At 39.2% G+C, this 287,593-nt stretch overlaps 22 protein-coding genes across 28 annotated transcripts; 13 read left to right on the top strand and 9 right to left on the bottom strand.

Annotated features, from left to right (window-relative positions):
• Positions 1–252: 252 nt before the first annotated feature.
• Positions 253–14,898, bottom strand: LOC105380275 (protein shuttle craft). 2 transcript variants are annotated; one of them, XM_048627067.1, is made up of 17 exons: positions 14,738–14,898; positions 12,672–14,631; positions 12,088–12,264; positions 11,433–11,649; positions 10,797–10,960; positions 10,217–10,421; positions 9,639–9,763; positions 7,907–8,034; positions 7,366–7,519; positions 6,305–6,501; positions 5,492–5,616; positions 4,886–5,083; positions 4,466–4,555; positions 3,868–4,066; positions 3,042–3,194; positions 2,516–2,655; positions 253–985 (listed from the first exon to the last, which is right to left on the bottom strand). In XM_048627067.1, exons 2-17 carry the CDS (start codon positions 14,467–14,469, stop codon positions 862–864), a joined length of 4,194 nt encoding a protein of 1,397 aa, XP_048483024.1. In that variant the 5' UTR covers positions 14,470–14,631; positions 14,738–14,898; the 3' UTR covers positions 253–861. The 2 variants fall into 2 exon arrangements, with proteins under 2 accessions (XP_048483024.1, XP_048483025.1); XM_048627068.1 differs by having other exon boundaries at positions 12,672–14,313; positions 14,738–14,872.
• A 1,207-nt stretch (positions 14,899–16,105) lies between these two features.
• LOC105380219 (protein CFAP276) lies at positions 16,106–18,149 on the bottom strand. 2 transcript variants are annotated; one of them, XM_011549734.3, is made up of 4 exons: positions 17,842–18,143; positions 17,401–17,581; positions 17,038–17,154; positions 16,106–16,285 (listed from the first exon to the last, which is right to left on the bottom strand). In XM_011549734.3, exons 1-4 carry the CDS (start codon positions 18,018–18,020, stop codon positions 16,145–16,147), a joined length of 618 nt encoding a protein of 205 aa, XP_011548036.3. In that variant the 5' UTR covers positions 18,021–18,143; the 3' UTR covers positions 16,106–16,144. The 2 variants fall into 2 exon arrangements, with proteins under 2 accessions (XP_011548036.3, XP_048482776.1); XM_048626819.1 differs by lacking the exon at positions 17,038–17,154 and having other exon boundaries at positions 17,842–18,149.
• Positions 18,150–18,463: 314 nt separating this feature from the next.
• On the top strand, positions 18,464–21,048 carry LOC105380221 (serine/arginine-rich splicing factor 2). Of its 2 annotated transcripts, XR_005253952.2 has the most exons (5): positions 18,464–18,788; positions 18,870–18,992; positions 19,159–19,329; positions 19,536–19,603; positions 20,260–21,048. XR_005253952.2 is itself a non-coding variant. In XM_011549736.3 (4 exons), the coding sequence occupies exons 1-3, from the start codon at positions 18,607–18,609 to the stop codon at positions 19,319–19,321; spliced, it is 468 nt and encodes a 155-aa protein (XP_011548038.1). In that variant the 5' UTR covers positions 18,464–18,606; the 3' UTR covers positions 19,322–19,329; positions 19,536–21,048. The 2 variants fall into 2 exon arrangements, 1 of the variants encoding a protein (XP_011548038.1); XM_011549736.3 differs by having other exon boundaries at positions 19,536–21,048.
• On the bottom strand, positions 21,040–21,690 carry LOC105380220 (INO80 complex subunit C). Its single transcript, XM_048626699.1, has 2 exons — positions 21,441–21,690; positions 21,040–21,359 (listed from the first exon to the last, which is right to left on the bottom strand). The coding sequence occupies exons 1-2, from the start codon at positions 21,583–21,585 to the stop codon at positions 21,160–21,162; spliced, it is 345 nt and encodes a 114-aa protein (XP_048482656.1). The 5' UTR covers positions 21,586–21,690; the 3' UTR covers positions 21,040–21,159.
• A 316-nt stretch (positions 21,691–22,006) lies between these two features.
• LOC105380224 (ribosome biogenesis regulatory protein homolog) lies at positions 22,007–23,946 on the top strand. The gene is made up of 5 exons (XM_011549741.3): positions 22,007–22,231; positions 22,316–22,588; positions 22,961–23,180; positions 23,332–23,594; positions 23,739–23,946. The coding sequence occupies exons 1-5, from the start codon at positions 22,083–22,085 to the stop codon at positions 23,884–23,886; spliced, it is 1,053 nt and encodes a 350-aa protein (XP_011548043.2). The 5' UTR covers positions 22,007–22,082; the 3' UTR covers positions 23,887–23,946.
• Positions 23,947–24,199: 253 nt separating this feature from the next.
• On the bottom strand, positions 24,200–28,074 carry LOC105380223 (DNA fragmentation factor subunit beta). Its single transcript, XM_011549740.3, has 4 exons — positions 27,807–28,074; positions 27,498–27,633; positions 26,834–27,022; positions 24,200–26,655 (listed from the first exon to the last, which is right to left on the bottom strand). The coding sequence occupies exons 1-4, from the start codon at positions 27,909–27,911 to the stop codon at positions 26,012–26,014; spliced, it is 1,074 nt and encodes a 357-aa protein (XP_011548042.3). The 5' UTR covers positions 27,912–28,074; the 3' UTR covers positions 24,200–26,011.
• Positions 28,075–28,642: 568 nt separating this feature from the next.
• LOC105380226 (thymidylate kinase) lies at positions 28,643–30,711 on the top strand. The gene is made up of 6 exons (XM_011549744.3): positions 28,643–28,784; positions 29,169–29,269; positions 29,521–29,668; positions 29,959–30,076; positions 30,209–30,295; positions 30,569–30,711. The coding sequence occupies exons 1-6, from the start codon at positions 28,712–28,714 to the stop codon at positions 30,663–30,665; spliced, it is 624 nt and encodes a 207-aa protein (XP_011548046.2). The 5' UTR covers positions 28,643–28,711; the 3' UTR covers positions 30,666–30,711.
• Positions 30,712–32,573: 1,862 nt separating this feature from the next.
• Positions 32,574–37,517, bottom strand: LOC105380225 (protein penguin). 2 transcript variants are annotated; one of them, XM_038108753.2, is made up of 9 exons: positions 37,376–37,517; positions 36,682–37,211; positions 35,990–36,395; positions 35,763–35,890; positions 35,280–35,445; positions 34,650–34,826; positions 34,045–34,276; positions 33,505–33,704; positions 32,574–32,769 (listed from the first exon to the last, which is right to left on the bottom strand). In XM_038108753.2, the coding sequence occupies exons 2-9, from the start codon at positions 37,209–37,211 to the stop codon at positions 32,593–32,595; spliced, it is 2,016 nt and encodes a 671-aa protein (XP_037964681.2). In that variant the 5' UTR covers positions 37,376–37,517; the 3' UTR covers positions 32,574–32,592. The 2 variants fall into 2 exon arrangements, with proteins under 2 accessions (XP_037964681.2, XP_037964682.2); XM_038108754.2 differs by lacking the exon at positions 37,376–37,517 and having other exon boundaries at positions 36,682–37,310.
• Positions 37,518–37,692: 175 nt separating this feature from the next.
• On the top strand, positions 37,693–39,808 carry LOC105380228 (dual specificity mitogen-activated protein kinase kinase 6). Its single transcript, XM_011549745.3, has 3 exons — positions 37,693–38,022; positions 38,154–38,319; positions 38,423–39,808. Exons 1-3 carry the CDS (start codon positions 37,955–37,957, stop codon positions 39,197–39,199), a joined length of 1,011 nt encoding a protein of 336 aa, XP_011548047.2. The 5' UTR covers positions 37,693–37,954; the 3' UTR covers positions 39,200–39,808.
• A 66-nt stretch (positions 39,809–39,874) lies between these two features.
• Positions 39,875–64,985, bottom strand: LOC105380276 (transmembrane protein 94). Its single transcript, XM_048626697.1, has 27 exons — positions 64,760–64,985; positions 64,424–64,680; positions 64,102–64,209; positions 63,652–63,800; positions 63,193–63,345; positions 61,950–62,149; positions 61,487–61,700; positions 60,935–61,126; positions 60,275–60,459; positions 59,173–59,296; positions 58,700–58,834; positions 57,858–58,003; positions 56,054–56,184; positions 55,427–55,503; positions 52,215–52,417; positions 50,780–50,869; positions 48,925–49,060; positions 48,421–48,579; positions 47,976–48,184; positions 47,064–47,187; positions 46,641–46,697; positions 44,651–44,773; positions 41,924–42,088; positions 41,461–41,737; positions 41,157–41,250; positions 40,720–40,896; positions 39,875–40,216 (listed from the first exon to the last, which is right to left on the bottom strand). The coding sequence occupies exons 1-27, from the start codon at positions 64,870–64,872 to the stop codon at positions 40,144–40,146; spliced, it is 4,071 nt and encodes a 1,356-aa protein (XP_048482654.1). The 5' UTR covers positions 64,873–64,985; the 3' UTR covers positions 39,875–40,143.
• Positions 64,986–65,246: 261 nt separating this feature from the next.
• On the top strand, positions 65,247–69,463 carry LOC105380229 (cytokine receptor-like). Its single transcript, XM_011549746.3, has one exon. The coding sequence runs from the start codon at positions 65,610–65,612 to the stop codon at positions 69,330–69,332; it is 3,723 nt and encodes a 1,240-aa protein (XP_011548048.3). The 5' UTR covers positions 65,247–65,609; the 3' UTR covers positions 69,333–69,463.
• On the top strand, positions 69,363–89,887 carry LOC105380278 (WASH complex subunit 1). The gene is made up of 7 exons (XM_048626917.1): positions 69,363–69,537; positions 69,746–70,151; positions 70,257–70,547; positions 71,862–72,184; positions 72,531–72,537; positions 83,185–83,331; positions 88,449–89,887. The coding sequence occupies exons 2-7, from the start codon at positions 69,777–69,779 to the stop codon at positions 88,650–88,652; spliced, it is 1,347 nt and encodes a 448-aa protein (XP_048482874.1). The 5' UTR covers positions 69,363–69,537; positions 69,746–69,776; the 3' UTR covers positions 88,653–89,887.
• Positions 89,888–91,861: 1,974 nt separating this feature from the next.
• On the top strand, positions 91,862–95,371 carry LOC105380279 (cytokine receptor-like). Its single transcript, XM_011549801.3, has one exon. It carries the CDS (start codon positions 92,543–92,545, stop codon positions 95,195–95,197), a length of 2,655 nt encoding a protein of 884 aa, XP_011548103.3. The 5' UTR covers positions 91,862–92,542; the 3' UTR covers positions 95,198–95,371.
• A 4,111-nt stretch (positions 95,372–99,482) lies between these two features.
• On the top strand, positions 99,483–111,010 carry LOC105380230 (WD repeat-containing protein 13). The gene is made up of 11 exons (XM_038108751.2): positions 99,483–99,689; positions 99,796–99,851; positions 100,105–100,224; positions 106,973–107,077; positions 107,426–107,579; positions 108,184–108,350; positions 108,696–108,756; positions 108,840–108,922; positions 109,697–109,857; positions 110,240–110,439; positions 110,855–111,010. The coding sequence occupies exons 1-11, from the start codon at positions 99,608–99,610 to the stop codon at positions 110,953–110,955; spliced, it is 1,290 nt and encodes a 429-aa protein (XP_037964679.2). The 5' UTR covers positions 99,483–99,607; the 3' UTR covers positions 110,956–111,010.
• A 142-nt stretch (positions 111,011–111,152) lies between these two features.
• Positions 111,153–151,833, bottom strand: LOC105380280. The gene is made up of 20 exons (XM_048627105.1): positions 151,446–151,833; positions 148,297–148,436; positions 133,217–133,240; positions 132,489–132,685; positions 131,946–132,040; positions 131,288–131,355; positions 130,515–130,724; positions 129,476–129,606; positions 128,983–129,106; positions 128,433–128,551; positions 121,488–124,707; positions 121,061–121,196; positions 120,587–120,782; positions 118,017–120,304; positions 117,583–117,767; positions 117,065–117,112; positions 116,328–116,510; positions 115,903–116,029; positions 113,958–114,071; positions 111,153–113,813 (listed from the first exon to the last, which is right to left on the bottom strand). Exons 1-20 carry the CDS (start codon positions 151,543–151,545, stop codon positions 113,017–113,019), a joined length of 8,502 nt encoding a protein of 2,833 aa, XP_048483062.1. The 5' UTR covers positions 151,546–151,833; the 3' UTR covers positions 111,153–113,016.
• A 281-nt stretch (positions 151,834–152,114) lies between these two features.
• Positions 152,115–160,716, top strand: LOC105380232 (ribonuclease Z, mitochondrial). 3 transcript variants are annotated; one of them, XM_048626642.1, is made up of 16 exons: positions 152,115–152,322; positions 152,427–152,595; positions 152,840–153,026; positions 153,267–153,388; positions 153,724–153,878; positions 154,088–154,185; positions 154,427–154,592; positions 154,960–155,095; positions 155,437–155,674; positions 156,171–156,343; positions 156,655–156,963; positions 157,353–157,495; positions 158,070–158,239; positions 159,162–159,345; positions 159,669–159,901; positions 160,519–160,716. In XM_048626642.1, the coding sequence occupies exons 2-16, from the start codon at positions 152,432–152,434 to the stop codon at positions 160,669–160,671; spliced, it is 2,631 nt and encodes an 876-aa protein (XP_048482599.1). In that variant the 5' UTR covers positions 152,115–152,322; positions 152,427–152,431; the 3' UTR covers positions 160,672–160,716. The 3 variants fall into 3 exon arrangements, with proteins under 3 accessions (XP_048482599.1, XP_048482597.1, XP_048482598.1); XM_048626640.1 differs by having other exon boundaries at positions 152,116–152,595; XM_048626641.1 differs by having other exon boundaries at positions 152,116–152,595; positions 156,186–156,343.
• Positions 160,717–162,930: 2,214 nt separating this feature from the next.
• On the top strand, positions 162,931–165,220 carry LOC125489745. The gene is made up of 8 exons (XM_048626643.1): positions 162,931–163,045; positions 163,140–163,196; positions 163,283–163,429; positions 163,688–163,840; positions 164,008–164,109; positions 164,738–164,797; positions 164,886–164,990; positions 165,075–165,220. The coding sequence occupies exons 1-8, from the start codon at positions 162,979–162,981 to the stop codon at positions 165,116–165,118; spliced, it is 735 nt and encodes a 244-aa protein (XP_048482600.1). The 5' UTR covers positions 162,931–162,978; the 3' UTR covers positions 165,119–165,220.
• Positions 165,132–166,413, bottom strand: LOC105380231 (26S proteasome non-ATPase regulatory subunit 4). The gene has a single exon (XM_011549749.3). The coding sequence runs from the start codon at positions 166,322–166,324 to the stop codon at positions 165,221–165,223; it is 1,104 nt and encodes a 367-aa protein (XP_011548051.1). The 5' UTR covers positions 166,325–166,413; the 3' UTR covers positions 165,132–165,220.
• Positions 166,414–166,539: 126 nt separating this feature from the next.
• Positions 166,540–167,427, top strand: LOC105380233 (putative ATP synthase subunit f, mitochondrial). The gene is made up of 4 exons (XM_011549754.3): positions 166,540–166,707; positions 166,800–166,898; positions 166,984–167,100; positions 167,255–167,427. Exons 1-4 carry the CDS (start codon positions 166,629–166,631, stop codon positions 167,281–167,283), a joined length of 324 nt encoding a protein of 107 aa, XP_011548056.1. The 5' UTR covers positions 166,540–166,628; the 3' UTR covers positions 167,284–167,427.
• Positions 167,428–167,969: 542 nt separating this feature from the next.
• Positions 167,970–169,139, bottom strand: LOC105380234 (mesencephalic astrocyte-derived neurotrophic factor homolog). Its single transcript, XM_011549755.3, has 2 exons — positions 168,467–169,139; positions 167,970–168,312 (listed from the first exon to the last, which is right to left on the bottom strand). Exon 1 carries the CDS (start codon positions 169,002–169,004, stop codon positions 168,480–168,482), a length of 525 nt encoding a protein of 174 aa, XP_011548057.1. The 5' UTR covers positions 169,005–169,139; the 3' UTR covers positions 167,970–168,312; positions 168,467–168,479.
• A 755-nt stretch (positions 169,140–169,894) lies between these two features.
• Positions 169,895–210,816, top strand: LOC105380235 (dynein axonemal assembly factor 5). Its single transcript, XM_048626918.1, has 14 exons — positions 169,895–170,675; positions 170,779–170,962; positions 171,142–171,284; positions 171,438–171,512; positions 171,672–171,829; positions 177,629–177,832; positions 178,204–178,354; positions 178,814–178,978; positions 179,403–179,594; positions 179,648–179,658; positions 179,861–180,037; positions 209,273–209,465; positions 210,227–210,418; positions 210,592–210,816. Exons 1-14 carry the CDS (start codon positions 170,051–170,053, stop codon positions 210,720–210,722), a joined length of 2,601 nt encoding a protein of 866 aa, XP_048482875.1. The 5' UTR covers positions 169,895–170,050; the 3' UTR covers positions 210,723–210,816.
• Positions 210,817–211,108: 292 nt separating this feature from the next.
• LOC105394287 (poly(A)-specific ribonuclease PARN) lies at positions 211,109–231,933 on the top strand. The gene is made up of 14 exons (XM_038109240.2): positions 211,109–211,289; positions 211,365–211,715; positions 213,860–213,992; positions 214,347–214,502; positions 214,874–215,006; positions 215,598–215,719; positions 215,993–216,111; positions 216,632–216,871; positions 217,433–217,519; positions 217,897–218,045; positions 218,548–218,600; positions 231,067–231,110; positions 231,208–231,419; positions 231,656–231,933. The coding sequence occupies exons 1-14, from the start codon at positions 211,271–211,273 to the stop codon at positions 231,881–231,883; spliced, it is 2,046 nt and encodes a 681-aa protein (XP_037965168.2). The 5' UTR covers positions 211,109–211,270; the 3' UTR covers positions 231,884–231,933.
• Positions 231,934–287,593: the final 55,660 nt, after the last annotated feature.

The following is a 287,593-nucleotide window of genomic DNA, read 5'->3' on the forward strand; positions in this document are numbered from 1 at the left end:
GGACTTGTTTCTATTAATAAATAATAAATAATAATAAATAAATATGTGGGGTAAGTACTACACAAATACATAGATAGATAGATACTAAATATAAATATCAACACCCAAGACCCGAGTACAAATATCTGTGTTTAAACAAATATCTGCCCCAGCCGGGAATCGAACCCGGGACCTTCGGCTCAGTAGTCAGGGTCACTAACCACTGCGCCATTCGGTCGTCGTCGTCGTCGTCGACGACCGAATATCAATATAGTTGTTATCTCGGTTAAATAGTGATTTGAAGTTATTCTGTGCTGGCATCAAAACCATTTTACAAAAAGTGATCACCCATAAAATATACATAGAAAATTAAAATATTATATAAGAGCAATATGATCGTAAAGTGGCAGTCCAGATTATCTCAATTATTTACTATCGTTATTATACGCTTAGAAAGTGGTTCGCCCGCGACCCTATCTTGCGCGTATTTATAAATAAAATTAGGCCATTAGACTTGTAATATATCAAATGAAAACCAGTTTACACTGACATAGACACAATATTACAAGGCATACATAAATGATGATAACTATTACATGTGTGGATTGGTCCACACTCTGTGAATAAGGTGACCCAGGGGCTATTTCTGAGAAATGTTTGTGCTACGTTTTTTGTTTTCACTGTTATAATATTGTATCCATGACAAGATAATTAATCAAGTTTTTAGAAGAACACATTTAGAGTAGGCACTGACCGAGTCGAACTAGGACTAAGCATACCCTTATCGTGTAAACGCCATTTTAACAAGAAAATCATTCAGCCATACACAGTAAAGGTTGACTTATAAAATTGCTAACAGTGGCCGACAGGGCGGCGTTGCCATCACTCGGGCGGGTTGTCGAAGTAGTCTATCTTGGGTTCGGCAGCGGCAGGGGCGGGCTTGGGCTGGCTGCGCGCCGCCCACGCGTTGGTCGAAGTTAGTGTTGCCCAGCCGCTTGAAGACGGCCTGTGGACAAATGTATGGTTCATATTCTTGTATCTTTATCTTTTATTTTTATATTTGTGAACATAGCTGCGTCCAAAAATATATTCTTTACCTATAAACGGACGTCACGGTTCACAAGTGTAGACACGGCTTTACAATTTTAGGTATAGCTGAACACAAAAGAGTAGAGATTAATGTTTTTGGAACTAAACAGATTTAAACCTGGCAATAAAAAAAAACTTGTGATTTGTGGTCTGTTTCTATGGTTTGAATGTCAAACTCGCCCTGTTCCTGTATAAACAAATCGAATTTTGCTTAATTTTGGAGTTTTGTGGATTGTTGAGTTTGTTCACGAGGTGAAAATGAATAAAACCATTCGCAGCGAAGCTAGACAGATGATTTACAGCGTTTACCTACGATGTTTGGCGGAGAATGAGGCTGGAGAAGTATTAGTCAATATATACGATGTTTATGAAAGAGCAGCGTTTTATACTGGTGAGTAGGTACTTAATTTCTAACCATTAACATACATTGCTTATATTTCTTGTAAAAAAGTACTATTTTGATGTAATAGAATGCCTTTCAATGTGTATTTGTTATTCTTATAGAGGTTAGAAAATACTAGTGTCAAACGATACATGACATCAAGGTCTGGATGCTAATGTTGTTAAAACATCAGGTCTAGATACTTTTTTACTAACCCCCGACTCAAAAAGGGTATCGATAAGGTTTACAGCTGTAGGTGTCGTCGGTCTCTCCGTGTTAGAGTACCTATTGTAAAAATATGTGTAAGAATATGTAAGAATCGGTATAAATTCCCCAGACATAATAATTTACAAGTCTCTGCTTTTCTGACCAATTAAATAATTTGTTGCAGGAAAATCGGTAAACACAGTTTTAGAAGAATTGCCGGGGCACATTTGAACTTTTTCATGAGCAAGAAAAAACTGTAATAAAATATCGATGTGTGATAGCTTTTCTCCTATAGTAATTACATAATGGGATAACCAACACGTGTTTCAGTGCAAAAAAACATTATGAAATACACAATGAAATAAAAGTTCAGTTGATTTGATTTAATGAAATTCATTCAAGACTGCCCCCCTCTCCCCTACTAATTTCTTCTCTTAACATAAACCTCCCCAAAAAGTGGCATTTTATAATTAGTAAATATTTGAAACATTTCTCGTTTTGATTTTTTCTGCTAAACTATCGTGATACTTTTGTCCGTTTTCTATACTATAATAGTGTGGCCACTTTCTTAGATTGCCACGCCCTCAATGATTCTCTACTCTTTTATGTTCAGTTATAATCACGTGGCCAAATGGGCGTGGCTAACTTATTTGTCGTCTTTGTCTTTTGTATGGAAATGTGGGACAAAGAGGGCGCTTTGCTACGTCGTTTCCCCAAATGAGGTATAGCCAAATGTGTCTTGCGCAATCTGTCAACTTCATTCATCTTCTGTCTTTTGTTGAAATATTACATAGACATAGTAATACTTAAAAATACTGAAGACATCCGCGAAGAAGAACAATATCAATCATAACTTACTTGCTAGCGGCTCCGCCCGCGACGGCGGCGGCGGCGGTGCCGGCGGTGTTGGCGGGCGCGCGCAGCACGGGCCCCGGCACGCGGCGCTTGCCCGCCTCGCGAGACAGCACCTCCAGCACCGACATCGCCGGCAGCCACGACTGGAAACAAACGGTCAACAGTATAGTAAGCCGAAAAGGAGTGACTTTGCAAATCAATCTAAACAACGTTTTTTCTATGACTGTGAAAAATATCTTATTTTTATCAGCGGATTCAAACCAAAGACCCTTGTAGGTCTTATTTATCTTCACTTTATCAGCGATGGTGACGAGAGTGTGGTTGGATTCTGTCAACAGACTTGCATTTTTATGCTTACACAGTGATGTCGATTCTGAAGGAAGACATGCTAGAGCTGTCAAAACTTATTTTGTTGTGTTAGTTTTTCCCGTAAATATAATTTTTGCTAGCAAAATTTCTTGTTTGACAGCGTTAAAATTTGAATTTCTGCCTTTAGAATAGCCACCGTAACCGTAAGGGTCGTATTTACCTTCTCCCTGTCAGCGGTAGCTACCACGTTGCGGTTGGGCTCGGCGTCGTACGCGACGGACTCGCAGCCGAAGTGCTCGCACAGCTCGTGCACGAACTGCCGCTTCTGCCAGTTCATCGACGGGAACGAGTGCGAGCGGGTCTTCTGCTTCGACTGCGGAGAAGAGGAAATATTTATTTAGGTATTTATAAGTAGAATTCTGCATCAGAAATTGATTGTTGACTGCTAGATATAGACAATTTAGATTAGTGCAATTAGTTTATTAGGAACAAATATGGTGGACAGAAATGGCTAAAACACAAAATGGCCGCCTCCAATCACCTTCTTATGCATATGGCGGATCGTGGTTGTAGTAAAGTGTCTTGCGTCACAGATAAAGAAGCGATGGCGGACATGTAATTAATAAAAGTATCTTGCCTCGCAGGCTTCAAAATGGCGGACCTAAAACACAAAATGGCGGCCCCAAAATCAGCTCACTCATCTTTTTAGCCTTCTGCACGAGGTCGGTGAGCGACACGTCCCCGTATACCATCAAACATACTCTATTACACCTAGTTGTTCTATGGGAATGTAGATTGCAGATGGTGGCTGTAGTCAAGTGTCTTGCCTCGCAGAGGAACATGATCCAAAATGGCGGAACTAACACACAAAATGGCCGCCGCACTCTTCTGTTTGTATGCAAATACAGATGGCGGATGGTAGCTGTAGTAAAGTGTCTCGCCTCGCAGAGCTAAGAAGCGAAATGGCAGACGTATAACTAGTAAAAGTGTCTTGCCTCGCAGAGCAACCCTATCTAAAATGGCGGACCTATACTCAGGTCACTCACCTTCTTAGCCTTCTGCACGAGGTCGGTGAGCGCCTGGTGCACCTGCTGCGCGAAGGCGGGGTCGCGCTGCGCCCACGCGCGCGCGTGCTCGCCGTAGCGCGGCGCCAGCTTGGCCGACACGTCCGGGTTGCGGATCTGCAGCGCCAGCGCCATCTGCCGCGTGCGCTGTTCTACTCGGCAGCCGTCGTCGCATTCTAGGCTGTTGGTGAGGGGAGGGGTGGTTGGTTATGGTGAAAAGATCTTGGGTGATTCTTATAGTGTCAGTGACCAAGAAAAGAGTTAGACTAGGTTTTGTCACCGTGAAGACGGGATTAGCCATTCGGAATAGCGTCAGTCGCTAAGTAAGTGAGCACTGAGCATACTAGGATGTATGCTCAGTGCTCACTCTAGTACTTACATCAGCTATCACTCCCATAGCTAATGTGAGTACTAAAGATCTTGTCATAATGGTGATTGATGAATCCCAGGGTAATGTAAAAAATACGGCGGTAAAATTAGTTTAGGATGTTTACTTACGGTAAGTCTTAGGCCTTCTTATCACACTTTTATTATCACACAATATTTATGAGGAAACCTTTAATAAATAAATGTAATTTACCACTTGAGGCTGGCCCCGGGGCGCGACACCTCGGCCAGGTCCACGGTGCCGCCCTCCTGCATCTTGGCGGCCGCGAGCGCGCTCACCATCCTAGAGGAAAAACAATTATTATTATTATTACGTTGGAAAAAGCGGTTAAATCAGTCATTGGCTAACAGTTTGCTTATGAACGCAGACTTACTCTGAGCACAAAACTACAAACTCGGAAGTGATCTCAAAAATATTTCCCTCCTCACCCAAATAGGAGAGAGGGTAATTTCACGCGTGTAGCGAGTTCTCATTGCTCCGTATAGTAGTTTTGTGGCCCTTACGGTTTAGGGCACAGTTCACTCACTTGTTATGCAGCGCAAGCGCAGTGTTCTCATGACACGTCAACACACGGCGCAGCTATTGTCCCCGACTTAGTTGACGTTGACTCACTTGTTATGCAGCGCAGTGTTCTCATGACAAGTCGACTGCGCGGAGCGGCGTCCGCACGGGCACGTGACGGTGACGGCGCGGCGGCATGGGGTGGGCGCGGGGCAGCGCGCGGGGGGCGCGGGGGGGACGGTAGGGGGGTGGCAAGGGGCCCCGCACGGGTGCCCGCAGGACCGCGGCTCGGCGCAAGGTTGGGTGCATCTAGGGAGATGGAGAGATGAATGAATATGGTTATAAAATCAGATGCAAAAGCCTCTTAAAATAATACCCTCTGAACACTTGGTCCGACTGCTTAGTCCGACTGATCGGACCAAGTGATTTTTTTTTCCTATTGGTTCGGTTTAGGAATCGGACTATCATTACTTACCATTAATGCAAAAGCCTCTTAAAATAATAAGTAATTCTGCCTAAAACAGTGAGTTGAGGCCATTGTCGGTGTGTGTATGGTGGGATATAGATTATTCCCATTACATCTGACGTCTGACCAGCGAGCCGTAAGTCGTGCAATGGCACGTTTGCGTGTTCACCTCTTATCTCTTTTAGTACTGTATTATATTTTTATTATCTGCTTATAAATACGTTATTTATCTACACTACTGCACTGCTTACTTGGTGGTATCGCAAGGTCCCTGGTGGCAGGTCTTGATGCAAGTATGTTTGCCGCAAGGTAGCGGCTTTCCACAGGGCAGACCACAGGAGAACTCGTCTTGGGAACACGGGATCGTCTTGCGCTCCTGTTGGTGGAATATTAGGGTAAGTAATGGCTATGGTAAAAGTTAGTTGGCATTTTTCAAAAAAAATATTTTGTAGTTTTGTTACCTGGCTTATTTTATAGGTAAGTATTTTCTAACATAGGTTAAAAAATAGATAGCAAGATATTTTATAACAATAACGCAATAACTTATGCTATAAAACGGTATGGTATTCGAGGCCAGGTTGATATGGCGACCATAATACACTAAAATTCCGGCCATATTCGTTAAAAAGCTATCACTTCTAGACATCGAAAGCATATTCTTTTCACACTATCAAGATTAATAATACATAAACTGATGTCTTGATCTTTCCAGCATTTACCACATAACTAACCTCATGAGCGCCATAACACTGCTTCGTGGTAAACACGACACACGGCGGACAGTCGCCCGCGTGGCACGAGTGGTGCGCGGGCGTCCCACACGCCACCGGGGGCAGGAGCATATGACCGTTCTTCCAAAAGTACATAAAAATTACTTGCATTGACTACGTAACTAACCTCATGAGCGCCATAACACTGCTTCGTAGTAAACACAACACAGGGCGGACAGTCGCCCGCGTGGCACGAGTGGTGCGGCGGGCGTCCCACACGCCACCGGGGGCACGAGCATATGGCCGGTCTTCCAAAAGTACCTAAAAATTACTTCCATTGGCTACGTAACTAACCTCATGGGCGCCATAACACTGCTTCGTGGTAAACACGACACAGGGCGGACAGTCGCCGGCGTGGCACGAGTGGTGCGGCGGGTGGCCGCAGGGGCGCGCGCGGCGGCACGGCGCAGTACACGCCGGCGGCGGCGTCCCACACGCCACCGGGGGCAGGAGCACCTGCGCGCCGCACTCGCAACGGAGCTCCGTGAAACCTGCGGGAAAAGATGTTTTGGATACTGTCTTTGATGTAGGTATATCGGTGACTAATACTTGAACTGTAATAGGGTTTGTCACAGTAGTGAAAGGATAAGCCAATCAGATTAACAAAGTCACTGACTCCAGAGTATACAGGGTGTTGCAAAAAGGGTATACTAAGCCGAAACCATAATGTGCAGCATATTATATCTAAGGCCGAATCTGAAATCAGAATTGCAAAATTCCAGAAAAAAAATATTCATCCTCCATAGTGAAAAAAGTCACGTGACCAATTAAGTTTCTATGGAAAATGATTTTTAACCTTTTTGCAACGTATGGCCCATGACCGCTTGGCCGGGTAGATAATAATGGTGCGCGAGTACATGGGCTGGTAAACGAGTTCACAAATAGAGTAGACACGGTAGTTGCAGGACTCGGGAGGCGGAAGATATATAGAGTATTCTGGCGCTATTTGGGAGACGCCTATATGCAGCAGTGGACGATTACTGTTGAACATAAGGCTATTATGATCTTATCATTAAAGACATGGGGTGAGTCTCACTCCCCGAGGCGCGGGCAGGGCGCGCAGTGGCCGGTGTGGCAGGTCTGCTCGCAGCGGTGCTGCTGGCAGGAGTGTGTGTGTGTGTGTGTGTGTGTGTGTGTGTGTGTACACTCACCGAGGCGCGGGCAGGGCGCGCAGTGGCCGGTGTGGCAGGTCTGCTCGCAGCGGTGCTGCTGGCAGGAGTGTGTGTGTGTGTGTGTGTGTGTGCGTGTGCACTCACCGAGGCGCGGGCAGGGCGCGCAGTGGCCGGTGTGGCAGGTCTGCTCGCAGCGGTGCTGCTGGCAGGAGTGTGTGTGTGTGTGTGTGTGTGTACACTCACCGAGGCGCGGGCAGGGCGCGCAGTGGCCGGTGTGGCAGGTCTGCTCGCAGCGGTGCTGCTGGCAGGTCAGCGAGCGCCCGCACGGCAGCTGGCAGCGGTGCGACTCCAGCGCGCAGCAGAGCAAGCGGCAACGGTGGCGGCCGCACGATAGTTTCTGTGGGAGAGGCGGAAATGTAATAATTATTGATATAATAAACAAATAATAAATATTGACAGGATCTAACAGTGATTGATGAGTCAGGTTACTGCTTGTAGATATTTTCATCACCCATACCATAGCTTTAAACACGCAATTATAACGCACAGATAATAATTATAACCTAAAAGACAATGCATAAAAGCAAACTTCCGTATGAAATTCAAAGGTTAGGCTAGAATGTTGCGGGGTGCGGGAAGTATTTTCACCGGTTCAAAGCCACATCATTATTCCGAACGAATAAACCAATGGCAGTCATTACAAAAGTAATGTTGATGAATGTACAGTCGCGGTTGCACACCTCTGCAAAAAACACAGTCTACACTGAGCTATAAGGTGTCTCACCTTATTACACTTCTTCTGACAGAACACATTATCAATCATGGCGGGTAGATCTGCGCACGGCACCTCGCGGCTCGAGTGCCCGCAGCGGCACTGCAGCACCGTCGCGTCCGGGCAGCCGGGGCACTCGCCTGGGGGGGGGGCAGATTGTTAGTACAAATTAATGACCAGCGACTTGAGTAACCACAGATCAAAGGCCGATGTCCCGGGACTCATGGTGATTTGTAGCTGAATAGTTATTAGTTATGCAGGCGAGTTGGCTGTATTTAACAAATTTTTGGGATACAAAATTAAGGCAAAAGCAAAATACAGCATGCGAACATGCTTGCGACAACTGCGTCCACGTATTTTATTGTAATGCATATGCGGGATGCGAGAAAGTGGATGAGCGTGATGGAATCGTTACGTTTATGAAAGGCCATGATCGACGGGCAAGTAAAAGCTGCGGTTTTATGGCTCGTCGGTTAAATTTGCCCGTGGATCATTGAATTACCACGGTATTGCACTAACATCCAAAGGCGACAATTTTTACCGACAAGCTCTAAAACGGCGGTGTTACAAGTAGTGGAGGTTAATATAACATATAGCTAAAAAACATAGCAAGTGATTTGCTCGCAACGAATAGCATTCGCTTTATGAACGCGCAAATGCTGCTATAATTATAACGCGACGCGCCCTCGCGATCTTAGCTCGCAAAATTGGGCCGTTGCCACGACGCTACTGCTATAAAAAGCCTATGTAAAATAGCTCGCTATTTTGCGGAGCCGCGAGACGTGGCGCGCGATAACCGCGCAGGCGATATTCACTGCTTTGTAGCGTCTCGCTCTTTCAACGGTGCAACGTCGCGCGACTCGCGTGTGAGAGAGCGAGACGCTGCGAAGCTGCAAGCTTCACTACGCAATAGCGCTCCGCTATCTGCTGAAATTAGCTCCGCAGTCGCGATTTGGCAACGGCCACGGGTGGCCGCTATGTTAATTGTGCCTCGCGCAACGTTACGAATTACGATCGCGTTGTTTGTTTTGTTGCATTTGCGTGCTGTAAATAAATATTTGTAAATATACATAATAATAAATAGTTTAAATAGTAACGTATTAAAATAGGTATAGTGTTTATTTAGGTTTAGTGTAAAATTGAAAATAAATAGTGTTTGTGTAAGTGTAAATAGGTACTTTCTAACGGACACTTTGGTTCTGAGGACAATTTCGTATTTTAAATGTTTTGTGATTGTGTGTGATTGAACTTTGACTGGACAATTTACCTATCTTTACTTTACGTGTGTTTTCGTAAGTGGATGAAACATTGAAAGGATATCACTTTGTGGTTTTAAAGTGTTTTGTGTAAATAGTTATTGCAATTAAAGAACGTTTGACAATAATTCATAAAAATGAAGAGAAACAGTGATGTGCCATTATGGAAACAGTGATGTGCCATTATAGACAGTCCTAAGCCTGTAAAGTATGAAGGAAAGTTCATTGGTTTTTTCATCAATTTTTTTTTTCATAAATTTTTTTTTTTGCTCTTCAATATCGTTATAACCTAGCGGATTAAATAACCTGCTATAAATGTGTAACATAGCGTCTGTAGCGTGTTATCAAAATGTAGCCGTTTTTCCCACCACTAGTTACAAGCCCGTCGATGATGGCCTTTAGAACAACCTTTGTCCATAGGTTGCACGCGTCCCTTAGCTAGAAAGAGGCTATGTAATTCAGTATTTTTATGAGTGTTCAACACTGACCGTCGTGACACTCGACCTTGCAGAAGTGCTTGTCGCCGGCGGGCCCGCACGGCAGCGGCTTGGCGCAGATGTTGCCGCACAGCGGGATCGGGTCCGTGCACGACTTGCGGGCTCCTGGTTCTATTCTGTGGATTACAGTATTAAGGTTCAATTCAGATGCACATAGAAGGGCTTTAGGGCTCCTTAGACGTGCAGGGTAGGAAATCAAGACAAAAGACACCATTGCTTCGCCGTCACTATTCCTCAATAGTGACTTTTTACGGTCCGATTCACCTGCATAAGTAGGTAAATGCCTACGTGCTTTTATGCAACGATAGCCCATCAACGGAATGAAATCATGCTCTATTTTCATACGAGCTGGACAGAATCAAGCACATCATCGAGCAAATCTCGCGAGCAAAACCTAGGATAAAAAAATTTTTTTTTTTTCTTGTTGCATCTGCCATCAGTCGCCAGACTTTTATCAGATTTGTGGAAAGATCATTGACGTTCAGAAAAAAATTAATATAACTGAAAGAAAGAAAGAAATATTGTGTTGGCCTTCAATAATACACTACTGTAGTAATAGTAACACAAACCTCTTATTCCCGCACGGGCACGTCACCACCTGGTCGGGCGCGAGCCTGCACGGCGCGCACGGCGGCGCGTGGCACGCGGCCCGGCACACGTGTGCGCCGCACGCGAGCACGCGCGCGCACGCGGACCCGCACGACCAGTGCACGCGCGTGGCGGTGCTGGATGTGCAGGCGACGGTTTGGGGTTTGGCGGCTGGGCAGTAGCATACTGGGGAGAATGTGAGAATGTTGTTGGATAGATACATTATAATGTATTGTCTCATTAACTGCATGTTTTATGCGAGTTCCTTTAGAATTTAAAACTCACTCACATTTAATTGGAATGCCAAACGATGCGTTGTGTCGCCATCTGTTGCTACTCATTGTGTGCGTTCAAATTTGTAATGTAGAACCACGGTGATTTATCGTTACAACGCACACACAACGCTTGTGTAACATCGTTCTAAGGTGGTGAGGTACACTCGCGGTCAAAAACTATAAATAGTACCTTGATTTATAACTAACTCACGAAAAGAAAGAATAAAAAAAAAATAAGCAGTGACGGCTTCATAGTCTTAAAGATATATAACATTAACATCCCTACCTTGTGTGACAGTCTCCTGGCACTCCTCACACGGCCCCTCGTGGCAGTCCTTGCCACACTCGTGCTTGCCGCAGTTCAGCTTGCGGCGGCAGCTGCCCGCGCACAGCTGGGACAGCTTGCTACTGCAGAGCACTGAGCGGGTTTCCGCGCCACACCCGCATTGTCTGAGGGGTGAGGGGGGGATTTAGGGTTGTAGGTATGTGGTATAATACATGTATAGTTGGAGGTCTGTATGTGTATGATTAAGATGTGAAAAACTAATTTCTCCGCACTATTGCATTGTGTTATACTTCTAGCACTGTCTGCGGGGAAAGGGTTGGTTTCCAGTGAGGATTTTTGGCGGCAGTCGTTACGGTCTAGTGTAAGCTACAAAATATAAGATGACAACAACTCTGTCCCTTGTCAACCATAGAGGGTAGATACTAATGAGAAAATTAAGAGTGTGTGTTGTGTTGTGACCTTTATCTAGCTGTATGGCCTGTATGTTACTGTCATAAGTGGCTATAGCTATACTAAACCGTCCTCACTTGCTAACAATAGCCTGGCACGGCGGGCATGGCCCCTAAAGAGACCCTTATCTAGCTGTCTGTTGCTGTCATAATTTTCTGAAAGGTATAGATACTAAACCGTCCTCACTTGCTAACAGTGGCCTGGCAGGGCGGGCACGGCCCCGGGTGGCACGGCAGCGTGCAGGGGTGCACGCACGCGCGCCCCCTCCGACACGCGCCCCCGCACGTGTGTGCCGCGCCGCCGCGCACGTGCTCGGGGTTGCGGGTCGCGCCGCACATGCAGCGGTACTCGGTGGGCACCGTGCTGCTCGTGTTCTGGCAGGCGGGGCAACGCCATTTGCCTTCTGTGGGGGGAGTAAGGATTTTTTATTTATTGACAAATCAGTAACGTAAATGACCAGAGTTTGAGCTACAATATGCTACATAAATATACATAAATAGGGATTTCAAAGGTCACATTCGCATCTTCGATGGGAGGGAAAACAAACTTAACATAAAAGGCGGTCACATTCGCTACAGCTATAGAATCCGAATAATCTACGATAGTGCAGAAATTTACCACATCAGATAGAAATTCAAATGTTTTATTAGTCTTATGATGAACTTTATTTAATTAGTAGCATACACTTTTGTATATTTTCACAAAGTAAATGAATGAATAAGCAGCTTATTAGATTGACCAGGTGCAAAAGTGTACAGCAACTAAAGAAGCTGTCCATACAAATACATAAAAAAATATGAACTCATTTTTGTTACACAAAAACACAGACACTAGCACTTACCAATAACACTGCTCATAGCCCACTTCCTAATACACCTGAGATGCAGCACGTGATAGCAGTTGCCGCACGACCACACCGAGTCGGTCTGCTTGACTCGCTCGCAGCACACCAGGCATTCCAGCGTGCCCTTGTCCAGCTGCTCCGAGAGCCTCTCCCGCTGCGTTAGATCTGATGCACCTGAAGGGTAACATGTAGGGCTAGCACGGGCCGCATTTAAGACGCGACAAAAGTGTTGCATCGCGTTTACTCACATCGCGCTGCCTCAAGAGCGAGCGCGACGGAGAACTCTTGTCACGTCTTAATAGCGCCCCGTGCTACAGGGCTTGGTGGATGAAATTTTATCACTGTCCTAAGGCAATAATAGTTCAATACAGGGCTGTTAAAAAAGGAGTGCTACAACATTTTGTTCTTGATCCTGTCATAGGGCAATAATGGCTGGATACTGGACTGTTAAAAAAGTATTGCTACAAGATTTTATTCTTGATCTTTGTATGCATTACTATGCATTTCCATGGAAGGTCTTAATGATATTCAAATATCCCCTTGACTTGAATTACAAAATTAGTACCTAAATTTAAACTCACCTGCATGATCATTGTGTGCGTTGCTGTTCTTACTCTTGTTTCTCATTGGACTAGAGGCTCCTTGGACTTTACTGCCTCTCTCCTGTCCTTTGCTGGCCCTTTCCTCCCTGTATGGCATGTAGTTACTAGCATACTGTTCATCATCCATGACATTTCTCTCCGACCGTAGTCGCTGGCTACCCGCCCAGTTACGATTATTACTGAGAGGACCTTCTGACCCCTTGCTATTCCTTGGATCCTGACTCTTTCTATCTGAACTCACTGAGCTGTTATAAAAAGTGCCACCGACAAAAGAATCTTTACTTTTGCCTTTCTGATTATTACATTCAGAATTATTCCTATTATCATATCTTGACCCACTTTCCTGATTTCTATTGTCATATCTGGACCCATCATCTTGATTCCTGTAATCATACCTTGACCCACCTTCCTGATTCCTACTGTCATATCTTGACCCACCTTCCTGGTTTCTATTGTCATATCTTGACCCACCATCTTGGTTTCTACCTTCATACCTTGACCCACCTTCCTGATTTCTGTTGTCATATCTTGACCCACCCTCCTGATTTCTACCTTTATACCTTGACCCACCTTCTTGATTTCTATTGTCATATCTTGACCCACCCTCCTGATTTCTACCTTCATATCTTGACCCATTATCTTGATTTCTGTTGTCATACCTTGACCCACCTTCCTGATTTCTACTGTCATACCTAGATCCACTTTCTTGATTTTTACCATCATATTTTGACCCACCCTCCTGATTTCTATCTTTGTGTCTAGACCCACCTTTCTGATGTCTGTTATCATGTCTTGACCCATCCTCCTGATTTCGGTTTTCGTATCTGGATCCACTTTCCTGATTCCTGTAATCAGACCTAGAACCATTATCTTGGTTCCTGTAGTTATCCTGGTTTCTAGAATTTGAGTCACGGTTTCTATGACCTGTGTCCTGACTCTTAGAGTTGTAGTCTCTGTTTTTGCCATGTTGATGTTTTGAATAATAGTCTCCTTTTCTAGAGTAAGTGGAATCAGTATCTCTAGCATTAGACTCATTGTTTTTATGGTTAGTTTCATCACTAGGACTAGATTCTTTTCTAGAATTATTTTTCTTATTTGCTATGCTTGGTTCTGGAGGGTATTGGCCTGATTCAGCACTATCATAATTGTTTATTAAACTAGAATCATTATCTTGGTTTCTATTATTGGTCTTATGTTTTCCTTGGGATTGCTCACTACCACTTGGCCGGTCCCTCCAATTTTTCTCAGAACTGTTTCTATTTGTTTTGTTATTTACTCCATTTAGATGAGTTGACAGCTCAAAGGTTTTATCATTTTCAATAGGGGGCAGGACTGCAACACTTTTAGGCACAAATTCAGTGGCAGTAGGTGTGAGGGTAGATTTAAATGCAACCTCTCCCTCATATCCGTTAGCGACAGCAGGGTACTGCATCTGCGCCGCGGCCTGGTACATCTCAGCACCGCTAGACGCATTCACATGGAAGTTGTATGATTCAAGTTGTGGGGTGGCTTGCACCATGCTTGCTCCAGCAAAGCTGTTCCCCTCACTCCCAGTATAATTCTGGTATTGAACACTGTTGAAGTCATTGGAAGCTGATTGTGAGGTGCCATTGGTCTGCATCTGGGATAGAAATTGATCAAAACTAACATACTGGTTGCCTGGATTGTTTGCATAGTAATTGGGATTCTGATTGACAAATTGGGCATTAGGGTCACCGTTCCATACATTAGGTTCATGGTATTGGTTATTGTAATTATAACCGCTGTTCCACGACATGATGAACTTGTGCTGCTCCAAAATATTGTGAAATAGATAAGTAATATTGAAGTGCCAACACAAGTTTACAAATAGTTATTGTATCCGGAGAATGAGTGTGTTCCCGGTGGGTGGTGCCCACAGGCCGAAGCCCGAGGCGTTCAAATTGCCCGGCCACAAGACCTGAAAGCAATTTCTCTTCTAAATCAAGACCATTCAATTACAATGTTCCCAAGACATGAAGTCTCCAGTTTAGAAAGCAAATAACACATTTTTTCATATAACATACCTTTTAGGTGAGGATTTGCCGGCCTGGTATTAAATATAATCTGTAAGACAAATTAACCAAAAATACTAAAATAATTTGGAAATTTACAAAATCGGTGCAACTAGCCTCGACTCGATGACATCGACAGATGAATAGATGAATGTGTGGATGAATGACAGTTTGTTTGACAGAAGAAAAAAAACAAAATTGTGTACTTTATCTGTGAACCATGCAACAAAGTCCTTGGAATCACGTTACGTGTTGCGTACGTAGTGCGCAACGCACACTTTTCGAGTCAACGAGAGAGCAGCTGCTGTGGTATGTGACCTCAAGTCATGGCCCATCCAATCCTAAGTACTAAGTACCTACAATACTTATATTAAATAAAATCTGTACGACAAAATAACCAAAAATACTAAAATAATTTGGAAATTTACAAAATCGGTGCAACTAGCCTCGACTCGATGACATCGATGGATGAATAGATGAATGAATGTGTGGATGGATGACAGTTTGTTTGACAGAAGAAAAAAAAAACAAAATTGTGTACTTTATCTGTGAATCATGCAACAAAGTCCTTGGAATCACGTCAATCACGTGTTGCGAACGTACTGCGCAACGCACACTTTTCGAGTCAACGAGAGAGCAGCTGCTGTGGTATGTGACCTCAAGTCATGGCCCATCCAATCCTAAGTACTAAGTACCTACAATACTTGTCCAGAAAATCCAGACCATCTTTAAGGAAGGAAACATACCTCGACACGTATGTTTTCGCCTTTAGAAGTGCAATTTTACTGACCTACTAACCCCAAGCAGGCAGAACCTGTGTTATGGGTATCAGACAGCATATATATCTACACAACTACTTTTTGCAACACCCTGTATATTAGTGGATTGTCCATTTCTCCGGCACTGCTGTTACAGACATGTCGCTGTAACGATGCCGCTAAGGAAGTATTGATTATTTTATTTTATTATTATTATAACGCATGTAATTAAATTAAATTTATAATCTGAAATTATTATTATTATTCTTATTTTTTTTTAAATATTGTATTTAATCCTGAATTTATTTATTAATTTGATTTATGATAAATTGTACTTATGTTAATTCTTGTGCTCGTTGTTAATTGTATTGTTTTTTTTTTGTTTATTGAATTTTATGACATGTACTGAATAACTGAATATGGATCAAGTTATCTGAAATAAATGAATTTAATTTAATTAATAATTATAGTGACACCACATTCGTATGAAGATCATTGTAGAGATCTGACATACTAGCGCCATCTATGGTTTAGTTCTTTCTTTTTTATGAGCTGTCAGAAAACCTCCCATTCACACAACACAACACACACAATCCCAGGGGTGATTGGAAAAAACTTATTATTAGACTGAGTATTTTTAATTTCGTTATTTAAAATTCTTTTAATAGAAGAAGATGCCACCGCCAGCGGGTTGCCGGCTGTATCCAGGATTTGTCTGAGAAGAATGCACCCCAGAGTTCATCAGCTTAACACTGAATGGTGATCGTCGCTCTATGATGCCACCTCTCTTTACAGGATGACCCTGAAATTAAATATATTTTCAGAAGAAAGCAGCGTCATAATTTTTTATAACAAGAAAAAGGTACATAACTATTAGATACGAAATTATAGCTATTCTAAGTGCCGACTACAAGATGTTTTATCGCATAGATATTGAGTCCATCCATACCAAGTAGGTACCAATACCTACTATGAAAATGTTATGGACTAGGTACCTACTTTTGCGTTTTCGTGAACTTTGCATGGAAATTTATGCACAAATTCGGAGTAGGTAGATATGAGGTAGGTATAATTCATGAAGTCTTTTTAATGACCATTATAGTTAGTGAGATGTTAATGCTAATGATGATTTCATAATCATTATACCTATGCAATAATAATACTAACTAGTTACTGGGATGGGTTTCCTCACAGTTTTTTGAAGAAATGAATTAAATGAAACACATCAACAACTATAGAGCTCCCACTATGTTATTGTATTCTTGACGTTTCCTTATGTCTAGTTTACTAGAGTTGGTTTTCCTTTGCAGTCATCAAATATGTATGGGATTTCGAATGTCAAGAAATCAATAATATAATCGACAGAGTATAACTCAACGCAACAGTGTAGTATGAAGGTTTTACTAGCGCCATCAATGAATAGGTAATTTAGTTTTTTTTAATTGGCTTACATTTAGATGATTCACCACCTACTTACAACAACCGCTATGTTTTAAAAATCAGTACGTTAACAAATAGTTATTGACGATATAGAAATACAGTAAGTAAGTATACCAAATATTCTGGAAAATCTGGCATAGATCTGAACTTCATCGCGCCGCCACCGTGTAACTGTTTTTGGTTACCCTTACGGTGGCCCATTTGTTTCGTTTGTGATTGCGAGGATTTCATCTATAAAAAATCTTATAAGTTATAACTACTTACTAAGATTTTCCACGGTTTAAGTCCAACAGTAATTTCTTCCAACACTAACTAATATTGGTCAACACTAATTTGGTCCAAACCGAATATTGGCCAACACTAATTTAGTCCAACATGAAATAAATAATTTATAGATATTCTTATTTGTCCGAAGGACGAACCGTCCATCTAGTAATCATAGAGTTATTAATATCTAGTAATTATCGTTGATCTTACCATAGGCATAAAGTTAGCACCAGCAGTGGCTGGGCGGTCGATGTTCACGTTACGCAGCTGCCGCCTCGTTATGCAGCCATGTGTTTCTGGTTGTAAATATAGATCTACTTTATCAGGAAAAAACTCTGTAGTATGGTTATAAGTCGCTTCCAACATAAAGTCTAAGCTATCTTGTGGCACACTGAAATGATATTTTAAAAGGGTGGATTAATGATAATTCCTCCACTAGAGATACCCGTATTCTAAACATGAAATCGCTGAGCCATTTCAGTGTGAGTTACTAACACTACACTCTTTGCCCCTGGAAAATGGTATAACTCGAAAGGTGTATACGCAAATTTATGGAGCAGGGGAGTCGCCACCTAGTGGCACTCATGCTGCACTATCCCCGGGCCCTACAACATTGTGGGTAGTGTACACTAGGACCCAGTAGTTACTCACCTGAATTGTTTGAAGAAACTCATTTTTCTAATGCTTGCTAAAGTATGGTGAGAAAAAAGTCGTTCCCCGGTAGATGCTGAATGCTTATCGTCTGTTGCCATCACAATATTTTTGGTGAATTCACCTTCGTTGGTCATATCCGGCAGTAAGTCGGTGTTTCTAACTTGCTTTACTGCCATAATGGTTGTGTATACTGTATAGCCAAATATGGTTTGAAAAACTATAATATCATAAATCTTATATTTTATATATGTCAATGAGTTTAGGTGTTTAGAAATGAGTGCTCGGAACAAATTTATAATAATATCTTAGCAACCAGTCTGGCGAAAGACAGTCTGGAAAAAAATAAGTATGGAACGCAGTGTTCTTTTCTCTATGTTAGCAACCATTAGCAACAACTCACAGAGAAAAAACACTATACAACGTATCTTAGCAACGTAAGCTAGTAATGTTCAGATCTCAGAATAATATTTTTTTTATTCAAGTCTATGGATTTCAGTTGTGAAGTCAGAGTAGGCCTACGGAAATCGTCATGGTAGTTTTTAATTATTTGGAACTGGCAATCATTGTATGATTTCCGGATCCGCCATCTAACGACAGACGCCATTTTTCTAATATAGCCATTTTATTTCTGGGAGCTTGACAGCGTGTTGCAAAGAAATATTTGTGACGCCATTTTGTGCTTTGTGCTATTCATTTCTATCAAGCCGCTAGAAGTGGCATTATTCATATTTTCTGTGTGATTTTCTATTTAAATTAACCAAAATGAGTTACGGTAGACCGCCGCCCCGTATTGACGGGATGGTGTCGTTGAAAGTGGACAACCTGACCTATCGTACTACTCCGGAAGATTTACGACGAGTCTTTGAAAGATGTGGTGAAGTTGGAGATATTTACATTCCCAGGGACCGATACACTAGAGAAAGCCGTGGTTTTGCTTTTGTCCGGTAAGTAATTAAGACCATGCTACGTTCTGATGTGATGGCTACCTGCCGGCTTCAGGTTATTAACCTACGTTGTTTGGGCAGATTCTACGATCGCCGTGACGCCGAGGAGGCCTTGGACTCGCTGGACGGTCGGATGCTGGACGGCAGAGAGCTGCGAGTGCAGATGGCGCGCTACGGACGTCCCTCTTCACCATACAGAAGCCGGTAAGTTAAATGCTACCCTATATTTTTTATTCGTAAATACCAGTTTCACACGAAACACGTAAGAAATGCTAAAGAAAATACCATGCTATCCATTGTTAATTATTGAGTAACATTTTTTGAAAGTTAATGATTTGAAATTTTCTGAATATTTACTGTTGTGTTGCAGCAAGTCCCGTCATGGATCCAGGTCCCGCTCACGCTCCCGCTCGCGCCGTCGCTCCTACTCCAAGTCGAGGTCTCGTTCCCGCTCCCGGTCCCGCTCGGACTCGAAGAGCTCCCGCGGACGTTCTCGCTCCCGCAGCCGCTCCAGGTCCCGCTCTCGCCATTGATGTGCCGAGTGAGTTCATGCTTCATTTATTATAACCTAGAACTCAGTTGAAAAATAAAATAATGCTGTTTCACAGAATTATTGAAACAAAGGATGTCAGAAATATTGTTATAATTATTACAAAAGAACTTAAAATTGTTGGTGTTTAAAGTCATAGAAAAGACTATTATTACTTCAGCACTATTTTATTTTAACCTTCTGATTTTTTGTTACAGGGTAGAGATGGTACCGGTGGTGTCCTGATGAGCTGAGCTGACCTAAGAGCTGCCAGCCTTCAGGCCAGGTACTATGCTACTTCACCTTACTATCTAAGACCCTACACAGACCTTGCTATGATCGCCATAGTGGATTTCAATGTAATAGTTTATTTAAGTTTTTTAATCAACTAAGCCTTTTGTGTAACTCAATCAACAAAATTTGATTTCTTTAGCTGTAACATGTTAAACCTAGACACCAGGATTGTAAATTTCACATGAATAAAATGTGATGCTAATTTAGTGATGTAAGATAGTAAAGTCACTATATTGGAAATGTTGTATTGAAATTTAATCAATTCTAATTGTAGCAATTTAATTAGAATTACTGTGTGCAAACTTTGCACTAGTTGTGGGTCTGCACATAACTGTACTTTCAGGTTTAGCCACTAAATTGTAGAAGATTAATGTTCCACCAAAATTGGGCATTCATAATTTGGGACTACTACAGGATCTGGTAAAATTATAATCTGACTACATATTTTTTCGGTTTCTGGCAGTGAAGGAAAGACTTAGGACATTAAACAGCATGAGTATATCTAAGATATTCATAAATTAATGGTCTATTTGTTTAGCACCTCTGTCAAAAGAAGTTTATTTTAAGATCCAATCTAATATTCTAGATTAGCACTAGTGTAAGCTACGTCATGATGTGTAATATTAATGTAACTGTTGGTATGCTCAGGGCGAGGCGTGCGCGGGGCGCGGGCGGCGGGGAGGGGGGTGCGGTGTGCTGACAACTGCTGTATGCTGTTGTGGCCGTTCCTAAGTTATGAGTATTTACTATTTTTTGACAGAGACACGTATTTTGTCGCACATGTTGGTGGGACTCTGTGCCTTACTATCATTATTAATTCTAGATACATACATTTTCATATTTTAATTCAACTAAGTACACATGACTCAATATAAACATTCACAGTCATAGACTGATAGCAGAGCAATAGTTTTCAAAGTAATACCAGGATGGCCACAGCTGATGCAGATTGTGGCAGGCAGAAGGACAGTCCTAAACTAATACGAGCTTTGTTTTGGCAGGCCGGTGCTGCTGGCCTGTTTGCTGATGCTGAGCCTGAGCTGTATGCTGTGTTTCCAGGTAGCTGACCAACTGGCTGGGGCACTTGGTAACCTTGTCGACACCCTCCCACGCCCTGACTAATTACATAGTTTGTTTGTGAAATTTTGCCTTGCAGAAAATGTTTTCATGCCCCAATGGGCAAAAATATTTTCTTCAAGTCACTCCGGTGAGACAATCCAGTTAAGATTATGAACTGTGTTTCATAAAGAACAAATATATAACTGGACTGTCTCATTTGTTTTAGATATTTAGTAGTTTCATCATGATTGTTTATTTTGAATGGACCACCCTCAAAGTAAATATAGGACAGCAAGAAAGAAGAAATACAACATTGGACACCTGGCACTGGATATTGTGAAAGTAACTTCTTCATAATAATAAACATAGTTACACATTTTTCTGTTTTTTATTTCTTTACACAAAACATTCTTATAGAAGTCAGAAATATTCCAAGTTAGGTTGGATTTGAAGATAGCTTAGTCATTCCAAGTTCATAGAATCAAGACTTCATCCTACAATGGTGTTGGCTCCTCTCAGCTGCAAATAACCGGCTGTTATGTCCATGGGCAAACTTCTGACAGTAGCAAATTCATCTGCATTGCTGTAATATAGCTTGGAATGCCTGTCTATGTATGGCGCTGGTAATCCAGAGATATCAGAATATTTCTTTGTTGGCTTGAATGTTGGTGGTGCATTGATGGAGTAATCTAGAAAAAGTACGATAAAATGAGAGCTTTGTTTTGTCAGATTAAATATACAGAGAGTAAACGAATGAGTATACAACTTACATAAAACAGCATCATTAGGCCACGGTAAAGCTCTTTCAGCTGTCGTTATTTGTTTTAAATTCCGCCACATGCGCTTTTTACAACCACTCTTAACCAAGAATTTGTTTTCTGCTTTAAAACACTTTTTTTCTGTTTCTGCCGTCATCTCTTTTCTATAATTATAATCTTGCTTTTACGTAAAATTGTGAAATTCAATTTTATTTCATGAAAGTAAATAAACAATAGCCTATGCCTAAAACCATAGACCTAATTTGACTTTGACAGTAGAATGTACTCTGTGATTAGTTGATGGCGTGCTCAGAATAATAACAGCTTCGCTTCAGCTGAAAAAGAAGACTCCAAGGAAAGTACTTGGACGTTGCACGACAAAAGTTTTTCATAATGACCCCATGAGTCCATTTCAGCTTGTCCTGAGTCAACTTTTTTTGACAATGTTCCTTTCTTCCGTTGCCGCGTTGTAGTGATTCTGATCCGATTTATTTATTATTCTGAGTACGGTGACGTATCGTTTTCACCCCAGAATAGTTTTTAATCTTATGCTTAGCACGTGGACGTCAACTAAACGTCAAATCTTTTAAGGTTATGCTTTTGCATTGTGTTGGGTTTATCATAATTTTAAATGTGGTGAATATTAGTTAAATAATGGATATCGTTAATGAGATATTAGAAAGAGAGCAGAAGAAGGCGGAGAAGTATAAACCAATCACAGTTGAAAAGCATTTAGAACTAGAATTCGACATAGGAACACTCTTAGCTTCGGACACAAATGATTTGGACACAAAAGCACTGAGGTAAATAGGAATTACGTTTCAAACATTACTACTTATTGAGTCTCTAATTAAGTAAAACCTAATGATACATATTTTGTCCTTTAGATCAAACAAAGATGAATATTTGCAAGCTCTGTCCAGAGATAACACACAGTTGCTACTCAACAAAATCTGGGAACTACCCACGGAGAGACTCGACGAAGCCATTGTGGTGAGGCTGCCCGCGCCGAAGACCGTTCTCCCGCGGTCTAAGCCGGTGCCGAAGCCCAAACCCCTCACCAAATGGCAAGAGTTTGCTAAAGCTAAAGGGATCACAAAGAAAAAGAAGGACAAACTTCACTGGGATGAAGCTTTACAGAAATGGGTGCCTTTGTATGGGTGAGTTTACAAGCTGGTTAATTTATTATTACTTGTCATTAATTAATTACTTCTAAGTATTCATACAAAGCAATTTCACTGTACATTTCTTCTTTTTTTTTCAATTTCAATTCAAAAATATTTTATTCATGTGAAGCTTACGACTAAGGTACATGCTTATGAGCCCCAAGCTAGAATGTAGCTTATGTGGGCAAACGCTCATATCAAGTTTGAATGTTATTGTAATCCTTAGGTAATTTTAACAGTTAAATTATGTTCTATCTACACATGGTCTCCAAAATATTGTAAGAGTTTTTAGTTTCCAAATAAAATAAATCATTTTTCTCTAATAATTTTATGCTGAGTGTATTTCATAAACTAATTTAATTTCAGTTTCAAGAAGGCAGCTGCAGAAAAAGAAAAGAACTGGGTTATTGAAGTGCCTGGCAATGCTGATCCTATGACAGACATGTTTGAGAAGAAAGCGAGTGAAAAGTCAGAGAAAGTTGCCAAGAATGAGCTGCAGAGGCTCAAGAACATTGCCAGATCTAGGAAAGTGAAGATACCAAGAGTGGGGCTGCCAGTCACCTCTGACAAGGCTTCTGCATCACAGGTATTTTATTTACATATATTTTAATTAACAGTCACACTAAGATAAAAGTTGCAGGTTCATACATTCCTTTATACATATTATGTAAGTACTATATGGTACTTTAATTGATCAAGTCATTAGTATTTCTAACAAACACCTTAAAAATTCACAGCTAAATACTGCAGCAATAGTGGCCAAGGCATCCACAGCTTCACTTGGAAAGTTCCAAGACAAATTACCAAAAGAGAAGGAAGCCAGAGGGAAGGGTATTCATGAACTGATACCGGGGAAAGAACGCAAGAGGAAGGCGCCCATACCCAACTCTACAGTGGAGAAAGAAAATAACTTGAACCTACTTGACAGAATCCTGAACAAGAGACCCAAAATTGACTTGGACAAGGCAGTCAACCAGCACATTCACCATGAGCAAGTCGAGTAAGTAGCATTCTTGTTTTTTTGCAGAATAGGAACTCATTTCTCTCTTATACTTGCATAATGATAAAACCTAAATGAAATGCAAAATTAAGTTCAATGCTAATTAACATAAAGAGAATACTAAATAGCTATCTCTTCTTCCAGGAGGTCAAATGAAAAGAAGAACTTCAAACCTTCCAAAGGCAAAGGCAAGGGGAAGGGCAATGCCAGCAACTTCTCTGCCAAGAAGCCAAAGGCCGGCAAGGGTCAGCGGAATCCCGGCAAGACCAGTCAGGGACGGAAGAGGAGATAAGAGTAATATACTCTATTTTTTTCTTTATTTACCCCCCACAATACAGTCTGTTATCCTACATCTATCTTGTTTCATTTACTGGCAGTTTCGAAGAGCAGGCACTTACATTGGAAAGTTGGTTAAGATTACGTATTTACGTCACAAGTAGTCTTGCCTTTATTACTGTCTTCAGGTAACAGATTAATCACATCTTTACTCTTGATATAAAAGTCGTGTTCATCTAGATTACTTCCCATAATGACATTATGATAATGTACTTGGTAAAAATCGTGCAATAGGGTATAGAAGCAGGTTTTCAGTGAAACAATCTATGTCTTCATGACTTTTTATTTTAACATATTATAGAATACATACATAATACATGTAAACAATGTTGGTTTTCTAATATGATACACTGCATTTGTGTTTTTTAGTTGATTTAGTATATCTAATAAATACATTTATATAATTTATTGCAGTTTTCTAATAGCTATAAATAACTTTAAAATGTTGAGAATACGAATATGAATATAATCTACAATGCTATAACAATTTCAGATTAATAATTGTCTTAGGAGGAGATTGGGAATCTAATACTGTAAATTTTGAACACTTTAATAATTCATATCCTATTTGGCACATTCTAATTATTTAAAAGCCACAAAGTTAGGTAAAGCTACGATGGAAGCATCTACACTACACATTAATATTGCTAAATAAATTACTAAGGGACTGTCTGTTGGAAAGTTAGAAAATAAAGCCATTTACCACTACCGAAGCTTTGGTACTTAAACGTAAATAAGCTTTATCGAAGTCAGAAAAACTCTATGTAGATATTATATTATGTATACATAATATCTACAGATTTATGTATGTGTAAATCCATAGGACTATACACTACTGCTCACCTAAATGAAATTGTCCTATGGGAAACATTAAACCACCATTGTCATAATATAATTAAAATGCATTAGGTATAATACAAATTAATATTTAAAACCTGCATAAAACAGTCCCATATATTTTACCAACTATAACAAATTTACTACTTAGTTAAACCTACAATAACCACCGTCAAATCTTTCTAATTGTTTACCTAAATTATTGTTCCTAAGTTCCTAGTTCCAAGTGAGAAAAATAGTTTTAAACCGTATTCATTTTTGCTTTGTAGGAAAATATATATTTTTATAAATGTTTCATTTTATATTTTGGTTGAAATATAAAAAAATACTTAAATGAAATTATTATGGCTACCTACCACCCTGTATTTATATGGATTATTGATATCTAATTTCAATGATTTTTATTTCTTATTTATTAAATGGTAAGCTCTATATTATATTTATTGTTCTTTCGGATTAAACATGTGAATATTCCAAGTCTAGAGTTTTTATAGAGCTATAGTTAAAGGAACCTTAGGAAGGTATGGCCAACTGCTCTTATATATTATTGTAATGAGATTTCTAAATTTCTTATTGTGTTAGTAGGTTTCCAGTTTTACAATTAGCTCTCGTTTATCTTTCCATTGTTAATGTATAAATTAGAAGCTCTTACATAATACAAGTAAATGTATTCATTACCTACATTAGGGATAGGAGATCAATTTAGGGAATAGCAAAGTTTAGTTTATCTAACATCTACATTATTATAACATTAACAGTGTAAATAAATCACTACTTATGAAGGCTACGTAGTACACAATTTACTTACATAATATCTATTAAGTAAATATAATGTGGATGCCTTCATTGAGATATTGCAAATCTTACACATAACTACATTCATTTATTTTTAAAGACAGTTTGTTTAGTACAAGTCTAGCTGGTAATAGACTTGCATGATCATGGCAGGATCCTTTTTTACCCGACTGCCGAAGGAGGAGGGTAATGTTTTTATAGGGTAGCAAAGTTTACAAGTGCATTCCCAAAAATACAATATTCTCTCACATAACTCATGATCTTGTATTCACAATAGCCCACCATGATCTTCAAATTACATTATTATACATATTATGTAAGTTTTATGATTTCATTTAGCAGTTAACATATTTTTTTAGTAATTACAAGTACTAATAAGTCTCTAAAACATTTAGGACATCTTTAGTGATGACCAGATCATGGAGCAGGATTTCGATATCACAGTCTTTTTAATTGCATTCTATTCTTTGAGAACGGATGCACTTCTTACACACTGTATAAATGTCAGACTCCGCACTATGTTTGCTTTTGTTGTGGCAGACAATGTGGACTAGCTTCAGATTCTCCCTCGTGAATATTTGAAGATAGTACCTGTCTGCTACTATTCCACCTACACTGACTTGTTTACTGCAGTGGATACAGCTGAGGGTTCCACTCATGATCTGGCTGATGGCTTGGAGTATTTTCGGTATAATTGACCTGGACAGCTCAATCCTGTGGTCAAGGTTCCATGTTTGGAATATGATCCGTTCCTCTCTGCTCCTGTAGGGGTTGATGACATGGTCTCCCTCATATGTGCACTTCGCTTCATTCCAGAGTCCACCACACTCAAATAACCCCGTGTTCTTGCAAAGCCTCATATCTTCATCAGCTTTTCTGTTGAAGTAGCTTTCGTTGTACTTGTTTGACTCTAGGAGAGTTCGTAGGTCAGTTAGGAACTGGTCTATTAGCTTCTTTCCAAGGCCATTTTTTGAATGCACATACAAGTCTGATGCCTGAAGTGCAGATTTGGTTTTGTAGTAGTAACCTCTCATTCTTTCTTTCACCCTTTTTGACATGGAATGTTCTTTGCTTTTCTCAGATGGTTCTAAACCTAGAAATAAATGTGAGATTTCAGTTAACAATAGGTACTGTTCTTCTTTGTCTATCCTATAGTTATATATATGCTTGCCCTATGTATAAAGTGAGGAGAGTAAGATTTGATGAAAGATGATTTTTGATTAACATTAAGTAATTAATTACAAATAAATTAAGAAAAGTCTGGTAAGTACCTTGAAACCAGTCGGGGTCCTGGGCTCTCTCGCTGAGCATGGTGCGTGCGTCGTCGGCCGCCGCGATGTAGCGCTGGAAAACCTTGAACTTCTCCCGGATATCAGTGCTAAGGAACTCCTGAGCAGCCTTCCCAGAATCGATGAACTCCCGTTTTGTCGATCGAATCATATTATAGTAGTAGTCAAAGTCTGAAATTAGAGTAAGTATGCTGATTAACGTTTTGGTTTGTTCAATTTTACAAGGAGCTATGGTATTCTTCATTCTGTGTTACATTTTAATACAGTCAGTCTACTCAAGAATATGTATAAATTTATTTATTTATTTATAAATAAATAAATAAATAAATAAATGAAGGCCCATGATTTATTGAATGTTTTGAAATGGTGGATCTGCATAAAGGCTCCTACTAGTAGACTTAACAACTATTATAGCTGACTACAAGATAGGTTTCAAACCCATCTTTCATAACAGCATAGAGTTAATAATACCATTATCATGGATGAGTTATTTGTAAGTACCTACCATGTCAGAACAAAGTAGGCTTTTGTTTTGTTTAATTACAGGTCTAATAGATAAGGCTGGATACGTACCTACTTAGTTGTTGAGCGTTAGTAATAAAATTTAGAAACTCATTGATTGCCAATCAGTGCAACCTAGACATACCAGTTACCATTTTTTCCTCATTCTTGAGCAGCACGAGCAGCGTCTGCGGCGGTAGCGTGGCCAGGTACTCGTCGTCCTGCACCGCCGTGCCGTCCTCAGCCACGCACAGGCGGTAGTCACAGCAGTTGGCATTGACCTGGAAACCGCCAAGCGAAATTAGGTCAAGGTACAACACTATTCCGGAATATAGGCCAAGGTAACTGGGCCAAACAGCCTACGACTTACAGGATTAACTGTAAAAATACGCCTTTTAAAGCGTGTAGGGACAAAGGGAATGAGTTTGTTTAATAAATAAGTAAAGACACTTACCCCTAACTTTTTACATGACTTCTCGATCAACTCTTCCAGATTTTCGGCGGCAACTCCGATCTTTTTCTGTCTGTCGACGTCGGTAACTTTGTATCCCTTTTTCATGTTTAATCACTTTGATAAACTAATCACCTCACAAAAACTTGAGCAAAACAAAGAAACAATAAGATTAAAATAGTCTACGGAGACAACTCGCTTTTCTTTTCTGTCGATGCACTTGAAATTATGACAGGTCCTCCCACAAGTCCCACAGAACCTCCCTCATCCCTCTTCCCAAGTTCCCACCCTCACCCCACCTACTTCCGGGAGGTAAACAAGCACCGTCTCCAAGCTTTAACAATTTAAACTTTATCGTAAAATACATAAAGCCCATTTTACCTTGTGAGGTTAACAAAGACTTTCGAAATCACCCCCCATATAGGTGCGTTCAATAATATATTTTCACATCGAGATTTCTTTTATAAAAAGAGGAGAGACACACCTTGATTAAACTTACTTTATAGATTTACGAGCCTTTGATTTAGCTTAGTTTATAGATTTACGTGATTTACGAGCCATTTTTAGATTAAAGTAGACCAAACACTAGTTTCACCGCACCACCTAATAGCTGTCCATAATCCGTGTTCCGAGGGTAAGCCAAAAGATTATTGATTTGCGGTTTGACAATCAGCTGACGACGGTGACGTTATGAAAACAAAAAGGCGGCAAAATCTTAACGGCACTGTAATATAAGTTTATCAATTAAATTAAATAGTGTATAAAATTACCAGTATACGTGTTTAGATCCAGTTCCTCATGTGTAAATAACATAATCGTCTGCTAAATAGCTCTATACATTATTGTGAAATCGCCATAGTTCCGGATTAGTTCAAAATTCTATACAAATTACAATCTAAACGGTCGCCATGAAACGAGGTGCTTTGATTGTAATTGAAGGTATCGACAGGACCGGAAAGTCTACACAATGTAAAGCTCTTGGTAAGCCACTTTTTCCTTTCTACGAAACATTTAGGTTAACATTACTTTAACAATTATGGTGTAACAGGTAGAGGAAGGTAGAGGTTATGTTTATGATAATAAGTTTGATACACACCTTTATAAGAAATATTCTAATCACACTTTGTGATGATTATCATTGACTCCAGTACAGTAGTATAGCTCTCGTGTTTGTCACTGAAATAATGAAGAAGAATTAACTAGTTTTATTAAACAACAACACTCGCAGAATCCCATGCTTCAAATTCTTATAAGTATTTGTATTAAAGCTAAACTACGAAGTTGTAAGATAGGCTACCAGCCGATTCCCTGATACTAATACCTCAATATAACATGAAAACTCATTGATGTTTTTCACATTTTCAGTGGATAACTTACAAAAGAAACAAGTACCAGCAGAGTATGCCAACTTCCCTGCTAGAAACACAGAGATTGGAAAAGTTATTAATAGCTACTTGACATCTTCAGTAAGTTAATATTTATTTAAATCTAAGATAAGAAGATTTATTTAGGCTAAGCTAAGCTAAGTACTTATAAGTTTTTAGACTTCATATTGTTTTGTGTGCTTTTTCCTTTACTCCAATCTGGGCCGTTCATGATCTGAGATATTCATTGGTATTAACATTTATTATTTGTAATAGTAATAAAGAAACTGTGAAATATTTCTAAAGTAGAGCACTAGTAAATTGTTCGCTATACAGTTACCATTCCATTACAGAAAGACTTGCCCGATGAAGCCATCCACCTTCTGTTCTCAGCGAACCGCTGGGAAAGAGCTCAGAGTATAGTGGACACTCTAGAACGAGGCATCAGTGTTGTTGTGGACAGATACTGCTACTCTGGAGTTGCATTTACTGCTGCAAAAGGTACCTATTAAGAGTTTTCAATGATGTTGTTTTTATGAATTCTATAAGCTAAGCAAAAATGGAGACACAATACTATCAATATTAGTCACTTGAGAGAAGAAAATTGAACACGATTCTGATCACGCCTATGCATTTAATCATGTAGCGGGTTCAAATAAAAACAGAATAATGTACCAGGAAGTTTGGTCAAGTTATGCATCAAACTCTATCTTCTACCAAGCTTCTTATGCCAACCAAATTCATCTCAATTTTTGTAATTTTGTAATGGATTTACTTACTATATTTTCCAGGGTTGGACATCAACTGGTGCAAGGCTCCGGACGCCGGCCTGCCGCGCCCCGACCGCGTGTTTTTCCTCACAATGCCTTTAGAATGTGTTAAACAGAGGAAAGGATTTGGTGATGAAAGGTATCTATTGCAAATCGGTACTTGATATAATTATTATTATTAGAAATGGAAAAATGAGTTTGTTCTTCAAGGATAGAGGCATAGTGCCAAAGTTAATAGAATTCTATTGCTCATAACTTGTTTTTGTTCCAGGTACGAAGTGTTGGATTTCCAAAAGAAAGTCTCTCAAACATATGAGAGTCTGAAGGAAGATAACTGGCTTGTCCTGGATGCTAGCAGGTGAGGTAGCATACTTTTATGAGGTTTCAAAAAGTGCAAAACCAAAAATATAACAAATTTCTCTGGTCAGGGTCGCCAGAAATGAGCTCCTCTATACATTCATATCCATTTTATTATGGCTATGATTGAGTTTGAGTTTGCAGCTACCATGTGCCTCTTTATCGATCATATGTAATTCTTTTTCTACAACCATTCCATTCTCAAATATCTTCACTACTTTGTGACATTTCGAATTATTGCTAAGATTTTAACATGTACATTATTTTTTTCTAGGCCTATAGATGTAATTGAAAAGCAACTTCTAGAAGAATCACTAAATGTAGTAAACAGCATTGAAACGAAACCTATTGGAAAGATATGGAAGCAATAATAAATATCTACGCCATTTATATCAAGAGTATGAAATACCAATGTTATAATAATTAATCAATTAATAATCGAGTGTGAATTATGTGAAAATATGTACAAGATTTATACTTAATAACTATAATACTGTCTGAAAAAGTTTAGGATTAGGAATTACATGTGATAGTTTACTATAATTACTATCTTAAGATTTTCGTATTATGGTTCAAGGTGATAATAATTATGCATAAGAGTTATACACTCGCGAGCAACCAAATCGACTCAAGCCTTGACGGCGCAAACATACATTAATACAAGTAAAATTATGAATAGAAATAATAAAAATGATATGTCATTTAAAAGCTTAAGATGTCAGCTTTAATTTGATATCATTATTATTGAAATCCATTCATCATTTTTGAAATAAATGATGTCTGAACGCAATTGTAGGAAAAACGGGAATTTAGGAAAAAAGGGTATGGGTATCGTATTATACAAATTAAACAAAAAATGTTAAGATAAAAATTTATTTATTTAAATCAATACTTTGTATTGCCCCCTCTTGCCCTAATTACAGCCTGCAGCCTGTTTCTCATAGACCTTATCAACTTTTTGACAGTTTCCTGAGGAATGCCGTCCCACTCCTCTAATAAAGCTGTCTTCAGCTCGTCCACGCTTGCAGGGACTGGATTCCTGGCCCGAACTCTTCTTTTGAGCTCGTCCCATAAGTGTTCGATGGGATTCAGGTCAGGACTGAGCGCAGGCCAGTCCATCGTGCGCAATTCCTTCTCTCTCAGAAACTGCCGACTGACTCGTGCCGTGTGGCAGCGGGCATTGTCGTGCATTAGCACGAAGTCTTCACCGACAAATTCTGCATAGGGCACAACATGACCGAGTAGAATGTCGGTGATGTACCGATCAGCTGTTAACCCGCCTCCTCGGCCGCCTCCAGGCACGAAAACAAGTGCGGTTTTTCCCTCTAGAGAAATACCAGCCCACATCATGCAGGAACCGCCGCCATATGCTACTGTTTCAGCGAAACAACATTGGGCAAATCGTTCCCCCGGACGCCGGTAGACCCGGCCTCTCCTGTCACTGCCATGCAGACACACTCTGCACTCATCAGTAAACAGGACCGACCGCCATTGCGCAATGCTCCAATCGAGATGCTCTCGAGCAAACTGAAGACGCGCTTGTCGGTGGCCTGCAGTCAATTTGGGGCCTGATGCAGGTCTTTTTGGTGTCAAGTTGGCTTCCTTCAAGCGTCTTCTCACTGTCCACTCGCTGACAGCCACTTGTCGTACACGTCTCAGTTCTTGCTGCACATCAACGCCCGTAAGGTGTCGATTGCGCAGCGAGGTTGAGACAATGAAGCGGTCGTCTCTCTCTGAAGTGCAGCGGTGGCGGCCCGTTCTTGGTCTTCGATTGAAGGCACCAGTCTCTTGGAACCGTCTGTATACTCGGGATACAGCAGACTGGCTCAAGTGGAGCTGGGCAGCGACTGCTCGCTGACTTAACCCTTGTTGCAGCAAGGCAACAACTTGAGCAGCTTCTTCTGGTGTGGTATCCATGGGTTTGCGAAAACAAGGAATACAATGCAACGAGATGTGTACCGGTCAACTTGCAACAAGCGACTGATAAGGTACACCGGATGTGGAAAGGTTTTATAGCGGGATCAGGTAGCGCAAGGCGTGGATTCCTAATGAGGTAATTAACACTGACGGGCAATTAAAATGCGTCATTAAATCTGCGCTTAGTTTTTTTTTATGGTATTGATCTTAATTGAAAGCCTAATTCTTCAGCTTTCGAATGACATATCACTTTTATATTTACCATTTATCGTTTTAGGAAAATCAATGTATATGTGCGCCGTGAAGGCTTGAGTCGATTTGGTTGCTCGCGAGTGTATTTCTGAATAAATAATAACAATGGATAAGTGTGAAATAGTGAGTTTATTTCTTTTCAACACTCTGCAGCAGCAGTTTGGCTCCCGCCGATGTCTGCTGTTTCAACAGACTCACTTGTTGTTTGATTTTCTTGATGAGTTTCTTGGCCACCTTGTCGTTGTTGTTTTCTATTAGTTTCAGCAAAAAGAAGCATCCTCTGTTAGTTGGCAGCCACACTTTTAGCTGAAAATAAAGAAAAATAGTTTTATAAAAAATCTAATTACAGTCAAAGATCAAAATTATAAACAACCCTTTTTTAGGGTTTTATAGGGGGAAAAACTGAATGCTGGGCGACTAACGCAACACACCAACAAAAACTCCACACGAACGAAATGAAGATGCTGAGGTGGGCTGGCGGAGTAACGAAACTCGATAAAGTACGTAATGAATACATCAGAGGAAGTTTCAAAGTTGCGCCCATCACAGAAAAGCTAGTGGAAAGTCGTCTCAGGTGGTATGGTCACGTAATGAGACGGAGCGATGACTACACCTTGCATCGAGCCCTGTCCATCCCCGAGAAGAAGAAAGGCAGAGGTCGCCCCCCAGCCACGTGGTTATCCACCATAAAACGCGACTTGAAGAAGTCCCATTTGGATGTAGATACCCAGACAACCCAGGATAGAAAATCGACCGAGGAGAGCCGACCCCAAATAATGGGAAGAGGCAAAGAAAAAGAAGAAGAAGGGGGAAAAACTCTAGTTCTGTAGGGCAGATCTGTGAGACAGTAAATAGGTCAATAAAAACACCGGAGCTCTCGCTGCGTACATCTTAAACCAAGCCACAGAACTCTAGGTAAGACAGGGTAGTAGGGGCTTTGATTGGTTACCACCGTAACAAACCACTCTACACCATAGACAACAAGACACAATACCACCAAAACCTCGTTAGAGAAGTAGTATGTTCCAAAACAAAACTCACCGTATCATCACTCAGATGCTCAGCTACAGCGTCCCCAAGGCTGCAGTCCTGCCTCTCCTTGTCTAGCGCGGCCAGCTTCTTGAGGCACATGTGCATGCCGGCGTCCTCCACTGCGGCCGCCTCGGAGCCCTCCTTGCTGACGCGCCAGTCGGGACGGCAGATCGCTTGCGCTAGCGATGTGAGGAGCTCTTGAGATGATTCTGTGGGAAATGGTAGGTTGTTAGTCATTACACCATTCATAAATGTAACTTACCTACATACTTACTATTTCCTTTTGTTTGGAGCAAATAACGGGTTCGGAATTAATTACACGGTGGTAGACAGGTTCATATTATTAGGTACATCATATTTTAGTTTGTTGTCTCCTGTAGCCATATATACCTATTGTTCATAGTTACTCAATCATTTTTGTCTATTTTTCTGTTTCGGTGACCAATAAAGGCATTATATCCTATTCTAGACATTAGGAAAACCATCAATTTGGTCTATATAACTTATAGTTCTTGATATTATTTGTATGTAAAATATAGATAAACCCACCTATAGACAAGATAGCCGTAGTCAGCAGCGTAATACTGGGATCTTTCAGCCAGAACTCGGGGTCCTCCTGTATCTCCTTCTTCAGCGCTGGCAACACCGCCTCCCGCAGCTCAGACACTCGCAGCTCCGCATCCTTCTTGGAGGTGCCGCTCTTGGCGCCTTCTTTGAGGAACTTGACCAGGCTCGGGTGGAACGCCGCTGCGTCGTTGGGCTTCACCAGCCAGTGGATTGTCTGAGGGTTGGGAATAATAGGGTATAGTTTTGATTTTAGTATTTACTAAAATATTGAACCATATATTTATTAACTTTAATAGGAAGCCCATTCATTTCTTAAAATAATATGCCTCTACTTTATAATGCCTAAAATATGGTTATAGACCCTCCTCCTTGAATGATGCAAAATTAGGAAGTCTTCTTTATTAAAGTAGAAGACGAGTCTAGTGGGATATTTCTCATCGTTCTGCTATTAGCGATTCCCTTTTCACTCGTCGAACAAACGGCTTGAAAATTGGCAAAAAGGGCGATTCACTCATATCGGTGATGCTTCAGTGCCGGCACAGTTCAGCGAATGGGGCTTCACTTCAGTAATGATATTATATTCTTACCATCTTCCCCCAATGGTCTTTAGCGATGTCCTTGAGGCTGCTCACTATAGGCGCCACGATGGCCTTGCGCACCAGCACCGTGTCGTCCACCGCGTCGAAGATGGCGAGTAGAAGACGGTAGCCCGTCTTGTGTGTGCTGAGAGGGACCGCGTGCTCTTTGACTACCTTCAGGATCGTCTGTGGAGGGAAGAGGTAATTAAATTGGAACTTATTGAATATCCATTCAAGCACGATGTACTGTGTATATTGAAGGGAATGCATCATATATGTTTTTTACTGGAACTTACAAGGCTTGTTCATGATTAAGTCACGCTAAATACAGGTGTTTTTATCGCTTAAAGTGATTTCGTCGTGGCAACCTCTGGGTGGAGTTTTAAGTAAGTATAACATTGTTTTCCCCTTATGAAATATCTACCTGACCAGTGACCATATCATCTGATGATGAAAATCCAGTTTATTTATTTTGTTTTAGGAAAGCATACAGCACTTACAGCATCAGTTAAAGACTTTTTGCAAGTTTCTACTGATAGAATCAAATTAATAAATATTTACGCTAATAAAAACGCTGTCTAAACGTAACAATTCTCGTAGCATATAATTATGGCTACCATTGGAGGCATTCAAACCCACCTTCTTATCCTTGTTGGTCCCCTGCCACACGCACAGACACGCCGCGTTGACGCCGGGCAGCGAGTTGCTGAGCGGCACCAGCAGCGGGCTCAGAGTGCCCACCAGCTCCGCGCGCTCCTCCGCGCTGCACTCGCGCATGTAGTTGTACAGGACCGAGTGGAGGAGTCTGCAATGTGGGCGGGGTTAGTGAAGATGTGACCAATCATAGTGGAGGAGCATGGAATGTGGGCGGAGTTAGTGAAGGTGTGACCAATCATAAGTGGAGGAGCTTGCAATGTGGGGGAATGGCTGTATAGAGAGTAAGGTTCAAATAGATTAAGCCTCACTTTGGTAGGTTTCTTTTCGCATGTGTGGAACGAAACTAACATGATGGAGTGCATATTTAAAAATAAACCTTTTTGCATTTTCTAATGTCACAATCCTGTGCTTGCCAGTCTGTGTGATCGGGCCCTAAAGACTGAAGCAGTAAAATTATAAACTTACTCTCCATCATGTAAATTCTTGTCTAGAATCTTCTGTATATTTGCTTTGCAAGAAGACAATATGGCCGCTTTCATTTCTGGACTACCCTTGTATGTGTCTGTGAGAGTTTTAACTGAGTCATCCTTACTCTGAAACATAGTGAAAACACTGGATTAATATTCTATATCTGTAGAGTGCGCATAATTCTTCTTTTTAGCACTACTACTAGTAATGGATTTTGTACTTACATTCTTATAAATATCACCATAAAACTCTTGTTGCATGTGCAACTTCTCTTTATTTGTGGCGAATTCACCGTATGCATAATCTAGTACAGGAGCACTGACTGAGTGTGTGGCCAGTGACACAATGTGACCCATAAACTTCTTCAGAACTTCATGTCGGATGAAATCAGTACCATATTTCAGTATTCTCTTCACAGAGTGGTGGGCATACTTTGACTGTGCCATCGGTACCATTAAGTCCAGTAGTTCTTCTGTTATTTCAGTCTTGATGGCTTCAGGCCCATGTTTGAGGAGCACTTGGATGACTCGGCTGAGGTCGTGGGTCAGAGCTATACTCTTGTACTGGCCCTTCATTAAACCATGCAGTTCTTTGCATGCATTCTGCCTGAATTCATCCTTGACTACTTTCCTGAAATTACATTAAAAAATGCATCATTAATACAAATAATAATATCAATACATAATACAAACCAGCACAGAACTGGAAAATTTGGCATACAAAACGGAGGGCTGTACCCAGCAGAGTAGCAGCAGTGATAGATCTGCTGCTGATTAGTAAGGAGTCTTTGCATACAGTATTACCCTTAATTAATATTGATGAGTGCATAATTATAAGAACTCTACTAATATGTAGAAAGACGTATTATGATAATATCCTAAATCAAAGAATACTTTGTCAATAGGACTAGTATTACCTTTGAATCTGAGCAGCCAGTAGTTTGGCTTTGTGTGATATCTCGAACACTTCGGCGGTGGCCTTGGCTTTCCTCCGCACCAGACGCAGCTCTTTCTTCTCCTTCTTCATCTCGGACCACTTGGGCTTCTCCAGTGGGGCTTGGTCTTTGGAAAACTTTGCACCTTTACCTTTGAAGTCTTTCGAGTCTTTGTCCTTTGAGAATTTACCCTTAAAGCCTTCTTTACCTTTAAAGTTTTCTGACTTGCCCTTATATCCTTCCTTCCCTTTAAAGGCATCAGGTTTACCCTTAAAATTGGGTTTACCTTTAGAAAAGTCTGGTTTACCTTTGCCTTTGAAATTGTTGTTCTTGTTAAATGGTTTCGCGTTTTTTGCTCCATCTTTGTTGAAACTTTTCTTAGGTTTGTCAGCAAATTTGTTATTTTTCTTCTCGTCAGTGTTCTTTTCACCATCTTTAGTAAACTGCACCTTTTTCTTCTTGGGTGACTCTGAATCGCCATCGCCACCAGCTTTCCTTTTAACTTTTTGCATCTTTAATAAAAAATAACTGTATTAAAACATATAAAGATGAGTTTAAAAATGCAACTTCAACATAACCTATAATTTTCTTATGCCATGAATTTCAGCACAAATTAAAACTTATTTGATAGAACTAAAAGCGGATTTTATATAATTGTAGCTATATTAATGAATACCTTTTTATTTAAGGAGATATTAAATTACTTTTACACGTGGAAATTCAAAACACAAACTCAAATCTTAAATGTCAATCTTCGAAGAACAACTGTCAAATTCGTTAAGTTGGCATTACCGAAAAACCTAAAAAGTACTCTGTGTACTGAACTTTGGTGCTTTCAGAATCGGCTCCCTGGCAGAAAAGGCCGTTATTATTCTGAGGTTCTACCTGACGCGACAATTTCTACCACAAGTTTAATATTTTATGACTGGCAACACTTTACTTATCTGGGGTAGCCAGCTAAAATAATTTCCAATTTAATTATATATTTTTTCGTCTGGCAACATTATTATTTGAGCTATCAAAAAACAGCAGCAGATTTTTTTGTAAATTTCTGAAATTATAAGAAAAATTGCTTTGAATTTGTTGTTTACGCATAGTTGGGGACTAATATAAATACCAAGATATCAGTTGGGTTCATTTATATCCCAAAAAATGGTATTCTGTTAAGTGAGCATTGTAGGTATTTTTTGGAACGAGTTAGATTTTCAGTTTATTTTTACATTTTTGGTGAAGCAGTTATCCCGTGAGGTTAACAATGTCTGGTAGAAGAAGACCACCGCCACCCGGCTTTAATTTTAAGCCTCAGCCAGAGCAAGTGGATGTGTAAGTACATAGTATGAGAAAAGCTGAGTTCTTCAAATTCCTCCAAAATGCAAACATCTTCTGCATGTATCCTACTACCACAGGCCGGTATTGATAACATTGCCAAAAACATAACATTATACTCTTTACAGGACACCTCCTCGCAACTTGGACAAACAAACAACCATAACAGTAGATGATAAGACATTCACAGTGCACGCAGATGACCTTGTCAAGATTGAGGACCTCGGCCGCGGCGCCTACGGCATCGTGGAGAAGATGCACCACAAGCCCAGTGACACCATCATGGCTGTCAAGGTTAGGACTAAACTATCATGTTTGCCACTCTCTTATAAGTACATACATAATAATCATAAAACTCACTCACTTACTAACTTTTATCTCAATTTTACATTTACAGAGGATCACGGCCAGTCTAAACAGTCAATCTCTGGAACAGAAACGTCTACTAATGGATCTCGATATCTCTATGAGAGCCAGTGCATGTCCGTACACTGTGCATTTCTACGGAGCTCTGTTCAGGGAAGGAGACGTCTGGATCTGCATGGAGGTCATGGACATGAGTCTTGACAAATTCTACACTAAAGTCTACAAAAACAACAGGACTATCCCAGAAAATATTCTTGGAAAAGTTGCCTTTTCAGTTGTGAGTGCCTTACACTACCTATACTCAAAGCTGAGAGTCATACACAGAGATGTGAAACCCTCAAATATTCTAATCAACAGAAAAGGAGAGGTCAAGATGTGTGACTTTGGTATATCTGGGTACCTTGTTGACTCTGTTGCTAAAACAGTTGATGCGGGGTGCAAGCCCTATATGGCACCTGAAAGAATTGACCCCACTGGGAACCCTGGGCAATATGACATCAGAAGTGATGTTTGGTCACTAGGAATATCAATGATAGAACTGGCTACAGGCAAGTTCCCATACAAGACATGGGTGACACCATTTGAACAACTCAAGCAGGTGGTAACAGATGCACCACCGAGACTGCCCAGTGGAGACTTCTCACCAGAATTTGAAGACATGATTACAAAATGTTTGCAGAAAGACTACAAGCTGAGACCCAACTATGATGCACTCCTAGCACATCAGTTTTGCCAGGAACACAGTCAGAAGGAGACCAATGTTGCTTCCTTTGTTATAGAAATCCTAGACTTACCCGATGATTCCTAGTACTAGGATGTCTCAATAATTTACCTTTAAGTACAAGTGTTAGTAACTAACAGTAACATATAGTTTGTTGCTAAAATAATGCAAATTGTTATTAACAAAAATATTATGTTACTAAAGTGTCTGTTAATTTCTGAAACTTGAAGGTGTAAGATTTCAGTTTGGTTGATCATGAAATCGAAAAATTTATACATCTATTTCCCCAATAGTCTGAGCTTTAAGTTTCATGGACTAATTATTTTATGTAACTATTATACGTAGCGTTGAGTTGTATTAATCATAAATATAATTATGTTATTAGGTTTAGAAATACGATTTATTCTGACCTCAATATAAGAAATTATTGTTGGCGTTGCAGTCACTGAATATGAAAGCCCTATTTGTATGATTATTTACTGTTACTCTGTCCTTGTTTCTGAGCATTTACCTAGTAAGGTGTTAACATTAAAAGGACAATAACAATATGAGTAGTGATTGCAACATCAGTGATAGTCCTCGCGGTAATTGACAACTAAATGTTATTGAGCACTTGTGGCTGGACTGCGGTTTACAATGTACATCACAAATTAAATTACATAGTATACCTAATAAAATATTTGTTCAGAAAACCTTTAAAATTATTTTTATTAAGTATTTTATTCCAATAGTTTTGAGGTTTTATGACTAAAACAAATGCAATAGTTTACACCATTTATTGAAAAATAAATTCGTCAAAAACAAGTTACATAGGCACAGTAGAAATTGAGTAAGTTCATAAAAATAGCACATCATTGGTACGTAAACAAATATGTACGATGTAAAAAACATTTTCCCTTAAAATTAAATAGATAAGTCATGTAGGCAAACTGTTAGTCGAATAACAATTAGAAAATAATTTGGTTTCTACTAAAGCGTAATTGACTAGTTAAAGTAAGCGCTAATACCTTACAATAATGTATTGTAACCCTTTAAAATGGCGAGTTCATGCCAAGTTTCGTGCCGAAGTCTAATCTGGCGCGGCGCTGATTCCTTATATCGGCTCTGAAATAAAAATATTTAATTAGTACTCTGCTATTTAAAGAATATGTAAAAAATATCTAGAAATAAAGTATATAGTGATTACTGTAGAACTTACTACACTCACAGGCAATGAAATAGTTCCACTCACAAAATGCCGACACTAAATATAATCCTAATGCTCTGATAAATGTGCTTCATCGTTCAATTAAGCTTGCTTTTCCCGTTTAGGAGTAAATTGGTGCTTTTCTCAGTGAACATTTTCATTGCCCGTCAGTGTATAACATTATAACGTGTTTAGATAAAGAAACAATAATGTCAGCCGTTCCATAAGTGCAAGTAGCTATACTGCATTCATTCTTACTTGGCACAAAAGGTAAACAGTCTTGCTGTATCTAAATGCAGTGTAAGTATAGAAAGACCTACTATTACTTCGAATAGGGTGAGACGCCATTTTATTTCTTTTTCTTCATCAACAAACGTTACACCACCAATTTCCCAAACACAACTGTACAGTGTACACTCACTTGATCTCCTGCCACTTGATGAACTCGTTCAGCCCGAAGACCACAATCGGCGAGGCGCAGTAGGCGACCAGCAGCGCCCAGGGCACGGAGTAGCGGCGCCCGCACACGCGCCAGCGCGCGCACTCGCCGTGGCTAGAGCTCAGCCAGGACAAGCTTGAGATGCTTTGGAGGATCAAGCTGGAAATAGTGGTTTATTAGGTATAAGAAGCTTGTAGTAAGCTTCTATTCACTATACCTACAAAAAGGGTATTTATTTGGCACCAAAACAGCACACATCATTTCCGTGTAACTGTGGTTTTCTTCTTGGATTAATCGTCTAGTCTTTATATGTTGCTTTGAGCCGCATGCTTTCTTTACCATAATGTATAATTAATGTCATATTTTGTAATAATGAAGAGGCTATGTAAGAAGGGAAGGGAAAATTTAAAATGACTTACATAACAACCACAGTAATACACCACACTTTGTTAGACCAGAAACTCTTCTGCCATATGGAAGATTGTCGATGCACGAACGACAGTGATATCACAACTGGAAAGATCATGTAATTTATTAGTTTCTATGCAGATAAAATGTGGTTTGTTAATTATTATTACAGCTATGAGTATTTATATAGCTTTAAACTGTGAAAACTTGGGGAAAATCAGGTATATAGGTGGCGACCCTCTTGGTACTAAACCAGTGATGTATGAAATTAGCCCGAGGTTTGCGTGGAATTATGTCTATATTTTGCATACTTACTTAAATGCACAGTAGTAAGCGCCATAACGATATGTTGAACCAGGTAGTACCCGTCATAGAAGTCATCGCCCCAGCCGTGCAGGCTCCTCGTACTCAGGTCAAGCTCGGACGAGTAGTTGCCCACATTCACAGGGTACACTATCCAGCACTGGGTCGCGTTGGTTGCTAGTGAGACCTGCTCGCAGACAGCGCGCAATGTTCGCCAGTAGAGCACGATGATCGAGATGACCGCCGGGATGAATTTGCAGCCGTAGCACCAGAATATGAACAGCGCCATCTGTGGGTTGGTATAATAATTCTAGTTAAAAGACGCCGCCATTTTACGCCGCTTTCTGTAACTAGCTCGCTCCGCGAGTCCGGGTTGCTCTATGGCTGAACCCGACATGTAGATTAACGTCTCACTAAATCATGGTAAAGGAAGTGAGCGGCGGCGAGAATCCTTGGCTAATAAAGTTACTCTTACTCGTATATTGACAGCGGAGTAGGCGGGCTCCTTGGGCCGCTGCATGACGGCGGGGTCCGTGGGCGGGAAGGCGAGGCTGGCGGCCAGCGCCGTGGCGGCCGCGGGGAGCGCCAGCGCGCCGCCCGCGCCCAGCGCCGGGGGAAGCGCAGAGCAGAGGGAGCCCACCTGAGAAGTTTATATAGTCATAGTGTTAATTACATTATTTATGTCTGCAGTGGCGGATTAAGAGCATTGGAGGCCCTAAGCACAAAGCCTGTGTAGGCCCCTAATTTAGGACAATTTGTTCCTTGACAAAGAGTGACAAAACAGTTCAATAGCTAAAACGTCCTATAACTTTCGTGTAAAAAAAGGATGTAAAACATTTAAAAAAAATTTGCTTGCCTTAAAGGCCTACGACACGCGCAAGTATCACCACAGTTACGACTAGGGTAAAGGCGGGATAGATGCCCCACTTTTTGAAATATTCTTCTAATTTAAAAAATATTGGTTTTTCATAAATAATACTTATGAATGTAACTACTTTAATCCTTTATGTTTAACTGGGATTTGTCTTTTTGGACCTATAAACTATAGATTTTTCAGATTTTAGCTTTTTGCAGAAGTCCATTGTTGGGGATAGATGCCTTCCCCTATGGATAGTTGCCCCACCTTGAAAATACTAGCAAGGATAGATGCCCTTCATACTGTACAAGTATATTATATTAATTTATATATTATAATAATATTCATATATTTTTTGGTCTTTATTTTATTTGAAATAAAAAGTATTTTGCAGTTTTTTATATCTTTTTATTGTCATTATGAAGTAAATAACATCATCACTATGAAATTCTAAAAGTATTTGTTCATGTTCTTGATGGAATGGCAAAATTTCTGTATTTTTCATTTATCCCCAGTATTTAAGTCATATAGTTTAGAAAAAATATATTTAGTCATAGAACAACGCGCTCACGCTCCTTTCTTTTGTATTTTTGTGGCATATTCTGCTATAATCAGTAAAAATACCAAAAACTTAGTCAAAAGTAAATCCATAAAAAGTGTAAATATCTATACATAAACACTTGAAAAATATAAAAACAACGCAAAAAATATTAAAATTATATGTATATTCAAAGCACTTATAACACAATCTGGGTATACGGGATGTATGGGAGAATAGATTCCCCTAGGGGCACCTATACCGTAAAAAATCAGGGCAACTATCCTTTTTTACAGGGATAGATGATGGCCCCGTATTTTTTTAAAGTAAATAAAAACAAATGAGCCACTATTTAGACTTTATGAAACAATATACTGACGTAATAAAAAATATGACGGAGATAATATATATTTATACTTACAGCAAATATGCAACTTTAATTTTTTTACGCGTTCGTTAAGTTCGCCGCGGATATGAATTCACACACGAGCGAAACGCGACGTCACCACTCGACGGTGCCTGGCTACCCGAGGTGCGGGTGGCTTGCGGCGTCTAGTTTCTTAATTGCGAAGTTGGGAACTGGGAAGTTAGGTTTTTTAAAAACCGGGCGCCTATCTCACTGAGGCATCTATCCCGCCTTTATCCTACAACTGCGCAGGTACGCTGAGCTATCAAGCCTCATTTTTGTCAAAATCGTCGGCGTGGAAACTGGAAACAATGTTTCCCAATGAGGAACTATTTCTTCTACTGGTATATTTTCAATGTTTGCAAACAACTAGAATTTTTTTACTAGAAAAAAGTCTAGTTGCCTGCTATTCCCAAAAATTAAAACCGTACACGATCGAAGTGGACAAAAAATTAGCTGTACTTATATACCTAAAATTTAAAAAATCATTTATATGTTAAACTATAAAATCATTTTATATGTGTGTTTTTTTGTGTATGTTAAACTACTCAAGGATTTAAAAGAGGACTAATGAATGGCAAAATTATTAAAATTTCAAACATGTCGAAAAATGCGCAAGCCGCGCTTCGGGGTTGGCGCGGTATACAGTTTTACCACCCACTCGCACAGTAGGTATTCCATGTACAGTACAAGCCGGCCTGCGCAGGCAAAACTGTGGTAATATTTACGCGTGAGGCCCTTTAATCAGTGCAAACTCATTACATCGGACATATTGTGGATGAATAAAATGTAGGTATAAAATGAAACAGCAGCAGAGCATGGGGGCCCCTGGAGGCCCGGGGCCCCAAGCACGTGCTTGTCGTGCTTATAGGTTAATCCGCCACTGTATGTCTGATTTGCGATGCGGAAACATCAAAATGAAATAAAAAATCATCGTGCGCTCGTTTTTTTTATGAGAACACGCGGGCAAGCCTCAATGTTTGGTAGGTACGTACAAACCTAACTAAGAACATAAATGGTCATTATAATTATTATACATAGGCCTTAGGCACAAATTGAATCTTATTACTTATAGCAAAGAAAGTCGCGAGTCTATTTCGCTTCAAAGGACGTAACTCCAGGATAAAGGTAAACGACATCACCCTTCGGCCTCGATACTACGATAGGATACAGTGGCTTATTTACGAGCTAACATAAGTGTATCTTTAACATCTCTATAGGGTGTTTTTAACAGCGTGCGGATTTGATCACGCGCGCGGGTTGCGTGACTCTTCCACCCATTTCAATAAATAATTGCGGGTGTCACGCGTGCAGGGCAATCACGCGTGTGTAACCAATTCCGCACACTATTAAAAATACCCATAGATACTCGTAGGTACCCTTGTTAATGTATTTTCCATACCTGTATGAGCGTGAGGAAGCACACGGCGCACAGCCAGAACTGCACGCAGTTCCACGCGCACATCATGAAGTGACGGGACATGGTGATGAGCGCGAACAGAGACACGTCCGCGTCGCGCGTCATCTGGTGAGTTAATGTGGGACTTGTTGAGACGGGGATAGAGTAGAGTTTACAGTGAAATAGTCGAAACAATGTGTGAGTGTATTTATTACAAAATAAATGTGAGCCTTGTTGAAACGGGGGTAGATAGAAGTTTGAAGTGGCTTAAAGTTGTCGTGATAGTCAACAATGTGTCATAGAAAATAATGTGTGAGTGAGTGAATTTTAGTGTTAGAATTATGAAATAAATTGTGTGTGAGAGCAAGAGCACACGGTGCGTTGCGGCGCCGCACCGCAAAGATTTCACCCTGTCAGCGGGCACACGAGCGCAACGTTGTTATGCCACAGCGGCGCTGTAGCAGCGTTGGACAGCAGTGTCCTTCTTTGTGACGCAACACAACTGAGCGGCGCCGCTCCAACGTCGCAACGCATTCCTCCCTCCCCGCCCCGTCTTGGTGGTTGCAAGTCCGGTGCGGCGCTTCGTCTGCTTTTGCCCTGAGTGTCTGAACATCTGTGTACGCGCATATATTGTAACAAGCAGGAAAAAGGATTATTGAGAGGCCTGTACAGCAAATAGGGCGATATAGACTGGTCTCATTCTTATAAGTATTGTTTTCACCTTTCACAGCACAATATGTTTTGCAAAGCATCTTCCAAATAGGAGTACATGTAAAGCATAACAAACAAGTTGTTAAAATGGTATAGTAAGCAAAAAGAGGGTACACTCTTCAGCCGTCAGGAACTAAAAATTTCTTCTCTATATAAACGTTGTTGGTTGGGAAGATACATTTGGGGCCGTCCATTAATCACGTGAGGTCGTTTTTCTCCTTTTTTGACCCCCCCCCCCCCCTCCCCCCTGGTGATATTTGGTGAGGTTTGGGACCACCCCCCCCTCCCCCCACCTGGATCACGTGTATTTTTTTGGAAGTCTATGTAAAGGCTATTTTTGACTAGAAAAAATATAACGAAAATTAAATTTAGCGCGGGAAGTCGTTGCTTAGCAACGGCAGGCGAGTCAATCAATTCAAAATCGTTAAAATTTTTGCGCCGTTCAAAATTTCGGTTCAGAAATACCTCGCACTTTTTGAAAAAAATTAATACACCTGATGTCTAACGAGACCCCCCCCTCCCCCCTCGTGATGTTTCGTGAGGTTTTCCGTACCCCCTCCCCCCCCTTTTGAGCCTCACGTGATTAATGGACGGCCCCTTTCCAAAAGTCGTGTCGATAATGTCGATAATAATGACGAGCTATCAGCTTACTATACCACTTTTGCAACACCCTGTATATTATACCTACGCCCATGGACTCTCTTGCATCAGGTATCAGTATAATATTGTAAACAGATAAAACACTGATGTTGCTATATAATATTCAACACCACGGCAGCAGCTTTCAAGCATTTTGCTGTAGCTTTATACTCACATAGATCGGTTTCTCCTAGACATACAGACACAAAACGTACAATCATCAGTCACAGACAACTATAACATCGACACACATTACACGAAATTTAAGAAAAGGAAGAATGTAGATAGTTAGTGATGAAGAAAAACTTGGTAGAGCACACCTAGATAAAAAGTAGTATAGTAAGATTTTAATGTTAAAAAGCTATTTATATAGTTTAGGCACACCTTTGAAAATAGTTAGGATGGATGTAGTGTCCAATGTACGTATGAATTGCTTAAGTAGATATGACCACTGTGATAAACATCATTCATACGCACTTGAGAAATTGTTCATACATTTAAACGTAAAGAAGAGTTTATAGCCGCAATGAAACAATTAATGACAGAGTGAAGGTACATTACATAAGAAACATGGTTACATACATAAGCTACACTAGCAATAAGATATAAAAGAGATGTTTATATGACATCAGTGAATACTAACCGATTTACTGCAGTAATTTGCATTGCAGTAAGGCTGTCCTTGCCACTTATTCTGAAGCTATCCGAATATGCGGCGTGTAATAAATACAGTTACATACAGTTAGGCGTTAAATACAGCTTCATTCATAACTTTTATGCACACAATATTTACAACATACAGAAAAGTTATTATACTCCGTTTATCATCGGACTTCTCCAGCAAGATAATCCTTGTGCTATAAAATAATGATATAATCTATAGAATCATTTTGGTCCTTATCATGTATTACAATACAAACGAGGCACTGACAGTTACTTTCATACGATTTTGATAGAATGCTACTTTTTATGTGTCATAATCGTATGATATAGTAACAGTCAGCTATCGATAGATAGAGTATTGAAACTGGCTGTAAAACAAACAGTAAAGAAAAAGCAGTCTTACCGAAAGGGAACAGGGTATGGAGTTGAGCGCGCGCGCCAGGTCGATGGGCCCGATGCACTTGGTGGGCACTTCATAGGGAGGCATCTTCTGACACAGCACCGGGTACAGGGGCTCTACCGCTATGCTGGAAATATTAATGTTATAGTTTTTAATTAAAGTTATTGCCTACAAATTATATTTGTGGGTGTACTCAACAATTCGTACTAGGAGGCAACAAGTGCGCACTTGTCAACGCAAAAAAGCTGCACGTGCAAATTACTACTCCCCACTCCGGTCGTCAAGCTGGTATAAAAGTGATCGCTCGAACTCTCGACGGATCAGAAGCTGTCCGACTGCGGACACGGCAACGAGGGTGCTCTGAATCGTCTCATCAGGTGATATTTTTCCAATGTGAAATTTCGATGTACCATATGATTCAATATATTAATTTAGTACCACAACCCCCTTATTTTTAAGCGATTCTTCAGTATTGGGGTTGTTATGTTTAACCTCATTCATCCTTTGGTTCATACAAAAATAGTGTTTCAGCGACAGAAGATTGAAATTATGAAAATTGTGAAAATAAAAAAAATGCCTGTCTATTATCTCTGGCCGGGGAGCCCATGATGACGTCACTCGCCGCACACTGGGCGCGCTCACCTCGCGTCGGCCTGCATGAAGGCGCGCATGTTGCTCGCGTTGGCCGGGGAGCCCATGATGACGTCACTCGCCGCACACTGGGCGCGCTCACCTCGCGTCGGCCTGCATGAAGGCGCGCATGTTGCTCGCGTTGGCCGGGGAGCCCATGATGACGTCACTCGCCGCACACTGGGCGCGCTCACCTCGCGTCGGCCTGCATGAAGGCGCGCATGTTGCTCGCGTTGGCCGGGGAGCCCATGATGACGTCACTCGCCGCACACTGGGCGCGCTCACCTCGCGTCGGCCTGCATGAAGGCGCGCATGTTGCTCGCGTTGGCCGGGGAGCCCATGATGACCACCACCTCGCCACACTCCTGCATGATCTCCGTCATGAGGCGCACGCTGCGCGCGGTGCAGTCCGTGAACAGGGAGACGAGGAGAGGCACGTTGTCGACTTGAGCGATGTGCGGGCGGATGTTCTCGATGCCGCGGGGGAGTTTCGCCTGGAACAGATTTGCAGACGAAATTAATGTGCTGATGCTGTTGTTTGGATGTATGAATATGTAGAGTAAATAAGAATCTTAGGAGACCGTCTCCTAACCATCTATTTGCGACTGATAAATGCTGTCCAAGTAAAAAAAAATATGTAAATTTCGTTATTAGTTGCAGTTGAACCTACACATACATCGCTTCGAGGAGTAGGTATTTATACGGCTGCAGATGTTATAAAAATCCTCACCCGATTGCTCATATCAAAGTTCACAGGCGCGGAGTGGTCGGTGGAGTCAGTGAGACAGGACAGCGACCGGCACGCGTCCATGGGACTGTCGTCCACCTCTGAACCTTGCAGGAGCGAGTCCGCTGATTGTTGCGTCTCTGTCGTCACGCTGTTGCGGTACTGGGGAGTGAAAGGGATGGATATAGTTAGATAGGATCGTTAAACCTTCAACCGCCCATAAATGATTTCTTTTCTAACCGTTGCAAGAGCAAGTTCGCTGTTTGCTGCGGCATAGTTAGATAAATCTATGCGTATATGACACTTTTAGGTGTCTTTGGAGATGCAGAATTAGCGTGGGCGCCATTGGTCAATCGACGCTATGCCGCTCGGCCGCTATTGGTTTATCGCAGCACGATCAATGCTACTTTTGGCAAGATCATTGCAAATATTTTGGTCAATTTATGGTCACCGTACATACAAATTCTATTTTAAAGTCACATTCTAATTTATTAAAGCAAAACTCACCTTAAGAGTGCTAGCAGTAGTGATAGAATGCCTCGGCTTGGACACCTCGTTGTGGAACTTCACCGTGGTAGAGTCCACGTTGATAGCGCCCGGGGCCGACATCGACAACGCTTTAGATTTCTCCATGTTATTAGAACTGGAATCGTTTTAAGTTTTTGGTAGTTAGACGGCGTTTGGTATGTCCAATTTACGGATGGATTTCCTTACTGACATTTGAATAATGATCAAATTTGGCTCGAAAATTGGGTATCTATGGCTGAATAGTAGTATCAATATATGGTAGAGGCATAATAATGTAGATGGTCCTTAATGGTTGTCGATTGATATGGTATAAGGAATATCAAGGAAATCAAAACGTAACTTGAATATTGAACATGATCTTAAAGTAATGGTTCTAATATAGTACTACTACATATTTTTTGGAGTTAAAGCCGGTTATTAACTTAAATATTCGTATCATTTAATAAACAATATATAACAGGTTTATTAGTTGCTGTGACTTAGGGTGAATTCGTCCAAACATCACGTTACACGAGAATAACTATACCGGAATAAAATTTATACGCGAGTAAATATCCAGGATAAGTACATTTGCATTCTACTAAGTTATACCATGATTAAATTGAATGAACGAGGAACGAAACTGTAATGCAACTAAAATAAAAATAGCTGCGTTTCAAAGCATGCAATAGAAATGACATGCCAACTTAGTTTGAATGGATTATAAAAGTATGAAATTGTTTATGTTTTAATATTTTATTCGCTGTTGTTATTCGGAGACTTTGCCTTTAAACGTACTTTAGTTTATGTTTTGACAGATGTGTTTATATGTCATTATGACGGTTTTCTAATCAGCTGATGTGCTGCCGCCATTACAAAATTACTCTCGGATAAGCTCGTTACACGGTCAATTTTGGCGGTATAACATTTTATTCTTGGGATAAGCTACTTATCTTGGTTTCAGGTTTGGTAGAATGCAAAATCTGCTTACTCGCGAGTAACTAGTACTTTACTCGTGAGTAAAAAGTTACTCGACGTTGGTCGAATCCGCCCTTAGGGATGGAATTTTCCAGTTAATCACAAGAACCTAGGTACACAACTAAATAACTGTACTTATATACTTATCAAATAATGTACTGTACATGTTATGTGAAGTGTTAGAGGGTTGAATCGCATGCAGAAATAAATAAAAAATAGCAAGCATTACACTAACTACTCCATAATTTATATTACCTCTATAATATTCTGGTTGTATGAATTCGTTCTATACGCTTGAGAGTCGATGTAGAACGAAATCACTACCGAATTTAAAATTAAATTAAATACCCTGAACCTGCAAAGTGTCAGTTTTGATGATTTTAAGCGCCTTAATCAGATATTGTTGCATTGTGGGCTGAGCGTAACACAAAAGACACTCGTAGGTATGTTATATATACGAAAATGCGGCCAGCTGCAACCCGCCATCGCTTAGTTCATATAAAATATGTGCTATCCATTGACTTGACAGAAGAGAAGGGAAAACGTTAATCTATCAAAACTCACACTTAGCATACATTATACTTGAGGCATTACAAACATCCGAACTCAGTCATAAATCAAACCTCTCTACGCGGACATAAGTGCTAGCGGGATGTCTGATAAGATGATTTATAACTGAGTTCGCACGTTTTTAATGACTCAAGCGTAATACGTACAGTCAGCGGCATAAGTAGCTGTACACATAAATAAATACACTTTTATACCTTGTCAATCTGAAACCGCCTATCAATTCATTGACGGTTCGTCAGTTTGACAAGGTACAAAAATGGTCAGCTACTTAAGCAGCTAACCGTGCACGGTATGAAGTGACACGCACCTATTGACATACGGAAGCCGGTTAGTGAGTGGCGGGTTAGTGGCCGCGCGCTGCCTCGCCGGCGCCTCGCGACCCGGCGGCGGCGACCCGCTGTGGGACACCACTCTTTATTGTACCACCAGAGTTGGCTGACCAGTTAGTATTGATGACATTTGGAAGATGAAGTAGCAGTTTGCCTGCCACAAGATGGAGACCACGCATAGACAAACGCAGCGTTGGACGCTTTCAGCGCTTTGGACTTAGTCGGTAGTGGATGGATGAGGAGGGCTGAGGATATAGTTTTTATGATGTTCCTTGTCCTTTGTAGAGGATTATTGACAGATGTTGGGAAGTTAGTTTTTTTTTAATTATCCATTGGAATATTTTATGATACCTTGCTTTTGATGAATCACACTTTTAGCATTGGGTTAGGAGTGGATAAAATTTATGATTGAGTTGTTAAACATATACTAGGAATCCGCGAATGAGTAGTAGATAACTTTGACTCTAGGAAGAGGGATTGGGGAGCCTATGTACAACAGCGTTGTAAAACAAATGAGCAGTGCGCGATGAAAATATCCACCAATAGCTAAACTGAGCATGGAAAATACTGTGTGGCCATTGGTAGATGTTTCCATCATGCATCTCTGGTGGGTTCGTTGCTCCAATCAGATTCAAGCGCACATCTCAAGTGGCTAGGATGTAAAGTTACCACGAATCGCGTTGAGTTAGTGATTTGATGGTTCCGTCCGGTTTATTACCAACCAACTGTGATGATCTGTTGAGAATTTGGTTAAAATTGTTTTACATCTTAAATTAAAACATTGACCAAAATAAATAAAAAGTTCCTTCTATTTTTTCAGCAAGTATAGGGAAGCAAACTTATTACCACTGCGATAATTTTTAAGCGTGTCGATGAATATACTCTAGAGCTGAACAAGGGTTTATCATCATGGCGAGAAGATTAGCCAGTCTTTTGACTGCCCAGGGTGCCTCGAACCTATAATTAGTTAAAGTAGGGGGCTCATTAAGCGCACATGTAATTTAAGTCAGTTGTTACGGCGGCGTCATTTTGCTTCACTATACTTTCTGATATCATTATCGTTTCAGTCATAGAAATGAAGAACACGAGAAGAAATATACACCAACTATGCGATGAAGACAGGAAAACATCAACATTCAAAAGTCAACTAAAGTAGATAGAAGATGAGAGAATATTTTGTTTTGTGTTCCTGTCAGTGTTAAACTTAGGGTCACTTTAACCACACGCTAAAAGTATTTAAAATTGTACCTATTTAAATATATATTTTTATATATTTTGTACTAACTGACAGACGTATGACAGGCGACTAAATACGGTTAGCGTTTGGTGAAATTCTATGTGTTTTTATAACCTATCTTTATTTCTACCTAAGAACTAAAAATCATTAATAAAATTCTCAAGTTTATCCCCTACCTTTTAGGCTCATCATCGCTCATGAGCGATATGTGACAGTTCCACCCTGACTCAAGTCCCATCTTCTCGCTGAAGACTCGGGACCTCAGCTCGTTTTCTTTACTGAAGTGCACGAAACGTATGCAGGCGCGTTCTAGACGCTCTATTAGTTCCACCATGTCGCTTTGTGCCTGGTACTGCATGGTGACCATGCCTATGAATACCTGTAAGAAGAGAACAATACATATGAGAATTAGTGATGAGTCAGTGTATACAAAAAAAAAATACAATACAAAAACATTTATTTCCTTTAACAAAATAATCATAAAATGAATAAAAGTAAATGGAGTCTCCTATTAAGTGTATACGTGACCTTTCGCTTTTATAAATATGTATTAGTTCCGCCATTTTGGTAATTTAGAGTGGTTGCTATTAAGTAGGTATATAATCTGTGGTTAAGGGTCAGCAATAGGTAATCGAGGGTTGGCATTGTCATAGAATTATGTAGTAAATGATGCTCTACAGCCTTGAAAAAAATCACACCGGTAGTCGAAGAGTCTAGCTAGGTGCTGAATCATTCGAATTTAAGTAAATGCTTATGGATAACTGTAAATTAAATTCAGAATATGACGAAAAACCACTCCCGTATTGTAACAACTGTGTCGTAATCATCAAGAATTTTCATATGATTCTTATCAAATTATAAAGTTATAGGCTTGGACTAGGCGCTAAATACCTTGTTTTTTAATAAACACACACTTATTTTGTGTAAATTAATCGCAAACTTGAGCAATTTTTTTCCCTCAAATCTTCATACAAATATCTATGGCGGCTTTCTGTGTTATAAAATCATAAACACAAGTGACGTTTGACTCAGTTGGCCGCTGGCCTCCAAAGAAGGGTCACGTCGGTTTAGGCAGCACTGACAGCTCGCGATCTTATCGTGTACAGATACAAAATCACTGCACATTGGTTGTCATTGCACTTTTTCAACTTTTATGACACCAACATAATTTGATTTGAAATTGAGGAAGCATAATTCTTCCAGTATATTCAATACATTAAATTAGATAGTGTGCAATATTCTCGTGACATTACAGTCTCGTAAAGGTCTGATGAGGAGCAGGAATATAGCGAATGAATGAACAATAGGTTAGGGATCACAAATACAGTCTCTTGGTGCTGGTTGAGGTATGGTTTCGTGAGGATCTGATGAGGGCAGTAACACGGTGGTGGCTCAATTTTATTTCAAAGATGTTAATAGCTAAAAGCATCGAGTTTGGGCTATTAAGTATGTTTTTCAGAGAGAGAGAAAGAGATTTTATTTTTCCTCTGGATGTGTTAGGTTTACTGAGTTTACTAAGTTCATTCTGTTAATGGCATCAAGTTGTTATGTGTTCATAAGTAATAATTATTTATTAACAAAATGCTGTTGGTTCTCCACGAAAATGTAAAAATAAAAATAAAATAAATAAAAATAAATTCGTAACGTAAAATTGTCAATGACGGAATTTCTTCTATAGACAGTAGCCACAAAAAAAACAAACGATAGATAGCGTGACTTGAAGATAAAGATACATTTATTCGACACATAGACAGCAACAACAAAAAAAATACAGATTTAAAGAAAACAAACACATACTTATACAAAACAACAAAGAAAAAAAAGGATACACATCAAAATAACTGGAAAAAATATAAGCCCCAATTTACTTGTGTGGGACAGGGAGTACCATAATATTTTTTTTGGGTTACTCCCCATCTATGTGAAATATCAGCTTGATATCTTTACCCGTTTCTGAGAAAAAGGGCGGTGACAGACGGACAACAAAGAGATCCTATAACGGTTGCTTTTTTTCTTTTGACGTTCGAAACCCTAAAATTAATTAAAAATATTATGCTGCTACCAAAAAATATTACTTATTTACAGGTATTGAAAAAGCGGTATATAGTACTAAACAAATTATAAACAAACAAAAAACCCGACTGCACGCTAAAAATATGAAAACAAGTCCCAATGTTAATGGAAAGTATCGTAGGCGGGGACCAGCAGAGGGTTCACCATTTAGCTGAATGTTACTTAGAAAACGGCCTTGAGTGGCGGTCAAGTTGGTCCCCGCCTGCGATACTTTCCATTAACATTGGGACTTGTTTTCATGTTTTTAGCGTACAGTCGGGTTTTTCGTTTGTTTATAATTGTATTTTTTTATTTGTAACTTTTTAGTTGTTTTTATTTTATGAAATTTTACGTCAGTAGTTCATGATCATTTTTTATTTCAATAATTTTGGTGTTGTTATTTAAATACCTTCAATATGCATATTTTTATAATGTGAAAATCAAGCCCTTTCATTTGATACCTTACATGGCAAAGTTGAATTATTATTTTTTCGATCATCACGTTATGTCCTCTAGAGGACGCTATGTACATTTTAATAGAACGTCACATAGCATATAACCATCGCGCCATCAATACGCTTCTAACAATACCTCATACATCAAAATCTATCAAGCCGTTTAGGCTACAGGAGGGAACAAAGAAACAGACAAACATACATACATACAATCAAAAAACATTACCATCCTCTTTCGGCAGTCCGGTAAAAAGGAGTAAGACAGGGGGTCATTCTGAACTTTTGCTCTACGAGGTTTGGAAATTAACTTTGTTGGACATGTGACTTTTTACCATGGAAAACGAATATTTTTTTCGCGAATTTGCAAATCTCGTAGAACAAAAGTTGTTCAGAATGACCCCTTGAGTCATCCCCTTTTGGCTTAGTATAGCCCTTTTGCGACACTATGTATTTACTTTGCTTTGTCGTCGGGGTTCAGTTGGCTGGAGGATGCCCGAAACTTATTATCTACACTTTCATACTTGTGTTGTTAGTTACCTTTCTACAAGTAAATACCACATTTGTTTGAGAAAGCTAATCGGGTTCCGAGTATAGAGTAAAGTGGCACCCCTATTAATTTCTACTCTTTCCTGGTGCCTACCAGTGTAAGTAAGAATTATACTTACTTACCCTAAAATCACCCAAAATGTACTTGAACATAATCGTCAATAAAGTTGGCGAGTAAAAGTTTATCGACCCACTGTGCAAACTTATATGTGTGCGTGTCACTGCGTGTGCTGTGTGAAGAGCATTGAAAACCCAAAATTGGCGCGGCACGTCACCCTGTACGGGCCCTTAAGAGCTGATTGGTATGTTTAAATATGCCGGTAAGTTGTACCCACCTGATTGCACTGCAAGTCGAAGTATCCCTCAACATCGTCCACATCTTCGTCGTTCACTTCATTAAACAGAAGCGAATCTGCAAATAAACAATACCATATTAGAGTGAAGTACAAGCGGGACAGACACACGGCTACACAAAGAGAGTGAGGGAGATAGCTGTAGAGTGGTAGTGCAGGATGGGAGTATCCCTCCATTGTTGTACAGCGGGCGAGTGAGACAAACACATGGCTACCAAATGAGAGGGAGGGAGACTACATGCGGATTGCGAGTAAACCTCGGCACGAATAGTGTGCGAAGCATTTACAACGCCATCTAGTATCAGCTATAGAAACTACTAACTGTTGTGAGAGCGGCTCATAAAGCGGTCGAGTGAGACAGTCAAACGGCTACACAACGAGAGTGAGGGAGACCACATGCGAAGTGTTTGCAACGTCATCTAGTATCAATTACAGAAACTACTAACCTGTAGAGTGGAAGTGCAAGGCTGGTGTGTCCCTCCACTGCTGTGAGAGTGGCTCGTAAAGGCGGGCGAGTGAGACAGTAAAACGGCTACACAACGAGAGTGAGGGAGACAACATGCGAAGTGTTTACAACGCCATCTACTATCAACTAAACAAACTACTAACCTGTAGAGTGGAAGTGCAGGGCAGGGGTGTCCCTCCACTGTTGTGATAGTGGTGCGTATAAAGGCCGACTGTCTGCTGGCAGCTCCAGGTACATTTGGGAGAGTTGAGGAGATATGCCGCGGTTTAGGGGTCTGAAAACAATAGCAGCTTCTGTTAATGAATATAGAGAGTGATAGTGGTATCAGTAAAATAAGATGACGGACTGATTTTGATAGGATTTATGCAGAATTATCGTCACTAGGTCGTAATTTTTTAACTCGTCTCGTAACCTCAGGATAGAAACCACAATACTATATTATCGGCATTCATAATCCAGTCACATTCTGCTACCAGCTATCTTAATGTAAGGTCGTATACTTAGGGGACCCAGGGAAATTTCCGTTTTGTTTCCATTCGGAAACCTATAATATAATCCAACCTATAAGTATTGCGGCCCTTCGATACTTTAGTTCATTTATCAATTTATGTCGGAAACTAAGGTTCACTTATAAATTGCCTAAAACTCATCATCATCATCATCATTTACTTGTAAGCAAAGGCAGTGCAGTAAGCCGTGAGCGAGTTCCGCTGGTGATGTTCTTGCATATACCTAGTGTGTAGCGTGGCACACCCCTCTCTCCTATATGCTAGTCTAGTCTAGTAATTGGAAGGAGACCCGTGCCCACGATGGGTCGTGATGATGATGATGATAGACACTGACTTGTAAGCGAAGGCAGTACAGTAGGCCGTGAGCGAGTTCCGCTGGTAGAAGTCGATGATCTTCTTGCATATACCTAGTACGTAGCGCGGAACACCCCTCTCTCCTATATGCTAGTCTAGTCTAGTAATTGGAAGGAGACCCGTGCCCACGATGGGTCGTGATGATGATGATGATAGACACTGACTTGTAAGCGAAGGCAGTACAGTAGGCCGTGAGCGAGTTCCGCTGGTAGAAGTCGATGATCTTCTTGCATATACCTAGTACGTAGCGCGGAACACCCCTCTCTCCTATATGCTAGTCTAGTCTAGTAATTGGAAGGAGACCCGTGCCCACGATGGGTCGTGATGATGATGATGATAGACACTGACTTGTAAGCGAAGGCAGTACAGTAGGCCGTGAGCGAGTTCCGCTGGTAGAAGTCGATGATCTTCTTGCATATACCTAGTACGTAGCGCGGAACACCCCTCTCTCCTATATGCTAGTCTAGTCTAGTAATTGGAAGGAGACCCGTGCCCACGATGGGTCGTGATGATGATGATGATAGACACTGACTTGTAAGCGAAGGCAGTACAGTAGGCCGTGAGCGAGTTCCGCTGGTAGAAGTCGATGATCTTCTTGCATATACCTAGTACGTAGCGCGGAACACCCCTCTCTCCTATATGCTAGTCTAGTCTAGACATTGGAAGGAGACCCGTGCCCACGATGGGTCGTGATGATGATGATGATAGACACTGACTTGTAAGCGAAGGCAGTACAGTAGGCCGTGAGCGAGTTCCGCTGGTAGAAGTCGATGATCTTCTTGCATATACCTAGTACGTAGCGCGGAACACCCCTCTCTCCTATATGCTAGTCTAGTCTAGTAATTGGAAGGAGACCCGTGCCCACGATGGGTCGTGATGATGATGATGATAGACACTGACTTGTAAGCGAAGGCAGTACAGTAGGCCGTGAGCGAGTTCCGCTGGTAGAAGTCGATGATCTTCTTGCATATACCTAGTACGTAGCGCGGAACACCCCTCTCTCCTATATGCTAGTCTAGTCTAGACATTGGAAGGAGACCCGTGCCCACGATGGGTCGTGATGATGATGATGATAGACACTGACTTGTAAGCGAAGGCAGTACAGTAGGCCGTGAGCGAGTTCCGCTGGTAGAAGTCGATGATCTTCTTGCGGTCGGCGGCGGAGAGCGGCGTGAGGTCGCGCCCGTCCCAGTAGTCCACGCACGAGTCCAGGATTATGTCCGCTGTGCCCTGCGGGGGAGAAGGGTTGGATTAGGGTTAGAAAGAATAAAATACATATTATGTATTCAGAAGGTTTAGTAAATAAGTGTGACACTTTGTCTTCAATGGTATTATAAACACACAACCCACTTATATCGTGCAGGTAACAATTATTATGTGTACGATATAAGCCTCTTCTGATAGTGGAGGCTCTATTCCATAATCTCAAGACTTACCAACCGGGTTGGTACAGTAAAATCTTGAGGCCTTTTTCTCCTTGGAGTTACCATCACCATGACCACGAATTACTTCTTTGGGGCGCGGTATACCGCTCGATCTTTTTTTTTTTCTCACTCCAGCTGCTTTCTAGCTTCATATTGGTCAACTGTAGTGAACTGTACTGTACCTGGGTGAGCATCTGCAGGCGCTCGGGCTGGGCGCGCACGATCACGGCCAGCATGTGCGGCAGCGGCACCTTCACGCGCGAGCTCAGCTGCAGCGAGCGCACGAAGCGGGTCTCACTCCAGCTGCTTCATATTGGTCAACTGTAGTGAACTGTACTGTACCTGGGTGAGCATCTGCAGGCGCTCGGGCTGGGCGCGCACGATCACGGCCAGCATGTGCGGCAGCGGCACCTTCACGCGCGAGCTCAGCTGCAGCGAGCGCACGAAGCGGGTCTCACTCCAGCTGCTTCATATTGGTCAACTGTAGTGAACTGTACTGTACCTGGGTGAGCATCTGCAGGCGCTCGGGCTGGGCGCGCACGATCACGGCCAGCATGTGCGGCAGCGGCACCTTCACGCGCGAGCTCAGCTGCAGCGAGCGCACGAAGCGGGTCTCGCGACGGATCGTGTCCGCTTGCTGGGGGGAGAAAAATAAGCTTTATTAGTCGTAAATGAATGCGGAATACCACGAACAATACGAACAGGCAAACGTCGCAAAGGACACCGACTCCACTCTCTAGCCTAGTTTCTGGATTAAGAAGAAATAAGGACAGAGAGCCATACGGACTCTATTGCCTAGTTTCACTATTATAGTCTGTTAGATTATTAACACCCCTGTTACATTGTTCTTGACAGATGTGTCATAAGTCAACAACTAATCCCTTGTTATGATCTAACAGAGAATAGTGAAACTGGGGCTATACCAAGCAATGAATACCTATACCCTAATAATGACAGTTTATTCCACTGACTAACCAAATGCCTGAACACGGCGAGGCAGTCGGCGACGCCGTAGTTCTCGGCCACGGCGTCCGTGAAGCCGATCTGCTTGGCCAGCTCGCACAGGCAGCGCCGGTTCGTCACCGGGACCAGGTCTTCACTGCGGAGTAGATAGATAGGTATAAATATAAAATATATAACTGGGCGTTAAATGTATGGTAAAATGGAAAGTGATCAGCTCGGAAGGGCTAACACGGGGCGCAAAACAAGCCAACGTTGAACATAGTGAGGTTTAATACTGGCATTTTGGCTCTACGATGAGTCGATACTACGGCTTGCATTTACTACGCGCTACTTTGGGTTTGGTTACACTAATAAAAACCTTATTTTGCTGGTAAAATCAATATTTTGGTAAAATACGTACTCGCTGACTGTTTTGGACGGTCCGTAGACGCTGTAACCTTATAGACTTGGTCGTTTTGAACCGCGCACTTTTGAGAAATCATTGGTCGGTTGACGCTGTAACCTTATAGATCCGCTAAACCAAAAAGTGCGCGCTTCAAACGACTATTACGAGTATGTACCCGCTCATACCTATTGTTTTTCCAACTATAAAGGATATTCCTCAGTGTAGTTACCTGAGCTGCGCCTCGCACGTGAGGTGCGCGCAGAAGTGCGCGTACGTGTGCCTCGGCTGCGGCGCGCACGTGTTGAGCACGGCGGCCAGCCCCAGCGGCTTGAGCCGCGGCAGGTGTTGGCGCCAACGTTGGACATAGTGAGGTTAATATTCGCATGGCATTTCGGCTATACGATGACTCGATAGCCTCTGCTTGTATTTATTACGCCCAATCGTGGGTTTGGTTACACTAATATAAACTTAATTTTGCTGGTAAAATCAATATTTTGTTAAAATACGTACCCCCTGATAGTTTTGGATGGTCCGTAGACGCTGTAACCTTATAGACCCAGTAGGCGTTTTGAAGCGCGCGCTTTTGTGAAATCATTGATAAAATCGTCAGAAGCGCGCGTTTATGTAAAACGCCTAATGTTGGGTACACATTAGACGTTTGAAGCGCGGGGTATAGCCATATTGTTTTTCCAACTATGTACTATAAACTGTATCACTCAGTGTAGTTACCTGAGCTGCGCCTCGCACGTGAGGTGCGCGCAGAAGTGCGCGTACGTGTGCCTCGGCTGCGGCGCGCACGTGTTGAGCACGGCGGCCAGCCCCAGCGGCTTGAGCCGCGTCAGGTGCTGGCGCCAACGTTGGTCGTCGAACTCCACGCAGAAGGGTGCGTTTTGGTCGTGGGTCAGGTCTAGTACCTGTGGGGAAAGTTGTATTGGTTAGTATTATGTGTTTAAAAACGCTCGTTAATCAAGTTTAGAGTAGGAGGCATTTTTAAGTCCATCTGAAGGGCTAGCACGGGGCGCAATTAAGACGTGACGCTAGACACTCTGGTCGTGAGTGGTACGCGACGCTGTCGGTAGTTAATAGTTGTAATATTTGTACAATAAAGAGTTAAATAAAAATAAAATAGTCGTTGTTTCTTTAATTCGTCTATAAAATGCAACATGCGCTATTTTATTTTTCTTTTAGTTAGATACGAGTTTTATAATATCAAAGTCAATATTATAGACTTTGGAAAGGGAAAGGAGGGTGCGGGGGGAGACCTGCGATGAGGAATGCCGAAGGGCACAGGTGACGCTCTTTTAGAGAGGCTAATGTCCAGCAGCTTCGTTTGCGACCTGAAGTTGATGACCTACTACTGCTATATGTGACACCCTGTATAACACTGACCTCAGCGACCGTGGTGGGCTCGTGCGGGCGCTCGCTCGGCTCGGGCGTGGAGTCGCCGCGCCCCATGGACCCGCCCAAGCTGGTGTTACTGGAACTAGGTGAAGCTGGTGAAGAGTTGCGGAGGAAGAAGACCTTTTCTGCTGTAGGGTTCGGCCAGGAGAGGATGCCTTTCTTGTCTATGCAGCATAGGGCCTGGGGGGAAAGAAGGTGTAGGTATTGATAGGTAGGCGTTGAGCTTAGGTACAAATAAATAGTATTAATGTCTCTTTTCACAGTCTTGCTTGACCTCGTGCCTTGTTTTAGATGTGTAATGGAGTGAAGAGAGCTTCTAAAAACTGCCCCTTATACACATTTGTCGGCGCACCATGGTCAATCAACGAATGACAATCTATAATCTGACTGGCTTATCATTTCCCTACGCCTGAAAGAGAACCTACTATAATAATTGATAGGTAGGTAGGTATAACTATTACTTTTTGTAACTTCTATCATGTGTTAAATACATATAATAACATCAATCAGAGGACAATCCAATCTTCGAAATGCACTCACCGATATAGACCCAAGCACTTGCACAATATTAGCAGTCCGGCACACCATATCCTCCCTTCCCAGCAGTATATTCACAAACGTTGTAGCGAGCGACTTGAGGCACTCGGGCTTGAGGTCCGTACTGCTCAGAGCTCGGAGTAGGGGCTCGCTGCCCTCTTCAGATATGGACGACTTGTGCTCGTATTGAGTGCGTATGGATGATATTAGCTTGAACCTGTAGGGAAAAGGTTAGTTTGGAAATTGTTTCGTAATAGTGACCGCTAGTGGCGCTGGTTTTTATGTAGTGTACATGTGGTAATCTTTTATATCGTCATTCGCGCCTAAACACCACATCGTGATTGAAGTACCATTAAACAAGAGGCGATTATCTACGTGGATAACCAAGGGGCGCTAAAATGTCTCACTTCAATTAAACCACCATAGCTTATATTCAAAATCCATATTTACACCAAAATCTACTAACCTAGCGAGTCCATAGCACCTGAGCGCGTGCCAAGCGACGCAAAACGTTAGCAGCGACAGCGGATAGGTGGAGACCACCGGCAGCAGCAGCCAATCAGCGAGCGAGCCGCCGAGCCCCGCCCACTGCCGCGCGACCATGCTCGTCACCACGATGCAGATCACCAATGGGAGGATTATGCCCTCGACCAGCTTTATTGTGCACTGTAAAAAGGGGGATAAAAGTGTGAATTTAAAACGAATGGGCATTAAATAATATAGGGTAATGTGGACGTTTTCAAGATGGAGCCCTTATATACTGGAAGGCCTGTTCATAACTCCCAAGGAGCGCCACAGCTGGGCCTACGGCCATCTTGGTCTGGCAACTGTCTAGAGAATAGAGTAGAACAATAGAGTTTTTGTCACAGAAAACTGTAAAGGCGCCACAGCAATACGCCCTCCGCCGTCTTCTGCTAGCTATTGGTAACGTAAAACAAGCCACATACTAAACATCTCAGACTCTATCGGCTACTTGTCTAAAGTCGATTTCAGGCTATGCTTCTTCGCGTTCTCCATTTAACATATTAGGTCAATTAAGTACTTTGAAACTTATTTATATACCTGCCGTTTACAGATAGTGATGGCTACATACCAAATACCGTCGCTTCTCGAACACGCTCAAGGGCCTCGAGGTGGCCTTCTCCAGAGCCACTCGCAGGTTGCGCAGACACGGCGTCTCCAGCATGGGGAAGGCGCGTTTCAGCAGCTCTTACATTGGACATGAGCCTGTGGCAAGTAGTGCCAAACCATTCTGTACTCAGTAGTTATCTCCTACCTACGTTGGCTACGTAAAACAAATTGCCGTTAAGGTTATCGGTTCAGTGGGTCGGACGGCGTCCACACAGTACCTTAGCTGTCCATGTGTCCATGTCCATTCGACTCTATTAGAATATTACATAAAAATGCAGTAAATATTACCAGATAGCGTCGCTTCTCAAACACACTCAAGGGTCTCGAGGTGGCCTTCTCGAGAGCCACGCGCAGGTTGCGCAGACACGGCGTCTCCAGCATGCGGAAGGCGCGGTTCTGGAGCTCTTAAACTGGACATGGACCTGTCGCAAGTAGTGTCAAACCATTCTGTCGTCAGTAGTTTTACCGTTAAGGTTGTCGGTTCAGCGGGTCGGACGGCGTCCACTACCTTAGCTGTCCATGTGTCCATGTCCATTTGACTCTATTACAATATTACATAAAAATGCACTACATATTACCAGATAGCGTCGCTTCTCAAACACACTCAACGGTCTCGATGTGGCCTTCTCTAGAGCCACTTGCAGGTTGCGCAGACACGGCGTCTCGAGCATGCGGAAGGCGCGGTTCTGCAGCGGCGTGCGCACGCGCGGCTTGCTGAAGCTCTCCTTCTTCTGGAATGTTATAGAAGGGTGCGTGAGAAAGAGGATAGGTACAAGGATAAATAGGCAGATGGGTGATCATCTGATCGTGTCGGTATATATGGGTTTGTATTGTAAGAGAAAAGATGGCTGTGGAAATGAAATTAAAAATAATGTTGATTTTGGGCTACACATAGTTAGCTCTAGGATAAGAAAATTTCTTGAAGTCTTGTTGTGATGGAGGTCTATATGGCAAGAGTGTGGAAGGTACTATCATCATCTGTTCACAAAATGGAATTTCTATTGCCACTTTTTTGCAAACGGAAAATACTGTCCTACCTGTGTATTTGGCTGGAAGGTCTGCGGGGCGTCCAGCTCCTCCTCGCCGGGCGGCAGCTCGCGGCAGCGCCCCGGCACCTCCTGCCCGGGCCGCAGCACCACCACGTCCCCCTCCACTAGCAGAGCCCATGGCAGGTTCACTATGGTGCCTGGTTGTGATGTGTTTAGTTGTTTAGTGGAAGATCTTAGGTTAAAAAATAATTTTAGATTAAGTTGGATGAATTTTTATGATTTTTTAAGACATAAAAATTTATTACTATAAATTATTGCCTCTGGACAATGAGATTTATGGCAAATCTTATAGAGTTGAATAAGAAACTAACCCTGGAATCAGAAAGCACTGCTATGGAAATATGTGTCACACTATAGCACTATTAGTAACACAATACTATTTTTTTTTATTATTTATCAATGGACATGAATGAAAATGAGAAACAAAATAAGTCTCACCATCTCTGTAAGTCCACTGCAGTGTAACACATGGTGAGAATGGAGCGCACAGGTGAGGGTAGTGCTCTGTCTTCCACACTGAGCTCTCAGTTGCATTATCAAGGGTTTCTGGAATATATTTTAGTTACTGTAAAACTTTTAAAGTTACACTTAACAAAACAGAGATGTTGTAATGGAATTTTGTGTCACAAGGAATCAACAGGTCTTTTGATATAATTTGTATTTTAGTTCTTGCTGATGATTATGAAATCATTTTATTAAAAGACTCAATATCAGGAGAGATAAAATAATAAAAAAATAATATTAATAAATTGACTCATACCTAAAACTTTCTTTGCCCGTAGGGGTATCTCATTTCTGTATAAATATTCTTCATTTAAGGCTAGTAGGAAATTGATAACTAATAATATAAATAGGAACAGAGCTTCGAATAGCAAAACTGGATGAGACTGGACTGATTCACCAATAAAATATGTTATCAACAAACATAAGATGTAAACAAATGTTAAGATGTATGTAACGCCGGAAACCAGTACTTTATCAGAAGAAAAAGACACCACTTCTCTCAGAATTCCATATCTGAAACAAAACATATTTGTTATGTAACTTATTCAAAATAAAAACATACTATTTATGTCAATAAACAAATTGTATTTACCCCAGTGAGTTTTTCTGTTGATGTTCATTGATTACCACAGAAATATCGTTCTTTAACTTTTGTAATGCTTCCTTAGTTGAAAATCCTAGGATTTGATCACTTCTTTTATCCATTTTTCATGATTTATCATTTACAAAACATCACTTTTCACTGTAGAAGTCCGCGAAAGCAGTCGAGGAAGAAACGAGAAACCATATTTTTGAGTTTGACATTTTTGTCGTCAAGTTGCCGACTTTCCGTTCTGTCAAAGTCAACGACACAGCTGATTTCCTGAAATTTTTGAGCGCATTATATTATTATTTTCATTATTTATTAACTCGTTATCAAGTATAAAAAAAGGGGAAATAGTGTATTTAGTGACGAATGTAACGACTACCTAAATTTTTTGCATTTCTAAAATATTACAAAGCTTTTCAGGAAGTCTTTGAAAATTGGTAGAATTTTGGTACTTTTCTATGGTAACCCTGTTTTTACCTCCCTCCTCCCTCCACTTCTCCGCAGATTCTGGGAATTCCAAAGACAGTTGCTTGCTTTGCTTTCTTGTAAGTAATAAAATGATTTTGTGGTTCATACCTTCAAATTATTGTAGTGATGATCATACGGAAGCCGATTTGACAGAATTTTAATTCACATACGATACTAGCCTATATAACAGTCGATTTGTGCAGTCGGTCAGTGAGTGTTGTTTAGTGAGTCGTGCAACTCGTACCCTGCATGACTTTGGACTCCGATGCGCCATTTGGCCTCAGCTATAAAAACAAGGAATGTGTTTATCGTCTCTCCCGATTTCCCAAACGACTTTAGCTTGCAGTGATGGTGTGATAAGTGAACTTTAGTGATATTCCCCGACATGGCAATTTGTCAGAGCACTCGTCGCGAAACAAAAAGTGAGTGCAGTGGTGTTTTCTCCAGAGGTTTGTTGAAGAGATGGACCTGGATACTGGCGCTAGGCCTGATGAGTGCGGGGCGCGCGGCGGGGCAGCAGTGCCTGTCGGTGGACATGACGGTGGCGACGTTCCCGCCCGGAGACATCAACATCCCGTACGGCTCGCCGCTGGACATCTACTGCACCACCGACGACTACAACGCCACCGACCTCAGGTTTGAGATCAACGGAAAGACCATAGAGAGCACTATCGTTAACCAAACTACTATCCGGCATTACCAGAGGCATCCAGATATTGACATCAAAACATACTACTGTGTAAATACTGCCACAAGGAAGAAGTGCATAAACAGAGTCCTCATAGACACACCACCAAAGAATGTTACGGACTTCAAATGTATCTCCAATGATCTGAATACTTTGAACTGTACATGGACATCTCAGAAAGCTTTAAGCAACATTAAATACAATCTTAGTTTTGGTTACAACAGCCAGCTTGATTGTAAAGTGGATAGAATAATGGATACTCGCTATTGCTTCTTGAGTACAACTACTAAACCTAGGTACCGGCAGACCCTGGCAGTCTATAACTTCAACCTGACATCCTGCAGTGTCTTCGGCTGTAATCAACAGTTTATAAACATAGACCACTATTCTATTGTCAAGCCAAAGCAGCTACCAGTCAAAGCTAATGTGACTGGACCTCACAGTGTCCTCTTAACATGGAGCCTATCTAACAATCTAGTTGAGTATCTCAGATGCGGAGTGGACCATAAAATTCAATACCAAATTGCTAAAATAGATAATCCACAACAATTCAGACAAATCAATGCCACTTGGCTGCCTCAGCTTAATAAAACTTATAAATATGAATTGGCCTTGCCCTATGCATTTATGAATTATGAGGTGCGAGTTTATGTGAAATCAAAACATGCCAGTGATGATATGTGGTCAGATTTCAGTTTTGTTGTCTTCAAAACTGATAGTGAAAGGCCACATAGGCCCCCAGACATGCCGGCAGGAGCATTTCAAATAAAACCATTTACAAACAGTATTCGCCATGAGGTGTACATCATCTATTGGAAACAGTTGGAAGAGTATGAAGAATGTGGAGACCATTTCACATATGAAGTTACTGTGATCCATCAGAACAAGACACAAGTGTTAAATCCGCAACTAAATACAAGTTTGAGTTATGTTGAACTGCCTAAAACCACTACACAGGCTATTGATGTTTATGTTCGATCTAAGAACTCTGAAGGCTTATCTGTAAATAGTAGCCACCTCTACATACCATCTCAAGCACAAATTCTAGAGGGATCCACTTCATTTACTAAACTGGCATATGCAAACGGGACATATGAGCTTTCTTGGGATATCAATATAAAAGACCTGTACAAGATAGATAACTATACATTATTCTGGTGCCGTCACAACTGGACTCAAGTTTGCCAGGGGAGGATGAACTACTCTATTCTAGAACCACACAAGAAGAACCATATTATTGACCTGCGGAGTGATCTAAGATACCAGTTTGCCATATCTGTGAACAGTGGTGCAAAGAGCACTGGAATGGTGTGGGCTAAATGTGACATATCCAGAGACGCAGCCAATTATGATATCCCTGTAAGACTAAAACATGAGAAGCCTGTAAATTCATCAGTAGAAATTAAATGGGAAATGGAATGTACTCTAAGGGATGGAATTATCATTGGCTATAGAATTAACTATTGTGCAATATTTAAAACAAAAGATGAATGTGATAACACTGTAGGAAACAAGACCATTGATATATTTAACTCAACAGCAAGATCTGTAAATATAACTGATTTACTATATCACAAGACTTACAAATTTGGCTTTGTTCTTGTGACTGCCAATGGCCCAATACGGATAAAATATGCAACAACATTTGTAACTACTCCTGAAGGAGTACCCTCAAGCCCAGTCAACATCACTGTATCAAACATTACTCATGACTCAGTAGTGATTTCCTATGATCCTCCAGTAATGAAGAATGGTTATATTGTGAAATATGCTATTTACAACTACGGAGAAATATTTTATAATGACACCATGAGTATACCAAATGAATCAGAGAGCTCTAGAAGAAGATATGTGAAATTGGATAAATTAAATGGCTACACCAATTATTCATGGACTGTGCTGGCATGTAATTCATATTGTTCATTAAATACTTCTGAGCCTATTGTAATGAGGACAAGCATAGGTCCTCCAGGGAAAGTAGGAGAGGTTTACACCTCACATAACTCTGATACACTGGAATGGACTCCACTAAGCGAAAAAGACGTAGCAGGTCATCCGGAAACAATGATATACCAGGTGCAAAAAGTGAAAAATGACGTCCCTCAAATTTACGAAACGCCAGCCAATACATTCTCCATCGCCGGTCCTTGCGAAGGAATTATAAAATATCGCGTCAGAGCAGTCAACTTTGATGACGACCCGACTCACGGGGCTTGGTCGGATAGTGACAATGTAGTCTTGCCTACTCGCAATGAAAATGAGACTATCGAGAAGATCGCATACGCTGGGAAATGGAGTAGCAATTATACGATGGATTGCAGAACATCGCCGACAGCTTCAACAATCTTGCCATTCTTGTTCCTCTTTATATTTTTGATCGGCATGACCTTTGGATTTATTAAACTGTACAAAAAACACCGCTCAATGAAAGATATTAAACCCAGACTTCCTGAAGGTCTGACCGTGTCCGAACCGGAAATCACAAATAATAAATATTCATTCTCGGGTTGGAACCCGGTGCGTAAGAACGACAAGCCATCTGAAGAGAAATCGTTGCTTCACTATAGCAAACCTATCTTGCCATCGCCAGAAATTAAGCTAAAAGACGAAAACACGGGCTCCAGTGACCATACCGACAGCACTATATTATCTAACTTGTCCCGCGGACCTGTCGAAAGAGAAGTATCCACGTCGGACGAGGGGTCCGAATGCTCACTGGACGCGGAACCCGTGAAATCAAATGAAAGAATCAATTCAATGGATGACGGAGACACTTGTTCCGAAGCGCCCAGTACTCCCGAGCAATCGTCATTCTTCACCGACTTGAACTTCATGAAGAACCCAGTGGTGAACCCCAGCACGGGGTACGTGACGACGACGCTGATGTCGCAGCCGACGACGTCGAGCTACGTGATGGCGGGGCTGGACCCGCCCATCTTCACGACGGGCGGCGCGCTGCCCACCTCGCCGCAGCGGCCCGCGCTGTCGCCGTCCGGATACGTGCTGAAAGAGGACATGCAACCCGACTCGTTCATGAACTTCCCGAAGCTCGGTATTTCGCCGACCAAAGCGTTCGATTGTGATAGTCTGCCGACAATAGTAAGCTTGCCCCCCTCGAAGCCTGACGCTGGTAGTTTCCAGCTGCAGAACCTGGACGCGCTGTCGAGCGTGAAGGCGGGCGCGCGGCGCGCGGCGGCGCCCGTGAAGACCACGCCCGGCTACGTGAGCCCCGACAGCGTGGTGGTGACCAAGCACCTCAACATCCTGTCGGGGCAGCAGGTGGACGACCCCGCGCTGCTGGACCCGGCCGTCATGTCGCCGGACGCCTACTGCCGCTTCTCCTGGAATGTCAACCCCGCCAACGACAACCTCAGCTCGCTCCGCGCCGACTCGCCCACAAACCAATCGCCGAACCACTGAGCCAATACACACGTCCCTAGGGTAGAAACTGCAGATAAAATCAAACCGAATGACTGAATTGTAAATATATTGTTAAGTTAGTGTGACGTTCATTATTTGTGAAGAAAGACAATATTCTAATTAACTGTTGATGGATGTGTTTTTAATAGTGATAATTCTTGTGCCTTATTAATTTATTTTAGGTGATGCAAAAGAACATTCATAGGTAAGACTTCAACTACCGAAACTTAATTATACTGATAAAATTCGATTGGATTAAAATAACTACTTAATTCGGAACCAATTTAACCATTTCGGATTGTTTTCAAAAATGTGTGGCCACTAAATATGAATCTGTTTGGCTTCGTTGATAAAATGATAAGCCAAAAATAAAACACTGGCGCGATAATGACCGATACGTATCGTTGTTTCAGGAATTAAGTAATACGATTAAAGTCTGCAAGCATGGAGGGTATTTATAAAATAAATTTGGTGTCGAGCGATCTCGGCACGGAGGAGACTATTCTGCAAATAGCGGACACTCTCGAGCACCTCGACGCCATTGTGGACGAGGCGTTCTCACGCCTAATGATCCGAATTAACAAGAACGTTGAAAAAACTAATGATTTCAAACAAAGGATTGACATAGCTAAGGAAAAGGTGTCTGCGCTGACGGGCATACAGAAAGCTATAAAGGTTTTCTCTAGCGCCAAGTATCCAGCAGCTATTAAACATGAGCCGTATGAGTCTGTGTTTGGTCCTGATGCGTACAAGCACCAGCCAGCTCCAGTAGCCTTGAGTCGCAGGACTCAGGGCCGGCAGAATGACAAGGAAATACATGTAAGCCTACTTTTTCAAGTCTCTTTGCCATTATTCCATATTAATTGCTGTGGTAATAGATCTAAGCCTCAAGTACTTCGCGACTAACAGCCACGTTTCTTTTAGGAAAAGCTCCACTTCTACCACGTGAAAGTGGGCCAGCCGAAGACGCAAGCTAAACCCAAGTTAGACTTGCAACAGACTCTAAAATCCGCTTCGACAGTGGGAGAGTTGCTTGTTTTCAACACGGACGAGTGTCCATACCTGAGCTCGAGTGGTAAAGCGGTGTCGTACCGGCCGAGCGCGGTCAGTGCGGAGCGGAAGGATCAGCTGGAGGCGGCGCCCTCATCGATCCTCAACCGAGAGGTGCTGAAGCGAGATGTGGACGAGTACATGTACGCGCCTGGGATGGGCATGGTGAGTTGTCTTTTGTTTTGTACTTCTTAGCGAATTGGTGGCAAACACAAGAGCTGACCCGCGTGGTGGTCTAGCCTTCGTTGGAAGGAGACCCGTGCTTCAGCAGTGGGGACGTGATGGGTTGTGATGATGAGAAGAGCTTGACTACTGATTGTAACCGTGGTGACTGGTTAGCCGGTCAGATAAGTTGTCGCTTGCTGACTGCCTAAGAAGGCTTCTTTCATGCACCCGTATTTTGTTTATTCGATGTATTCGTTAAACTGTCGTTTAGGTAAAGGATGGTTGGAGGAGAAAGGCTGAGGACATAATAACATGAGTGCTTTTTAGGGAAGTAAGGCGCATTCGTTTGTTCATGAAAAAAATACTGTATCTTGTAAGGTGAAAAGAATAACAATTTTTTTTCGTACGAATTCATTTCACGACACGTTTTTTAATAAACGGCCATGAGCGTGTGATAATCCTATCAGCGTTATTAACAATTCAACACGTATAGGCCTATTCTTTATTTATGTTAATCTGGTTGTGCGCCTCTACGGCTAGATACATAATGATAACATGCATAAAATACATACCCGCATTACATAATGATGAGCAACGTATAAAAGGGGCGCCCCACAGTCTATATAAAAGAAACTCCTAGATGTTATTTGAATAAGTGTATGTTAAGTACTATGAATACAAAATCAGCATCAGTTGATACGCAATGATCAATAAATACTCCTAATGAGTATCGTATTATAGCTAGGATTCTAATAATTATGTATTAGCATCTAAATTGGTCTATTATGTTCAGGAGCGGGTCTGAAATTGTTTTAGGCGATTCAATGAAATACATTAACATATTGAAATTGCACTAGGTACCGACATAATTGACTGATATACTTCACGTTATTATCGTGTAATGAAACAAGTATGTAGCTTAAAAGCGAAGGGTCCCTGTATGTGCATATTTGAAATGTACGATTACAGGACTATGAGCCAACAATAATTGCACTGAAATTATCGTGATGACTGAACTATATTTATTTGATACGTACGTATGAAACATAGAGCCGCCCTGGCATAAGTCCGAACTATTTATTATAGAATTTTATTATATTTATTATCGAACTACAAAGAGTAAAAAGCCTGCAACCGTTGACTATAGTAGAGTGCATTATTCTTGACTCATATCCTTTAATTTATTGACCAGCCATTTCCAAAACGTTATGAACGTTTAGTCACCAGCCTTTGTAAAAGTCTAAACCTCCCCTCCGAATTAGACAATAATTATTCAGTCAGTATTAGAGTCTTATAGCACCCCTCGTCCATCAGGTGCCCGAGCTGGACGTGCCGCTGGACCTGCCCGACCTGCCCAACATCGCCGGAGACATCCAGTACTCCCACACCCTGGACACGGCCATCGCCCCCTCGGCCGTCACCTCCCCTGTCTCACCACCGCCGCCGCCAGAAGTCGCCCCGGAAGTGGTGGCGGAACTGCCCGACTTGAAGCTGACAGATGAGCCGTCAGCTGTCAGACCAGACATTCCGGATGCGCCGCCGTCGGTTGCCATGGCGACCGCCGCGCCGCCCCCTCCCCCGCCGCCGCCGCCGCCGCCGCCGCCCGCTCCGTTGCCGCCTGCTCCTGAAGATAACAGGTTAGTCACTTGTTTTGTTGTCTGTTAAAACTGTAAAAGCTTTGGTATGGGTGGCTGGTGACAATTCGTAGCAGGGAATGCGTGGAACGTGATAGGTCTTTTTTTCAGCATATATAGACGCCAAACTTTACTCTCTTACGTTCGAGTTTGGTAATTTTATTATGATTGCGATCTACGTCCAACAATGTTGGCAGTGCTATTTACTATGTACTCAAGCAGGTACCTAGGTCTAGTAATATTTTCCTTGATACCTGACGTTACCTATCAACTAACATAATAATTTAAAAATGCTTCTTTTATACAAAGTATTGATTTAAGAAATAATTAGGTCCTCCATTGTTTGCAGTGGTTACGTAATTAATAGGCTCAGCTGTATTGTATACCCCTTTCCTACACGCGATCAACTTAATTTCACCTATTATATCTGCAACCATTTTCTTTTCCCTATTTAACTTCCAAGTGCCCCCCCCCCTGAAATGGGGAAGCGGCGGCATTCGGCATGCGTTTAAATAATTAAAAAAAATAATCAAAGTCGAGACCAGAAACCCCGGTAATGACGTGACATCTGTGGAATTTCGTGTATTAGTGGCGCACACAATAAAAGCCACAAAGCTACAATCGCTGAATAGAAATTGCACAGCGACACACTTGTTCGGCTTCCCAGAATACTCTGCGTAATGTTTTTTTAGCCGAAACGCTATCACCCCAATGTGTTTACATTTTTTTCATGTGCCCAGGGCCGGGGTGCGTTATCATATTTCTCTACCTGACTTTTTGTACCCGCACTGACCTGCCCCTTTTAGTTTGAAACCCCTGCTTTATACCCGCTAGGCCCTAATGGATGTGAATAAAATATGTTGTCTAATGCACAGCTGATCCACAGCTGTGGTCAAAATGTGTTAACGCTGGACAAATGTTGTTCTAAGTTTGACCATTTTTTGTCTATAGCCACACAGATACAACTCTGAAATTTATGTCTAGATTTTAATACGTACTTTTTTGTTTTAAATATGATTTGAGAGTTCTTAACCTTTGGTATGATTAACATCAGTTAAATGCTAGTGAAGGTTTTGATATAGGGTTAGGGTACACTATTCAACTTAATAATGTCGATGTCTCAACGGCCCTGCCCCCGTATTATGTAACTCCGAGTGGGGTTGGTTGGTATAAAATGGCTGACAACTTAGAGCATTATTAATTAATAACTTTTTACTGACTTATCTGATTTCACAAACGTTTATGTTGAATGTAAGGGTATATTGGTAGGCTTCTTGCATATTTCTTTCACTAAGATTTTTGGTGTTTTCGGTTAATAAATCTCTAAGTTGATACCAATTATCACCGGTTGCTAACTCTCAAAAAGTTACAAAATACGGGGGCAGATTACTGACGGAGTGTCTCTAGCGCGCTACTTCGCGACCATTTTAATTATCAATCAGTCTCATAAATCATAATTGTTATCATGTCCAATGAGATACTTGGAATTTAGCCATTTGTATTGTTCTTGAGTTCATTCGTTTATCTACGTCGCGTCGTCTGAAATTCTTGCTAATACACGTAACTTATTTGAACTGGTGCTTGTCGGTCATTAGAGTGCCTCACTAGATAGAAATATGATGATATATGCTGCATCGCATTCATTGCTATCATCATCAAACTTATAATATCATCATGATCATCATCAGGTCCTGGGATCCCTAATCAGGGACGGCTCGAAGTGTAGATCTCCACTCTGACCGGTCCTGTGCCACGCCTTCGCATTCGTTGCTATAATATCCACCAATCATACATACATTTATTGTTCCACGTAGCATAGTGCTTATGCGACGGCATTTCTTTCACATCATCTCAGCATATCTGCATAGTACATAACTGGTGGAAAGACCGCCATATACCTACCTATGTGCCCGTCCTGCAAGCCCCAGCTTCGTTACCATAACAATGGCTTATTTCTGTCCGTCCTCTTTGTGATTTATATATACAGAATGCATGCAAATTGCGCTCTACATAGAGCTTTACATTGATCCTTTATGCTCTTACAGATTGGCTTTATTCTTATAAACTGACCCACTCTATAGATCTAAGTAGGAATGTGTTTAAGGAATATGTACTTAATGTTTTCCTTGGCATTGTAGGCTATTCTTTCTCTGTATAGATGCCCAGTGTTATCTTAGTCCCAATTCATATATTTAAGGGCCCTAATTTAATGGACAACATTTCATTTTCTTTACCCTATATTTTTATTAGTTATTCGGAAAGTTTATAGAAAATTAGTGGACCCGTATTTTTTTATTTTGTATATACATAAATTTTAATTTTAACTTTAAAGTTAATTATTTTAAAACCGGAAGTGACATCACATATTAGGCTCATTTTTTATTTTTGTCTATTGCCTGAGTCTCGAAAAAAAACATAAATGACACTGACAAGTGACATTTAAACTTTGTTTACATGCCAACCAACAAATGGGTCATTTTCAAATGACCTTGATATTTCTGATGATGGAAAGTAGGTACTTATCATGTAAAAAAATAAGCAGAAGCATTTTTTCAGCTGTGTAGGCAGTGGCATGCTCTGGGACATATTATATAGAGGTCATCTCTTAATAATAAATAAAAAAAATAGTCAGAAAGTGTCAGAACAGAATTAATGAAAATGACCCAAATAAACAACAACGTCACGATAAAACGTCAACGTCAATCAAAAATGTAAGTGACAGTTACTTTGTTTTTAAATCTATGGGCTTTGATCATCAAAATGCATCGCACCTGATGCATGACGTCATCAGCACTTTTTTACTATTTAATGATTTTCTCGAAAATGATACATCCAAAAAATACAAACACATTTTTTTTGTGGCCTTTAGAGCTAAATCTCTAAATGGTTTTCGATTTATAGCAGCTTTAGTTTTTTGAAATGTTGTCCATTAACTACGACATCCAATCAAGAGCATTCATATCTGTATTTAAACGAAATTTATATCGAATCGAGGGAATAGAAACTGTTACCCTCTGCACTACAGTCAGTAGGTATATACTAAGCCCTTTATTTGGAATATAATGATATTACGTTTATATAACTAGAAAGCAACCCTTAATGAGTTATATTTATTTTAATATCCTCAGCCCTCTCGAGCTCGCGCTATATTATTTTTACCCTCCTTCATTATATTCCCACCTACGCTATCTACATAAGAGATAAAATGATACGTAATAATATCTTGTTTGCAAATATCAAAGTAATAAAAACAGTTTATTCCTACAGTAAATAAAAAAAACTTAGTTCATACTAAGTAACTAACTTATATTATAAAGGGGTCAAATTTGTCGGTTTGTATGTTTATGAAGAACTAGCTTTACCCTAGGGCTTCGCTTCGCCCAAAAAGGTTTGGCCGTGGGAATTCCGGGATGAAAAGTACATATACAACCTTTCTCATAAATAACTATTTAAAATACCGCATCAAAATCCGTCTTTTCAGTCTTTGTAGTTTTAAAGATCTAAGAATACATACATAAACACAGATAGACGGGTAAAGCTACGTTGATTTATACGTAGTGATGACATTGATACTGATAAACTCAAAAACAATGTCAGAAAAAAAAAACGCCATTAGTTACGTATTGTACAGTATTATCCGTGAGTGTTTATATCTCTGGTGCCATAGTATAGGCTACTTTTAAAATGCTAAAAACCCTAAAAACATAATCAAATGTATAACACACGTAGGTATACGTATTCTAGATGTTATAAACCTCACTGGTAAAGCCGGCCATACGTAGAATGGCGGAAAGCACGCACCTTTTCCTAGAAATGCTTTGAATCCTATTTCGAACACCGATCACAATGCGACTCTCTAAGTTACGGTCATTTGGCCTCTTTCGGCCGCAACACTGAATAATAAACAGACGAATGGCTTTTTGATGGTGATAGGTAGCTTGTATTTTAGTTATGTATTATACTTTATAAACTTGTGGCCGACACAGAACACATCGAACAACGTGGACTCGCGGGTGTAGAACACTTAAAACTTTGTTCACGTAAGGCAGAGCCACATTTGTATCATTTCTTAGTACGTATCAGATCTCTAGCCTCGGCGCGTATGGATATGATACAACTTTAATGTGGACCATAATACCTTTTAAACTGCAGACCTACTAGCTCTCCCATCCAGCACGTGGAGTACTTACATTAAAAGTTGTGCTATGGAGGTAAACTTTAAAATGGCAAAGTAAAGTGACATGACCTAGGTAGGTATAAGGTATATAGGGGACGGAATGTAAACTCCGAGTGACTCCGATATTTACGAAGTTTATCTACTTTCAGAGTTTTTCTTTCACTTGGTTTGATCTTGGTTGGACTTTCGAAATCTAGACTTCGACTTCTTTTAGGGCTGGTTTATGTTATTTAAGTTTGATACTCTCGGACCTCTTCTACTAACACGATAAACTGAAAAATCAGTCTTTATTTTTCACGACATAGCTACCGAGAATCCTTCGTTGCTCTAATTTCATTGAACAAATAGCACAACACTCCTTGTTTGGTGTGGCTGGCTGTAAGAACAGTTTTAACGCGTATTTCTAAACGCAGAATCCGTAGAAATAACAGTTTTAAGAAGTGGCGGGTCGTGTTTACAAACTTGGTAAGAGTTTCTGCGTAGCTGAACGGAAACGTGCGTTTTGAAAACAACGCGGCGTCGTCGGCTGCCGGAACACAGAGCGAAACAAAGGCGATGCCTGATCTGTGGGCTATTCTGTGAAATTACCTACATTTCCTGTACTACAGGGACGTGGACTTGTAGTTTTCAATCGAGATCAGGAAAAGAAGAATCCTTGTAGTATGACCTGTTTGTATACCCACTTTTTCCGTGCTTTGCTTCTCCTTAAATCCCCGGTTATCCTGTGGGATTTCCGGACGTTTCCACTGCAAAGTTTGGAGTCGGTACACTTTTCCAGTAATTATTAAGTACATTAAATTTAATAATGAATTTGCCTTACTATTTAAATTACAAAAATGATAATCTATTAAATTTTTACTATCATTTATACCATGCCATCAAATCAGTTGTCTAGTTTATTAACTATGTGTTTACATATATACATATATCTTTTATTTATTATTTAACCACACTTGCATGTATTAATACCTATTTATCTATGCAACACTATACACATATACTTACAATAAAACCTTATGTGTGTACCTTGTGACCTTTAGTTTTAGTTTTAGTTTTTAAGTTAGTATTAAGAACTGGGCAGTCTGAAAACCAGCGCAGTGTGTTGCCGCATGCAATACGCAGCATTAGCTGAGGCTGTCCTTTTGCCACCTTTGTATTTATAAGTAAGCTTTCAAATTGTATTTTCTGTTTGTGGCAATAAACTATTTTTCTTTCTTTCTTTCTTTCAATATAGTAGAAATGCCATTTAGCGATACTAACGGTAAGACAAACGCTACGCTTGAACATGATAGTGTTGACATGCGCGTGTATCACAGAACCGTCGAACGTTGCATCAGATCAGATTAATTTCATTCTGACTGCTCTTAGCTCTTTGTGACAGAGCCAATTTTTTCCCCGAGCCCGAGTGTAATTGGGTTAGGTGCATTATACGTATACAATACATACTGCATGTGTATAGTGTAGCATGAAAGTACTATTACATGGGTGCATTTGTTGATGTGACTAAATGGGATATTGACGGAAGATTTCCATAGGCAGTCTGTGATAAAAAGTTGAAAAAAGTTGCGATGTAGAACTCTTAAGAGAAGGATAGAATAATTAAACACACTTTTCCATAAGGAAAATAGAGGTATAATATGATGTATCTATAAAAGCAGATTGATGTTTTTGATCGCGCTTTCAAAATCTATCGTATATTTTAAATATACCTAGTGACACTAGTCTTCGTTCTTAAGTAATAAAGAATGAGCCAATGAGGCGTTTGTTAAAAAAAAAAAAAGTTCCTTTTTGGAGAAATAGATGGCGTTGTCTGGGGTTGCACCAACTTTCAAACCCTCAGAACACACTCAGATCACAATATGTTATTCTGTGAGGCTAACGAAATGTGAAAGTGACGTAGGTAGGTAGAATTGTAGTTTTATTTTCTCTATGATGTCGATGTCACTGTTGCTTCAGCGTTCAGTGCGATTGTGCGTACAGCCGTTCTTTTCAAGTTTTCTCAGTTTCCTTGTGTTTCTCCTGTATTAATTGAGTTGTAGTTGAGCTATCTGCTCCTCCTCCCTTGATACTGTAGAGTTAGTGCACTTGAGATAGTGACTCTTTTGAGAAGTGACTCTTGTGAGATAGTGACTCTTGTGATAGTGACTGCTATACTGTAATAATGCCTAAGGACTATGGATCATGGTCCCTTGCCAATCTGAAGATAGAGTTACGAAAACGGAATGCCAAACTAACTGGACGGAAAGCCGTATTCACAGAATACTTAGCACTATCCCAAGCCACATGCAGTCTGAGCCTCGGAAGGATGGCTCGCGCTACCACCCGACATTTAATCACAACTAGTGAGTTCTTATTCTGAGTTTAGTACTCTTTGCTCTCTATGTAATTTTTGACAGTTGGTACACTGCGTTTTCACGCCATCTATCGGCTTACCCAAAAGCTCAACTGACAGCTGTCAAGGAAAACGGCTCATTCCAAAATGTTTTGTTTTCAATGATTTGTTTATTTTTTTTGTTTTAATTACGGACAAGGAACTTGGAAATAAACTCGTCGGTTGATAATTAATTAAACGCTAGCGACGGCACCTGTCAGTAATAGGTTCATCGACTACAATGGCTCATTCATTATGTTAGATAATAATGTTGTTTACAATACATTTTTATAAGTACGTAAATTGTGAAGGAAAAAATATCAGAATTATTCTTGTGAACACTCTAAGGAAAAAAAGTTCCTGAGAAGTAAACTTCAACAGTACTTTTAAAAAAAATTTATAAATAATAAATAAAATATTTCGTTTTCTTAGAACCATTTTATTATCACATTTTGATACCAAGTCAGTATTGCGTGTCACTGTCTCATATTTCAAGCTAAACACTCTCCATCTGTTCCATGTATTAATCACTTATTAATGGCGATAAGCGAGATATCTTTATAATCGGACGATTGTGCTCGTAATCACACAAGACTACCTTTCTATTAGTTTCCTTATAATTTTACTGCCTACTCCGCGCAAGCTTCGCATTGCCTTCCTGAGAAATCCCTTGGGAGTAATTCCCATCTTTCTGTGATTCTTCGTGACTACTATTTTCTCCTAAATAAAATTCGTGTGCTAGACGAAATTCCGTGAATAAATTGTTAACTGTCTGTGTGGCGCTACCCCCGCAACAGGAAAATCATTTTTACACGACCTTGATGCGAACTTGCTATTGATTTTCACGGCATATAATTAGAATACGCTCGTGAATTGCACAATGCATTTACTTACCATGACTGCTTTTGTATTTTGGCGGCCTGCGCTCGTAACACTAACCATTTACTGTTTATTGTTGTGATTGCAATATTTAGAACGCTTAGCACGTTTCGCATGTATATCAAAAGTAACACAATGGGTTCCATGCAAATTGGAGTGTTTAATAAATTGGTACACCCTATTTTATAGAGCTTTTAACTGCGAATATTTAAGGGTCAATTTGCAGTGACGTACTGGTAATTCTGATAGTTGTAATCATTCATTACCAGAGCCGTTTAGTCATGGTTCAATGTATACATTATTATATGGTACAGAGGCCATGGGCACGTTTCCATATAATGTATGCAGTGCTTTGTAAAAACCATGAGTCAAGATGTTATCTGTGATCATGATAAGGAATGAGGATAAGTCTGTAAGATATACTAATACTATCTACATTATTATACAAAGAAACGCTAATATACGTAAATACGAGGGCTACACCGAAAAGATCGGGAATAGAATACTTAGGAATAAATTAGAGTGAAACCTTTTTGGTGTATCAAATGTAGTGTTTTTTCAAACATAATTCCATTTTCGAATTTTAAAAAAAGTAAAAAATAAAAGAGTATTGACCATTTGAATTTGACAAGTCGGTGTAAAAAATGGAGCTTACGCGGGAACATTTCCGTGCAATAATTTTTCACAACTTTCGTCGAGGTTTATCTCAAGAACAATGTCTCGCCGAGCTTGTTTCTATTTATAAACTTGAAGCACCAAGTAAAACGACTATAATATCGTTGGTATTCTGAGTTTCGCCGTGGACGTTCCTCTCTTACCACAGTCCCTTCTACTGGTCGGCCAAAAACAGCGGTAACACAAGATAACATCGATGCTGTACGCCAGTTAATAAAAGAAGATAGACATGTGACATACGAGCAGATTCGGGCTTCTCTCAGCATTGGTATGACAGCCATTCAAACCATTTTACATGAAGAACTGGGTGTCAAGAAGTTAGTTTCGCGCTGGGTGCCCCACCGTTTGACCGAGGAACAAAAGTCGGCTCGTGTTAATTGGTGTCGATCTGCTCTGCAACGGTTCAATGGAGGCAGTTCAAATGCTGTCTACAATATCGTCTCTGGTGATGAATCGTGGATTTATTCATATGAGCCCGAAAGAAAACATCAATCGGCAGTTTGGGTCTTCGAAGGTGAGGTCAAGCCAACAAAAGTTATTCGCTCACGCAGCGTGTCGAAAAAAATGGTCACTTCGTTTGTATCGAAAACTGGCCATGTGGCTACGATTCCATTACAAGAACAAAGGATGATGCTGATTGGTACACAACAGTTTGTTTGCCGGAAGTCGTAAGAGAACTTCGTAAAACTAACCCGAATCGACGTATAATCCTTCACCACGATAATGCAAGCTCTCATACCGCTCGCAAAACAAGAACGTTTTTAAATATGGAAAACGTGGAGTTGATGGACCATCCTCCGTATAGCCCTGATCTGAGCCCCAATGACTATTTTACATTCCCAAGAATTAAAGATATGCTACGTGGTCAACGGTTTAGCGGCCCAGAAGAGGCGGTCGAAGCTTACAAATCAGCTGTTTTGACAGTATCCACTTCAGACTGGAATTACTGTTTCAATGATTGGTTTAATCGAATGAAAAAGTGCATTGAATGTCACGGAGACTACTTTGAAAAACAATAAAAGTAAATAATATTATGATATCTTTGTACTTTTTTCTATTCCCGATCATTTCGGTATCGCCCTCGTAGTACACTTCCGAAAAAAAGACAGAAGGGATATATTTCCATCTATCCTATGTCCACGCTTAACAGGCAAAACCCGAAAACAAATAATTGTCTTTAAAGAAATATCTGCCTGACTGGGAATCGAACCCGGGACTTAGGGTCACTAACCAATGCGCCCACCATAACCATAAAACAACAGCCGGACAAGATAACTGCTGGACATACGTTTCTAGAATGGAACATATTTGAAGAAATTCATGGATGTTTCAGTGTAGGAAATGGTTTTGCTAATATATTTCCGACGAGGTACGTTTAATGTTTGTATTCAAGAGCCTTAGTTTCATGAACGTACATAATGTATAATGTATATTAGCTATTATGTATGTTGCATGCACCGCGATGCGTAAGTGAAAAGCACTTTGAGACTTTACCAGCAACTTGGCTTCTTCTTTGTAGTCACAACTTGTTCATTTAGGAACTATAGTGACGTCCTGACTCTTGTAACTTTTATTAGACATTTTATAATTTCTTCATCATTATCTGTTCGAATTTTCGTATAGTATTAGAGTTATGCGTGTTTGCTGAATCAAATATGTTGAGCAAAGTAAATCACTGAATATCCCATAGGTAGTAACAGAACTTGTTGGTTGATAATTACTTGTATAGATGGTGAATTAATTTCAGTTGAAAAAGTATCATATGTGTATTCTATCGTGTGAGCAAGCAATGGCATGGCAGTACAACGGTCGTGAATCCTAATAGGAGTAGTTGAATAACTTGAGTTTACTCTGCAAATGTTATTTGATTCTCAAAGGCATATTTACCTCACTGACTGGTACGAGTACTGAGTAAATATACTATGCTACGGCGTTTAGTTACTATGGTTTATTTAGCTACGATTGTATTTGTAGTTGTAGCATACGTCTTAGAAGCAAATGGTTTCAATTCGGTTAGTTTATAATAATGAGCTCACTATTGAGCACATTAGCTGTGCGTTCATATGGAAACTCGATTAATATAGTGCACATTCTATTCTATTCTATTCTGTGAGGGGGAAAAGATCCTGTAGTACCTTGATTTAGGAACCTCATCCAAATGCTAATTAAGTGGTAACCAAATAAAGATTCATAGTGTGAAATACACGTATACGTTGTGTGTAACCTATCTACGCACATAAGGTCAAATGTAAAATTCTCGTTTTATAGAATTCCGCGAATGTAACAGATAGCACACAAATCACGGTACAACACACCGCGCCGCACTGTACAGTCGCGGTCTGGCTACACGTAGAATCTGGTTTGGTTGCGTTTGTGATTCACATGTCATACGAGTAGAATTTGCCTGCAAGTGTCACGTGCAGGTGTGTCGCACTGTACCGGTGTATTTCTGTCTGACCGCAGCGTCACGGGAGATCCTCTCGGTTCCCGGAACTCGTTTATAATTAAACTAGCGTGTGTACACCTTCACTTTCCAATACTTGTATGTCGTGATATTAAGTACACTACTGTTTGCATGTTGATTGTTGATGGGTACATTAACTTGACTGACCTGAAAAATCAACATATTGACCAAAAGAAAGCAGAGCGCATCTATGGCGGATATATCTAAGTACCATTAGAAACAAAGAAAAAAAAGAGTAAATCTTTCTCTCCCTAGGGATAAATTTAATAGAGTAAACCTAATATGCCTTGTATGGTAGTCCTGGTGTAGACCCAAAGTTCACGTAAAACATTTAGGTATGCACATCCTTGACTCTCAACTCACCCTTGAAATGGTAGTCCATATCCTGGCTCTACCGAGTAGAAACTTCGTAACCCGTCAACCAAGAGTTCTAAAAGTCGCTATCTTCCTACAGACAAGACACTCGTGCCCCGCCGCCGCCGCCGATGGAGAACCCTCACGCGAACCTGATGGCGGCCATCAGGCAGGCGGGCGGCGCCGGCAAGGCCAAGCTGCGCTCCGCTGCCAACGAACCGGGGGATAAGGTAAGAGAGATTCATAAGTACATTAGTTCTCAATCGAAGGTTGGCTGGAAATTGCCTTTTGGCAATAAGTCCGCCTTTGTATGCGAATAATTTAAACCTGTGTTTGGTAACTTGTCTATTGTTCTGTTGTGTACAATAAAGTGTAAATAAATTAAATAAGAGATGCTAATGGAATTTCAAACGTCTCGATGTAGAAACACGACATATTATTATTATTATTATTATTTTTATTTATTATCAGACAAGAAGTCCATAGCAGTTAGTAATACAATGTTCTTACATCTAGTGTTAGTAGGCATATATATACAACAAGAATATGTTAATTGGTGTGTAACCGCATCCATCTCTGAGTCAATGGAGAGTCCCATCGATCAGCAAAGACACTGAGGATGCTGTTGGTACTGCAGCGGATGCGAGCCATCAGAGATGCACATCTGTTCCTAATGATGGCGGCAAAACCATTTATACTTGCTTCCATAAACATCCCCGAAGCACTACATCGCCACGGCAGCCCCAACAGAACCCTCAGTGCATTATTATACTGGACACGCAGGTCGCTGTATGTCCGCTGGGTAAAGTCCACCCATAGGCTGCAGGTGTAGAATGATTGACAGTAAGCTTTAAACAGCGTTACTTTAACTGGCTTCGTACACCGTGCAAACCTACGGGCTAACATGTTGCAGCGGACAGCCAGCGACCTACGCTCCCGTTCAATGTCACAGTTATCTTTGAGGTCATCCGTCACCCAGTGGCCCAAATATTTAAACTGGGTAACTCTGCGCAAGGATGATCCGCAGAGCGAGACACACGGAATACTGTCATATTCCATGCCTCTCGCCCTGAAGACCATGAACTCGCTCTTTGTAACGTTATATTTGAGCCCCTGAGCCGCCGCATATGACTCGCAGATACTGATCAGTCTATTCAGAGCTTCAATCGATGGGCTCAGCAGCACCATATCATCAGCATAACTGATGTTATTGATGCAGACTCCGTCAACATGACATCCGATATTGGCGCTGCTGAGCTCAACGATTAGCTTATTTATATAAAAGTTGAAGAGGCGGGGCGAGCTCAGCCCCCCCTGTCTTACCCCGCACTCCAGCCGGTACACATCGGATTGCGAGCTAACCCATTTCACAGTGTTACGCTGACTACTATACCAATACCTAAGTATCGACAGTGTCTCGGGTGGTAAAGTTGTTTCTTTTTCTAATTTATTCCACAGAATATTATAATTTACAAGGTCAAATGCCTTCGACAGATCCAAAAAACAGGCAAAAATTGGCGTCCTTCTCTTAGTATAGTACTGTACAGTCTGCTTGAGGCACAGTATAGCACTCTCCGTTGACAGCCCAGGCCTGAAGCCGAACTGGGCGTCGTGCAGCTCGAGGTGTTTTGCTAGTTGTTTATCAAGCAGACTGTCCAGGACCTTAGCTATGACGGTGGCCAAGGAAATTGGCCTGTAGTTGGAAATGTCGGAGGCATCGCCTGTCTTGTTTTTAACAATCGGAACTACCACCGTATACATAAGGCCATCCGGCAAATAACATAATATAAACTGCTATGCCATGCCGTGGCCGTCTAAGGTGGTTTTCGCTGACTGACGGATAAATCCTGTGCATCCAGGTGGATTTAATGGCCTTTTCAAATTTCATATGAATGTACATAAAATGTTTCTGATCCTAGGAAATGGCTACAATACGCAACGATAAACACTAACTCATTAGTTAAACATACACATATCTAATGTAGCAGCATTAGTATTTTAAATTAATGAACAGCTTCCAAAAACATTTCCAAGAACTAGCTTAATTCATTGCCGCCTAATTAACATATTTTTACAACCGCCAATTGGGAAGTATTTCCTAGAATGTGCCTAATAAACCTAATGTTATTCATTAGATGATGGAATAAACATTATAAAACTAGTTGTTCATTCAAATAGAAACATTCCCGTTAAATTGACGAGTATCTAAAATTGGACAAACACGTGGATAGATAGGGTCCAGCCACTGCCTCTTTTACCTCTATACGAATCTAACCATGTTCAGAGAGAAGAAATAAAGTCTGTGCTAGGATTCATAACGATCCTATTTGTAAGTCTGACACTAAGGTCTGACATATACGCTCGCATGTCATTCATTCAACCCCATAGAATAACGCGGACTCGGGTGTCCACCACGATAGGGTGTTGTGTATTTGTTATTGTTCGTGTTTTTTCTCTACTGCTATCCCACATATTTAGTGTGTGTCTATTCATGTACCAGCTGGCAGATTTCTAGCCCGTACCTACATGGCTGTGGAAATTATACGCCAGGCGTGTATGCTAATGTAGTCGACCGGTTGTGCGTGGCTCACTACCCCCCGTCTTGAGATAGATAGATAGAGGTTTCAATGCAAACAAAGTGCATTAAAAAAAAAAAAAAAATATTAGAAGCACCTTCTTAGGAAAACTTTATGTGATCATCTGCCGCTACACGGGTGCGTTATCGACGTAGATAAACGTCACTGTGATTGGTGGAACGCGCATTACACGAGTTTATCGACATCGATAACGAACCAGTGTAGCGGCCGCTGTCTGCTTTTGACCATTTATATGTCGTATTTTTTTATTACATTTTTAAATTAACCTGCACGCTATTACGCGCTGTAATTCTTTTGAGAGTAGGTATTCGACCCTTCTATTGGGTTTTATACATATAAAGGAGATGTTAACAATTCTTTAAACTCATAAGTTAACTATAGTATAGTTAGCTATAGTTTGGAGGTAATCATAAAAGCTCGACGAAATCCATTATAATTTACTTGCAACCGAATGGTTTTCTGTTAAATCATTATAAAAACTAAGGTCAGCCCATGCAAGCTCTGTGATTAATAGTGTTATACGGACTTGGGGCTTTTACGCGGAATGCATGTAAACTAAAGGTTATAATTTAAGTGACGAAAGCTTGTTTGGTTTTGGCTAACCTAACAATATCAATGCAATAAGTATTTTATTTTCGCTATATTCTTGCCATATAAAACACATAATATATTTTAGATTAAACTCATTCATCGCTAAATCAGAGACGTTAGATTACAAATTTTTTATTTAATCCTTTATTGCACATATATAAATAAAACTTCTTATAGACCTAGATCTAACTAACCAGTCCGACTGATCACATAAATAAAGAACTTATTCATCCATCATTATCTTGTTGGTCATTACCAGGAAGTTTCGGCATGATAATAATGTCACTTGTTAGTCTTGTTATACGCCCGTAGATAAAGAAAACATGAAATGGTGTGCGGACTCAATGCTATCTTGCTCTAATCGTACAGTGCTCCAAAATTGATAATGCGCATAGAAATCTTTGACAGATCGGTTGTTTTCGATCATGTGACACATGATATTGACTCCTATTTCTTTCGAACAAGGTGCAAAACGCAAGTGTTTTTTTAAGGCTCTTACGATTTAATGATTCGGGTGTGAAGGTCTGCATGTGCATTATTAATTTTGGACAAGTGTACATGTCCTCATTGCCTTTCTCCCGCTCCTTTTCAACCATTATTCACAATGATCCCTGATTGCAACATTCTGTAAATAATACGTTTAGGGCTCACTTTTCAATAGTCTGATTAAAATTATCTGAGAAATAACGGTCGTATCTGAATGCAGCAACAATTTTATTCGTAAAATAAAATTGATCTAACCATTAAATTAAAATAATTAAATTTATTAAATGTAGGAAAACTAAAATTCGCCCTTTGCACATGCACGATATAAGAGCGCGATAGTACGTAAGGTAATACAAAATTATAAAGGTCCTTATAGTTTAATTCCGCGAACCGCCGGGCTAGCGTATAATAACAACAACTCTGCACTTCCCTGAACTGTCCACAGTTTATAGAAGCCGATGAATGAACGCCACTTGACTTTGACACTAATTACTTGATCGCGATAACTGGGCCATTCTTCAAACGCGATTTCAGGTTCGATACAGTCGGTCATGATGGAAGATAGTCTTCCACAAAGTTGCTAGTACAGAGCAGCTCTACATAATTGCTAGTTAATATTATGTAGTTTATGGGCTTCAAAGCCATCCTCCCTAGTTTAATATAAATTACAGGTAGATATTTTTATCAGCGAAACCAATTTCGCTTTTACTATAAACTGTCTATACACACGCTAAACAGTTTACTGCTGTCAAAGGCGTGGATTAAACTTTAACAGTGTGTTTTAATTTTTATCATTTTTACTTACTTACACGTACTTACCGTAGAGAACGAGAGGTACATAATAACCCATATCAAAACCGATACGACCATTTATGCAATCTAAATAAACATTACAAAATTGCTATGATTATATCGATTATTTAATCAATTAACTATGCACTTATAAAATGTACCCTTTCTGAAAAATACTGGTGACTGGTTATGTGTGTAACAAGGTCACATTTTATATCTTTTATACACTACTGAAACAATACTATATTGTTTATCAATATCTTTGATATTGGAAGGATATGAGATCTGAGACGGAATAGTGAAGCGAGCGTTTAAAATAGACGGTCATTGGTCCCGCGTGATTGATGCCACTCAATGTAATGTGCTGTAGCAGTCTCGAAATAAATACGGTTAGATTCGTTTTATGCACAATGGATTACATTACATACTTAAATTAAGTTAGTAATTTTAACTTCAAAGTCATGAGAATGACGTAGGTTAGGCTAGGACATGGTCACCTTTCCTCTTAATGAAAAAAAACGATAACATGAAGATAACGTTTTTTATTTTCCTGCATAAGTATACACTCTATCAAATTCTCAGTAAGTACTTCGATACGGATAAGTAGAATGCAAGAAAAAATTATGAGATACAGTGAGACGTGTCGAAAGCTATCCCCAAATTAACCACGAATGTTCCTATATGATATTTTATTTACAAAAACTAAGGAGTAACGTCATCAGACCACCGTTGCGTAGCCTCGGTGCGTATCATACGTAAATCATAATCACTATTTTGGACGCCAATAGGTAGTCTAATCGAGAATTAAATAATCTTAAAACAATGCAAATTGATCGCTATTTAGATCTTATTTTAAACAGTTTCTTTTTCTTCTTTCGCAGGACGATAAGAAACCAGCCAGCGGCGGTGACCTGATGGCGGACCTGCACGCCAAGCTGTCGATGCGGCGGCGCGGCATCTCGGGCGCCGAGCGGGGCGGCGGCGGCGGCGGCGGCGGGTCGGTGCTGCACACGCTGGCCAGCGTCATCCCCGAGCCCGACCACTCCTCCCCGCAACACTCCTCCACCGAGGACGACTGGGAATAGACAAAACACCTGGCTGAATGTCGTTAGTATCCAAGCCCTTGTTTTTAAGAAAAAAACGATCGAACGCTCCGTTTTGTACGCTACGCCTATTATTAACACGCAGTCACGCAGGCTTAGCCAATTATTATACATGATTTCTGGTTACATGTGTTTTTTGTGTAATAGCATTTCGTTGAATTGTTTTTTTTCGTACATTCGAAAACCTTTTCCTGGTAAACGGAAATGCGTAGGTCGTGTAGGGCAGTACCGTAGATAATAGCGGCGTTAATTAGACGAGTGATTTGGTTCAAAATACTTCGTGGAATGGTCAGTGACCCGTTTGTTTTTCTTCTCATTTACAAATAAATCGGAAAAGGAGTTGAATGGTTCCACGAGCCAAGGCTATTATGATAATCACATTTCTTACTAACCGTCTCTTAGCATTCACTTCGTGGAAAGCGCCGCGCTCGCCTCGTTTATACATCTTTCCTGAGAAGCGGTGTCGGGCTTTTCCCGGCCTATTTGAATAAAGATCATTATTCAACGAATTCAAGTGAAATTTGTATTTAGAGCGATTTGATAAGATTATAATTGCTGGCTAAAGTGGATCCCACTATAAGATACAAAAGTGTATGCTTACCTACTTATGGAGTCGTTGTAAAATATTAATTAAGTACCTATATCTAAGAATCTAGGACTTGTTAAAAATTTCAAAGTCTGCAGTTTGTAAAATAATTGGTATTAGGTCCAAAAATGCTATTGCCATGATTCAAATTCGCTGTCAGCCGCTGAATGCAGTATTGTTTGCTATAGGGTAAGGGTTGCAAAGATGGTGCGATAAAATGGTGATAAACAGTTAAAAATATACCTACTTTATTATACATCAATTGGCTATTTTATATTTCAAAATTATTATGGTGCTGTCGGAAAAGTTATTATCTTGAAAATTTTATCGTTTAGGCAACGTCGTAGGTTGTTTATCAATGAAATTGTGATGTGCTATTTGGACAAGAATCTTTATTCGGGACTGAATAGATGTACGTTTTAATAGTAATTCGAGAGGTGCGCGGTTTACAAACGTGTTATTTAACATGTAATAGGTAAAATGTTGATGTTTAATATTCTACGGCTAAGCGGGCGGTGCCTTTGAAAGTGGGTTTAAGCGAGAAGAACCGATACATAATCGTCCATTTGTATGCTGACAGTGTCGGCTAGTACAGTTCACACTCACTTATATGCAACTAGCATTTAATAAAATTTTGTCTTCTTTAAGGCCTGTTAAGTAATCAAATCATAGATGTATTTATGGATGAGCGGAAATAAAAAAAACCCGTACCAATTATACCAAAATTATAATCAGAATTGTAATAGCTAAAAAATATATATATCCTTTGATCATCTGGTTTTAGGTTTGATTTTCAATGCGTAGTATATTTCTGTGTTATGTACTTTTTAATCATATAATTCTGAGAAAATATATAAAATTAAATCTTATAATTATGTTTTGCAAAATAATAAATACAACAAATTATGTCATATGCTTTAAGCCTGGTCTTGCCTTCGGTAAATTGTTTGCATAACATACTAGTTTTTCATCCAAGAACGCCTTGATTTGACACAATATGTATCTGTTGTACCCTCTGAGGATACAGTACCTAATAATGTAACGTGTTGGTCATTACTCACCTGTGGGAACTAACTGTTTTACTGTGGGGGTCGGGTATGTTTTATTGACTGTACAATTTAACATAATTATATTGTAAGTCCCAGCTTTATTATCTGCGCCTACTTCACTATTGGTTTGAGAATCGAAGCTTGATTCCCAATGCCTTTTGTCTTAGAATAGAACAAATCATTCTCTAGTAGGTATATAAGTGTTACATTTAAACCCAGTAAATAAGGTGTATAAAAAATCTAAATGTCTTGTTAAAATAATGGCTTGGTGCATTGATCTCATAACCTTGCAGAAATATGTTAACTTAATTCAATTTTAAATTTGTCCTTAACTAAAGCGTTGTATATTTCAAAAGAAACAAACCTGCAAAATAGATCTGAATTTTGTAGTAATGGACGCTACACAAGCGTGAATAAACATTGTTTACCTGTCAGTATCTGTAAATATAGTTAAGAGTATAGTTTTCATGATATGTAATATAACTTTAGGACTTGCCTAACCGTATTTTTTAATACTTTTAGATTAGGTATACTTTTTAAGGTTAAGTAAGTATTTTTTTCTTATACTTTTCCTATGCATTTTTTTGTAATTTCTAATACAATGTTATATAGTCAGCATTAGATAGTGTTTGGCCGAATGTCGGCTCTAAGCAAGTAATAGTCAATTCAAATACGAGTACCTATCAATTAATTGCCTTTTATTTAAATCATATATAATTTAAAAGTAACCCAACGATCAGGCAGCAACTATAAATGTAAATATACTGTTCGTAATTATTATATTTATAAGTAAGTGTCCGTAGGAGTCAAAAGATACGAAATTGTCAACGAAAATTTTACAATATTTTAAGGTATTGAAAATTATTAATTAATTATTGACTGTACTTTGATATATCGTACATGAATGGATTTTAATATACATAAATAACGTCTAAATATGTTTTTTTTTCCATAGCTTGTATGATGTTTAGTTCAAAGCATATCCTCAGCAGCTTTAGGGTGCCTATCCTACCAGAGTTGTTCTAGCCAGCTAAGCTACGGTGAGTTTTCACCAGTGCTATATGCTGAAAAGACCAGTGAATATGGTTGGTGGATATTAAAAGCATATATAGCCATAGCAACGCAGCATTGCACATCTCTGGTGCATATGGATTTAGATTTTCGCACCCTAAACTGTTGGACTTTTACAAAGTCCTTGCGGCTTACTCCGTACGTCTATTGCCCACTTAAGGAGTAGGGTGCGAAAATCTAAATCCATATTCACTGGTCTTTTCAGAATATAGCACTGGTGAAAACTCACCGTACGCCGGACTTGTGGCTCCACGACCTTTTCGCTCGTTTGTCACCTTAAATGTCGCGTATTTCACGAACAACAAAAGATCGTCGAGCTATAAGTACGCCTACTTACTAGTACGTCTTTCTCCCACATATTAGTAGAACAGCTAGCAAAGTGATAAATCTGCTAATTAATCATCGAAGTACCTTTTACATTGTCATCCAATTTGAACGTGTTCAAAACTATCGGCTGAAGCATAGAATAACGAGTAAGTACATACTACTGTACTCGTCATTCTATGGTTAAGGTAGGAACATTAGGAACTGTTACAACATTTAGTTCTAATATTTCACTCAAATAAAAGTTCCCTGATGCTAGATGCATATATTACCATATATAAACTAACCTATTTATACCTACGGATAAAATCCTACCTACTGTACCTAAGTACGTTCATTCTTCCTCAAGCACCGATTAAACGGAATAGACCACGCCCCGATTCAACTGCAATAAAGCTTTACTAATGAGCCAGGATCACAAAACAAGCAAATACTTTTAGTAGTTGTTGACCAAAAACCGATTTAATTGAATTACAAGCAAAAAGCTGTGGCTTTAGTCTAGTTTCAGCGCTCCTTACTATTCGACGTCGGGCGATTTTTTAATACTTTTCACGCGCGTTCGAATTCCAGTTATTCATTAAGTACCTAAATCCACCTAAATATAGTACCAGTACTAGGAGTAATATGTATTTATGTGTGCATCATACAGACTGATAGACATGTATATGAAATATAAATATAATTGATGACATTATTTCCCGGTCAGTGTAACATGCGCGATCGCGGTATTGTGGTGCGTTATAGGGTCACGTAGTTTATCTATCTACACACTGACACATGTTCGCTGTTTTCGTTAAACCTACTCCAGTGCGCGCAAAACTTCAGTGAAACAACATTACACCATGGAGTTCTACACCAGTGTCAGAAGAACTAAATACAAGTGGACTCTCTTATGGTGCACCATACTTTATCAAGTGCTCATTATAAACGTGGTAAACTCGACGATTCTGCTGGAAAAACAACATTACGTCCGCTACGGGGAAGCTCTCAACATTACGTGTTCCACAAATAACCCGCTATCAAGTGCTGAAAATTTAACTTTTTCGGTCAACAACATCACGAAACCGTCGGTGGTCGTGAACCGGACGACGATCCAGCTGTATGAAGACAAGCCTCGCAAGCAGAACACGAAGTACTACTGCACGGACGCGGCCGACAACCAGAAGGGAGTGTGCGAGGTGCTGGTGGACGCGGCGCCGCGTGCGCGGGCGTTCCACTGCGAGTCGCGCGACCGCCGCGACCTGGCCTGCCGCTGGAGCGCGCCGCCCGGGCCCAGCCGCCTGCGCACCCGCACCCGCCTCACCTTCCTCGGACCCTACGGGGACGATCTCAAGGAATGTCAGATCACCACACTAGAAAACGGACTCCAGTCGTGCCTCTGGAACAGAACAACGAGACCCGCTTACAGGCCCGATTACAAGAAGTACACATTCAAGTTGACTTGTTGGAATGAGTTCGACAGCAGCACGCAGCTGTTCCCGGTGGAGCACTGCGCTGTGGTGCGCCCCGCGCCGCCGCTGCGCCTCGCCGCCGCCCCCCGCGCGCATGAAGCCACCCTCCAGTGGGGCGTCTCCAAAAACTTACTCAACTTTTGCGACGTCTACCATAATATCGAATTCCAATACCGGGTGGGTGACTCTACTGTCAAAGAAACCCTCAATACATCGATGCTGAAGACGCATAGTAATACGAACGAGTACTCCTATGACCTAAATTTACCGTATGCCCACATGATGTACGAAGTACGCATTGCCATTCAAACTACCAAGAATCGGGAAGCAAATGAGACGGAGCTTTGGTCGGATTTCAGCGAGATTAAGTTCTGGTCGGAGAGTGAGCGCCCGCACCGGCCGCCCGTCGTGCCAGCGGGGGCCTTCTACGTGGCCGCCGCGTACCCCGCGCGCCGCCACCTGCAGGTCTACTGGGGGCAGCTGCAGCCCCAGGAACAGTGTGGGGACCAGTTCCTGTACCGAGTGCAGGCGCCCGGGGCTCGCTCGCCCGCCGACCTGGCCGTGACCCGGCTGCCGCTCGACCTGCCCTACGCTCCAAACACTCCCCTAGACATACTAGTAGCATCCGAGAATAGTGTTGGCTCATCTAACGAAAGCAGCCGATTGTACATCGCAGCGCAATCGTCATTACTAGAAGGACCGTATTCGTTCACCAAAAACTCTTATCCAAACGGCACACATGAACTGCTTTGGGACTTTGACCAGCCGGCGGAAAGTGTTGATAATTACACATTGTTCTGGTGCATAGACAATCAGACGCACGTGTGCCTGGACCAGGTGCACTTCGTGACTGTGAACTCGTCCGTGAGGTCCTACTCCCTGCGGCTGCCCAGCGAGCGCCGCTACCAGTTCGCGCTATCCTCCAACCGCGGCCCCCACTCCAGCGGCATGGTGTGGACCACGTGCGACCTCTCCAAACATGACCTACGCATTATTCCTAACGTCACAGTCCTCAATTTCGGACGAACTCAATATACCGTTGAATTTACGTGGAAACTTCAATGTTTATTAAAAGACATTGTTCAATACAAAGTAACATTCTGCGAAGTTAATGATAAAACTGATTCGTGTGAAGACCATTCAGTACTCATATCGACCAGGGATCCGCAAGATAGACTCATAAATATCGATTTGTCTTACAATATTAAAAATAGGTTTTCCATTACGCTTCTTACCGAGACCGGACCAATAGAAACAATTAGAGATAATGTGAAGGATGTCCTTTATCCTAGCTACAACCACGACTCGGTCATTACTGGTATCATTATATTTATTATCAGCTTCGTTTTAATGTGCTGGCTTATTGTTAACTGTTACAAACGGCACAAAGTTACGAACGATATCAAAGTCATACTTCCCGCGGATCTCCAACTGAACCAACATTACATTATTAGAAATGATAAACCATCGTGGCTTCCTATCCATGCACTAGAGCCATTTGATTGGCTTATTTTTAAAGATCACGCAACCAACATAAGAGCTTCACACGTACATCCCGATGTAGCAGATATTAAATCGGATACTGTTAAATCTTCCGATGATTCAGTACAATCCCTAAGTGATGATGAGGTGGTTGACAGTAGCTACTTAATTGATGCTTCTCAGCCAACAGTGGAGTGTGCTAAGTCACCTGACAGAGAAGAGGACGTGTCCACTCCGTATGTGAAAAGTTCCTCTGATTCGAACCCAGCCTACGTAGTCGCTAGGCCTTGTGTCTCCTCTAGTATTGGTTATGTACCGCATCTAGCCTACAACCAGTGCAAAACAAACACTAATGTAGGTAAAACCTTCTGTGATGGTATACAAGAAAAGGTTTCTTATGATATTTTTCCAGACGCGATTAAAGGCATCGGAGACGAAAGTGCCTCGCCCCTCTTACCGGGTAAAACTGAGGCTGATGATGATAGAGATGCGTATGTTAAGGCTAGTCCAGCTGTGAGGCCTAGCAACGGATATGTGCAATTTAAAACTGAGCTTAAGTTTTAGTAAAATTAAAAATCTTTCATACCGCCAACGGTACCTGGAACCTCATATTATGAAACATTAAATGTTAATTTATTGTAGGTGCGGTGCGCGTGTCATGGTGTCACCAACAGCATTTAACATTTAACCCCAAATTAAACTAACTATTTAACTATATTATACAAATATTTGTTGTCTATTATAGTTCAAGTTTTATGTTCTCTTCTCCCGATAATATTTGAACAAAAGTTCCACCAATTTGTATGTTTAAAAAGATAACAAAATAAGTATAGTATTTTACTAATTATCAAATAAATAATAGTAAACGACTACCGGAAGTCAGTGTTATCTTATCGCTAACTTGTTTGGTAAACAAATGATTGTTGTATAATATTTTTTGCTATGTTTTTTTTACGTAATTTTAAGTGTAATTACTACAATGGATTACAGTTTAAACACCCTAAACTTGACACTCGTCACTAAAGTGTTAAGTGTACACATGCTAGCTATATATAGCTAGCCTTGCCACGACGCGACGGCCACTACTCACCAGTGGGCTAGCATGGGCCACTGTTTACTAGGCTCTTTATATTCAAAGCAATGGGATTGCGGAAACCCTATGCACAACTGGTTTCACACTATGGAATGCAGCGCTTTGATTGGTGAAGTAGGTACTTACATTTAATCAATCATTATGAAACTGGGGCTTAAGGCATTGTTGTTTAGTATTAAATTTGGTTAATATTAGATATACTATGTAAATAGAAAAGTACTTATTTATAGGCGTTGTGTTCGTATTTATTATTGAAGGTAAAGTTAATAAAATATTTCTTAACTTATTGTGCTTTTATAAAATCTTTTATTTAAGTATCTTAAACATCAATTTATTTATAAGAAAGGCACTTGCCTTGGGTAAGCCTGATGGGTACTTGCCGCCTGATGATGGTGCTGGAAGGTGGTATGTGGCAACCAAAATTCTGCATAATTGTAGAGTTCCGAATTACTCTCCTCCGATAGCACGGTTCACGGTTAGCATGATTTCTTCGTTAAAGCAACGATCGTTGAACAGTGGTTTCGATGAACCAACCGTCGCCGAACAGTGGTTTCGACAAACCCGAACCGTGCTATCGGAGAAGAGAAATTCGGAAAACGATTCGGAGCTCCATAATACTCGTATATGACTTCACGTGACTTCACCCAATGCACATTCATAAGTTTGTAATCAGAGCCTGAAGACAAAAGTCTTCAACCAGTGCGTCCTGCCAGTGATGACGTATGGTGCAGAGACGTGGACACTGACGGTAGGACTGGCCCACCGATTTAAAGTCGCTCAGCGTGCTATGGAGAGAGCTATGCTTGGGGTTTCTATGATGGATCGTATCAGAAATGAGGTTATCCGTCAGATGACTAAGGTTACAGGGTGTCCACTTTCTGGAAAGTCAGGGATAGTCAGGGAAAAGTCAGGGAAGGTCAAGGTGGTCATGGAAAGTCAGTGAAATTGATGGGCCACCTGGAAAGTCAGGGAAAAATGACTAGTAAAGCATTTTATTGTAGTTATTTCATTTAGTAGTTATTATTTTTCTTCTATTTTAAACGTAAAATACATAAGTTATAAAATAAAATCTCGTTAGCAAGATTCCAGACGCAGTTCATAGTTTGTTAAATAGTAAAATTATGTCCCCCTTATTCAATTTCTTTCAAAAGAGTGTGAATCAGCTTGCCATTCTCAACAACTTTTGTTTTAAGAGTTTTAGGAGGTGATGAAAAGTAAGCCCCCATATAGCCCGTTGGTTGGTGCAGACTGTATCGGCACTCATTTCATCGATAAATTCTCATACTTTGCGCCGGCAGCGGGAGCGCATGCAGACGTGCCTCCACGCGGAACCTAATGTTTTTTTAAAGCGTCGAGCCCATTCGAAAATATTTGATTTCGGTTTGTTTTAATTAAATAAATGAAGTACTGAATTTACAAAGCTAAAGACGCTTTATTCGGGTTATTTCGGTTTTGATGGCTCTAAGATTACTATACCCCTTGCACTAGTACAAGTTTTATGTACAAAATTTTGAAGTTTATTTTATCTACCTGCTTCCAACCTCAAATTTTCTGAAAAAAAAAACGAGAAGGCGTACTTTTTAGCACTCTGTACTAATCCTACCATCAATAAGGGTTCTTTAAATAGTTCTAACTAACGTATTTTGCAATAATAACCAACAGTGGATCTCGCTTGGGTTTCCAAAATTTTAATGACTTTTTTCCAAAGTAAAATGACATTTTAAAATTTTTATTTTTTTCAATTTTGCATATACAAAAAGAATTACACGTTATGGCAAAATAAACGTATTTAAACTTTGTTGTACAAAAAAATCAAGTAGGTACTTATTTCATTTAAGCTTAATTTATCATTTATTTCTGTACAGAATGTTGCAATAGTGGTAGGTGAACATAGCCGAAATGGGGTGACTCAGGGGGTCACTCGAAACAACTTTTGTTCTACGAGTTTTTGAAATTCCCTTTTTTTTTCTAAATAGTAAAACCTGACCTGAAAGTTTATATGGAATTGCAAGTTTTCTCTCGTCTCTTTCGACATGATATACACTTTTTACAGCCCCTTGTATAAATATTTTACGCAGTCGAAGTTTTTTAATAAGTGTGTAGCAAATGAACGGAAAACTTTCAAATCAAGCTTTTGTTTATTTTGATCTCTGGTCAGGGAAAATTTCTGAAATAGTCAGGGAAAGTCAGGGAATTTTTTGGAGCATTCTGAGTGGACACCCTGGTTACCGACATAGCTGTCAAAAAATGCAAGCTGAAGTGGCAGTGGGCTGGTCATATCTGCCGAAGAACCGATAACCGTTGGGGTAGACGAGTTCTCGAGTGAAGACCACGAACAGGCAAACGCAGCGTGGGACGCCCTCCTGCCCGCTGGACTGACGACCTTAGGCGGGTGGCGGGTAGTGGTTGGATGAGGAAGGCCGAGGACGGGAGAGGCCTATGTCCAGCAGTGGATGATTATTGGCTGATGATGATGATGAAGTTTGTAATGTTGCTGTTATTGAGCGGTAAACTCGTTTCATTCAGTACATAATTATAATATGGTGTAGGTAAATAGGTACTTCCTACTTGTATAATAATAGGTACTTACAGTAACTCTAGAATATCGTCTGCTTAAAGATGATTTATTTCGTAGCATTAACATTAATCACCCATGCCCATATTTTCCTTAGCGGCTTTGCCTGTGGCGTATGATAATTATTTGATCTACTTAACTAAGTAACTTTTTATAGGTACCTCTGCATATACCTAGATACCTATATGTATAATGTCGCTCCAGCTACAATCCTCCAAAATTTAAACTCTTCGTCTTACGCGTTGGATGAGTAGCGTTAAGGACAGTATTGGGGCCAACCTGCGGAGCCGGGCGGCAACGGCGGCGGGGCGTTAGCGTGTCGGTGTTTAGACATGTCTTGTAAGTACAGTCAGCTTCATAAGTAACTATACACTTTTATACCTTGTCAATCTGAAACCGCCTATCCATTCATTGAAATATTGACTGTTCGTCAGTTTGACAAGGTACAGAAGTGTATACTCGTAACGACTTATGCAGCTGACCGTACATTGTAGTTAGGTAGGTACAAGTAAGTACACATAATATGCTAAGTAGCACAAGTAAGTATACAAACTTAGTGCCTTTGAAACATAAATTGGTTGATGTCTGAAAAGTATAAGTATGTAGGTAGGTACAGGATATGCTTCAGATATCTGCCATGTTGCCCAAAACGATAGAATAGGAAATTGAAGTAAGTACTTAAAGCAAACAGTGACATATTTTCATTACCTACCTATACGAAACTAAACTCCAACTCACGTAAGTATGCATAAAGAGCACCTGACAGGCCTAAAGGCCCAAGCATTGATAGGTACCTACATCGCGAAAAATAAGGCCTCCATGCCTCCTCGATCAATATTGAATGGGGCAGGCCAATGACAAAAGTTCTCAAGAGTGTTATTAGTGCTCTTTGGAAGGGGCATATTTTTACACCAGCCGGGTCTGGTCGATTGGGAAACATAACTTTAGATCTCTATCTGATTTGATTCCTCGATGCACAAGGACGCAGAGCCTCAAGGATGGACACTAGTACCTCAGAATATTAACCACTTGGTAATTACAGAGTTTACATTATGTCTGACAGCTGTCATGACTACCATAGAGTAACTTTGTAAAAATGACAAACTGTCAGTGTCAGTCAGACTGACTTAAAAATAAAAACAAACATTTGTGTGTTGTGTTCATTTGTAAATTTAATAATTATTTTACTATTTCTCATACTAGAATACTTTATTAGACTATTATGTATTTATGAAATCAAATACATCCTCATAAGTGTTAATACGGGTAACCACCTCACTCGAAACTGAGCAAGAAATTCACAACTATGGCTGCTGCATTTCAACAACAGATTTTCGCTCTTGATGCTCGATTTAATGCTTACAGAGCCCCAAATAATCCAAGTTTTAGTAAGTATCATTCCCTATATGGTGCCCGGAAAATTTGAGTAGTGCATCTTGTGAAATAACAGATTGGTCTGTTTTATTAATAAGTATGAAACTGCCCTTTTTTCAGAAACTTTGTACATAAGGCGAAGAAGTCAGCTGCTCAGAGAAAACTCAAAGTTTAAGGTATTAATTTGAATATTTAATGTAAGTACTTAAAATTTATTCCTATCAACCTTAGCAAGTGAGCATTTTTCTATGTTTCACTTCTAGCTTCACAAAATATATCTGCAAGTGGGTATACTAGAATAGTATTTGTATCTATCAGAATCTTATAAAAGGGATGGCAGTATGGCGTTTTATGCAAGGTGTAAATTTTTATACCAATTCCATGGTACCAGTGTCAATTTCTCATAAAAAGAGGTTATGTGGTCAACAGGACATAGACACAATAAAGAAGTACCTGCATGTGCGTAGTCAGCTGCTGCAGCGGCGCTACGGGGTGCAGGACAACATCTCTCTCTGCTCCTCCAGCTCCCGCGCGCGCTCCACCAGCAAAGTAAGTCTATTCATGTAATACTTGGGTAATTACAAGTGAGTTGATTTAATATTTATTGAATTACTACCCTGCTACTGAAAACTGAAACAATTCTATTGAATTACTACCCACAATATTTTTCTATTCTTAAAACCTAATAATGCTAGATTAGTCCTCAGTAATATATTGTGAAGTGAGTGGTGTTGGTGATCAGGTTGGAAGGCGAGAAGTCAAGTCAAAGACATGCTTGATTGTTGGTGGTCGTTTATTGAATAACCAAAAACTGAATAAAAGTACTACAAGTATAACTTACTGACTAAGCATAACGTGACGGACATTACACGTGCAACCTAATAAAGGCATATTGCTATGTCGCAACACTACATCTCCCCCGAAAAGATAAGGGTACACACCCTTCCTTAAGAAAAAAAAATGTTAACATATAATCAACATAAAACAATAGTAAACATTTTTATACTAAACATGCTGTAACTGTAAACAACTCTTAAACTAATCATAAAACAATTTCGTATTATTCTTATGAACTAATATTTCTTTATTTTTCTTAGATATTAAAACATTAGGAGACATATCCTTTAACACTTTATAAGGTCCTTCATAAACATTATCAAGCTTATTACCTACTTGGTTCTTTAACAATATTAAATCACCTGTATTATATTTCACACTATTACAATTCTTATCGTACATACACTTTCTACTAATTTTACTCTGTAACAAATTCTGCATAGCGTCTGCTTGTGCTTTTTGCCATCTGTATTTCAGCTCTTTGGGATAATCGTCATGATTATAGAGAGGATCGATTCCCTTTGATAAATTACTTGGTAAATTACACGTTTTGCCAAATACAAGTTCGTATGGAGTGTATTTCGTCTCTGAATGAACGCTTGTGTTAAAAGAAAAACACCAGAATGGAACCCAGTCACTCCAATCGGCTTTATTATTTTGGCACTGTATTCGTAAATACGCGCCTAAATGTTTGTGCGTATTTTCTATAGCACCTAAGGTCTCGTGGTGGTATGCGGTAGAAATATGTTTTTCGATACCTAATAATCTACACGTTTCGACCATTACGGATAACGTAAATTCGGTTCCTCTATCGGAAATGACGGTTTTTGGCACTCCGTAACGAAGGACAAAGTTTGTGACGAACGCTTTCGTCACCGTTTCCGTATCCTTACGAGGCAAAGGATAAGCTTCTACGTATTTACTTAAATCGCACTGTAAAGTGAGAATATACTTATTATCATAATTATCTACATCTAATGGACCCATAATATCTAAACTAATTCTTTCGAAAGCGGTACTGGCTGTAGAAGTTATTGTCATAGGCTCTTTAGTATGCCTGTTCGTGTGCTTTTGAATCTGACAACTTTTACATTTCTTTACGAAGTTAATGACGTCATTTGTTATTCCTGGCCAAAAATAATATTTTTTTTATATTATTTATCATGCGGTTTATACCTGCATGTCCACTAGTGGGTAAAATATGAAAATCATTTAATATAGTTATTATTTCATCTTTATCAGTTATTCTTGTAACTTCTTTTGTAATAAGAAACTTTAGCGACGTGGTTTTATACCTATCTATACTGCGCAGTAAACTTTGTATATTTTTATCGACACTCTTATTCTTTATAATGAGTAAGTCGTTAATATTTAACTTTTTGCACAACTTTTCTAAATCCCTCACTAATACTTCTTGAGTAGATAATGATCGGGTATTAAGAAATATCGCTGACTGCGATGGAACATACGTGCAATAACTAGCGTCGCTTACAATATTATTTGACTGTCTAAGACATTTATTATTATAATTGTCTGAAAATCTCAACTCAATAATATCTTTAGGCCGTTTGAGTACTTCGACTGCTGTAGGTTGATCAGGCCTACGGGCGGTCGAAGACTCGGTCGGTCGGTCTGTGTTAATTTCCTTACTATCTATCTTTTTCTTTTGAGCTCTAGTTAGTACTGAAACTACTTGCTCGTGCATTTCCTTTAAATCTTTCGACGTAACCGGGAGACGACTTAACGCATCTGCAGCTGCATTATGTCGGCCTGGCACGTATTCTACCTCAAAATCGTACTCTTCTAAATATAAACGGAACTTCGTTAATCGGCTAGATGGGTCGTTTAATCCGAATAGATAAACAAGGGGCCTATGGTCTGTAAATATTTTGAATTTTCGGCCATATAAATAAGGTCGAAAATGGCGTACAGCCCAAACAATGGCTAATAATTCTAACTCAATAACTGGGTATCTGGTCTCAGCTGGTTTAAGGCTTCGACTTGCATACGCTATGACTTTACCATTGCTGTTGGACAAAATTCCACCTAGGCCTAATTTGGATGCATCGGTTTGTAACCTGAAAATATTATCTTCTGAAAAGTCTGGGTAATCCAAGACTGGAGGGTTGGTGAGGGCTAATTTTAAGTTCTGGAATGCAGTTTCGCACTCGCTACTCCACTCAAAATTGACACCTTTTTTACACAAAGCATGTAACGGATATACTATATCAGCAAATCGCGGAATAAATCTTCGGTAATAATTAGCAAAAGCGACGAATCGTTTTACATCGTCAGCGCACGCGGGTCTTGGGTAGTGACGTTTAAGTTAACTTCCCTTAATCGGTTAAACACACACATAAGATTTTTATTATGGTGTTCCATAGATTTTCCTATTACGACACAATCATCTAAGTAAATAAAACATTTTTCAAAGTTAAGGCCTGCCATTGCTATGGTCATGAGCCTGGAGAAAACACTGGCGCTGGTCTTGAGACCCATGGGACAGCGTTTCATCTGATACTGTTTTCCTGCTGTGAATGCTGTGCATTTGCGTGAATTACTGTCTAAAGAAAGTTGATACATCTTATTTAAGCTAAATGATGTATATTTACGCGATTTTGGATCTAAAGACAATGGACAACATTTCATTTTCTTTACCCTATATTTTTATTAGTTATTCGGAAAGTTTATAGAAAATTAGTGGACCCGTATTTTTTTATTTTGTATATATGTCGCAGGCAACTGGTTTAATCTCCTGTTTGATTGAACCACTAGCCCGTTCATTGGATGGCGCTATTCAGTTGTATGACTAAAGGACAACTCGTCAAGTCGTTGATTGTAACGTTCGACGTCTTGACTGAACGTCATTCAGCGAAGTCGTTGAATGGGATATAGTATAGCAACTTTGTAATGTCTGGTTAGGGTGAACATCACCAGACAAGAGTCAACAAAAAGACTATGTTACAAAGCTCTTATCTCACAAATTAACTAATCAATAACAAATAAACGTACCTTCATATTGTTGTTCATAATTATCCAGTTTCGCTACTTTTTTTCTTTGAAACTATCCGCCCGCGGCGTAATAATAGGTAAATCCATGTTGTCACACTATTTTAACACAAATAACGCACTTTAAAGCTAATTTATTTCCAAAAAACTAACAATATAGGAGCTTTTTGTGTCAGCTGTTAGCTGTTAGACGCCATATTTGTTTTATTCACCACCTGACTGATTTTAAGTCAGCTAACTAGTTGGACGTTTTGTGACGCTTGTACAATCAACGTTCGGCCTAGTCATACAACTGAACAGCGCCATCCAATGAACGGGCTAGTGGTTCAATCAAACAGGAGATTAAACCAGTTGCCTGCGACATATACATAAACTTTTGCATGTTATTTTTAACTTTAAAGTTAATTATTTTAAAACCGGAAGTGACGTCACATATTAGGCTCAATTTTTATTTTTGTCTATTGCCTGAGTCGAAAAAAAAACATAAATGACATTGACAAGTGACATTTAAACTTTGTTTACATGCCAACCAACAAATGGGTCATTTTCAAATGACCTTGATATTTCTAATGATGGAAAGTAGGTACTTATCATGTAAAAAAATAAGCAGAAGCATTTTTTCAGCTGTGTAGGCGGTGGCATGCTCTGGGACATATTATATAGAGGTCATCTCTTAATAATAAATAAAAAAAATAGTCAGAAAGTGTCAGAACAGAATTAATGAAAATGACCCAAACAAACAACAACGTCACGATAAAACGTCAACGTCAATCAAAAATGAAAGTGACAGTTACTTTGTTTTTAAATCTATAGGCTTTGATCATCAAAATGCATCGCACCTGATGCATGACGTCATCAGCACTTTTTTACTATTTTATGATTTTCTCGAAAATTATACATCCAAAAAATACAAAAACATTTTTTTTGTGGCCTTTAGAGCTAAATCTCGAAATGGTTTTCGATTTATAGCAGCATTAGTTTTTTGAAATGTTGTCCATTGATAATAAGATTGAGAAAGGTCTAACTTGGAAAAATAAATACTTCCGGACAATGAGTCAAGTATTTCGGTGATATTTGGAAGTGGAAATTTGTCATCCTGTATTTTATTATTTAGCTGTCGATAATCGATGACTAATCTCCATGTTTTCTCGTTTAATTTATCAGCTTTTTTTGGGACTAACAGAACTGGACTTGACCACTCTGACACGGTCTCCTCTATGATGTCGTTTTTCAGCATCTCTTGGATTTGTTTCTCAATTTCTCCTTTCAAAGCTTGGGGAACTCTATAAGGTTTTACATAAGCGGGACTAACGTTTTCTTTTAAAATTATATTATGTTGCATTAGATTTGTGACTGATAATTTATCACCTGGTAAGTGGAAAACATCGGCGTATTTCGCACATATTTTCTCAATTTCTAACTTTTCTTCTCTATTTAAGTAATTTAAATCAAGCAGTTCAAATAAATTTTTGACGCGGCTGACTGATTTTTTTCGTCATTAAACTGGCAAATATCAAAATTATTGATTGATTGCATTGGGACATTATATAAATTAATATCGACTTCCTTTTCGGTCGTATTTAAAATTCTTATGGGAATGCTACCATTGCAAGGTTTTCAAGATTCAAGATTCAAGATTCAAGATATATTTATTTGCATAAACACAGGTTAGTTACATTCATCTTATGTGTAGGTTAGGACATGCCATGCTTTGCCATGAGGCGTACAAATAGAGAGGAGGCGTCATAGTCATAATTTTATAAATTTTACACAAATTAATTATAAATTAAGAATTAATATTTTAATTACAGTTTTATATTTTTAATTAAGTTAGGTTTCAATAGTTTCAATTATGCCAAAAAATTATATAAAACACCAATTATCAAAAACAATTAAATTAATTAAAAAATAATAATAATAATAGTAAAATTACCTAATTATCAGACCTGCCAGCATACATAAATTTATCATTAGATATTGTCTGTGAAAAACTCGTTTAGATTATAATAGTTCCTTTCAAGTAAAAATTTATTTAGTTCTCTTTTGAAATGAAATAGGTTTTCAATGTCACGTAGAGCCTTTGGTAATTTATTGAAGATCTTTGGTCCCATACCAAGTATACTCTAAACGCGGCTGTTTTACGAGGCATAGCTTTTAATAGGTTATTGTGACGCCTGTTATTGATTTTGTCAAAGTCCTTATAATTGTTTCTTATAAAAACCGATACTTCGTATATATAAAGGCAAGGAAATGTCAAAATTTTAAATTTTTTGTAATACTCCTTGCAACTGTCCGTTTTGCGCAATTTACAAATGGAGCGTAGGCATCTTTTTTGAGCTTTAAAAACGTTTTCTCTGTCTGTAGAGTTTCCCCAGAATATGATCCCATACCTTAATGTTGAGGTCACATAACCATGGTAAGAGATGAGAGCTGTGGATTGGCTTACAGTTTTTGATAATTGATAGAGAGCATAAGAGTACTGACTCAGCTTTTTGCATACAGTATCTACGTGGCTCTTCCATGTAAGTTTTTTGTCAATAATTAAGCCTAAAAATTTTGTTTCGTCCGTTTCATTAATTGTATGTCCTAAAATATTTATGTTCAAATTAGTTATGTCATTATTATAAAAGTCCATTAATTTAGTTTTACTAACATTTAATTTAAGATTATTAGCGGTCAACCAGCCAACAACGTTGTCAAGAGTATTATCAATGTCAAGGTTATAATCATTCTCATTAATTTTAGTAAAAACAATCGTACTGTCATCGGCAAATAGTATCATTGAATGTTTTGTTATATTAGGAAGATCATTAATATAAATAAGAAAAAGCAGAGGACCTAACACGCTTCCCTGTGGAACACCATTTTTAACTGCCTTTTCGCTAGATAAAAAAACTTTTTCTGTTTTTGTTTTACTACATTGTTTTGAAATCATTCCGGCAATAAAAACACCTTCCTTTATTTCCTGTGCTAATATGACGGTATCGTCAGTAGAGCTACAAGGAATATATTTAATTATCTCGCAACGCGGTGGTATCACGTGAATATATTCACTCTGGCTATTGCCTATTTTTATGCACACGGTTTTGTCATTTGAAAATAGCTTTAAAGACGATGTGTTATAGTCTATAATTGCGTTGAATCGTCTGATAGGCAGCGGGGTCTTCTTTGGGTTCTTACTGCAGGGTCGCCATGAAGTGTGTGGTGTTGGTGATCAGGTTGGAAGGCGAGAAGTCAAGTCAAAGACATGCTTGATTGTTGGTGGTCGTTTATTGAATAACCAAAAACTGAATAAAAGTACTACAAGTATAACTTACTGACTAAGCATAACGTGACGGACATTACAATATAAGGGTAACCTGAAATTCCCATTGAAGGGGAAGTGAAGCTCACAGAAACAGCTACTGTTTCAATATTGAAATTATTGAAACATGTATTAATAATTTTTCAGGCCAGCCTTGCTACAGATGACTTTCCTGTAAACACAAAGAAAAAGAATGATATGACAATATCAGAAAACTATGCTTTCACAGGAGTACACCATATTTTTGATCAGGTATGTCAGTTATTCTATAGATATATTCGCTTAGATAACTTCATTAGGTGTCTCACTTTCTTCATAAGAGACATTGGACTTGCTGGTTTTGACACTAGAAAAAACTACTTACCATACTTACACTAAAATATATTGTTACTTCTCTGTTTATTTTACTCTCAAACAATATACTTATACTGCTGAATCTGTCCCTAAAGCTTTTGTTATTATGACGAAATATACTATTCTACTCTAAATAATTCATTTATTTAATTCTTTGTTGCACTAATATAACACATAAGTATATGGAACATGGGCTTATTGCTTAAAGCAGTAGGTAAAATAATATTATGTCTGTCTTGTCGGCAGCACGTGGAACAAGTGAGCGTGGTGAAGTTCGCCAACAACGACAAGTCGAAGCTGGCGTGCGCGTCGCACGACGGCTCTATCAGCGTGTGTGACGTCACGGCCACGCCGCCCGCCGTCACCGCCGTGCTGCGCGGACACACCAAGCCCGTCACTGGTATGTAACCTACGTGATGTATTGTAGTGACTGGAGTAACCGACAACGAGGTCATACATCGCAGGCACAATACGGTCCACCGTGCGTCAACCAGACAATAGTCTGGCATCAGCAATCCATGGAGCAGTCTATCTGCTGAAGCTAATGCCTCAGTACTCAAGGAGAGTTGATTTGGGGTGGTGAGTGCCCTTCCTGACAGGTACCGGAGCTGTAGATGATAGAAGGTCATTTGAGTGGTTTTGCATTTCCTTCCTTTTTCTTAATTTTATTTTATTGAGTGGTTTTATGTTCACTTTTATGGAAATTTATAGTAACTCTATTTGCATTCTATTGTGCCTACCATGGGTTAGCTACAGGAGGATACTATTCTGTGCATCGCAGCTATTGCAACTGCAACAACTGTAAATGTCTCCGAAAATGGTGCCATAGCAATTTTATCGACATCAGCCGAGACGATCATAAGCCATGATACACAGAATAGTCTCCATTATCTCATATGGAATATATATGAGAGACCGGGCGGCGCGCTAAAACCCATGTATTACAAGCTGGCGTGTCCCCTGTCTTTTTATCAAATCCTTAAGTAGCTACGCTCCCTATACAGACGTGGACTGGTCAGCCATGAACGAGCTGCTGGTGTCGTGCGGGCTGGACGGCGCGCTGTGCCTGTGGGCCGCGCCCGCCGCGCGCCGCCTGCGCCGCGTGCCCGACCCAAGAGGGCGCGCGCTCCACGCCATAGCGTTCCAGCCGAGCAATAATAATATGGTTATTGTATCCTTTGCATAAAAAGAAAATCTGTTATTTATTAATTTATTTTACTAACTTTTTTGTGGCTTTTGATTTTGTCTGTTAAAGTCCGTCAAGTCTAACTTTGCAGCTGGTAAAACATAGGATATATAAATATATATATATATTTTCATCTGGATTGTTTTGGCATTGTCGAACTTTAATAGCTATTATAAAATTTAATATCAGAATCCTATTTAGCAGTCTTTTCTGTATCAGTTAAGTATACCTACTGCAGGGATTTCTTATAATCTCGAAATCATGGAAGTAGAATGCTCCAAATCGTTGTTAAATAATGGTGAAGTAACATTCCTTAACAGTATCCTACAGGCTGGTAACGACAGAGGCATGGTGCAAGTTGTGAACATTTCCACGGGAATATATCCTAGAGGCAAGTAAATTACACTGTTCAAATAACATGAATTTAATTAAATTAATCTCAATACAGTATTTATAACCCAGCGTTATTTACAGGTGGAAGCAGTGTATTGGGCGGGATAGTGACGTCGATAGCCTGCGAGTCCAGCGGCAGGATGTTCTGGGCTGCCAATGACAAGGTGAGAAGTTATCCTATTTAGTGAGGTGGTGTATTAAGCTTGTTCAATGTAACTCTAAATTGAGCTATTGATGTTTATCGTTGTCTATTCCATTTTGAAAGGCCGTTTAGGTTCTATCTCTCCATAACTTCATAATAACAGAACAACTGATAGAATTCCCATCACATGCTCAGGGTCATGTGAGGGCATGATATCATCACTGCACGAAAAACCTATTTAACTGTATGCAATATAGCAACTGCGAGAATTTGTTGCAGTTCGTCTGCGTTCAGCCTTATGTATGTCGTAATACAGAATGATATTCGCAGGGTCTAATAGTCTCCTAACTCCTACGTAGTATCCGGCGCGGGGGCACTCAGCAAGCTCCGGCGGCTGGCGCTGCGCGTTGCCGTGTCCTGCATCAGCTGGAGCCCGATATCTACTGCTCTCGTTCGGCATTCTAGTGCAGTCTATATCAACAACATACATAAACAACTGCAGCCGACCACGCCAAGTGGAAGACACCACTGCATGCAGTTGATATTGACTGCACTCGGCTGCGCCCACCGCATGTAGCTGATATCATGAGTTCATGACTGCACGAAGTCGCTCTTATAACTGTATGCAGTTGAATATAGCAGTAGAATCGCTGCAGTTCGTCTGCGTTCAGCCTTATGTACAATAGTATAAGGCAGATAAATCTGGCCTCTCTCAGAAGCGTTGTTACTATGAGATCTGGTTTCTCTACACATGGCCGTACCTATGTGGTAATACAAATTCTAATAACATTCGCAGGGTCTAATAGTATCCTACGTAGTATCCGGGGCGGGTGCACTCAGTAAGCTCCGGCGGCTGGCGCTGCGCGGCGCCGTGTCCTGCATCAGCTGGAGCCCGTGGCTGGCGCGGCATCCGGCCCTGCTGGTCAATGCTAATGACAACTCGCTGTATTTGTTCAGGTTTGTTTTGTGTATTGTTCAAAATGGCAGCCATTTGAAGAAGCATGTGAAAGGATGGATCGATTTTTTACATTACGTATGTGTAAATTTTCGATAATCATCAGATGGTAGTCGTCCACTCCTGAACATAGGCTTCTCTCAAGGAGACTGTCATCCGCCTTCATATTGTATTTACCTGTGGCCATCGCAACGGATGGAACAAATGCTTTGAGCTATCCAAAACAGAAAATGCTTATATACACTTACAACTCTCATGAGCAATGAAAAAGTTCTAGTGACATGGAAGGTCATGGCAGCTGGAACTTTTTCCACGCCTCAATACCTATTTTTTTTTTTACTTCAACAACACTATCACCCTCTAATCCCTACCTCCTTCCTCCAGGATAGCGGACCGCGACGGCAGCCTAGTCCTCAAGAAGCGGTTCGACATCCACCACTCTTCCCACTCTATTCGCTCCACGTTCTGTCCCATCATGTCGTTCCGGCGCGGCGTGTGCGTCGTCAGCGGCAGCGAGGACTCGTGCGTGTACTTCCTGGATATAGAGGGACACGCTGAGCAGCCGGTTGTTAATAAACTGCAAGGTATGAGAATAATTAAACAGGCTAATTTGAAGAATCGGCACAATGGTGACGTAGTATGCGATAGTTTGTATCAAGTCCTGTGGAGCTGCCGTTTCTAATAGAAACTAGATACCATCAAACCAGCCAATAATCCATTCAACTATCCTCGGCCTTCATTCCGTTCATCCATACCCGCCTTACAGTACAGGGTGTGTGGTTGTCCCCACTCAAGACCTCTTCCTCGTGGTGTTGATTTATTCCCCTCGAAATTCCTTTGGGCCTGAAAAAACTTTTTTCATTGTACAGGATGTTTTTTCACGAATTTTGACTTTTTTCACATTCTGATTTCAGGCTTAGATGTAACATGCTGCACACGTAGGTTTCGGCTTAGTATACCTTTTTTGCAACATCCTGTATAACCGCATATTGGTCTTAGGTCACGCGGCGCCGGTGCTGGGCGTGAGCTTCAGCTACGACGAGAGCCTGCTGGCCACCAGTGACGTCACCGGGCTCGTCATCATCTGGAGGAGGGGCTGAATAGCAGTGGAGGAGGTCAGCTCACCGGAATCTGAGTATACTTCAGTATTGCTATTGTTGTAATTTTGAACTTTTTTTTATTGTTGGTAATTTATAGTCTACGTTTTAAGGAATTGTGAATATTATATTTGTATATTATGAAATTATTAAGCTATTAGATCTGAAAATTGGTTCGGTTGTAAATAAAATCATAAATATTTGAGTCACGATTTTTATTTCATTAGTTTTTTTTTCATAGAAATACTTTTAAAAGACAAAGTCACAATATGAAAAGACTTCCATTGCATTCACATTCACTAAATACTGCCAAGGGCTCATACAAAATCAATAACAACTTACAAACAATAAATACAGTAAATATTGGACAATTCATTCGAGTAATTCCTGTTTTTATAATTCAGATTTTAACGAAAACATTCTATCATTCACCGTCTTAGTAAATCATTCAGACTCGCCATCTCGATTCATCGAGTAAAGATAAACAGAGATAAATATATGATTTTCTAAAGCGGAGATTCGAGGACTGATTGTATACGTATAAACTTATGAATAGATTTTTACTGCAGTAAGTGTTTTGCTATTGCACGTATCTATTGACTATAATATTCTTTACTATAATTTAGGCAATGTATTACTTTCTATGGTTCCTATTTGTCGAATTTAATTGTTTATACTGCACATTTCGCTCAAGCTAAATATCGGAAATATTTTTGATACATCAGTCCTATGCGAGTGTAAATATTTAAATCTTAAGTAAAAATCTATTCAAATAACATTCCTAATACCTACTATGAGAATCTTTTCCTACATCTTAACAAAATGAACATATATCGTGTATTTACAGCTGTACATTAACCAAACTTAAAAAAGTTAAAAAGATGTTTCGAACAACAAACCTGCGGCACGATAATTGATTAATAAAATTTTACATAAATGAATTTCAATAACATTTTAAATTATATGTACAACAGTAACTAAATAACTAAAAGATGATATGGAAATGAGAAGAATTGCACATAAGGTTCACATTTGGACGTATTACATAATATAGAGATGACGTTATTTTAGTGGCACACTTTATGTAGAGTACATTTACACTAAGTAGGTATATTTACTATCATATTGCGTTTTCCGATTGCTCTCCAGTGTTATATTCCTGCTCTCAGTTATTAAGAATGCGAAAGTATGATTATCGCAAGAGAAAACGCAAGACCTACATCTTCATCATGATTCGTACACTAAAACTACACTTACAATATTTATTACTTAACTAAGAATTGGCTTTTTACCTTAGTAGAGACCGAAACTTTTAATTTTACGCAACATTTTCTTTTAAAACATGGAAGGTAAATTTATCAGTTGTGCGTACAATGTTATATAGGATCGATAATTTCAACAGAATGTGACAAGGTAAAAGGGGGCGCTATAACAATTTGCTTACCTACATAAAAACGAGGAAACGTTCAATAGTACTAATTTAATAACTATTTTAAAACACAGTTTATATACGATTTCCTCTATTGCTCGACTATACGCTAAGCAAATTGATTTGGCGCTGTTAAGACTAATTTAGTTCATAAAACACTACACAATATCATAAAGAGTAATATTTACGTATGACAAAAACTAGCATTTCATTAACATAGGCTTCAAGTGTCATATGGTCGGATAGGCCTAGAGTTGATAAAAATTAGGCACCAACTTCCATGAGATTGTAAACTTCATCGAAGCTCTACGATATACATATTCTGTGTATATTTAGCATAATTATGTATAATTAATTACGTGAAAGCCCTACAACTACTTCGCTATAAATCACCTTACTGTCACGGCTATTTTGTACCTTAGTTTTGTAATTATTGAACGAATAAATAACCTGTAGATGCGCGGCCGGCGGTGCTCGGATATGTATAATATGCTCATTAACAAACACGGTGTAGCAACAATAATACGGATAACCTCGCGGTAATACTACTTCACGTCTAATCTAATGGCTCATTCTAAACTCGTACACGTTACGTAAACAGATCTATAAGTTTTATACAATAAACAACCCTATCCTTACGACACGTTGGGCGAGTGTTGCTTCCGCTCGAGCGTGGTCTTGGCGCTGCTCTCGATGCCGGAGTCCTCGTCGCCGGAGTCCACCCCGGTCCCCCCCGCGCCCCCCGCCTGCGCCTCGTCCGTCAGCACGATGGCGGGCGGCTCCTCGCGCTCCTCGCTCCGCTCCGCTTGCTTACCAAACGTGGAGAAGGTCGGCGGCGGCAGGGCCAGGTCTTCGGTTTGCGTCGGCAGCGGCAGCGCGGGCCCGGCTAGTGGCGTGTCGTCCGTCATGACCACGGGCTCAGGGGTTGGACGCGAGCGCGGGCGCGGCTTGTCGAGTACGAAGTTAAACACGCGGTGGTGGCGCGGCGAGGGAGCACACGGCGACGGCGGCAGGTCCAGCTTCAGCTTGTCCCGCGTGTGGCGCAGCCCGCCCAGCGCCTCGCCCGGGGAGCTCGGGCTCACAGACTCGCTTGAACTAGCACTATCTACTGACTTCCAGCACTGCGTCTGGGTCGCTTCGGTTTCCTCCTTCTTGGTTTTGAAGTCATCCTCCGTGGACGTAGAACCCGGTGTTATATCCTCAACGCCTGAATCTGGCGTGGTGAAGTCTAGCGACAGCGGGGGCGCGGGCAGCGCGGAGTGCAGTGGGGAGGGTGGCGGGGGGTACTCCTCGCTGACGTCATCGGTCAGTGAGTCGCGGCGCTCCAGCAGCGGGCCCTTCAGCCCCGGGAAGAACTGGCTCGACGTGGACATGAGGCCGAGACTCTCGAACGGGTGCGCCGATGACGATATGAAGAAGTCTTCGTCGTAGTCTGTAGAGTACAATAGTTTGTTACGAATCTTACAAAACATCGCTCAGTGACTATTCTAAAAAACCTCTAATACAAAAATGCTAGCCCTAACCGATGCCACACAAGCCAACCTATACTAGTCTCTATGACGTCGGTATAAGTTACCTGATCCGAAGCTGACGCCGCCGGCGCGCAGCGGGTAGGACATGTCGAAGGGGTGTCCGCCGTACAGCTGGCTGTAGCTCAGCTCCGCCTCCTCGGCCGCCGCCGCCGCCCAGTCTGTATGCAAGAATTCATATTTAATAAACATTACAATTTCATCATGACGCCGCACTTGTCACTTAAACTGATGCCAATCTAATTGTGAAAAGGCCTTTCGAACCAAGAAAACTGAGCCCCTATCTAGCGTTACGATACGATACTCCTTAAACATATGGAATCCTATCATTCGGTACGATACTACATAAACATATGGAAAAATAACAGTGCCAACGTAATTTTGGAACTTACAAATTTTCCTTACATTTTGACAGTGACAGTTGACGATACGCAACGTTAACAGAGGTTCGAAAATCTTGTAATCGCTGCACTGGAGACAGAGGTAAGCAGCAGGACCAACTACCGACTGTTCACTGGATTATTTGAAAGCTTAGGTGTAGATAATTTGGACCTCTGTACTGACCTGAGTAGGTGGAGTAGTCGGGCAGCGCGGCGGCGGGCGACAGCGGGTAACTCGTACACGCAGTGGTACTTCTGCCGCCACCACCGCGCGCCGCTGCGCTCCTGGTACTTCACTCACTATCCTTTGTAAACTTTAGCATGAGCCCTATGACAGATCCTATTCCTGGTATAGTGCCACAATCTTATCTGTTCTGGTGGCGACTTCGCTGTGATCGAATCCAGTGATGCCATCGATTAAATTTTGCCTATTTCTGGTTTAAACGACAATGCATTTCTGCTATTATTACCTATTGTTATAATTAGATACATTCATAAGTATAGATAAATCAAAATATAGGGTCGATAGTAAATGAAAGAGGATATAATATATCAAACGACATTTGTTGTATGGTCCACGGCGAACAGAAATAAAATTATTTCTGATTATGTTCTGATATAGGAGATTAAATCTAGATTACAATGGTATATGTGGGTCGTGGGAATAACGAGATACGACTTAAAAAAAACTATTAATTATTATTTTTGAACACTTTATTTAACATTTTTAAAGTAAATAGAAACAAGAGCATACAATTAAAAGAAATTCAGATAGTGTGCAAAGGTTAATTCATCATCATCATCATCATCACAACCCATCACGTCCTCACTGCTGGGGCACGGGTCTCCTTGCAAAGACTAATTGCCAAAAAGCAATTTCTTTCAGCCAACTCTTGATAGGTTGGGAAAACAATGACATGTCATAAATCATCATTATTTCGTCTAAAATCGCTGCGAGAAATTCTTCTTGGTATACTGCATAAGATTTAAAGTATCATGTCATGTCCTCACACCTGTAATCAAAGAAAAATAAAGATTATATACTTTTCATCACGAGTATCACGACTATTCACGACCCATCCCGTCCCCACTGCTGGGGCACGGGTCTCTCCGCTCTCGGGAAAATATTTAATAAAATTACATGGAGTATATGGGTAAAATTATTCGTCATATTTGGCAACACTAACCTGTAGCCGCTGCAACTCGTTCTTCCAATTTTTCAAACGGAATTAAAGGCGCCTGAATATGTTATTCTTCCTGCATAAAAGCCAATATATATAGTACTACTTCTCTTGCATCACATTACAGCGCTTTTGGAATTATTTCACCCAGAAAATCACAAAACAAATTAAATAACGTAGCGTCAGCCTCTTCGCAGAAATTGACAACTCAAATAACGCACAGAGTATGAAATGACGTTTGACAATGACGTCTCGTTAGTTGCACATTTTGACCACCGGAACAGATAAGATTGTGGCACTATAGGTAAATGAAGTTGGTTTTCCCTTGAAAACAAATAAATGCCAAAATTTACGGATGTAAGCTGTCTAAGCTGTCATAGGGGTCGTGCTATATTTTACTCAATTACGAAGTATACACTACTAGCACTGACCTGCATAGGTGGAGTAGTCGGGCAGCGCGGCGGCGGGCGACAGCTCGCACGCGTCGCTCGCCTCGCGCGGGTACTCGTACACGCAGTGGTACTTCTGCCGCTTGAACACCACCCGCTTCTTGCTCTCCTGGTAGAATGAGAGTGAAATTTTAGTCAGAGATGAAAATGAATGAAAAGATTTCTATTCACTTGCTAGGTAAGAGTGTCCTTCTAATCTAGATTGATGTCATAATATCGACGCTTGGCAGACCAGCTTCCTGTCTAAGGTCGTAGGCCCATCAGACACGTACTACACCATGTTTTGTTCTGTTCCCTGTACCTTCTGCAGGTTGACTGGTAGAAAATGCTTTTAGCATTATGTCCTCCTGATTGTACATAATTACGTTTGAAAACTGTGCAATAAAAGCATAAATAAATATAGTTACCGGATGCTGCTCCAAGCTCCTGAGCGAGGACTTGCCGGGCTCGGCGCGGCAGTCCCACGAGGACGGCACGAACTCCACCTCGTCGCCCTCCGAGCCCGACCCGGATCCGGAGCCGGACAGGCCGTCGGACGCGCCGGATCCAGCGTCGTGAGCTGTACCGCCCGGGGCGCCCGTGCCGCGGTTCTGTTGCATAGAGTGAAGGGTTATTTGAGGTTAATAGCATTTTTTGGATGAGATAAAAATCGATTTTTATAGCGGGATGGTAAAAATCCGTTCGAGAGCCGTTTGTTTAGGATTTGTAAGTAAATAAAAACATGACATATAACATGATGATTAGCAGCCATTCTAGTATAAAGTGTTAATACAGTTTGTAAAAAAGTAGTGTAATGAAGTTGATATTATTTTAAGCGATGATTTTTTACAATGGAAATGCGCATATCCACGAAGGTCACTATTGCAACACCTGTAGAACATTCAAAGCAACAATGATGATTATAAATAATAGTAATATTAAACATCATTATAATATCATGCAGGACAATAGATAACTCGTGCAAGTATAAATATGTTATTCCACATCGATCAGAAATAACGTCAAAAAGTCTTCCTCACCCTTTACATTGAGCTCGCATCGCGGTTATTTGCATTTATGTGCACGGGTAGTTATGAAACATTATTGGTCACTTTATTTCTAAACGATGTAAAGATGATAATTCCGTAGGCGGGGAACTACTCACGTGCTGGCAGTACGACGAGGGGACCGAGGTCTCGTGGCCATCACCGTCCTAATGTCACACACACACATACACACACGTTATCACATGCAATACAAAAAAAACCACGTATTTAGTCGCTAAATATTATGTACATTATCCATCACACACAATAGGAATTTATCTTATAGTAAATCGTAGTACTTGCGGCCAGTTATTAAGGTTGTAATGAACATTAATTCCGTTCAAATATTGCTCCTCGATCGACTAGTAGACCAAAATACTGGCCACAACTACAATAATATTGATAAGTATGATAACTTATTGCACATAAAACCAACACCAAGGGTAAATAATGAATACGTTACTTATTTATGGTATGGGAAATATTTATAAAGCGGGGACAGTACTAACTACTACACAGATCGTAAATTACAATCTTTATCACAATATTTTTTGTATTGATCAAATCACAAAGATTCACGTGTACACAGATAAAGCAACCATACAACCCATCTATCATTACCACAAATAAAACATACCTTCCATATAAACTCGCCGCTGCTCGGGTTGCTAGAGCGAGAGTCGTCGCTATCGCTGTCCCACTCTTTCAACAAGTCTGCGGCGGCGGGCGCGGGGGGCGGGGCCTGCGAGCGGTCCTCGGGCGACGTCGGCTCAGAGGGCGGGGCCGACGTGAATGATGTCGACATTATCTCGGATGCCGGGCCTGGTAATGCGCAATTGTTTTGTAAGGACAGCAAGATCGTTACATTTGAAATTAGTCTGAAAAAGACGGACTCGGAAAGATCATCAGCCAAATGTGATGTCATGATAAAATTTTAAACGGCGAATTTTGTATTACCATTTTTCATAATATTATGATGATTATAGGGCGAGATATTTTACTAGGTAGTTCAAATTGTTACCTGAAGAATAATGATATTATATTTCAATAAGATAGAGTAAATAAACTCACCAGTAAATCTAATGTCGTTCAGTATTAGATAAGAATCCAACTGGCAGAAATTCTTTTCGTTCTCTAAAAAACTCTCCGTAACTTTCTTCTCTTCTACGACACCGTTAACTTTAGACTCACTTTTGACGTCTCCATTTTGCAAAGACACCATACCAGTCTCTACTGATTCGATGTTCGTTTCGCCATTTTGATTGAGATTCATTTCAGTATATGTTTCAAACTGTTCTTCATCGTCTAGCTTTGTTTTACTCGTGTCGTGACCATCGACGTTACTTTCTCGCAATTCTTCGAATGATTCATTGATAAAGTTGAAAGTTGCGTATTGTGCTGGTGTACCGTTGCACTGAGCATCTATGGACTCGCTTGTTTCATGACAGCCGTTTGGGAGAGCCAGTTGTGGAGATGTTTCAGTAACTACATTCATAACTACTGGATCTGTGCGAAATACTTCGAAATTTTCCATAGCAGCATCAATTTCATTTTGAGTTGTTTCGTTTACTATATTTTTAGGGCTGGCTTTCTCTAGTCCATTGACTAATGGGCTTTTGTCTGCCTTGTTTGGATGTGTTTCACTAACAAATTGTTGATTTTTGGATTCGTGAGAATCGTAGGAATTATTAAGATTGAATTTAGTTTCAGTATGAGAGTCATAAGTTACGTTAGCACTAGTGGTTTCTGCGTTTTTTGGACTCTCCGTTATAATGATTGAATGCGGTTGTTCCGTTTCGTCCACAACTTCTGATTCTTCCACTTTCGGTACTTCATCTATGAGGATGAAATTAGCAGCAAAGTAACTTTCCGTTCCTAAAACTGGATCACTCGGCGCATTTTGTTCGTTTGTAATTTCAGATATATCTTCCTGAATCCCTTCATTAGTGGAAGCTTCAGGAGCTAAATCGGCTGACACTCCTTCTTGCAAGCTCAAATTCGGTACAGACGACAGATCTTGAGGTCTGTTCCTGACAGAGTTCTCGAAGACATGAAAGTCCTCACTGGAGCCGCCACTCGTGACACTTTGACTAGACTTGGAGTGGAGGTCCTGCGGCCGCGCCAGCGCAGAGCTCTCGAAGTCAGAATAAGTCGGAGACCGAATGTCCCTGTTGGTACTATTCCGACTCAACGACCTGCTTTCTCCTTCAAGAAGCAGCCCCGTATCCTGGTTCGACGACATATCCTGAGGCCTCAATTCTGCCGAGTTGATAAACGATTGGAAATTCGGTATCTGAGAGCTGAATTCTGAGCTAGGGGTGTTAATTTCAGGCAGGTGCATCGGTATAGGCGTAACGTCATCATGGACCTCAGTCTCTAGTATCGGCGTGCTCTGCACCGACTGCGCCATGTTCCTGTAATGGAAGTTGGGACTGTCGCCGGAGGTGGCCTGGTGCTGGAGGCTCGATATTCTAGAATCATCCACCAGGCCATCGTGCAGACAACTTATATCGACACTCTCCATCCTGTTGACGCTCGGTTCAGACTCCAGCTGTGGACTGTCCACTGCCGCATTGACCTTCTCTGAGAACACTGGCGGTGTTAAATTGGCCATATCGTCACCTATTGGTGATCTTCTCACTAGTTCTGGTTGCGGTAGCTTCCAATACTCGTCCTGTGCCGATAGTAATTCAGTAGTACAGTTGGAATAGGACCCTAATGTCCCGTACGCCAGATCTTTAGTCTGTGAATTCTTTGTCGAGCTCTCATTGGGAGTCACCAGGGCTGGTGATTTCTCAGCAGTTTCAGTTTTCGGTTTAGTGTAGGTGCAGTTAGCTGTGATGGAGTCAGGGGAGAAAGTCTCACATCCCTCCGACTTGCTGTCATGCACTATGTACGTAGAACAATGACTCAGCTCTTTGTCATCATCATTGTGCGTCAGCGTATCGCTGCTTTCGCTATGATCTTTGTCTTCTTCGAAATCCTGAGGCGCTACATCGGCATCGACGGCCAAATCATCGAAGTTTTCCTCTACGTTATACAGCGTATCATTTGAGCACCAGGAATCTATGCTGGTGGCTTTAGAAAGGCACGCCGTGTCTGTCGGTTTGGATATCTTCGCATCAGTAGGTACAGTCGATTGCGACAGTGTAGACACTCCGGTGAGGTTGTCCGATCGTTCGGGCGCGGAGGTGTCAGTGGTAGGGCTGAGTAAGAAGGGCGAGACCTGCGACAGTCGCTCACACTTGGCCTCCTTCTCGTCCTCCTTGTTGTAAGTTCTGTCGTTGACAGGCGATGGTGTGTTGTTTTCGTTCTTCTTGGCGGGACTCGCGTTCAAGCTATCCGCGCTCATTGTGAGGCTGTAACAATATTTACGTGTAAATATACTACCTGAATAACGTAAGAATTATAATGGATCAAAGTCTTTGCAGCTAGTACGGTATCAATAGTAGTAGGAAGAGTAGAGGTTAGCGTGTCCTGGCCCTCCTTAAAAGAAACATATATGTGATGATGACGATAGAAATGATTCGGATTTACGGAGTTTAAACAGCGTAAGATAAAAAGAGGAAGACAAAGGGAGGACTGATATACTGATAAACTTCTATCTCTTACACTTAGGAGTGGTACCACAATAAACTTACTCTCGACTAGTCGTAGCATCTTTCTGCAGCGTATACGTATTATTCTCCAGCGAAGCGGCGCCTGAGTTCACTGTATAGGTCAGTCCTTGAGGCGCGCTGTTCAGAGCCCCCGTCGGTAGTTCTGTGACCTCGTCCGTGGAGTTGTTGCAGGGCTCGAGGTAGGACTCGGATGAGTCGGTGCGGATTGAGGTGTTCCCTGGAGGGTGAAGTTGTGGATTATAGTCATGGTTGTGTGTGGTGTCTTTAAAAATGGCTGAAAATAGATTATCTTTGGGTGACCATATAAATGTGGTCAGATAATTCAATGGCCAAGGATGACTCGATGGCGATACTCGCATATATTAGGTCTAAAATCCGGTAAATGCACATCACACAATCGTCCCGCAATCCACACTTGCTGCCTGACCAAACGTTTACCCAGCTACAAAGGCATTCTGACATAAAAAAATACATAAACCAAGTAAAACTACTCACAAATGCGGTCGTTCTCATACGCCGACAGCTGATGCCCCGTTTCCTCGGCAATAGGACTCAGAGCTCCGGGGTAGTTCACCACCAGGTCCGGACCGCTCCAGGGCGGGATGTCGTCGCTCGGCTCTACCGACGCCACCTGTGTGGGAGGTGCTTGAGTCAGTCTACTGCTTAGTCGTGAGGTGACGAACAATGAAGCTGGTATAGCACTTGTCACTAACTGCCTAGGGTGAACTGGACGTATATAAAGTACAGTAAAGTTAAGTTAAATCACTCGGGGAGGCCACATTCAGTGAATGAATGTAAGTGATTGTGTTTATACGACTGATTTTCATCCTACGGTGACGTTTTCACAAAATGAAAATTCAACCTTCAATTCATTACACTTCAATAACTACAGTTTTGTGAAAATACTAAGCGAATGACTCACCTGAGCCAGAGGCAGTTTCAGCTCGAGTTCATTCCTCAAGGCCTGCATGCTCGCCTCGTCCATCGCGAACGCTTCCCGCGGCTCCTCCACACTGACCAGCCCGTTACCCGCCAAGTATGCCTCCATCGAGTCATCACTCATCAGCCCCTCGATCGGGCCCGAGTACTCGATGTTCAAGTTGTTCTCGTTCTCAGCCATCGCTAGTTTCGTCGTCTCGATTTGATTCAAATCAATCTCTTTCCCGATCGCTCCCATGCCCGATCCGGACTGCAGTTTTTCGGGCTGGCTCAGATCTATGTCGATGACGTATTTGGCTTGCGAGGATTCCCCTAAGGAGGTCCCGGGCGAGTTGGGTGGAGTTGATGGAGGTGGCCCGTCTGTGTGGTCTAGCGTCTTCGCTTTTGGCGGCTCGGCTTCTGAAGACTTCGCTTCGCTCATTTCGTTGATGTCATCGAATATAAGATCGTCATTTATTTCGATGTCGGGCACTTCGTTCAGGAAGTTACTGTCGCGCAAAGGGGATGGCGTTTCCAGGTTAATGTCGCTGAAGTTTGACGAAAAAGCCAGCAGTTCCTCCTTGGCCGCATCGATTTCCGTGTAGCCGGTCGCAGACTTGATCCCTTTGAACAGTTCTAGGGAGCAGTTTTCGAACGGTCCCAGGACTACTGAGCTGTTTTCGTCGTAAGTATCTGTTGGGTGACTTTTCGTTGGTGAATCGAAGGGACTAACATTATCTGGGACGAATTTCTGTTCTAGTTTTGTTAAGGTGACGCCGGGACCATAGTCTGGCGTTTTGGTTTCGGATAGATCGTCTAGTTTCGTTAAACTAACGTTGTTCGCTTCCTCCCTCTCTTCACAGTCGCTGCCTTTGGGCGTGCTTGCTGGGATTGCTTCATCGAACTTCGTTTCGTTTGCAATAACGTTTGTTATTACTTGGCTACTAAGTACTCTTTCTGAGTGCAAAAACTTGTCGGTTTCACTCAACACCGTTGGCAAATCCATGTATACTGTTGAATCGTTCCTAACTAATGTACATTCGTTGGTATCGTTGGTAACATTGGAACTGTCCACGCAAGATTTAATCACTTGTTTCATGTCACTATCCATAGTGTCAGTTTTGTTAGTAACATCAGATTTGGCGTCGTTTATGAGATCCATGTAAATAGTGCTTTCATTGTTTGCTGTGTTTAGAGTTGTGTAACATTTAGGCAAGACTTTTTCTTCCTGTATCTCTTTGATTATTTCATCATCATCTACATTTGTACATTCATTTGTTAATTGGGGTTTCGATTCGTTTATAATTTGTACTATATCATCAGGTTTTCCTAGTGGTAATGTAGATTGGGTATCCAAGGAATGGGTTTCCAAACTCTCACTGATAGATTTAGTCTTTGCTTCATCGGATGGTAAATCAATATTTCCGATAATGTCTGGCAAAATATCTGCGGCAGATGACGGCTCCGACTGGTGCACTTCATTGGCTCCATCTAGTAGATTGTCTTCACCACTCATGTGTTTGTCTTCGAAGACAATTTCTTCATAATTCACTTGTGTTGGTTCCTCCAAATCTGCTATTGAATTTATCTCTAAAACGATTTCTCGGCTATCTTCATTCTCGTCACGATCTTTGTCATTACATGACGATCCTACGCTGAAAGATTTTATTACATCGGAATCCTTATTTACATTTTCAGATCTTATGTATTCTTCTTCTGATTTATCAATATCTTTATCTTTAGAATCGTGATGGTTAGTAACTACAATATCTTCAAGTTTTCGAATAGGCATATTGCGATGAGCCGAATACTCTCGTTCGTGCTCAATGATATCAGCTGTTTGTCTGATTAATTGATCCACGAAATTACTGGCATGCTCTCTTATTTCACTTTCTTGGTTATTATCTTTAATTTTTATGACAACTTGTTCAACATCCACTACTGTTTCTGGGACTTCTGGAACAGGCTGTGCGTTTACTTTTTGTACATTAGTTTCAGTTACTACTTGTTCTACTGGCAACGCTAATTTCTCACTTTCGTCTTCCTGGTTACTTATTGCATTATCTGACTTAGCTCTATTAGATTCATGAGTATCATTTTGAACTGTTTCCTTAAATTTATCACATGATGTTTGACAGTCTTGTACATTCAATTGTTCAATGTTTCCTTCACTTACACTAGACATAGATTCTACTAGCTCCCTCTGCTGCGGTGCTTCACTATTACTAACAGTAACTACTTCTTTTGGCATTTCCGTTTCTAGGGACACTTTCTCACTGACAGCCTGTTTTTCCGCTACATTGCTATGTTGTTTACTAATAATAGGTTCCATTTCTCTCTCGAGCTCATTCAAATCCTTGATGGGCGTATCGGGGGTAAGGTTTTCTAAAGTATGTTGACTATTTGTATCACTGTGTCGCTCGAAGGAGTGGCTGAGCGTGCCGATGGTCTCGCGGTCATCGTCGTCCGGCTGCTCGCGATCCTCGTAGCCTAAATCTAGAATGTTCTGGAAGTTGCTGATGCCAGGCGACTTAACCAAACTCGACTGTGGCGGATATTCTTTCTTACAATCTAAACTTAAATTATCTCTACTCGGGCTGGCCTGGTGGCTGGACTCCGAGCTCGACGTCTTCTCCGAGTTGAGAATATTATCGAGATTCTTTATAACATCACTGACGTCTTTGTAATAGCTGACGTCATCCTGGCTGCCTGCTATGATGTCTTTCAACCAGGGATCCATGGAGCTGTCCGATCGATCTTGCTCCTTATCCTTGCTGTCATTAAGGCTGACATTCGTTAAGCTTTCGACCGCTGATTCATTATGGTACACGCTGCCGACATCCTCTAGCGAGCCGTGCAGGTTGTTTAGGCTTTCGGACTTCATTTGTACGGAGAGATGGTCTTTATCTGACATGATGCTGCTAGACCTCGAGACAGCAGTATCTAGGTCTACACTGAGACTATCCTGTATCGTCTCCGAACCCGTAAAATGGGACGCTGTGGAAGTAGAGGGCGCATGCACCATGGCAACGTGCTCGTCTATCTTCGGGATGGTGTTGGGTTTGAGCGTCTGCCAGCGCGCCTCGAAGTCGCCGGGGCTCTCGGCGTGGGACGCCCCCAGCTGCTTGTGTGCGGTGTAGAGGTGCTGGAGCAGCGAGTGCACCTGCGCCGCCGTGGGCCGCGCGTGAGAGTTGGGGTTCCAGCACAGCTGCATCACTTGGTAGCTGAAATAGAGACATTGGATAAGAATTTCATCAAGATTGAATATTCTCTGACATGGCAAGATACTATAGCATGTTTGGCTGATGGCAATAATCGACATACATAACTAATTATTCCTGTCATTTTATTTCATTGTTTAGTACTCATATTATTTAATTTTGGTTAATATTTAACTTTATATATTATTATTTTTTGTGACTATACTGTTTACTAACGTTTGATAAATAAGGAAGGAACCACAATCTTAAAATTTGCATCTAAACATCAACTGAAAATAGTAAACACATATTTCAATAAAAAAAGCAGAACACCTGATTACTTACAAATCTGCGAAACATGCAACACAAATTGACTACATCATATCCTCAGAATGCATGCTTAAGTCCTACAAAGACTGCAAAGTGATACCCGGAGAAGCTCTTACGTCTCAACATCGCCTACTTGTAGCGGTACTTAGTTTGCCTAAACCTATTAAAGTACATATTGATAGAACAAAACGCATCAAGTGGAGGGAAATACACGGCCCAGGAGGAATCACTTTCGCTGACACCATGGTATCCTATCTTCAAAAAGATCTTCATGAAGATAAAACGGCAAATAAAATGTGGTCAGATTTTGAAAGCCAATGTCAAATAAAAGCTCAACAAATCCTCGGTGTCTCAAAAGGTGGCTTAAATGCCAATAAAGACACAACTTGGTGGAACAACGACATCAAGGAAATAATAAAACATAAAAGAGAGATGTTTAAAAATTGGCAGAGGTTCAAACTCGAAGAAGACCATATTGAATACAAAAAGGTAAAAGCTATCGCCAAGGCTGCTGTCGCACAGGCCAGGGCGGCATCAAGACAGAATCTGTACGATAGACTAGAAAACGCAGAAAATGAACAAACAATATTTAAAATAGCCAAACAAAGACACAAATCAACTTTAGACATCAAATACAACAAATACATCAAAAATAGTAAAGGGGATCTACTGACTTCAAATGATAATATAAACAATCGCTGGGAAGAGTATTACAAGGAATTATTGAATGAGGAATATCCAAGTGAAGAACTACCACCCATTCCCCCTGTCCAGGGCCCCATAAACATCATACACCCTGCTGAAATTAAAACAGCCATTGCAAAAATGAAAAATCATAAAAGCATGGGTCCAGACAATGTTCCTGCAGATCTCTGGAAGAAATTGGGAGATAATGCAATGCCCTGGCTCACAGAATTATTCAATAAGATTCTCATCGAAGGCAGTATCCCCGACTCTTGGCGCTCAAGTTTTCTCTGCCCGATTTATAAAAATAAAGGTGACATCGCCCAGTGTAATAACTACAGAGGAATAAAACTTACCTCACACACTCTCAAAATTTGGGAGCGAGTCATCGGCGCCCGAATCACCGCACTTACTAGCTTAACGGACAACCAATTTGGATTTGTAACAGGTAAATCCACTACAGACGCCATACAAACCATCCGCATACTAATGGAAAAGCATCGCCACAATAAAGAAAATCTGTATTTTGTTTTCATCGATCTTGAGAAAGCGTTTGACAGGGTCCCTCGAAAACTGGTCTGGCAAGCTTTGCGCGCCCAATGTATCCCAGAATCATACATCACCATAATTCAGGACATGTATACTAATGTACTCACGCAGGTCAAAAACCCAGCTGGCCTTAGCAAACATTTCCATGTCAGGGTGGGTGTACACCAGGGGTCAGCGCTTAGTCCGCTACTGTTCAATATATCTATGGATTATATCACTCGTGAGATTCAGGGACCGACTCCGTGGTGCATTCTGTACGCAGATGATATAGCACTTATATCAAGAAGCGCATCCGACCTACAGGGGACTTTTAACCGATGGGTAGACGAAATTGAACGTCACGGTCTACGCATAAGCCGAACAAACACGGAGTATATGGAATGTGACTACGGTGGCACAGATGCCCTAGGCTGGTATATTACTATCGAAAACACGCCGCTGCCTAAAGTCTCACAGTTCAAATACCTCGTCTCTGTACTGACCACAGATGCAAATGTAGACGAGGATGTCACACATCGGGTGAACACGGCATGGTTAAAGTGGAGATCCCTAACTGGTGTACTGTGTGATCCCAGAATGCCAATCAAAACCAAAGGCAATATATAAGACCGTGGTCAGACCCGCACTAATGTATGGCTCAGAATGCTGGACTATGAAGAAAGCGCATGAACAGCAAATGCACGTGGCCGAAATGAAGATGCTGCGCTGGGCTGGTGGTGTCACGCGCCTTGATAAAGTGCGAAATGAGCACATCAGAGGGTCCTTCAAAGTCGCACCAATCGCAGAGAAGCTAAAGGAAACCCGACTGAGGTGGTTTGGGCATGTTATGAGGCGAGAAGATGACTACGCGGTAAAGAAAGCCATGCACATCCCAAGTCAATCGAGAGGAAGAGGACGACCACCAGCAACATGGTGGTCCAATATCGAGAAGGAGATGAAAGCCCAAAACCTGACCACATCGACAACCCGGGATAGAATATCCTGGCGCCGAAGTACGAGGAGGCCCGACCCCAGCTGAACTGGGAAAAGGGCAGGAGAAAGAAGACTGTTTACTAACGTTACTAACATAGGCTAAGGACACATTGTTACTAATACATTGTATGGATTTAATAATCTGAAAATAAATTGATTGATTGATTGATTGATAACAGCCAACGAGAAGTTAGCATTGAAATGTATGGTATCTACCTCACTTGGCGACTGTGTGACAAGGCCACCAAGTAAGGTTATTCCATACATTTCGTCTCTGGCGACATCACCATGGCGTCCTAGAGAGGCATGGCTCTTATTCATGTATCAAACTATCAAGCATCGCCGACTCGACTAACTGCCAGTTTCAATAACTCTATCTATCGATAGCTGACAGTTACTTTCATGCGATTTTGACAGAATTCTACTTTGTATGTGTCAAAGTCGTATGACAGCAACTTTCAGCTATCGATATAGTGGTTTGCAATGGAAACCAGCAATCATGTAAACAAACCAAATTGTCACGATTACTCCGTAATCACATACATTTTCGATCAATTTATGAACATAGTCTGATTTCAACGAACACACCATTGTTTTCACATTATCTTCAACACGATTTAACTTGTATTTATAAGTTAAATTTGTTAAAACATTTGCAACGTAAAAATTTCGAAGTATTTGACAAGCTGTCATCTTAGTTTTTTACTCATCGAACTCTATAAGTCATTGAAAAGTTAGTGTTGTTCGTAATCTGAAGTTATCTTTTATTTTTAATTTAATAAATTATTTTAATTTAATATTATTTGAATACAATTTAAAAAAAATTCAAGAGCTTAATATAATTAACCAAAACTAAAAAAGGAAGAGGAAGAAATGAAAAAGCTCGACGGCATTTTAGACATGGCAAGCGATGACATAGTGGTTCCATTTATAATTACGGTCACCGGCGACACTTCTGATAGTGATGATGACGAAGACGAAGATTTAAATTTGTTTTAATAAACACTTTTTTTTATATATAATCAGTTTTATTTTATAGTCTATGGCTTATATATTTAATCTAATTAGAACACTATGACATCACTATGGGCATAAACAATACGCTGTCAATGTCAGTCCGCCATATTTGTTTACATGATTGCTGGTTTCTATTGCAAACGACTGTAGATAGAGTATCGTTCAACTGGCAGTAAACAGCATAGAACACAACTCACAGATGCGCCCGGTAGGGGCAGGGCTCGCGCGGCTCGGGCGCGGGCGCGCGGTCCGGCGCGGCGCCCCACGCGCACACCTGCCACAGCAGCGTGCCCGTCGACCACACCTCGCTGTGCGTCTGTGGGATTTATAACAGAATGATGTAAGACACGAGTGGAAATTTAGATTTATTGGTGAAAAATACTTATACAACATATGCATAGTAGGAATAAAGAACAATAGGCTGCCTTATTGCTAAGAGTGATCTTGGTGACTCTTAAAGTTAGCCATCTACAATGGATTAGTAATTAAGTAACATTGATTGACAGCTAGTCTCATTGGCTGATCCATCGACCAACAAACGCTCCAGTTTTCGCTAAAAAGGTTTACGTACGGTGGTAGTACCTCGGTCTACGGTTCAATCAAATACGTAGCTAAGGGTGAGGCCCCATTAGTGATCTTACAGTCGGTGTCCCTCCGCCGTCCATGTGACGTGATACGGCCACTGCTGCAGTGTTTATTGGCCTCACGCTAAGAAGAAGGTTAGTGTTATGTAAATAATGATCATACGGTGTTTGTAACGCGGTCGGGCGCGACACTAGCCGGCGGCGGAGGCGCGGTGCTGTAGCGGCCGAGCACGGCGCGAGCTGATGTGTCTGAACCACGAACCAGGACGTTCTCGGTGCAGAGGTCACTGGAAAAAAAGTATGTAATTTTATTATTGTTCTTTTGTACTTGTTTTAAAGAGCAAATCATAGACAATCAAATGAAAGAAGAACAATATAGCTTTTGTAGTCATCCCTTGCCCTGTTCCGAAAGTCGTCCACCTTCCTATCTGGAGCATTTTTCATAACATTCGACTGGGTGAGACTTTAACTATTTCATTCGTCACATTCTGTTCTCTAGTTACTAAACTGTCCAGCACTATTCGAGATATAGTGACGTGTATCTATGTCGATAAGGAACCCGTGTAGTGGCAGCAGATGGGTTAAACCAGTAGTTTATGAATTATCTGTTCATTCGCTCATATACTTATCAAAACCAGTAACCACACAATACATACCCATACACAAGTCCGTGCGAGTGTAGATACGCAAGTGCGGCCGTAACGTCACACTGCAGGCGCAGCGGCACTCCCGCCTCGTTGAGAGCCGCCATCTTGTCGCGGTGAGACACCAGGTACTGTTGCAGATCCTGGAGAATGATTGGTTAGTTAATTACTGTAATGTAAGCCCGAGGACGCAGTAGGACGGAGTATTTTTTTTTTCTTTGTGTACCTAATGTCCGGTATGTGCTGTATGCACATTTAGATTATCACAAAGAGTACACAGAGCAAGAAAACTAGGAGGATTCGAAGAAAACAATAAGTAATATCACACCGTTAAAAACCAAGTCAAAACTATTTTTTTTGTGCACTGAATAATTTTTTGATAGATTGATAATCTATCTAGTCAAGACTCCGAAGTCTACGAACGCACTGACACATTACTATCTCTAGCACCTAATTATTATAATTGCATCTTATTTCGACAATAGATTGTTTAAACAATCGCGTTTGTCATCTTTATGTACCCACCGTTTCATCTCCAGCCATTGTTTTAAACGATAACAAATTTAATTATGAGTTGTTAAGATTACAATGAACAGAGATTATATAACATATCATGTGTAATATGGGTGTCTAGCCTGAAATAAATGAATATTTATTTATTTATTATTTTATTTATAACATCCAGAAGCATAGATAGTGAAGCTACTCTACTATTTCCACGAAACATATTATGTACCATGTTAATGGTTACGTTTCAGTGGCATAATTCTAATCATAGTAAATAATCATAAACTATAAGAAACATCTCCTTTTTTTGTTTTTTTATTGGTCATTGAATGTATCTAAAGAAAAATGTTTGCGTAGCATGCATTTTTTTTCGCCTTTAGTTCTCCCACCCATAAACACGAGACAACGTCGTGTCGTACTCTCTCCTACTCTCCCATTGAACACCTGGGAGTGGGAAGGAGACGTTTTCTCTTCACGAAGTCATCGTTATACTTTTATAAATGCAATGCCCTTATCTAACAAACCATAGACAAAACCAACTCACCATAGAGCACAGCTCAAACAGCAGTATCCACGGGTCCTCTTGCAGACACCTGGCGACGTAGCCCAGCACGTGGTCATGTTGTACATCGCGGTATATCCTGGCTTCTTCTAGAAACCTAGCCTTCTCCTCTGAAGTCGCGTTCTGGTTCAGGATCTTCACTGCGACTGTTGAAGTTGAGCCCTCTGTGGTTTCGAGCTCGCCTTCTACTATCTGTGAGAAATTGTGGGGATTTTAGCACATGCTGAGTGTAGGTATTTTCGTTGATCGCGACATTACGTGTTTATGAATATGTTTCGTTTTAGTACGAATTATGGCAATAGGTTTTTTTTACTTAATTTGGTCTTAAACATAAGTATACATAATGGTATAGGTAATATTCTTATTTTATATATTTACCTAGTTTTCCTACTGTAACTACAAGGACACAAAAACAGCGTACTTTATCCTCAACCGGTCTACAGTCATCACGGTTCCAAGAACTATGATCGACATGCAACTACTCATGGTCAATAAATCGATAAACATTACGACTAATCAAACACCAATGACCAACATGTGACACGCTCTGTTTAGTTGATAGCAAAAATTGAAGAGATTAAAATTTACTTGAATTTGGTTCTCTCGGGATTTTGAATCTAAAGCATTTTTTAAAAATAAACTAAAATATTACGTACTGTTGCCCAGCAGTAACGTTTCTTGAAAATTATGAAGTAGGCAATCTTTATTTATTAACTTTATATGGCTTAAAATATAATGAAATAGGCCACTCTTACTCTTCCGAACCAGCCTCGCCCGATCTCCCGGAGATACTGCAGTCTGCTGCGAGGGAAGTCATCGGCCCCTGAAACAATCACTATATTAAAACAAGTTATAATATTTCAGCCCCACATCTAGCAGTTAACCACGGATGATGATGATGACATATGGTGGGATTAAAGCTGATGGTCCACGGACTGGAGGGTGATCCTTTGTGCATATCAAAGTAGAAACCCTCTAGTTAGAGTTTTAGTTACACTTTTACTTTTATATTCAGCCCAATTCATTGGTGTACCAATGCTGGGAGAAGGCCTCAACATCCTCAATCCTGATGTCCTTACCGTCACCGATTGCTTTCAACTTACGAGTAACACACACACACACACTCACGCTTTGTACTAATGTACTCCCTTGCGGGGTAGGCAGAGATGCATTGCTGCACTCACTTTTCGCCAGAGTGTTATGTTAGTCCCAATGTAATAGGGGGGGCGGGCCTATTGCCATTTTACGGGCACATCCAAGACCCGAGAACAAATATCTGTGTTTAAACAAATATTTGCCCCAGCCGGGAATCGAACCCGGGACCTTCGGCTCAGTAGTCAGGGTCACTAACCACTACGCCATTCTGCCGTCAAACTTACGAGTAAAGTAGTAAATATAATTATAAATGCTCACCGAACCAGTCGGCGCATCTCTCGAGCGGGTCCTGCACGCCGCCCAGCGCCACCGGCAGCGGCTCGAACTCCACCACCGACTCGCGGCTCGCCGCCCTGCGGACACACATGGAGGTTAGACAAAGATATATGAAGCTTGCAGTGCTAAATGTGAATGCAGCCGACATATCCATACGGGCGCACGGTGAGATTTCTTTTTTCTATCCTACGGTTATCGATTCTACAGCAGATGTAGTGTGTTTTACTATTATTTAGTAGGCTCTTTCATCTATTTACCACCTTCAACCAAGAACCCTAATGTAGCACTTTCTGAGCCGCGAGCACAGGATTCGAAACCTCCGTTTACGTTGCATATCGTCAAATGTCACTGTCAAAATGTAAGGTAAATTTGTTAGTTCCAAAAGTGGCATTTGTTTTTTCCATATGTTTGTGTAGATTCGAAAGTAGTGACAGTTGACGATACTGTTCTTTTTCCATATGTTGTGTAGCTTCGAAAATAGTATCGAATCCTGTGCTCGCGGCTCAGCTCTCCCTTAGCCCTTACCTATTCCGCTCCTCGTTCTCGCTCACAATGTAAGCTGCTGCATTATTGTTGGCGATGTTCTGCATCTCCCGCAGCGAGATGGGCCCGTTGTTGTTGTCCTCGGACACGTTGTTGTTGCTGGGCTCGCTGAAGCCCGAGTCCGGGGCGGCCGAGCGGCGAGACCCGTCCTGCAGGTGCGTCGCGCTCGCAGAGAACAGCTGCAGGGGAGAAGGAAACGTTAGTAAACCTCGGGTAATACAGTGGTTAAGATGATGATGTTAAGAAATGGCGCAGGGGTGGTACCGTCTGAGTTCACCTGGGCATCTACTCGTTGAGGCCATTTAGCTGCATCCGTTTTGAAGCTACTTGTACTTTTAATAACCATTTAGATACAAATATTAAATACAACTACATGTTAGAAATCCCGTCTACCCTGAGCCCATGCAAAATTTTGGCCTCTCTAGGCTAACTGATTTGGTTAGCTGGTTATTAAAAAAATCTATGTTTGAAACCAAACTTAAAGTACTAGCTCTAAACATTCAATCAATATACTAATAGCTGTGTATATTTATCATAATTTGACTCATGAGCCATGAGAGCACTTTCTCAAAAATAATCATGGTTAAATACTATCTACATAAAACCACAATAGGTAGATACAATATTAATATAAGTTAATACAGGACAAACAAACACATCTAAACACGAACACAAACACACAATACTTCATGACATGAACATGTGCCTACCTGGTTGTCATTTCCTTGGTTTTGCTGGACAGAAAGAGAAAACATACATGTATTAGGTTACTGTTGTTACAACTTGCATTTTACATAACATAATGTAGCTTTTCCAATGAATGAACGTTGAATGGGGGACCTTGGCTTCGACCTACGAATGGCCTATTGAGCTTTTGTTGTCAAATGATTAAACGATTTGCATGGCTGCCTCGCAATCTATTCTCGTTTCATATAAATAACAGTGGCCGCTGCTATGATTGGTGCCTGAATAAAGACTACATATGCACACAACTAGTAACTGATAGAAGGTTAGAATAGCTATAATAATATGTGCAGTTTCATTGATAAGATCATCATCATCATCACAACCCATCACGTCCCCACTGCTGTGGCACGGGTCTCCTTGCAGAAGAAAGGGTTTTAGGCCTAGTCCTAGATAAGATCATAATACATAATTATTATTACTTTTACGGTAATACAAAAACCATGAACCTGAAATAGGCAAAATTATCTGTCGGTAAAAAGGAAGTAAATTATGTAATTTATTATCTAGCAGAAGGATGGTCGTTAATCACAATCCTCATTAAAGTTATTATACAACTATGTACAGCATATAATAAAAGGCGGGCAATTACGTAAAGTGAATTCATTCATTTACTGAAAATCAGTCCATTCATCGTGAGTTTAGTCACGCGATGTTTCCGATTAGATATTTCACACAAATATCATAATTCTTAACTTTTTTCCGGTGATCTGAGCCTTGTCATATTATTTTCAAACGACGAAGTTAATCATCAATACGAGATGACTTGATCATCACATAATCATCTACGGATTTAATCATGACCTCTGTCTGTGTACTAGGACTTACAACAATGGATGCAGCCTGCCTACCCCGCCCCGCCCTGTAAGGACAAAACCTGAATGATTTTAAGCTCTATAAAATACGGATAGACAAAACCGACGACCATATATTATATTACATAAAACAATGATTTGCTTTTTTCATCTAATAACCTAAAATCGATACGTTACACCTTTTAGGGGCGAGGCTGGTCAAATTCAATAGAGTACTCTAATAATATCGGACAAGCATTCAAGCTCGAAGAGTAAAAAACTAAAAGGCTTTTCAGTGATACGGTAGGTAGGTAGATTGATCGATCACTAGGCTATAGTTTCATATTGTAGGTCCCTTTTTCATTTATACCTGAATGATGTATAGAGCTAGGTTTCCTGTTACTTTGAACGTATGATCATGACCATCATCAGCCAGTAGTCACTAATGGGCATAGGCCTCTCCACAGGATAGTCACAACCACAACACTCCGACCTTGATCTTCCTTACCCAGCCACTACTGGCTAGTATTTTACAGTAGTACCTAGTACTAGTAGTAGTTAGTAGTTTAGCTAGCTTCAGAAAATGGGTTATTACCTGTCTACGTAGTCAGTTATTGATAAGGAAACTTTATAGTTAATCGTAATCGTAACATTTTCGCTATCATGACAAGTAGTTGGCGATACTGATGCATTGACCTCGTGGTCTGCAGTGCCGCTGCGTGACGTCACGCCGTGGGAAACCCTCGTGTGAACAGGTTGACGGGATTGTATTACAGTATGTGATCATTTTGTAATACTGTTACAATACTATATGCCTAACTACACACTAAGCGATAAGATACGTTGCCAATTGTTCACTGTTTCAGGCTTGGTATAAAATATGGGCCAGAGACCAGTACTTCACCCTACAGTCATACAATAAAAGTGTTTTTATTTTGGAAGAATACCTGAGGCATCACGCCTGAATTAATGTTTCAGTGTAACAGATCCGAACTTTTTAATTGCCTACTCCATTAAAAGTTTTAGCACTGAACCTTGTTAGCACAGAAAATATCGATATATCTACCGAATACCAGTAAAAAACCTTTTAGTACCCTATAACGGGTTCCGCGGATGTTAATGCAAATATGGGCATATTCCATTAATTGCGTAATGGTAGGTATTGTCTAGGGTTTCTGATTTCTCGACCTGTTTTCGTTCTCGAGCTTCGAGAATTCTCGAGCCCAAATTCTCGAATCTTCTCGAGTCTCGAGCCTTTCTAAGAAGACCGTTAGAAAATCTTTTCAAAATCCGTTACAAAATCTTTTTTTTTTACTTTGTCAACTTAATCACAAAGAAAATACTCTCCTATTACTAATAAATTAGCTGTCTAGCTAGCTACTAATTACTTGTACAAGGTGGGCCAAAAGTAATCACCCTAGTGGAAGTTGCTCTCATTTGTGCAAATGGCCGCCAATTTCAAATCAATTTTGATATTGGTGGACTAGACAAGTAGGATACAAGAAGCCGTGGAGTGATACTCCCCAAGAACGCGAAATAATTGTGTTTATTCAGTTTTCGGATCGCTTTTTTTTCGTTTTATCTGTCATTTTTGCCTGCAATATCGCCCGATTTAACCGTTTCAGGCAGTTTTTCTGGGGTTTTTTGAAGTCCCGTGTTTATGTGAGTAAGCCCGTGTCTCTGGAAGCCCTTAAGGACAACATTCGACATGAGTGCGAGAATCTCTCGCCCGAAGTTTTCGCTGAAGTGATGAGAAATGCCATAAAACGAGCCCGTATGGCAATCAATTGTGACGACGCCTATTTGGCCGATATCATCTTCTCGACTTTACCAATAATATTGTAAATGTTCAAATAAACATAATAAAAAAACAGAATTGAAGTTTTCCATTTAGAAAAAAAATGAGAGCCAAACAAGATCGGATGACTTCTTTTGGTCCACCTGAACTAAGAAACAGTATTATTACCTTATCTTTTAATCATTCATTGGTATTATCAGTACAGCATCTAGCTTAAATGGAGATGAAACATAATCCTAACTAATATTATAAATGCGAAAGTAACTGTGTCTGTCTGTCTGTCTGTCTGTCTGTCTGTCTGTCTGTCTGTTACTCTTTCACGCCAAAACTACTGAACGGATTTGAATGAAAAGAGGATGGGCAAAAATATATGGGAGCTGGGACCACCCTCCAATAGCAATAAGACTAACATCGTTGGATAGGTCTTGTCAATAGGAATAACTTTTGCTTTGACAGCTTTGTTGTCACAGTTGTCCGTTCAGAGATATTTGACTTATAAGTTCCGATACTCGTCAGTTCATCTTACTGCTATTGGAGGCTGGACCACCCTCCAATAGCAGTAAGACTAATGTCGTTGGATAGGTCTTGTCAATAGGAATAACTTTTGCTTTGACAGCTTTGTTGTCACAGTTGTCCGTTCCGACCGTTCCGTTCAGAGATATTTGACTTATAAGTTCCGATACTCAACAGTTCATCTATCAAATAAATATTCAATAAATAAATCAGCTATTGGAGGGTGGTCCAGCCTCCAATAGCAGTAAGATGAACTGACGAGTGTCGGAACTTATAAGTCAAATATCTCTGAACGGACAACTGTGACAACAAAGCTGTCAAAGCAAAAGTTATTCCTATTGACAAGACCTATCCAACGATGTTAGTCTTAATGCTATTGGAGGGTGGTCCAGCCTCCAATAGCAGTAAGATGAACTGACGAGTATCGGAACTTATAAGTCAAATATCTCTGAACGGACAACTGTGACAACAAAGCTGTCAAAGCAAAAGTTATTCCTATTGACAAGACCTATCCAACGATGTTAGTCTTACTGCAATTGGAGGGTGGTCCAGCCTCCAATAGCAGTAAGTTAAACTGACGAGTATCGGAACTTATAAGTCAAATATCTCTGAACGGACAACTGTGACAACAAAGCTGTCAAAGCAAAAGTTATTCCTATTGACAAGACCTATCCAATGACATTAGTCTTACTGCTATTGGAGGGTGGTCCAGCCTCCAATAGCAGTAAGATGAACTGACGAGTGTCGGAACTTATAAGTCAAATATCTCTGAACGGACAACTGTGACAACAAAGCTGTCAAAGCAAAAGTTATTCCTATTGACAAGACCTATCCAACGATGTTAGTCTTAATGCTATTGGAGGGTGGTCCAGCCTCCAATAGCAGTAAGATGAACTGACGAGTATCGGAACTTATAAGTCAAATATCTCTGAACGGACAACTGTGACAACAAAGCTGTCAAAGCAACGGTTATTCCTATTGACAAGACCTATCCAATGACATTAGTCTTACTGCAATTGGAGGGTGGTCCAGCCTCCAATAGCAGTAAGATAAACTGACGAGTATCGGAACTTATAAGTCAAATATCTCTGAACGGACAACTGTGACAACAAAGCTGTCAAAGCAAAAGTTATTCCTATTGACAAGACCTATCCAATGACATTAGTCTTACTGCTATTGGAGGGTGGTCCAGCCTCCAATAGCAGTAAGATGAACTGACGAGTGTCGGAACTTATAAGTCAAATATCTCTGAACGGACAACTGTGACAACAAAGCTGTCAAAGCAAAAGTTATTCCTATTGACAAGACCTATCCAACGATGTTAGTCTTAATGCTATTGGAGGGTGGTCCAGCCTCCAATAGCAGTAAGATGAACTGACGAGTATCGGAACTTATAAGTCAAATATCTCTGAACGGACAACTGTGACAACAAAGCTGTCATAGCAAAAGTTATTCCTATTGACAAGACCTATCCAACGATGTTAGTCTTAATGCTATTGGAGGGTGGTCCCAATCTGCCCATTGTCATTTGGTATACATATGGTCTAGACCCTGGGAAAGAACATAGGCTACTTTTTATCCCGGAATTCCCACGGGAAAACTTTTTAGGGCGAAGCGAAGCGCGCGGGGACAGCTAGTAAATCATAATACACGGCATGGTATGCGTGTGTGTTGTTAAGCGGCGCAGGAAAAAGGAAAATTCTAATTGAATTAATTTTTATCTCAAGGCTCGAGAAATTCTCGAGTCTTCAGATTTTTTTCTCGTCTCGAACCAAGCCGAATTTCTCGAATCTTCTCGAGCTCGAGAATTCTCGAACAGAAACCCTAGTATTGTCCAACACATAAGGTTACATAGAACAAACACGCACGGAACAAGCCTTTTTCACGTCAAAATTATTTTATGTGGATTTGTGATAATTACTGTTCTATTTTCATAATAGATCTATTTAAAATACAGTTCCAAAATAAAATAAACTTATGTAGGTAGATGTTTATAAACTGAAAAATACCGTTCATTTTCCTGAACACAAATGAAATTACCTAACAGTTGTAAACTACGTCAGTACCTCATCAACGTAACTTTACCGAGCTCAAAGTTAACAAAGTGCCGCAACAATGGCCGTGTAAAACTCAAACTACACAATTCCTCTTAAACCTCGGAACAATGCCCCGCGGGGTACTGCGGGGCTCGGGACGCAAAAACCTGACACCACTCGTGAGTCGCGTCGTGCCAGCGAAAGTGTTACTTAAAGGTGTCGTGAAGGTGTCATGTTCGTCTTCCGTCACTGGTGAGAGACCAGTTACATAGGTGGAAAGTCCTATTCTGTAACTTCATATTCAGACTCGTACCTCATTCAGTACGAGACTGCCACCAAACCATACAAATGGCGCCAAATTTGAACCCAAACTGAATGTCGATAAGATATTCACAATGTTCAAAAACACACATTCGTTACATCACTAAATCAGAGCAATTCAGGGTTCCATCAGGGTTGATTGCGTATTTCCAAATGTCGTTTTAAAAGTTGTTCTTATTTAGTTATTTAGTGTGGATTTAGATTTCTTCGGCGCCAATGAAGTTACATAATCCTACACGTGTATTTATGTATGTTACTTCCATAATTTTACACGATATGACTAATAAGCTGAGTTAGACCTCACTACCAACACTGCTGAGATATGAACAGAGCCAAGCTAATAGCATCGCTGCGTTATGGAATAATTTATAATTAATGGTAATAGAACAAGATTGGTCGAACATAGCTCATATTGGAGAAGTAACTCAACGTGTCAGAATACTAACAATACACATGGATGTGTTAATCAATGATTTTGCTACACCTAACAGCATCATCACGGATATTGGTCATATTACAGATTATTACACCCGCTAGCTTATAGTCTTTTAATTGTACGGCAACGTAGCGGATTCTTATATTATGTCCATGTGATAACAATCTTATATTTCCATTGGTTAGAAAAACAATACTTTTCTCAGACAGAGATTGCAAAATTGTGACTGGTCATGGCCAATCGCAAGAAAGCCCGCAAAAATCGGAAACCTTTGACGTGCTTAACGCCATTGCCAAATATGAAATACTTAAGCCGTTTAGGCTAATATTTTTCCTATATATACATAAATTAAAGAAAACAGCGATAGACTGGTGCATTTCTGGTAACAGCTGTTCCGAGTGAGGTCAACGCAGGCCCTGCATATCAAAGGAGGTACTTGCAGGCAGATTCCACACGCGAAATAGATTAAGAATAATGGCGCAAGACATTGGTGCCAAAAGAATAAGAATTGCAGAGAGCTACAACATTGACATTCCTTCACGTCGAGCGGATCAGAACCGCGTCAACCATCCCGGAGCAGTGACATGTGATGGAACACGCCAAAGGGCACCGAGCAAAGGGAACAACGAGTACAATCAATGTATGATAAAATTATCTAGATATTGTAAGTGGTAGGTGTTTTCTTTATTTCGTCAAACTCAGATATTTGTTCTAGGTGTCACACAAGTCCGAGTTATTCCATGGATCCGAGTTGATCCGACTGTCTCCAGTCACCGTCGATATTATTTAGCATTTAAAAATATTATATTCTATTATTTATTTTTGACCTCGTGACATTTTGATGAATAATACAAATTAATGATGTCATTAAAATTATTGCGCATCTCGATTCATAAGATGCATCCACAAACCGTGCATATAAATGGTTCAATATCAATATTATCATCTAAGCGAGTTTTCAATAATCACCTCCTCAAGGCCGCCTTGTATTGTGTATTTTATGAGATCCGTAGTGGAAAAGATAAAACGGCGGCCAAAGGAGTAGACAACGAAACGGGACACATTGTATATTATCACATAGTTAACCTGTACATCCTGTAGGTTTGCTGGTAGAAAATGCTTCTGGCATTAAGTCCACCTTTTGTACATTTATACATGTGTATATTATAAACCAGTGTTTTTCAACCTGTGGGTCGCGACCCCCTGGGGGGTCGCGAAGCTTCTGTAGGGGGGTCGCCAAAGGGTGAAAAAACTGGGTACTTTATATAGTAAAAAAAAATAAAGACAATTAGTATTAAGAAAGACTCTTACTTTAAAAATACTTTTACTAAAAAAAATCTTAAATGCGAAGGTTGAGCTTGTTATTTATTAATTAAATTATCCCATCGTGTATCTGTTTTAGTACAATAGACCACATCCACACAGTAAGGCAGATTATACAGAAGACTGAAGAGTATAATCAGCATCTGTATCTAGCCTTTGTGGACTATGAAAACTCCTTCAACTCCATCGAGACATGGGAAATTTTGGAAGGGTTGCAGAGATTTCAAATCGACTGGCGCTATATCGAGGTGTTAGGAGTCTGTACGATGCCGCTGGACATGGCATACATATAAATGGCGAGTACATGTAACACCTCTGCTTAGCGGACGACATCGTTATTATGGCAGAATCTCTGCAGGAACGCAGCTGGATGATGGAAGTGGCCTAAATTCCGGTTCCTAACGTGTAGCCCTCGGGGTATAAACTTGGACAAAACGAAAGTCATGCTCATCAATGCTTACATCGAACCGGAGCCGGTGATCGTTGGTGAGGCAACAATCGAAATCGTGCAAGAATATGTCTACCTCGGGCAGACTATTCGGCAAGGCAGAAGCAACTTCGACAAGGAGGCTGCAAGGTGCATCCAACTGGGTTGGGCTGCATTCGGGAAAATTCGTCAGCACATATTCTCCTTGGCCATCCCTCAGAGCCTGAAGACTAAATATTTCAACCAGTGCGTCCAGCCAGAGATGACATATGGTGCAGAGACGTAAGCACTGACGGTAGGACTAGTCCACCGATTTAAAGTCACTCAGCGTGCTATGGAGAGAGCTATGCTTGGGGTTTCTCTGATAAATCGTATCAGAAATGAGGTTTTCCGTCAGTCGGAGGTCGGAGGATTAAGATTACTGACATAGCTGTCAAAATATGCAAGCTGAAGTGATAGTGTGCTGGTCATATCTGCTGAAGAACCGATAACCGCTGGGGTAAACGAGTTCTCGAGTAGAGACCACGAATAGGCAAACGTAGCGTGGGAGGCCTTCCTGCCTGGTTCAAAGACGACGACCACAAGTATTTTTTTTTGTAAAGCCAGGTATTTTGTCTTTTTCATTTTCATTTCACCCTTGAAAACTTTTATTCAAGATATTTAAATGCTCAAAAAAGTCAGAAAGAAAAAGGTAGGTAATTTTGAAAAAGAAATTCCGAGTCGCAATGGCATTAGACTTATGTACCTACATGGCCACACGTATCCGATGTGTGTAATTGTAAAATAAAGTGTTTTTAAATCCGATAAGTATATACTACTTCGAATCCTAATCATGGAGACCATAAATACGTCGTATGGAATGAATATTGGGAATACTGTAATATATACATATACGACTATGATAAAAAACCGAAAGGGTCAAGGGGGTCGCGAAATATTTTTTTATACCATGGGGGTCGCATCATGAAAAAGGTTGAAAAACACTGTTATAAACAATGAAACTGAAAAAAGTTCTTAGTGGAACAAAATTAATTTGCTACGTTTCTGCCCTCGATTGACAAATCACGATCATTCAGACAATCGGAACTTTAATCGTCCATGTGTATATTGGAATTGTCCAACAGTACAACACCAATTAATGTACCAATGAGTCAGATGCAACATGTGTATACGAATGAGGGCTGCCGCCGGCCGGTCATGCCCTAACGCCATACTTTATCTGTCAAAAGATTCGTGATAGTTTCCGACATAGAGGCAGCACTTTGTATGCGAGAAAATGAAAACTATCTTAGTTTATGGTACGGAGAGGCCATTAGTAACATTTACAGCTATGTATAGTACAGGAACGAGAACGTTTTGGGAAGAAAGGGAATTACGACATCCATTACGTCAACGGTCACCGGGTCAGCGGAACTGCTTGCTTGACGAAATACGAAATTACGGAGAACTGTCATTCAATCGGTACATTTAACGCAGCGAGATAGAGTTGTGTTTATCACAGCAGCTTTCAGGATCCTCACAATATTCAGTCACGCAAAAACCTCCAAGATACCTTATCTTCATTGATTCAAAGTTTCACCAAACGACAATATGATGTAAAGATGGATTAAGCACAAGACATCTGTCAAGGTCGGCCCGAGCGCTCGTGTATTTACTAATTAGCGGATGACTCAGCTGATATGCGCGATGCAGTCGCCTGCGCGGGCGCAAGATAATAAATGATAAATCTGTTTGCGTTTTCGCAGCCTTCGCTTTCTAGAGACGGTTGCATAGATAGTTGGAGAAATGTGACTATAAGTAAATAAACGATTACATACAAGTACCTATCTTATAAATAGTCGAGATATAATATATTAAACACGAACCTACTATAGTAGTCAACTACACACGCAATTCCTACTAGCGTTGATAAAGTTATTTTAGTAATTTTCGCTGGCGCTGGGTTACTAAGGTCACTGGGGTATGTTGATGACTTGAGATAAGGCGCCTAATGATTTACGCCATTTTCAAACCCTTACAGAAAGATACTGACGTATTGCAGTGAAGGGAAAATAACTCTGACCAATCTGAGTGGGGTTCCTGAGAGGGGTTTCATTGCCCCACACGGTACCATGAAATAATTAATCATTAAAACAAATTTAAAAATATAATTAAGAAAAAAGTAAGTAGGCTCTGTTTCCTTCGTCAACTGAAATGAGCGTAAAAATCAATAGACCAAAGAATTACTTGCATCATAACTCTATCGGAATCAAAGACGCTAGAAAGACGGCAATATTTATTAATATTACGCCATAAATACAGCGAGGACAGATTTATCTGCGGCCGCTAGAGATCTGCTCGATGATACGCCATGCGACACGCGCAGGCGCATGCTTTGAATACCTCAGCTTACCTTAGACTTACTTAAATTTACCTAATTCCTTTTGAATTCCTACTCCTAGAGCCTAATATTAATAATAATTATACAAGCTTTTGTTTTAAGATTCGTATCATGCCATCATGACAATGATTGGCAATGACACTTTGACTGAAGGCACTGGCGTCCACTCACGGCTTTGTAGACGGGAAGGCAATCATACTTTGTAATAACTTCCTGTTGCATTCCAATATAATAACGATAAATAAGTAAAGGATTCGGAACACGGTGCGTTAGCAAAAGACCGGAAAGGAAGGCGTAGAACATATCCTCGTGGGTTGAACGGCGCGGCTATAGAATAATAATTATTAACCCAGCGTTTACGAGGCTCCAAGTTACGCCATAAATCACGGTTGGCAGGCTGTGGTACTGTCGAGATTATTACCGCTAGCTGCCTGAGGATGTTGACCGACAAGCTACAGGAAACAACACAACAACATACGTGAAAATGCAATCTCCAAGATCAACAAGAAACAATTCGTTTGAAAAATGTTTTCTCGCCTTTCCAACGCTTGTAAATATTGAAGATTCCCTACAGCGAGCATTGTAGCCCCCGCTGTGGCGTGAAACAGATAGTGGGAGACGCAGTACGTGCGAGTGCAGTGACGCTGGCCGGGCCAGGAGGGTTTCTCTATACTCACGAAAAACTAACGAACGAGAGCTGTCATGCAATCGGCACGTTAGATAGAGTTGTGGCTCGCTCCGAAACTTCGTATTTCGTCGTCAAGAGTGACCCCCCAGGGTGCTGCGGGTCGCGTGCCAACAGCGGAGCGCCACGGGCGCATACCACATACCGGCCGCTGCAGCATGCGCCGACCGAAGTGTCAAGGCGAGCGGTTCGGGAGAACATCTTCGAAGAGAGTATGCTTCTTAGCGTTTCGGTGACAGATCGGAGCTGGACTAGGGTTTGCCGCCGTGCGCGAGAGGATTGGCCAGGGTGCGCCGTAGGTTTACTATACGTTATGTAGAGTGAAGGTTTCACTCGGGCAGGCTGCTTTGATACACCCAAAGACATAATTATTAGGAATACACTACGAGTAGGATCACAGGACGAGTGATGATTTCATTGTGACATGCATGAAAATGTGGACTCACTGTACTACAAATGGCAACATAGCAGTGCTTCGGAATCGTCTACATTTTCATTAAATTCGCTCGATATAGTTAACAAATTCCACGATATATGCCAACGCATCCTCCGATTATTCTGGGATGCATAGAGAAATATTTTATAGTTTCTAGCGTTCTAGAGCGTCATAGAATAATAGTATTTTCGGTTTAGTAACCGGTATTAAGCATGTACTGTATGTATAACAAAAATAAATAATATATTCAACGCTGTAGCAATAGTGTCTTTATAATCACTTCATCAAGTCGAGATACACAGGTAAATTATAGCCCTGTGACAACAATGGTGTCATTACAGCAATGTGTGAGCTAAACCATATATTTTGTTCTGCAATGCTTCACACACTGCCTTAAAGGTAATTCTAATTAATAACAAATTACCTGCTAATAATTATAGATCAGGGCACATTACTCTATAATATGTAATAGGGTTTTTTAAGTAGCATACTAATATAACATTTATAAATAAGACTTCTTATTTCAAATGGATTTTTCTTGTAAAGTCATTCCGTAGTGTATATTATATACCATGTTTTCAATCAGATAAAAGAGTAGACTACAAATCGCATAAAATACACAATGTTTTTTTTCGCATGGCCAAACTTTTGGGTAGACGACAACGTAACCAGCTGAAAAATCATTGAAGCCAATGCAATGTTGTTTTCTATGCTAATCCGGGATCAAGAGAAAAGTAATGAGTTTGGCACAAAGTGCACATTTCACCCAGTTTCTTGACACCTCCCGTCTCGAGAACAAAGGTGCACAACACTGACGATGACTCAGCGGCTTCTAGTTTACACGCTTCATTGACCAGAAAATCATTGCGAGTAGGTGTCGCTTGCTACATTTAAATAATAATACGTATACTCAGAGTATTATTGTAGATTCACGTCTTTTTGTTATTAGCGTGTCTTTGAGATTTATAAATTAAATTGTATTTTGATTCATACTTTGTTGCACTACACACAAAAATATAAAAGTGGTCACGTGATCTCATGCATTTCAGATTGAAGGGCGGCAGGTAAGTAAATAAATCATTCGTCTCGTCATAGCTGTAAAAGCTTGTCATAAATGGCTAGGTGAGCTATTAGCTGCGATTGAGTCCTGGATACATCACGAGTTTTATTACACCCATTAATGATTTAATTACATCAATTAAAGTAAGATCGAGAGCGGATCGCTAGATCCGCTGATATATTTACCCTCGTGAGTCACAGGCGGTCTACAATGTGCTCGAGATAAAAGACAATTGGCAGGTGACCGCTTGCACTATAGCTTCTGCATCTTGCTTTGGAAGCTAACTTATTATACTTATACAATCCATAGCTTTGAATCGCGCTTAAAGGAGTTCCGATGGGATTAGCGGGATAATCAGTTGCTTATCTCTTATTTTATAATAAGTGTCGATAGATGTAGATAATCTCGTTTTAACGACAAGCGCCTAGTAAAAGAAGTATTAAATTATCACTATCACTTATTTACTAGGAATGTACTTCATTACCAAATGCTTCATTAAAAAGTTACGTAATTTTACCCTCATTGAGTAGGTTATTGATAAGTACTTTCAATTACATAGGTGCTTTCCCAGACACTGATGTTTAGTCTAGCTAGTACTACCTACACAGGCTCGACAATATACGGGCTCTACGTAGGTGGGTGACTCACGAGAACTTTGTTATTTCGTATTAGATAAGGTTTTATCTTCTTGTTTACTTGTTGAATGGCCACTGACGGTAATTGATATCTGCTGTTTTGTTCTGCTCTTTGTGTATGAAGTCAAACAGTGCATTGTTATTGTTGCTCCATTGAGAGTGTAAATACACTTTACGGTTGTGACTTCTGACATAAAATTACTCGTGTAGAGAACGCTGAACGAAGGAAATATCTTGAGACCAAACCTGATGGTTTGCATTACTTATTTACGGAATACTATCGAGTCACAGTCATAAAATTTGCCATCAAATTATTAATTACCTTCCAAACTGACTCATACATAAAACATGTTGCAGTCCATCTGTTTTCAATTAAAACAAATTCATCCTACATACCTAGGTACTTAGTTAAAGCAGTTAAAGTTAGATTTTACGATTATCACGTCAAAGTTTCTCCTTCACACAGTTATCACGTGATGTTTATAGCCACCATAATACGCACAGTACAGTATTACTAAAGAGAGACGTACAAACTTATGTTCCTTGCAAAAAAGCAATTTTTTATTCACTTGATGTCCACTGACCCCTGTTCCAAGCAGAACTTTACATGCATAGATCTCGAGCGTATTATGGATTCAGCAAAGGCAAAGTGGGAATAGTGCTTAGCCATCAAGTACGCCACCCAGGTTTAGCTGCTGGCCGCCCGCCAGCGCTGCACTTTTACAGCCTCAGTTTTAAACCTAGGGTTAGAGCTTTAGTAGAATAAAATCAATTTGAAAGTTTGTAAGAATTTTTTACTCTTTCACGGGAAAATGACTCCCGAGCCCGAAATGTACAGAGGAAAAAAGTTTAAGGCGAAGCTAATTTCTTTCTGGGCATATAAGTCAGCACTGAAAACCTCATCTCAACTCAAAGGAAATGTCCATATGCTGTTGATATTCTATTTAAGATGCCTTCGACGGGGATCGATTACCACAAACAAATTGCTTAGCTATTTCCGTATATTTCGACGCACATGTCAACAATGACCACATCACGCCGGACCGCCGCGTCTACTTGCCAACTATCAAGAGCTGGTGAGTAATTGTCTTCAGCCGGGTTTAATGACTCAGCCGATTGATGCATTTGAACTAATTAAGAAGAGCCGTGATCGAGGGCCCTCCGGACGCGCTCGCCCGGCAACGGGTTAACACTTAAGAGGCTGAACGTGATCCCACTAACAGACTTTAATAACTTACGGCCTACTGCAGTGTGCAAGGAATAGTAGCCAGCGAAAACAGTTTGACTGAACGCAATTAGCTAAAAATTCACTTTCAAAAGCGCCCGGCCAATTTAATTGCGCGAATGTAAATGAGCCCATTATTCTAACGAGTTGCAAACTTGCGACTTGACGAGGCATTATACGATACGAAAGTGACTGTTTAACTACCGAAAGACCTGCAGTACTAACCTATTTCACCTGAGTTATTGCGCTAGGTCAGCCATCGAGAATAAGCCACTAATTTGGTGATGTCATTCATAAAAGAGTGTGCTCTAACAACAGCGCGGCATATGCAAGCTCGCTCCGTCACTACAAGGGGGCGGATATTAAAACTTACAGCTATCTAATCACAATTGTCGGCCAGGGGTCAACGGCCGCGCGGGCCATCCTCGAATGCATTCGTCGATTTACGCGCGACATTTCTATGTAAACTCGCGATAAAATCGTGCGCTTTTCCGAGGGAATTTCAACTAGGTTCTCAAGCGTAGAGCCAGGATAACATTGGATTTGTAATAAATTAAACAGTTTTATTGTGCTGGGAATTTGTAGATAAACAACAGGATTTACGATAACGTTATTGTCGTTAACAGGAGCCAATAAATCTTTAAGCGGTTTGAATGGGTCAAAAGATTGACTTGAATATAGGGTATTGCGTCATACACATACAAACTAGTAGCAAATAAGCTAGCCTGTCCTGATAAGAGACCTAAATATTATGATGAAGTGCAATGACCTTTCTCTTTACAGATACAAAACATAACAAAGAAACCCTATTTATATTTTGTCATCAGTCTTAGAAGCAGCCACTATTTTCTATTAGCAGAGCATACATTTTACAACAAATAAATCCAAATAGGTATATTTATATATTTTTGGATTTGTTATTTCTTGTTCTGACAACAACTACCAACATCTCACATCTCATCTCATCATGGTCTCACCTTACAGTCCTTGTGTCGGTAGCACCAGGTGCAGCCGAGCAGCAGCCCGGCGGCCGTCAGAACCAGCGCCAGCGCCGGCACGGCCGCCAGCAGCCCGCGCTGCGAGCTCCAGGCCGCCCCGAACCCATCTTGAGGGGATTCTGAAAGTTAATGAGGGTTTTTAAAAAGGGTAAACGAGAGTACATCAGTGGGGAAACCAGTAATATTGAATAGCAAACCATTAAAATATTATTTTGTTCTCCAGCTTGAAAGACTAAATTTACCATAACCAGGTTGTCAGAAAACTCAGGAACCAGGAATGAAAGGCTTCTGTGAGATCACCAAGGCAGGAAGTGAGAGAGAGCCATGGCTTACTTGTTTACTATGAAACTGTATACTGTATTTCTATTAGCTATTGAGCTATGGACTGTATCTATTCAACTGTGAGCTATTTGAATACTATGAACTCTGTTTGCTATTTGCAAAATTCAAGCATAAAGTCTATGACAGATATACTGCTACCACTGCAACAGATCATAGGTCCGTGAGGAAGGCCCTGGATAGAGTGTTTAGGTAGTCTGTTAGGGGTATCTTCTGTATGGATGATGCCTGATGTGATATGTGATATGATGTTGGTAACATGGTCTTTACATTTATATCATTAATGCAAAAATTTACCCATAGCTATGATTTAAAAGATTATAATAATAATTAAATTGGATCTTGAAAACTTAATGCATTATATTTATAAATGAATTCAGGCATCTGTAAGCCAAAACATTGATTGATACTAACTTTTTAATTGTGATACTCTCACAATGGTTTTATGATGATGATTTATAAATATTCTAGACTGCCTTTGATGTTTATTATAAACTAGCAGTTCCCGCGAGCTTCGCTTCGCCTTAAAAAGTTTTCCCGTGGGAATTCCGGGATAAAAAGTAGCCTATCTTCTTTCCCAGGGTCTAAACCGTATGTATACCAAATTTCATTCAAATCCGTTCAGTAGTTTTGGCGTGAAAGAGTAACAGACAGACAGCGCTTCGCTTCGCCTTAAAAAGTTTTCCCGTGGGAATTCCGGGATAAAAAGTAGCCTATGTTCTTTCCCAGGGTCTAGACCGTATGTAATATGTATACCAAATTTCATTCAAATCCGTTCAGTAGTTTTGGCGTGAAAGAGTAACAGACAGACAGACAGACAGACAGACAGACAGACAGACAGACAGACAGACAGACAGACAGACACAGTTACTTTCGCATTTATAATATTAGTTAGGATTATAATGCCTAATATTGAAAGTATTAAATAGATTTTTCTAAACTGTCAACCTTTTAGATAACCTGTTGTTAATCTTCTACAGGGTGTTAACTTAATTGCGTTGGAGCGGGAAATGGTAGATACAGCTGATGATACTGAACACGATAAGACATTAAAAAACGTATTTTATTTGCTTTAAGCTGACCAACATAAAACAGTTTTATTTAGTACATTTTAAAATTTCATAGTCACCCTATTCAGGTTTAGGTACGTTTGACAGAATGACCATGAACTTGAAAGCCAAGATCAAGGCCAAACAATTCAAAGCCAAGGTCAATAAAAAAGTATGCGTGCATCTGCATCTGCACTGCACCACACTCGTGGAGCCACATCGTCAAGGTACCTACCGAGATTTTGGGTACTCAAAGTACCCAATCCATTGTAGACATTTCATTTTACTCCATAAGTATCACTTTATTGATACACAATTATCTTTTATGAATACAGAACATTTTCATTTTATGCTTCATAACATAGGTCACACGTATTCACAGCACAGCACAACATAAAACGAAATGAGGAACAAGGCTTGGTAATCAAAAGATAGGATTGTAGGTACCTTTTCCCTTTTAGGTAATAATTGTAAAAAATGATTGTAAACAAGTAAACAACAATGACTGACTGACAGACTAGATCCACAGAGAAGGTAATGACTATCATAAATACTCCATGGTTATGATACGCGAGATTGTTATTATTCTACTGGTATTTAAAGTGAGGCCATACTTATTATGAGGATTTCCATACTATTCGTCATCAAAGACGTCTCAATCGCAAGTACACAATACAAATCGAGATGAGCGAGTGTAAGTAAACCAATTCGTCATTGAAGTAGACCCTGTTATCATCCTGTTATGCATTGTGGACTTTTATCTTTAGCTGCATACAGACCGGCCAAACGAACGCCAACGAACGGGTTTTGTTGACCTTCGTTGCTCAATCTGCCCCTGTATTATGTGATAAATGTCCATCGGTGGGCGTTCGTTGGGCCGGTCTGTACGCATCATTAGGTAATAAAAGAAAAATAAAACGTTATTCTGAGTAAAAAGGTTTAATTATTGTTCTGAGCTCCTAGAAAGTCATAAATTGTATTCTGTACGATCTATGAAACTTTATGCACATCAGCTGTTTAATTGTTGATTAGTATGTCATTAATCACCATGAATAATTTCAATTTTATTTAATAATTGTTATTACCTACTGTGTAATTAATTACAATCATAGTTACATCAAATAAATTATGAAAAGTGAAGTTGATAACAAATTTACAGTGTGTGTTCTTTTGCAATCGAATGTCTCATTGGTTATGTGTTTTTGTAGGGTGACCATGTTTTTGATTAAGGTAAAACTTTCCACTTTACTTTAGACTTTAAACATAAATATTCGAGATTCTGATGTTTTTTTTCTTAGAAACGTGCTTGGTTAGACTAATACTAACCCCCATTTCCCGCTCAAACGCATTCTAGTTAACACCCTGTATATGCAAAGCATCATCACATCATAACAATAAGACAACACCCATCCACCAATGTACCCAGCAAGGAATATCACAACACTCTGTTCCATAGCATCAATAACTGATGATGATAGCGACAACGACAACAGTAGGTTGATAGTGGCCGGTACAAATACATTTATTTATACCTGCATTTATTCATCTTCAGAATTTAAATACATTTTCATTTTACCTCCATTCTACTAAGATTCTAATATTGTTTTAGCGCTAAATTAAATAATTTGTGAGACGCAAATATTTGTAGTAGGATAGTTAAATATAGCACGAACAGGAAACAGATTATTTTATATTATTTTAATGTATTTAAATACGTTTTTGCATATAAAAATGACTCACCGTGCGGGTAGCTTGGCGGCGAGGATCCGATCGGTAATCCATGTCCCACCTGTGAGCCGGTCAAGGCCACGAACAACACCACCCATAACAAACCCATCATAACATTATTTAAACAGCCGTATCATGTTTTCGGCATCATAATTCGGTTTGATACATCACCATAACACAAGAAATACACGGTCCATGACAGTTTTTGCACTTCACAAAAAACACAGGTTAACCAATCAAAAACCACACTGTAAATTATTTATATAGGGCATTACTTTAGTCCTTACGATTTACTACGCTTATAACGCTAATATTACTATAAATTCAATTCACATTAACATAAAAATTGCGCAACCCACAGCTGTACAGAACGCCATTTTTCTAAATTAGGGATACCGTCGTGAAAATGATAATTTTCTACCATATATCGAAATAATACAATGTTGTGGTAGAAAATGAATATATTTCTACTGTTAAAAGGTTTATTTAAAAAAAACTACAATGGTAAATAGTTGTGTAACTCGTAAAAACCATGCCTAGACTCTTGGGAAGGGAAATGGGTCCTACTAAAAGAACGAGTTTGTTATTGTTCTGAGGATCCTACCAGCGGGAAATCGTGATTATTCTGAGTTTGTTACAGATGCTGTCGTCTCTGTCAAATGTCTTTGTCAAAAATGACAAATATTATTTTTAGATAGTCTATGGCAACCAAATTTTGCGGAAAAATCAGCAAATTCGAAATCTGAAAATGTGTTAACAAATTATAAAATTAGCTAATAAATAATCCTAAATTGTGATATGTAATTGCATAAAAAATAAGCCAAGGAAATCTGTAATCCATGCTCGAAAACATTTCCTAAAAAATAGACAACATAACCTCCAAACACATGTACGTGAAGAGTGTTGGTTTGTTTACTAGCCGCTTGGTAAGCTCGCAGTATTGTGTTCGATATTACAAAAACACTGGCACTAAGAAACTCTTGGAATTTCTAGCTGAAATGCCTAAAGCAAACACTACGCGTATCACTGCGGCGCAGCATCAAAGAAAACAAATTCAGAAAAAGTCTGAAAAGTATGGATCTAGCACAGTGTACCTGCAAGTTTTAGGCTCCGGAGCACGCGGGGTGCCCAATACCTTGTATCTTTTCACCGATCAAAAGAGGTAATGTTTATTTTTATCAATTTGCATAAGCAATCTTAAGAAATTATGGTGAAGTTGGTCTGTCTTACAAGTACTTATAACTTGTTTTCGATTTTATACTTATTTATCCTCTAACAAACCCAGATTTTAATATTATATGGCTTGACTAATACAATCTAGACTATTTTAAATTAGGGTACTTTAATCCATTTTTGCTTTGTTAATGCTGTAAACCATATTGAATTTTTTAATGTATATAATCCAGGTATTTGTTTAACTGTGGAGAATGCACACAAAGGCTGGCACATGAGCACAAAGTGAAGCTGTCTCGTCTTGACCACATCTTCATTACAAGCAAGACCTGGAAGAACATTGGGGGCCTCCCGGGACTCTCGCTGACGTTGCAAGATGTTGGTGTCCCAAATATTACCCTGCATGGACCAGAGGGCCTGGTAAGTAACTTTGAAAATCTTGGTATAACTTATGCAACATTAACTTCACAAGAAACATGGTGGATTTCATCAAGAGATCTGACAATTTCCTCTACTTACTATGAGATTTTCAACTAGTTGAGTTTTGAATTAAAAAGGTTCTACTATAATTTAGATGGAACATTGAAGGCTAAATTTGATACAGCATACAATTCAATTATTTAAACCATATAATATTGAATAATTGACTTCTCTTTTCAGGATGAGCTATACAATGCCACAAAGAGGTTTGTGATAATGAAGGAGATGAAGGTGACAATGGCTCCGTGCAGCCCTGCCGAGGATTTCGAGGACGGAGTCATGTCTGTCAAATATGTTCATTTGTAAGTAATATTATGTTCTTACTGGACTTTTATCAGTTTAAGTATGTTATAGCATTTTGAAACAAAAATGTGCTGATGCTTTATATCTAAAGTAGCATGAAGGGCATAGTCTCTGAAAATGACTTGCAAGTGAGCCAGCCATGTATATTTGTACTCAAATATCAGGTTGCCAGCCTAAAGCCATTTTGGAATGAGTACAATGCACTTAGGGTAACAATCTATAAGGTAGAATCTAGAAGCACTGGTTTACTCTGGAATATCATTATATCAATTTCTTATTTACTGTTTTTCATTTTGTCTCTAAATGTTATAATTAATAATCAAGTCTGTTACAGAGGTCCCCAGGAAAGTGTGCTCAAGCCAGCTGTAAAAAGACTGAAAACAGAACAACCCAAAGTGGACAAGGAGTTAGCAGAATTCATGAATGACGACACAGATTACTACCGTAGAGATGCAAATAGCAAAACAAAACCAGTTCCATCACGAAAATGTAAGTTATTTTAATTTATCTAGCCTGTGGTGTGTACCTTTGCTGGGCAAGGCATCCTTATGATCTCCCCACCATTCCCGATCATGTAACCCCTCGTAGCTATGTTTTAAAAAAAATCGTTTGTGTGTCTGTTCAAAAGTGATGCTAATTTCTGAAGCACTCTAATTACAATGTATATTATAATTATGAAAAACAAATGAAAATTTCAGCTCCTGAGCCTCAAGCTTCAGTAAAGAAAGCAGAACAAGGGCTTCATGAATTACAAAAACCAAACAACAGCTCTGTGGCTTATATTTGTACTTTGAAGGTGAGTTATTCATAAATCATAACATAAGTCAAGAAACAAAAGCTATTCCAAAAATCACTCTTATTTTGTCATAATTCCATCCTGCTTTACCTTATACATATATTATTATGTTATCATAAGTTCTGTAATTTGTTTCCTGTTTTTGTGTAAAAAAAGAAATGATCTAACCTAGCTCATAAATCAACAAACGTAACTCCTCCTTCTCTCATCTACCATAGTTATAACACCAACTCCCTTCCAGAAACGCCTAGGCACCCTAGACCTGGAGAAGTGCGTGACCCGCGGCGTGCGGCCGGGCCCGCTGCTCGGGCAGCTGAAGGCGGGCCACGACGTCGTGCTCCCTGACGGGACTATTGTGTTGTCCAAGGATGTGAAGACGCCTGATGACCCGGGGCCTGTGTTTATTGGTGAGTTAGAGAGTAGTTTACTGGTTATAGATAGTGCTATTTTATTAGTGATGAACTAGAAGACAATAATGGCCATTGTTAGCCAATAATCGTCCACTGATGAGCAGCGTATGCGAACAATACTTACTTACATATAACAATAATTTATCAGCTACAATCTTTTCATATACCAAAATCTGCCAATAACAGAACTCAACTCACTGAACTAAACATAAAGCAAATTTGGCCTTATAGAGCGCTCTACCTTCTACCTAACGACATTCCTTTCTGCAATACAGAAGTAGAAAATAGCTTATTTAAGGCGGAATTAGCTTTACAATGACTCCAGTCACTGACTCCACATCTGACCTTCCGTCTCATATTCCAGTGCTGGAAGTAGAGGACGTGTCGTACCTGCGCGCGGCGGACTTCTCCGCGCACTTCGACAACGGAGCCAACCCGCCCGAGAACATCCCCACTGTCATTGTGCACTTGTCCGCGCCACACATCGTTAGAGATCCTGAGTAAGTTATCCAAGGAAAAAAAATCATCAGTTATTCAAGCGATTTCTATAATTCATGTAGAGTGAGTTGAACAGAATATGTGAGTGTGACTCATTAGTGACATTACCATGTTTACAATAGATAACACATTTGGAGTTTTCGGTTAGGTCCACTTCTTCCAATCCTTATAACTCCCGTGTATAAATAATCAATTATTTACGTTTCAAATAAATTGAAAGTAGGAGGAAGTATTAAACGACTTAATTTAAGAGTGAGATAGAATGAATCCGTTGGTAATTTTCATATTGTTTTTTCACCGACTTGCAATAGGTACACATAAATAATCCCTGTGCAATTTCCAGATACCGCTCTTTCATATCAAACTTCGGCCCCTCGACCCAGCACCTCGTCGTCAACGAACAGAACAGCTGTCTCGGCTCGGAGGCGGTCCACAGGACGCAGCACAAACTGCACCTTCTAGACCCTGACATATTCCCGCTACTGCGTGACGTCATGCCGGCGGTGTGGACGCCTAACTCACCCGTGGAGGGCAAAGCCAGTCCGAGCAAGATGAAGGGGTTAGAGGAGTTGAAGAAAAAGGTAACGTGTTGTGTGGTGTTGGGTTAAGGCTTGGTTTTGGGTGTGTATGTGCTAATTCATTTCTAGCTTACAGTTGCTCTTGTGAATTTTGCCATCAGAGCTTATGGTTCTAACCCCAAATGCCGCATTTCTCGATAAAGACCAAACTAACCTAAACGACGCGACGTTACACAAACCTTTGAACGAATAAGCTGAAAACACCGATATAAACACGGCAAAATTATATTTCGCCTGACCCGTTTTTTACGACAGCCGGGGCGTCATAGAACACTGAGTGCCAATTTCTCCATTGTCGGTTATCTAACCGACAGGGATTGATTTATAAATTAAACGTCATCTCCATATAAAATTCATGACAGATGTGTCAAAAGTTAACCACTACTCCCTGGTTATGCTCTAACCGAGAATTGAGAAATTGGCACTTAGGTAACGTTAAAGCTTCGCTTCTGCATGCATGGCTATACCGCTCCTCACCCGTACCCCCACTAACTTGTAGATTGCGCTGGCGCAGTTCCAGAACATCATCAACATAGAGAGCACGTGCAAGGGAGACGGCACGACGGCTGTCTCGCTCTCTCCCGACGGCAGCGTGAAGGGGGCCGAGTGCGGGATGGAAGCCGCGAGGACGCTCACTGTGTTCCATTTGAGGCCGAAGAAGGAGTTGGATCGGTGAGTGTTGGTTAATTTACGTGGCAAAGGCTAGGCGGTGCACTGATCCTGCATTATCTTGGATGATGTTCGGTAGATTGTCATCATCATCATCAACGCGTAATCGCTTCACTGCTGGACATTGGCGTCTCCCAAGAAATGCCACGACATTCTGTTTGGACCTTTCTCCACCAGCTACTACCGGCTATCTGTCTAAATAAACGTCTCGTCTCGATAGACGCTTTTGAAATTACGACTCAATCGTGTTAGATTAGATTTTAAAATGCTGTATGAAAATTATTGCCTATAAAGTCACTTCAATCACTCAACAGATCGGCAGAACCGAAACTCCACATCCAAGACTACCTCCAAGAAACAATGGAAGTGGACGGATTCGTCGCCAGTCTAGAAACCTTCCGTCGCGCGGCCGACAGTCTGCGGTACCGCGCGAACCACCCCCCCTCGCCCCGGGAACAGCCCCCCTCTCCCCGGGAACAGCCCCCTTCGCCCCGGGAACAGCCCTCGTCGCCTCGGGATCAGCCGCCGTCGCCCCGGGATCACCCCCGTGCAGTATTCCTGGGTACAGGGTCGTGCATCCCGAGCAAGACTAGGAATACTAGCGCGATCCATTTGCAGCTAGAGTGAGTATCCTTTCGGTTTACTATTTTTCCTCACTTTTGCAACATTCTTTGTTGGGTGAAACATCCCCCCCCTTTAATCAAACTCGAACTATAAAAAAACATTTAGTTTTTTAACTTTTGTGTTTTCGTAGCGTTATACATGTCTGAATTTGTGGTGATTTCGCTAAGCGATTCGGCACTACAACTTTATGTGTTTGTGGAATAATGTAGAATGTTTTAAATTTTGTGAGGTGATGAATAAATGTGACATCCTAGTTTTATTATAGTGGCTCTATGTAGTATGTAGTGTTTTTTACTGTAAGTAGGTAATGTAATGGATGATAAATAAATACTCTATGATGACTATTAAACTCGATTAGGTAGCTAACATAAGACGTTTTGCTCCTCAGTGAGAACAGTTCGCTCCTGCTGGACTGCGGGGAGGGAACTCTCGCGCAGCTGGTCCGCTTCTACGGGCCGAAGCGGGTCAACGCCGTGTTGAGGACGCTCAAGGCCATCTACATATCGCATCTGCACGCTGACCATCATATAGGTAAAATATTAAAGCTATACTTACGTTGACCACAATATTATTATTATATTTTGATACCTGATTTGACACTATTGGGACGCGTCTGAAATGTGTCAAAACCACGCGCCGCCATTGGTGCACGATTTTGGTTATGACTGTAATAGTCGGCCGCCATTTTGGTCTTCTTTCATGGCTCGACACGACATAGATTTACTGGTGAAAACGTGGTATAGTAGGAGTTAGTAGTAGAGTCACTAGGGTGCGCTAGGCATATAAGTGTCAGGTGATATTATTATGTTTGTAGCTCGGGGAGCCTTTCGTGCACCCCACCCGTGCTTTATTGACCCGTAAACCACGCTTTAAAATCTCCCTATTTCATTTATAAACTACCTAGAGAATAATTTTGGAGTCTGAAGTATTTGCGGGTTAGCAACGATTATTATAAATAAAAATACTTGTTTGCTGTAGAACAGCCATTTTATTAGTTAGCCTGAAAGATGAACTGTCACTTCACAAAGAGGACACCATAGAGGATGACCATAGACACACCAGACTCTCTATTTACCTAGTGATGTAATAAACACTCTCTCCACAGGCACAATAGGCGTGATCCAGGCCCGCGCGCGCGCGTTCCAGGAAGCTTCCCTGACCCCGGAGCCGCTGCACCTCCTAGCTCCCGGACAGATCATGTCGTGGCTGGCGATGTACGACCAGCAGTTCGAGAGGATACGGGGCGACTTCACACTGGTGCCGAATCAGAACTTGGTTAGTATTTTAACTGTCTTGATTGAGAGGAAAGTTTTGTGTTGAGGCTAGTGGCAGTATGCATTGAAAATACTCGCAGTCTCAGGTATTTTCTGTCCATTGGAGAGCGGATATGATAGGTATGTGGAAGCCTCCCTGACGCCCGAGCCGCTGTACCTGCTGGCGCCCGGACAGATCATGTCGTGGCTGGCCATGTACGACCAGAGCAGTTCGAGAGGATACGGGGGGACTTCACGCTGGTGCCGAATCAGAACTTGGTATGTGGACGTGATTTAACTAGCTTTTAGTGGAACTTGGCAGCGCCTGTGTAGGGTTTGCTGTGGAATTTCGGGGATACGAAGATACAATATATGTATAAAATATATGTATAAAAGATAAAATATATATACATATAATAAGGTTCCACATTGAGTAGTGAGTAGTGAAAAGATGAAGAAAAAAAACAACAAAACTCTCACAATATATGGATCTCTCAAAAAGGCACGAACATAAAGTCTGTGGAGTGATATTAAAATTTTAAAAAAAAAGCAGTGTTTAGCTGGAATATTGTGCCCTGCTAGCATGAACCGTAGGAATCCGGGAGCGTTTATAAGGTATAATGTAACTTTACAATGGTGAAAGTGTTTTTCCATAGCTGGATATCAGCTCTTCCAAAGAGCATTATAATAGTCTGTCCCAGGCGCCTCGTCCAATAACTTGCCTATGGCAGTTGAACCACCAGACTGAAGGGTATCTTTTAAATTCAAATTACATACATATACACGGTACGTACTATTCTGCGCCCAATGTGACCGGGTGTTTAAAAAACGGATTATCCAGCCACGTCTGAGCACATGCGAGAAGATAGATAGGGTCGCTGTCGTCAGATACGGCGAGGAGGCCATCACGTGGTATAACTAACTAGCATTAACTCTAATTCCAGCTCTACACCGCACGAGGCGACTGCACAATAACCCCGATCCTCTCTTCCCTCGGGGTGCACAACATAGAGACGTGCCTGGTGTCGCACTGCCCCAACGCGTTCGGAGTCGCTATAACAGTGGATGAACAGAACAAGATCACCTACTCCGGGGATACTATACCGTGCGATGAGCTCGCTGTTATTGGTGAGTTTGTTTACTGTTTTACCAGAAAAATATAAACTTAAAATATGATGGTAATACTTACAGAAAAAGTTTTTAGATAGACCGAACTCGAAGATACATATTTGTCACAAAGTTTGTGAGCTTTGTCATTTGTAAAAATGGCAAGCTCACATCCTATTACATAAGGGCCTACATGATCTTATAAACATAGGTAATGCACCTCTACCTTCTACCTATCCCGGTACTGATATCCGTCACAGTCATTATTTAATTCTAAGTACAGTACATTCACTCAACGAATACCTTCGATCTTCACTAAGTTTTAAGCGCCCAACTAATTCCAGGCGCCAACTCGACCCTCCTCATCCACGAGGCGACAATGGAAGACTCGCTAGCAGCCGAAGCTCGCATCAAGATGCACTCAACAACCTCACAGGCCATAGACATGGGACGCAAGATGAACGCGCGCTACACGATCCTGACTCACTTCAGCCAGAGATACGCACGCCTGCCGCGGCTTAGTCCCGCCATTTTGAATGATAACTGCCGTGTGGCCATTGCGTTTGATAATATGCAGGTAAATATTCAGGAGTGCATTAAATTAAATAAGCCGCGTGATCAGTGACGATCATTATATAATTAATCATTATGGTCCTGATAAATAGAGCTCTGGTGCACTCTGGGCAGCAACTGACGCTACTAGTGTAACTGGCCAATCCCTTTACCACGGTGATAAACCCTAGTCTAGCTTTTGTATATGTCACCGACAATCGTGTCGAAGAATCCAGGGCCTAGGGCGTTGGGAGCTTATGTATGCTTATTTTCCTTTCCAAGCAAGCTTTGATGGACATTTTGAACGCGGCTACTAACTAATAAGTTGTCTTGATAGTGTTTGTTGAGGAAATGCTACCAAAACTCTAGATATGTTGGTATTATAGTATTATTATTTATTATTATTATGTTGTTGTTTTTCCATCTCGGGACCATGGGGTCCCGGACATTTGGAAGGCGTGCATGGGGTCGAAGCCAACATGTAGAGGCCCTTTTGACAACATTAATCTATGTGAAATGTGACACTAACCGACGATTTTCCCTGTGAAAACTATTATTAATATTATTACCATTGGTACTATAGTATCTCCAACAGCCGTAACTATATCTCCTCAGTCTAATTACTTTGCATTCCATTCGCAGATAACAATGAGCGACCTGGAGATCCTGCCACAAATGTACGCCCCCCTACAACTCATGTTCGCGGACCACTGCGTGGAGATGGAGCTGAAGGCGGCGCAGCGGGCCCGGCAGCGGGACCGCAGCCCGCGCAGTACGAGCAGAGACCGTAGCTAGTAGGCGGGTAGTGTAGGGGTGCGGGTAAAGAAACTGGGTGAAAATGGTGACCGGTAAAGTCTGGGTTTTTGGTCCATAGTCAACTTTAACCATTATTAAAGTCACTTCAGTAATGACAGCTACGTATAAACTTTTTTGTTGGTTTTTAACCCACGCCACGGTTGCGAATTTTGACCAATGTTTAACTACGGATCAAAAAACCGGCCCGGTGAAAATGGCAATCGGTGTAAAAGTGGGTGCAGGTGAAAATAGTGATCGCTACATAAATGGCAGTAGCAAGGGGTATAGACGGAGCTACAGTAAGAGTGAGATAGCGTAAGTCCATGTCCGACATGTATAAATTGTTTCTTTATCCGCACTTGTTAAAATGTTGAATTTGCAGATAAGTTTGTTTTGTTTGCTTGTTTATCAGAGCTGTCTCTATAGCGCGAAGTTGTAGTTAAAAAGTTAGGAAGTCATTATTTCATTCTTAATAAGTTAAAAGTAGTCTCATCATTATGTTATATGCGTTTGCTGAATTGATGCCATATGCGACTATAAAGAATAATAATCATAAATATTAGTTTCGTAATAGCTAGTTATATTTACAATATACATATGTGTATTTATTGCATTTTATTTAAGTTTTATGTAGTGTTTAATTATAATTCACTAGATGTAGATAGATTAAAATTACACGAATATCGTGAATGACTGTTGTAGACGCATTAAGAGAAGATAACAAGCTGGAAAGAATTTGGACTATGATGGATAGATTAGAAATAAACTTGAGCTATAAGTCGCTCATTGTAAAGTATAATGGGCCTGGCATTATTGTAGAAAAGTGTACCATTTAAATGAATTAGGTATTTCTTTAGGCTGAGAATTATTGGGCTAAATAAAAGCTGTTCTTCTACCTATTATTATTGTATAATTACTGCTCTTATCAACTTGTAAGCATCACAGGATTGTATGTCTCTGTCCAGGAAATACGATTGTTGGAGGAATAAATTGTTTCATGTTGAAGTGATATTAGACTAATGATCTAAGCTTGTTATCTTTAAGACTTGTAAAGATGTAACTATGTTTTTTAATAAAGTATATGCAGTTGATACATGTAGTTTCATTTGTAAATCTCTAATCCATGTAGGTTAGTTAGATTGTGTACAAAAACTATTACTTTATGAATACCACAATAGAATGTTACGTGATCAAAAATAGTTCACTTAAATTGTTATACCTACACATCGCATAGTTACCTAGGTGTAAAAGAAGTTAGCTACTCGAGGTCCAGACGCCGCCGTTCATGGCTACTTTATCTATATAAACTGTCACTTTATCGTTATTTGATTTGAGGATCGTCATTACACGAGTTTATCTACAATTCTACATAGATAAAGCATGCCGTGCAGCGGGGACGGATGCGATCATAAGTTGTTTTTTGTTTTTGTTTAGGACGACGTAGAGGGTCTTCCTCACGGACCTCGGATAGTTCCTCGCGAGGATCCTCCTTCCCGAGCTACGTGGAGACTAACGCTTCTAGTAAGTACTTCTGTGTCGGTGACAAACACTATATGTATACCTAAGCTGGAGTTTAATATTAGGTACATAATAACTATGGCAGGTATTTGCCTTCTGTCTTCTTCCCAGTGGTCAACTTACGTGAAATAAAGTTTAGCTGTCTATACCTACTTATAGGCAGGTACTTACCTAATTATTTCGATGCATGGGAGAGCTCTATTTCCAGTGTATGTGTACATATTTCATATATTTATATTTTGACTTACACCTATTACATACGTAACTATGTTTCAGGACTACGTCAAGAGTTAAAAGGCCAGCCTCTGTCAGGTATCATTAGACGACCTACAAGTGCAACAAAGACTGCTCCTTCTACGCCCAGGCCAGCGGTCTGCAAACCTGCCATAGCTGCTGTTGCATCCAGTGAGAGTTATACATAATTAATTACTTATACCTACAATTTTGCATTAGGTAGATACGGGCCGAGGCTAGGTTTTTTAAATAGATATTTTCAGACAGCCTAAGTTTTGGCCTCGTTGGTTCAAGTTCGTAGTTTACCTATAAATAGGCCAATCCGCTTTGTCAATTTGCCATCCAGTCTATGTGGGTCCTACACGAAATTATGTGAGGGGTGATGTTATCATCATAAAATTTATATAAATAATACCTGCCTCTTACTTATTTTCCAGTCACTGGGATTCTTCGGGGAAGGAAGATAGGACGATAATATATATAAGTCTACTTACTTATTTATCATTTTCAGATCGAGATAACAGTCCAGGCAACGTGGACAATTTAAATAAAAAAATGCATAACATAGTAAACGATCATCACACTATCAAAGGCCAGCCCACAATAGCTCTGGATGTAAAAAGTAAGTTTGTGAGAATGTTCGTAGGTAGTTCCAACAAACAAGACCTAAATAGGTTCAAATATTTCGCATGTTTCTAACAGAAATTTTGTTTTAGCTGCAAAAGTTCCAGAAGTGCTTCAAAAGAAGAAAGTCTATCAGTTTTCTAGAATACGTAAGTCCATATTCAATCTTTATACTAACCTCGATTCAGATAACTATGTAAATCTTCCTGTACTTACCTACTTATGTATTCGACAGCTGTTAGAAGAAACTCCTCGCGGCCTGTTTCTCCAGCTCCCACTCAGCTCAGTGGCGCCACGTCCGGAGCCCCCGGAGCCGCCGGCACCGTGCCAGGTGCCCGCAGCAGGTCGCGCTCCCGCTCCAGAAGTTCTACTCCCGTAAAAGGTGCCTACCTACCTATTACTTTATTTTATGGAATGCTGAATAACTCAGTATTTATTATAACTTATAGCTTACTTGTACCTACTATCTAGTAATAGCACGTAAGTAGGTTATTGATCCAACACTTCAGCCCCATCCAAAAGACTTCACAATTTGATCTCACGGAGTGGCTGTCTACAACACGCATTTTTAAACCTATAATTGAATTGCGATATGGCAGAATTTCCGAATTAAATAGGTTTCGTAAACACGACACCACAGGTGAAGCGAATCGCCGGACAACCGCCCCGCGGCCAGTCACCACGGCTGGCAACCCACCGAAGAATATCCTTCAACAACCTCATATACCCAGGGACAAGTCACTTGCAGCGGTCATGAAGAGGTCCAATGAGAACATTCTTGGAGTGGTGAAAGGTCAGTTGTGGCTAATTAGAATCTTATAGCATTGGGAGCTGAGCTAAGCAGAAGATTACATATATAGTCATGTCATGTATTTTATCACATGATGGTATTCTTTTCTAAATAGCCAAATAGATACAATTTATATATATTATTCTTATCTTATAATATTATCTTAATAGGACAACAAAAGAAGAAATCCCTCTTTCGAACACCATTGGCAGAAACATTTTGTAGCAACTCACTTATGAAGGAGGACAAGCCTGTGTTTGGAAAATCATTCAGTAAGTTTACTTGTTAGGCAGCGTTCCCACTACGCCGGACCGGCAGATCTGCCGAAAACCGGACACCGGACAGAGTGTTCACATTACATCGGATCCCGGAAGAAATTCAGACAGTCCTCAGTTGAATTTGGACCTGCGCGCACTTTAAGTTTTTGTCTTTATAGACGTCTTCGGTCTTATCCCACAGAACAGGTCTCTCTTGGACAAGCTTAATTAAAGTTTCTGCTTGAATATCCATGCTAAACGTCTACTTTTACCAGAACATGCGAGCCGAATGACGTGAGTGGAACACGGGCGGGGCGAGGGGAGCACGAGCGGGGCGAGCGGGGGACAGATACCGCCACAAACTCGTTCACATTACTCCGGGCCCGGTCGTTCTACCGGCAATTCGTAGTGACAAAACGTTCGGTAGAAATGCCGGGCTCGGCAAAAATACCGGACCCGGGATAATGTGAATAGCTTCATATAAATTGTACAGCCACTAGCTCTTCCGGCAGATTTACCGGCGCGGCAGATCTGCCGGTCCGGCGTAGTGGGAACGCTGCCTTAATCTTATGAATCTTTTTATGGTAGATAATTTTAGTGTGAGGAATTAATTAATAATTATAATATAATTAATCATTTACAGATACACAAAAGCAATTTAAACCACAGCTTGAGGACATAAAAAGCTCCCAGTTTTTTATAAGTAAGAACCAGCCATGATAATACAACAATTTAAAGTTACAATATTATGTTTTTTATTATGTCTGAAATTAACGGAATTGTGTTTTTAGATGAACCTCAACAAAAACCTAAACCATTGATTGAAGATCAAAGAAGACAAATGTTACTTGAAGCCAAGAAGAAATTTACAAGCAAAGCATATTATAATGAGTCAAGTATGCCTCCTCTTTAAAAATCACTGTAAATTACAAAAATATAGTAAAATATTTAAATAACCATTTACTTTTATTTTGTTTCAGTATTTGAGAGAATAGAAGGTTTAAACTGGATAAGTTGGAAATAGTAAAAGTTTAAAGTGTTCCTCAAATGGTATTTATTAATATAAAGGAATATAACACTGTGTTGTCTATTATTAAGTTTACAAACATAAAGTAATTAAAAAATATTACTTGCTTTCTTTCGAGCTTCCTGATCCCTTAGAGTCCTTGTCCTTTTGGTCTTTATCTTTCTCATCCTTATCCTTCTTGATAGAGGACATGGCATTGCGGATGGCTTCACTCTGCGGGTCCACACCAGGCAGGTTTTCTAGAACACTCTGTAGGAAGGCAGGATCATTCATTACCTCAGCATACTCTTCCGAAACATCCATACTCTCTTCATTGGCCGGAGCATCTTGCTGCATGCTCATCTGCATTGCCAAAGCAATCTGCTCTTCTTCAGACAGTTCCATGGCTTCCCTGCCCAGGGACATAGCTAGAGCCCGCTCCATGCCAGTGTCTTGGGCTTCTCCACCAGTCTTAGCCGGTTCACCCTCAGTAGTAGTTTGTTGGCGCCTAGACTCCTCCTCCTGGCGCTGCCTCTGCTCCTCCATGGAGACTCTTAGGGCGAGAGCTAACTCGGGATCTTCATTAGGATCAACTCCAAATTCAAATGGTGACAATCCTGACCCAGATGGACCAGCCCCATCACCACCAATCAGTGGGCTTGAAATGAGAGCTTCAGAGAGCACCACGCAGCCGCCGGCCGGCACCGAGACAAGGTGGCTGCCTCCTGCTGTGTTGTCTTTTCCATTCAGAGTATTGACAAAAGTAGTCAGCAAAGGATTGTTTTCAGAGTCCTCTCCAAAGGAGACAATGTCGCAATTTACCTTCTCCTTTTTCAATTTCTTAGCCAGTTTGACCAGCTCCTTCTCATCCGAGTGCACTGGGGAGCCCACGAACACCACAATTCTCATCTTATGATTCTTTCCCTGACGATGCTTCAGAGCCAAGTGGGCTATTCTAATACCAGTCAATAGGTTGATGTCACCGTTGGGCTGGACACGGTGGAGCTTGGACAGTATGCGGCCGACATCGCTGGTTAATGTAGCCAGGACTTCCACATTGGCAAGAGTCAGTAGACCTACATTGTTCTCCGGATTAGCTCGTGTTTTGGAATGACATACCAAGTTTATAGCGTCTTGCTGGGCTTGAAGCCTCGTTGGAAGGAAATCTCCATTTCTCATGTAATCACTGTTGTCCACACATATCATTGTACTTTCGAGAACCATTTTCGTTGAATTATTTCACGATTTATTTACAAAGAAAGACTAGCCGACGTATCCCAACTCAAATTTTGCTGTATAATAATCATAGACAAATAGTTTTTTTTTGCATTTTGTTTTAAGTAATACCAGCTCTAAATAAAAATAAATACCAAACAAAATGACCAGTCGCAAGTTAGGGACCACCCTAAAGTCTTCAAGAAGTGTGTTTGTCTATGGCCGTTCTGTTCGGTTGTCTATGGTTTCGTTGACAGTTCCATTGACCGAATATTCTTGCTTGAAGAAAAATCGGTCAAATTCCACCTAAATCATGGCTTTCGGTGATTATCCGAAAGAATACAACCCAAGTGTTCACGGTCCTTACGACCCTGCTCGCTACTATGGCAAACGTAAGTGGTTTTTTGCATTTAAAAATGTGATAATGTCGCCCTTCAGTTTACTCGCTATTTCGGATTATGTAATATTTCTCTTCTGTTTTCAGCTGATACTCCCTTCAGCCAGGTGAAGATCGCTGAACTTGGAGCATGGTTTGGTCGTAGGAACAAGTCGCCGAGCGCTTTCATGGGCGCCTGCAGCAGAGGTACTTGTCTTTTTTTTCTTAGGTTATGTTTTGTAACTTCCCTGTCTTCGGTCCGATAAAGTAAAAAATAAATAAATGTTTCCAGCCTGGTGGAGGTGGCAGCACAAGTACATGCAGCCTAAGCGAGTGGGGATCGCCCCATTCTTCCAGCTGCTGGTCGGGTCCATGACCGTCTTCTATGTCTTCAACTACGGAAAGCTCAGTAAGTTATATTATAAGTTAAAATATGATGAAATGTAATCTTAGCTTTATTTATTATGTTACTAATTCCATACAGGCTTATCAGATATAATAAATATGCAAAGTCCTATTACTGCTTACCTAAGTTTGTTAACATATTTTTGTTTTATTTCCAGAGCACCACAGGAACTACAAATACCACTAATCGGGATCTCCTCAGTTTCTCTTTAGCCATTCAACAACATCAGATCAAGTTCAGCTAAATCAAGTTATTCTCCAGGGTGCAAGTGTATCTGTTTAGTAAATGCCCTCAATGTATGGTTATATTGCAATAAATTATTAGAATCCATATAAACTGTTTCTTTTCTAGAATAAATTTATCATCAAAAGGTATATGTATCCACCCCCAGAGCTTACATTTGATTATTATTGTACATAAAATTAAACATGATTCCAAGAACAATCATGTAGGTATTGCATAAATATTGTACCGATTCATCTGTTGCCTGAGACTTATCATAATGAATAGAGGGTGGATACTTATTTGTTTGCTAAGCTTAACTGCAGAAGAGTTACCTCACAAGGTAGATAATTCATGATGATATTTAGATCCTATTGCTCACAGCTCTCACAAGGCACCCAATTTTCAGTGATTGCAAATAATTAAGAGGATATATTTTATAGCAGTTCACTATTTAGATAAGAGTAATATTATGTATATTACAAACTCATTGGAGTACAAATAAATTAAAATAAGTGTATTTACCTCCAGAAGCAAAATACTATTCCTGCATCAAATACTGCAAGAAATTGTCTCATAAGGATATTAGATAAAATGTAGGTTTAGGCCATATTCTATAATCTAAATTATACACATAATAAAACAAAATATGTTTTAGAAAATATATTTACTTAAATACAATAATTTAATTACCAAGAACTACACAGTCATTCACTGCATGCAGACATTCCACACAAATGCATTTTTTACAATAATCTATTAACTTCCTGTTTCATACAAAAATGCCTGAGCACAGCAAAATGGATGTCTCCATTTACTTTATGTGGATATCAAAATTTGTGTTGTTTCTTCAGAGTATTACTTTGTTGGAGCATTCATATAACCCAAAATGTATTTACATAAGTAGTGTGTTGTTACAATTTTGCTCATCTGTTGGTTTCACAGTTCTTGTGAATGCTTCTGTGATATCACATTGTATTGGCCTATTTTAAGCTGAAACAGAAAATAAAAATGCTTTAGTTGAGAGTTGCATTGAATTTCATCATCAGGGAAGAACAAAAACAGGTAGTCATTCAGAAAAGCTGAAAGTTCTAGAATATGATAGAACTGTATCCAACAGTTAATGCAATTTGAGCAGAATTCTTACCTATAGAATTACTTTACAAGTCAGATCTTCCCATGTACTGGGGTTTGAGTTCTTCTATTCTGTTGATGAAGTCGCTCTTCTCGATGCATCCGTCGCAGACCTCATCCCAGTCATTGAGGATCTTCTTCAGGTCACGCACCTTCAGTTTCTTCAGGTCAACATTTTTTAAGTCGATCTGCTTGTCGAACCTCAGGTCGCAGATCTGGGCGTCCTTCTTCCGGAGTTTCTCGCAGATCTTGTCGGCAGGCATCGACCAGCTGAGAGGCTTCGAAAGTTCACCAAGAATGCCGGTGGCAGACTCCGCCAAACCACCCAAGTAGTAGCAGAATCGGTTCTCCTTGTTCTTGGAGCCCTTGCAGAACTTACGGAACTCAGTCTCGATGGCTTTCGGGTCTTTCTTCACGTCATCAGATAACGTGGCTGCGAATTTCTCTACAGTTTTCACACACACCTCGCACTCGCCTTCTTTGAGGCTCATTGCGCCTTGTACCAGCACACAGGCCAAGAACAATAAATGAAACCCAATCATTTTGTACATCTTGCTTACAATGCTATTGTTAGAAATAAATTAAATGCAACACTAGCAGACTAAATTAAAATAGTAACAGAATGAAGCGACGGCCAAATTTTACTCATTTGGAAAATGACAACGTTGACAGAAGATTTACTTGTCGAGCTGTGATTGGAGCACGCAATAACCCATAGACAAATTCAAATTTGTTTTTTTATAGCCTACGCTACGTTTCAAAATCAACGCTCTAACCTATAATGTCCCCTTCACACTCGACGTATACTTGCGTGCGTTGTCGTCTGGTCGTCTAAAGCCGGGTTTTCACGTCAAGATATATTTTCTGTACGTAGATCAATAATAATGTGTAGATCAATTCTATAGACCATTTCACCGGATAATTGATCTGTCAAAACGCTAATTACATTGGACTAAGGTTGGATTTTGTCTGTTTAAGTCATGTTATTTGATGAAACGCTCTATAGCATTCCTAGGAACATAAGTACTTATCCTAATCCTAACTAATATTATAAATGCGAAAGTAACTGTGTCTGTCTGTCTGTCTGTCTGTCTGTTACTCTTTCACGCCAAAACTACTGAACGGATTTGAATGAAATTTGGTATACATACGGTCTTGACCCTGGGAAAGAACATAGGCTACTTTTTATCCCGGAATTCCCACGGGAAACTTTTTAAGGCGAAGCGAAGCGCGCGGGAACAGCTAGTCTACAATAAGTTCTGATTTTCCGAGTTATCACTCGTAGGTGTAGCCATAGACTTAGACGCTAGTGTATACTAAGTCTATGGGTGTAGCGCAGTTTGAACGTGAACTTGCGGTAAAAAAAACCGACGTAGTAGTTACTTACTCTATGTTTGTGACAGGCTGACAGCGTGACAGCTGCCATCTGCCATGCTGTCAAATTCACGTTTTTGTTGTTATGGCAACAGTTTTGTTTATCAACGCATAACCTATAAAAACAAGAATTTTCACGAAAATACCTTGTCCTATTGATTTAACAGAGCGTTTAATCGATAATAATTTTTTTTCGGGACTAACTACCGACTGAGGAATCACAATGGCAAAGCTAGAAGATAATCCTAAAGGTGTTTTAGAACAACATATTGCTAGTTTGCAAAGTGAATCTAAAATTGCCAGGAAACATGCCTTATTGAAGATTAACGAGGAAGTTTTCGAAAATCCGGCAAATAAAGACTGTGATCTGACGGTGGTCTTTCCAGAAATATACGCCTATGTGCTTAAAAGCTTCTCCGACGCTTCCGAGGCCTGTAGAGAAGCTGCAGCCCTAATCATCTCTAATTTCATAGAACAACTGCCTCTTAATGATTATTACCTCACCTATATTCTGCCAGTCATCGTCCGTCGCATAGGTTGTCCGGAAATCGTTGAGGAATCCGAGGAAATAAGATTAGTCCTGATAGAGCTGGTTCACAAGATACTAGAGAAATACAAAGTTACTCATTTGCTCAGTCCTTTTATCAATGAGTTGACTAGTATCCTGACGAAAACGGCTGCTGATCCATACCCCAAGGTGAAGCTGGAGGCTTGTGAATGTATTATTCTGGTGACAAAAGTCTTGCAAAGAGACTTCCACTTCCAGAGCGAGAGTTATGTGAAGCCATTACTATCCAATTTTGCTCACCAACATTTTAGGGTTCGAGTTGCATCCATTAAAGCCATTGGTATGTTAAATTCAGCCTATTATCAAAAACAATGTTATTTAAACTTTCCTCTAAATGAACTGCTATTGGAAATCTACCTCAACATTGAATTCCATACTATCAGGTGCAGTAGTAATGGCGGGTAATGTGAAATGCTTTGAGCTGTCAATCACCCCGATGGCAGAGAAGCTGTTCGATGAGAACACACAGGTCCGTCTGCAAGTCACCCTGGAGGTGGGCAACTGGATGCTGAGCTTCAGAGACCGATACTCATTCTGGCATCGGATGATACCATTGTTATTGACCAGGTATAACATTTTATTTATTTTACTGCCACAATTATTGCCCAATGTGTTACCCTTATTTGGAGGTAATATATTTGTTGGAAGTTTACTGCTATAAAAGCTTAAATTGTAATCAATCTAGATTGGCAAGTATTATTATTAAAATGTTTAGTTATTACTTGGTTCTCTCTTCACCATTGTAGCCTCAGTGATGTAATGGCTGACATCAGAGAGACAGCTTCTAAGCTCTGGAATGATATAGGCCTTCAGTATTTGGAGGAGAATGAAGAAGACCTGAAGAAGAAGACAGATTTTCTGACAGATGTACCTTCCTACTATCCTGATGGTGAGTGAATTCACTGATACTATGATTATTAAACCTCTAATTCCCTCTATTATTAAATAGATACCCCTGAACCTCTTGATAATATTTACTTTTGTAAATTGAGCAAGATATTTGAAGAAACTAAAATAACATTTTTTTTCTCTTTATTTCCAGTAAAGCGCCCAAACTTTGGCTGCAGGACTCTGGTGCAACAGAACATCGGGAAAATTGTACCAGCAATAGGGAAGGGTGAGCTTTATTTAATTATACTGTTTTCTTTCTACATGCCCCTATTTCAAACGGAGTAGTTTGTAAAAAAATATATCTATTCATCAGAAAATTTGATATTTATAGTTACAATGAATAAAAGTACTTAAGTACTTGACTTTGACTCTCCATCCCCCGCAGAAATGGACGGCTGGCAGGCGGACTGCCGCTTGCGCGTGGCCCAGCTGCTGTGCTGGCTGGTGCTGGGCGCGGAGGAGGGCGGCACGCAGCACGCGCCCGCCGTCGTCAGGATACTGCAGAGAGGGGCTGGAGACGACGACGAGAGAGTTGTTGTTGAGGTACGTTTGGCGTATCGGCGGCCAGTGTCTGTATTGGCATGCCTCTCATTGTAATCACCTCACCATAGATATGCACCAAAGATGGAGTGCACGAAAGGAGCCTTCTCGCCGAGTTCCTGTTTCTTATGTGTAAATTTTTCTTATACAGGAACGTCTGGGCCGTACGATCAGCGTAAAATTAACTATCAGCACACTATCCCGCCGCACTGTTACATTAAATACCTACTCACCGACTTTTGTGCAGCGGCCCGACATAATGTTGACGAACTTTTTTTTTTTTTTTAATCTTTATTAATTTAAAAGGGCTTGGTACACAAGTGACCATGTCACCCTCATTATTACACACACTTAATTAAGCTTATCTATTTGAATTAAATCTAGCACTTAAACCAAAATTGACAATTTTATACAGTATTTTAGCCTTATCAGAGTTTGGTCGTGCTAAAATGCTATTACAGCCACCAGTTACTTGTAAACTATTATCAATATACAATTGTTCTCTTACACTACAATTACGTACACATTCTACAATAATATGGTAAACGTCTTCAATCACACCGCACTCTGTGCAATTAGGAGAGTCAACTTTTTTCATCAGGAATGCGAACTTATTTAACGGTATATGCCCAGATCTTAATCGCAAAGCTGTAACAATATCTCTTCTTGTTAACTCTGATGTATCAAACCATGGTGAGTGAGTAGGGTGTGATTGAATAGTTCGGTACCAAATGCCCAAAGTTTGCGACCGTTCATCGAAATATTCCTTCCACATATCATAACATTTTAATTTAATTTTGGGTAGCAGGTCCGTGTAAAAAGGTAAGGTTTGTGTGGGGATTCCATCTGTAATGGCTACATTCGCTAAGCGATCGGCTTCTTCATTTCCAAGTATGCCTATATGTGATGGGATCCATTGAAGAACAATGGTTTTATTAGATTTTGCAAATTTTAAAAGCATATCTAAAATTGTGTAGCCTATCGGTGAACCTCTACTACTAGAGGTACATCGAGCCACATGCTGAAGCGCACTCTTTGAGTCAGTCAAGATAACAAATTTGTTTTTATCCAAAATAAAGCAGTAAGACATGGCTTCCGCTATCGCCAGTAGTTCAACAAACATTATTGAAAGGTTAGACGTAATTTTGAATTTGCCGTGAACATTAGCCTGACTATCAAAGAATGCTGCCCCGATACCATCACCACTCTTCGAGCCATCTGTAAAGATCCTATAAAAATTAGGGTAGTTTTCGGTTAGGTATACACTACACTTTTCATATAGCTCAGAGGATTTGTATCTTCTCTTTGATTTATCTACACTTTCGATTGAATGAACCACAATATTAGACAAATCGATGTTGCTAACCCAAGTCTCCAGTGTGAACATCTCGAGTATATCACAAGCTTGAACCGGGGTATCCTTAATATGATTATAAACATCCACCAATAGGATAGGTTTTTTATTTCTCCAGTACCTGTTAGATTCGCATAAAGTAGCTAACTCAGTAATTTTGTTTTGGAAGGACCTGGCCTTTATGATATACTTGCTAGCTAAATAACGACGACGGATCATGAGTGGTTGCAGGGAAAGCTCACTCTCCATTACATATATGGGGGTGGATTTTATAAAGCTTCCTATCACTCTCATTACGCAATTCTGGAGTTTGTCTAACTTATTTAAATGGTTTTTAACTGCAGTATCATAAAGGAAGCTACCGTAATCGAGGCGACTGCGAATTAAAGCTATGTATAATCTCCTGAGATGTTTGGGGTGGACTCCCCATCTTGTGTTACCCAGTACTTTAAAGATGTTTATAAAGGCAGAAGACTTTTCATACATCTCGTTTATATGTTTACCCCATTTTAGTGAACTGTCGAGCCATAGTCCTAAGTATTTGACTGATTGTACCTGTTTTATATTGTGACCATTCAATTCTATTATATGATTATATCGTCTGAATCCTCTACTGAATAAACACACGCATGTTTTACGAGATGATATGTCTAAGCCGAGTCGTTATATTAGATTAGATATAGTATACAGTGATGTTTGAATATTATCCACTGCATTCAGACTATGTTTGGCTGATGTGTAAATGACAAAGTCATCCGCATACTGTGAGATGTTCACACTGGTAATCAAGTGACAGATATTGTATGTAGCAATATTAAATAGGATGGGAGATAGAGGATCACCCTGGGCCAGACCCATTGCTGTGCATCTTGAAATGTATTTACTATCTGCAGTAGTTATAGATAGATCTCTAAAATTTAAAAATTCAAATATGTATCGACAAATGCCTCTCCCAAGACAGAGCCTATCCAGAGTTTGCACTAGATTAACTATATCAACGTTGTTATATGCGCTATCAATATCAATGAAACAAGCCACAGTAACATCATTTTTGGCGAAGCTCAATTGGATGTTTGAAACAAGTTCAGCTAGACTATCTAGGCAAGATCTAGTTTTTCTGAATCCTACCATTTTTCTGGAGAATACGCTCTTTTGTTCGAGAAACCATTCAATACGATTTTTAAGTATAGAGTGAAATATTTTACATAGGCATGACATAAGAGCAATGGGTCTGAATGCAGGATTTGTACTAGATCCGCCACTCTTCGGGATAGCTACTAGTTTGACCTTCCTCCACTGATATGGAACAAAGCCAAGTGTTAGGAATTTACTATAGAGTTCGATCAAAACTTGCTTACCCACCGTAGGAATGTTCATTATCATCGAGAAAGAGATGCCATCATCCCCTGGGGCCGTGTCTTTGCATTTAATGCAGTGTTCTAATTCAGTTAGTGTTATCTGAGAATCTAAAATGTCATTAATAGAATCAAAGGACGGAGTACTAGGGCTAACATAATCCGGGCACAAACCTCGCATCATTTTCTCGGCATCTTTAAAGTCAATTTGGGCTCTTGGTTGACGATATCCCTTAAGCCAACGCATTCGTCTCCACATTTCACTAGCACTAATATTTTTATCAACACTGCTACAAAATTCTTGCCAGGCTTTGTTTCGAGCTTTACGTATCATACGTTGAGCAGAGGAGACTTTAAGTTGCAGCTGTTCTAGATTAAGAGGGGTAGGGTTTCGTCTAAAACTAGCTAAGGCTAAACGGCGTTCCGCTACTGCTTTCGAGATGTCTGCATTCCAATAAGGCTTAGGTTTAAAATCCTGTACACGGAGGGGACTGTTACAAATTTTGATTTTAGGAATATTTTCATCAGCAGCCTCTACCAAAATATCTAAAAAGCTATTATAATCTAATTGTATATCATTTCCTAAGCAGAAACGGTTGGAAAAACTATCTTGAAGCTTTGAACTATATGATTTCCAATCTGCTTTTTTAAAGTTCCACTTGCTTGAATTATTTGTTGTATGTGCTATATTTGACGAAAACTTTATTATCAAGTGATCACTACCAAAGTTTTCATTCATCACTTTCCAGTTAAATTTTAGAGCTATGTCTGCTGATACAAAAGTAATGTCTGGAGAGCTTTTTTGAAGTCGACCATTAACAAGTTTAATGCGAGTTGGGGAACTGTCATTGAGCGAAACAAAGTTATTATCAATGAGACAATCAAATATATGTGTACCTCTGGAATCCGTTCTATTAGACCAGTTAGAATGGTGGGCATTAAAATCTCCCGCAATTATGCTTCTACTCGAGTATTCTGAAAATATGTTATCCCAATCGTGGCGAGTAGTATGAATAGTAGACGGGCAGTAGATGGAGACTACGTTTTCAACGAAGTCGCAATTGAACAGTTTAACTTGAACTATCTGAATACCAGAATTTATTGGTCTAAAGGTTCGAGATTGGCATTTTATAGAAGAGTGAATTACTAGTGCCACTCCACCGTAAGAGTCTATTCTATCCTGTCGAAATATATTATAGCCGCTAATACTTAAGAAACTTTCTGGCTCTAACCACGTTTCTGATAGAATACAGATGTGAACCTTTTCATGAGATAATAACAGTTCTAATTCTTTTAATTTCGGGCGCAAACTTTGGGCATTCCATTGCATAAAATTAAGTACATTTAATTTAGCCATTACGAATTTACAAATACAGTTTTAAGCCATGGTATAGTTGATATAAAATCTACGGAAGCACACATGATGTATTCAAAGGCGTGTTTTATGCATAACTTAATTTTTTCTTCCCAAGTACAGCCTCTCATGAATATAACGTTTTTAAGTTTTAATAGTAAGTCCACGAAGCTGCCTCCTTCCTTGCGAGATTGTTTATCTACTCTTTCCGTATCCTCCCGCTGAGGGCTAGGATCGATGGAATCAGCCGATGAGAATTCGGCGTCAACGCCATCCCACCATACATTTTCTTTCCTACTCCGTTTTCTATATTTTCTCTTCTTCGTATTCTTATCGTCAGTATTAGAACGGTGCAAACCCCGGGTGGTCGTACTATCGGTTATGTCTACCGGAGCCTCCTCTACAGCCTGTTGCACCGATCTATGCGAACTATGTTGTGTGACTTGGGCGTAGGTGCGAGCACCGTTCATTATAGTCGTAACGTGAGTTTTGTCCACAGAAATAGGCTCCTCCTCTTCGCGTACATTTGTAGGTATGGGTGATGGAGGGACATAAATAGTTAGCGCTCTACGGTATGAACAGTTAAACTCTGCCATAATTTCACGCATTTTTTTTTCCTTAACAAACAAAGGACATGTACGTGATAAGGCCATGTGGGCGCCTCCACAATTAACACACCTAAATTTTGTGGTTTCACAGTTCGGATGATTTTTACCACACTTAGGACATCTGAGCCTTGTGGGACATACTCTGATCGTGTGTCCATATTTCCAACACTTTGAGCATTGTGTAACTGGGAAAATGTAGGGTTCCACATTTACTCTTACGTCGTGGGATTTAATATACTTTGGCAAAGAAGAGCCGCTAAAACATACCTGCACCACTTCTGTCAGTTCAAACTCGTTTGTTTCAAAGTTGCGCCTTTTTTGTCTTCTAACACCTAAGATGGGAATATCGCAGCTAATGTTTTGTAGCACCTCATCATCGGACAGGTCAAGGTCTATATCCCTGATTATGCCATAAGATTTGTCAACATCCATGGTTTTCTGACAGCGGAATCCTTTCTCAATGAATGCTTGGCAGGCCAATAATTTGTCAGCACTTTTATCATCCTTCAATTGTATCAAAACTTTGTATGCATTAATGTATTTCACCCTCATAACATCAGTAATACCCTCCGCTTTCAGTAGTCGGGCCAATGAAATTTGTTTGGGTAACTTATCTTTCGAAATAATACTTACTTCGATCTTTTCTTGTGGTATAATCAACTCGCTATCATTACTGTCTACTCGTGCTTGCCGCTTACCTCTCCGCCCCACAATGGTCCACACTTCATTTGGATCCATTTCACGACTCCGCTTCTCGGGACGAGTTTCGCAACCGCTCTGAGTCATCGCCTCCGCCGCCAACGATTCATGTGTAAAAACAACCCCTCTATTATTCACCTCTAAACTTGTATTATCAACACACCCGTCAGAAAACTCCAAATCAGAGCATGGTTTATCGCTATCCATATCGATTCACCCAATATAGAATCAGCATAGTAAATAATATTATGATATTTAAAACTACGCGCACGACAAAAGAATTAGCTACACAGAGAACCAGTTTATGCGTCAAGCACCAACGAGCGCGCTGTGTTCACTGATGTTGACGAACTTTAAATTAATATTCCTGCACTGTTACTGTGTAATTACAAATGACTAGTATAGCAACTTATCCCACCCATCCCTCCACAGATAAAACGCGCAGCAGAGCTATTTGGCTACTTCATAACCCCGGACACGTGGTGGCCGCTCCTGGAGGCCGACATGGACTCCTGGAGTACCCTTCTCGTACTGAGTGAGGTGCTGAAAGGGTCGCAGAGGAACCTTGTCGCAGGAAAGGTGTTGGACGAGATGTGCGGGATGCTGGCGCAGCCCGACTATTGCAGGACTAGGAAGGTTGGTACTGATAACTTGATTGGCGTTATTTCTCGATGTAGTGCCTGATTCTGTTTATGGGTCTAATCAGCGAAAACACTAGCAAAAACTCGCTGCATGGCTTCGCTTAGAAACATTTGCCGTCTTCCCCAATTCATTAAAGCTTCCCTTATTTGTGCAGTTATCCAAAAGGTTGCTCTTGAAAGTTGAAAAAGGAAAAATCATTTGTCTAAAAGTTGTTCATAATAACAATGATCAAGTGGCTTGCAATACCCTTTTACGATGTTATGTCTATCTAATATGTATATGTATACATAATAATATACTGTAATGTCTTAATAAGTACACGCGAAAGAACATGCCCTAAATACCGATCATCTATTTCCTTGCAGCCCAAATACCAAACCAACCTCATGCGCGTAGCCGACGCAAGTCTGACCCTGTGCGACTCTGACTGCGGCGCGGTGGCCGACCAGCTGTTCACCGCCTGCTTCACCGTCTACGCCATGCCGCATGACAACAAGATACAGTTCATGGCTTTGTGTGAGTATTGGGGTGTAAAAAAGATGGGAAATTTGTGGTGGAACGTGTAGGTATTTATAACACCCGCAGATAAAGATAGGTACAATATCAAAATGGCAGACGAAATACTTCTACTACCACTTATGTATGTTATGTACCAGCCGCCATTTTCCTGCTGTTTTTTGGATGTCTGTAACACCCATAGAAGTTATAAAACTAACAATTTTACTGTGATTTGGATAGGCGGCATCGCCAGATGGCGATTAGCACCCATGTATAGCTGGGTTTACACTAGCAAAAATATGCAGGAAGTCTACCTTATTGTCAGTGTAAAATACTGCTTACTAATTCTTAAAACCTTTCCTGAAAGTTCGCCCTTACACACTTATCTCTTAGACAAGTAAACCACTATCTCTGACTTATCTTCTACAATAATTTTACACCTATACTTACCTATTCACAACCCCCACCACTCCCCAGCGAACCTCGACAAGCTCCGCTCCATCGAGCGGCTCGGCCCGACGCTCCCGTACCTGTATGACAAGCACATACCGCGCGTACTGAGCGCCATCACTAGTGACGCACTCACGTGGGACCTGATGACCCCGGACCGGTGTCTGTTGGAGACTGTGCTGGTTTATTCTGGTGAGTACTGGTTGATCAAGTGTTGGTGTGATGACGCATTGTACGCGCAAGCTAATTTGTACATAGTCTGTTTATATTATAGGGATTAGAAGCGCACTACCTACGTTCCGGCTCGCTCATAAATCACATTATCAGTACTAATGCCTTATTCGGAGAACGGTACCGACTAGTATTATTTACTCTAGGTATGGTGGAGATTTGTACATAATTCTCCGCCATAGTAGGTACCTATACTAGTGAGTGCCGCCGCTCCGCCCGCTGGCGTCGTGGACGCGGCCTAAGTTACAAGCAGAAGCACTCAACCGTACTTTATACTTTACATTATGTAAATTACATAGTATTTGTATGTATAGACGTCACTACCAAACAGATACCTATTATGTTCCACGACAGCTGATGTAACTGGAGACTCTAACACCCACAGACTGGGCTCTCGGGCCCCAGCTCCACCTCATAGCGCCGCTGCTCAAGGAGTGCCTGGCGACGCCCAAGGTGGACCCCGAGGTCAAGCTGAAGATGTTCACCACGCTGTCCACGGTGCTGCTGAAGAGACAGCACAACTTCCGTAAAGCTGAGAGGGAGAAACTGGAGGCGTTTTTGAAGATTGTTATTGAAGGTTTGTAAGTTTATGTGTTTTGTTTTTTAGTCTATGGACCATAAACAAGTCAGATAAGAATAGAGTAAGTATTTCAGTATATAACAGGAAGTTGATATAATGGATATGGGTTATGTACACACATTATAACCGAGGGAGCATGCTTTATCATAGTTAGAAACATCCAAAGATTCTATAAAGAATAAAACAAATAATTATGTGACAATGCTGCCCTCTTGTGTTCCTTGGTAACCTAATATATTCCCCCATTCTTTCAACCAACTGAGCATACTTTCTTACCAACAGAGGTGATAGTCCCGAACCTAGTCTGGTCGCCGGGGCGTACCGCCGAGGCGATCCGCACGGCGGCCGTGGCCTGCCTGTGCTCCGCTCTGCAGGAGCACCCGCAGAGTGACGCGGAGCTCGATGAGACCAAGAAGGGAGAGGGGGATAGTGGTGATGAGGTGGGTGTATTTTGTAATGAGGTTAAGTGAGGTTTCTTCGGTTGAGTGAGGTTAGGTCGCCGGAATAGAGAAGCTTCGATGAGATATTTTGCATAGATTTTTAGCTCGTCGAAGTATAGCTCTCTCTATAGCGTACTTATTGAAGGACTTTAAATCAGTACCTAAACAGTCCATCAAAATGGCGTCCACGTTTCTGCAACATAAATCATCATCGTCAAGTCGGTTAATGAAGTTTTATTCCTCAAGAAGACTTCCTGAGAATAAGACGCTATATAAAGCTGGATTACCACTGACTGACTGACATGATTGTTCTCCCAGAAGGAGCCATTTTTTGATATGAAAATGTTTTAGGGAAATGTACAGGGTGCTCGGGTGAGTAGAGAAAAACCTCGACTTTTTAAAAAAAGTTGTAAAAAAAAAAAATTTTTTTTGTTCCTCCGTTTTGGTGACCATACATTTTTTTATATTTCGAGGGTGTATTTAGAGTGTCTGACAGATTATAAAAAAAATATAAAAAAATAACAAAACAAAATGGCGGCCGAGTTGCAGTGAGGTAAAGTTTAGGGCGTGTCAGACCCGACTTGAGGTGAATTGATCTCCCGGAAGGGGGGGAGGTGGGGGGATGGTGTTTTTTGCAAACGGTGGGGCACATGATGAAATTTACGGGAAAATTCCAAAAAATCTTTTTTTTTTCATTGCGGGGGGAGGGGAGATTTTTTTATAAAAACGTGTTTTTTCGGGGATTTTCAAAGCATTTTTTTATTGTGTTGGGGGCATTTGACAGGTTTTACTTGTATGGAGCGGTTGTGTAGTTTGGCGAGTAGAGTTGCCATGTGAAAGAATTTTCCCCATTTTTAGGGTAAATTTCGAGATTTTCCCCAAAAACATGAAAAGTAGAAATCGCCACTTTTGATTTTAAAATTTGATGCAGTTTTGTCGGAAAGACCCGTACTAATGACATTTGACCATTTTTATTACTTTCGACTGGCAACCCTGGGCGATAGGCGAGATTATATTTTTTCCGATTTTTTTACGTCGACCCAACTTGAGGTGAATTGATCTCCCAGAAGGGAGGCAGGTGGGGTGATGATTTTTTTTGTACACGGTCTGATGTATGGTGCAGTTTATGGGAAAATTCCGAAAAGTTGAAAAACAAAATGGCGGACTGCTTTGGCGGCCATTTTGTAAAAGTGACTTTTTTTCACGATTTTTGATTAGTTTTTTCACATGTTTAGAGTGGTTGGGGAGGTTTGTCTTGTATGGCGCATTTGTGTAGTTTGATGGGTAGACTATACCAGTTAAATAAAATTTCCCCATTTTTAGGGAAAAATTTGAGATTTTCCCCAAAAACCTGAAAAATAGAAATAACCGTTTTGGATTTAAAAAAATGATGCAGTTTAGTCAGAAAGGCTCATACTAATGACATTTGACTATTTTTATTACTTTCGGCTGGCAACCCTGAGAAATACGGGAGATTATATTTTTGAAAAAGTTCGACGTCGATTCAAGTTGAGGTGAATTGATCTCCCAGAAGAGGAGGAGGTGGGGTGATGATTTTCTTTGTACATGGTTGGATATATGGTGAAATTAATAGGAAAATTCCGAAAACTGCAAAAATCAAAATGGCGGATGAAGTGGCAGCCATTTTGTAAAAGAGAAATTTTACATGTTTTAAGGCTATTTCACCTGTATTGAGTGGTCTGACAGTTTTGACTTGTAGAGCGCGTTTGTGTAGGTCGATGCATTTAGTTTGCTTATGAAATAAAAACTCCCCACTTTTAGGGAAAAAATCAAAATTTCCCTAAAACATGGGAAATTTTACATAAATATGCAATTTTATCGTTTTGTGATGGTCTGAGGGGATTCGAATGTAAGGCGAGTTTGTGTAATTAAATGCAAAGATTTTTATTTAATAATAAAAACTCCCCACTTATAGGAAAAAAAACAAATTTTCCCTAAAAACATTGGGAAAATTTACATAAATATGCAATTTTATCACTTTGAGATGGTCTGAGGTGTTTCGAGTGAATGGCGTATTTGTGTAGTTAAACACATACAATTTTAATTTAAAATAAAAACTCCCCACTTATAGGGAAAAAAATCAAAATTTCCCTAAAAACGTATTAAAAATTACCAACATTAGCAATTTCACCCCGTTGAAGTGGTCAGACAGATTTATGGTATATAGCGCATTTGTGTACATAAATACAAACAATAATTATTTAAAATAAAAACTCCCCTTTTCTAGGGAAAAAATCAAAATTTCCCTAAAAACATACAAAAAATTACCAACATTAGTAATTTCACCCCGTTGAAGTGGTCAGACAGATTTATGGTATATGGCGCATTTGTGAAGATAAATACAAACAATATTTATATTATAATAAAAACTCCCCACTTGAAGGGGAAAAAATCAAAATTTCCCTAAAAACGTAGAAAAAATTACCAACATTAGCAATTTCACCCCTTTGAAGTGGTCAGACAGATTTATGGTATATGGCGCATTTGTGTAGATAAATACAAACAATAATTATTTAAAATAAAAACTCCCCACTTCTAGGGAAAAAAATCAAAATTTCCCTAAAAATGTACAAAAAATTACCAACATTATCAATTTCACCCCGTTGAAGTGGTCAGACAGATTTATAGTATATGGCGCATTTGTGTAGATAAATACAAACAATATTTATATTATAATAAAAACTCCCCACTTTTAGGGAAAAAATCAAAATTTCCCTAAAAACGTAGAAAAAATTACCAACATTAGCAATTTCACCCCTTTGAAGTGGTCAGACAGATTTGTGGTATATGGCGCATTTGTGTAGATAAATACAAACAATAATTATTTAAAATAAAAACTCCCCACTTTAAAGGGAAAAAATATTTTCCGAAAAATCATACAAAATGTAAATCGATTTTACCACAGTTTAAATGCCGAGCGCAGCGAGGCCATATTCCTTCTACAAGCTATACCAAAATAAAACCAGCAAAGCGCAGCGAGGCATCCGACAACTAACCCTGCCATAAAGAAAAGAAATCCGAGCGAAGCGAGGCATAAGGTATCATAATTATTAATATCAATAAAGAAAAACTACGGAAAAAGTCCCGTTTACGAAGTGGAAAGCCGAGCGAAGCGAGGCAAAACAACCTAAACCATCAATCCAAAACCTAGAGAGCCGAGCGGAGCGAGGCAAAACTACTGAACCCAACATCCGAAAACCCGACGAGCCGAGCGAAGCGAGGCTAAAGCACAATAAACAGCAAGTGCCTATGTAACTGCAAAGCCGAGCGAAGCGAGGCAAAACAACCGAGACTACCATTCCGAGACCTGGAGAGGAGCCGAGCGAAGCGAGGCTAAACTACTTTAATCACCAACTGCCTGTTTAACTGGAGAGCCGAGCGCAGCGAGGCAAAACAATCCAAACGATCATACCACAAACCTTGGAGAGCCGAGCGTAGCGAGGCAAAACATTTTAAAACATCATACCACAACCACTGAAGAGCCGAGCGCAGCGAGGCAATACAACTCAAGTATTACCTAACCGTAAAAGAGGAGCCGAGCCAATCGAGGCAAAACAATGCGAACCACCATACTGCAAACCCTGGAGAGCCGAGCGAAGCGAGGCAACACTACTCAAACCCTCGCAAACACAACTACGTATATAACCTGAGAGCCGATTGTGGTTAAGAAATAACTTGAATGAATAAAAAAGAAAGACAAAGTCTAAGTTTGGCCGCGTTTATATAGTTCCATATACGTGTGCAACCAATTATGAATTCAATTTCAGTAAAGCATAGTTCTATAATGTTAAAAAACGCACTTTATCCTCCTTACTGTGTCTTAAACAGCAAACCCACATAAGAAATTAATGAATAAAAAAAAGCCTGTAAATTTCGTTGCTATGAAAAAGTTTCTTTTCAGGACAGAAAAAACTAATAATCGAGACGCTAGAAAAACGCGCGAATGGAGGTGACTCAGATTTATGAGGTATTAAAGAACCCAATATTTGTACACAAAACTATGTTCGCTCGCTACTAGGTAAAGTTTACGAAACCAAAAAATGTCCATATAGATCAGTTTCTCTACCGTATTTGTGTGAGACAATCCGTAATTTAAAAATAGTTTTCACGGCAAATATTAACATTCCTGTGAGGTTTTAAAAAACATTTTGTGAGTGGAACTTATTCATTGCCCGGGAGTGTACAACGGATATTTCTTGAATTTGTAAGTTGTGAGTGTATTATGAGAAAATCAATACCCATCTACTACCATACTGAAATTAGATTTCAAGGGAAAACTAAACCCCATAAAATATTCGATACGTTTATAGTCAAGTGAATAACCGTATCTGACCAAAATTCATACTGAAAACCGTATCACACCTAAAACAAAATCATGAGTACCCCTTTAATGAAGAAATACATAGTAAAAGCAGTTTATAAGGCATAACAAAACGCAACAAGGATTTGCTACGGTATGTTTACGTCAATACCCTGCTGAAACCGAAATTCATACTGAAAACTGTAACCCCCCCTGAAATAAAATCATCAGTACCCCTTTTATAACGAAATTCATACTGAAAACAGTTTTTAATCCAAAACAAAACACAACATAGACTTGCTACGGTTTGTTCAAGACAATACCTTGCTGAAACCGAAATTTATACTGAAAACTAATCCCACCTGAAACAAAATCATCAGTAGGTACCCCTTTAATAAAAAAAAAACATAGTGAACACAGTTTTTAACGCATAACAAAACGCAAGAAAGATTTGCTACGGTATACTCAAGTCAATACCCTGCTGAAACTGAAATTCATACTGAAAACTGTCTCCCACCTAAACCAAAAGCATCAAAGCCCCGCGCGGCTGCTTGCAGCCCGCGCCACAACGCGACCTCTAGTTATAATATATAAAGCTGGATTACCACTGACTGATTCATTGACATAGTAGTTCTCCCAGAAGGAGCCATTTTTTGATATAATAATGTTTTAGGGAAATGTACAGGGTGCTCGGGTGAGTAGAGAAAAAATCCGAAAATTAAAAAAAAGTTGTAAAAAAAAAAATTTTTTATTGTTCCTCTTTTTTGGTGACCATACATTTTTTCATATTTCGAGGGTGTATTAAGAATGTCTGACAGATTATAAAAAAAAATATAAAAAAATAAAAAAACAAAATGGCGGCCGAGTTGCAGTGAAGCAAAGTTTAGGGCGTGTCAGACCCGACTTGAGGTGAATTGATCTCCCGGAAGGGGGGGAGGTGGGGGGATGCTGTTTTTTGTAAACGGCGGGGAACATGATGAAATTTAAGGGAAAATTCCAAAAAATGTTTTTTTTTCAATTGCGGGGGGAGGGGACATTTTTTTATAAAAACGTGTTTTTTCGGGCATTTTCAAAGCATTTTTTTATTGTGTTCGAGGCATTTGACAGGTTTGACTTGTATGGAGCGGTTGTGTAGTTTGACGAGTAGAGTTGCCATGTGAAAAAAAAATTCCCCATTTTTAGGGTAAATTTCGAGATTTTCCCCAAAAACATGAAAAGTAGAAATGGCCACTTTTGATTTTAAAATTTGATGCAGTTTTGTCGGAAAGACCTGTACTAATGACATTTGACCATTTTTATTACTTTCGACTGGCAACCCTGAGCGATAGGCGAGATTATATTTTTTCGGATTTTTTTACGTCGACCCAACTTGAGGTGAATTGATCTCCCAGAAGGGAGGCAGGTGGGGTGATGATTTTTTTTGTACACGGTCTGATGTATGGTGCAGTTTATGGGAAAATTCCGAAAAGTTGAAAAAACAAAATGGCGGACTGCTTTGGCGGCCATTTTGTAAAAGTGACTTTTTTTCACGATTTTTGATTTGATTTTTTACCTATTTAGAGTGGTTGGGGAGATTTGTCTTGTATGGCGCATTTGTGTAGTTTGTTGAGTAGACTGTACCTACTAAATAAAATTTCCCCATTTTTAGGGAAAATTTTGAGATTTTCCCCAAAAACCTGAAAAATAGAAATAACCGTTTTGGATTTAAAAAAATGATGCAGTTTAGTCAGAAAGGCTCATACTAATGACATTTGACTATTTTTATTACTTTCGGCTGGCAACCCTGAGAAATACGGGAGATTATATTTTTGAAAAAGTTCGACGTCGATTCAAGTTGAGGTGAATTGATCTCCCAGAAGAGGAGGAGGTGGGGTGATGATTTTCTTTGTACATGGTTGGATATATGGTGAAATTAATAGAAAAATTCCGAAAACTGCAAAAATCAAAATGGCGGATTAAGTGGCAGCCATTTTGTAAAAGAGAAATTTTACATGTTTTAAGGCTATTTCACCTGTATTGAGTGGTCTGACAGTTTTGACTTGTAGCGCGCGTTTGTGTAGGTGGATGCATTTAGTTTTCTTATGAAATAAAAACTCCCCATTTTTAGGGAAAAAAACAAAATTTCCCTAAAAACATGAGAAATTATACGTAAATATGCAATTTTGTCGTTTTGTGATGGTCTGAGGAGATTCGAATGTATGGCGCGTTTGTGTAGTTAAATGCATAGATTTTTAATTAATAAAAAAAACTCCCCACTTATAGAAAAAAAAAAAAAATTCCCTAAAAACATGGGAAATTTTACATAAATATGCAATTTTATCGTTTTGTGATGGTCCGAGGGGATTCGAATGTATGGCGCGTTTGTGTTGTTAAATGCATAGATTTTTAATTGATAATAAAAACTCCCCACTTATAGGAAAAAAAACAAAATTTCCTTAAAAACATGGGAAAATTTACATAAATATGCAATTTCACCCCTTTGAAATGGTCAGACAGATTTGTGGTATATGGTGCATTTGTGTAGATAAATACAAACAATAATTATTTGAAATAAAAATTCCCCACTTAAGGGGAAAAAAATCAAAGTTTCCCTAAAAACGTAAAAAAAATTACCAACTTTAGCAATTTCACCCCGTTGAAGAGTTCAGACAGATTTATGGTATATGGCGCATTTGTGTAGATAAATACAAACAATAATTATTTCAAATAAAAACTCACCACTTGTAGGGAAAAAAATCAAAATTTCCCTAAAAACGTAGAAAAAATTACCAACATTAGCAATTTCACCCCTTTGAAGTGGTCAGACAGATTTGTGGTATATGGCGCATTTGTGTAGATAAATACAAAGAATTATTTTTTAAAATAAAAACTCCCCACTTTTAGGGGAAAAAATATTTTCCCTAAAAACATACAAAGTGTAAATCAACTTTACCACAGATTAAGTGCCGAGCGCAGCGAGGCCATAGTCCTCCTACAAGCTATACCAAAATAAAACCAGCCGAGCGCAGCGAGGCATCCGATCGACAAGTAACCCTGCCATAAAGAAAAGAAATCCGAGCGAAGCGAGGCATTACGTATCATAATTATTATTATCAATAAAGAAAAACTACAGGAAAAGTCCCGTTTAAGAAGTGGAGAGCCGAGCGAAGCGAGGCAAAACAACCTAAACCATCAATTCAAAACCTAGAGAGCCGAGCGGAGCGAGGCAAAAATACTGAAATCAACATCCGGAAACCCGATGAGCCGAGCGAAGCGAGGCTAAAGCGCAATAAACAGCAAATGCCTATGTAACTGCAAAGCCGAACGAAGCGAGGAAAAACAACCGAAATTATCATTCCGAGACCTAGAGAGGAGCCGAGCGAAGCGAGGCTAAACTACTTTAATCACCAACTGCCTGTTTGACTGGAGAGCCGAGCGCAGCGAGGCAAAACAATCCAAACCATCATACCTCAAACATTGGTGAGCCGAGCGCAGCGAGGCAAAACATTTCAAAACATCATACCACAACCACTGAAGAGCCGAGCGCAGCGAGGCAATACAACTTAAGTATAACCTTACCGTAAAAGAGGAGCCAAGCGAAGCGAGGCAAAACAAGGCGAACCACCATACTTCAAACCCTGGAGAGCCGAGCGAAGCCAGGCAACACTACTCAAACCCTCGTCAACACAACTATATAACCTGAGAGCCGATTGTGGCTAAGAAATATCTTGAATGAATAAAAAAAATACAAATTGTATGTTTGGGCGTTTATAGTTCCAATTATGGATTAAATTGAAGTAAAACATAGTTCTGTAAAAATAGTCTTAAACAGCAAACCCACGTAAGAAATTAATGAATAAAAAAAGCCAGTGTATTTCTTTTCTATGAAAAAGTTTCTCTTCAGGACAGAGTAAACTAATAATCGAGATGCTAGAAAAACGCACGAATAACTCAGATTTATGAGGTATTAAAGAACCCAATATTTGTACACAAAACGATGTTCGCTTGCTACTAGGCAAAGTTTACGAAACCAAAAATTGTCCATATAGATCAGTTTCTCTACCGTATTTGTGTGAGACAATCCGTAATTTAAAAATAGTTTTCACGGCAAATATTAACAATCCTGTGGAGTTTTAAAAAACTCTACAGGAATTGGGGTCGTATGGGGTCGGCATTTTGAATTGAGTGTATTATGAGAAAATCAATACTCATCTACTACCAAATTTCATACTGAAATTAGATTTCAAGGGAAAACTAAACCCCATAAAATATTCGATACGTTATAGTCAAGTGAATAACCGTATCTCACCAAAATTCATACTGAAAACCGTATCACACCTAAAACAAAATCATCAGTACCCCTTTAATGAAGAAATTCATAGTAAAAGCAGTTTATAAGGCATAACAAAACGCAACAAGGATTTGCTACGGTATGGTCACGTCAATACCCCTGCTGAAACCGAAATTCATACTGAAAACTGTAACCCCCCTAAAATAAAATCATATGTACCCCTTTTATAACGAAATTCATACTGAAAACAGTTTTTAATCCAAAACAAAACACAACAAGGATTTGCTACGGTTTGTTCAAGTTCAAGTCAATACCCTGCTGAAACCGAAATTCATACTGAAAACTAATCCCACCTGAAACAAAATAATCAGTAAGTACCCCTTTAATAAAAAAAACATAGTGAACACAGTTTTTAAGGCATAACAAAACGCAAGAAAGACTTGCTACGGTATATTCAAGTCAATACCCTGCTGAAATGGAAATTCATACTGAAAACTGTCTCCCACCTAAACCAAAAGCATCAAAGCACCGCGCGGCTGCTTGCAGCCCGCGCCACAACGCAACCTCTAGTTATTATAATATATATAGCTGGATTACCACTGACTGACTGACTGACATGATTGTTCTCCCAGAAGGAGCCATTTTTTGATATAAAAATGTTTTAGGGAAATGTACAGGGTGCTCGGGTGAGTAGAGAAAAACCTCGACTTTTTAAAAAAAGTTGTAAAAAAAAAAAATTTTTTTTGTTCCTCTTTTTTGGTGACCATACATTTTTTTATATTTCGAGGGTGTGTTTAGAATGTCTGACAGATTATAAAAAAAATATAAAAAAATAAAAAAACAAAATGGCGGCCGAGTTGCAGTGAAGCAAAGTTTAGGGCGTGTCAGACCCGACTTGAGGTGAATTGATCTCCCGGAAGGGGGGGAGATAGGGGGATGGTGTTTTTTGTAAACGGTGGGGCACATGATGAAATTTATGGGAAAATTCCAAAAAATTGTTTTTTTTTTACTGCAGGGGGAGGGGAGATTTTTTTATAAAAACGTGTTTTTTCGGGGATTTTCAAAGCATTTTTTTATTGTGTTGGGGGCATTTGACAAGTTTGACTTGTATGGAGCGGTTATGCAGTTTGACAAGTAAAGTTGCCATGTGAAAGAATTTTCCCCATTTTTAGGGTAAATTTCAAGATTTTCCCCAAAAACATGAAAAGTAGAAATAGCCAGTTTTAATTTTAAAATTTGATGCAGTTTTGTCGGAAAGACCTGTACTAATGACATTTGACCATTTTTATTACTTTCGACTGGCAACCCTGCGCGATAGGCGAGATTATATTTTTTCGGATTTTTTTACGTCGACCCAACTTGAGGTGAATTGATCTCCCAGAAGGGAGGCAGGTGGGGTGATGATTTTTTTTGGACACGGTCTGTTGTATGGTGCAGTTTATGGGAAAATTCCGAAAAATTGAAAAAACAAAATGGCGGACTGCTTTGGCGGCCAATTTGTAAAAGTGACTTTTTTTCACAATTTTTGATTGGTTTTTTAACATGTTTCGAGTGGTTGGGGAGATTTGTCTTGTATAGCACATTTGTGTGGTTTGTAGGGTAGACTATACCAGTTAAATAAATTTTCCCCATTTTTAGGGAAAATTTTGAGATTTTCCCCAAAAACATAAAAAATTGAAATAACCGTTTTGGATTTTAAAAAATGATGCAGTTTAGTCAGAAAGGCTCATACTAATGACATTTGACTATTTTTATTACTTTCGGCTGGCAACCCTGAGAAATACGGGAGATTATATTTTTGAAAAAGTTCGACGTCGATTCAAGTTGAGGTGAATTGATCTCCCAGAAGGGGGGGAGGTGGGGTGATGTTTTTCTTTGTACATGGTTGGATATATGGTGAAATTCATGGGAAAATTCCGAAAACTGCAAAAATCAAAATGGCGGATGAAGTGGCAGCTATTTTGTAAAAGAGAAATTTTACATGTTTTAAGGCTATTTCACCTGTATTGAGTGGTCTGACAGTTTTGACTTGTAGAGCGCGTTTGTGTGTTTAGGTACGCTTAATTTTTCTATAAAATAAAAACTCCTCACTTGTAGGGAAAAAAATCAAAATTTCCCTAAAAACATGGGAAATTTTACATAAATATGCAATTTTATCGTTTTGTGATGGTCCGAGGGGATTCAAATGTATGGCACGTTTGTGTAGTTAAATGCATAGATTTTTAATTAATAATAAAAACTCTCCACTTATAGGAAAAAAAAACAAAATTTCCCTAAAAACATGGGAAAATTTACATAAATATGCAATTTTATCACTTCGATATGGTCTGAGGGGTTTCGAATGTATAGCGTGTTTGTGTAGTTAAATGCATACAATTTTAATTTAAAATAAAAACTCCCCACTTATGAGGAAAAAAACAACATTTCCCTAAAAACATGGGAAATTTTACATAATATGCAATTTTATCCCTTTGAGATGGTCTGAGGGGTTAGGAATGTATAACGCAATTGTGTAGTTAAATGTATAGAATTTTAATTTAAAATAAAAACTCCCCACTTGTAGGGAAAAAATCAAAATTTCCCTAAAAACATGGGAATTTTTTCATAAATATGCAATTATATCCCTTTGAGATGGTCTGAGGGGTTATAAATGTATAGCGCGGTTGTGTAGTTACATGCATGTAATTTTAATTTAAAATAAAAACTCCCCACCTTTAGGGAAAAAAATCAAAATTTTCCTAAAAACGTAGAAAAAATTACCAACATTAGCAATTTCATCCCTTTGAAGTGGTCCTACAGATTTATGGTATATGGCGCATTTGTGTAGATAAATACAAACAATTATTATTTAAAATAAAAACTCCCCACTTTTAAGGGAAAAAATATTTTCCGAAAAATCATACAAAATGTAAATCAACTTTACCACAGTTTAAGTGCCGAGCGCAGCGAGGCCATAGTCCTTCTACAAGCTATACCAAAATAAAACCAGCCGAGCGCAGCGAGGCATCCGACAAGTGACCCTACCATAAAGAAAAGAAATACGAGCGAAGCGAGGCATTACGTATCATAATTATTAATATCAATAAAGAAAAACTACGGAAAAAGTCCCGTTTACGAAGTGGAAAGCCGAGCGAAGCGAGGCAAAACAACCTAAACCATCATTCCAAAACCTAGAGAGCCGAGCGGAGCGAGGCAAAACTACTGAAACCAACATCCGAAAACCCGACGAGCCGAGCGAAGCGAGGCTAAAGCACAATAAACAGCAAGTACCTATGTAACTGCAGAGCCGAGCGAAGCGAGGCAAAACAACCGAGACTACCATTCCGAGACCTGGAGAGGAGCCGAGCGTAGCGAGGCTAAACTACTATAATCACCAACTGCCTGTTTAACTGGAGAGCCGAGCGCAGCGAGGCAAAACAATCCAAACCATCATACCAACAAACACAAACCTTGGAGAGCCGAGCGTAGCGAGGCAAAACATTTCAAAACATTATACCACAACCAATGAAGAGCCGAGCGCAGCGAGGCAATACAACTCAAGTATTACCTAACCGTAAAAGTGGAGCCGAGCCAATCGAGGCAAAACAATGCGAACCACCATACTGTAAACCCTGGAGAGCCGAGCGAAGCGAGGCAACACTACTCAAACCTTCGTCAACACAACTACGTATATAACCTGAGAGCCGATTGTGGTTAAGAAATAACTTGAATGAATAAAAAAGAAAGACAAAGTTTAAGTTTGGCCGCGTTTATAGTTCCATATACGTGTGCAACGAATTATGAATTAAATTTCAGTAAAGCTTATTTCTATAATGTTAAAAAACGCACTTTATCCTACTTACTGTGTCTTAAACACCAAACCCACATAAGAAATTAATGAATAAAAAAAAGCCTGTAAATTTCGTTGCTATGAAAAAGTTTATTTTCAGGACAGAATAAACTAATAATCGAGACGCTAGAAAAACGCGCGAATGGAGGTGACTCAGATTTATGAGGTATTAAAGAACCCAATATTTGTACACAAAACGATGTTCGCTCGCTACTAGGTAAAGTTTACGAAACCAAAAAACGTCCATATAGATCAGTTTCTCTACCGTATTTGTGTGAGACAATCCGTAATTTAAAAATAGTTTTCACGGCAAATACCTATTAACATTCCTGTGGAGTTTTAAAAAACTCTACAGGAATTGGGGTCGTATGGGGTCGGCATTTTGTGAGTGGAACATATTCATTGCCCGGGAGTGTACAACGGATATTTCTTGAATTTGTAAGTTGTGAGTGTATTATGAGAAAATCAATACCCATCTACTACCAAATTTCATACTGAAATTAGATTTCAAGGGAAAACTAAACCCCATAAAATATTCGATACGTTATAGTCAAGTGAATAACCGTATCTCACCAAAATTCATACTGAAAACCGTATCACACCTAAAACAAAATCATCAGTACCCCTTTCATGAAGAAATTCATAGTAAAAGCAGTTTATAAGGCATAACAAAACGCAACAAGGATTTGCTACGGTATGGTCACGTCAATACCTTGCTGAATCCGAAATTCATACTGAAAACTGTAACCCCACCTGAAATAAAATCATCAGTACCCCTTTTATAACGAAATTCATACTGAAAACAGTTTTTAATCCAAAACAAAACACAACAAAGACTTGCTACGGTTTGTTCAAGTCAATATCCTGCTGAAACCGAAATTCATACTGAAAACTAATCCCACCTGAAATAAAATCATCAGTACCCCTTTAATAAAGACATTCATAGTGAAAATAGTTTTTAATCCAAAACAAAACACAACAAAGACTTGCTACGGTTTGTTCAAGACAATACCTTGCTGAAACCGAAATTCATACTGAAAACTAATCCCACCTGAAACAATATCATCAGTAGGTACCCCTTTAATAAAACAAACATAGTGAACCCAGTTTTTAACGCATAACAAAACGCAAGAAAGATTGGTTACGATATGTTCAAGTCAATACCCTGCTGAAACCGAAACAAAGGCATCAAAGCACCGCGCGGCTGCTTGCAGCCCGCGCCACAACGCAACCTCTAGTTATAATATATATAGCTGGATTACCACTGACTGACTGACTGACATGATTGTTCTCCCAGAAGGAGCCATTTTTTGATATAAAAATGTTTTAGGGAAATGTACAGGGTGCTCGGGTGAGTAGAGAAAAACCTCGACTTTTTAAAAAAAGTTGTAAAAAAAAAAAATTTTTTTTGTTCCTCTTTTTTGGTGACCATACATTTTTTTATATTTCGAGGGTGTGTTTAGAATGTCTGACAGATTATAAAAAAAATATAAAAAAATAAAAAAACAAAATGGCGGCCGAGTTGCAGTGAAGCAAAGTTTAGGGCGTGTCAGACCCGACTTGAGGTGAATTGATCTCCCGGAAGGGGGGGAGATAGGGGGATGGTGTTTTTTGTAAACGGTGGGGCACATGATGAAATTTATGGGAAAATTCCAAAAAATTGTTTTTTTTTTACTGCAGGGGGAGGGGAGATTTTTTTATAAAAACGTGTTTTTTCGGGGATTTTCAAAGCATTTTTTTATTGTGTTGGGGGCATTTGACAAGTTTGACTTGTATGGAGCGGTTATGCAGTTTGACAAGTAAAGTTGCCATGTGAAAGAATTTTCCCCATTTTTAGGGTAAATTTCAAGATTTTCCCCAAAAACATGAAAAGTAGAAATAGCCAGTTTTAATTTTAAAATTTGATGCAGTTTTGTCGGAAAGACCTGTACTAATGACATTTGACCATTTTTATTACTTTCGACTGGCAACCCTGCGCGATAGGCGAGATTATATTTTTTCGGATTTTTTTACGTCGACCCAACTTGAGGTGAATTGATCTCCCAGAAGGGAGGCAGGTGGGGTGATGATTTTTTTTGGACACGGTCTGTTGTATGGTGCAGTTTATGGGAAAATTCCGAAAAATTGAAAAAACAAAATGGCGGACTGCTTTGGCGGCCAATTTGTAAAAGTGACTTTTTTTCACAATTTTTGATTGGTTTTTTAACATGTTTCGAGTGGTTGGGGAGATTTGTCTTGTATAGCACATTTGTGTGGTTTGTAGGGTAGACTATACCAGTTAAATAAATTTTCCCCATTTTTAGGGAAAATTTTGAGATTTTCCCCAAAAACATAAAAAATTGAAATAACCGTTTTGGATTTTAAAAAATGATGCAGTTTAGTCAGAAAGGCTCATACTAATGACATTTGACTATTTTTATTACTTTCGGCTGGCAACCCTGAGAAATACGGGAGATTATATTTTTGAAAAAGTTCGACGTCGATTCAAGTTGAGGTGAATTGATCTCCCAGAAGGGGGGGAGGTGGGGTGATGTTTTTCTTTGTACATGGTTGGATATATGGTGAAATTCATGGGAAAATTCCGAAAACTGCAAAAATCAAAATGGCGGATGAAGTGGCAGCTATTTTGTAAAAGAGAAATTTTACATGTTTTAAGGCTATTTCACCTGTATTGAGTGGTCTGACAGTTTTGACTTGTAGAGCGCGTTTGTGTGTTTAGGTACGCTTAATTTTTCTATAAAATAAAAACTCCTCACTTGTAGGGAAAAAAATCAAAATTTCCCTAAAAACATGGGAAATTTTACATAAATATGCAATTTTATCGTTTTGTGATGGTCCGAGGGGATTCAAATGTATGGCACGTTTGTGTAGTTAAATGCATAGATTTTTAATTAATAATAAAAACTCTCCACTTATAGGAAAAAAAAACAAAATTTCCCTAAAAACATGGGAAAATTTACATAAATATGCAATTTTATCACTTCGATATGGTCTGAGGGGTTTCGAATGTATAGCGTGTTTGTGTAGTTAAATGCATACAATTTTAATTTAAAATAAAAACTCCCCACTTATGAGGAAAAAAACAACATTTCCCTAAAAACATGGGAAATTTTACATAATATGCAATTTTATCCCTTTGAGATGGTCTGAGGGGTTAGGAATGTATAACGCAATTGTGTAGTTAAATGTATAGAATTTTAATTTAAAATAAAAACTCCCCACTTGTAGGGAAAAAATCAAAATTTCCCTAAAAACATGGGAATTTTTTCATAAATATGCAATTATATCCCTTTGAGATGGTCTGAGGGGTTATAAATGTATAGCGCGGTTGTGTAGTTACATGCATGTAATTTTAATTTAAAATAAAAACTCCCCACCTTTAGGGAAAAAAATCAAAATTTTCCTAAAAACGTAGAAAAAATTACCAACATTAGCAATTTCATCCCTTTGAAGTGGTCCTACAGATTTATGGTATATGGCGCATTTGTGTAGATAAATACAAACAATTATTATTTAAAATAAAAACTCCCCACTTTTAAGGGAAAAAATATTTTCCGAAAAATCATACAAAATGTAAATCAACTTTACCACAGTTTAAGTGCCGAGCGCAGCGAGGCCATAGTCCTTCTACAAGCTATACCAAAATAAAACCAGCCGAGCGCAGCGAGGCATCCGACAAGTGACCCTACCATAAAGAAAAGAAATACGAGCGAAGCGAGGCATTACGTATCATAATTATTAATATCAATAAAGAAAAACTACGGAAAAAGTCCCGTTTACGAAGTGGAAAGCCGAGCGAAGCGAGGCAAAACAACCTAAACCATCATTCCAAAACCTAGAGAGCCGAGCGGAGCGAGGCAAAACTACTGAAACCAACATCCGAAAACCCGACGAGCCGAGCGAAGCGAGGCTAAAGCACAATAAACAGCAAGTACCTATGTAACTGCAGAGCCGAGCGAAGCGAGGCAAAACAACCGAGACTACCATTCCGAGACCTGGAGAGGAGCCGAGCGTAGCGAGGCTAAACTACTATAATCACCAACTGCCTGTTTAACTGGAGAGCCGAGCGCAGCGAGGCAAAACAATCCAAACCATCATACCAACAAACACAAACCTTGGAGAGCCGAGCGTAGCGAGGCAAAACATTTCAAAACATTATACCACAACCAATGAAGAGCCGAGCGCAGCGAGGCAATACAACTCAAGTATTACCTAACCGTAAAAGTGGAGCCGAGCCAATCGAGGCAAAACAATGCGAACCACCATACTGTAAACCCTGGAGAGCCGAGCGAAGCGAGGCAACACTACTCAAACCTTCGTCAACACAACTACGTATATAACCTGAGAGCCGATTGTGGTTAAGAAATAACTTGAATGAATAAAAAAGAAAGACAAAGTTTAAGTTTGGCCGCGTTTATAGTTCCATATACGTGTGCAACGAATTATGAATTAAATTTCAGTAAAGCTTATTTCTATAATGTTAAAAAACGCACTTTATCCTACTTACTGTGTCTTAAACACCAAACCCACATAAGAAATTAATGAATAAAAAAAAGCCTGTAAATTTCGTTGCTATGAAAAAGTTTATTTTCAGGACAGAATAAACTAATAATCGAGACGCTAGAAAAACGCGCGAATGGAGGTGACTCAGATTTATGAGGTATTAAAGAACCCAATATTTGTACACAAAACGATGTTCGCTCGCTACTAGGTAAAGTTTACGAAACCAAAAAACGTCCATATAGATCAGTTTCTCTACCGTATTTGTGTGAGACAATCCGTAATTTAAAAATAGTTTTCACGGCAAATACCTATTAACATTCCTGTGGAGTTTTAAAAAACTCTACAGGAATTGGGGTCGTATGGGGTCGGCATTTTGTGAGTGGAACATATTCATTGCCCGGGAGTGTACAACGGATATTTCTTGAATTTGTAAGTTGTGAGTGTATTATGAGAAAATCAATACCCATCTACTACCAAATTTCATACTGAAATTAGATTTCAAGGGAAAACTAAACCCCATAAAATATTCGATACGTTATAGTCAAGTGAATAACCGTATCTCACCAAAATTCATACTGAAAACCGTATCACACCTAAAACAAAATCATCAGTACCCCTTTCATGAAGAAATTCATAGTAAAAGCAGTTTATAAGGCATAACAAAACGCAACAAGGATTTGCTACGGTATGGTCACGTCAATACCTTGCTGAATCCGAAATTCATACTGAAAACTGTAACCCCACCTGAAATAAAATCATCAGTACCCCTTTTATAACGAAATTCATACTGAAAACAGTTTTTAATCCAAAACAAAACACAACAAAGACTTGCTACGGTTTGTTCAAGTCAATATCCTGCTGAAACCGAAATTCATACTGAAAACTAATCCCACCTGAAATAAAATCATCAGTACCCCTTTAATAAAGACATTCATAGTGAAAATAGTTTTTAATCCAAAACAAAACACAACAAAGACTTGCTACGGTTTGTTCAAGACAATACCTTGCTGAAACCGAAATTCATACTGAAAACTAATCCCACCTGAAACAATATCATCAGTAGGTACCCCTTTAATAAAACAAACATAGTGAACCCAGTTTTTAACGCATAACAAAACGCAAGAAAGATTGGTTACGATATGTTCAAGTCAATACCCTGCTGAAACCGAAACAAAGGCATCAAAGCACCGCGCGGCTGCTTGCAGCCCGCGCCACAACGCAACCTCTAGTTATTATACTATATAAAGCTGGATTACCACTGACTGACTGACATGATTGTTCTCCCAGAAGGAGCCATTTTTTGATATGAAAATGTTTTAGGGAAATGTACAGGGTGCTCGGGTGAGTAGAGAAAAACCTCGACTTTTTAAAAAAAGTTGTAAAAAAAAAAAATTTTTTTTGTTCCTCCGTTTTGGTGACCATACATTTTTTTATATTTCGAGGGTGTATTTAGAGTGTCTGACAGATTATAAAAAAAATATAAAAAAATAACAAAACAAAATGGCGGCCGAGTTGCAGTGAGGTAAAGTTTAGGGCGTGTCAGACCCGACTTGAGGTGAATTGATCTCCCGGAAGGGGGGGAGGTGGGGGGATGGTGTTTTTTGCAAACGGTGGGGCACATGATGAAATTTACGGGAAAATTCCAAAAAATCTTTTTTTTTTCATTGCGGGGGGAGGGGAGATTTTTTTATAAAAACGTGTTTTTTCGGGGATTTTCAAAGCATTTTTTTATTGTGTTGGGGGCATTTGACAGGTTTTACTTGTATGGAGCGGTTGTGTAGTTTGGCGAGTAGAGTTGCCATGTGAAAGAATTTTCCCCATTTTTAGGGTAAATTTCGAGATTTTCCCCAAAAACATGAAAAGTAGAAATCGCCACTTTTGATTTTAAAATTTGATGCAGTTTTGTCGGAAAGACCCGTACTAATGACATTTGACCATTTTTATTACTTTCGACTGGCAACCCTGGGCGATAGGCGAGATTATATTTTTTCCGATTTTTTTACGTCGACCCAACTTGAGGTGAATTGATCTCCCAGAAGGGAGGCAGGTGGGGTGATGATTTTTTTTGTACACGGTCTGATGTATGGTGCAGTTTATGGGAAAATTCCGAAAAGTTGAAAAACAAAATGGCGGACTGCTTTGGCGGCCATTTTGTAAAAGTGACTTTTTTTCACGATTTTTGATTAGTTTTTTCACATGTTTAGAGTGGTTGGGGAGGTTTGTCTTGTATGGCGCATTTGTGTAGTTTGATGGGTAGACTATACCAGTTAAATAAAATTTCCCCATTTTTAGGGAAAAATTTGAGATTTTCCCCAAAAACCTGAAAAATAGAAATAACCGTTTTGGATTTAAAAAAATGATGCAGTTTAGTCAGAAAGGCTCATACTAATGACATTTGACTATTTTTATTACTTTCGGCTGGCAACCCTGAGAAATACGGGAGATTATATTTTTGAAAAAGTTCGACGTCGATTCAAGTTGAGGTGAATTGATCTCCCAGAAGAGGAGGAGGTGGGGTGATGATTTTCTTTGTACATGGTTGGATATATGGTGAAATTAATAGGAAAATTCCGAAAACTGCAAAAATCAAAATGGCGGATGAAGTGGCAGCCATTTTGTAAAAGAGAAATTTTACATGTTTTAAGGCTATTTCACCTGTATTGAGTGGTCTGACAGTTTTGACTTGTAGAGCGCGTTTGTGTAGGTCGATGCATTTAGTTTGCTTATGAAATAAAAACTCCCCACTTTTAGGGAAAAAATCAAAATTTCCCTAAAACATGGGAAATTTTACATAAATATGCAATTTTATCGTTTTGTGATGGTCTGAGGGGATTCGAATGTAAGGCGAGTTTGTGTAATTAAATGCAAAGATTTTTATTTAATAATAAAAACTCCCCACTTATAGGAAAAAAAACAAATTTTCCCTAAAAACATTGGGAAAATTTACATAAATATGCAATTTTATCACTTTGAGATGGTCTGAGGTGTTTCGAGTGAATGGCGTATTTGTGTAGTTAAACACATACAATTTTAATTTAAAATAAAAACTCCCCACTTATAGGGAAAAAAATCAAAATTTCCCTAAAAACGTATTAAAAATTACCAACATTAGCAATTTCACCCCGTTGAAGTGGTCAGACAGATTTATGGTATATAGCGCATTTGTGTACATAAATACAAACAATAATTATTTAAAATAAAAACTCCCCTTTTCTAGGGAAAAAATCAAAATTTCCCTAAAAACATACAAAAAATTACCAACATTAGTAATTTCACCCCGTTGAAGTGGTCAGACAGATTTATGGTATATGGCGCATTTGTGAAGATAAATACAAACAATATTTATATTATAATAAAAACTCCCCACTTGAAGGGGAAAAAATCAAAATTTCCCTAAAAACGTAGAAAAAATTACCAACATTAGCAATTTCACCCCTTTGAAGTGGTCAGACAGATTTATGGTATATGGCGCATTTGTGTAGATAAATACAAACAATAATTATTTAAAATAAAAACTCCCCACTTCTAGGGAAAAAAATCAAAATTTCCCTAAAAATGTACAAAAAATTACCAACATTATCAATTTCACCCCGTTGAAGTGGTCAGACAGATTTATAGTATATGGCGCATTTGTGTAGATAAATACAAACAATATTTATATTATAATAAAAACTCCCCACTTTTAGGGAAAAAATCAAAATTTCCCTAAAAACGTAGAAAAAATTACCAACATTAGCAATTTCACCCCTTTGAAGTGGTCAGACAGATTTGTGGTATATGGCGCATTTGTGTAGATAAATACAAACAATAATTATTTAAAATAAAAACTCCCCACTTTAAAGGGAAAAAATATTTTCCGAAAAATCATACAAAATGTAAATCGATTTTACCACAGTTTAAATGCCGAGCGCAGCGAGGCCATATTCCTTCTACAAGCTATACCAAAATAAAACCAGCAAAGCGCAGCGAGGCATCCGACAACTAACCCTGCCATAAAGAAAAGAAATCCGAGCGAAGCGAGGCATAAGGTATCATAATTATTAATATCAATAAAGAAAAACTACGGAAAAAGTCCCGTTTACGAAGTGGAAAGCCGAGCGAAGCGAGGCAAAACAACCTAAACCATCAATCCAAAACCTAGAGAGCCGAGCGGAGCGAGGCAAAACTACTGAACCCAACATCCGAAAACCCGACGAGCCGAGCGAAGCGAGGCTAAAGCACAATAAACAGCAAGTGCCTATGTAACTGCAAAGCCGAGCGAAGCGAGGCAAAACAACCGAGACTACCATTCCGAGACCTGGAGAGGAGCCGAGCGAAGCGAGGCTAAACTACTTTAATCACCAACTGCCTGTTTAACTGGAGAGCCGAGCGCAGCGAGGCAAAACAATCCAAACGATCATACCACAAACCTTGGAGAGCCGAGCGTAGCGAGGCAAAACATTTTAAAACATCATACCACAACCACTGAAGAGCCGAGCGCAGCGAGGCAATACAACTCAAGTATTACCTAACCGTAAAAGAGGAGCCGAGCCAATCGAGGCAAAACAATGCGAACCACCATACTGCAAACCCTGGAGAGCCGAGCGAAGCGAGGCAACACTACTCAAACCCTCGCAAACACAACTACGTATATAACCTGAGAGCCGATTGTGGTTAAGAAATAACTTGAATGAATAAAAAAGAAAGACAAAGTCTAAGTTTGGCCGCGTTTATATAGTTCCATATACGTGTGCAACCAATTATGAATTCAATTTCAGTAAAGCATAGTTCTATAATGTTAAAAAACGCACTTTATCCTCCTTACTGTGTCTTAAACAGCAAACCCACATAAGAAATTAATGAATAAAAAAAAGCCTGTAAATTTCGTTGCTATGAAAAAGTTTCTTTTCAGGACAGAAAAAACTAATAATCGAGACGCTAGAAAAACGCGCGAATGGAGGTGACTCAGATTTATGAGGTATTAAAGAACCCAATATTTGTACACAAAACTATGTTCGCTCGCTACTAGGTAAAGTTTACGAAACCAAAAAATGTCCATATAGATCAGTTTCTCTACCGTATTTGTGTGAGACAATCCGTAATTTAAAAATAGTTTTCACGGCAAATATTAACATTCCTGTGAGGTTTTAAAAAACATTTTGTGAGTGGAACTTATTCATTGCCCGGGAGTGTACAACGGATATTTCTTGAATTTGTAAGTTGTGAGTGTATTATGAGAAAATCAATACCCATCTACTACCATACTGAAATTAGATTTCAAGGGAAAACTAAACCCCATAAAATATTCGATACGTTTATAGTCAAGTGAATAACCGTATCTGACCAAAATTCATACTGAAAACCGTATCACACCTAAAACAAAATCATGAGTACCCCTTTAATGAAGAAATACATAGTAAAAGCAGTTTATAAGGCATAACAAAACGCAACAAGGATTTGCTACGGTATGTTTACGTCAATACCCTGCTGAAACCGAAATTCATACTGAAAACTGTAACCCCCCCTGAAATAAAATCATCAGTACCCCTTTTATAACGAAATTCATACTGAAAACAGTTTTTAATCCAAAACAAAACACAACATAGACTTGCTACGGTTTGTTCAAGACAATACCTTGCTGAAACCGAAATTTATACTGAAAACTAATCCCACCTGAAACAAAATCATCAGTAGGTACCCCTTTAATAAAAAAAAAACATAGTGAACACAGTTTTTAACGCATAACAAAACGCAAGAAAGATTTGCTACGGTATACTCAAGTCAATACCCTGCTGAAACTGAAATTCATACTGAAAACTGTCTCCCACCTAAACCAAAAGCATCAAAGCCCCGCGCGGCTGCTTGCAGCCCGCGCCACAACGCGACCTCTAGTTATATTATATAAAGCTGGATTACCACTGACTGACTGATTGACATAGTAGTTCTCCCAGAAGGAGCCATTTTTTGATATAATAATGTTTTAGGGAAATGTACAGGGTGCTCAGGTGAGTAGAGAAAAACCTCGACATTTTAAAAAAAGTTGTAAAAAAAAAAAATTTTTTTTGTTCCTCCATTTTGGTGACCATACATTTTTTTATATTTCGAGGGTGTATTAAGAATGTCTGACAGATTATAAAAAAAATATAAAAAAATAAAAAAACAAAATGGCGGCCGAGTTGTAGTGACGTAAAGTTTAGGGCGTGTCAGACCCGACTTGAGGTGAATTGATCTCCCGGAAGGGGGAGAGGTGGGGGGATGCTGTTTTTTGTAAACGGTGAGGAACATGATGAAATTTACGGGAAAATTCCAAAAAATGATTTATTTTTAATTACGGGGGGAGGGGAGATTTTTTTATAAAAACGTGTTTTTTCGGGGATTTTCAAAGCATTTTTTTATTGTGTTCCAGGCATTTGACAGGTTTGACTTGTATAGAGCGGTTGTGTAGTTTGACGAGTAGAGTTGCCATGCGAAAGAATTTTCCCCATTTTTAGGGTAAATTTCGAGATTTTCCCCAAAAACATGAAAAGTAGAAATAGGCACTTTTGATTTTAAAATTTGATGCAGTTTTGTCGGAAGGACTCGTACTAATGACATTTGACCATTTTTATTACTTTCGACTGGCAACCCTGAGCAATAGGCGAGATTATATTTTTCCGGATTTTTTTACGTCGACCCAACTTGAGGTGAATTAATCTCCCAGAAGGGATGCAGGTGGGGTGATGATTTTTTTTTGACATGGTCTGTTTTATGGTGCAATTTATGGGAAAATTCCGAAAAGTTGAAAAAACAAAATGGCGGACTGCTTTGGCGGCCATTTTGTAAAAGTGACTTTTTTTCACGATTTTTGATTGGATTTTTTACCTATTTAGAGTGGTTGGGGAGATTTGTCTTGTATGGCGCATTTGTGTAGTTTGTTGAGTAGACTATACCTACTAAATAAAATTTCCCCATTTTTAGGGAAAATTTTGATATTTTCCCCAATAACATAAAAAATAGAAATAACCGTTTTGGATTTTAAAAAATGATGCAGTTTAGTCAGAAAGGCTCATACTAATGACATTTGACTATTTTTATCACTTTCGGCTGGCAACCCTGAGAAATACGGGAGATTATATTTTTGAAAAAGTTCGACGTCGATTCAAGTTGAGGTGAATTGATCTCCCAGAAGGGGGGAAGGTGGGTTGATGTTTTTCTTTGTACATGGTTGGATATATGGTGAAATTCATGGGAAAATTCCGAAAACTGCAAAAATCAAAATGGCGGATGAAGTGGCAGCCATTTTGTAAAAGAGAAATTTTAAATGTTTTTAGGTTATTTCAGCTGTATTGAGTGGTCTGACAGTTTTGACTTGTAGAGCGCGTTTGTGTAGGTGGATGCATTTAGTTTTCTTATGAAATAAAAACTCCCCATTTTAAGGGAAAAAAACAAAATTTCCCTAAAAACATGAGAAATTATACATAAATATGCAATTTTATCGTTTTGTGATGGTCTGAGGAGATTCGAATGTATGGCGCGTTTGTGTAGTGAAATGCATAGATTTTTAATTAATAATAAAAAACTCCCCACTTAAAGAAAAAAAAACAAAATTTCTCTAAAAACATGGGAAAATTTACATAAATATGCAATTTTGTCGTTTTGTGATGGTCTGAGGAGATTCGAATGTATGGCGCGTTTGTGTAGTTAAATGCATACAATTTTAATTTAAAATAAAAACTCCCCACCTATGAGGAAAAAAAAACCACTAAAACGTAAGAAATAATTTAAGGTTTAGACCAATCCTAGGTCACAGTATAAATATACCTAAGCAGGTACTGTTCTTTTTTGATGTTGGTGCAGTGACAAAGTAGTTAATCTGAAGAAATATGGCACCAACTTCAAAAAAGAACAGTACCTGCTTAGGTATATTTATACTGTGACCTAGGATTGGTCTAAACCTTAAATTATTTCTTACGTTTTAGTGGTTTTTTGAAGTCGGTTTTTAATTTTTTTAAAATTATTATTTTATTTTGTTATTTTTAGTTTATTTGCAATAATTATCAATCAAAAGTAAGATGCAAATGATACCAATATGTCCTACTCGTTAATACGAATCATTCGAGCCCAAACACGAGGTAGTTGCTATATACCGTTGAGGAGTTCCCTTGACTGCCTTCCGTTTCCATCATCAGATCAGCTCAAGGTCACCATCATATCTTTTTGTTATAATAACAATATTTACGTTATAAATTTCATAAGAATCGGTTGATAAGTGCCCAAAATGGAAATTTATACCCCTGTTTTTACCCCTTTACCCACCCTTGGGGGTGGAATAAAATTCTGAAAAAAAAATGGGACCACCCCTGAGCTCAACCCAATACATCAAAAAAAGAATTTTCAAAATCGGTCCATAAATGGCTGAGTAATCGATGAACATACATAAAAAAAAAAAAAAAACATACATACAGACGAATTGAGAACCTCCTCCTTTTTCGAAGTCGGTTAAAAAATCAAAATTTCCTTAAAAACGTATAAAAAATTACCAATATCAGCAATTTGACCCCGTTGAAGTGGTCAGACAGATTTATGGTATATGGCGCATTTGTGTAGATAAATACAAACAATAAGTATTTAAAATAAAAACTCCCCACTTGCAGGGAAAAAAATCAAAATTTCCCTAAAAACGAAGAAAAAATTACCAACATTAGCAATTTCACCCCTTTGAAGTGGTCAGACAGATTTGTGGTAAATGGCTTATTTGTGAAGATAAATACAAAGAATTATTTTTTTAAATAAAAACTCCCCACTTGTAGGGAAAAAAATCAAAATTTCGCTAAAAACGAAGAAAAAATTGCCAACATTAGCAATTTCACTCCTTTGAAGTGGTCAGACAGATTTGTGGTATATGGCGCATTTGTGAAGATAAATACAAAAAAATATTTTTTTAAATAAAAACTTCCCACTTGTAGGGAAAAAAATCAAAATTTCCCTAAAAACGAAGAAAAAATTGCCAACATTAGCAATTTCACCGCTTTGAAGTGGTCAGACAGATTTGTGGTATATGGCGCATTTGTGAAGATAAATACAAAGAATTATTTTTTTAAATAAAAACTCCCCACTTTTAGAGGAAAAAATATTTTCCCTAAAAATATACAAAAAGTAAATCAACTTTACCACAGTGTAAGTGCCGAGCGTAGCGAGGCCATAGTCCTTCTACAAGCTATACCAAAATAAAACCAGTCCATATCAATTAAGAAAAACTACGGGAAAAGTCCCGTTTAAGAAGTGGAAAGCCGAGCGAAGCGAGGCAAAACAACCTAAACCATCAATCCAAAACCTAGAGAGCCGAGCGGAGCGAGGCAAAACTACTGAAACCAACATCCGAAAACCCGAAGAGCCGAGCGAAGCGAGGCTAAAGTACAATAAACAGCAAGTGCCTATGTAACTGCAGAGCCGAGCGAAGCGAGGCAAAACAACCGAGACTACCATTCCGAGACCTGGAGAGGAGCCGAGCGCAGCGAGGCAAAACAATCCAAACCACCATACCACAAACCTTGGAGAGCCGAGCGTAGCGAGGCAAAACATTTCAAAACATTATACCACAACAACTGAAGAGCCGAGCGCAGCGAGGCAATACAAATTAAGTATTACCTTACCGTAAAAGAGAAGCCGAGCGAAGCGAGGCAAAACAATGTAAACCACCATACCGCAAACCCTGGAGCGCCGAGAGAAGCGAGACAGCACTACTCATACCCTTGTCAACACAACTATACCTATAACCTGAGAGCCAATTGTGGCAAAAAAATACCTTGAATGAATAAAAAAGAAAGACAAAGGTTTGGGCGCGTTTGTAGTTTCAATTATGGATTAAATTGAAGTAAAACACAGTTCTGTAAAAAAAGGTCTTAAACAACAAATCCACGTAAGAATAAAAAAGCCTGTGTATTTCGTTGCTATGAAAAAGTTTACCTTCAGGACAGAGTAAACTAATAATCGAGACGCTAGAAAAACGCGCGAATGGAGGTGACTCAGATTTATGAGGTGTTAAAGAACGCAATATTTGTACACAAAACGACGTCGGCTCGATACTAGGTAAACTTTAAGAAACCAAAAATATACCATATGGATCAGTTTCTCTACCGTATTTGTGTGAGACACTCCGTAATTCATAATGAAAATTGTTTTCAAGGAAAATATTCACATTCCTGTGGAGATTTTTTATGTAAAGACAAATTCAAGAAATATCCGTTGTACACTCCCGGGCAATGAAAAAGTTCAAATTACAAAATGCCGACACCATACGATACGACCCCAATTGTTACAAAGATTTATAATTTTAAATTGGAACAAATTATTACCGTCTTTAGTTGGTAATATCCTGACGCTCTGCTGAATGTACCTACGTCAATGTTGCAGAAGACGGCATTAAGCTAGATTTTTCCGTTTAGCTTTTCTCAGTGGAACCTTTTCATTGCCCGTCAGTGTATTGTGGCAAAGTCAATACCCATCTGTTACCAAATTTCATACTGAAATTAGATTTCAAGGGAAAACTAAACCCCATAAAATATTCGATACGTTACAGTAATGTGAATAACTGTATCTCACCAAAATTCATACTGAAAACCGTATCCCACCTAAAACAAAATCATCAGTACGCCTGTTATAATGAAAATCATAGTGAAAACAGTTTTAAGTCATAACGAAAAAAAGAAAGATTTGCTACGGTATATTCAAATCACGTTTCTTTTCAGGACAGAATAAACTAATAATCGAGACGCTAGAAAAACGCGCGAATGGAGGTGACTCAGATTTATGAGGTATTAAAGAACCCAATATTTGTACACAAAACGATGTTCGCTCGCTACTAGGTAAAGTTTACGAAACCAAAAAATTTCGATATAGATCAGTTTCTCTACCGTATTTGTGTGAGACAATCCGTAATTTAAAAATAGTTTTCACGGCAAATATTAACATTCCTGTGGAGTTTTAAAAAACTCTACAGGAATTGGGGTCGTATGGGGTCGGCATTTTGTGAGTGGAACTTATTCATTCAGTGTACAACGGATATTTCTTGAATTTGTAAGTTGTGAGTGTATTATGAGAAAATCAATACCCATCTACTACCAAATTTCATACTGAAATTAGATTTCAAGGGAAAACTAAACCCCATAAAATATTCGATACGTTATAGTCAAGTGAATAACCGTATGTCACCAAAATTCATACTGAAAACCGTATCACACCTAAAACAAAATCATCAGTACCCCTTTAATGAAGAAATTCATAGTAAAAGCAGTTTATAAGGCATAACAAAACGCAACAAGGATTTGCTACGGTATGTTTAAGTCAATACCCTGCTGAAACCGAAATTCATACTGAAAACTGTAACCCCCTTGAAATAAAATCAAAAGTACCCCTTTAATAAAGACATTCATACTGAAAACAGTTTTTAATCCAAAACAAAACACAACAAAGACTTGCTACGGTTTGTTCAAGACAATACCTTGCTGAAACCGAAATTCATACTGAAAACTAATCCCACCTGAAACAAAATCATCAGTATAAAAAACATAGTGAACACAGTTTTTAACGCATAACAAAACGCAAGAAAGATTTGCTACGGTATATTCAAGTCAATACCCTGCTGAAACTGAAATTCATACTGAAAACATTTTCACACCCAAACCAAAAGCATCAAAGCACCGCGCGGCTGCTTGCAGCCCGCGCCACAACGCAACCTATGCGAAGACTATCCGTAATTCACAATAAAAATGGTTTTCAAGGCAAATATTAACATTCCGGTAGTGTTTTTTTTTTTTAAATATAAACCCTAATGCCAGAAATATCCGTTGTATTATGGCAAAGTCAATACCCATCTGTTACCAAATTTCATACTGAAATCATTTTTCAGCTACGTTAAATGCTTCCCTATCTACGTTATACCTATATTTACACTGAAATTAGATTTCAAGAGAAAATTTAACCCCATAAAAATGCTCAAGTGAATAACCGTATCTCACCAAAATTCATACTGAGAACCGTAGCCCACCTAAAACAAAATTATCAGTACCCTGTCATAACGAAAATCAAACTGAAAACAGTTTTTATAGCAATACAAAACGCATGAATGATTTGCTACGGTATAGTCATGGTCAAGTCAAAGCCCTGCTGAAATCGAAATTCATACTGAAAACAGTTTTTAAGGCGTAACAAAACGCAAGAAAGATTTGCTACGATATGTTGAAGTCAATACCCTGCTAAAACCGAACCAAAGGCATCAAAGCCCCGCGCGGCTGCTTGCAGCCCGCGCCACAACGCGACCTCTAGTTTTATTTATATAACTCCATCTGTTTCCAGATAGTAAACCTGTTCCCGACCAAAGAGTCCCTAGAGCCATTCCTGGATCAAATAGTCCCTCTACTAGTGGGTCTGGTGGAGGACAACTCAGCCCTGACGCGGCAACACTCGCTGCGAGCCGTCTGCTACCTCACCACGGTGGCGAAGGAAACCGACTGCTTTACTGCGGAGATGTTGCATAAGTTGTATTTTGGTGAGTGATACCATGGAGCGTATTTTAATAAGGAATTGACAACATTTCAAAATTTTATACACTTGAAATTCGAAAACCATTTAGAGATATGGCTCTAATATTCACAAAAAAAAATGTTTCCGTTTTTTCTCTTGATTTATTTCAGAGAAAAACATAAAAATCTAAATTATCATTCGTGACATCAAGATGTGGCATAATAATTAAACGGGCTTTTACTTCTAAAACATAAACAAAAAAAAACATGTTATGTCACTTTGACAATGACAATGACAATGACAATGACAAACATCACTCAAATGTCTGTCACTTTTATGTGTCCTTGTCAATGACGGAAGTTCGTGATTGGTCCTTGCCACAAAATAAAGTTGAAGTTGAAGCTGATTGGTCCTTGTTCATGTCAAGTTAATGTCATCCAACTTTTTTTTTTAGGTTAGGCAGGCAACGAAAATATTTTTATCCCAAGCCTCGACGTGACGTCACTCATACTAAAAATATTTTGAACTTTGAAATCAAAAAAATATATTAAAACATAGAAATATTAAGAAATAAAAAAATACGGGTCATCTAAATTTGTGATATCTCGTCGAAAATAAAATAAAATCGGTGCGCATTTTATTTGAAATGTTGTCAATTGGAGGGACCCTCCAAGACTCGTCGATTGAGTTGGAGTGAAGTGATAGCAATATTTCCGCTGCCAATTTTCAGTGTTGCCATAATTTTACACTAAACTTCATAATAATAACCGTCATTTTATTTCACAGTGGTTCTCAAACGTTTGGATGACAGCAACGACAAGGTCCGTTCATTTGCTGTTCAAACGCTTCGCAAACTGTTCACTAACCGACCTCGGCCGTACGATACGATATTGTATGGCGCGCATATCGACGCTATGTACAGCGCAATGCTAGTACACTTGGACGATAATGACGAGGCGTTTAGAAAGGAAATGCTTGGTACGTAAATAATTATATCTGTAGGTATTCTGTGTTGTTTAGAAGCTAATAACTAATACTAATATCGGATGGAATTTTATATGGCAGCGATACGACCGTTGGTGAATGTTCCCGAGGTTCTAAATTACATTGTCGGGATTGGCCCTGTATAAAAGTTGTCTTTATACTTTCAGATGCACTTTTAACACTGAGCGACGTCGAGCCAAAATTGCTGGAAAAGAAGGTGAACGCCAACGTTCACCTCTACAGGAACAAAGCTGCTTATGAGCGGCTCTCTAGTCATATCGACAAGTTAAAAATATAAGTTTATTTTGTTACTTAAAATAGTTTAGTTATAAACAAAGAATTTCACCATGAAGTGCCTTTTGGCTTTATCTTATTTAATTAATAACAATAATTTTATGTTGTGTTGTGTTTGTGTCTTATGATTAGAATAAAATTATTTAAGTTAGCATTATAAACAATAAAATTACTTAAGTTGGCATTTATTTATTTTTATCCCTATAAGAAAAAACGAATGTAGGTGCCTAGCTTAGTGCCTAGGTTAACATACTATTGCTCTCTGCTGTATTTTCATGGGAAAATACACTAGCGCCATCTATGGTGGAAAATTCCCCCAGAATTGTAGGAATTAAAAAGCTGACAACATACAAAAAAACTCAAAAGCCATAGACAATCACAATAAAAAACCAAAACTGTCAGTGTCAGACAGCTAGCTGAGTAGATCACCCGCGTTGTGTTTATTTCCAAAACGTATCACCAATATTTTACTAAATACAGTGGAACTGTATATAACACCTTACTTAAATGACTAACTACTAAGAAAAGACACGGTAACTGTCCATTTTGACGATGGAAGTGACGAGGAAAAGTAAGTGTAATAACCATTATTTGGTACTTAGAACTACAATCATTACAAAATAATTACAATCGCCTTTGTTTGCAGATTTCAAGGAGGTTTTACCTCTCGTGGCGAGCTCTATAAAAGAAGCAGACTTTCTAGTTATAGATACGGAGTTTACGGGTTTAATTAACGGGCGGGATGTCTCAATATTCGATTCGCCGCAAGAGTATTACTTGAGACTTCTGAACGGGGCTACTGAGTTCTTGCTGATACAGTTTGGTCTGTGTACGTTCTACTGGGACGAGGAAACAAAGCAGTATAAGAATGAGGCTTATAACTTCTATTTGTTCCCTCGGGGGCGGCCGGGCCCGGAGAAATTGTTTCTGTGCCAGAGCTCCAGTCTTGACTTCCTGGCATCCCAGGGATTTGACTTCAATAAAGTAATAAAGGATGGTAAGTATATTGAATTATTTGTGTATATTATGTACATATCATACATTTCAGTCTTGTATTTATAAATTCTACTTTTTGTAGAAATACAAAAAAATATTTTACAAGCATGTTTGAACCTGCTGTAAAAAATGATGGCATGAATTGTATGTACATTGGGGGCATTGAACTTTGTTACTGTACAGCAGTGTTTTTCAACCTGTGGGTCGCGACCCCCTGGGGGGTCGCGAAGCTTCTGTAGGGGGTCGCCAGAGGTAAAAAAAACTGGGTACTTAAGTGAAAAAAAACCATAAAGATAATTAATTTAATTAATATTTCTTTATTAGATAGATCAGCGATCATAAGCATTTTACCCTCCTTGAGAGCATGGATTTTTATAGCAAATTACTACTAAATCCGGCCAAAATCTGTAGTTTTCCCGAGAAATCTTTTGTTGATATTGATACCTACATACAGAAGAAGAATACTTACTTCATCTTGCCTCCCACCGTAAATTATTAAATTAGAGAAGGTTTTTTGATTGATTCAGGTCATGTTTGCTTCCAATGAGTGCAGAAAATAATAATAAATAATATTAACTTTCTTAAAATATAAAGGTTTTCAAAATTACGTCTAAATTAACAACTCTTTTCAGATTTTTCAAAGTGAATCCAGTGGCCGTTAAGAATTATACAGAGTGTTACAAAAAGGTTTATTTTTCGCGAGTATGGAATTGCGATTTCATTTTCGGGCTTAGATATACCTAGATATGATGCACATTGCACATGTAGGTTTCGGCTTAGTATACCCTTTTTTGTATTTGACATAACTAATAAGAAATTTTGACTATATTTAGGACCTTTTAAAAGGTAGCCAATAAAACAAAAGCCAATTTTTTTTTGGCCCCTTTATACATACAGTGAAACTATAAAGTCCTGAAATTAATGTTTGAGGAACTAAAATTTTCAGGAGCCTGGCACCATTAGAAAAGAAACATAAAAGTCATAACAATTGTTTATGTCAATAGTCGGTTGGCTGTTTTTTTGAATTTTCTTATTAATTATAAGGATAATCTAGATAAAAGCAACAATTTGCGCTGGGTTGCAATTAGGAAGATGAAGAAAAATATTCGTAGTCAAGCTAGTGAAGTTATTTATCGAGTTTTTATACAATGTTTAGCGGAACATAAAGCTGGACACATTTTGTCGAATTTGGAGGATGTTTACGCTCGTACAGCGTGTATGACGGGTATGTAGCATTGTACAAATTGTAATAACTCATTTTTTATTAGTACCAACGCTTCATTTATCGATAAACCTAGGTTTAGAGCCCAAGTCGAACATTGTTTACATACCACTGATTGTAGGTTTCATCTGGTTTCAGTTGAGTCAAACCTTAACATTTTGATACTTGAAGATATATTTTTTGTTTACTTACTAAATTCACATTGTGTAAATTTGGGGGGCATTGTGTAGCTCAAAAAGATTTTTTTATTTTATAGTTATATAGGACCAGCGGGCCAAAGAGGGCAAAATATGCAATATTTCTAACTCCCGGAAGAAACAAGCCGTCCAAAAAGAGAAATTGATGTCTTTACTATGTGTACCCTTCGTCAACAGATCCAGTTTTTTTATACAGTTGTAATACCGTTATCTAAATAAATGTTTATTGGTTTCACTATTATAGCCTTCATATTAACCTATATTATACGCCTTCTAGCTTGTATAAGAGCTTTTTTTGTGGATGGTAAGTTGTTTTTAAAATACATAAATAGGTAGGAAGTTAACAGGCAAAATTTCAAGTATCAAAGTCAGTTATGTTTCGCTATATAGGGTTGCTACATGAAAGACAGCAGTGCCCTCATTTAATTTCAGGACTTTATAGTTTCACTGTACCTACATGTTAAAAAACCGAAGGGTTAAGGGGGTCGCGAAATATTTTTTTATCCCAGGGGGGTCGCGTCATGAAAAAGGTTGAAAAACACTGCTGTACAGTAACAGGAACTTGTAAAACTAAATATGTTTTATAAGCAATACCTATTGATTTTTTAACTTTATTTGTAATTAATGACCAGATTATTATACTGAGTATGATTGATTTAAAAATGAATCTAATATTTTTAAAGACTATTTTTAAATGCGTGAATAAAAAAACAAATTTATCACTAGGTATATCCTATATGACGGAGCCAACTGAGAGCCGACTGCGAGACAACCTCACAGAGAGACAGAAACTCTACTCCAATGACAACAACATCATCCCAATACCAGAAGAAAACAAGCAGCATATTGAAGATATTTGGTAAATTTATATGATTGCTTATATAACCTCTCACTTCCCGGGAAATCTGAGACTTAAAAATCTATTGTCTCTGATGTGCAGATAACCAGGATGTGCATGGTTTATCAATTTGTTGTCAATCAAAAGGAATCTTCCAGAGTGATATAAATATCAACTGTTCTTTAAATACATCCAGTTCACTCTGTTCATTCAGTAACTGATACTATTCTGACTGTGTGTACAACAGTAGAAGACAAAGAAGAAGTAATTAATATATCATAGAGTTTTCACTAAGTTCATTGTTATATCTCAATTTTTGTTGTCTTGCCCTATACAGGGTGCTGTATGTCTCTGTAACCGACATCCTCTTTCCAGCAAGCGAGTGCGAGAGTTCCTGGACGAGTGCAAGAGCGACGTGCTGGAGATCGACCGCTGCAACGCGTTCGTGCGCCGCCTGCTGTTCCAGGAGCTGGCGGTGAGGTTCAAGAATGAGTGCTTCGTGGAGACCAGGGTGCTGGAGAACAAGAACAGGTGGGTGCAGCTGCTGTTGGCTAGCAACATTAATTATGTATGGTTTAGTTTAATGTCTATTTCTTATATCCTTGTCTATGGACAACATCCTCTTCCGTTTCTGCTGTTACCACGAAAATACACAGATGAAACCATAATTTACGTTTTTATTTACTCCCATGAGCTACGAGCACCCCCAGGGCCTCCAATCACCAACAAACAGTCCGCTACGCTCCTGCTGCCGTAACCCCGCCGTTCCCACTATGTCATTGGCCTAGCAGATTTTTAATATAATATTTATTTATTTATTTAATAACTTAAAACCTATCATTACATAATATATATACATAATAGCATAATCCTAATGTCAACATAATAACTTTACTCTGCAGAGTACTGAAAGTGACGCGGATAACTGCAGATAACGACGGCAAAGACCGAGACACTCTGAAGAAGGAGAAGGAATGGGAGGAGCTTGATGAGGCGGTCGGCTTCTCCAAAGTCGCCAGAATGATCAGCCAATCAGTGAGTAGTTCTATTGCTCACATTTTAGGAGCCTCTTCCTCATAATAATTACTATTTACTAAGGCCCGGGTCTCCTATTACGCGCCGCAGGTCGCGTCAAGCGTCACGCCGTAGGCCGTGTCACAATGCTCATACATCTACGCGCTGACGTCGGCGTGTGAGGGAGACCGCATCAGTACATTTCTATAGTGAGCATCGTGACGCGGCCTACGGCGTGACGCTGGACGCGACCTACGGCGTAAATAGGAGACCAAGGCCTAACTATTAGGTACCCCTGGTAAATCATTGCAATGACAACTACAACCTACCATATAATTCTATGTGTATTGTGTATGAATCTTTATTACTGCAACTGCAGTACTGTAGAGGGCATGATGCAACATGCGTTTGCTATGGCTGCGTACATGATATGACACAAATTACACATCAGCTTTTACCAAAAAAATATTTTCTTCTAAATAATATAGTGAAGAATAAAGGGGAGTATGCAGAGCTGACTGGCAACCTCCAGTAGTAGAGAGGCAGTAAAAGAGGAATATTTTACAGAACACCTATAAATTTCACTCATCTCTCAACTCTATTTCCTTACAGGAGAAGCTAGTGATCGGGCACAACATGCTGCTGGACGTGCTTCACACGCTGAACCACTTCTTCCAGCCGCTACCGGCCGACTACCAAGCCTTCAAGGAGTTCACCACCTGCATGTTTCCCAGGTGAGAAATGTCATATTATACTACAATTATAATGTATAGGGTGTGTGTGTAAACGAGGTTCTCGAATTTATAAAAGTTGTTCAAAATGACCTGAGTCACTCCCTTTTTGTTCACTTTTTGCAACACCTGTATTTAAATCACTTTTAAAATACATTGTTGTATTTCTTTACCCCTTTTGCATGTCACTGACAAACATGAGCATGAAAAAAACCTTTTCATTTATGACAAGATATAACATTAATTATATGTAACAGTCTTGTCTTGTTATTCCAGGCTACTAGACACCAAGTACATGTCGAGCCTGCCCCCGTTCAAGGACAAGGTGAACTCGAGCGTGCTCCAGCACCTGTTCGCCACGCTCGGCGAGGAGCCCTTCCACATGCCCACAGCAGGTATGATGATGTTTTAGTGGCATAAAGCCTAGTTTCACCATAGTCTGTTAGATCATTAACACAGTAACACTGTGTTAATGATCTAACATTGTAAGTGTCATCTAAAATTTCCATATTGAATTCTTGACACATGTGTCAAAAGCCAACAATTAATCCCTTGTTATAATGTAGGTAATAGGGGTGTTAATGATCTAACAGACTGTGGTGAAACTAGGCCTAAGTTTAATGCAAGAAGGCAACATTTGACCGACTTCAAAAAAAGGAGGTGGTTCTCAGTTCATCTGCATGTATGTTTTATGACTGCTATTTACTACTCCTCTGATAGTTTGAATAGGGGCTTCAGCCTAAACCACATATAAACCTTTATAATTTTTTGAACAAATATTCTTTCTACAATTGTTTGTTGCTACAGGAAAGAAATTCCTTTGGGGGAAAGTTTTATACGTTCCATTCATCCTTCCCCATTTAACTGGCCACTAACAATCCAACCACCTATTAACCCCCCACCTCTTTCCCCCAGACTCAACACAAGGCCGCGGCTACACGCAAGCCGACGACAAGAACCACGAGGCGGGCTACGACGCCTACGTCACCGGGCTCTGCTTCCTCTCCATGTACTCACACTTGACCACCATGCGAGGGGAACCGACCAATCGCGTGGCGGCAGAGTCGGCCATCTTGAAGCCGTTTGTCAACAAGCTGTTTCTAGCGAAGACTGCGCATCAAGACTCGCCGTATATTAATCTGGCTGGGAAGGATCGTGAGTGTTTTGTTTTTCTTTGGGATTGTATGAATGCTTCGTTTAGGTATGTTATAATGTGGGCTATCTGAAGGAATATTCAAGCCAATGCTGAATAAAAACCAGAACCACGAGGCGGGCTACGACGCCTACGTCACCGGGCTCTGCTTCCTCTCCATGTACTCACACTTGACCTCTATGCGCGGGGAGCCGACCAATCGCGTGGCGGCAGAGTCGGCCATCTTGAAGCCGTTTGTCAACAAGCTGTTTCTAGCGAAGACTGCGCATCAAGACTCGCCGTACATTAATCTGGCTGGGAAGGATCGTGAGTGTTTTTTTTTGTGTTGTGATCATTATTTTAGGTATGTTATAGGTAAAATTGACAATTTGAAAGAACATTCAGGCCAATGCCAAATGATTAGACACTATGAATGACATAATATGTATATGATTTAGTTCCATGTTGGGAGTACAGTGCCCATAATAGAAGTTTTATAGTTTCCAAAAGATTATATCTGAAAACATATCTGTCTATTTTTTAATTACTATAAGTAGTAAACTAACCTACAATTTTGTTTGCAGCGACACCCACCCGTGACCACGTGTTCTACATGACATTCCCGAAGGAATGGCAGCGGAATGACATCAACCAACTCTTCAGTCCTTTTGGTAAGAATACATATTTGTGCTATATTTTGTTTTCTGGCTTATGGTCTGGGTTCGATTCCCGAGAGGCCATGTAAAGCGGTGCTGCGCCTAGGTCTTCAGTTCCATTGGGTTATGAGAGTAATAAAACCACGGTACAAAAACCGTGTAGGTACTGTGCATAATCAACTTCTCCGCATTTATTTGATCTCAATGAGGTTGACCGTCGTATTCTAAATTCGAACAAAAGAACACTGTTGAAGAAGTTGCGTGTTTCATTATCATGCGGGTTATTTACGCACTCACGCGCATAGGTATACGTTATGTGGATTCACTGCCGCTATGTCTCATTCCGAAATCGATAGATTAGGTATTAATTAATACTGAACGTCCGCCTCCAGGGCCAATCTCCGTGCAGTTCCTGGACGAGACGAGCGGGCTGGTGGCGCTGCAGCGGCGCGAGCAGGCGCGTGACGTCACACGCGTGCTCGGCAAGAGCAAGCACGTCACTCTGGTGCCGTACGTCAAGTACAAACACGCGCTCGCTAAGGTAAGGCATACCTACACGTATAATTTGTACCTGTAATTATAGCGTTACTCTTTTACCCACCAACAAAGGTTGACTGGAAGAAATGCTTTTTGGCAATAAGCCCGCCCTTGTATGCTCTTACTGTGATTTTCATTTGTGTATCTGTGCTACTTGTTTTGTGTACAATAAATCTTACGTAAATTTCTGAGTAAATAAGCTATTTAAAATGCTCTGAATAGCCCATAATGAAGTTAATCTGACCGTTCAATCCTTTCACCGTTGTGACAATGACAAACCATATACTTTGTAAAATACATCAAAAGTGCTATGACGTTTGATTGGCAGATTCTTATGATGAATAAAGTTAGTTTTTCCTTGAAAACCAACAAATGACAGATAAAATTTTGACAGCTGTCATAATGCTATTTTTAACAAAGTATAGTCTAGCTATCACCAACACTATAAGAAGAAGTCTGACAACATAAGTCATGTTCATCCAATAATACCTATATTTTGTTCGCAGACTCAATCTCAGAACGACAAGCAATGGCGGAAACCCGAGGAGCCGTCCTGCACGTGCGTATATAAAGTTTTAAACGTCATTCTGCCCGTGTTCTTCATATTCGTGATCAACGCGTTCATATATTACGTATTTTTCGACTGACACGCGGACTGGCCGCTAATAGATGTAAGATTTAAAAACTTTATGGCGTCAGATGGGTTGCCATAGAGAATCGAAGCTCGCTTTTTAATCGATTTTTGTCATTCCTCTCGGTTTTTGGGTATTTTTTTATTTATTTTTGTACTTAAGTTAAGGTTTAAGTTTTTTATAGGAGTACTTATTTAAAATGGGTAGTTTTATAAATCTACACTGTAACAAAAATATCTCAAACCCTTACCGAATAACACTTTGATTGAACAATTTGACTGAATTATTAAAAGCATTCCTGTGTGCGAATAATTACTAAAAAGCTTATACCTAAAGAGCCCATGTCTTTAACACACATGTTAATATTATAAATTGCGTTTTGTTGATTGGCTATTAAGAATATTAAAGGTCTTTTTCACAATGTCTGTATAAAGGTTAATAAAATAACTGTGGTGAGTGTGTTTTGCTAGCATTGTATTTGTATCTATTGAGAGTAAATTTTTTATCACACATAATAACTTATAATCAGACATAGTGAATCAGACTATGAGTGTTGTTGTTATGCTATGAAAAAGCTACTATTTTTATATCCCTTTGTATGACTCTAACAAATACATTATATAAAAAGTATACTTAGAGCTATGTAAAGATAAGATCTCATTTTGATACCAGATTATTAAATAAATATTAGTTTTTTTAATTTTATGTGAGTTTTATTTATTCAATCCTATATTGTAGTTGTTAGAGTCATAATGGGCATAATTCTTAAAGTTTAATAATATCCATGATTTAAAAATAGACATAATATTTTTACTTTGGCATTTTTGCATCTGCTTCGCCTGGAATTAGACACTCTATAATGCTAAATTAAAGTGATTTCAATAGATATTAATATTTACTCGATAAGTCACCTGATAATTTGCTTAACATTGACTTATTGCTTGGTGCCTGAAGATTCATACGTATGTAATATGAAATTCTTTTGTTGATGCATGTGGCTGTTCATGTGGCGATACAATATTAAAATTATAAATTTTTGTTAAACCTCCAGAATTATCCCCATGGTGTCACATTGGCGAAAAACACTTAGGCCCTGTTTCACAATGTCTGGTTAGTGGCTACCTGTGAGATAAAATACATGCTGTCACTCTCTGTTATTATTTTTTGCCAGTGACAGCACGTATTTTATCTCACAGGTAGCCACTAACTAGACATTGTGAAACAAGGCCTTAGTGTCATAGAAATAATGCGTTTACTGCACAGAACTCACAGATGACTAAATACGTAATAAATTATAGAGTCGTGTTTAGCGCAGCACGGGGTGAAAGACGCGCATATGAAAACATGAAAAGTTTTTGCATCGCGCTCACTGACATTGCGCGGCCTCGAGAGCGAGCGTGACGGATAACTTTTGACACGTCTTCACGTGCGTTTTGCGTCCCGTGCTAGGCTAGCAAGATGACCCCCTGAGTAAACTCATTCGGCTTCCTAACCATTTTTGCAACATTACCTATAACCTGTACTTTGATTAGGTAAGTACTAAAGTATGTACCTACATATTTATGGAGTCGACTGTACATCAATATCACCAACATTTCCAGTTGCACTCACAAAATAATAAGAATTTTCGATTACTTATGAAATGGAAATTGCAGAACAGAAAGACTAGACTTGCTTCGCTTGGGGCGCAAAAGTTTAACACGGAATTAGCTTTATCCATCCAAGATTTAAACCGCCTAAACACCCGTTTAAGCATAATTTAATATTAAATTAACATCTCCATGCAACAATACTGAGCCCTAGGCTATACCTACGGAGAGTAATCTTGAAAACCTCAATACGATAGGTAATAGTTATTCTAGGCAATCCGTGAACCAGACCTCTGTTTTCTATTAGCAATAATTTATTTTGCGATTCTAGAAAGTTCTAGTTATCCACATTCTTATTGTAAGTTGCGGTTGGAAAGTAGCCGGGAAGCTATTGTGTGAGCTGAAGGGATAAAGTAGGGTGACCATTTTCAATCGCCTGACCAATTTTCCACCATAGGAAAATAAGTAATGAAAACAGGGGGTGCGTATTGCGACGTATAAAAACGAAATGTATAATTTCACATTAATAACGTTCACAACCTATAATGAACGTTACGTATAACAACAAAATCTATATTTTCATAAGGTATAAGATTCAATTGGTATAACGTACATTTTATATAAAATCAAAATATATAATACTTACGAAGACTAATATCAATTCGTATAACATACATTACGTATATCGATTAAAATATATACTATCGTTTAGTATAAAGTTCATAATCTGTGTTTAATTACCCAACACCGTCAAACCCCCTAGCGCCAAAACCTAAAGATAGGTGCGACGACGAGCAAAGCGAGGAGGAGCGTGTTAGGTGCATATGTTCGTCGAAACCAAAGCGGAGCGCAGCGAAGCGGTGCGAAGCGGAGTGGAGCGGAGCGTCTCCCCACATAGCGCAATAATAATAATAATGTCAAAACCCCTAGTACCAAAACCTAAAGATAGGTGCGACGACGAGCAAAGCGAGGAGGAGCGTGTTAGGTGCACATGTTCGTCGAAACCAAAGCGGAGCGCAGCGAAGCGGAGCGGAGCGTCTCCCCACATAGCGCCAATAATAATAATTATGTCAATACCCCTAGTACCAAAACCTAAAGATAGGTGCGACGACGAGCAAAGCGAGGAGGAGCGTGTTAGGTGCACATGTTCGTCGAAACCAAAGCGGAGCGCAGCGAAGCGGAGCGGAGCGTCTCCCCACATAGCGCCAATAATAATAATAATGTCGAAACCCCTAGTACCAAAACCTAAAGATAGGTGCGACGACGAGCAAAGCGAGGAGGAGCGTGTTAGGTGCACATGCTCGTCGAAACTAAAGCGGAGCGCAGCGAAGCGGAGCGGAGCGTTCCCCCCACATAACGTCAATAATTTTTTGTGCATTATACATTATGATAATTATATCCGTTGTAGAATATATGTTATAAACTTTATGCATTTTAATCGTTATATCAATTGAAATTATACTTTTTGAACGTTATTCTTTACGAAATTATGTATTTAGTAATTATGCCTTTCGTTTGTTATGCACAGTGATCGTTATACTTAATAAATTTATACCATATGGGCGTATACCTTGTGAATGTTATATCATTCGTTTTTATACCTCGTATTACTTACCCGAAAACAGGCAAACTTCAAAATTGGTGAAACGTCGTCGTCCTAAAATGGAAGTGCATGAAAGAAGTGACGTGCGGTAGTAACGGATCAACTGTATGTGATATTCTTATTGTCCGCGCCTGGGCAAACAACTTATCTGACAGGCTAAGTGCCAATTTCTCCATTCTCGGTTAGAGCATAACCAGGGAGTAGTGGTTAACTTTTGACACATCTGTCATGAATTTTATATGGAGATGACGTTTAATTTATAAATCAATCCCTGTCGGTTAGATAACCGACAATAGATAAATTGGCACTAATCCTCTCACCACCTCTAAATTGAGCCACCGTTATATACCCTAGTTGTAAGGCTACTTCATCCCAATCATCATCATTATCGTCAATCATCCCATGCCAGTACAAATATCCCTAAACAGGAAAGCTCTCATGCAGTGTATCCTTAAACTTTATGAAAAAGATTATTTAAACGAATTATTTTACACACAATAAACAAGAAAATAATATACCTACAATTTTTTTATTTTTAAGTACAATATTAAAATATATGGTAGAAAGATTCTCACACTAACTAGACTGCTGAGCCTGTGCCATGCATGAAACATGTATGTAATGTATGATAACTATATAGCTTATGAATTCCCTTTCCAAGTACCTAATCCCTCAGTAACATGATATACATTCCACACAAAAGCTTCCCTGCCTGCTACATAAATCAGTTCACAACAGTAGCTTCACTCGTGGTCACCCTACAGTAGCGGGCTAACGGACAATGGCGCGTGGCGATACGGGCGACCCGGCGACCTCGCGTGCGCTTCCGCCATCTTGCATGTTAATGCGCGCCATTTGCATCCGCCACGTGCGCGTTACATTCTCATTTGCGTACGCCGCGCGACGAGCTACATGCGCTCTCATTTGGTGGCTGGAGTGTCGGGTGTGCGCTGACCTTTAGGGATGCTCAGATTGGTTTGTTGGTTTCGTTTTGTTGGAATGCAGTTGCGGTATACGGTATACCTACATACGCTTGCTAAAATCTCAATCGGAATCATATTTCATATACTTATTTCAGAGAGTCCAATAAAACCAAGACCACGATTAATTTGCATTGCAGCAACAATTTCTCAATAAACAGTACCTAACACCTTAATCCAGAAACTGCTAACCAAATCGAACGAGTCACTAAAGCCTTGTACAGGCGATTCAGAATACCCTTCCTTGTCCACCACACCGTTTCTTGCCAAACTTAACAAGTCTTTGCTGCATTGTGTTAAGGGTGCCAGGCTATTGGTACCAGGAGACAAGCGAGTTGAGAAGGTAATCTCGCGGAGGTAGATTCAATCGGCGTAGGTCGTAAAGCTACACGTTTCATCGCTCGTGCCGATGGTATCGGGCGCGTTGAGTTACGTACTAGGCGAAGCACGCGCCTCAAATATATCGCTTCTGTTGTTGCCGGGCGCCCGATTCGCGGTACTTCGACAGCCGGCCCCGTGTCGATGTGAGGTCAAGTCATGCTCATGTAATGTGGAAGCTGAGGTCCTTTCAGCCAGAGACGGCCGTATTTAGTGTATTACATAAACTTCTACATTCTATTCTAGTTACTAGGTGTTGGAAATTAAGATCTAAAAATTGGAATTAGCATTAAGAGGGGGTGAAACGCTTTCAAACGAAAGTTATGCCTTTTTTTCAATCGGCGGAGCAGTTGAGCTCGCTTTTAACCTAAAGCCTTTTTATATCGAAAGGTGGTAGTTTTACAACCCAATCTTTTACATAGTCACTGTGATTAGAAGTCACAACTGTAGTCTATTGTCTGCATCTGAATCGTGCAGTGATCTCTCGAGCGGTGAGATCGCCCGCCATATTTCGTCCGGCGATAGAGGAATGTCGAAGCCCGTGTGCCCCAGTTTTAGGTTCGCCAGCAAATTATTAGATTAACTACCTTTACTTTGTAGGCACACGACTGTGTATCTCCTATTTTATTATTGCAGACAGAAGTTTCACCCGTCGACACGATCACACCCTAGCATTGTGTTAAGACACATTTACATCCTTACCCCCTTATTCATAAAAAAGTTACTGGACGGATTAGCTATTGAACTGTTTTGTCCCTCTCTGTCAAAGAACAAATTGTTCTCTGTCAGAGAGGGACAGAACAGTTCAATAGTTAATTCGTTCAGTAACTTTTTTATGAATAAGGGGGTTAATTTCGTTTCGCAGTACCTAGTACAACTCAAATTATTTTCGTCAATAGGAACACCTGCGGTTTTCTAATACTTAAGAGTCCGCGATGTTCTATGTAAGTATACTTACACCCACGGGCAATAAAAAGGTTCCACTGAGAAAAACACAAAATTAATCCTATATGTACATACAACATACATACCACGATCTTGGAATAATTCAATTTGTACAAATTATGAGCTTGCCCCTGATCTTCAAGGGGTTATGACGGGTTAGTATTCTTATAATAAAAAAAAACTCCTAGAAATCAACCGCTAGCCAATGTCTTTACAGTCAGCCCCTTTCAGCCTTTACGTAGAAAATTTAATAAGTCATCCCCGTTTTCTTTCTTAAAAGTGCAATTTTAAACAGGCAGTTTTATGATGAATAAAACCCTTTGAATATCCCCTTATCATGAGAAACTTTACTCAACAGATTTACAAATCTATCTGTGCCTCGTCCAGCATACGCTGTCTACCGCTCCACCGCCTCTAACTTTACATTATTTACTTATCAGAACTATCAGCCGTCACATTTCATATCCAACCTGTGCCACTAACAGTCATGGGTCCGTTAAACTATGAATATTCAGAGGCAAGGTCGCCGGGTGGGCGGGGAGAGCCGAATAAAGCACATTTTACGTGCGCTCGCGCCGACGGTCTGTATGCAAATGGCTCGAGCTTTGTTTATGCGATTCACCGGAGGCATTGCGCTGTAGTGTGAGATAAATTCGATCTTTTTGTAAAGAAAATCATTAAGGTACAATACATTTGGAGAAATGGAATGGGAAATTTTCATTATTCTCAAATAATATAATAAAATTTTGCTTTAAATGATGATAATTTTGTTGTAATAATGAAGCGGCCTGCAGATCGAGCAGTACCTGAAGTTATCCTGCTGTGTGAATTTCGAGATGAAAAGTAACAGCTCGCCGCCACAGCCTCAAAATTATGAATATTTCATGAACAATTTTCGGAAACAGGCGACATTGGTTAGACCCTAATCGGCGTGGACGAAGCCTTGCTAATATAAACCTACTGTCGCGATAGATTAGCACGGAGAGAGAATGATGCCTGCAGCCCGATACCTTCCGTGTGAATTGTATACCCACCTACATGTATGTTTAAGTAATCTAAGCTTGCAATACATAAAATATTTATGTATTAAGTTTCAAGCGGTTCTAAGCTTTAAAGTACCTACCTATATTCCACCGTCCGATTTCCCGACATCGCCTACATACGCAGTCGCGCGCGCACGTTAGCGGCCCCAAATACGTCGCGGCAACACCCGACACTCGCCTACAATTTGCCCAGGACGCGTCACTCAATGTAATTGGCTGCCCTCCCATTAACTAATGAGGACGAGATACGATGATAGCATCGGCGGTAGAGCCAAAGTGCGGAGGAGCGCGCGGCAGTGAGCTAGCTTCGAAGTAGTAATGTAGGGTTAGACTGCAGGTTAAGCTTAATACCAGTGTGCTTATAAACATTCCCCTGAAATGGAGCGTGTGGAACAGACTAACTATAATTCGGGAGAGCCATTTAAATACCTCAGAAATAATATAGTTCGTAGATCCTCTCAATTTCTGTCACAGCACAAACAAAAATTTACACGGATTTTGATTAGATCGATCTTTCAAAGAGGTGTACATACAGTGAACGTAAATAGGTATTATAACAGCCCTTATATTCGCTCGGTAGCAAAAACCTATTACCAAATGAATACAGACAAGTCACACCCCCTAATTTTTTAGTCGGATAAAAATACTTGCTTCTATCAATCCTATCTCCAAAGCTAGCTTACTTCCGCTGACCTCACGCTACCTATCTGGGCAGCCATCGCCGCGGCTGGTGACGCAGTGACAGGCACTAAGCGACGGGATTCCTCCACAGCTGGAGCGGGGCCGTTAGCTGATGGTATCGCCCGTGATTGGGCAACTGACAGCGGAGCGGACGGGAGCGAAAAATGCCGGCGGCAGGTGTTTGGTTCGATTTGTGTTTGATGTTGTTTGTAAATTAGAAAAAAAGAAGACAGAAATTTCATTTATTTCAAACACACAGCATAAGCAAAGATATAGAATAACAAAGTTTAAAAAAATATATAAAAATTAGCGTGAGTGTTGCTTTCCGGTGCTGAAACGGGTTCTAGCTCAGCTTGATGCTATTGGTAGGTCATAGCGCAAATTTTCAGCTAGAGTGTTATTGTAGCGGTTATTAATTTTTAAAATAACCAACCTAAAGTTGTAGGTGCTACAACGACATGAAACTTTTGATAGACGTTTTAGTTATTTTATTGTAGTTTACTGTACTTACGCCATTTTTACCTATATTACAATCCGACGACGCGACGTTATACTGGCAGGCACTAAATACCATATACGTGCAATATAATAGGAATACGTATAAAATATATTTAAACTATTTCACTAGCCAACTTCGCTTAAAGTTCACCTCTCAAAATGCGCATGCAATTAGATCCCAATCTGCCGTATAGCTGCAAAAATAACATGCGATAATTGGCATACCCTGCAGAGTTGGCGCGTAAAAAACATCACACTCTATATTTGTCTCATCATTAGATACAATTAAACGTGTCGTTCCCGTAACCGATATTCCGTACCCTTTAGCTAATTGGTTGATTTCGACCCCATAATTTCCCCGAGTGGCGTCGACACGGCACGCGGTGTAAGGTGAGCTGTGCCCAGTGCTTAGCGACAAGTGCTAAGTCTAGGCTGGGCTGTGTCTAGGCTACCAGTATTTATAGGCGGCGAGGTGAACCCGGGGACATAGGCTGAACTTGTGCGGGGGTAAATTACGCCACCTGTAGCGGGGAGCGGTTACATGCGGCCGTGTTTAGGTAGAGGTAGAAGGGTAGAGACCTTAGTCCAGCAGTGGAACTAATGATGATTATCCCTCTAACTCCATGAGGAGCATAGGGCCTCCACAGCTCTTCTCCAAATGTTTCTGTCCTGGGCTCTTTACTTTGCTTCGTCTTAGGACATTCCGACGGAATTGAGGTCGCTCAGAATGGATCTCCTCCAAGTTATTGCAGGTCGCCCTTTGCGCCTTTTACCCTGCGGCGGATTCCAATCTAACGCACAGTGGAAACAATAGGGTGCTAAAATAAATAGTAATTCCTGTAAACAGCGCGATGTAAGCCGCGCGCGGTGCGACATCGATGGTTGGTGTCGTGTCGTCCATGCAGACGCGGTCACTCGATCACGGTACACGAGGGGCACTCTCGTTGAATACACTTTAAAAATATGTAAAATGCGGAATGGCTCGACCAATTTTGAGGAAAATACGATCCTAAGAAAACAGTAGCTTTCGTATTGATTAAACCGGAGTTACAAACGGAACCACATAATGTAGGTGCAAGATTCTACCATATGAATTGTTCGGGACAAGAATTAGTAATGTCAACCACACCCTTTTTTTAACTTGTTCCATACATATTATTTTATTATTTTGTTTGTACTTATATAAACCCTCGTGCTTTTCAATAATATCTGAATAGATTAAAATATTTTCTCAACCAATTAAATTAAACATCATGGACTGCTGTTTCCTTTGGCATGCCCAAAACTTAAATCTGGATCTATAATTTTACTCGCTGGCATTTCCATGCCATATAAGCAGCTTCCTTGTAAATTTTTATGGGTTTAGAAAGGTCCGTTTTCTCACACCGCGTCGTAAAACACTACGTTACAGTTTGAGGAAGTGCAGTGAAGAAGCTTTTTATGGGAGCCTCTTTGCGTGTCGCGTGTCGTGTCTTGTAGGTACCTATCACAAACCACACAGGTCCTGACGTAGGCAGTATTTTGTTTGAATGCTTCCGAGTAGGTAACTTTTCTGAACTAACGGTGCAGTGTAACTTTCTTAAAAAATGTGTCTTCTATTTTATCTTTCTCAATTTTATGGACCTATTAAAAAAAACAATAAGGCTCGCGACCTATTCAGTAACAATAAATTTTAATGTACAGCCTTTGTATCAGTGAAAACTGATACAAGGCTTTTAGCTATACTTTAATATGCTATCCAACTATTAATAGCTGTAAGTTTTCCTTAAATGTAAAAATAAAATAAAAATAAAGCGGATGAACCCTTTGATTATCTATGTGTAAAATTTTGATTTGCATACCATGGAAACTATCCTATTACAATACGAGTACATCCTTATTTTGTACAAGTTTTTTTAAACTATTCACATTAAATTTCGACACCTTATCTTTCCACTATATCCCACTTCCACTGTGCCAGCACCTTACCCCGTGTCGTGTCCTGTAGCGCTTTGCGCTATTTTGTTGGCCCTTTGTTGCACGTGTCAGCGTATTTGCGCGTCAGCTCCTTACATCCAACAGCTAACCGCGTGTTCGAGATCGCGACGCGGAGATAATTTTTATCCAGCCGCTATAGCGCCTTTATGTGGCTTGTAGAGTAAATGCCGGCTAAAATGTAGTGAAATTACGATGTTAGGTGCTCGTTTTAAAGTCGTAATGTGATCGTCGTTTGTTTTGTAGTTTAAGAATTTCTCATACTGTACGGTATACCTATATATCCGCCCTATATCTGAACCAATACCAGGTGTATTGTAAAAAAAATGTGACTTAGTCCTTTCAGTGACATTTTTCAATCAACAGCAAAAGGTGGTGGGTGGCCCACTTTTAAATTACCTTTGAATTAGAATAACTGGTATAATTAATTTTGAATATATTTCAAACTTATTAAATTACTCCTTGTACCTATTTATGTTTTTGCAACCTATAGAAGCTGGCCATCCGGCCCACTGCACCTAATACATAGTTAAATATTAGTTTTAAAGTGCTTTGCTTAAATACTAGACACTAGAATGTAGACATATCCACTTTAAGCTAATGGAAAAGTCCGGTGTCACCAACCATTTAATCGCCGGTTTACGCCGGCCGGTTAGCTGCCGATTACTTGTTGAAATCGCATTCTCAAATGCCGATTTCGAAGGAATCGCGATCACGCGTCACAAAACATAGCTGGACGCACTTGTCTTCACGAGGGGGATTCTTGGGTACAGCGCGACCAACTTATCTACTGTCACATGAAATACCATGTGAATAATAATGAAAAAATGCATTTTTGGGACAGCCTCCTTATCTGTAGGATTGTTTTTGTAGAGTTAGTTAGGTATATCACAAAATTCACAGTATCATCATATTGGCCATAATAATAAAAAAAATGGACTGTTGGACTGTAGAAACGCTTACCATTACTCACTACGCTGGTCCACTCCGGGTTGGTGGGTTCACACGATGTCATCTAGATGTGGTATATAGAATATAGGTACCTGTATCATTAAATTAATGACAAAATATTTAGTCATTAATCTTATTTGTGCTGTTCACAAATTTGCATAGAAACATGCGCCACAAATGACTGTCCCACAATCGTTGCCCCTTCTGTACTTGTGGGCATTTCTCGCATGTTTCCGAACGGATACCTATCGGCAGGAATTTAAACCGCAGCCAGGGAGACGTGACGGGCCAATAGATGCCTCCTTTACATTTCATCCCATCACCGGAGCATGTGTTAATGACGTTTAGCACCCATTTTTCTCGTAAACATTTTATAAGTGTCTGTAAGTGTTATGTCGTTAAATTGGCAACGGTTAGAGAGATTCAGATCTTTCTCGGTACAAAGTATGTAGGTTTCTTTATCTTGACGGAAAGCGCTGGTTTCCGCGATTGCGGCAAGGCCTGAAGGCACGCTTTTCACTTTGATCCATGTTTATGTGTTGGTTGTCCGCGAATTTATATGGTGAAAGAACGGTTAGTCCGCTCTGCCTCGCGGCTAGTTTTTCGTACGTTACAACTGAAGCGCAAATTATTAATTAAAACGATACGAACAAACAATACTCCAAACGTTAAAGATAATAATCTACGAAGTGTAAATATATTTCAACCGGCAGCACTAGTCAAGCGAGTCAAAGAGGCGCCATACGTAATATGGCGCTTATATTAAGTATAAATTAACATCGGACTTAGGATATATTGGATTTATGATGAAGCACGCATCAGAAAACAAACGTACGGCGGGCGGGCGCCTGTCACAGCCGTCAGTGGCCGACGCATCCGCGGGGCAATTAAATATTGCAAACTTACCTGTACCGATTTTGAAACCCTAATCGCATTTTCATAAAGGACATATTCCATCGCAAAGCTAAAGTAAGAAGCCAAAGGCAGCGCGTGCGCTAACTCCCGTTCGAATTTTAAACTATTAATGGCGGGAATATAGCTTATTAGTGGCACTGGAGACAAAAAACGCAGAGTTACAAGTCAATCAAAAGTGGCCTCTTCGAGTGTCATCCCTCGAACCGGATTCCATACATGGTCCGGTTATATTGACGAACGGCGTACCTAGTATTTATTATTATCTTTGTCATATCGCTTGTGAGCATTAAGTGCAATCTAGGAATCTGTCGAATGCTAATAAAAAGGGTCGCTTGTAGCCTATTAGTCGAGCTTTGCTGGTTTAAAAAACGGTTCCGCCGGACAAGATCGATTCGCTTATTTTTTCCTCCAATTCTAGAAGAAAATTCTTGGTTCATCAGCCGAAAGTCGTGACCGCCTTCGGCAATTTGGCTCGCGGAGGCGAGGTTCCCTGTTCCGCCGACAGGTGAATGCGGCGTGGCGCTAGTGTCGCTCGCCATCGTACATCTACAATTAGTTGCGTTCCAAAACCAATTAAACCGGGATGGCGACATGTAGCGCGCTGCGGCCTCGAGATAAATAAAAAAAAACAGACTAGGCAGGCAGGTGCACAAATCTTTGCCTGGAAAAAACTCTCACAGTGTTTCCGTGCTGCGACAATTTTTTTCCCCATTACGGACTAGTTTTTTTTATTGGTCAGCTAGTTAAGGTTTACAGGGTTTCTCTTACATAGTATGAATTAGAGCCTTAACGGGGTAAAATATAGTTTTCATTAAAATGGTCTTGTTTGTCCGCAGAATTTCTTCGCCGGTCTCTGCTTCCTGGACGAAGCCGAAGCCAGGTACGTTTTTAGAGTTATCATTTATTTTTAAACGATAAAGCCATAACACTATAGATACTTGCATATGCAACCACTGAACAAACCGTATTTCCGACAGACAACTCGCAACAGTTCGTCCCTCAGAAGATTGACCGCGCGGCGTTCGAGGCCGAACAGTCCAAGGAGGTCGCGAAGCTTCCAGAAAAGGTTGAGGTTCAGCCTCCGCAGGATGTGACTTCAGAGGGCAGGCGGCGGTCGCAGAGCATGACGTCATCGTCGCCATCGCCGGTCCGTGGTGCACGGAAGAGGACTTCTTCTGGGGTGTTTCAGGTTTGTCGGCAGTTGCTGGAATGTTTAGGTAAAAATATAAGAATTAAATTAGAAGAGAGAAAGGTGATACGTACAAAGTGGAGCTAGGTATTCCACTGTCTACTGGATCAGTGTTGGAACTTTGCAATCTGCGAGTTGTATTCTGTGTTCATGTTAAATCTTTAATCATTTTTTATTAATAACAAAACTTCATCCAATAACAAAACTCCAGGATATTAATTTTGAAAATTTCTTAGGTTGACGAAGCAGAGCCGCCACCAAAGAAAATCGAGATTTCCACCGCCCCCGAAGTTTCCCGAAAGACCGAAGCCACGAACGGGAAACGAAAGGCGACGGAAAAAGCCGAAGGAGTGAAAGAGAAGGCAAAAGTTAAAGCTGTGCCAAAGAAAGTGATAGAGCGATTTGACAGTGCCAGTGAAGCTAAGGTTGTTAGCGCTTTTAAAGAAAGCGATAGTTGGGATTAACTATAGATGATGTAGGTGTAATCGAAAATTAAATTATGAATTTAATTACATTATTTTGTTTTATTCCTATTGCACATAGCATAATGTTATTTATACATACGTATAGATAAATGCGTAAGGTACTAGATCTTGGGGGTTGGAAAATAAAATAGAAGCCTCCTATCCTAGTAGTGGGGCAGCTAACAAATTGATACGTACCTATATCTGGCGGATGTTTTACTATACCAACTTCAATAACTACATAAGTACTTACTGATAACTGGTAGAGACTGACAATGGTAACTTTACAACGGGTTAAAAATGTGACGTAAAAGTGTAACACTCTGGCGAAAAGTTTGAAATGTGACATTTTTTTCTTTAACAAAACGTACCGTCACTTTTATAAAACATCCAAAAACTTACAGTCTATACAAATGTAACTAGTTAGTTATCTACGTTATCCGTAAACTGTTACTGGGGGGTCACTCTATATTACGAAAAACTAAGTTTCGGAGCGCTGCAGCGCGAGCCATGTTACGACTCTATCTCGTATTATTAACTCTATTTCGTTCTCTTTCGTTCGTCCTTTTTTCGTCAGTATAGAGTAACCCTCCTGAAACTAGCAATTAATATAATTAAAAAAGTAACTTTTCCCATGGTCGTGTCGGTGTCTGCATCGCGGTAAGTAGACGTCACCAGCATATTTGGGATTTCCAAGGGCATTGCATAGAGGGAGCAGAAGGCACATGCCGCTTAGAAACCCCATCTCTGCGGCGACTGTTCTTCACTGGGGTTTTATGCTATAAAAAACATTCTTATAAATAAAATGCCAATTTCGACATAGTGGGTTAGATTAGAGCATAAACTGGGATTATTGCTTGACTTTTGACACATCTGTCAAGAATTTAATATGGAGATGACGTATAATTGATCAACATTTCCCTGGTTACGATATAACCGACTATGGAGAAATTGGAGCTAAGTCTAGCACAAACTCACAATTATGAACACATGATTTTTTTGACTGACAAAATCGATAGGAGTGAATTTACGAAGCTCTTACAAACAAACTCTTGTAAGTTCTATGAATATGGGGTTACAACTACAACCATACTCGTAAGCTAAGCCCTTACTGTACCTAATGTCTACAGCTAGTAGTCTAGTACCAACGTATATGTACAAGATTTGATAAAGAACCAGAATTCTGAAATCAAAGCCGTTATGCGCTACACATCCGCTTTTTACAACGTGACAAATATGGCTAAATTCTTACCCATTTTATTAATTTAATACCATCATTATCGTCAAGACTTGACTTTAATAAGATCACACTGCATCAAGAAGGCTATCGGCGATCTTACTCCATTTCTTAGGAGTAAAACGGCGTTTTAACACAGGTTTAGTAGAGTAACTAGCACTTAGGCAACTACGAGTATTCCGTAAACCTTAAAATTAGAGCTGGTTTGATTTTACATCGGTTTTTTAAGCCGTTTTTGAGCTTTCTTGTCGGAAGGTTGAATGAGGAAGGCTAGAGATAAGTAGGTTCATAGGGTCACCGCTATTGGTTATGAAACAGGAAGCGGCAGATGGTTTAATACCTTAATATCGTGTAGTACATGTTGGAATTTTATTGGTTAACTTGTCATAGTCACGACAATTGAACTGCCATGCTAAAAAACTAAAATCATGAGACGAACTCGAAAAAAAGAGTTCACTAAATTTCACATTTTCAAACTCAAGAACCGTGCCCCAGCAGTGGGAACGTCGTGATGGGTCGTGATGATGATGATGATGATGATGAAACTCAATTTCGGAGTTAAATTCCCGATGAGACCAATATTACATCATCATCATACAGTACATTCAAGTATTCAATAACAGGTACCTACCATCTACCTACAGGTACATAGGATGTTAATGTGTGCACGGTGTGTTATACCACCATAATAATTAAATAACATCTATCTATGTATACCTCGTCTAGTACATAACCCGGCATTTTTATAAAGTTCTAAATAATTTTCCAGTCTACCAACCCTGAATACATATTTAACCATAAATAATGTCATTCTAAAACGAAATCCACCTTATTGCCATTGGCGCTTGCGTCTACTCTTAGCCAGGTCCCTTTAGAAATATAATTATTGGTTTAAATAGAGCATCACAAATGCCGACTCCTATAAGGTTGGAATTCGCGTGCAATGACACAAATTATCTAGCCAGCCATCTTTTAAAGCACCTGTTAGGCATATGATTGTTTTTATAGTTTTTGTCTTTAAATTATGATTCCTAGGAACTCAAGTGCATCCGACTATGAAAGATTTATCATTAGGTATTACATATAGGTAAGCTACACCTAGTTATTCTATTTGCTAATGACTGTCTGTAGGTATAGATAAGTAGATAGCTGTCTTCATAAATATATTAACTCGTCGGCTAGCTGCAGACACAGGGGAAAAACTAAGAACTGCTCGATGTACTTACTTGGCCAATTACCTTTTATTTGTTGTTTACCACAAGTGAGTGCCTACCTATTATGTCAATTATCTATCTATTCAAATTCATCATTTATGCAACGTAAAATTTTACAATTATTTTTTGATTGTCAAGAGAAAGCGTGTACTCGGTTACTGAAGAGAAAAAGATGTCTCAATGTACTATCATTTTGCATTTTACATTAAACACATCAAGCGTTATAAATTCTTGTGTATGCAAATAAATTTCCAAAATCTCGTATCTATTGAATCTCATGTGAATGAGGTTTTTTTTCAATTTTCTTATTGACCAGTTACCACATTTACCACGACTGATGTTGACCAACATTTTCAAGAGCCGATAATATCTGTCGCAGATATCTCGACACACGTCTAACGAGACGTGGGATCGATGCTTGCTGACATCAGTAAGTATATAGAGGTTGCCAGCGCTAACTTTGCAACAGGTAAAGATTAGATGTCTATGGAATTTTACAAAAAAACTCAGTTTCTGATTTCAATGAATTAAGTTCTGCTCCCCGCTCCATTCAATCACAGCACTCTGCATACCATTTTACTTATGTAGCTCGACTTTCTGAAACCATAATCTGACTGTCGTTACAACACCGAAATCGTTCATCCAACAACTATTATAGCTATACGGCAATGATTTCACAGTGAAACAATCAAACAGCATCTCAATTAATTAGGCCTGAACCACAAAACATTCAAACACATGTTTTAAGCTGATTGTCCCATACAATGTCACTGGCTCTCTGGTAGAGCATTCATTAAAATTAAACCTCTTTGATTGAGAGACACGAGATTGTCTATGGTGTATGCCCTTTGATGTCCGCCGACCGCCGCCATCTTGCGCACGCGCAGTCATTGTTGCGAGGATGACAGAAGTCACTGACGTGACAAGACTTCTTAGCAATAGGGAAGTACTTGAAATAGGAAGATAAGTATATTATTAGCTCCATTTAGCTCTATGTAGCTCAATATATTGGTAACTTTCCTTTTAGACTTTGTATCCATTTGTCTTTTTATCACGTACCTAAACACTTAGACAAGGTTTAGATATGTACTTAAGTATATTTTAAACTCTGTCAAGAGTACTCAATTGTAAGTCATTAATACAATGTTTTTTAATATAGTAAGAGTACCTATGCCTACAGATATTATAATACCTAAAATGCTAGTACAATATCTTCATCCAGCAGTTTCTTCTCAGCTCCGAAGCTATTCCACCCCGAGGCTTGGGACTTAGCAGGCCAGTAGGGAAGGGAACGCCCACTCGACCGCTAAGACCCTCGCCACAGGATGGACTTCCTCGTCATGATGAAGACACCCTGAAATAGACAGGTATAATACACTCGCTCTAACAATGAAAAAGCTACACCTGTTATTGCCGTTCCATATTACATATCACTGGAACTTTTTAACTGCTCGTGAATGTATTTCACAGGACCATGTAGTGTAGAGTCAGAAAAAACTGTATGTATTCAGCAGATACAGTTATAATATGCGAGAGATAATAAACAAGAATGCTTATGGAAAAATAAGAACTTACATAGTGGGCGCCCGTTGAATTCTTTTGTATCGAAAATGCGATGTAATTTTCAAAGTCGTAGTACCAAAGTTGTTCAGAATGATCTAATTTTCGGCTAATCATAGTTTTTTACACATTGTAAGTGGCTAACTATGATTCTGATGATCTAAGCCAAATTCCCAGGAGCAAATAAAATATTATTTGCTCCTGGGATTTCGGCCACCTTCAGTGTTGATTAGTGGTTTTAGTTTGCTTTCTAGCTGTGTTGTGCGCGTATCATAATCATGAATCTGAAACAAAGAAAATGCATTATCAAAGCCACAATTACTTACTGTATACACCCTACTAACTGTGCCTATCTTACACATACGTTCTTTCCCATACTGTAATTGTAAAGTCAAATACACATATTATATTCTGTGCCATAAAGTCTAGTCGCAGAAACCGTATTTAAATTAAAAGAGGATTGGAATCTTTCGCGCCTGGCCGTCGGATTTCGTGTGAATGTATTAGACATCGGGCAGGCTGATCTGCGGGACTTATGCGGCGGGCTCGTTAGCCTGATCATCTGCGGACCTCCATGAAGGCACACAGAAACTGAGAACACGTATTGTCTATGGAATTGGTTTTCGAATTCCGATTGTTTGAGCTGCAGATGCAGATGCTCTTTTGTTTTATGAATGTTAGGTTAGGTCTGGTCAGGTATTTGGTGGTTTTGTTTTAATATACGCTAGTCTTCACAATGATTGCATTTTACACTTGATCTTCGTAAATAAATAAATAAAAATACAGAAACTCTGGCTTATTATTTTACGGTAGAAATAAATAAGAGATTTTTTATACTTCAACTTAAAACTAAGTTTGATTTCAAGCAATCATTAAATAAGTAAGTAGATACACTACACTGTATCCAAAGTTAACCAATAACCATTCATAAGGAAAAAAATATGCGAATTTTTCAATCTAATTCAACCATTTAGCAACCTATTTACGTACTAACAAAAACGGCTAACCAGTGTGAAATAACGATTTTGTACCTACAACCATAAATACACTGAAAAATAACACCTTATCCGAATCAGGCGCGAAAACGTACGCTCTATGCCCCGTTTCGGCGACCAACATTTATTTGCCGGTGGCCAGTATTGGAAGTTTACACCGAATCACATTTCACCGGTGTTGCCGGGGGGTTATAGAATCGGCAGCTGGTGTTTATCAACAGACATCGCAGGCTGTGAGCTATGGAGCTCGTGCCTCCCTCGGGGTGCAGCTTTGACAAATAGTCTTACTGTATATTTAATTGTATTGTGTGTGTTAGCTGGTGCTACTTTAGCTATACTTTATTCTTGATACTCTTGTGAAGATTGTAATGGTTACCTTGTGTTTTGTTGGTAAAGTATCGTTTGAGAGCTAAACTATGGAAATATAATTTTAGGGAGCCTACATAAGTCCTTAATTTTTAATTAACCTAAGAATTTAAATTTCACTGTTAACGTTAGTTTTACTGACAGATTATTTTAGTTCAATTATTTTAATATATTATATTGTTATAAAATTTAAACAATTTAAATAGTACCTATTCCACTGCAGTAATTTTAATCACATTATCTTCAGGTGGCATATTTATCATCTTGCTATCAACAGGTCGTAAGGTATCGCGCCCGTGGCGCCCCCGGCTGTGAACTATGATAAATTGTCAAGTTATATTAAACAATGTGATATTAATGCAATACAAAGTGTTGCCAGTGAAGTATGTGGGTTTGATCAGAATATTTTGTCAATACAACGTATAATCAACATAAGAGATAAAGTTTCTCAACGTAAGCCGTTTTTAATAAAAGTTAAAGGTAAAAAATGTAGTAGATGAAAATAGCCAATAAAAGCTCTATTGATTAAGTAGGTTCTTCACGACTACCGTCACTTGTCGGTAGATCATACATAACATAAAAGTGTTTTCGCTGGGGTGGATACTTATCTCTTTTGATGACTACACCCACTAACTTTAGATTACTTGAGTCAATTAAACGAGTGAAGGCGAAAAAGGATTTGCTTATTGAAAAAATCTTTCAGCTAACCAAAATTTCGAAAAGCAAATTTACGTTTTCATTGCTCGTGAAAAGTAAAAAAAATATATATTTTTAATTGCTCGTGAGTGTAGTTCCCTGTATTAAATGGTGACTATCAAAAATACAGACAAGATAGCTTTGCCTACCTAGGGTGACGAAAAGTAGATCAAATAACTTTTGGTACATACCATAAATACTCAAACCATCGTATTTTTATTAGTGATGGGCCGAATGTGGTTTGAACCGAAGTTCGGCTTCGGCCGAACATTCGGTATTTTTTTACTTTTGTTATTGGCAGGGAAATGTACCCAAAATACTGAACAACTTCATAAATTGTCGCTGACATCCAAATACAGCTGTTTTATAAGTTTTCGTTTGTCAAGAGGGAAGTATACCTAGGGAAATAGGTATTTAGGAAAACATTTGCTATGACTTGTGCATTAATGCCCCAAGACCAATGCAGTTCGCGACTGACAATAAGTACTTTTTGGTGAAATTTTAATTTCGGAAGAAAACGGTTTTTGACGTACTTAAAAAAAAAAAACTTTGATTTTGATGTTTTTTTTAAATACATTGTTTTTGTTCAGCAATGACTTGATTCCACACATAGTTGACCAAACTACTTTCATACAACCTTACATAGGTATTGTACGAAATTCCAGACACAGTTCTGATGGCAATAATTACGTTATTTGAGGTGCCTAAAAAAGTTTGAATCTTTAGCAAATTTTGAAAAAAGAAAAAACTATAAATCTAGTACTTAATTCGATATGTCGGTGAAAATTCTAAAAATCATGGAGTTTGGATAATATTTAGTACTTAGGTTGTAGAAAAAAGTTTTCTCTTTTTTTTGGCCGAGCAAGTGCTTCCTACTTAATCACGTATTAGTATTTAACTTTACTATGAAACAGCTGTGTTTTTTGCGATTTCAAAGCGGTACAAAAAGTGTCCATGCATTACGGTTAGAAACACCCGCCAACACAAACGTTGCAATCAAAATTTCACAATGTATTTCATGCAAAATTGTAGAAAAAGATGTGCCGAATGTTCGGCATTTGAACCGAATTTCGGCCGAATACCGAAGTTCGGTTAAACCTGCCGAAGTTCGTTTCAACCGAATGTCTACCGAATTTCGGCCCATCCCTAATTTTTATATCTATTATATCTATAATATATAAAATGTAAAAATGAAGATAATTTTGAACAAAATTGTTAATCATCAAAACATTTTATAATTAGCGTGACCATTGGACAAGGCTCATGGCAAAAAATATAAAAAAAAATATTTAATATAATAAAATTTGTGTTTATAATTAATTAAATAAATTAGTACCTATTATTATTATAAAAGACCGACATACGTCAAGGAGAAAAAAATATAGTATCAAACCACTTCATAGGCATGCAAAAGTGTAAGCTCAGCGCAGATAAATAACAATACCGCATCTCTGAGCTACATTTTAACGATAACATAGTGGGTGCTTGAGTGTGATGTACACAGTTGATCTCTTAAAACATTAAAAGCTATTAAGAACAGTATAAATCGGAATCAAGATGACTAACAATGGATTGAGTCGCATTCTACATTCATTTTCTAAGTCTTTCTGTGGCCAATAATGGAAGTTTTTCCTTGGACCCTTCGAATTGGTCCCTGTGTAATGTTGACTAATGTAAAATTAAAATCGTTAGTCGATTTCTCCATAATTTGTGGACCAATTGACTTTTTGTTATCACGTCTCAATTTATAAGGCATGGTGTGATGATGAAGTTTAAAGATTAAGACAGGAACTCAGTCAGAATGTTATTAAACGAACAAAACCCATCAGATATGGGTTTTTCGTCTTCGCATCCTATACATTTTGTTACTGATTGTAATATATAAGGTGGTTAAGATAACAAAAGATGCCCACTGAACTTCCCAATTACACAACATAGTTGTTACATACATAATTTCAATACAAGACATTTTTCTTTACTAGTGCCTAAACTTTGTAATTAACCATACAAATCTAAAACAAACAAAACTTGAATTTTAAACTTTTAATACGTGAAGGGCCAGTTGGTTCTCCGCCGTATCAAGGCAGAGTGTTAGTCATCAACACACGGTCGTTCAGTAAATCGATGTCGCATCGATTCTAGTACTCGATACACAACGCCCCGGGGGCGGCCGGTACTCAGATAATAGAAATTGTTGACGATTCTCACTGCTGGGCGATTCTGATTCGATTCATTCGATGTTTGTTTTTGGGAATATTTTCATGATATTTTCAATCAACGTTTTTTTTTCAGATTACATGGATGTTAAAGGTAGGTAAGGTATTTTAGGAATCTATTAGTTTGCATTTTTCAATTGTCTACCCGTTCGAGTTTGTAATCTCTGCGGGTCTAATCTAATTTGACTGTTTTATCCTTAATAAAATCTGTTAACTTTTAATTCTGTAAGAATTTTCATAAATTATTTTAAATTTTGCCAGAGCATAGGATTTCGATGAGATTCGCAGACAGGAATAACCTGACGGAATTCGATATATATGGGGTGCTGACGTTAAATGGAGTGTCGAATCGATTCACCCATTCGATACATGCCAGCGCCGCGAGCATCGCAAATATAAGCGCCGCGTTTAATAGCGCAGCGGATATTCGTCATCGCATCGAGCTCAGCGATTAATCTCGAATCGATTCTCAAATTGAAATTCGAATTCCGTTTCGGTTGTCAGGTGTGGGCATGTGGAATAGTTTGTGTTGAAGTGTGATTGCATTCTACGGAGAGAGTGTAAAACGCAATTTATGTGAATTACGAGTAGGTGAATTAAAAATTAGACTAATTTTCAACTAAGATACAGTCCTACTTTAACTTATATAATTAACCTTTAAATGAAATACTTATATTATTATATACATTTCAAGATAAAACAATCGCCACTTGAAAGAATAAAACTCAAAACCAAAACGAAGAAAAGTTTGATCAATTTGCGAAAATTTTGACATTTCGACGCAATTTCAAAATTATTATTAAATTCGGTCTATAACTTTTATATCGGTTAAAACAGTAGAATACGGGTGCCATATGAAACATTTCATGCGCATGGAGAAGCATGTAGGTACAAATCGTTGTTTATTTATTGGCTGAAGGCTAAGGATTAATTGACATCTGCGTTGGCGGTTTGGTTAAGAGGTGTCTGCTGAACGTGAGATCCTACAGTTTGATTCCTTTCACGGACATAAATAGTTGAAGTAAGAAGTTAGCTAATTTAGTCACTTAAATTAGTTAGTACTTTAATTAGCTTACAATATTTCCGCGTGGATTTTTATCGGTGATCTACGCTTCACAAGTCAAATAATTGATTGCATTACCCACAATTATTGAAACAAACACTCAGTGACTGCCAAACAAAATTGATTGGCGCTAGATTTTAACAAAGTAACTCCAGCAATGGGTATTGCTCCACGTAATGTTTACCCTCATTTGGAAGTGGTCTAATGCTCGGAACAATAATCGTAATTACCAGCAAATTGAATGCTGGTGTGACAGCCTCAGGGCTCTAGTGATGACAAAGTACGCGGCGAGCTGCGAACCCTTAAGCTGAAAATAATAACAGCAGATTATAGCTATAGAAAGCTGTAAATTGTTGTTTACACATAATATTGTAATACGAAAATGATAGCAATGTGGTGTTGTTTTAATGTTGCCACAGAAGAATAATGACGAAGGTGGGTAATTTAATATGGAGCAGTTAGTTTATTATTGCCTGAGTGTTTAATTATATTTGCTTTTGACAATGTATAATATGCGAGAGATAATAAACAAGAATAAAAAATATGTAGTGTAGGTACTTAACGAAAAATAAGAACTTACGTAGCGGGCGCCCGTTGAATTCTTTTGTATAGAAAATATTGTAGCGACGAACATAGGAGCCTATCAATGCTCTTAAAAATTTTGCGAATGGATTTGGAAGCCGGTTATACATGGTGATGCAAAAATTGAATACTAAGCCAAAAGGGGGTCACTCAGGGGGTCATCATGAACGAGTTTTGTTCCACGACTTTGCGAAATTTCGAAATTGCAAAAACTGGATGACATGACACCACTTTCAGCTTAGTATATCAATTTTGCAACACCTGTATTACTAGATTATACAGGATAAAAAGAAAAAAAGATTGTATATATTTTAATAATAATATGATTAATAATAATTAAATATCAATTCAATGGAAAAATGCTATCATTCTGTCAAAAGCTAAACATTAAGTAAGGAGAAACAAAGGTTCCACCGCCCAGTACCTACTGCTACAGTATATAATCTACCGAATGCTAGCAATGATTGGAGGAAGGATTGAGGAGTTATCGGACGCGGATGCATAATTTATGACTTTCCGCTAACGGGGCCGAGATGGCCACAATACGCGATATAGCAGAGAGTATAGATTAAAGCCTTTGTTATTCAGGAATATTAAACCTTAGAATAGACAACGATAGATAGATACACAATTCTTTATTGCATACAAAAACAGAAATTACAACTGGAAATGCACAACATATTAGACGGTACAATTGGCGGCTTTATTACTGAGAGTAATTTCTTCCAGACTAGTATAGATAGTTTTTTTTTTAAATTTAATGCTGTCTTCCAACACTCTGTATGTGTAAATAAGCGCGGACTATATTAAGTTATTTATTACAGATACCTTCATATTTATCTTATTTATGCCAGTCACACACTTGTATCGTTATTACCTCGTTATCAGTACACACGCTTGAAGGCACTTGCAAACATTATATTCTTAGCACGTAATTATCTAGGGAAATGTTTAATAATATAAAACATGTAGGTACTTTTATACATAATATGATATAAAACGCATATATGTAAAACCCTAATATCTAGGTGGGGCAAAGTGTAAGAATTAATAGTATTTTTATTTTTGCTTCCCTATTTGTATGGCATATAGTTTTATCTCTATGTAAAATATGGTAGATAAAATTATGCAGCAGTACAGGAACAATATAGGCTGTATCGTATTTTTCCAGTACCGAGTCTTCTAATGGTTTACCCGACCGTACATCCTACCTCTTTGTATGAGAGCGCGAAAACAACCAGTCTGGACCACCTGTTGACGCCGTAGGCTATGCATGTTGTGTGAGATGTGCATGGATACTCATACATTTTCTTATATTTCTATGCTTGTATTATAAAATGGTGAAGTGTGTGGACTGTAGAGATTGTCGGTTGGTGATTGATTTTGTTGAAGGTTGTTCGGGTCTAGCGTGAAAATCCTGAATAGCCGAACGTATAATAAAGCAGAAATAGTATTTACCGTAATGGACTGGCTCTGTCAAACCTTTTTTCCATATATTTTTCACATTTGAGTTACTACGTTATATACAAATATGTGTATAAATGATGCTTGCTTAAAAATGGTAGGCAGTATTTCAGGGCCACCCTGACTTGTAAATTTTATGTAACATGTTTATGTTTATTAATTTTTTTTGTCTAGAATACAAAAACACATCATGCATATCTATACTCGGTGTTGCAAAAGTTGTATATTAATTTTATAAAAGTTGGTGACTCCCAAAACTTGTTCACAATGACCCCCTGAGTCACCCCCGTTCAACTTATTATACTACTTGTGCATCACTCTGTATACTAACATCCATACAATCATAGCTTATTTGCAGTTTCATACTTCCCCTGAGTTCCTACAGCAGTAACTCAGTAACTCATGCAATCTTAACGGTTGTAATAGGAACAAACAGTCCGAGCTGCCGTATTCCTACCAACAAAGCGTTTTTGAAGCAAAAGCTATTTGCAATACATTTTGCTGCGACCAACTGGTTTCTCCCTTCGATAACGTCAGATTGTCAATCGAATCGTACTATCGTGGTATGAACATCAAAATTGTATTTATGTTCGCGTGTAATAGAAAAAATTCGTAGGGCACTATTTTTTCGTTTTTCAATTGAAGCACTTTACATTTAAACTAAAATTAGGAAACAGGCTTACGTGTAGCTTTGGAATTGTAAAGTTGCCAGTAATACGGCAAATGGCTCTTTATACCGTTTACACAGAGTTCTCTTATCTGTGCATTAATGGCTACCTAGCCACTAAAAGCACGATTATCTGAGCCTATACAGAATCCAAAGTATAGAGGTGCGGTTTAGGGTTAACTACTGCTAAGTGTTAGGACTTGGTTTTATATTAGATATACTACTATGGTGCTAAAGTAAAACTAAGTAAAGGTGTATACTTAGTTTTTGTTTGTACACCATTAAAGTAAATCAGTTTCAAAATTCATATGAAAAACCAATCAACAAATCACCACTTTTTGGTGGATGACTAAAATTTTATGTTAAGATAGGATATAGATATAGTAAGCCGAAAGAGAGTGACTCAGGGGGTCATCCTGAACAACATTTGGAAATTCTCGAAAAAACAGTTTAATTCTGTAAAGAAACTTTGTTGGTCACGTGACTTGTTACTTTTATGAATTTAATGTGAGTTTTATTTTTACGAATTTTTATAAGTCGTAGAACACGTTTGACCGAATTAACCCCTCTGTCACCCTTTTTTGGCTTACTATTCCAGTTTTGCAACATCTATAATACTCTTAATAACAGAAGTCCACAGCCACTGCGGTCGCCTTTTGCCGAGGTTCAAAATTAAAAGTAGCACTCAGATAGAGATATCGGAGCCCTACATCGTGTTCCAGCTTAGCATTTATTGGAGCTATCTGTTTCTCAGGGTAATAAGATTAACGGCCCTTTTGGGAGATCACGGTAGGCTGGGGAGATTTCCATCAATTGGCTTTTATTTCAAATAGATTAAGTTTTATTGTTGATTGATTATTCCGGGAATATAAATTAAACGCATTTTATTTCATCCTCATAAATAGCGCGTAAATGTCAACTGATTGGACCGATGTCTTTAGCCAGTCAGGTAGCCGGTAGTGGATAAATGAGGAAGGTTGGGGTTAGATGTTTGTGCCGTTGCATCACTATCATGCATACGTAAAATAATAATAAAATTCAACCTTGTACAGGGTGTTGCAAAAAGTGTATACTAAGCCGAAACCTACCTACATGTGCAGTGTGGTACAATATCTAAGCCCGAAACTGAAATCAGAATTCCAAAATTCGCGAAAAAAAAACATCCTCCGTTGTAAAAAGTTACGTGACCAACAAAGTTTCTATGGTAAATGAATTATTTTTTTCGCGAATTTTTAAATTCCGATTTCAGTTTCGGGCTTAGATATACCATACTGCACATGTTTCGGCTTAGTATACTCTTTTTGCAACACCCTGTATTTATGGGTAACTAAATAGTTCTTACCACGAACCCAAATTCGTATCGTTCTGAGGTAACGTCAGTTTAACTATGACAGCGCAGCGTTGGCTACGTAAATTATGCCAGGCAACGAAGAAGGGTCTACGGTTTCAACTAGTACCTCTAGGTACTTTTTTATTTTTTTTATTGAATGACCTTCAATTAATTTAATCCAATAGGTACTTGATATTTAAATGAACTTTAAGATTGTATAGATTGGCGGTCGGGGTATAATTTTATCAGTTACTAAGCATAAGGTAGTGCTGAGTTTATATAGATTTGAAAATACCTCTATTATGCTCAAATTAATTTATACATCCCAATCTATCTATCTGTGTATGTAGATACATCACATCAGCTGTTTGATACCCAAATTTCAGGCTCTGCCTAGCTTGGGGTCGGATGGGCGTGTGCGAGATGTCCGCATATATATTCAACTTTTCGTTTACTTTTATATGCCTTGGCTCGGTCACAGATAAAATTCACGCCTGCTTGCAGTTAATTAAACACTTAGTTACTCACATTCGTATAAATGGCTTTCTAACGACCACATATTAATTATTCTGCTCACAATTTAGCATCTGGTCCCAACTGCTACAACAATCAGCTTGCTAATTGCTCTAGTTAGTATTGTCTAGGGTACCTAATAGTACCTAGGCAGTCTAGGCACTCAGGTATACTGAGCGCGCCTGTATTTATTTATTGTGATTAAACACAGGGTGTTATTAAAGGGAGAACTAGCAGAACTAGGGACGCCAAAACAGATCAATAGGACATAATTTTCAAGGTTGAAGTGGTTGGAAAAGACACGCTAGGTTTCATTTTAAATGGAGAACAAACCCACTTTTGTGGCAAAATTAGTACACAGTATTTACGGTTTTAGTTGGTAAAATTCTGATGAGTTGTTTAATGTACCTATGTACTCAAATATTGCAGACGTTGCCATAAAGCTAGCCTTTTCCTTTAATTTGGTGCTATTTTCACTGGAACCTCATCATTGCTCCCATCCCATAAGTATCTATACACTACGTATATATAATATTATGTACGGGTACAGTCGGGATCGTGTTAGTTCGTTAATTGAGACGGAGGTAATTAACTGGAGGCACGTGGGCCCGACGCCTGCGCAGGGAGAGCAGAGCTTTGTTGTCCGAGCAGGGTTCGCAAAACTGTCTAACAATGTTGAAATTTGTTTGGGGCAATATATTGGTATTTTTTTTACTATGTGACATCGACTTATGGTGACTTGGATAACAAAGTTAATGAAAATTAAATACATAGTTTGTCTCTTGCTCTCACAGTATAATGTCAGGAATGGAGGAAGAGGTCATAGATTTAATTTTGATTAACATTGTTGTGCAAGCCACCCTTAATAATAATATTAAGGTCCAAAAATAATTAAATATTTGGACTTACTCTGACGCGACAAAAAGGGTGATAGTTTGACGTATCTGCCACAAAATCGGGTCGGCTGAACTTAACTGATATGTTTGTTGTATGAGTAAGTACCCTTACTTCTTGAATGTAGGTACTAATTATCAGTAGATATACCTAGGTTCTATAAAATTAAATTACATACCATACCCTGTAAATTTACAAAAAATCCTTTTTATATGATTAGAGGGTATGTTTTTTTTTTCAATTAGCTAAGCATCAGAAAAGTTTAAATAACCGTCAAACATCCCGACCCTTAATAAGGACAAGGCTAGGAAGAAGAAGAAGAAGAAGCTTAGGATCATCCGAACAATGGTAATAACAAAGCACTTCTGCAGACCGTACCGGAAGACTTGCATTTCTTCGGCGCGCGTGGCTGTCGCGGTGTTTATGAAATACTATCTCCGCGGTCGTGCGGCTCTGCCAGCTGCCAGCAGTCGGAGAAACCGACCGAATACCTACCTGCTGCCCGATTGAAATAGCTAAACGATTTATTAGTTGCTATTGCGGCGGGGGGCACGAGGAGTACGGTTTTATTGAGGATTGACTTTTGTGGCGTTGGGTTTCATGGGTTTTTTACTTGTTTAAAATTGGAATAGCTTCAGGTTCAGGTTTAATACTTCATGACTAACTTACTAAAAAAATGGATATGTCAGGAATATTTTAGTGGTATGAAAAACACTCACTTTTGACTGAAGAAATTTAGAAATATGTGATTTTTTCTTCAACATGAATATTCCTTTTAAATATTCAAAATTACAAAAATGAACGTGATTCATTACTCAAATTTTAACAAGCACTGGCCACACAGAAAACTGTGATGAAAAATAAAACATTCCCACAGGAAATTCAAATAAAGAACATCGAGGCTGCGGTCGGTAAACTAGTTGCGAGTACTCACGTGTTCAAATTGACGTTATCTCGTCTGAATCGATTCGTTATCGCACTCGAATCGCGGTTCTCATTTGCCTCTGGATTTAAGATGTGTTCGAGACATGAATCGAATAGGCGAGCCGTGTGTGATGGTAAAATATGGCTGTTGGTTGTTTTATGATGTGCTCTAGAGGAGTTGCGTGAAAACTATTGCGTGGTTTGCTTTCAATAGAAACTGTGATTTCTGTTTTCAAATGTTGCATCTGTATGAATTGGATCCTAACGACACAAAATATTCTTTAAGCCATGATTTTCATCTACTTTTTCAGCGGCTACGTAATCCGAACAATGTAAAAAAAACATCTTCACTACATCCATCAGTCATACATTATTGTAATTTTGATTAAAATGGCTGTTTGTGTATTATGAATATTTATGTCCTATATTCGCTATTATTAGCGAGTATCAGTAGGTATCTCAGGTGCCAGTACATAATTAAAACATCAATCGTATTTTTTATCGTTACTTCCTTTTCATTATACTAAAATCTTTCTTATCAGGAATTTTGTTTACGTGTACATTAGGCTGCCGACAGTGGCTGAATGAGGAAAGCTGAGGACATAGTGGTGCTGTACTGCTTGGGAGAGGCCTGTATACATGTCCATTAGTAGATCATTACATCCTGATATTGATTCTGTTTATTGACATTAAAAACCCGTCGTGTGCTAATTTAATTTATTTATAACTGTAACAGTTTCCCACAAATAACCAGAATTATATCTTAAATCGATTTTAGAACCGATTAAATTAATTAACTGCATTAATTGAGGAACACATGCTCGATATTATTCGATTACGGCAACACTGGTCGTCTTAATTAATTTTCTGTTGGACAGCATCCACACATGTAGCGAGATAACTAGATATCGCTATCGCATCGAGATCGGAGCGTTATCTCGACGAGATCGCGCTCACATCGACCAGAATCCCGCCGCTCTGGAATTCATTCGCTTTCCATATTGAAATAACATACCAACGTTTAATTTTCATAGCAAACTGTCTAATACATATAGAAATGAAAACTGTTGCTATCTTAGATTGTATATATATTTACTGGTATAAATTAATGTTTTTATTCTGTTCGTTTTATTTTAGTATTTTAGCATCAGATAGATTATTTCTCTATTTGAGCTGCAAGTGTAAAGATAACTCTATAGCGATGAAAAGTTATCGATATGAGAACGTCAACACCTTTAACTTTATAGAATAGTGTAATAGCGTCTTAGCACGACTGTTAAGAGCCATTCCGTATCAGGGGAGTGCAATTTGAATATTTTATCAGTAGCCATTTTGAGCATAAACAAATAATTGAAGTGTGGATTATTGCGGCTTGCCATGCGAGAGCAGCGGTAATTCCTCGGCTGAACTCATTTCAATGTTTTCTTTTACATCCTAAAATCTAGTATAGCTTTTGGCTCGTTTCAAATCAGTTTCTCTGTTTTGGGTGCATCCTAGATACGAACGTCCAAACCTGGACATTTGGTCAATACGTGCGTTTAGGAATTTTATAATTTATTTTCGCGTTCCATTCACTAGGCAACATAATCTTCCGTTGATCTTATCATAGATCATACATCAGACGTTCGTCCCATACACATGTCTGTACCGCGACAGTTATTGATTTTCCCATGGTTATTATAATATATGATCTTTCTCCCATGCTCCTGATTCGAGATTAACTTGTAAGTCTTGGACCGATTGATTTCAATGCTATACGGACTTTTTGTTCCGAGATACGACGACGACGCATAGAGTTTACTCTTTACATGCAATGGGTAGGTATATAAAAATAGGTATATATTTTTTGGTTTACCCCAAATAAAACAATTATTTTGGACAGTTCATTATATCTATTCAAGCTAACATTAGGTCGGATTAAAAGTAACTAACTAGATGATAATGGCTCGGAAATATTCTACCTTTAATATACAGAGGTCAGGTAGAGGTTATTATTTTAGTATTTCTAGAAACATAAAACAACTGCAAATACCCAAGTTAGTCGCACTTGTAGATACTTAATGGCCAAATATCAAACACAGTGGCAATTCATGAACAAAAATTCAGGTTTTTAAACTTTTCTCGAAAATAAAACAAGCGTAAGTGACCACCTACTGATTTTTTAGTTTTCCGACACATAGCTATTAAGGACATAGTTACTGTATGAGTCGAATGGAGGTATGAGATATTGTGGCACCGGCTGCTTTAATGTGAAGCTGCTTCCTTTGATGTGCAGAAGTGATTGGCAATAAGTACTCGCCCTGACAAGCTTTAAAAGGATGCAAATAAACTTTTATTGATGGAATTAAGGTAGTTACCCGTTCAAACAATTTAAAAGGAAGTAGTTCAATTTATTTTCTGGCTATTTATAGACGTTGTGAATGAGTTTAGCTATGTGTTAAATTAATTGAATTGCACTTACTATATATTTAATTTAATAAGATAATCATGAAAAACAAGTTATAGTTTCGGACAATTAAGTTTATGCGAGATAAACTAAATGATCCTCACCTATACTTGAATAAGTAGATAAATTACAAGTCCAATCTTTTACGAATCATCTAAAAACTTCTAACAGTTATGGATCACCGATCAAGAATGGCCGTAAAACAGAAAACGCAATGCCGGCTCATGATATCGGGATACAGTCATATATGGAGTATCGTATAGTTTTATCACTTGTCTCCTATACAGCTTATTATGTTTTTTTCTCCGAAGGATAACGGACTTGGGCTAGATTCACACATAATTTTATGTTCTGTAATAGGTGTCGGGAATGCCGGCAAAACATTAGACTACATTGTATTTGTAAGTGAAATATTGTTTGTAATAGTTTCGATGTAAAGCTGATACTTACCCGATAGAGTATTTCAAAGAAAAAGAACAACCAAACGTATTCGATAAAATTGTTCTTATTTTGAAATTATAACTTGCGTTCGGATCGTTTTTATTTTTCATCGCATTTGATGGCAACTTGTAAAATGTCTCGCTGGCCAGTGCTGCTTTAGGTTTTTTCTGGCGTCGAGACCAATCGTCGCATAAGGCAATTACTAACTATTCCGGACTGCGATGAAGCTGTTCCAGGCACGTTAAAAAACTTGTAAATAATGTCCTCGTCTGTGACTAGTCATGAGCATTGCTTTGCCTCGAGGGGAATAAAAATAATTGTTTTAACATTACACAGATGCCGCAAACTTTTTGCGGAAACCTTCATGAAGTTAACTTAACGATCTGCCCACGTGGGGAAAATTTATTGGACAAGTTGGAGCAATTTATTTTATTTATTTAATTGGATCTTTGTGCAATAATATGATATTTGTCAAATAAATAAGGTAAGAGGCATTCATAAATGGTTAACCGCTGCCTACAAACCTCTGTAAATGTCGAACTGAATAATAGACCGTACAATAAATTTTGAGTCAACATTGAGATTTGTCGTATTTAATAATATTTTAACTTTAAAAGTGAATATACAATATTTGCTAAACTCATGACGTTCAGTCGAAGGCGCGTTATTCTTTTGCATCTAAGTTGTGAACCCTGAGGAAGTTATGTTATGAAGATGTTTTGAAATATGAAAAAAAAACACATTTCATTCGCTATCACTGGCCAATAACACGGCATCCCTATTGCCAATCATTTGAGCAATGCAATTCAAATTTGTGCAGTTTACAATGTGAATGTAAATGGTGGTCGCGGGTTTCACACCGTTTGAGGAAAATTTATTCATTGAGTCCCGCGCGTGCCGCGGCAGAGAGACTCTCATAATATTGGATTGCTTATTTGGAGCCTTAAATATAGACAAATGAGATCTTAGTGTGAGTAATGTTTTTAATGAATAATGATGGATGTATTCGTTATGAATTTAACCTCTAAAATGTTAGACCTACATCTCAGAAATATTTAGATTTAATTTTATTTCTGAACCCCGTTGCAGAAGCTCATCCATGTCGGAACCATGGTTGCTCATTTTTCAAACTCAAGGTGTTAGATTTAGTTTTATTCGCCTATGCTACCTGACAGAAGCTAACACTTATACTATGTATAGATTCGTACCTAAGTACGAAACACTAACCCCGATGATGTTTGTCCACTTGTATGAATTTCTATACAAAGAATACTGAATGCGATGCGTTCATTACCGAAAGGTGAACGCTTAACTTTAATCAAACATCTAGCACGGACTAGCACTCTAATCTAACCCAACAGGTACCAACACCAAGTCAATTATAAAGCCATTCAGTTCCGCAGTAGGTGTGATAGTGTATCTGACTGGCGCTCGCGGGCGGATGCTCTCAACATTACGGTAGTACGGGGCGCATTTAAGACGTGACAAGAGTTTTGCATCCCGCTCACTCACATCGCGCAGCCTCAAGAGCGAGCGCGACGGAGCAGTAGGTGTGATAGTGTAGCTGACTGGCGGATGCTCGCGACTACATCGTGCTGCTCCCGAGATAGCCTAATGGAATCAGTCACGTGAACACGTCTCGATGTGTTTTCGCAACCATGTTTAATAACATGCAATAATAATTGATTTAATTTTTATTGCACAATTTTGTGCTTAAGCAGGATTTTAGTTTTGTGAGGAATTAGAATTTATTTAGTTTTGTAGTTGTTGTTAAAGGATGTAGCCGCCACATACCACCGACGCATAGAATTGAGATAAAATTGTTAGTATAAGGTAAGACTCGTGCATAACTAAGGACAGTAAATAAAAAACATTTGATCCACAGTGAATAGTCTCCTTATATCTTTCCAGATATAAATATGGCAAATTGGTTAACCCCGACGTGATTGTCCTAGGTTCGTTGTTGTTGCTAGACCTACTGTGACTAGGAACAAAAACAAAGATTTAAAAATAATATCAACACAATAAAATCTTGATATACCTCCATCCTCCTTAAGTCAAAGTCACCACAAATCAGGGGATATTCCGTTAATGCCGTGTCACATTAACAGTTCTCAAGGACCGTCCCGAGGCGCTATCCTACGCTCTTCGTGGTTTGTGCCGCCCCGCGTGTGGTACCTTGACGACAGTTGGGCATCTTCAAATACAGCATATAGACTTTTACACATTGACCACGAAATGGTGAAGTGGTATGTCTGCTATGCTAAAGGTCCCGGGTTCGATACCAGGGCAGAGATTTGGTTATTTTTATTTTTGACTATGTACAATTTTCAAAACTACTAGAACAAAAGTTGTTGTGAATGACCCCCGAGTCACCCCCTTTCAGCTTAGTATGTATATCACTTTTGCAACACGTTGTATATTGTCTGAAGATATAGTACTGTTTCTGCAAGTCCCACACGACAATACCCTCAATCATCTGTGTTCGAGTCTAATGTCTTTACAACACAGCGAATACAATAAACCACCGCTCATGTTCAGAACTTATAGGCTTGGTGATAATTTTACTATTAATTTTGATGTTTGACACCGGGATAGAGTCACGAAAAGCTCTTTTCCATATGGAGTGGAGCTTTGTCAGTGATCTTCCTGTTGGCAGATCAAACCCTAGCAGGGACATTGAAAAGGTAATAAATCATGAAAAAAAAACTTGTTTTCGTTTGCGATTTGAGAGTTCGGCCGATATGTAAAGCTGCCCAGTATGTCGAGTACATACGCCGACGATAGGTTCACTGATAAAAATCCACCCTGTATATTTATTATGTATATAGCCCCGCTAGAGCTCTTGATCAATTGATACGGTTTTACATACATGGTTAATTTAATACTTTACATACATATTCGTGACCGTTATAAGACTTACGCCAAAGTATGCTACTCGAGGAACTTAAAATAATTAAAGGGACCAATAAAAATATTATAACTAGGTCTAGTTTAGGCACAACGATGTTGTTTATCAATGTATTGTTTATTACATACTTTATTTTATACAACGAAAAATGTTTATTTTATACAAAGAAGTTATCTGTAAGATTTAAGAGAGCGTATAAAGCAAAATATGTAAGACCTCTCTAACCACATAGCATAGCACCGTAACAGTTTCAGAGATAAACTACATTATCTTCCCAGATTGATAAACATCAGGTACAATATAATTTATCCACATCGATAGAAGAGACTAGAATATAGCGTGGGTGGTGTGGGACCGCACTAGACCCGATACGGCGCATATTTGAGAAATCCATAGATAATGTTCCACAGACAAGTGAAATCCGCGCATAGACACGACAGAATACTCTGTGGTATACTTCAGGACAAGACAGCGTCATATTTCCGCCTTTGTATTGTTCTTAATTCAAGAGGCGTAAGAGATAAATTTGAAAAGTAAGGGTGTATATCATTTAGTGGCCTTCACTGTACAATCCCTTTGGGTCAGACAGATTTCGTAGGTACTTTGAAGGGGACATCGGTATTGCATAGTTCTGTGAAATATTGACGGGATAGTTGGATATTTCTCGTCATAATGTGTACAATGGTACTGCAAAGTGCTCGATTAGATAATAAAGGCAAAGAAATCAGGAAAGCAGAACCAATTTCTATTGAGAATTTTCTAAGATCGTGATAATACCAAACCATTAGTACACCCAAATATGCGCGTATTAAAATACCGATTCACGGGTAGAGCGCATTTTATTACAAAGGAAAATGTACTCTATTTTGAAACAATTCTATTGTTTAAGAAAACAAGTGAAATATGCTGAATTGTTCAACAGCATAGCGTCCAGAAATTCTAGACCAGATTCAATAGCCTACATGTTTGGTCCAAGTTATAGCAGTAGAGGATTTGTTATAACTTAAATGTTGGAGCGTTAGTCCAGTATCTTGGTTGATAAACCTTAAATTTGAATGTGTGAATATGTTTGTGTGGAGGGTGTCATTATGATTTTAATGTCCTAGAACGTAGGTGTATTTGTGAACCGATTGGATACACCATAAACTCAAACTAAGCTGAATTTTGTTCTTATTCTACTCATTTATATCGTTATTATCACTGGAAACCGAACATAAAAAATATAAATTTGCTAGCACAAAACAAGTAGATAGTTACATAAAATTTAATCATAAGAACCATAATAATATTATAAAAACACTACAGGAAAGCATAATATTAAAAACAATGGCATCCGCTTCCTCTTCCACCCGCGCCATAGACAAACCCAACATAGCAACTTGTCACGGCAGGATGGTCGTTAATCTTGGGAAATTGCATGTGATTATGTGTATTGTCCGCCTTATTGCCGACTCGACTCCATGCTGGGCATTCTTTGCCTATTGTACGTTGCCGTTTAAAAGTATTGTTAGTTAAGGCTTCTGGGGTTTCGTGTGTAGTTTCATGTTTCGTGATCAGTTACCAGGCGTTTAGTAACGTATGTAACTTGTAGTACTCGTAAAGTTATTTACGCACAACACATGATATGGAATTAGATTAAAATAGGTATTACATCCATTTGATTCCATTTAGTCCATTCGGTCTGATTGTCTTCTATTCTATTGAATGGGTCTCATGGACATAAATAGTAATTTTAAATCTCATAAGCAAGTATTTATTTGCAATGAGACTGTAAGTGCTACTTCGAAATAAGACATATAAAATATAGTAAGTACCTATATGTATATGTTTTTTGGAAGAAAGAAGGAGGCATTAACAATAAGCACTGTCCCGGTCTGTAAGAAAAGAAATGATATTACTTCATAAGAAGTTTTTTACCACGTTATAATAACTGCACACCTTCCGTAAAAAGCATTTATATTTCCAAGCGAAGCCCACTTAGCGGCGCCAGACGGGTAAAAACCACCGTAAATATTTATGATACAAAAACCCGTCAATTTTCCAACCTCCCAGTGTATATCATTCAACAAAAACGAATCAATTTTACGATAATGACGCCAGCGACTGTGATAGTGGCAAGTGTGTGAGCTGTCAACGTTGATCGATCACGAGCAGCAAACATACTGAATGAGGTCCACGAGAGGACAGTGGGGTGCTCAATCCTATTGTCGGCTGGAGATCCAAAGTCGATCTAGGTGTCAAGTTGCTTGTTATCAAGACATGCATAGTTCCAATACTTGATTATGGAATCGTCCAGCTCCTGCCAAGAATCAGCCGAACCAACCTAAATAAGCTCGAAGCAACCTTGAGAACCGCCTATAAAAATGCCGCCCAAATGCCTCGCTGTCTAGACAGCAAAATAGTCTGGGAGATGCTTGACGAAGACCCGTGGCACATCCGTGTATTGGATCTTCACAACGAGGTCCTCGCCAAGGTACAGTGTGCTGAAATCGAGGGCCTAACTGACGTCGGAGCTACCTACACGCGACGCAATCAACACAACCCGATGATGCCAACCAGCAGGCTCCGGGGTGACTCCGTGCCGCAGATAACCAGACACGAGAGGCTAAAGCCACCTAGCAAACGGTCGGCCCCTCCACGCCACTGGTGCCTGTAAACTCGAACGTCGAACATTATAAATAGGACTACTGTGTACCACCTGGTATAAGTATGTGAGCTCCTACACTACACACCTCATTACCGAAAAATAAAGGTAATGAGTGAATTAGTAATGTCTAAGCGAAACAGATCCCACCAAGGACAAAATTTGTAAGCGCACACCTCCACTAGGGAGACATAAGAGTGTATCAAAATTATAAACAATAAAAATATTTCTATTCTATTCTATTCTATTCTATTCTATTAGGACAGTGGGGTTATCGCGAAGTCAAAGGAACTAACATTTACGAAGTTATTACTGTCAAATTCAATCCATTTTGAACCCGAAATCGTTGTGTACCGAAGCGCCACCTCCGCGCCCTTTCGGCTTACCTGTATGTGTAGGTACACAAGCACAAGATTTGGGTCTTATTTTTAACTTTTTCCTCAATTATAATAAATAACGATGCAATTATTCGTGGTGGCATCATAGTTTACGTATAAAATATTATAACAAGTTAATAAATTTTTACTAGCTATAAAAAAGCCACGTAATTTTTTCGTAAGTAATATTTAGCGTGCCCGAAGCCATTAATAAGAGATGGCTACTGGTGGTAAACCAGCCGCCGGTAGCAGAAAAATACTCACTTGCCAATAACAAAAAAGTTTATTAACATAAGTTCAAAACTATTTTTTGTAATTGCTCGTTAACGTTAATTACATTAAAAGTTAATTATAACATGATCATCATCATTGACAAGCCTTCGTTACTAATAGGCTCGTTTCAGTCGCCAGCCTTCGTATAACTTATATCAGATGCTCTGGATCTGACTTCATATTTAAAGGTTATATTTATTAAAGAGACTTTTAGACTGAAATTAAAAACGATGCTTATATTGAATAACCTTAGATGTTCAAGGCAGATTATAGTCACTTCTATTAAAATATATAAAATATACTCACGAGCAATGAAAAAGTTTCACTAACAAAATGTCGACACCAAAATGAAAACATTTCATTAAAATGGACAACATTTCATTTTCTTTACCCTATATTTTTATTAGCTATTCGGAAAGGTTATAAAAAATTAGAGGACTCGTATTTTTTTATTTTAATATACATTAATTTTTGTGGGTGCAGCAATGCACCTCTGCCTACCCCGCAAGGGAGTACATTAGTACAAGGCGTGAGTGCGTGTTTTTTTTTTTTATTTTTTTTTATTAATTTTTGCATGTTATTTTTAACTTTAAAGTTAATTATTTTAAAACCGGAAGTGACATCACATATTAGGCTCAATTTTTATTTTTGTCTATTGCCTTAGTCTCGAAAAAAAACATAAATGACACTGACAAGTGACATTTAAACTTTGTTTACATGCCAACCAACAAATGGGTCATTTTCAAATGACATTGATATTTCTGATGATACAAAGTAGGTACTTATCATGTAAAACAATTAGCAGAAGCATTTTTTCAGCTGTGTAGGCGGTAGCATGCTCTGGGACATATTAAATAGAGGTCATCTCTTAATAAGTACTAACCATTTTATATGATAAATTAAAAAAATTGTCAGAAAGTGTCCGAACAGAATTTATGAAAATGACCCAAATAAACAACAACGACTCGATAAAACGTCAACGTCAATCAAAAATGAAAGTGACAGTTACTTTGTTTTTAAATCTATAGGCTATGATCATCAAAATGCATCGCACCTGATACATGACGTCATCAGCACTTTTTTACTATTTTATGATTTTCTCGAAAATGATAAATCCAAAAAATACAAAAACATTTTTTTTATGGCCTTTAGAGCTAAATCTCGAAATGATTTTCGATTTATAGCAGCTTTAGTTTTTTGAAATGTTGTCCATCTGATCAAAACATTTATGTTTTTAGTTGGTAATATTCTGATCCGCTGTTGAATGAACCTACTAGTGTTTACCGTTCAGAAGTAATTTGGTTCGATTGTCACTGAAACTGTTTTATTGCTCATTAATGTAGGTAATCAAAACAGTTATAATTCATGATTTCATTATCATTAACATGTTATCCCATAAAACATTACCTAGAGCATAAACGAACCGCGCAGGTAAGTAAACTTTATTCATAACTAAGAACGTCATATTTCATACATCTCCGCGCTAGGCGTCCAACTAGCACGATACCATGTGACTTGACAGACAACTTGTACTTTCGTACCCTATTATTTACTCTATTTCCATGTATAGGTTCCTGCTGACATAAATCACGGACAACCTGCCAGAACCCATTAGATTTACCTGTGTACACACGGACATTATAATTCTAATCTACATGCGCTGGGGCCGGGGACGGCACGGCACTTAAAAGCATGCTTTTTGCATGTTTATACATAGGTAATAAATGTAGTTATATAACGTATCAGTAGCAACTCTGCCTTGTCATATGTAGAGTTAATTACATAGATATTTTGTAAGAATGGACAAAGACCTTAGCGTCAATTAAGAGAATATTAGTGTGAGTTTTACAGTGCATCTATAAAGACATATTAACGGAAATGTGGGTACTAACTAATTATTGAAGAGAGTTTTCATCTGTTCAAAACAGGTCATCCGTCGGTTTTTGATTAATTTAACATTAAGTAAATAACTGACAATGATAAAAGGCTGCAAAATCCCTCTCTTTCTTTTCATGACTTCATAGATGTATTTTACGTGCATATTTTGATAACCATTTCGTTGGCATTTCTTTCTAGTTCAGGATTCAAAAGCCATATTAGTAAAATGGCGTGTATACGTACGACTTAGGAAAAGCGGACGGACGGTCCATATTTTCATTAGTTAGAAACTGGAAGGATTAATTGCAAGAGCGAACACGCATCACATGAATATGTAAAATGAATATTGGATATAAAATATGGTGGACACAACCTGCCGTGGAGATGCGTCCAATTATAGAATTCCTGACTTGCCGTGTTTTAGAAACTAGTGGCTGCGCGCCTGGGTTTGCTTAAATCAATGCGGTAAAACAACAAAAAATATTAATAGAGTGATTAACATTTTTTTCCCCGATTAACTAATTTAGCTTTCCATTATTGGGTCTTCAATGTGTACGAAATATTACAATATTAGGCCTATCATAACTCGGCCGGAATGAAAAAAAAATGTTGAAGAAATTGACAGAGTATACTTGTAAATTCACAGAAAACCAAATGCTTTATTTAAGATTGGTACTTATCTATATAGTAGGGAACACGGTACATATCTATCTTTCACTTCTACACTTGAGAACGTAAATTTAAATAGACGTAATAAAGGAAAATTTAATCAAGTGGGAGCATGCATTTACTTATTTCTACAAAATCATTCATAAAAAACCTCATAATGACGTATAAAACTGGAATACACTGAGATTACAAACGAACAGACTTAAAGTTAGAGTTCCTATGTACGGCAGATCACCGGGATATATTTGATGTCCCCTTAATAGTCACCGTAAACTATTCCGAACAAATTGCATTCAGATTTATGACGAAATAATTAATTGTAGCTTTATAGAGAACTGTTAAACTGAAAACTACGGTTTTGTGTGGCCTTGTCTATTGTTGATATTGATATACAGGAGGTTGCAAAGTGGTATATTAAGCTCAAATAAAAACAAATAATTATTAAGCTAAAATAAAAACAGCAAAGTTTGTGCAAGATAATGCCCAAAACAACCCCTTTTATTACCCCGTACAAACGCTAACAAACGTATTCAGACTGTACGAGCAACGTACGTACATTTCTCAAGTAGGTCGCACCGTCATCATTTACTTCCACGCGCAACATTTTAGTTATTCATAAATTCAGTAATTTTACAGCATTCAATCCGGGCGGTTTTCTTTATCACTCTATAGAGTCTATCATCCCCATTTATCAATTATGAGTAATTGATAAATGGGGATGATAGGGAAAGAACAAAAAATATGTAGGGGTGAGCCCCTACATATTTTTTGGTCCTTCGAGCCGGATGCGAACCAGCGACCTATGGAGTTTCAGGGTAAAAGGGGTTTTTAGTTTTAGTAAGTTATGAAACTGGAACTTTTTCATGTCTGCGAGTGTATTTTATCATTGCAGCTCTACGCAAACATTATACAAAACAAAACTCAATAAGTACATTTATATCTTTTTTGTACGTACCTACCTACTCATACTCATATTACGCAATTGCATTTCATTGTAAATCTGTGAATAAATTAAAACTGTATATTTTTAAAACTTATTTAAAAATATATTTGGTCCATTGTATAGAGATGGAACCTGTCAATTAAGATGAGTCTCACATAGCTCAAAGTCTTAAATTCTAGACCAAAAGGTAGCCCATCACATTCCATCACACAACCTTCATACAACACACACTGCACAATATCTCCGCCACCGACTACAAAGCAAATTATAATAATACCCTTCGTACATTCTCCCGCGCATCATTTCAAACCTACCATCTTAGTCATACCATTGTTGCATTGAAAATTCAATCTTGCTACCACAACGTAAGATTCGTAGTAGTTTGAAACCATTGTTCAACCATTGCAGTAGGTAAGTGTGACACTACCGTATTCGAGCCCACAATATCATAGACCATTTTAAAAGGACCTTAAACTCAGTGAGCTAAGGTCGCTTCTACTGTGTTGAGATGGAGTAAGAATAAGTTTGCAAATCTGTAATTTACTCCTTTCTAAGATATAATTATAGCTGTCGGAGGAGCCATATTGTTCGGAGCTGCCTGCAAAGTTAATTATTGTCCTTCACCTTGGAATAATGGATGAAAGGAGATAAGACACTTTCACTAATATACAATATTTTTGTAGGAGTGCCGAAATATTAAAAAGTACTTACTTTAGTAATTTATGATAAATGCTTAGCAATTTAGGAACTTGGTATTCATTAAAACATCTCACTCTCACACGAACAAGAATGATTCCTGATTTTTTTTAAATAAGTTAATGCAATTAATAAAAATAATGCTCGTACAGCTAAAAAGACATTATTTAAAACTACACGTAACATGTATATTTTACCAAATAGATTTTACCGTAATGTCCGTTCTACTTGTATTCATTGTTCGGATCCCAAGCTCACTACTGAAGGAGCGAACAAGAGCGAACCGTTACTTAAAATTATATAAGTAATTTAATGGCCGTAGAAAATTGAAATTTAATTGCGATTACCGCCGTATATTTAACATACAAGGCTAGCGTAGGCTTTTATGATAGATGCAATATCACACTCACGGGCAATGAAAAGGTTCCACTGAAGAAAACACCAAATTACTCCTAAACGGAAAAAGCTAGTTTTATGACGCCTTCTGCAACATTGAAGTACATTTAACAGAGCATCAGGATATGAACCACTAAAAACAATCATATTTTGTTCAAATTTTAAATTAAATGTTTGGAAAAATTGGGGTCGTTTTATGTCGGCTTTTTGTGAGTGGAACGATTGCATTGCCCGTAGTGTAGTATACCTTGCTCTAAGGCCTCTACGTGCAACTGACACGATGCATGGTACGAACTTTGCTTCTAAAACTAGAAGTCATGGGTTCAATCAAACTTGTGGCTAAGTAGTAGGTAATTTAAAGGCAGCGAATCATTTTGTAGTTAGGTAAATATGATGTGATGATATTATTATTTTGATACAGTAAAAGTTGCCTCTCGGCATAAAATGAATGGTACAATAATTATGGTCAAACTTTAAATCTCAGCTTACAGTTATATATTACTTCGTTGTAACTTCAAAACATACCATAATGATGATACCAGCGCAACAAATCAATTAAGTCCGCACAAATAATTAAGCCATAATACCAAGAGAGCTTCCAACAATCAGATAGTTCTTCCAAATTGGATAGAGCAAGTCGCAGTGGCACAAAAGGCGTTCCTTTACACGCACTGTCCCGATTTACATAAAGGACAATACTAATAAGACAAGAGCATAGCTCCTGACTGCAACGGAACGCGATGACAGCTTACACAGCCGCAGCAGACGATTATTTTACCACCATAGACGACCGAATTGTGCAGTGGTTAGTGATCCTGACTGCTATGCTGAAGGTCCCAGGTTCTATCCCCGACCGGAGCAGATATTTGTTTAAAGATAGATATCACTATGGTCTTTGTGGGTATTGGTTGTTAATACATACATGTGTATGTAATAATGTACATAAATTCAGATTCAATGTCCCTTTTGGGCTAAACTGAGTTAACAGTCAATCTAGATCGTTTAGCGTCGGATCACCGTGTATTGCGGGGTGCGCGGGGGCGGGCGCGGGGTGCGCAGGCGCATATCTGATGCAGATTTGACTGATGCAGTCACGAGCACGATCTGGCACGCGCTTACTGTGTCGTTCTTATGCATTTTACGGGCTTTTCCTATCGGCTCTGATGCTCTGTATACCGATGTATATGTATGATATGCTTATGTCAAATTTTAAAATAATTTTGCGAAGTGATCTTGTTATTTGTTAGATCTTGCAGGGCAAATTAGAATCATAATGTACCTAACTATAATGCAAAGCTACACAGACGAACACCAAATATTTGCATTGCATTATCTAGCTTGCAGATACATGGCCCGTTTTTATGCTCGGCCGGACTCAATATATCATTGACCGGCAGACCCAGAACTGTCACTAGAACCTAATGACTGCGATTAGGTAAAACGTCGCGCGCGCAAATTAATATCAGTTCAAAGTTCCAGCCCTAGACGGAGGCTGCGGCGGAAGCGCCCGCGCCGCCACACGAGGCTCTCGTTAACATCGCCTTATGGCTGCTGGCCAACAGACCACCTCATAATTAAGCCCATAACGGGCCCAACCTGTCCTACGATTTTGAATGACAAAATTGCTGCGACGGAAGATCAGCTTGACGGATGGTGTAATTGAGCATTGAAATATTATCCGTGGCCCGCGGCCGCGACTAACGATGTCCCTCGAACCCCAGTTTTTTGCGCGAAAAAAACAAACCGTTCCAATTTCAAACCGCACCGCGTTGTAACAATGATTGCGCGGGAGTGTCGAGATTACTGTGATTGGCCGCGCGCCGCGGGGAGGGGGGTAATAAAGGCGCTAACGGATGTAGTGAGACTTGTAACTGGCGGAATGTCCAACTTTTTTCCGCGCAATTGCTGCCTGGAAACCTCGCGGAGTCGATTGCACACACGCTTCTGGCTGGTTATGATAGGAAAAAAAAACTTCTGCTTACATAGTTGCGGGCGATCTGGTATCCGGCGAATATGATTTCGATCGACGCGTGAGAAGCGAGTCGTATTTGAGTAATGAAGACAGATGCGGCAGAACGCGCGCGGTTCGTTCTGCGTTCACGGCTGATGTTGAGATATTGAAATGTGGGCTGCGGTCTCAGCCGGGAGCGCCGGAACATATTTGTTAGCGTTAGGTGTGACGGAACAAATTACCCTTCTAGTGCCAACATAAAACTTATTGCTAAACCTACAGCTGCGGTAAGGTTGCAGAAAATTGAATTACCGATTTTTAGATCCAAAGTTGTGTTATAACGAGTATTTTATGTATTTTTTAATACTCATATCATATCAACAAGTTGAAGATTGCCCATTTACAAAGGCAAATATGTTGTTATTATAATAATATGTAGTACTTACCTATAAATTAAAATACCCATAAACATTATTATGCTAATATATTATTTTAGATGAAATTATGTAAAGCTTATATTCTACACGAATCATAAAGGTACATACAGCGTGTCGCAAATTCCAAACAGCTGTCCTATAATTGAGTGAAGTTATGACATCTTCGTCAAGCCAATTACTATACTTGTCATGCCATAATCAGGCCTATTCACATCTTTTCATAATCATATTGAAGGCTTTGAAGCCTAGGCATTAAGCTCTGAGCCCTAGGCTGGTTGTGAGACTTCAACAAAGTCCGATGTCGAAATAATGTCCGATGACAGCGGACACTGGTGAAGCCATATTTTATCCGCGTTATTACTTTTGTAACTTATAATTTTTTTAACCTAAAATAATAAAATAAAAAATAATTTAGTTACAACGATTAAAAGTTGGAAAAGCTACGTAGCAATTATTTTTGAATTACAAATTTTATAAAATTAATTTAACTATTTATAAGCAATTTTTGTGCACCCCAGATATCATCTTCTAAGCTAATTTAAAAACTCCAGCTGTCCAATTTCGACGCACCATAATGATATTTACAACTAGACTTTAATGGTTCTTGTTTAAGTAAATAAATACACCTCTCAGACTTAATGCTTATTATGCGTCAGTGGCGGCAACCTAGTGTATAAAATTGTGAAGGACGATGACATTTTGTGACACCTCTATGTCGTCGATGATACAGGGTGAGTAAATTATTGCTCGCTAACGAGTGTCCGCCGACACACAGGGGGCTCCGGACAGGTGCTGATGATGTGCTAAAATACGATGGATATAAATGATAGCTAATGCTTCTAAAGATGATAAAAGTGTCCCCGTCACCGGCTCTAGATACTCGTGACAACCGCGCGTAAACTGGACAGATATTGTACTGTCACAATATTGTCAACACTTACTGCGACGATATTTATGATAACTGACAACTTTTTTTTTGTACTTAATATTAGGTTATGTAACATTAAATGCAAATTGTGTCCAATTATACGATGTTATTGGTTTCAGTCAACTCACAAACATACAATCTGCTAAATTTAACTTTTTGCTAACAAAAAACACTTTTAATATATTTTTAACCCTTTAGCTGTCACATGGCATAATGCGTCACTTCACCACGCGTCATCATGACGCATAAATCATGACGCAACGATGACAGCGGCGTCAGTGGCTAACGAGCTGACGCGCGTGACGCCGCACTTTCCAACCGACTGGCGAGGATAATCCTTTAACTGGTGCAAAACTTTAAATATTTCAGTGGTTTCGGACCTTAAGTTAATATAGTATAAAGTTCAAAATATGGCCGTATTTTGACTAGGTACTTGGTAAAAGGGATAATCGGCCGCTGAGACTGCAAATCCAGGACAAGATTTGCAAAGTTTATACAATACTTGCAAATACATTGTAAATGTGTTGTGATGCCGGAACCATTCAACTTATGTCCATCACTTTAAAAAAACTACTTCAGGCCCTTTTATTTAATTGCGGCAAAGGCAAATTTTCACGAAAAAAATATTGCTTGAAGCAAATCAAGGGCCACGACTTGAGCTTTTAGGTATTATGTGCTAGCTTCTAGTCTATTGAATCATTGATCTTGCAGTTTGGATTGTATTTATATCCCGCGTTCTCGTAAAATTTACAAAATATGTATTTTCCATGAATAATTAATCCGTTTTCGCTACATATGTACAGCACTAGTGAGGCACTATGAATGCCACTAGTTTGCAGATTTGACACCTATTTCGGATCCATAATCATCTGACGGTTCATTTTTATGATAAAAATCATCTGATACAACAACAAAACTACCAACTTATGTAAAAAGTGGAAAGAACCTCCCGTACACCGTAGCATCAACATAAACCAGGCCTGCTCGTGCCTCGGATCAATTAACTACACAGTAATTACCAATATGGCCACTGATGATCATTGTGCATCGGAGAGCATCGCCTTAACTCGACTAATGAATCGGTCTATTATCGATCCGACTCGATTCGATCAATTAAGGGCTGAATCGATAAATCACGACGCGACACGACGTGGATGGCAGTCGCCCTAATAAAGAAATGGAAGGTTATTAGCCATCTCTTTTTTAAAGGTATCGCAGTTGTCAATAATATACGGATCGCATCCTACAGCTGACCCTCTAGTGCGGGTTTTGCTATTTATGAAAACGAAAAAAGTTGACGTTTTCTTCTATCATATGCATATGTCGCAGTAAGATAGTTATAGCCGTAATATAGTTATATCCCTAGGGATATGATTATATACCGGAACATAGTTATACGAAACCGATTCATTACTATCTCACTAGGGATATAGTTATAAAACGGACCAAGTTTAGTGATATAGTTATATTACTAAATTAAGTTTAGTGAAATAGCTATTTGAGTGAAACCAATATCTCACCTTACTTGATAAGAAATAAAGATATCTCAAAACTGTTGATTACTTTAAAAAGATTTGTTTGATTAGTTTTAATTGTACTTATTGTTAATGCCTTAAATTCCAAAAATATGATCGTTTCTATCTTACTGCGACATATTTATAACACTGAACTTAATCTAGTAATATAACTATATCACTAAACTTGGTCCGTTTTATAACAATATCCCTAGTGAGATAGTAATGAATCGCTTTCTTATAACTATGTCCCGGTATATAATCATATCCCTAGGGATATAACTATATTACGGCTATAACTATCTTACTGCGACACATACATTATCTGTCAAAAGTTTTCATTAGAAGCGCCACTTAGTATGCGAGAAAACGTAAACTTTTATAGTTATCGACAAACTATCAAACCTGTACTAAACCGCCTGTATATTTACAACTAAGTATAATTTTACGCGTCGTAGCAAAATAGATGACTGGTTATTTGTAACAAAATAGTCATGGTATCAATAGCCTAGGACTAACACTATTTACGGTTAGTTTTCCATCTAAAGACTGTTTAGAGTATTTTTACCTTAAAAATAAGGTAAAGTATCAGCCAGTAGTCATCGTATATTATTTAAGAAGGTATTTAATTCTGTTACAGAATCTATTTAAGTGCTGAATTAAATAAAGTATTTGTATTGTTTATGTTTTAAACAAACAGCAGGTGAAATAAACACCTGTCTATTAAGTTTTTTTACAATTTGATCAGATACGCAGTTGTAACGACGTGACTATTAGACAGACATGCCGCTACGCAAAAACGGGGTCAAGTACGTAGTAAGTGTTGTTACTTGTTACTCTTCTTACCTAACGATAGAAATAAGTTGTACGTATCATCATCATCATCAGTCATCAGTTCATATCATTTTCTACTGGCAAAATTTATAGTTCAACATAAAAAAACCTTCAGAATCGAAATCAATGGGGAGAAAAAGTAATTACCTACATATAGCTTTAGGCGACTGTACCCGATTCTTTAGTTCTAATATTAATATTATAGGTAGTTCTCCATCTGTAAAATCCTATAAATAAATAACAAACACAACGATCACACATCGCATCTCCATATCTCTACAATATCTGCAACACAAACAGTTTGTCAAGGCGGTGGACGCTTCCTGTAAGTTGCCGGCAGAGGGCGCTAGGAGCGGCCAGATTATGCACATCTGCATATCAGCGATTGTTATCGGCAACTATCCAGATCGAATATGTAGCATCGAGCCGAGAATCGGGTGACCACGATTCGTTGGAACTTCGTTTTATTTATTTAAAAAAACATGAAACTTAAAAAGTTTAGAGATATTTTCTTGTTGTGCAAAACTTAAGATACGAGCCCGTCGTCTTTTTTGAATTTTCGCGGATACGCATCATTTCATAGAAATGAAATAAAAGCCTACGAACGAGAGATGACGAACAGAAAAGCGTAGCATTCGACTGATGACCACAAGGACTTGACCGACTGGATGAGGAAGGCCGAAGGTACTGCAGTGAACGGGCTGATGATGATGATGGTAGCCCATCAACTTATTCTCTTGTTCAATATTTCCGAACTTCTCAGTTTCAGTGGCTGTACAAATTATGCCTCTCACCGGTGTTGCGGAGACATAAACAGAATATATTGTGTGTTAATGTATTCATGTATGAATTGTTAACGTAGCATTCGTGAGTAATTGGCTGTTCGGCTTCCGCGCTCATACTCGGCGCGTAGGCTGCGCTTGATCAGCTGAATCAACTTTGATTGTAAGTAATTTCTACATAGTATAGATTATATTTAGTTGTTTCGTTCTGCAGTCTGAGTCTGTATTTAATAAGTTAAAATTTAGATTTTTATAAACGTTTGAAGTAAAAGGCTATGTTCAGTACCTAGGTCTATTATTTTTTGTCTTGTTTGTGTAATGGTCACAAAAACAAGAGTTTGTGATCGTAATGTGATAGCCAGTCACATAAGTTACTGACTGCCCTATGCCCTTAGGTGCAAGCAGACAACAGAGTGACTAGGCAAGGTCATTTCGTACACCCTATAATCTTTTGTTAACTGATTTTGTTATAATGTATTGCACGAAAATTATTTACGATAATAATTATATTATACGATAATTATTATTATAAGTTGAATTAAGAATGATTCACAATATTATCAATGAGCTCAATGACAAATAAAATATTCACCTCATTACGCGAATACACGCCCACTACTGCGCCATATTTTTCATACAAAAGACATCAACGCGGAGCTTCAATGTAAGTTCGTTTTTTTTCTATCTTCGTTTTTACGAAATTATGATAATTTTAAAAGCTTAATTTCCTGATTTTTAAGTATTTTGAAACAAGAAGACTTGCAAATTTTTAATTTTATTATGTAAACATAAAAAAAAACACGCACTCACGCCTTGTACTAATGTACTCCCTTGCGGGGTAGGCAGAGGTGCATCTCTGGAGAAAAGTGGGTGTAAACATAACTCAACTATTATCGTTAAAAAAATTGATTGTCTAACTCAACTTGTAATTGGGTTTTATTATATTTTATTCTGCATATCTAGCATAACGTTTAAAAGGAAAAAAAATATACAAATAAGTAAATATCTAAAATTCTGAACTTGTTTTTATTTACTTTGTAAACTTAGAGGAGAGAAATTCCGTAAACTTCATCTGAACCGAGAGATGAAGGCATAAACATTGCTTATTATGTAAAAATATTCAAATTAGTATAATCTGACAAGGCATATCCGAGCATTTGCAGGTTCCGTATGAATGAATCAGAATTCTAAATACCCCTTTTACATCTAAATAGGAATGTTTGGAACTAATCAAATTCATTAGGAGTCATTTGCGAGGTGGCTGGATTGCGGGGACCCTCGGCTTGAAATGTGTCGTGGGAAGACATAAGTAGTAGGCTATACGACATAGTAGTATAGGATACTACGGCTCGCGAAGTATCTATCATGTTAATAAAAATATACAGCGAAAAGCGGGTGACTCGTTTGGGGTATAAAGTGGCTAGATTTGACGGCTGAATCGTGTAGTGGTTAGTGACCCTGACTGCTATGCCGAAGGTCCCGGGTTCGATTCCCGGCTGGGGCAGATATTTGTTTAAAGACAAATATTTGTACTCGGGTCTTGGGTGTTGATATTTATATTTAGTATGTATCTATATATGTATTTGTGTAGATATATCAGCTGTCCGACACCCATAACATACGTTCTGCCAAGCTTGGGGTTGGATGGCCGTGTGAGATGCCCCCATATATTTATGATTTATTTATGCGAGTCATCTCTGACTACCCCTTCGGGGATTACAGTCATAAGTATTAATGTTCGTATGATAACTAATAAATCAAACCTAGGCATTATTTAACTGCAAGTACCTACAGGTATAACCTTAACTTGTAAAGCAATTGATTTAATTTACAATTTAATCTGTGTCTAGTTCACACCCATTCCGATTGACACTATATTTCATAGCAAAATCAAATTGTCAATCTCGTTTGACACTTTGCTATAAAAACGACAATCCTGTGTGCATACTAAAATATTTTTTGCGAATTAAACTGACAAGTTGTTTTACAAATGTATACTGTTTACTTTATTTTAATAAACGAACTACTTACTTATAAATAAATAGTGTTAATGAAATATGTAGAGCCTTATGAAGTACTATGCCTACCTACTTCACATTTTTCTGTATTATCTATCTATTACAATTATATAGCCAATATCGATTTAACTGGTTTTTTTTTAATAATTTATAAATACAACTTATAATAAACCTATAATAGCACAATTTCGATTCATCTCGTACCGTCAACGCAATCCATAAATTCTGAACGGAAAAAATCATAACTCTGTTTTATCAACGTAAAGAAAACCGCACCGCTTGTCCAACCACTCCAGAAGTATGAAACACGAGTCTAAGAACCAAAAACTAGTGGATAAATATTAATGGGGTATAAAGTGGCTGGATTTATGTGAGATCATTAGTTTTATTGTCTTGAATTGACTTGAATGGAGTGCGAGAGGCAGCGTTAGGGTTCCGCAGTGTCCGCGCGATGTGGGGAAGTGAATGTTTTGTCATTTTGGGTACAACATACAAAGTGAATACAATCGTATTATATACTTTTTATGTTGTAGCCGGCCAACTGAGGGTGACAATATACAGGAAAAAAAGCGTATATTTTCTCCATAGACACTTTGTTGGTAATGTAACTTACTTTTTTTCTATCGAGCTGCACACAAACAGATTTGCATAGTTATATTCAAACTTCCTAATTTCAAATATTGTGACTGACTACATAACAATTAATATACAGAACTTTGCCTTCTATGTAGCTGGATTCACACTTGGCCGTCACATATACAGGCTGATTATTTTTGCAGCTGCGCGGATGTTGCCACGAGTCAAATCTATCATATGATGATGAATGGCGATCGTTTTTTATTTCCAATCCGTGATAGATACCGGCATGCGCGACTGGTGACAAAAACAATGAATTCCGTAAGGCTGTGTTCCTCCGAAGCTAAGCTGAAAGTTATGCAGCTGTCATACGGAGACAAAAGTTCTATTGCTCGAATTCATAGAGCTTGTTTCACTTTAAAAAAGTTTACAAAAGACGTTGTGTTTTGTGATGTACAAAATTTGACTTTCAAATTTGTGCATTTCAAAGTAATTTGTAAACATTCTTGTTGAGAATAGCAAAAGATATGAACACAATAACTAAACATATCATTATATTGTTATTTGCACACTTACCACCACAGCTCGCTATAGACCTCAGCTTATAGCTTAGCTTTGCAGGACGCGCAGCCTAACCCCACACAGTAAATGTTTATGTGGCCTGCACTTGCGTATGCAGTGACGGTTTTTTAATTAGGCATAATTTAATGACAGACGCCCCGCGGTGATTTCGCGCAATTCTTGTAAAACTGTCGCAATGTGAGGAATTTAGAGTATTGCCACTCGAGTGCGGCCGTTATTTATAATTCTTTCGTTTTATTTTATGTCTTTTCCTTTTACCTAACCCAGATATTTATTCAGGGTAAAATTTTATCTGTGAATTTCAACGGCAGATCAATTAACTAATAGTTTTATTTGACCATAAATGGTGAAATACTATTTACGAAACGAAAACAGTGTATGTTTCCGTCTATGCCACGTTGCATAGACGGAAGGTAAGTACATGTGTCTGCTTTTGGCTGAAAAAAAAACAAGCTGATTATCAATACATGATAAAATTAAAATCACTCAACAAGAAATTTGGTCGAGTTACTTCAATTATATATCTACTATAGAGGTATTGTATGAATACAAATAAGTATTTTACCCCGTACACTGAACGTCAGGTGCATTTTTCTTCCCAATGAGTCATTATTTACTTATCAATATCAACCAATTAGTACTAAGATATGGCGATGGCATTTAACCTACTTTTTTCTGCAACCACCTTCTACAGACTTCTAAAAACATACAGTTGTCGCAACAATGTACAATAAACCTCCCTAATCCGGTATATATTGGAACTGGATTAAGCCCCTCTCGACCTTAACAAATGGCCCCAGTTTTCTCCAAGTATGTAATGACACTTCTAAACAAATGACAGGTGTCTTATCCTCCGTGTTCGCTATATATTTACACCCTCTCCAACCCACGCACTGGTTTGGTAAGGAATAAACATGTTTACGACGAGGGAAACACCTTATTTTAAATACATAGAGAATAATAAGAATATTAAGTGCGAATATTGTCTTGATACCGCAATAACTTCGAGATTTGATGGTGCTGTGTGAAAGTTTAAGTGAGAAATATGGTTGTTTTGTGTGTCGTGTCTGTAGGTTTGTGAAAATGTCCTGACGTAGGTTTTTTCTTGGTTGGAACTAGTCGAAAGCGCAATATCCCATGGAGAGTGATGTAGAATTCACAATTCAGATATTTTTTTATTAATAAGATGAGGCGCCCTACATAGCCACATTCCTGAATATATCATAAATTTCAAAATCACTACACTCCTGCAGGGGTGGGTAGATTATATACAGGGTGTTGCAAAAATTGGTATACCCTTATTAGTACTAAAAACAACACTGGAAACAGCGTATAAAAAAATTGTGACGATTGGATAATTTGTTGGCATATGTGTATCGATTCTAAAAGAGCATACTTTGAAGGTAATAAAATAAATTTGGACGGATAACAAACATTTTGTATGTACATAATGTATACGTCATAACGATGTACACTAACGAAAAAAATATGACAAATCATAAATAATAGAAAAAAAGTTCTCTAATAAGATCTCTTTCTGTCTTCATCATCATGTGCATCTGATTCCTCATTTATCGAACTTTTACGGTTTCCACCAGTGACAGTCGATTTTAAAGACACTGTTTTAGAAAATCAGCCAGAAAAATACTAACTAACAGCTACCGTACCACCACAGACAGTAAAACAGATTTTGACTAATGTTTCGTGGTGGTAACCCCACAGGAGACCTATGTCTAACAGTCGTTATGGCGTGCATGTGTGCCCATAATGAGTGCGATGTGTTACTATGTCGCCGCCACAGCGTGATGTCGGCACTTCGCCAAACGTCTAGTTGCTGGACATTTGAACTGATGACCTCGCATTTGTCTGTGACATAGGTATATGTGGACTTGAGGTATGGGTCAGATTTGTTCCAAGGGAAAGGAAACCTTGTGTATTTTACTCAAATGTGTATCAGTACGGAGTTATATTAAAAGTATGGGTGATATTTTAACCCTTAAACGGCCATGGCTACTCAAATCATTTCATTGGTTGTCGACCAAAATTTAAGGGGGTTAAAGTTCAAAACAACGTGGGATCCATACATACTATGGCCGATTAGGGGTTATACAGGATGCCTCAGGGGCTCTTCAGAGCAACTTTAATTCCACGACTTTGTGACATTAACAAACTATTTTTGCTTCTTCATACAAACGTTTTTGGTACCTATGTATGGGTCGTAGATATTCGTGAAAGTTTTCCGGAATGACAAGCTGAGCTTTGATTATCTATTTCACTTTTTCAACACTCTGTATATGGTAAAGTGCTACTTAAGTCATAGTGAGAAAGGATCAATGACATCAATGAACACTCAATTCTCAACACCCCTTATCTTACTCCAACGCGTGCCTGATTCAATATAAACATAAATAAATATATATATAAATGTGCTTGCCTATTTATTTATTTTACATTTCACAGCATCACGACGGAATGTACAGTCACGCACACATGTTTTATGCATCTCAGCCTCACGCAACGCGTGGAAAAATGCTAATTTGTAACAAGTATTTTTTATATATTATTTTTGTTTGCTTTGCTGATTGGCTTGGGCGCAATCAAGTCAAAAAGGTATTTTTTTGATGACTGTATAAATAAACCACTGGAAGGCTTGAATAAAAGTTGCTATGTAAACAGTGATTATAACGTATTGTTCAGTAAAAAAATACCTACGTCAGTTGCCAAAGTATGTATAAAAATGCAAAATAGAAGTTAAACACATAGGTCTTATGTATTTACATTCCGTAAGAATCAGAAAGGACAGAAGCAGAAATAGTAACAATATAATATTCTTGGTTAACAGTATAAAAAACTCGTTTTCCAATACATTTTCTAATCCGTTTATACGGTCCCAATTTAATACTTAATTAACTAATATTATATTTACTCAATCTCATGCAAAAACATCTACCACAACCGTTGCAGCACCTTCAATCATTCTCCCATACAATTCATCATCATCATCATCTCAGCCATAGGATGTCCATTGCTGAACATAGGCCTCCCCCAGTGATTTCCACCTTGTCCGATCCATACAATTAAATGGCATAAATTCCGTTCAAAATCAAATAACTTATGTCTCCGAATGTACGTTGGTTCGAAGATGCAAGTTATTGTTGACGCAGTGAATGCCCGGCTCGAGGGACGATTGAGCTGTCCGGGCGGAAATGTATCTGTTACTGCCCTCCAATGCTAAATTATGAGTGTTATTGTTTATGTGCGCAAATAATATGGATACTTCAATGTTACGAACTGAGGTTGTGTCAATTTCTCCATAGTCGGTTAGAGCATAACCAGGTATTACTGGTTGACTTTTGACACATACGAGTATGTCATGAATTTTATATAGAGATGACGTGTAATTGATCAACCTTTCCCTGGTTACGATCTAACCGACTATGGAGAAATTTGAGCTAAATTGAGCTAAAGAAAGAGATAGAGGAGGGAATGTAGAGTGTGTGTGATTTTAATAAAGTTATATTTTTCATAAAAACTTTCAGTAAAAGAAGTATTTTAAATACGATAGTTTTTGTCAAATTCGTAATCAGTCGAACTGGTGCATTTGGCGCTTTAAATTTCCCAGATGTCCAGCCATATGTTAAAACATCATGCTAATTATTCAGGCTAAGCTGTGAATATATTACTTATGTATTAGTGCCTTCAATTAAGACTCCAAACCAATTCGATGTTCACAGACCATTAAACTGGAATTATTGGAAATTAAAAAAAAAAAAAAAAAACACGCACTCACGCCTTGTACTAATGTACTCCCTTGCGGGGTAGGCAGAGGTGCATTGCTGCACCCACTTTTCGCCAGAGTGTTATGTTAGTCCCAATGTAATAGGGGGCGGGCCTATTGCCATTTTACGGGCACATCCAAGACCTGAGAACAAATATCTGTGTTTAAACAAATATCTGCCCCAGCCGGGAATCGAACCCGGGACCATCGGCTCAGTAGTCAGGGTCACTAACCACTACGCCATTCGGTCGTCATTGGAAATATTGGAAATTAGTTTATGGAATTGTCACCGAAACTACACTCACGGGCAATGAAAAGGTTCCACCCAGAAAAAACACTAAATTACTCCCTAACGGAAAAAGCTAGCTTAATGTCGCCTTCTGCAACATTGAAGTACATTTAACAGAGCATCAGGATATTATCAACTAAAAACGGTAATATTTTGTTCAAATTTTAGGTTAAATGTGTGAAAAAAATGGGGTCGTTTGGTGGGATTTTTGTGAGTGGAACTGTTTCTTTGCACGCTCTACTCATATCTCTTTTGCTGACTGTACTGTCTTCTGGTATTCTAAATACATGATCAGTGAGATACTCATGAATGTGACATGAATAAATAATTGTGCTATTTACAGTACGTACCTAACTACCTATAGGCCAGACGGATTTCTACTTAAACCAAGAACGAGAAACATCGATCAAACAAAGATAAATATCTAGTTTACGCAGCGCTGGAACACAGCACGTATACATGTGTGTTGTGAAATTATTTATTTGTGGTATAAATAATATTACAGGATGTTAAAAAAGGCATAGTACTGGGGTGACCATTTGGTGGTCATCCCATCTGCCACTTCAGCCTTTAGTGCCAATTTTTACATAGTCGGTTAGAGCACAACCAGGTATTAGTGGTTGACTTTTGACACATGTGTCAAGAATTTTATATTTATTTATTTATTTACACACACACATTGTAACATAACAGGAACACAAAACCCAAATCGTTACAATATTAATTTAACATATAGCACTCACTTTCATACTTCTCTCTAACATTCCCTTACATACATTCATCAGCGAACTCATTCTATCCACAAATGGAGATGACTTATAATTGATCAACCAATCCCTAGTCGGTTAGATAAACGACTGTGGACAAATTGGAGTTTAGCCTGCAAAATATGAATTCGATACTAGTCTACCCTCCTACCGCGTCTTTCTTTGATGACAGTGAAGTGAAAAATTGCGTTAGGTACAAATACCATGAATCATAGATATGGATAGATCGCGCGGGCGGTCCACTGTGCCATGTAGGTTGTAGGCTGCTCGGCTTAAATCTTCACTTTATCTATCGGTAACAATCAAAAGACAACCAACTGGTTGCATTATTATACGCGTATGACTGGTTTGTTTGTTCTTCGCAACGGTAAATGTTCTTATAACCTTAATATTGAGAGGGTCTTCAGGTCAGATATGGCGGTGCTAGGTATTTCGTTCACGGATAAATATTTGTTATGAATTGTAAATGAAAGAATTAGGGAAATGAAGTATCCGGTCTAAAAAAAACATACTTATGTGCTAAATCTATAATGAAACAGTGCAAACATAAAAATGTGTTGGTAGTTAAAAGAAATCTACCCCCACGATACGGGTTGTGTCTAGATAAAAGTTGACTTATGTGTAGGTACTCATTTACAAATGTAAAATTAAAATTAAATTAAATTTCACTGCGCAGTACGTAGTACCCATACATTTATTTATTAATTTACTTAATTCTATAGGTTTACTTAAGTACCTAGGTAACAACATAGAGCTCAATCGTACAAGGAGTATGACGGAAAACCAGTTTCCACAACTCACTATAACATTATCAAATTAAGTCATACAATTAGCTGCAAGCCACAAAAATTAGTTACACAGATCGGGGCAACTCGTATTACGTATTCATAAATTGAGTAAAAGGGTCCAAATGTTAATAAAGCAATAATTAGAGTGCTGGTGGGTAGATAAGGCTATATATAAGCGATGTTATCCTCGGCAGCGCCAAACAGGCGTATCGGGGGCAGAATCTAGTACATTAACATATTTGATGCACCGCTAGATCCAGCAGATTGCATATTAGTTGAGGTGACAACGCTTTGAGTGGCTGGTAGGACCACTGTAGTCGATTTCGCAGAATATACAATGAATTGTTATTTGTTCCGTGTTACGGTGGTATTGAAAGCGCAGACCAAACTCTTTTTTAAGGTAAGTTACCAACTTTCGGCATCGGCCACGGACGCATCGCTTTCAGTATTCTTTGTGTAGCATTGTCGACGCCGTTTTCATACATTTATGAAAATCCATTTGGTCCGATACTATTGGACGCTTACCTTCAATAGCCGATTTGGCCGCATATACCTAAAATGTAAATTTATTCCGCGTTACGTTGGTATTGAAAGCGCATATCAAACTCTTAAAAGGTTCAAGTTTAAATTAATGTTAATCACCTACATAAGTTATAGGAAGGTACTTACTTATGAGTTAAAAATACTGAAATGGCCTTATGGTAAAAAAATAAATACAATGATATCTAATAAAATTTTCATTTTTTTATCCGTTGAGTAATGCTTAATTAAACTTTTTTGTTAATTACCAGTTCTTTTTGCATGGTCGCCCTAGTGTTAGATGTTAACTAACAGCAGATATGCTCCTGCGCAATTACCACGCAGATTCAGAATAAAAATGTCATGATTAATCGGGTTTATGGCCAGTAATATTAGCTTAAAGGCTTATTCGTTGATCGCCGGATCACTCAGAACCAGTCAACTTACATGCAAATTAAAAAGTGATCGGCGCAAAAAATCACCATAATATTTAGGATGGTACTTAGTATAAACCTAAATGATTCTAGAATGTATATTTTATGACCTCGGGTTCCCTAGATCAAGATTTATAGACATGTATGTACCTGCAATGGAACTACGTAACTTGACGAATGTGCGAAAGATACTTCTTGGATCTTATTGGAGGAGCGAATGGAATGCTTCATATGTGCGCGACGCTATTGGTGCTCGTTAGGCTATGCCGCATGCTGTGCCGGTCACTATTCGTAAGTACATATATCGCAACATTTTGTCCGATAACGTCCACTTCCTACAAATTAAATAAGTATTTACACATATTATACATTTATACATAACGCAGAAGGGCTAGTACGGGGTGCATTTAAGACGTGACAAGAGTTTTGCATCTCGCTCACTCACATCGCGCAGCCTTTTGTCACGTCTTAATAGCGCCCTGTGCTACACTGGCAGATTTTAATGTAACTTATGTTACGAGTAACCTCTTGTCCACTTTACATCATACCTAGACTAACGCGATGAAGGTATCAGACATATTATTATGAAAATTTCCCACAAAGTGTGCCTACATGTATGGCGTAGGCTAATGAAGCAAAAACTCGATCACGGCCAACCAGAACCATTGAATTAATTTAACTAAATTGCATAATTTTATTTGACGTATCTCATAACTTTACCAGTTACAGGATATATTGAGGACATCAATAAACTATTGATAGCATCTCCCTGAGAGTGCGGTGGCGGCTGCGGCGGCCGCGGGAAAACCAACAAAAAACTAAGGAGTGTTGTAAGTTTGATGCAGTCTACATTGGCGGCGTGAATTTAATATTTTTTTCCGATACAATCTTGAAAATGATAATTAGTGGCGTGAATTTAATACTTTTTTCTGATACAATCTTGAAAATGATAAAATTATGTGCTTACATAACTTATGTGTTGATCAACAGCAGCCCAAATGAGCCATAGGAAAAGTCAGAATCAAACATGGGTAAAATTAAAAGTACATAGAATACACTAAAATAATATACTATAATGCCAGTCCTAATTGCATTTACATATGTTTTGCTAGCAAACATAGCTTCATTTTCACATGTTAAGGCTCTAAAAATTTAAAGTTTTGTGGAATTTACCATTTCTCTATCACAATGCACGAGATTTTAGACTTCTAGACTATTGTTTTATTTTTATTGTATTATAAACTTTGTGCCTACTTTGTGTTGTTACATATTTTTTCTTGTTGTGTTGAAGGCGATTAAATTATATATTACTTTAATATAACACATAAGAAACATTCCATGTAACAGTGCATAAATGTAATCTCTTTGACAACGCAGCGTGCAGCGCAGGCGCAGCCCGACACAAACTGGCCTTTATCAATAATATCTTATCGTACATTATCTAATCCACAGCTTTTATTCAAATTACCACGGCTACTGGGCAATGGCGTATCTGTGGCGACGATCAAGCGAGTAAATACTATAATTTGACTCTAGTTTTCTGAATGGAAACGCTGACAAGACGTAATTAGTTAATGAGGACTAATAAAATCACCACCTGCTCAGAATACAGCACTTTGACAGATGAATCAGTCTATTGCTCTTAATTATAAAAGAAAACTTAGCATATATCTAAATAGGGGTATGTTGAAATACACGCAAAAACTGCATAAAGGTTTGACAGAAAATGACGTAACCTAACAAATAATTTAACGAGGGAAAACTAATTACGTATTACACGATTTCCCGACACTGTCGTTTCAGTACGTCAAAATGAAACAAAACACTTAACAGCGGCTAGCGGGACAGCCGTTAAAAACGTAGTAAAATAAAAATTACATGTCTCTTTGATTGAATCTTGATAAAGATGGAGGAAGCTGTCGGCACCGCACAAGCGAATGAGAGAGGAAAGAAAAATGCCCCTTAAACTGTCATTAATCTTTATAATTGCTATTACGTCTGTCCTCAAAGGCAAAGAGGCACCTTACACCCAGAGCATGCACTGCTATTACGGTTTTTGCAAGTTACTTTAGTGCTTTGTAAGCTGAGGTTGAAAACTTTAGCGGTATCATTTTATGGTTAGCTGTGGGTGGTGACGAGAAGCAGAAGGCCATGGTTTGATCTTGAATTGTTCATGTATTTGATTTCGAGGCTATGTGTTTAAAATTGCAAGTAAGTCCCTACATTTAGTGAAATTGGACTAAAAAGGAATAAAAAGCGGTGCAATGAACATTGTATAACTGAAGTGAAATGTATTCCGCGCATAATATGCTTCCTACAAGAAAGCTACCTTCTATATCCATCAATCCTCTTATCCCTAATCAGGGATATATCCCCCGAGGCTCGTACTATCTTTTCACCCTGTATGTGCCTGTATGCAGCTTCCATACTTTGGGCCAAGTGAAGCCGCTCTAATAATTATGGGGAAAGCTAAAAAATAATTATCGTTGCATTGAAATTAATATGATTCCCAGTTATGGAATCAGCAGTCCAAGCAGGACAATAATAATGTTTAAAGTGTCTTCTTTAAATTATCGAGATTCACCACTGTTTTGTATGTTTTTTTTTTTTTAATTTTGTACGCGTTTTTTAAATGAAGTTTATAGGCACACTACTGATAAATTAACTCCGCTATTGTACATTCGCGAGTAGTGAAAAAGTTCCAGAAATAGCACCAAATTATTAATATTGAAGTACAGCATGTTGCATGTTACAGCGCATCAGAATATTACCAACTAAAAACGTAAATATTTTGATCAAATCCCAAATTATATATTTTAAAAATTGGGGTCATTAGGTCTGAATATTTTGTAAGTGGAACTTTTGCATTGCTCGTGAGTGTGTTGGCCATATTATAGGTGAATAACAGAACCTAAGCATAATATATTTCAATTTCAAAATTCTAAAATATTAATTCTAATTCCGACTTTCGCTTAACAAGACTAATGTATGGGCGATAAATATGAATTACACTTGGTATTCAGCCATCGTCAAATATATCTAGATAATCCATACAAAGTTCAGTGTTGCTGTACTCTCAATAATTTGAATAAGAATACTGGATCTATTCACACCACATCTACGGCGAGTTTGACGTCGATATAGTTCATTTACTCTTTTTGATGGATCATTAATTTGTGATTTGTGTGTTGGAGTATATTATTTTTTTTGATTTTTAAATATCGTTATCAAATAATTTAGATCATACAAAAATATACATCTTCTATTGCCGTAATGAGTCAATAACATCATCTTACTACAACGTATACCGTTTTTTTATACATATAGCCTGTGTAGTGTCCCTTTGCCCTTATACTTTTACTTACCAAAAACTTTTTGCTAGAGGATATCTTAAGATCAACCTGAAAACGTAAGTTTTCGATTCGAGGGCGACACTGAATCACATCCTCAGAGCCAATAGAGCCATTTACGGTAAAACTTTAAATTATAGTTCCATACAGATTAAATGCTTGTTGCTAATATTCGCGCCCGTATTTCAAATGGAGTCTAAACTCGCTTTACATTTGAATAGACTAAGTCTTCTTTTAGGTCTTGAACTTGCTTTATTTATTTAAATATATACACAGATATTTTACGTTGAGAAAAGTTATGCGTTTTGTAAAGTGATGTGTTATTTCGAGGTTTAAAGCTGTAAACAAGAGTTATGGGGTGTTAGGTTAAGCTTGGCACGATCGTTGACTTGGTCAGTACTTATTTAGGATCAAAGTCACTGAAATAGGCATTAACGTCTAAAACATATAGAATAGAAAAATTAAAATGTTACTATTTAAGAGCCATAGTAATAACTAGAAATAACCTCTAAACTAAAAATAAACACTATTCATTAAAAAAATACGCATGTACAATCTTGGAACAATGCACAATAGGCGGTCTTATTGCTCAGAGCGATGCATTTAGATGACCGTAATAGACTTCTTGCCATCATTCTATACAATCAATCCTACAAGTCTAGAAAACACTAAACGATTCGTTAACATAGCTCTTCGTAGAGTAGAAAATGGCAGCCTAATGAATTCTTGTCACATTACTATTAAAAACTCATTTAACTCAGTCAGTTACTCAGTCATTCACTCACTCCTTCTGCTGGATCCTCTCGGTAGGGGGTAAATTAGTGTTGCCAGTAAAAACGGGACACTAGGGTACAGAAATAGCCTTTTAGCATCTACAACTTGTAGTTACAGGATTTAATTGAAATGTCATCTCTTTTAAATGGTTGTTATTTTACAGTTGTTTCATTTCAGCGCACTTGTTACCCTGCACATTAGTCGTAATAAAACAATTAGTAGTCATAAACTCTCGACCATTAGCAGAAGGAAGCTCATAAGTTTGACACCATAGAACCGATGTTGATGAAACAAATAGAATAGAAATATTTATTTGCAAACCGAAACATTGTTCTCGAACTTAACTTAAAAATAGGCCTAGACCCTACAATAATCTCGCATAATAGTATAGATACACACATAAAGAGTAATATAGTTTCGCTACAGTAATATAAATCTTCGATCAATGCGGTATCAGTGCCTGCATTACTGACGAAAGAGACAAAACGATTCTGTTCCACGCGAGGAAAGACAAAAGATGCCTATTCTACAATAGCCAATTTCGAATACTATGGAGTATACTTAGTAAATTTATGGAAAATTCAACTTTACGGATGTGAATGTGAACTTTTAGTTATCTATCAATTTCTCTATGTAGAAGTAACCATAGATGTATAATATTAAATGAAAGGATATCTTTGAATTAACTAACACTAAAGAAAAATAAACCGGTAATCATATATTAAGTGCAGTGAAAAGAAAAGTTTTTCATACGAGTACATACATAAACTCAAGACTGTAACCACCAAAGGGGTTATCAGTGGTGATTCGTAAGTGAGCTACCGCTTTTCGCTGTACACTTGTACTCACAAGTAAAGATTTTCGTGCCCGAAAATTGTTCTCATCACATAACTATACTATATCTCTAAGACTATGCGATGCGGAGGCAGAGGTCCGTATTCACAACATTCCAGCCCAACACTACCCAACCTGCTTAGCCGATGATAAATCCTGGAAACACACGTAAATTTCTGAACCCTTATTGTGTCTTAAATCGCACTTCGGGCGATATCATTTTACTATCTTCGGCATTTGTCGTGGATCGTAAGGGCAGCCGTAGATGGAGCGGCCGGAACGCGAGTAAAATGGCGGCGTCAATATTTACTGCGAATATTTTAGGTAAATTATGTGTAAAAAATTTAATGGCTTTGTGGTAAACAACGTTAATAATCAGTGTGATGTCTTTTCGTTGTTTATTTAGGTAAGTTTTGTGACTTTGGAAGTTTTATTATTATATTTATAGCACAGAAAAATAGCTTGTGTCTAGCCTTTTCTATATGTGATAAGAAATAAAGTCCACTGTTTAAATCAGAGGTCCAATTTGCTGTAATCGCACTAGCGGCGTTTCAAAAACGGGTGTGCGCTTTGTAGTCTCGTCAATCGTACATTTACAGATATCCGCCATTGGCACGCCCCTACAAGGTTCTGCCAATTTCATGCTTAGATGTCTTGTGCCATTATTTACTGAACAGTAAACCGGTAAATCAAAAGTGCCGCGTTCGCACTTCTGTTGTCACGCCGGCCTAAACGGCATATCAGATTGCCCGTTGCCCCGATGATGGAATTAGAAACGCGTTTGTTGCAACCGTATACGTTTTGTTGGATTTAGGAGTGTGTAAAATGGTGGCAGTGTTCGTTCTCGTTGGATTTAGGAGCGGCGAATGGGGCAACGTTGGCGATGTGTTGTGCAGTTTTCGCGGTTATTGTCCACGTAAATGGTATGCTGTTGATGTTTAACAAACTAGCTACCGTTAAAGGGACTGCTGGCTAAACGATATGGCAATAAATTTATCCAGTTTTAGTATTTGCGAGCCTAACTATGAGTGTAGATTTTGATATTGATAAAACACTTACCAAAATAGCCCTGGATTTCCTGGTCGATTTTCAAGTCACAATAACTGTAAAGGAAAATTCGGTTATTTTTATTGAGTAATAATAAAGCTTTTTTTAAAGTTTATACTTATAAACATACATTAAAGAGGAGAGAGAGCGAAGGCTTAGGCGTTCATTGAGACTCAGCTAGTCGTTCTGAACAACTTTTGCTTTACAAGTTTTGAAAATTCGCGAAAAAAAAACTACTCTTGACAGTAAATAGTCACGTGATTAACAAAGTTTTTATAGATACTTAGACAAAACTTACTATGGCCATATTTTAAAAGTCGATTATGGTGATAAGGAAGCTCGCTTTATAAGAAAGAGAGTAGATAAATAATTAAACTATAAAGCTGTTACATCGTGCCTCAAGATTATGCTATAGACGCGGAACCATGCTACACCATTATAACTATTTACCGATGTCCAAACCGACGGCAAAAAAACCGACCAATTTACATATAACATCATCTTTTACCGTCCAACACTTACCAAGTTCTCGGAAGCTTAGCAAAAACGGCCACCACAAAATGGTATCATAATCATAGAGATCAGTTCGACTTGTGTGGTCCTGCAGAGGAGCTATAAAGACGGTGCATCTAGCTAACTGCTGGACCAGCCTTACAGATGACAAGCTATAAAATGGAACGATTCGCGCGATTAAGTAACTAGATTGCACGCTTTGCCTAGCCATTTCTAACTTTGTAAGTGCAGCTTAATAAACATTCAGCCTTTTCTAATGTGCGTGGTTGCGTAGGCATTGCTGCTGTTGTTTGATGTAAATGGGAGATGTGTATTTTTTTAATTACACTGACAAGCAATGACGAGCTCCGAATCGTTTTCCGAATTACTCTTCTCCGATAGCACGGTTCGTCGAAATCACTGTTCGTCGACGGTTTGTTCATCGAAAAAATCCTTCTCCGTTAGCACGGTTCGTCGAAAGCACTGTTCAACGATGGTTACTTTGCCGAAGAAATCATTCGCCGATAGAGAGATTCGTCGAAAGCACTGTTCGACGATGGTTGCTTTGACGAAGAAATCATTCGCCGATAGAGAGATTCGTCGAAAGCACTTTAAACCGATGCGGATGGTTCGTTTAACGAAAGAATCAATTACCGCCACAAAGCATTGTTTGCCATTTTAATATCCATAGTGAAATTATGAATGATGATTAAATTAACAATACACAATTGTAAATAAATTTTAATGTACAATTGCTTCTAAGGCATAGAGTTTTATTTAAGATTTTATCATTATAGATGACAAGACTGATGATCGAATTAATATAAAAAAAACACTCGAATCCAGTGCCGGTCATCAAAAAATTAATGAAAAATGCAGTGCTGTTGAGTATGAAGGATTCACTAGCGTGCCATCAATACTAATCTATAAGTAGTCGGTTTTTGTATATGGTGAATTGTTAAGTTGTTTGTTAATTAAAGGTTTTTTTATATTTCATGAAATAAAGGAGATTTTGTTGTGATTTTTAAACTTTTTTAAAATTATATTATTTAAATGGAGTGTATTTCGTGGTATATTTATAATAAAAGCATTTTTCTTAAATAAAAATGAAATATTATGTATGTAGACTGCCTGAAACTATTTTTATTTCAGGAAAAATGCTTCTATTATGATTTCTGCGCCTGTCTGAAACCGGGTGAACATTGTGAGATGTGTTTAGTATTGCATGGTGGAGAGAACACCAACTGTAAGCTTCTGATGAGTACAGCCTATCTCATCTCAGCAGATCATAATCTGAATCTATAAATTATGCATCGATCTTTAGGCAGTAGGTATACTAAATGGAAAATTATAAGTGCATTTGTGTTGTGTAGCTATAACATTATAGCTTGGACATAACTCAATTTGTTATTCCTGACTTACCAAAGAGGTAAGGTAAGTGTAAGGTACCCTATCTAGGTAGGTATTTATACACTCATGAATACACACAGTACCTTTTCGAAAGCAATACTTATAATGATTATACTTACCTTAAATATTCCAATAAAAATATTAACCCATTTGGTTCGATTCCTAACAAAAATGGTGAACAATTCTTTGCGGCGGCAATTGATTCTTTCGTTAAACGAACCATCCGCATAGGTATTGGGTAAACGTAAGCAAAAAGAGCAAGATTACTTTATAACTTGGATATTTATTGGAAAACGATAGTCACACATATTATACACCGTTAGGCAGGCAAACAGAAAGAGAGAGACGTTAGGTGCATATAGAGCAAGTATAGAAATAGAAATTACTTTTCTTAAATACTACACAATAACACAATAAGGTTATACTAGTTTATACATCATTATTCCAATCATATACCATCGTCGAACAGTGCTTTCGACGAATCTCTCTATCGGTGAATGATTTCTTCGGCAAAGCAACCATCGTCGAACAATGCTTTCGACGAATCTTTCAATCGGCGAACGATTTCTTCGGCAAAGCAACCATCGTCGAACAGTGCTTTCGACGAACCGTGCTATCGGAGAAGGATTTTTTCGATGAACAAACCGTCGACGAACAGTGATTTCGACGAACCGTGCTATCGGAGAAGAGTAATTCGGAAAACGATTCGGAGCTCAGCAATGACAGACTTCTATTGGCATAGCACCAAATTACTCCTAAACGGAAAAGGCTAGCTTAATGACGCAGTCACATTTTACAGCACATCATAATATTACCACCATAAGTGCCAATCGCCATAGTGGGTTAGAGTATAACCAGGGATTATTGGTTGACTTTTGACACGTCTATCAAGAATTTAATATGGAGATGACGTATAATTGACCAACCGTTCCCTGGTAACGATTTAACCGACTATGGAGAAATTGGATCTAAGAATAATAAATTGTCTGTATGATGCGGAAAACTTGCTGTATATTTACCTGCAGTCCATAAACTAACAATGCCTATTTCCATTTTCCGTTATTCCACAGGGAAAGTGCGAACCTGACATATCAGAGACATATTGCTGCATTGTAGCTCTGATAAAATTCTGCTAAAATAGAGTTCCACCCTTACAGGGTGTTTTCAAATTCAGTGTTTGTCATTCATCCGATTATACTGCTGCTACTCGTACATGCTTAGAAGTGAAAAAAACATTAAATAATACTCATTTTACGGTTATGGGGGCCTAGGTTGATAAAACGAGAAAAAATCGCCTTTTGCAAAGCTCCCAAACGTATTTTGTCGGAAAAGCAGACCTCAAGGTTTCAACAACAAATGAAGTTTCGGAGCGCTGATTTTGATAGCTAACTTCGTTTCCCTCTATATCTTGCATAAAATTTGATACTTTTTTAAAGCTCTTTACACTCCATCACAGAGTCAGCGCAACACCCTGTACGTTGCGCACGCGCAGCATACACGATCAGATACGTCGGCACACGTGGGCCGGCGTGCCGCACCGCGTCGCGCCGTGTCGCGCCGTGTCGCGCTACCGTCCGACGCGTCGCGAGCGACAGATCTGCCGTGTAATATTCTAATAAATGGCCGCCGCTACATGCTTCTTGGAACAAGCTTACAGGATCGAGTTCTTAGTACCATAGACTTATATTAGTCTATGTTAGTACTGATGGTACAGTAAAGCACCGTAAGTTTGGCCTTTGGAGTTACTTCGTTCTTAAGTTTTGAGAGGTAAGGGTTTGGATGGCAATGGAAAGTGTGTGTTTAAGGCACTTGAAGTACGTGGATGAAAGTGAATCAGGATTGTGATTATGGTTTGGCCTGTTTTGTTGTGCAGCTATTTATGTTATGTTCCAAAGACATTTTAGTTTTTTTGCTTAATAGGTAAGTATATGCTTTTAATGTTTTGCTAATTTTACCCCCCATTCCACCTTTAAGGAATAAATAAATAAGGAATTTAAGTATAATTACAGCACGTACTCTAACGGTGAAGGAAACATAGTTTTTTTATCACAACTATATTTTAAAATAGTTGCCCTCCTGCCCGTTGGACTGACGGCCTTAGGCGGGTAGCCGGTAGTGGTTAAATGAGGAAGGCCGAGGACCGTGTGAGCATAATTTAGTATGTAAGTATATGTATGCATTCCACCTTCTTATATAATTTAGTTAATGGCC

Source organism: Plutella xylostella, chromosome 17 (genome assembly GCF_932276165.1).
Source record: "Plutella xylostella chromosome 17, ilPluXylo3.1, whole genome shotgun sequence".
NCBI classification, from domain to species: domain Eukaryota; kingdom Metazoa; phylum Arthropoda; class Insecta; order Lepidoptera; family Plutellidae; genus Plutella; species Plutella xylostella.

Excerpts from the sequence above, each read along its gene's own strand:
- LOC105380278 (XM_048626917.1), top strand. The coding sequence starts at position 69,777 with ATGGAGGGTATTTATAAAATAAATTTGGTGTCGAGCGATCTCGGCACG. Across the intron at positions 70,152-70,256 it reads AGAATGACAAGGAAATACAT|GAAAAGCTCCACTTCTACCA; the intron begins GTAAGCCTACTT and ends CGTTTCTTTTAG. Across the intron at positions 70,548-71,861 it reads ACGCGCCTGGGATGGGCATG|GTGCCCGAGCTGGACGTGCC; the intron begins GTGAGTTGTCTT and ends CTCGTCCATCAG.
- LOC105380229 (XM_011549746.3), top strand. The coding sequence starts at position 65,610 with ATGGCAATTTGTCAGAGCACTCGTCGCGAAACAAAAAGTGAGTGCAGT.
- LOC105380230 (XM_038108751.2), top strand. The coding sequence starts at position 99,608 with ATGGCTGCTGCATTTCAACAACAGATTTTCGCTCTTGATGCTCGATTT. Across the intron at positions 107,580-108,183 it reads ACACACCAAGCCCGTCACTG|ACGTGGACTGGTCAGCCATG; the intron begins GTATGTAACCTA and ends CTCCCTATACAG. Across the intron at positions 108,923-109,696 it reads TCTGGGCTGCCAATGACAAG|GGTCTAATAGTATCCTACGT; the intron begins GTGAGAAGTTAT and ends TAACATTCGCAG.
- LOC105380276 (XM_048626697.1), bottom strand. The coding sequence starts at position 64,872 with ATGGATAAAAGAAGTGATCAAATCCTAGGATTTTCAACTAAGGAAGCA. Across the intron at positions 58,835-59,172 it reads TCGCCGTGTTCAGGCATTTG|CAAGCGGACACGATCCGTCG; the intron begins GTTAGTCAGTGG and ends TTCTCCCCCCAG. Across the intron at positions 48,185-48,420 it reads ACTTTGATATGAGCAATCGG|GCGAAACTCCCCCGCGGCAT; the intron begins GTGAGGATTTTT and ends AATCTGTTCCAG.
- LOC105380280 (XM_048627105.1), bottom strand. The coding sequence starts at position 151,545 with ATGATGGGTTTGTTATGGGTGGTGTTGTTCGTGGCCTTGACCGGCTCA. Across the intron at positions 128,552-128,982 it reads CCGACCGCGTTACAAACACC|ACGCACAGCGAGGTGTGGTC; the intron begins GTATGATCATTA and ends TAAATCCCACAG. Across the intron at positions 117,113-117,582 it reads GCGGCGAGTTTATATGGAAG|GACGGTGATGGCCACGAGAC; the intron begins GTATGTTTTATT and ends GTGTGACATTAG.
- LOC105380223 (XM_011549740.3), bottom strand. The coding sequence starts at position 27,911 with ATGAAAAAGGGATACAAAGTTACCGACGTCGACAGACAGAAAAAGATC. Across the intron at positions 27,023-27,497 it reads TGAGGAAAAAATGGTAACTG|ACTTTGACTACTACTATAAT; the intron begins GTATGTCTAGGT and ends CTCTAATTTCAG. Across the intron at positions 26,656-26,833 it reads GGACCCCGACTGGTTTCAAG|GTTTAGAACCATCTGAGAAA; the intron begins GTACTTACCAGA and ends ATTTATTTCTAG.
- LOC105380221 (XM_011549736.3), top strand. The coding sequence starts at position 18,607 with ATGAGTTACGGTAGACCGCCGCCCCGTATTGACGGGATGGTGTCGTTG. Across the intron at positions 18,789-18,869 it reads CGTGGTTTTGCTTTTGTCCG|ATTCTACGATCGCCGTGACG; the intron begins GTAAGTAATTAA and ends TTGTTTGGGCAG. Across the intron at positions 18,993-19,158 it reads TCTTCACCATACAGAAGCCG|CAAGTCCCGTCATGGATCCA; the intron begins GTAAGTTAAATG and ends GTTGTGTTGCAG.
- LOC105380279 (XM_011549801.3), top strand. The coding sequence starts at position 92,543 with ATGGAGTTCTACACCAGTGTCAGAAGAACTAAATACAAGTGGACTCTC.
- LOC105380224 (XM_011549741.3), top strand. The coding sequence starts at position 22,083 with ATGGATATCGTTAATGAGATATTAGAAAGAGAGCAGAAGAAGGCGGAG. Across the intron at positions 22,232-22,315 it reads TTGGACACAAAAGCACTGAG|ATCAAACAAAGATGAATATT; the intron begins GTAAATAGGAAT and ends TTTGTCCTTTAG. Across the intron at positions 23,595-23,738 it reads ATTCACCATGAGCAAGTCGA|GAGGTCAAATGAAAAGAAGA; the intron begins GTAAGTAGCATT and ends CTCTTCTTCCAG.
- LOC105380228 (XM_011549745.3), top strand. The coding sequence starts at position 37,955 with ATGTCTGGTAGAAGAAGACCACCGCCACCCGGCTTTAATTTTAAGCCT. Across the intron at positions 38,023-38,153 it reads CAGCCAGAGCAAGTGGATGT|GACACCTCCTCGCAACTTGG; the intron begins GTAAGTACATAG and ends TACTCTTTACAG. Across the intron at positions 38,320-38,422 it reads ACACCATCATGGCTGTCAAG|AGGATCACGGCCAGTCTAAA; the intron begins GTTAGGACTAAA and ends TTACATTTACAG.
- LOC105380220 (XM_048626699.1), bottom strand. The coding sequence starts at position 21,585 with ATGACGGCAGAAACAGAAAAAAAGTGTTTTAAAGCAGAAAACAAATTC. Across the intron at positions 21,360-21,440 it reads GCCTAATGATGCTGTTTTAT|ATTACTCCATCAATGCACCA; the intron begins GTAAGTTGTATA and ends TACTTTTTCTAG.
- LOC105380233 (XM_011549754.3), top strand. The coding sequence starts at position 166,629 with ATGGCTTTCGGTGATTATCCGAAAGAATACAACCCAAGTGTTCACGGT. Across the intron at positions 166,708-166,799 it reads TGCTCGCTACTATGGCAAAC|CTGATACTCCCTTCAGCCAG; the intron begins GTAAGTGGTTTT and ends TTCTGTTTTCAG. Across the intron at positions 167,101-167,254 it reads CTTCAACTACGGAAAGCTCA|AGCACCACAGGAACTACAAA; the intron begins GTAAGTTATATT and ends TTTTATTTCCAG.
- LOC105380235 (XM_048626918.1), top strand. The coding sequence starts at position 170,051 with ATGGCAAAGCTAGAAGATAATCCTAAAGGTGTTTTAGAACAACATATT. Across the intron at positions 170,963-171,141 it reads ATACCATTGTTATTGACCAG|CCTCAGTGATGTAATGGCTG; the intron begins GTATAACATTTT and ends TCACCATTGTAG. Across the intron at positions 171,830-177,628 it reads ACGAGAGAGTTGTTGTTGAG|ATAAAACGCGCAGCAGAGCT; the intron begins GTACGTTTGGCG and ends ATCCCTCCACAG.
- LOC105394287 (XM_038109240.2), top strand. Across the intron at positions 217,520-217,896 it reads CCAACTCTTCAGTCCTTTTG|GGCCAATCTCCGTGCAGTTC; the intron begins GTAAGAATACAT and ends GTCCGCCTCCAG. Across the intron at positions 231,420-231,655 it reads CTTCTTCTGGGGTGTTTCAG|GTTGACGAAGCAGAGCCGCC; the intron begins GTTTGTCGGCAG and ends AAAATTTCTTAG.
- LOC105380231 (XM_011549749.3), bottom strand. The coding sequence starts at position 166,324 with ATGGTTCTCGAAAGTACAATGATATGTGTGGACAACAGTGATTACATG.
- LOC105380225 (XM_038108753.2), bottom strand. The coding sequence starts at position 37,211 with ATGCAAAAAGTTAAAAGGAAAGCTGGTGGCGATGGCGATTCAGAGTCA. Across the intron at positions 35,446-35,762 it reads AAGAATTTACATGATGGAGA|ACTCCTCCACTCGGTCCTGT; the intron begins GTAAGTTTATAA and ends CCCACATTGCAG. Across the intron at positions 33,705-34,044 it reads TACGGCTATCTTGTCTATAG|AATCATCTCAAGAGCTCCTC; the intron begins GTGGGTTTATCT and ends CATTTCCCACAG.
- LOC105380234 (XM_011549755.3), bottom strand. The coding sequence starts at position 169,004 with ATGTACAAAATGATTGGGTTTCATTTATTGTTCTTGGCCTGTGTGCTG.
- LOC105380232 (XM_048626640.1), top strand. The coding sequence starts at position 152,321 with ATGTACGTGAAGAGTGTTGGTTTGTTTACTAGCCGCTTGGTAAGCTCG. Across the intron at positions 157,496-158,069 it reads GCACGCTGACCATCATATAG|GCACAATAGGCGTGATCCAG; the intron begins GTAAAATATTAA and ends CTCTCTCCACAG. Across the intron at positions 159,902-160,518 it reads TTGCGTTTGATAATATGCAG|ATAACAATGAGCGACCTGGA; the intron begins GTAAATATTCAG and ends TTCCATTCGCAG.
- LOC105380275 (XM_048627067.1), bottom strand. The coding sequence starts at position 14,469 with ATGTCGTGGAACAGCGGTTATAATTACAATAACCAATACCATGAACCT. Across the intron at positions 12,265-12,671 it reads CGCACACAATGATCATGCAG|GTGCATCAGATCTAACGCAG; the intron begins GTGAGTTTAAAT and ends GTTACCCTTCAG. Across the intron at positions 986-2,515 it reads GCGGGCGGAGCCGCTAGCAA|GCCGTCTTCAAGCGGCTGGG; the intron begins GTAAGTTATGAT and ends ATTTGTCCACAG.
- LOC125489745 (XM_048626643.1), top strand. The coding sequence starts at position 162,979 with ATGCATAACATAGTAAACGATCATCACACTATCAAAGGCCAGCCCACA. Across the intron at positions 163,430-163,687 it reads AAGTTCTACTCCCGTAAAAG|GTGAAGCGAATCGCCGGACA; the intron begins GTGCCTACCTAC and ends ACGACACCACAG. Across the intron at positions 163,841-164,007 it reads CATTCTTGGAGTGGTGAAAG|GACAACAAAAGAAGAAATCC; the intron begins GTCAGTTGTGGC and ends TTATCTTAATAG.
- LOC105380226 (XM_011549744.3), top strand. The coding sequence starts at position 28,712 with ATGAAACGAGGTGCTTTGATTGTAATTGAAGGTATCGACAGGACCGGA. Across the intron at positions 28,785-29,168 it reads TACACAATGTAAAGCTCTTG|TGGATAACTTACAAAAGAAA; the intron begins GTAAGCCACTTT and ends TCACATTTTCAG. Across the intron at positions 30,296-30,568 it reads CTTGTCCTGGATGCTAGCAG|GCCTATAGATGTAATTGAAA; the intron begins GTGAGGTAGCAT and ends ATTTTTTTCTAG.
- LOC105380219 (XM_011549734.3), bottom strand. The coding sequence starts at position 18,020 with ATGGCAGTAAAGCAAGTTAGAAACACCGACTTACTGCCGGATATGACC. Across the intron at positions 17,582-17,841 it reads AGTTTCTTCAAACAATTCAG|TGTGCCACAAGATAGCTTAG; the intron begins GTGAGTAACTAC and ends ATATCATTTCAG. Across the intron at positions 16,286-17,037 it reads CAGATTTTCCAGAATATTTG|GGTCATCCTGTAAAGAGAGG; the intron begins GTATACTTACTT and ends ATTTAATTTCAG.